The sequence below is a fragment of the Melopsittacus undulatus genome, chromosome Z (assembly GCF_012275295.1).
Source record: "Melopsittacus undulatus isolate bMelUnd1 chromosome Z, bMelUnd1.mat.Z, whole genome shotgun sequence".
NCBI lineage: Eukaryota > Metazoa > Chordata > Aves > Psittaciformes > Psittaculidae > Melopsittacus > Melopsittacus undulatus.
The window spans coordinates 56,136,785-56,420,248 of NC_047557.1; the positions used below are offsets into that span (position 1 = coordinate 56,136,785).

Here is a 283,464-nt window from a genome sequence, read left to right on the forward strand (position 1 = left end):
GCCTTCAGAACAGCTTCTGGGCTATGGCCAGAAGAGGGATGGCATGAGAGGGATGGCATCAGGGGAGGGATGACAGGTTTTGTCTTTGCAGCTGATCCCATCTACTTTCATGAGGGGAATAGTGATCCAGCAGGGATGGCTGGCAATGTCAGAGCTCTGTGTAGCCCGGGGCCCATTGGTGGTGAGTGCATGGAGATGCCCAGCTCCTTTGGATCCTTTTGGTAGAAATTCAGTACCCTCCTTGGCATTTTATGTTTAAGATATCTTGCTGAGATGCCTGAGGGAAGGCAGGGCCAGCCCACCTGTGTGAGGTGGACAGAAAGTGCCACACAGTATAAAAACAGGCAAGCAAAATAATCTCTTTTCATGACACAGCTACAAAACCAGAGCATTGTACAGGTAAGCAAACTGTAGGCCCTCAACTGAACAAAAAGATGAAACCAATGTTTGGGATGCTTTTCAACATCTTTCCATTTTAATTAATAGAAACTCTCCAAGTTAAACCCAAGATGGTGAATGTATCTCGTCTCCCTGCTATCACCCATATTCACCTGTAGTTCTTGCTGTTTTGTTCACAAAAACATTAAAAAAAGGCAAGCCTTTTTCTGTCCTGTTGTTCAGATCTCACTTTGTGCCAACTCCAAAGATACTTGATGTTTCAGGAGAAAGGTCACCATCACCTACAGTTACACCATCACTTTGTTTTCCTGACCACTGTAGCAACATGTCTTTATCCTTCAATGACTAATTCGTTGTAAACCTGGGTCATCTTACCCTCATTGTACAGGGAGAGAATAACAACTGCAGTGCCTCTGTATGAGAAAAACAGGTTCTGTGAACCTGTGAATCTCTGTATTTTACAACTCTGCTTCCCGCCCTACCACAACCTTGCAATGAAAACCCAGTACAACGAGCCAAAACTGTGAAAGGTGTATCAACCTTTCCTTCCACTCTGGCTAAGGAGCAGTTTCCTGAATGTGATGCTGGTTCTCACCTGCTAAAAAGGCCATTCTGCAAACATCTTACCCATTCCCCTCTTGTACTTCCATACTACGTCATGTTTGAAGAGCCATCCACTGAGATTAGTGTTCACATTCTGTTCTGCTTCATTGAAAACTCAAAATGCAAAACTTAAATTTATGCTTTCTATGCTATTTTGGGGTTCATGTGCATGCCAAGGAAAATCTGGTTTGTTGCTACTTATTAAAAGAATACTTTCCATAGAGAAAGCCATTTATAAGAAGAGTAGAAGTTCTTCCTGCTTCTTTTCTGTCTTTTTTCATGTTTAATACATGCATATTTTCAATACCACAGCCCAAGCCGATCCACTGTCAGTCCCAGTCAATATAGTGGTAGCCTCCTGCGAGACTCAAAGTGGGAAAAAAGGCAGCAACTGTTGGCACTGGAAGTACTGAACTGGTTAATGCTGTATTCGCATCACTATTCATTTTGAGGTGCAGGCTGCATTTCTAATTTAGGTGTTAAGCAGCAAGAAGACTCAGAAAGTGCATTGTGGCACTGGCACAGCAATCATGACAGGCTGCACCCCAGCCTGGTTGTATCCTGTAGCAAGGACAGAGGTGATGCTGCCACTCAGGAGCAGGGATGTCTTGGCACATTTCTTGGCGCTGCCAAGGCCTTTTACACCTTCCATGTGAGGTTTGCTGCAGTGTGGTTTAAATGAGATCATTAGAAGGTGGGTTCAGACTGTGTTGTTTGATTGTACCTAGTGTGAATGGTTTGTGGCCACATTGCAGAGATACTTCTAGGAAGCCTGAGGATTGTTGGGGTTTTCTTTTGTCAGTCTGGTCCTACTTTGTGTTTGTATTATTGACCTGGATGGTGGATGTGGCATGTGCTTCTCCCCTGTGCAGATGACGTTGAGCTGTGAGGCACTGCCCTGGAGCACAGGAGCAGGAATGATTCCAGCAAACTGGAACAGTGGTTTGGTTAATAGAAAGAGTTACTTTGGGAAGGGACAGGCGCCAAACACTTAATTGCACAAACAAATCGTTTGCATTCCTGCAGCATGTCTGGAAAATGTCTTTCCCTTGCGATGGCTGACAAGCTGCTCCTGTACACACAAAGTAGAAAAGGAAAGAGATAAAACCCACCCCTATAATCACAGGACATGAGAAAATGGTTCATACTGCTCTTACACACTGGCTGGAGGTAGCCCAGAGGTGGTCTGGGGTGGGGTGCTGGGGGGATGAGGGTGAATGTTGGGTGTGCTCAGACATAAAAAGCAAAACCACAGGAATGCTGATAGATGTTGAATTCTTGGGTAGAGGGTGGCCTTGAAACCATCTGACCCTGAAGAAAGTGGCTTTAGAGCTTGCACTTACGTGTAAGCACTGGGAGTTCTTGGGTACAGGGTGGCCCTGAGAACATCTGTCTCTGAAGAACTGGCTTTGGAGATTGGACTTGTATGTAAGTACTGTGAGCAGAAGGGCAGCGATATTTCTCTTCTCTCTGCCTCCTTTCTCTCTTCCTTCCTTTCCCCTCACTTTGTTTCCGTGCACTTAAAATGGAGACAAACAGGAACAAAACATCCTGGGGGACCATAAGCAGATGTGATATGAGGAGGAATGTAGCAAACATACATTCTTTCAGAAAGCATGTGAACTCTGCCATCCTCTTTCCTGGTGACACCAGTGCTCTAGGGGAGACCATGGGATCAGGAGGCTCTTCCCTCTGTGCCATGCAAAAGCACTGAGGCTTTTAGGTATAAAAGGCTTCTGGATGCTGCAGAAAGAGCAGTAGAAAATATAAAAGTGTGTTTGCTGCTGCCCTTAAGGGCAGGAGGCATGTCCAGACCAGGACTCACAAGCTCTGGGCATGGCAACTGTGGAGGGAAGCTAGCACTTCAGACAGTGCCGGGGGTGCGGGAGGGATGGAGCTGCAGACCAGAAGCATGGGTTGGGCTTTAGCCTTCAGCTTGGTCCTCCTGCCTGCACAGGAAAGGCTTTTACCCCAGTCAATTCCCCATGCAGCCCACACTGCCTGGCAAAGGTGGCTTGTGTCCAAGGTCTGCATGAAAACAGACAGGGGACAGGGGGATTGACCAGACCCATGCCATGAGCCCACTGTGACGCTGGCAGGGCCCTTGTGATCCCAGATCCAGCCTGCTGGGCTGCATTACTGCCTTGAACAGCAGCTACTAAAGGATTTAGTGGGGATGCACAGCACTGGTACCACACATGAAAAAGCTCTGGCTGGACATGGCTTCTGGGTCCTGCAGCAAAAGAAAAGGACAAGCAGAAAGAAAAGACAAAAAGCTGTATGAGATGTTACAAAGATGAGGAGAAATGTACCTCTGTGGCTACATACAGCACAGAGAAAACCAAACCATGACCTGGGCATCCCCTCCTCAGCTGCAAGGGCAGTCCAGCTCTGGCATGGGCAGACTGAAGGAAGGGGATACTGCAGAGAGGGCAGAGCACACACAGCAGTTTTGGCCTCTCAGGAGTGTCACTGCCCTGCTGTGAGACTGAAGACAGAGTCCAGGAATGTGACCAGCTCACAGGAGCATTTTATTTGGACGTATCAGTCAGACCACATCAAATCCTGTCTGAAACATCACAGGGTTGGCAGGAGAATGGAGTCATCTTCACCTGAGTCTTTAGGCCAAGCTGGAGCAGAGTGCACTTGCTTTGCACATACGGTAAAAGCACTCCTTCCTCCCAGAGGACACTTTGAAGGAAGAGCATTGAGGATAGCCTGATCCAGGAAATTAATGGCAGCTAAATATGAGACAATTTTCAACAAGGACAAAACAAAAATCCCTCAAAAAAGAACCCTCAAAAGACTGTTTTGTTATAGAATCATAGAATAATTAGGTTTGGAAAGGACCTTAAGATCATCCAGTTCCAACCACCCTGCCATGGGCAGGGAGGGACACCTCACACTAAACCATATCACCCAAGGCTTCATCCAACCTGGCCTTGAAACAAAACAGCAAAGCTTCTCAGGGTCCCCTTTTGGCCCAAGAGCCCCCAGCCCAGACCTGTTGCCCCTCTTTTGGCCTCTCTGAGCACCTGCTGGGTCTGTAGGCAGATGGTCATTTGGCATCTGCCCTTGGGATGCTGCTTTGCTGGTACCCACCCCAAACCTGCAAGCAGTGGGCTCACAGATCAGGGCTGATGCAACCTGATGTAACTGCAGCTGAGCAGCTCCCCAGGGAGCCCATCTGCACATGGTGTCTCAGTGCATGCACCATTTTCAGGGGAGGGACCTCAGGAATCACCTGGTCCAACCTTAGGAGGCAAAGCACGCCCTAGACTAGATGGGCCAGAATGCCAAATCCTTAAAGCATCCAGTGTTTGGGAATCCACCACTTCCCTGGGGAGATCATTCCAATGACTGATTGTTCTCATTGTCAAAACCTCCTTTCATGTCCAGTCAGAATCCCAGGAGTAACCTGTGTTCATTTCCCCTCATCTTTTCCATGTGGCTTCTTGTAAAAAGGGAGTCATCTTTGTAGCCATCCTGTAATAGTGAAACAGGGCGATAAGGTGCTTTAAATGGAACACGGTGTTAAGGTGCCTTAAAGGTCCTTTAAATACTGGAACATGATGATAAGAGGCTGCTGGCAAACACGGGTTACTGTGCCCCTAGACAGATGTGTGGCTATGGGAAATGACAGCAGGGCTAAAAGCCCTGTCTAGCAGCTGCCATTGCTCCTGTTCCAGGGCAGGCAGGTGGGGCTAAGGTGGCTGCTGCCCTGGTGCCTCCTCACAGCAGGCAGGAATGCGCCAGATCTGACCTGGATCTTCCCAAACAAGCCTGAACATCACGGACAAACTTCTGACACAGCTGTCTCCCTTTGATTTTGTTTGTTGTTGCTGTATTCTAATGGGTGACTTCTTCAGCAGCAGAGGTGCAGTTGCAGTGGTTCCCACCTGGTTGCATCAGTCTTGTGAACTGATGCGGAGAGCAGTGCTGCTCATACAGTGACTAATGGGCAGGAAGGAACCTGAGATCCTGCCACTTCCTAGAAGCTCTGTGAAGACTGGGCAGGCAATAGCCTGTCCTGGCAGCGAGTGTGCAAAGCTGCATCAGCGGAGGCTCTGCATGCAGTTCCGAGAAGGGAGCAGCAAGCCTGACAGCCCAAACCCACTGCAGCTCAAGGCTCAGGCTTTTTACCCATTGCAGATGTTTCTTACTTCTTCCTGCTTTCATCTATTTGCTGCTTGTATGATCCTGGACATCCCTTATGTGATCAGCTATGTGGCTGTTCCAGGGTTTCTTGCATACTCTCCTGTCTGCCTTTGAGGCACAGGGTACTCTGGTAGTGGTGATATGTTGATCTTTTCTCCTGCATAAGGAGGCACCCTGTAAGACCACTAAGAGCCCCAGTAGCCATTGAGATCAAGCTCTGCTTGCTGTCATGGGCTGGCAGCAGGACAACCTGGGAGAGGAGCTGGCAAATTCCAGCTCTAGTTGAGACTGTATGTCTCCATCTCCAGCACATAAGCAGATTATTTGGTGCCTGTGCATTCTTTTTCCCATCACTGTAGATTACATCAGTACCTACAAGCCTTGCTATGCAAATTAATCACAGGTGTACATGGTCTGCAAACAGGCCCAGCTGAAGCTGCAGAGGATCTGATGTGTAATGCTTGGGGCAGCAGCCTGGCATTGCAGCAAGCGACATCCACATGTGCTGCTGTCAGCAGAAGGGTGTCAGACTCAGCTGCAGCAGCACATTGGTGTGGGCAGGAACAGGGATCTGCAGCAGCATCTATCCCATCTACCCACCACATCCAGGCAGAGATGGCAGAGGAGCCAGAGCTCCTGTCACCCCTATGTAAAAACCTGGGCTGCTGCCCCAGCAGCGAGCTCTGCCTGTGAGGGATGGCAGGTGAGGAGTTCTGTAATCTCAGTATGGAACAACAGGATGCCACGCAGGACATAGCACTGCTTATACAGGTGCTATAAGGCATCTGAGACAGCACTCTGTGCACTGCTTCTCCACATGGCTGCTCTGTAGAGCAGCACTGCTCCTGGAAGGATTTGACTGCAGGGCAGAGCAGGGCATGGCTGCAGGGCACCAGCCACTGTGAATCTGACTGGGTGGTTCGTGGCCCTTGAAGATGCCTACCTGCTCCACTGTGCCTGCATGAACAGGGCTTGACTGAACCTCCCACCAGCAGGATTGTGCCTGGGAGATCTGCAGCTGCTTTTGGGTCCAAAGACATGCACCAGTGATGAGCACAGGGCTGAGGAAGGTGATGCACTCAACCACATGCAAGGTGAAAGGGTCCTGAGCCTTTATATGTTGGATTGGGAGCCTGAGTCTGGCACCAGTGAAGGAGAGCTCTTGTGCAAACTTGCACTTTCATCTGCACATGAGCAGAGCTTTGGCTGAAACTGAGTTAAAAGTGAGAGTTTATTAACTTTGGAAGAAGGGGCAGGAAACTCAGAAGGACTACAAGAATGTTGTGAAATTATACATAGAGAAAATTAGAAGAGCCAAAGCCCAACTAGAACTTAATCTGGCTACTGCTGTAAAAGATAATAAAAATGCTTCTATAAATACATTAGCAACTAAAGGAGAGCTAAGGGAATCTCCATTCTTTATGGATATGGGAAGAAACAGCAACAGGGGGGTGACGAAAAGGCTGAGGTACTTAATGCCTTCTTTGCCCAAATCTTTAGTAGTTAGACCAGCTTTTCTCAGGGTACCCAATCCCCTGAGCTGGAAGACAGGGACAGGGAGCCTGTCTCACAGTGTGAAGCCCACATAATCCCAGGGAAAATGGTCAGTGACCTGCTACAACATTGAGACACACACCAGTTTATGGGGCTAGGTGGGATCTACACAAGGATGCTGAGGAAGCTGGTGAAAGTGCTCACTGAGCCACTCTCCATCATTTATCAGCAGTCCTGGGTAACCAGAGAGGTCCCAGTTGACTGGAGTTTATCAAATGTGACACCCTTCTACAAGAAGGGCAGGAAGGAGGATCCAGTGAACTACAGGCTGGTCAGCCAGACCTCAGTGCTGGGCAATGTCATAGAGCAGATTGTCTTGAGTGCCATCATATGTCATGTACAGGACAACCAGATCATCAGGCCCAATCAATGCGTTTATGAAAAGCGGGTCCTCCTTGACTAACCTGATCTCCTTCCACGACAGGGTGACCTGCTTAGTGGGTGAGCGATAGGCTGTGTATGCTGGCAAGATAGTCTTTGGTAAAGCCTTGACACCATTCCCCACAACATTCACCTGGAGAAACTGGCAGCTCCTGGCTTGGATGGCTGCACTATTCATTGGGTTAAAAACTGGCTGGATGGCAGAGCCCAGAGAGCGGTGGTAAGTGGAGTTAAATGCAGTCTGTGGCCAGTCACAAGTGATGTTCCCCAGGGTTCAGAACTGGGAATAGTTCTGTATAATATCTTTATCAGTGATCTGTATTAAGGGGCCAAGTGCACCCTCAGTAAACTTAGGGACAAAAACAAGTTGACTGGGAGTGCTGATCTGCTGAAGGATAATGAAGCTCTGCAGATGGATCTGGACAGGCTAGATTGATGGTTTGTTGCCAGTGGTATGAGGGTCAACAAGGCAAAGTGCCAGATCCTGCACTTGGCCCAATACAACCCCATGCAACACTACAGGCTTGGGGCAGAGTGGCTGGAAAGCTGCTCATGGAAAAGGACCTGGGGTTGCTGACTGACAGCTGCTGAACATGAGCCAGCTTGTGCCCAGACAGCCAAGGCGGCCAGCAACATCCTAGCCTCTATCAGCAATAGTGTGGCCAGCAGGGCCAGGGCAGTGATCATCCCCCTGCACTGGGCACTGGTGAGGCTGTACCTTGAATCCTGTGTTCAGTTCTGGGCCCTTCACTACAAGAGAGACACCGAGGTGCTTGAGCACATCCAAAGAAGAGCAACGAAGAAGCTGGTGAAGGGTCTGGAGCACAAGTGTGATGGGAAGTGGCTGAGGGACCTGGGGGTATTTAGTCTGGAGAGGAGAAGGCTCAGTGGGGACCTTATCACTCTCTACAGCTACCTGAAAGGAAGTTGTAGTGAGGTGAGGTCAGTCTCTCCTGCCAGGTAACAAGTGATAGAACAAGAAGTAATGGCCTCAAGCTGTGCCAGGGAAGGTTTAGGTTGGATATTATGAAAAATTTCTTTACAGAGAGGGTGCTCAGGCATTGGAACAGGCTGCCCAGGGAAGTGGTGGAATCACTGTCCCTGGAGGTGATGCAGAGATGTGGCACCTATGGACGTGGTTGAATGGTTAACCGTTGGGCACAATCCCAAAGGTCTTTTCCAACCTAAACTTTTCTATGATTCACTTTTGCCACTCAGCTTTTATGTCTATTGACCTAAGGTACACTGATGAATTTTCTTGGAAGTGTAGGTAGAGGACATGGCTCCTTCAGACTCTTGGTGCTTAAGAGTTTGATGGTTTCCAAAGTATTGGTGTAGCCTGCCATGCACTCTCTGCACTCTTCACTTCTTTTGTATCTTTTCTTGAACACCCTGAAAAAATCAGATAAAACCAGTAGCTTCTTGAAAGCAGAAATATAAGAAACCTGTTGTCGCAAGCTGTCTGAACTGTACTGTGTGTTTATCATGCTGCATCACGTCTAGTTTTACACTAACTGCCCAGGTCAAGTCCAGGGTTTTCTCAGCCAGCGCTCAGCCTACAGGTATCCTGGAAAGCTCATGTGCTTTATGGGTCAATGGTGTATCTGCTCTGTTTAGCTTGCGCCCTGCTTTTTGTCTGTATTCCTAGAGCCACACCCAGCAACTCCTCTTTGGAGTGCCCTCAGACATGATATTTACTGCAGCCACTTGTGTCTGGTTTATGGTCCAGCCAGGGATGAAATCAGGAGCACCCCATACTTGGAAAGCATTTAGGTTGCAAAATGACACTCTTGAGCAGGAGGGAGATGCTAGAGCCAAGATCCCAGCAGGACATGGCTTTCCCAATTGTGCTGTGCAGTGCTATCCTTGGTGGCACAGCCAGGGTCTGCTCCCTGTGCCTGTCTGTATTTATCTTGCCTTATATATCTGTTGCTTCAGAGCCCCTGCCTTCAGCCTTTGAGATGCCCTTCATCCTCCCATGTGGACACCAGCTGCCAGAAGTCACTTACTTCACATGTCAGCACACACAGGAATGGCAACAACATTATCTTATTGCTGCTTTGAAGAGAGAAACCATAACCCTGGCTGGCACCAAAACAGCGATGAACCGAAAATCACACAGGTTGTGTTGTTGCACTGCCACTGTGCTGCAGGCTGGTCTTTCTTTTGCTGTCCTTTCTCTGCCAGTGTTGCTTCTTCCCAAGCAGGCCCCTCACCCAGTGTGGGTGGGAATAACCAGGACACCAGCACATGGCCATCCCTCCCTCCCCAGGGGTACACTTGCTTGGGGGGGTTTCTTCCAGGAAGCTCTGCTTGTCATTTCTAACTTTAATTTCACATCATTTCCCCTTAATATGATTATCCTTCCTTTATGTAATTTATCCCCACTGGTGTTTACAGCACCTCCTTGCTTATTAGCAGCAGGATTAATTAATGAGCTGTTTATCCCTTACCCCAGATCATTAACCAAGCTATTTTAATAGAACCAAACCAGACATCTGGCCTAGAAATACCTGAGTGGGAAGCTACCTCTTTTGTCAACCTCAGCTTTCATTTTGTGGGAAAGGATAGTTTAGACCCTGTCCCGCAGGTGAAAAAGGGTACTAAGACAAGAGTTAGCAGAGCTAACTCACAGAGCTTCAGGTTAGATTCAAAGTGCGAGGGGGTCGTAGCTGAACTAGTGAGGTATTGTCCTACTATTAATGAAGACCAAAAGGCCTCCCACCTCCCAAGGGTGCCATCAGCGTGCTCTGCTCGCTCCCTGAAATGCCTGTACACCAATGCACGCAGCATGGGGGATAAACAGGAGGAGTTAGAAGTCTGTGTCTAAAGGTTATGACCTAGTGGCAATTACAGAGACATGGTGGGACAGCTCACATGACTGGAATGTGCTCATGGATGGCTATGTCCTTTTTAGGAAAGACAGGTCAACAATGCGAGGTGGTGGAGTTGCTCTTTATGTGAGAGAGCGACTAGAATGTATTGAGTTCTGTCCAGGGGCAGATGAGGAGAAAGTGGAATGTCTGTAGGTACGAATTAAGGGACAGGCTGGTACGGGTGATACAGTTGTGGGAGTCTATTATAGACCTCCTGATCAGGACAAAGGAGTTGATGAGGCTTTCTACAGGCAACTGGAAGCAGCCTCGCAACTACATGCCTTAGTCCTCATGGGGGACTTTAACTACCCTGATATTTGCTGGAAGACTCACACAGCCAGTCATTCACTGTCTAGGAGGTTCCTCCAGTGCATTGACGATAACTTCTTAATGCAAATGGTGGACAAACCAACTAGGAGAGGAGCGCTGCTAGATTTAGTACTCACCAACAAGGAGGGTCTGGTTGAAGTGGTGATGGTCAATGGCAGCCTTGGCTGCAGTGACCATGAGATGGTGGAGTTTAGGATCCTGTGTGGGAGGAATAGAATACCTAGCAAGGCCACAGTTCTGGATTTCCGAAGGGCCAACTTTGGCCTGTTCAATCAACTGCTAAGGGAAGTCCCATGGGAAAGGGTACTAGGCGGTAAAGGGGCTCAAGATAGTTGGTCAGCATTCAAGGACCACTTCTTCCAAGCTCAGGATCAGAGCATCCCAATGAGTAGGAAATCAAGTAAGGGATCTAGGAGACCAGCGTGGTTAAACAAGGAGCTGCTGGGCAAACTCAAGTGGAAAAGGAGAATCTATGGATTATGGAAAGAGGGGCTGGCCACTTGGGAGGAATATAGGACAGTTGTTAGAGGATGTAGGGAGGCAATTAGGACAGCTAAGGCCTCCTTGGAACTTAATCTTGCTAGTCGGATTAAGGACAATAGAAAGGGCTTCTTCAAATACATAGCAAATAAAACTAACACAAGAGGCAATATAGGCCCACTGTTGAATGAGGTGGGTGCCCTGGAGACAAGAGGATACAAAGAAGGCAGAAGTGTTGAATGCTTTCTTTGCCTCTGTCTTTACTCCTGCAGACTCTAACCAGGGGCCCCAGATTCCTGTAGCCCCAGAAGGAGTCAGGACAAAGGAGGAGTTTGCTTTGGTAGATGAGGATTGGGTTAGGGATCAGCTATGCAATCTGGACATCTATAAATCAATGGGTCCGGATGGAATGCACCCACGGGTGCTGAGGGAGCTGGCGGGGGTCATTGCTGGGCCACTCTCCATAATCTTTGGTAAATCGTGGGAAACGGGAGAGGTGCCTGAGGATTGGAAGATGGCAAATGTCACACCAGTCTATAAGAAAGGCAAGAAGGAGGACCCGGGTAATTATAGACCAGTCAGCCTTACCTCCATCCCTGGAAAGGTGATGGAACAACTTATTCTTGACTCCATCTCTAGGCATATCAAGGATGAGGGGGTTATTAAGAACAGCCAACATGGTTTTATGAAGGGGAAGTCATGTTTGACCAACCTTATAGCCTTCTATGAGGAAGTGACTAGGTGGAGGAATGATGGTAGAGCGGTAGATGTGGTTTTTCTTGATTTCAGTAAGGCATTTGATACTGTCTCCCACAGCATCCTCATAGATAAGCTAAGAAAGTGTGGGCTTGCCGATCAGGTAGTGAGGTGGATCAAGAACTGGTTGAAAGGAAGAAGGCAGAGAGTTGTGGTCAGTGAGGCAGAATCTAGCTGGAGGTCTGTGACTAGTGGAGTCCCTCAGGGGTCAGTGCTGGGACCAGTGCTGTTTAGTATTTTCATCAACAACCTGGATGAGGGAACTGAGTGTACCCTCAGCAAGTTCGCTGATGACACTAAACTGGGAGGAGTGGCTGACACATCAGAAGGCTGTGCTGCCATTCAGCGAGACCTGGACAGGCTGGAGAGTTGGACAGGGAGAAACTTGATGAAATTCAACAAGAGCAAGGGTAGAGTCTTGCATCTGGGGAAGAACAACCCCATGTACCAGTACAGGTTGGGGGTTGACCTGCTGGAAAGGAGTGAAGGGGAAAGGGACCTGGGGGTCCTGGTGGACAGGAGGATGACCATGAGCCAGCAATGTGCCCTTGTGGCCAAGAAGGCAAATGGCATCCTAGGGTGCCTTAGAAAGGGTGTGGTTAGTAGGGCAAGAGAGGTTCTCCTCCCCCTCACTCTGCCTTGGTGAGGCTGCATCTGGAATATTGCGTCCAGTTCTGGTCCCCTCAGTTCAAGAAGGACAGGGAATTGCTTGAAAGAGTCCAGCACAGAGCCACAAAGATGATTAAAGGAGTGGAACACCTCCCTTGTGAGGAGGGGCTGAGGGAGCTGGGTCTCTTTAGCTTGGAGGAGACTGAGGGGTGACCTCATCAGTGTTTACAAATATGTAAAGGGTGGGTGTCAGGATGATGGAGCTAGGCTTTTTTCAGTGATATCCAGTGATAGGACAAGGAGGAATGGGTGTAAACTGGAGCATAGGAGGTTCCACGTGAACATCAGGAGGAACTTCTTTACTGTAAGAGTGACAGAGCACTGGAACAGGTTGCCCAGGGAGGTTGTGGAGTCTCCTACATTGGAGATATTCAAGGCCTGCCTGGACAAGTTCCTGTGTGATGTACTCTAGGTTACCCTGCTCTTGCAGGGGGGTTGGACTAGATGATCTTTTGAGGTCCCTTCCAACCCTCGGGATTCTGTGATTCTGTGATTCAGCAACAATCCTGTACCAGGCACTTCGCAGCCATCTCACCAGTGTCTGCAGGGCAGGCACAGCTTTTCGTATTTATTCTAATTCTCTAATGACTAAGGCTACAGTCCAGAAAAAGGCATAAGCTTGTTTTTAGCTTCATAGTAGCTAAGTACCCTTAATGGTTGCATGACAGGACCATACACTTAAGTGCATATTTTTTGAGGTTTCCGTTCTTGTCATACTACACAGCCTCCAAACTTGACATCCCTTTCTTTTAGCGTGGAAAACGGGCATTTGCAGGGTGCATCTTTTCTACCAAGCAAAAGCCCCATGCTCAGAGCTGCACAAGAACAGATGCACAAATCCCTTGTGAACCACACCAGTGGAGTGGCTATCAGGCAAAAGGGAGATCCCAGGCTGCTGCTCAGCAGGAGAAGGACACAGCATCTTCTCCCCACCTACTGCAAACAGATCTGGATATGCCTCTGCTCATGCTTCAGGGTGTCTGTCTGCCAAACGCAAGGGCGTCTCCACACTGGGCAACCACAAACATAACTTGTAGCTGTAAATGAGAGGCATGGCTGGGGAGCAAAAGATAAAGGGATGGCAAGGCAAGGCAGCAGCAGCTGGGGGAATGCTCAGTTCTGCAGTGGTGCTGCCGCATGCCCTGCTTGCATCTGCAGTTGCACAGCATCATAACTGTGCCTGCCCACAGCTATTAAGGCTGCTGGTTCAACATCAGTGAATTCTGGTCACCTCTGAGTTAGATGCAAAAATCATGATGTTCCTCTTCCAATAGTGACAGAAGTACTGAGGTCAGGATATTGAAAACGAAGCAAAATAAACAGACTGTGCTGAGGAAACAGGTAGGAGGGGAAGGCATGACTAAGAACTGGGAAAGCCCTGGATATGTTTGCAGGGCATAGAAGAGCAGGGAGTAGTGCCTGCAGAGATTGATTGTTCTTTGCCAGCTGACTGTGTAAGGACAGATTTCCTGAGGCTGCTGGTATAACACACAGCAAAATAGTCATCAGGAAGAGTGCTGGGCAGAGGTGCAGTATCAGTCCTCACCATGCTCCCAGGTGGTGCAGGTTGGGAGCATTACAGGTGCTGTCTTTCCCAAGCACCCTTCTTTTCTGGCCTATGCATGCAGGTCTGAGCTGGCTGACACTGTCATAAGCCTCAAAGTTCTGGAAACAGGGGGAAGTCCTCATCTCCAGAATAGGTTGTCCAGAGAAGTTGTGGATGTGTGCAAGGCCAGGCTGGATGGGGCTTTGAGCAACCTGGTCTAGTGGAAGGTGTCCCTGCCTGTTGTAGGGGGGTTGGAACTGGATGATCACTAAAGTCTCTTCCAACCCAAACCATTATGTGATTTTATGATTTTATTCTATGATTCTATGACAATGTGAAGGAATAAGATTTACATTCAGCAAAGAGAGACTGGGAAGGTTAAGGTTAGTGCCAGTCCACTGGGCTATCAATGAGGTACATGGATGACACCTGCAGAAGGGCTACCATTAACAATGATGATAGTTCTGCTTAAATCTCATCTGTCTGCTTTAATCTGCAGCACTTTGGTGGAGAAGGGAAGGCTCACCTGGCCCTTGAAATGGGAAGAACTGAAGTGACTTTCTTGTGGTGACACAGTCTGCCACTGTCACTGGCTAGGAGAAACAGTGTTCTATCCACAAGGCCACAAGAAGCATGGTGCTTCTTGTAGCACAAAGTGGTTGTGCTGGTCTGTCCACATGAGCAACATTTGGCAGGATGGACCAGCCTGCACCAAAGAACCACATCAATCAGCTTGTGAAGAGTATCAGCTTTTATACAGCTCAGCTGGGAGAGGTGGCAAGCATGCAGGCCTTGATACTGGCAGGCAACATGTCAGTCTGGAAAGCAAGGGTAATGGAAATATAGCCCTGATCCTGGCAGAGGAGCTTTTCATAAATGGGATGGACATGTGAAGAAGTGCTCTGTTTCATGTACATGAGCAGAAATAATCTTAAAGAAGTAGATCAATAATAGTGGTGCATATTCCACCTGGCCTGCTTCTGGGTACTGTAATGCCTGTCTCTTGCTGCTGGAAATGTGTGGTCCTGGTATGTTCTCCCAGAAAAGCATCTGCAGTGTGGTAAAAGCATCAGGGATCTTTACTGCAGTAAGGATCCAAACTGCTCCAAGACAAGTCTGAGATGCAGAACCCATTCCTGCACTGAGATGCAAGAGATCGCTGCTCAAACTATCCTCAGGATGAAAAGGTAAAAACTGCTGGCACACACTAGCCATGTTTAGTGCACCCCAAGATCAGAGCCTACAGACACTTGTAGCCTTCTCACTGTACATCAAAGAGTAGAGAGACATAGGTGTCAGCAGACTCCCTTCAGCATTTCACCTAGTTCAGTATTCATGGTAAAGACAACACGACCAGGGAAAGAGCCCCATTCTTGCCACTCTTACTTTTAATTAAGGCTGTGCTCTGCAATTCTCCAGTATGTGTAAGATCCAAGCCCATGAGCAGAGGCAGCCCAGCTGTTCCCACTCAGGATTATTAGCAGCATTTGGAAAACTCTAAATTTGAGATGTCAGTTTGCATCTTTTCTAGCAGATGCACATCAGATTTCAGTGCTTCATGAACTGTGCTGTCTGTAACCTCACACTACCCTCTGGGCTGGTGGCTACGGAGGAAGATTGAGACATTGACTATTTCTTGTATTTTGAAGTCTCCACTTATACCTACATATCAAAACATTGAAAGTCTTACTACTATTACCCTCAAAAACCCCACACCCTCCATCTATTAACTGCTAACCCATATTGTAGGCTTAATTCATAGGTTTAAACTAATAACAGCATGTGTGGCTTCAAACTAACAGAGTAAATTAGAGCAAACTGTTCTAATGTCCTAATATGCAGAGAAATGAATGTTCAGCTGATAGGGGAAGGAACATTGTGGGACTGATAACAACTAATGAGACAGTAAATTGACCAAGGATGCCAGCCTTCAAGACAGCAGGGTGGTGCCCAACATGGAGCGAGACTGGAACAGAACTGAAGCAAGGGCATACCACTGCTAATGCAGCACTAGGACCTTGTGAGGGTGAGCAAGCACTAAGGTCATGCAGTAAACAGTGAGGAAGACTATTGGCAACCACTAGAGACCCCCACTCAGCAAGAAAATGCATGTGTAATTGGTATATAGATGTCATAATTAGTTCCTGGAAATAGAATAAATGTAAATAATTTCCTGGAAAACCTGTAAATATGCATGAGTATGCTAAATGTATAGCTGCTGCCAGCAAGTAATGGGTGCAAAATAATTCGCGTGTGCGCCCAGTGCTGCAATAAAGAATGCCTGCTTTCTAAAACCAAGAGTTTCTGACTGACTTTTACCACAACATACGCTCCTTGTTTGGAGGAGTGCTGTTGGAAGTTACAAAGTTATCTTTCTGCTACAGAGCATTTTTATCCTCAGCTGTCTTTGAATATGGGTGTCCATAGATTTAAGATTTCCAGTACTGGTGCAGAAGAAAACAAACTGTATCTCCATCTGGTGTAAATAGCGAGTAATCAGGTTTTAATTAATCTGATTATGTTAGTGGTACATTTGGTCCATACAGGTTTTAAAATATGCTGTAGCAGCAGAAAGGATTTGAAAACATAGGTGCTAAATGCATTTTCATCTTAAGAGCAAACCTGGACTAATCCAGCACATCCTTTTGAGATTACTGGCAATTATTTTGCTTTTCCCCTTGAGTGGAGTTCTGCTTCCCTTTCCTTGGGCTTTGCCAGCAGGTCCTAAAGGATAAGCTAGTATTTTTGTTGTGAGGCATTAAGGAAAGACTGCAATGTTTCCTCTATATGAGTACTAAACAGGGTGCATCTTTATTTACAGTGTAAAGTGCATCACACAGAAGTTGTTTAAAACACACAACAAGCTGTGACATAAATGACAATACAGTACTGGGAAGGGAGGGGAAAGTGTTCCAGTAAGTATCAAAACATCATCAACAGCACTAATATAACAGCCTCTAGTTTCAGCTACTCTGTCCTACCACCACATTGCCTTACAAAACACGTTGACTGGGTTGATCCTGGGACTCCGTGTACTAGTCACTAGTGTGAAGCTGGAGTGCAAAAAGCCATCCCACAGTCCTAAAATCTTCAGCAATGTTCTGCCAGCTTTAAGCACTGTTCTCACCACTGTCCTGTTCTGGAGATCATCAGTGCAGAGTCAGGGCACACACCGGAGAAGAACATTGGAAAAAATACTAAAACATGAGAGTAACATTATTTATATAACTAAAGATCTGCTTTTCTCACCCATGCACTCTTTGCCTCCAGAAGTCCTGTGTTTCTCACTGCAGCTTCGAATTCACATGCTGCTAAGGCAGCAAGGAGGTCAAGGGTAAAGTGCCTACAAATGATGGTGACTATGGGTTGAAATGCAGACATTATTTACCAAACACTAACTTCAGTGAAAGCTGTAAACATCGATGGCTGTGGCGCTAGGAGACAGAAGACTGTTGCTATGGGCTAGCAGAATCCATTAGAAAAAGAAGGCTGTGAGAGCTGAAACAACAACTCTTCAGCTGGTTGCAGCTCCCACTGGGAAGGAATCTACATTCACATTAATCTGATCCCCTAATGACTCCTTTACCTATCTGTTTTTCTTTTAGTTGGCTGAAAGCTCTTACTGGCTCACAATTTTGCTTGTTTCTTTGTTCCCTGTTGTCTGGTCTTGGGCTAACAGCCATCAGTTATGTGTCAGTATTTACTTGTGCCCTGTAATTGTAACTATGAGTTCATTTTGGTGTGCTACGACTTTCCTGGGTCCATGTCCATGCATTCATACAAGTAAGGTAAATCTATGAAGAGGGAAGGGGGGGTAGGTTTTTCACACTTCTAATCTGGAGGGTAACTAAGCAGGAATGCTACAGAAGGTAAAATTTATTTCTCCTTCCTCTTTCCCAGTGCTGACTGCAAGTCACGCTTTCTATTATTTCTGGGAAAAATGGGAGTTTCTGATCAATGACTCACAGGTTCTCACTCTAATATCTTCTTTTACAGATCAGACTTTTTGCTGACAATAATTACCAAACATCTGACCTCAAAAACTGCATGTGATTTCCACCTTGCAATTTCATCACCCTGCTTAACCACAGGTAAATCTTAGCATCTCAATTCATTAGAGAGTGACTTAACAATGGCATTCAGGTGTGTTTTACCCTCAGATGCAAGACAATCAGCACTGTGAGAAAGAAAAATCAGACAGCATGTGTGTTCTCAGTATTTCTCACTCAGCCAAGCACTGCTGCCTGTGTGGTGCGTTCAAAAGAGGCCTTCTGCAGTGCTCCAAGGGTTCTGCATTACATAAATAAAACTTTTCTTCAAGCAAATAGGAAAGTTTCACCTGTAAACATAACTGTTGTCTTCTCTCTCCATCTCAGGGGCAGTCAAACTTTGGGACCAAACCCCATGTATCAAAAGCATTCCCATAGGTGACAGCTGCTAGACATGTATTGCATCATTTACACAGGAAAGGAATGGTGGTAAGTCCCACGGCAAGTGGGAAGCACAAGTTTCAGTGGTCCACCTGCTTCCCACTGCTGGGTCCTGGATTATCCATCTTCAGAGCTATACCTGAACTGCCTGTAAGCCAAAAAGCCTCAAAGGCTCTTTTAGCTAGGCTTGGTTCATCTTTCTCTGAATGACATGGTGTTCTTTCATGGCTTTTTGTATTATTGACCATTTCATTAATAAAATCTTAGGTAAAATTAATGCTGATGCCATTAAGTCACTCTCCAATGACATTAACGTCACATAATATATATTACAGAATCTTCTTATGCCCACTAGGAAATGTGGTTACAACACGGGCTTTATCACATGTGCTTCTAATTTACACCAACATGAGTTCATGAATAGGCCCAATGCAAAATTTAGTGGCTTGATTAGCTTTGCATAACTATTCTTTACTGTTGAATTGCTGGACAGCAGTATGCTTTCGCAGATGGTAGCAGAATCGCCACATTCTGTTTAATTATGGTTGGTAGTATAGTGTGGTTTAATTAGCTTACTGTATGTAAGAAATGGGAAGGACTTCACTTTACACAACCACTTCCTCAGTGGTCAGTAAGAATCTTTACATTTCTATGTGTGTGTATGTATGTGTGTGTAGCAGCATATATTTGATAATACTTTTGTAAATAAAAAATACAGAGGAATTTCTTTAAAAATGGAAAGGTATAGTAAAAATGTATCACAAAATACAAAACAAGGGAGATGGGGGGAGGGAAGCAATGGATTTGATTTACAATGCATTAGATTCCAAGCCCTGGTGCCTAAGCTGAAGAAAGGTATCTGAATGTAGAACTGCTGCTCTGATGTTAAAAGGGATAGAAGCCAGCCTTCCGTTTCCTGCATCAGAAAAACAAGCAAAATAAAATCAGTGTTGTATCGAACATATCAAATAAGATCAACAGTGAGGCACAAGAGGATGGTGTCTGAAAGTATACCAGAGATTAGAGGGTCACAACTTAAGATGGCATACTGAGAGGGGAAAAATGTGGGTGTGGGGAATAGAGGCATGTGGCATTTAATGTAACTCACAACTCATCAGTGGGGTTTGGAGCTAATCTTGTTCTATATGCTGGTAAAAGCTTTTTTGCTTTCCGCTTCACTTTCTAAATCACACCTAATTAGCCGGCAACATCAAATCTTTGCTATCATGGCATTTACTCCTGTCTGTACTGGTTTTGAGTCCTCAGAAGAGTAGTGTACCCCACAAAGAGCCACCAGCAACTGAGACTTAACAAAATATAAAACAAATTTCAATTCTTGTTTCTCTCCTCTCCCCTCCCCGAGCCCCAGTTTTGTGTGGGGAAACCTCTTCTCAAAAAGCTCTTGAAGGGACCTTTGATTTGTCTCAGAGATAAACTCCATTTTTGGCTGCTAAATCCACTGGATCTGGGCTTCTCTGCTTCATGTCCTGAATGGAAATACAATCAGAATCCAGATGTGTAGCTTTCAATATAAAGCTCAATACTGTTTGCTGTGAGTACTTCTAAGTTGTTTTACTTAGGCATATTTAATCACTGCTGAAAAATGAAAACTGTTTATTTTGGACAATGTAGTTTCACAAACAAACATCTTTTAATTACAAACAGCTTTAAATTAAATAGCATATCAGAGAGACAGGGAGGAATGTCTGTTACTATCTATCCACAAAAAATGTACACTGTCACAGGCTTCACCAGTATCCTAGAGAAAAATATTATTTGGCTGTTATTTATTTAGCTCTTCAAGATAATGACCAATGTGTTCAGTAGGAGCCTGTGTGAACTGCAGTATAAATATTTTTCTAGCATATGTTTCATGGTCCTCATTAATATTCCATACAGGGAGCAGAACTCATGCTGTATGTTTTGTTATCATATCTGACTCCTCACTGCAATATCATCATTACCATTTCACCTGCCTTCCCTCTTCAGGGCTGTAAATGGCTCATAATGGCAGCATGAAGTAAAACTGCTTTCTAAAGAAAAACTGCATCCTGTTCAGATTGCTTTCAAAGCCAACCACTCGAACTTCACAAGTCTAAAAAGTGAAGCCACAATCGAGATTGTGCTGCCTCACATGGTGATGGGGTTCACTGATTTGCAAACCTCATCTTCTATTTGCCCCATTAGACATGAATCGGCAGGCCAAAACACAAACACTGGTAAAACCCTCTAAAAGAGAGCACACATGAACCAGATCTAAGCCCAGGCCCTTGGGGATTTTGATATAGGGATTGCACTGCCATGTTATTCGAACTGGGACTTGACTCAGAGGCACTGTGTTGCACTGCTTAAATGATTACAGCCCTCAAAAGCTATTTAGAACATCCGTTGTGATGCCCTAACCTTGAATCTGGATCCAGATGAGGTACATAGAGTTCAAAATGAACACTTGCACACAGTAGGCCACTCAAATTTCCTGAAGAACATTTTGTATTATATCACAAAAGCCGTATCAATTTATATGATTAAAAATAAGCCAAAGCCTTTCAGGTTTGCCTGTCTGCTTCCATGTAAGTGTGTAGTTTCCTGAGTTTTCTAGAAGTTTGGTAATCATTTTGTGGATTGCTCTTTAAGGCCTTTCCAGATGGCTCAAAAATCATAAGTGATCCAAGGACTACTAATTTACAGAATATAGAGGTGCTCAGGATATGCAAAATTCTTTATATTAAAGTTTAGTAGGGTGTGATTCAGCCTGACTATGGGACAGTGCTGAACAACACTTACCTAGAGCAGTCATGTCCAGTCCATGATGAGGGACAATAGCATCGATTTGGTCGTATACACTTCCCACCATTTAAGCAAGGCAATTGGCAAACAGCTGCATACAAATAAACACAGAGTTGCAGTAACAAGCACACCCACATCAAGCTGATTAAGGAATAGGGCATTGAAAATCAACCTGCATTATTCTGTGAAGAATGGACTACTCTCAAGACTGTAACATTAAACATCATCTCTGAGTCTGTTGTAAAACATGGTCTGCTGCGAAAGGGGAGCCTAACAAACACATCTCTCCTGAAAGTATTTTGACCTTCTCTACTGCTTTTGCTATCTCCTGCAGGGTGTAAGTTGTACAATATAGCATATGTATTATTTCACCTCACCTTAAAAATTCTGTTCTTGCTTCAAGTTGAGGAAAAAACCAACCAAACAAAAAAATGTAAATGGAAGCAGCAGGAAGAACCAGAAGAAAAGAGTCAGAAGAGCAACAGGAGAATAGGCCTTATTTCTGGGAAGAAACTGTGTGTGTTTCCTTGAAAGACATATGACAGCCAGAACAAGCAGACACCAGATATGGTAAAAAAGTATGGAAAGAGGCAGCATAAACAGAGAACATTAAAGGTCAGGAAGCTATTTACAGATCAAGAGCAGGCAAGGAGTAAGATGGAGACAAGGAAAGGAAGCAGAGAATGACAGTAAGTTCTTGAAAAATACACTGGATAGCCATAAGAGGTGTGACATAAGAGGTACAAGGCATTTTAATAAGAAAACAAACACCAGCTGCCTGGTAGGATCCTGTTGGGCCAGCTGCAAAATGGTTGCTTTTATGCAATAGCCTAACCGAAGGACATCAAGTAACCAAACAACAGTCAAACCTTTAAGCCTTCCAATCAATTCTGAGACTGGAAGGTAAAGCTCTATACAATGTACAGAACAGATTTAGAGACTCAATGAGGTCCTTCAAACACAGACATTGATATTGCAGGACAGGTGAAATTGTGAGTCTTTTGAGCAGGTGATGCCATATCTAGAGAACACATCTAAAAATATCATTAAGGACAAATGCTGGGTAATATTTTTGCAAAGAATATACAATTGGAAAACACTGATTAAAATGGAATTACAGGAAATGGAAATGAGTAATCATAGGAATGTGAAAGGAGGTGGAAATACACTACTCAACATCCTCTGGGCCAAACACAAACAGAAAATAGCAGAGATGAACCATCCCTGTGCAATTAAGTGTACCAACTTTGTAATGTTAAAAATGACTTCTGATTCTGGAATGAAGCATATGAACGAAACACATTTAGCTCTCACTTTGTGCATGTAATTATTCCAGTGAGACTGGCAGTTAGTTCAAATATTTCTCATTTCACTTTGCTCTGTCATGGCAAAAGGTCAAAACTAGTAAGTAAAATGCGAAGTGGTTTAATAACTTCGTAAGCTGTGGTTATGAGCTTTATGAATGGGCTTTGGCACAGATGCCACTGCTTACTAGAATTTTAAATTTAGCTACTGAAAAGCAAGTCAGCCTGAGTAGATTTGAATTACTGTTCCAAAAGTGAAGAAGCCATCTATCTTCCTTACCACCTATGTTGCTACAGCTGCAAAATTTGTGTAATATGGCAGAGGAGGGCCACAAGGATGATCAGGGGACTGCAGCACCTCCTATATGAAGACAGGCTGAGAAAGTTGGGGCTGTTCAGCCTGGAGAAGAGAAGGCTCATGGAGACCTCATAGCAGCTCTCCAGTATCTGAAGGGGACCTACAGGCGGGCCAGAGAGGGACTCTTCATCAGGGATTGTAGTGATAGGACAAGGGGTAGCTTAGGTTGAACTTTGGGTTTAAACTTGAATAGGGGAAGTTTAGGATATAAGGATATAAGGAGGAAGTTCTTTACTGTGAGAGTGGTGAGGCACTGGAATGGGTTGCCAAAGGAAGTTGTGAATGCTCCGTCCCTGGCAGTGTTCAAGACCAGGTTGAATAGTGTTGGGTGACATGGTTTAGTGTGAGGCAAGAGGGTTGGAACTAGATGATCTGAAGGTCCTTTCCAACCCAAACCATTCTATGATTCTATGATTTTTTCTTTCTGGATATCCCTTCTCCTCTGCACTGCCTTTTGCAGAGATCAGTCATGTGAATGCTGTCTGTCCTTTCTGGGAGCAAACTTTCTGAGAATTTTAAAGACTCATCAGGGACTACTGTGAAAATAGTTTGCAGCTGGGGACAGCAAATCCTCCAGGAATGTTATTGCTGGCCTGGGTTTTCCTGTGAGAAGCTTAGTAGCTCTAGAGACTCTTTAGTGAATGGTGCTAAGTATTTCTAGTAGTCATAACAAGTGAGAAAAAAATGAAGATGAAAAGAGTTTTACCCATATGGCAGCGTGATCCAGTCCATCCCGGGGGGCAGTCACACTGGTAAGGGGCCACACAGCGACCTCCATTGAGACACGGCAGAATGCATATTGCTAAGGACAGGAGAAGAGACTCAGTGAAAAGAGTTATCTCCCATGAAAACAAAGAATAAAGTGAGCAAGAAATGAACTTATGTTTATGTATTATTTGAACATGAATTGATCAGGTTCATAATCACAGACTGATAAATGAAGGAAGCCAAGAAACAAATGCAGCAACCAGCAGAACACGTATATTTCTTCTGCTTTAATGCCTGTTCTTTCCTCAAAACTATTAAGTATCCCTATTAGTATCAGACTTTGAAGAACTGAAGCAGGCTGTTCTTCAACACTAGTGAAAGAGCACCCAAAAGCAGAATTGCATCAATTGAAAAAGTGCTTATTTTGTTTTGGGGATGGTAAGGAATGGTCATTCATCCATTAAAAAAAAAAGTTGGTCCTTTCTGTTCTCTCTAATTTGACAAGCAGAAGAACCTAACATTTTTTATGGGGTTTGTCTTTAATTTTCCCACCTGGTCCACTGCAGTAAATTCACTTGTCTTACCTACAACATCCTTAAAATTACAGTCAGGGATGATATACATACGCTCTTCACAGAGACGACCCATCCAGCCATCTGGACATGAGCAGGCATTTGGTCGCTCACAGATGCCACCATTCTGACACGGGAACCGACAGACAGCTGAAAACAATACAATTTCATGACAAACTCAAAAAGATTAACTAGAAGCCTAGTAATTCTGTATTTCACAGTTGTAAAGTTTAGAGTAGAACAAACAAAAATAGTTAAACATGATGACTTTGGTTTCAAAGACTATATAGTTTTTTGGCTTTGTGTGCTGGACCAGGTACTGTAAGCAGAGGTGTTAGAACCATTAAGACAATAAGAAACTGTCAATGGCATCAATAAAAACTTAGAAGTTTTTTCAGTAAATTATGGGTAAATTACTTGGACAATGTTTAAAGGCTGACACTATGCTTTCATTTGCTTTTCCGCACTCACTTTTGTAAAACAAAACAAAAAACCACATTCCAAACAAAAACTACTATCTCACCATCCCCTCCCCCTTTTTTGTTTTTCTTTTCTCTTCTAAATTAACTTTGAAATAAAACCAAGCTTTCTTTTAACACTCTTATGAAACACCAACATAGTGCTGTCCGGCATAATATAGGGCTTGTCGAAAATAAGATTAAATGCTGTGGTAGAACAAGCAACTTTTATTGTACTATCATCCACCACAATGAGATAATGAGCAGTGACCCACAAGGGTGCAGCAGTAGCACAGTGAAGTGTTTACCTGTGGAACCCAAAGTGTGATTATAAACCTCATTTAGCATTCAAGGATCGCCTGCTACAAGCTCAGGAGTGTTGCATCCCAACTAGAAGGAAGTGCAGCAGGAGGGCCAGGAGACCTCCTTGGATGGATAAAGAGCTGCTGAGAAAAATTCACAGGAAAAAAGAGGCTTATAAAAGGTGGAAACAAGGACAGGTGGCCTGGGATGAATACAGGGATGTTGTCAGGGTAGTTAGGGACCAAGTTAGGAAAGCTAAGGCCACAAGGATGATCAGGGGACTGAAGCACCTCCCATATGAAGACAGGCTGAGAAAGTTGGGGCTGTTCAGCCTGGAGAAGAGAAGGCTGCGTGGAGACCTCATAGCAGCCTTCCAGTATCTGAAGGGGGCCTACAGGGATGCTGGGGAGGGACTCTTCATTAGGGACTGTAGTGACAGGACAAGGGGTAATGGGTTGAAACTTAAACAGGGGAGGTTTAGACTGGATATAAGGAAGAAATTCTTTACTGTGAGGGTGGTGAGGTACTGGAATGGGTTGCCCATGGAGGTGGTGAATGCTCCATCCCTGGCAGTGTTCAAGACCAGGTTGGATGAAGCCTTGGGTGATATGGTTTAGTGTGAGGTGTCCCTGCCCATGGCAGGAGGGTTGGAAGTAGATGATCTTGAGGTCCTTTCCAACCCTAACTATTCTATGATTCTATGATTCACACTGACTGGTGCTCCCTGGCTTGTATACCTGTTAATGAGCACCTGACCATAAAAGTGAGGAATTCAAAGTGTACTTTATCATGCTAGCCCAACATGTTGTCTGTACAGGCTTTGGACTTCACCACGTCAATATGACATTGTGCTGGATCTTGGCTAATACATACAGGGAAACCAGGACTACTTTACAAAATCAGGTGGCAAGCTATGTACAAATGTGTCAGACTTAAGTACAATCCTCGTTATGTTGGGTTGCATACTATACACAGAAGATAAAAAATTGTGGCTTTGAGATGATACTACAGAACAAATAAGTAATCAGATTAACTTCTAATTAGTGGTAGTTATGAACACAGAAGTAACCTCAGGAAACTCAGTCTGAACTGTTGTGTTTTATCTTTAATTAGTTCAGCAAAATATGAATTTAGGCTTTGAGTGTTTCAGATCTTGTTCAATGTTAGTATTAAATACCAATAGTGGTTTAGCATGTGGAAATATTCTTCAGACCTGAGCTCCACATTGGAAAGAATGCAAATCTTCCCCTGACAGAGCCAAACTTGAGCCACTCTTGCAGCTAAGCTATGCCAATCTGCAAGCTATAGCTTGGAGTCTCTTGAAATGAGGCCAAAGCTTTTGCCATTTTGTTTTTCCATCTCAAGAGCCTTCACATCAAATGTCAGCTGATAATGAGAACGGGAAGGGACCTGAAGCCCTGGCAGGTTCACGGAAGTTGCAATATTTTAACAGATGTTTTGAACATTTTTTTGTTATAATGGTTGTTATGACTACATAGACAGCTTGTCTGGGTGTTGGCTAAAGCATAATAGTGTGCCAACCAGAATTCTTTTGTGCAATGAAAAATTACAAAAGTTGAAACAAAAATCATTTAAAGCTTTGTGTGATCCACACCACTTAAACAATATCCCATGGATGTATAATAGGATGTGAGATAAAAGGTTTGTGCATAACTAATTATCCCATGTTAAAATCAAAGCCCATCAAAAATGCCCCCTGAAATGTATTTTCTCTTTCTGTGTCAGTGGAGAAGATGTGGATTTTTCATGAGTTACAGAAATCACTTTGGAACTCCAGCTCGATCAGCGATCCAGGATCTCAGGCAGAGATAGGCTTTTCCTGGATTTCTGCCCAGGCCCTGGTTGTGAAACTGAATGAGACAGTATCATCCCTAGGTGTGCACTTGTTATACATCAATTCAGGCAGACAGAGACTCTGTGTCTGTAGCTCTGGGGATTATTCTTCACTTGACAGACAAGACTAGAGAAAGTCTTGGGGGGGGAAGTTAAGCTGGGATCTCATTCTCTTTTTCTGCTATTGTGAAAGCAATCAGGGCAAATGCAGTCCTGGTGTGCTGGCGAGAGAATGGGAACCATCAATTATGAGCTCAGTTAGTGGTAGTAGATCTCACATTCATGGTATCAATCCTATTCTTTGAGATCCCCTTGTTGGGATCCATGCCAGAGAGTTACCTCCACAGGACACAAAACCATTACACCTCTGCAAGACAAACACGGGTAAGAAGGGGAAAATATAATTTCTGGTATCTGATCTCATCTTTGCCAGCAAATTTCCTCCATGTCTCTGTTGTCCTCTCACTATGCTCTTCTATGCTGACAGGGTATGAACTTTTTGGTTAGCAGTTCCACACTGACCACTCTCACTACTCTCTGACCACAGCAAGATGTGGGCAGAGGGCAAAGAGACAACACAGATTCTAGATCATTTCAGAGAGAAAAAATTGGAGTCAGACAAACTGTGTGCATGTGTGCAGCCTGCTGAGTCCTGCAGGTGTTTGTGATTGGCGGACCCAGTCTAATACTTCTTGCCCTGAAACTCAGACCAGAACCTGGCCTGCAATCCCTAAGCAGCAGTGATTCATGCAAGTGCAGCTGTGGTGAGAGCTCTTCCAAAGAAGCTAATGATGTCTCCTTTTTAATTACAATATTTACATTAACAAACCTGTTTAACTGGGCCAGAACATTTCAAGAAGGTTTAGAACACATTAGCAACCAGCTCACAGAGCCAAAACCCAGAAATGCAGTGTGAGTCATTACATTGAGTGCTTTTATGCTGCTTCTGATGTAGATCACAAAGGCTTGGATCCTGTACGCCTTTTGTTAGGCAAATCCCCAAATGAATTATACAACAGTTTTTAAAGATTACTTTGACATGTGTCATGAAAACACAGGCCATTCCTCTCAGAAACATTGTTAGTCCTTTTTAGTTCCCCTTTTAGTCCTTTTCAGTTCCCCTTTCAGGTGAAAAGAGGGGGTGGATATTGTTCTTCCTCTCCCTTTGTACACCAAAGGGCAAGTTGTTGTGTTTTGTTCTCCTGCAGTACACCCTGATAATCTGTCCACCTCATCCCTTAGTTTTTTAAGTAATTTTCCGTAAAACTTATTCCTCTGAGCAGTTGCAGTAGACTCAATGGTGTTGCAAATCGGAAACATATTTTAAAGTGCTTTGCAGATAGGCCCTTCCAGGCTGATAGTAACCAGTGGCAAGAACCTCTCTTTGCAGAAAAATACAGCTCTTGCATAAAATAGGGTTCTGTGTAACTAACAAATATTAAATAAGCATAAAAAGTAAAGCTGGTGATACTAAAGGGGCAGCTGAAGAATCAAAATCATTACAATCTGAAGAGATAATATGCAAATTTTTTTTTTTATGAATTCAAGCTTAAGTAGAGTAGCTGTCATGCAGAGATCCCTTTAATTCTGTAGTCATCACAGTTTAGACAGAAATGACACAATACTTGGCAAACTTTTCAGAAAAGGCTCAGTGCTTTGGGAGTATAAGTTCAGGACTTTTGATACCTCTTGACACATGAAGTAGCCCAGGTGCTTTTACTGTGCATCTTCTCTATTTGGCTACTTGACGGATGATTCTTCATGGCAGTGACAAACCATGGTCACATAATGAGAAGAAAGCTGTTTTTCAGGAGCATCTTCTTTTCCTGAAACTCCTGTTCAGGAGTGACAGGCCTGGTTCTTTGGCTCTGGGTCTCCTTAAAAATCACCTATCGATATGTGATTTTTAGGCAAGACAATTGTAACTATACAGAATTCTAAGAGAGTGCTTGCTTTCATAGAGTAGGGCAACCAAGCTTGTCTAGATCTTAGTATTCACAGTATCTTGCTGCCATAACTCATTAAAAAAAATAAAATGGTGAGGGGACCCTGATCAGGCAGGCTTAGCTCAGTGCAGAATTCTCCATCTCCAGAGAGTTTCTGACTCAAAAATCACAGAATCATAGAATCAACTAGGTTGGAAAAGACTTTTAAGACCATCAAGTCCAACCATTACACCAGGACTGCCAAGACCACCATTAAACTATGTCACCATACCATGAGGGCCTCATCTGCAGAGTTTTTGAACACTTCCAGGGACGGTGATTCCACCACTTCCCTGGGCAGCCTGTTCCAATGCCTGAGCACCCTCTCTGTAAAGAAATTTTTCATAATATCCAACCTAAACCTTCCCTGGCACAGCTTGAGGCCATTACTTCTTGTTCTATCACTTGTTACCTGGCAGGAGAGACTGACCTCACCTCACTACAACTTCCTTTCAGGTAGCTGTAGAGAGTGATAAGGTCCCCACTGAGCCTTCTCCTCTCCAGACTAAATACCCCCAGGTCCCTCAGCCACTTCCCATCACACTTGTGCTCCAGACCCTTCACCAGCTTCTTCGTTGCTCTTCTTTGGATGTGCTCAAGCACCTCGGTGTCTCTCTTGTAGTGAAGGGCCCAGAACTGAACACAGGATTCAAGGTACAGCCTCACCAGTGCCCAGTGCAGGGGGATGATCACTGCCCTGGCCCTGCTGGCCACACTATTGCTGATAGAGGCTAGGATGTTGCTGGCCGCCTTGGCTGTCTGGGTACAAGCTGGCTCATGTTCAGCAGCTGTCAGTCAGCAACCCCAGGTCCTTTTCCATGAGCAGCTTTCCAGCCACTCTGCCCCAAGCCTGTAGTGTTGCATGGGGTTGTATTGGGCCAAGTGCAGGATCTGGCACTTTGCCTTGTTGACCCTCATACCATTGGCCACAGCCTATCAATCCAGCCTGTCCTGATCCCTCTGAAGAGCTTCGCTATCCTTCAGCAGATCAGCACTCCCACCCAACTTGGTGTGGTCTGCAAATTTACTCAATCCCCTCATCCAGATCATCAATGAAGACATTAAACAACACCGGCTCTAACACTGAGCCCTGAAGGACACCATCAGGGATGGATCATCAGCTAAATGTGACATCATTCACCACGACTTTTTGGACTCAGACATCCGTCCAGTTTCCAACCCAGTGAAGAATACACATATCCAGGCCATGAGCAGCCAATTTCTCCAGGAGAACACTGTGGGAGACAGTGTCAAATGCTTTACTTAAGTCCAAACAGACAATGTCTACAGCCCTTCCTTCATCAACCAGGCAGGTGGCCTTACCATAGAAGGAGATCAGGTTGGTCAAGCAGCACCTGCCCTTCATGAACCCATGCTGACTGAGCCTAAGCCCTCTGCTTTCCCGTATGTGCTTTATGATCACACTCAGGATGATATGCTCCATGACATTCCCTGGCACTGAGCTCACTGATGCACCTGTAGTCTTCTGAGTTCTTCCTTCCTGCCCTTTTTTCAGAGAGGCATCAAACTGGTCAACCTCAAATCCTCTGGGGCTTAGCAAGCTCCTTTGCCAGCTCCTTCAGCACTCTTGGGTGGAACCTATTCAACCCCGTAGATTTGTATATGTCTAAGTGGAGCAGGAGGTTGCTAACCATTTCTTCCTGAATTAAGGAGACTTCAATCAGCTCATCTCTGCCATCCAACTCAGAGAACTGAGTACCTTGAGGATGGCTGGTGTGACAATTAAAGACTGAAGCAAATAGCCAAGTAGGGAGGAAGTACTGTTGCTTCTATGGGGAGCTGAGACTTGCAGGAGAAGAGACAGACCTGGCAATTTGGATGTGGGCTTTAATGTTCCCAGGTGAGCATTCTGGCACCTTTCCTCTTCTGTGGGAGTTCTCAAGCTGAGGGAATGGGGCTGCTAGTGACTGGCTACTAATATGCCCTGAGGTTTCTTTGCTTTTAATACTCATATTTCTAAGCAAAATACCTAACTATAGTATGGTTGCTGTTACACCACCTGAGATAAGAATTCAGGGTGCAGCTAACTCATTGCTCTATAGCTACCCAGCAGCAGCAGGCTAGTCAAGCTTCTGATGCGAAAATGGCAGATGGTAAGGTCTTTTCCATCAAAGCTCTGTGACCCTGAAACCTTTTTGCTATGCCTCATCCTTGGTTTTAAGTTAGTGTTTGAAGATGATTATATTTAACTGTTTAGTTTATCATGTCATCTATGATTTGTATTAATTTCCCCCATTTTCTGTTATTTTTTTTTAATCTGAATCTTCTGTATGAAAGAATTAATTCTGTAATTTAAACAAACCACAAGGTGACATTTTCCTGCTGGTATGCCAAGGGTGGAAAGGCTAGACTTTGTCTTTGCTAGTTTGTTAAAATCATGAATTTTCTGTAGTACTTGGTCTGTATTATTTAGTGAGCTGTATCAACCTATCCTTAACTATTTTATTGCAAAATAATTTTCAGGAGTGGTCATGCTCTAAACACAGTGAGAGGCTAAGCAACCACTCAATCTCTTTGTTTTTCTGCAGTGCTTCATCTTTGACTGTGAAAACTGACTGGCAGTGCTTATTTGAAACAGCTCAGCATGTCAGAAAAATGACTGGTTCTGTCACTTTCTCATAGAAGATGTGAGGAGAGAGGATCTTAGGTGTGGGATACAACATTGTATCAAAGTGAACTGTAAGATTAGCAAGGACTAAAGAGAAAAATTGTGGAAGCCTTGTCTTCCACTTGGAAATAAAGCAACATCCCACACTTTAAAAGGCACTGGGTGAAACTATGACTGTACTGAAACTAGCAAAAAAATGTCACTTTTGTCTTTATGGCAGCTAGGATGACACCTCTGTGCTTACGGCAAGATATGCTGCTGTGCATAAAAAAGACTCACCTTTGCAGATAGGTGGTGTTGTCCATGTTCCATTTTCTAAACAAATGCTCCGCAGGGGCCCCTCCAGAATGTACCCACTGTAGCATGAATAGGTGACCATGTCTCCATACTGATAGAAGCTACCACGAATCAGAGCATTCTCTGTGTGAGCTGGGGGGCCGCAAGATATCTCTAAACAAAAGAAATTACCCAGAGGCTGGTGAGCTGCAATAGTTTGAAATATGATAGTTTCTAACCCTGGACATGCTACTGCGGACAAAGGACCTGGGAGGTGCCAGAGAGACACCTCTGGTGAGAAATCAGTAAGCAGGACTTCTTCATGGTGCACTCACCTCAGATTCTCCGTGAGAATCTGTAGATACACCCAGTGAGCAGGGAGATGACAAGCAATAGCAGTTTTAGGTAATGCAACAATGACTATATCCACCATACAGACCAGAAACTTTCAGATGGTCCCAAGGATAAATATGAGACTGGGTTTGTAGAGTGAGGTGATGTCATTGTCTGAACTAAACAAAATTGCCTGCAAGAAGCCAAGAAGCTTTCAGACATGCCTGCAAAAGGACACTATGTCTTCTGTCAGTGTCAATAAACACAATAAAGGGCAGCACCTCTCCGTACAACCATTGTCTCCACCACCCATAATCTCACAGAAGTAATTCTCAGAATATTTAGGGTATACAACAGCCTAATCCCAGCTGAGAAGAAAATTACAGTTGGGCCTAGTACACAGTGGGACAAATGCTCATGGGGCATCAACCTACATAGTCATATTCTGGATCCCTTTAAAGAAATAGTACTGTTACAAAAAATAGAAGAAACAGCTCTTCTAGGGAGCTTCTTAGGCCACCTTTATATGCCTGAATCTCCTGAAGCAATCAATCTCTTCAAATGGCAGTAACAGACAAAAGCTCTCTTCTCCCAGAATAACTGCACCTAGGTGGAGAACTCTGCTGACAGGTCCATGCCGTCTCTCTCCTGTGTGACACAGTTGTGGTTACCAGCCCCCTGGAGAGCACCAAGCCCTGTGGAACTGTACCTCATGTACTTACTTTCACATTTAGCTGTGGCTGCAGTCCAAGTCTCATCAGCATTACAGGTGATCACAGACTGTCCTTTCAGTTGGTAGCCTTCTCTGCACTTGATGGATATGTTCTGACCAACATAAAAATCCACTTCGGACAGAACGGCATTCTCTGGGATTATGAAAGGAACAGGACAAGGGTTTGCTGTTCAAAGAAAGGGTGTGAGGGAAAAGGAGAAGGGAAAGAAAAGGATATTTTAGAATAGTTTCTGCAAATTTCAGAATCGAATTATATGAAAAGCAATAGAAATGAATGCTGGGCACAAGTCCAATTTGTAAAATTATGAGATCTGCGACATAAAATAATAAAAATAGAAGGTTTAATGCTCTGCTGACAGATGGCTTGCTATCATACTCTACTGATGCCAGTAGAAGATATACTAAGGATTTAATAGGGGAATATCCTAATTGTTACAATCAAACCATTCTCTCTTGTTCTTCCTGTTTACCATAACCTTACTACAAAAAAAGGAGCCAGACATATCCTACTTCTTGTTCTGAGGGGCTGGATCAATCAAGAGCAGCAAAAATACAGGTGTCTGAGCAGAGATTTACAACAACATTCATTAGGGTTTAGAATTTTTGATATTCTTATTTATTGCTGGTTGTAAGTATGATGAGCTACTTTTGCACGGAATATTGATCTCATTACGAATGTGGAAAAGGTTGGACTCTACATACAGCAGAGACTGATGTCAGTTTTCTGAAACTAAAATCCTAGGAGTCCTTTGCAATACAAGAATTACATGTCTCAATTAACCACCTTAAGACTACAGTGGATCTTAAAATTAGTTACAGACACATGCAGCCACAAGGAAAGGTGTATGTGCACAATGCACATGTGCATAAGGTGCTGTTTCACAGAGTAATTTACACAGCCGTGAAGTCCCAACCTCTGCAAAGCAGGGCCAACTAGGTCAGAAGTTGCTTTGGGACTTGACCAGGTGAAATTTGAGTATTGCCAAGGATGGAAATTTTAAGTCCTCTCTGGATCCCCGCTCCTGTGTTAGAATGCTGTGATGGTGTGAAGTTTCTTCAAATACATAACTGGAATTTCTTTTGTTGCAACTTCACATTCACAGCCTCTCCGCCTATCGCTGTGCACCTCTGAGAAGAGTCTGGCTCTTTTTTCTCTACATTCCCCCAGCAGTCAATTGTAGACAGTAATAAGGTCTCCCTTTTGCCTTCTCCAAACTTCTTTTACCTTCTTCTCATACATTATGTGGTTGACTACAACTGACTCCATTTTATATCAGCTTTCCAACTAAAGGGAACTATGCAGAACACAGCTTGCTATTTTACTGTCACAAAACCCCACTCAGACAAGATTAACACTTCTCAGTAACTGCTTCCTTTGTTCCTCTGTAAAAAATGAGTTGCACACCAACAGATCTCCCAATGTAGTCCAAGCCAATTATTTAAACTACAAGTGACAAATTCTGTGCGTGGCCACTCCAGAAATTACAGAAGAAAATTATAGCACATTTCCACAAAGATCTGCAGAATTTGCCCTCATTTATTGTCAGTTTAAATGAAGAGCAGCCTAGCCTTTCGTGCTTACAAACTGAGACCACTTTTTCAATATAAAGCTAACACACGTTTACAGAGAGGCAAGGGATTGCTCCATCTTCCATCTCTCGTGCACTCTGCTGCAGGTTCCCCCTCCAAGCTGTATCCCCTCTTGCAGAAATATGTTATTGTACTTCCAAATGTATTGTTTTCATAAACTGCCTTCCCATTCAGCAAGGAAACTGGAACTTTGCATCGGGTTTCTGCAAAGCAAGAGCTCTTATTAATTTCACTTAATATTAGACCTAAACTTCAACAATTCCTGAATTACATAATATATTTAAAAGTAGCAGCCACAGACTAATAAATTATGAGGAGCATTGATGAGAGTTCAGTAGCCCTGGAAATCAAACATAGCCAACCTAGGGAAGGAGCTCCACCCAGTGAGAGGGAAAAGCCACAGCTACATATTTTTAAGGTCAGCAAAAAGTGGCAGTGTTGGAGAGGAGAGAACACATTTTTGAGTTTGTATTGCATCAGAACATGGAAATGCTTCTTTCTTGACACTGAGAGATACCCCAGAAACTTTCAGCCCTTTGCACCTTCCTTTTCACCTTACAAGTAATATCAGTGAGATGCAGGATAGGCCACTGATATTACTAGTTGCCCCTCTCAAGATTCTCAGCTGCGTTTATCAAGCCAGCAGGCAGACAGTCCAAACTGAGTTACTACTGCTACACAAGAGACGCTATTCTGTGTCCCATTTTCCATTTGATTTTCCTAGGTGGTCTGTGTAATGTGATGACTGAAGATTAAACTCTGAGAGAGAGACAAGGCCATCAGGGAAGAGGAAGAGAGGATTTAGTGAAACGGCTGTGGTCAGTGTTGATGGTCGTCTTTGATATCTGCTCAGCACTGATAGTGTGTGACTTTTCTTAGGTGCCTGACTAGGTATTAGAGACCTCTTCTTATGTGGATGTCCCCTAGCAGCTTTCCAGATTGCTACTATAAGGAATCTGCAATGCATTAGGTACTGCTGGGCACAATGATCTCTGCATTTTGTCGTTTCCCAGTACTGCATCTGATGGTCCCTAGCCCTCAAGCAGTCTTCCTAGCTCTGGTGCAAGGACCCTACCCTTCTGCCTTGAAAGGAAGATCATCATTTTCCATTTGGTCTTACTTTGGTGAAGCTGTCACAGCATGCTAGTCCCCCCTGAATCTGTGTGTAGCTGGGTGTGGAGACATCAATATGTCAGCTCCATGAACGAATGCCAGGAGCAGCTAGAAAAGCAAGCAGGATGCTGGGTCGAGCATCTAGTTTGTGAGATTTGAGGCATATGCAACAGGGACAACAGTTTGAAAGGAAGTGCAATGGGCAAGAATTGAACTAGTGTGTTTCTGTGAGGAAAGGAAAAGTGTGAAGCCCAGGCTTAGTATTTTCATGGCAAAGAGGCCAGAAATGGAGAACACTCATACTTTGAAGTTTATGATGCTGCAATTTAATAAGCTTCTATGTAATTTACATTTTGAACAGAGCCATCTAACAATAGTGGCTATCTGTTCAAACTTGGGATTGTGTTGATAACCTTGTTTCCACCCACTCCATATGACACAGACAGGTCTCGCTTGGCACTCATTCTGTTGAGGTGGCACCTCAAAGCAGTCATTTGCAAAATCATACATTCATAGCATTTGTTCATGTGAGGATTGTGGAGGTTAAAGGCTGAACTATTGAGACTGTCCTTGGGGCCCAAAAACCACAAAAAGAATAACAAATTAATAATTGACTACAGAAGGCTGCTGGGAGAAAAGTTACTTGTCCTCACAGCCTATCACCTTCTGCTAGGGGGTTGATTTTCTGACATGGCAAGTAACCTCTTCTCTCATTTAGCTTGTTAAACTGCAGATGAAAACCCTAGGAAAATGTCCAAGCTCTTTCTGGCTTGGAAACAGGCAGTGTTCCCTGTGACACATTTTGTTTTTCAAGCACTTTTTTGATGCACATTGCAGATCTTTTTCCCAGATTTATGATAATATGATATGCACACACAAGAGAAGAGCTATTGCTTATCCCAGATCAGAGTGTACCAGGCCATGAAACTGAACAGTTACCTTCACATGATGGCAATGGCTTGCTCCAGCTCCCACTGGCAAGACATGTGATGTTCTGGGGCCCGACAAGATGGTATCCAGTGTTGCACACAAAGGTCACGTTACTCCTGTATGTGTTTCCTGTAGAAATGGCCTCTGCTTTTTCTATGGAGGGATGCAGTCCACAAGTAATTCCTAGGAGAGAAGAAAACTTTCTGGCTTTAAATAGTCAAGGAAGGCCTTTCTGTCTTATCTGTTACACACTGACAGTTCTGTTCACACACTGAATCAATGGAAAGATGGGAAAGAGCAGCTATGAAGTATTATATGGAAAAGGGTTATACAATGCCTTGCCTTCCCTCTCTCCTGGGGTTCAGGCTTCAGGCACCTGAGAAAGAATGTGCCCAAATGTATCTGATGGTGTTATAAGCTATGAGGTGTTGTAGGCTTAAATTACAAGCTTAAACTAACAATAGTGTGTGTGGCTTTAAACTAACATAGTAAAGTAGAGCAAACTGTTCTAACTTGCTAACATGTAGGGAGTAACGAATATCTGGCTGACAAGGGAAGGAACATTGTGGGACTGATAACAACTAAGGAGACAGTAAATATGACCAAGGATGCCAGCCTTCAAGATGGCAGAGTAGTGCCCAATGTGGTGCAAGACTAGAACAGAACAGAAGCAAGGACATACCACTGCTAATGCAGCACTAGGATCTTGAGAGCATGCACTAGCACTGAGGTCATGAAGCAAACACAGTGAGAAAGACTATTAGTGACCATCAGAGACCCCTACTCAGCAAGAAAGTGCATGTGTAATTTGAATGCAAACATTATAATTAGTTCCCAGAAAATCTCATGTATATGTAAATAATTCCCTGGAAAAGCTGTAAGCATGCATGAGCATGTTAAATATATAGCTGGCAAGTGATGGGTGAGCTCACCTTTGTGAAACTATTCACATGTGTGCCCAGCGCTGCAATAAAGAATGCCTGCTTTCTATAACTCCAAATCTAGTTTTAGAGAGTTTATCTGACCGACTTTTACAGTAACAGCATGTTCAGAGTGATCCAGAATATTTCTCCAGAGCAGGCCAGAAAGTGCATTTGCAGCCTCCTTTTGCTCTCTATACAGTGGAAGGCAATCTCAAGATGTGCCCAAGAATAAATGACAATAAAGAAAGATCTTGCCCCCTGTCCCACAATTACTGTGGAGACCAAACTTATCAAAGGTGAGAGAGAAGAATGCAAGGAGTAGGACTACAACATCACCATGAGAATGTGGAAAAAAAATTAGTAAAGACTAAAGTCTTGGCATTTCCTTTATAAGCTGTATGAAATAAGTCATAAATCTTTCTTTGCATGCTCCTGCAATTTTCACCTTCTGCATCACAGAGAATCAAGATTTGATCCTAGGGAACAGACTCCTGACCTCCAGACATACAGTGCAGGAAGGACATATTAGCCTTGGCATAGCAGAGACGACCCATCCTGGCACATGGTATCGAAGGCCCTGCACACTACAATGGAAAGCACAATAAAGACAGCAGACCACAGTCCTCCCTTACCTACCTGGGCATGACTCCATGCCTGTAGCATTTTAATGGGCCAAAAGGAGCTCCTGTCAGATCAGAGAGGAACTGTCACTGATAACTTCTCTGCTAGCTTTTCCGCTGGCTGCTCTTGCCACAGCCCTCCAGCTGGAGGGGGAGACTGGGAGGAAGCCAGCAAAAGCACCCTCTTGCTTTGTTCTCTGGCTCTCCTGAAAGCTACCACCGTGTTGCTGTGCTTGCTACTTACGTATGCATGAAGGGGCAGAGGGGCTCCACTTTTTGTCAACGTGGCAAATCCTTCGGCTTGGTCCCTGTAGCTCAAAGCCAGGGTCACAGCTGTAAAATACTTCGCTGCCAAGAAGGAACTCCTCTCCTTGAACAGATCCATTTTCTATCATGTCTGGGAGCCCACATGAAACCCCTGTAACACAAGGAATATGTTCCAATCAGACATAATGCATATGTTGTATCCAGTTCACAGCTACTCCACAGGTTTTACTCTGAGAAACAGCGAAAGAAGACAGTTTATCTGAGCATTCCCAGATATTTGCCCCTGTGTAGTAGAACAGTACCATGCTTGGTGCTTCTAGTTCCTGCTAAAAGACAAAATCCATTGTGGCTGTGATGGCAGGAAGCCTCATGAAATTCCACTGTAGCAAATTACAGCCAACAGCTGATGTCCACGTAAGTATTTATATAGACATCTCCTCTTTTGCCACTGCAGTCACTGGGCATCAGACATCTCACAGAAGTGAAATACCTTTGGGAATGAGTATCCACAGAGTTACATTTGAGGATGCTAAATACCTGTGACTCCTGGCAACCAACATATTCAGAGGTCTTCAGTAATCCCAGAAATCATTACTCAAGCATCAGAACTATTTAAATTTGGAAACTGTCTGCACAGCTTACTTAGGGGTAGAAAAAGAAAGAAAGGCAGAAAGGTGTAGTGACTGCCTTCATATTATTGCCTGCACACCCCAGCAATCCTGCAGCTCTTCCAGGATGTTATCAACAGTACTTACCGAAATTTTTAAGCAAATGCAGACAGTATGAGTAATAAGGGAAAATGAACATTAGTGTTTCCTGTTGTGCAATTGTGTAACTTGACCAACAGTAATTTATAAACTCAGGTGGAACATACTTCTGCACACCGGCACTGTGCCACTCCAGAGCTTGTCTTCTTGGCAAGTCCGTTCTGTATCACCCTGTGAAACAAAAGAAAATGCTCAAAGAACAACTTTACTTTGACAGCTATTTTCTCCCATCAACTCTAGTATCCAGCAAGGCCAGGATGTTTTCCCTCCATGTGCAGCCCACATAAAGAGATAGTTAAATGCTACAGCCCATGTCTAGTAACAGAGTTTAGGGTACGACTCCTTCCTGCAAAATGACGAGTATTGCTTATAAACCAAAAGTCTGTGGGACTTGTTAGTCAGTTCTCTTTCTTTTCTCCTGGAGCATAAATTTTCTTGTGATTTTTACCATGCTTGTTCCTATGAATATATTACAATGACAAATTTTCTCCTTCCATGACTCAGAAAAATCTAACTAGTGTTTTTTTCAACAACATTACAAGCTTGTGTTTTATAACTATACCACACTGATTTTGACCATACCCCAGACAACTCATTCATTAAATTTGCTTATAAATAGTTATTTCTTTCTTAAATATAAGCTTTGTAGCCAATCTAATAGCCAAAGACTGATTCCTTATATTATTCCAAGACATGAAGAACAACATCTAAATTTGTCTCTTGAAGTAATGTGTTTTCATTACAAAGCAAATCCACTGATAAGGGCAGCTATTTGACACGTTGTGTGGCATCACGCACAATAGAATTTGCTTCCCAAACGAAAAAAAAACAGTACTCCTCTTCAACAGCGGGAAGACAGATGGACACTAGGTGGCGAAGCTGGAGTAGAAACTCGGGAGGACTTTTGACTGTATGAAAGTACTGGCTTATTACCTCCAAAACTTACTTGCAACAGCAGTTCTACCTATCTGACTAAATATAAACCCACTTCTTCATCCCCAGTGGTATTACATACACGACAAATAAAATTCATTGTTATCTAAGCATTCTGTAAACAATGCTTACTTTTATACTATGAGACTGAGTGAATTCAATCCTGACTGGGTGAATTGAAGAGAGCAATACATGAGAAAGTAACTCTTCAATTCTTTGTGGTATCAAGTATATATAATGCGGCATCTGTAGAGGGCTGAAACAACCTTCAGCTAAAACAAACAAACAAACAAGCAAACAAACCAAAGCACTGAAAGGTTCAAGGACTATTCCAGATGTATCAGGAGCCTTCCTACAGAAAGTAACCACAACAGCAGATACCCAACTTCTGCAGTAGCTAAGGGAATATATCAGTATGTACCAGACACAATACATTCTCACAGTCATCACATAAGAACTGAAAATCACAACTAAAGGCTCAGAATGGTGGAGATTTGAGCTCGCTTACTTGTAATTCATAGCCAGAATCACATTTATAAAGAACCACATCTTTGTAATTGTATCTAGTGCCAACCACAAATCCATGGTCTGGAGACTCTGGGGTCCCACAGGACACAGGAATGCAGATATCATCAGAGAACAGTGGCACCCACATGCCGCTCTCCTGAAAAATAAATGTAATTAGAACAGTGAAGGCATCACTTTACATGCTTAATTCATATCTAACTGATAAAGTTAGGAAAATTGCAGTAAAAGCCTTCAGTGGCGGTGGGTATACAGATGTGGTTGACGTAATAGTACCTGTACAATCCTTAGTAAAACTCAGTAATTTAAGTAACACTTTAGAGATGTCAACATAGACCGGAGCACAGCTTTGGTAGGAATGTTCAGCTTGGACTTACAAGACAGAAGGAACAAAAAGTACATGGAGAAATACATGTTTGGAAAACAAGTTCACTTATACAAGATCGCAGAATAGCTCAGGAAACACATCAGGAGAAGAATGAAAACTACAGCTGCCTGATTCCATGACTAAGCACTTCAGCTGCCTTCCCAAGCTCTCTAAGGAAGTCGGATACCTGAATACATCAAACAGATACATCGGATACAAACAGATACAAACTGAATACATCAAACAGATACAAACGGATACATCAAACAGACCCACTCCTACTTCCACAGATATTTGAAACAGCAAAATGAAGGGAAATCTTTCCTTATGAAGTGCTGATTCTGCGAAAAAAATGAATGCTTAGCTTTTCTCCTGTAAGCAGACTTATTGACTTAGAAGAGTCTATTTACAAGCTCAAGTCAAGGTTGTCCATAGCTAATATGACAAGAGGTTACAAACAGAACTGATGAGGATGTTTGCTCTTCGACACACAGAGGATTCCAGTTTCTACAGCTGCACAGTGGATTAAAATGCATGCTGCCTGTTATTCTGGAGAAAAAGAGCTCTGCATGCAATTCTCAAAATACATTAGAAATCTTAAGACGTATAAAATACATTTGAAACCTTGGACCTCATTTTTTACAGGCTTGGACATGTTTTTTTTCCCCCTGAAATTATAAGAGGAATGCTTTTCTAAAGGACTGCATTAGTTTTTGATGGAAAAAGAAAAAAATAATTTATAGTTCTATATGTCTACACATGGAAAACTAGTAATTGCTCCTTCTGCACAACAAGGAATTGTATTTATTTTGCAGGACATGCTCTTAATTTTTATGTTGTATGCAATTAAGGGCCAAAAGGTAACATGGGTAGGAGGAAGATTCTTGAATTCAACAAAGCCAGCAAAATAAAACAGTGCAAGTAACACTATACCTTGCATGTAGATGTGCTTGCTCCCACCAAAGTATAGCCTTCTACACACGACAAAGTGATGTTTGTGTTCAAAGTGAAGTTGTCCCCAGATACTATTACATGGGTGATATTTCCTGGGAGGGGACACTTTCTGGGGCAACAGGAAATACTTTGAGGTGACCACTGTCCATCTTCCTGGCAAATGCGTACGTCCACCTCTGTCACCATTGTGTAGCCTTCCAGGCATCTGCAACACATCATGAAGACCTGACCACAGAGACACAGCCCAGATGAGCTAACCCATAACTTACAAAGTCAGGCTTTTCAGCATTGGTTGTTCATAAGTACACCTTGGGATTTCTCTGTTATATCCAGGTAACCCTGTAAGGAGCATGCCTGGACTGCATTTGTTTTATTGCAAAAGCTGGAAGCTTCAGACTTCACCTCTGGCTGCTTCATGCTGCTGTAGCACATGGGTTCATGGCTCTAGTGCTGAACACTTTAGTGCAGTTCCGGCACTGCACCTCGGTTTTGCTAAGAGGGCTTTTGGTTAGGAAAACAGTCTGACAGTGCCAAGCAATCCTAAGAAGGATCTCTCTTCCAAGAACAAACCAAGCCTTTGGCTGACTACAGGCAATTTCCTTACACATTTAAGGCTGATTTGTTTTGTTTCACATGGTGCTTCAGGAAGAGCAACTCAACGGCTTGTGCAACTGGGTTCACTAGTAGAAAAGCATACATAAGCACCCCTTTCACCTTGTTGAAGATGAATGGAAATGACTGATACTGTTAAATTCATCAACATGCCATCTCACAGTTACGCTCCATACTATAATATGCCTCTGCTGCAAACAAATATCTCCCCTTCTGCTGAAGAATTCCTCACTTTGGAGAAAGAGATCTGCACTGTGCATACTTTTGCAAAGTAACAAGAACTGCTTTCTCTCATGTCTGACAAAGGAGTAACTTTGCATCAGGAATACTTGCTCACAGAGCAGTGTTCTACTACAGCAACTGTGGCAAGAGGGCGATCAGCCCTTCTGTATTACAACAGACATCTGAAGCAGGAGGAAGTTGTAGAAGGGGTGTCAAAAGGGGAGAAAAACTGCACACCTTGCTGACTTCTGCTGCAACCTACCTAGTAATAAAACCTGAATGTGCAGACCTGTGTTCAAGAGAAGAGGAACGCAAAAGGGAAATGGGAAATCAGTGGTGGTGAAATGCAGCCCAACAGGCTGAATACCTTGTTTGAATTTTGACAGTGGTCCAAAAAATATTTTATGTGTGCATGGGAACATGGGCTTTGTCTATTTTAGCATGTGATAGGGATTAAGTTTTCCTTTGAAAACTGGCACTGAGAGTGCATAAACCTTCCATTCTCATTCCTTCAGAGATTTTATGGAAACAGAATGGCACCAGGCAGCAGCATTCTTACCTGTACTTGACCTTGCTCCCATAGGCATAAGTGCTCCCAAGAACCTCTGCATTTGGCACAGAAGGTGGTGGGCCACAGCTTAACAGCTCACAGCTTGGGTATGGCTTCTTCCAGACACCAGTCTCCACACAAGTCAGTTCTGGACTCCCCTGCATGACAAAACCTGTCAAGCAGGTATAGATGATGGTGTTTTCATCTGTAGAACTGCTTCCATTGATAAATGTGTTAGGGATGATGGGGGGAGAGCCGCAGGAAATCTGCCCACAGTGAGGAAAGCCAGAACTCCACTTGCCAGCTGCCTCACAGGTGACTTCAGAAGGCCCTAGCAGTTTGAAGCCCTCCAGGCACTGAAACTGGGCACTCCTCCCGCAGCTGAAATCTGTACCAAGAACGACCCCATTCTGAATCTGTGGTGAAGGACACAGGCAGGGTAGGCAAGATGGAAGCCTTCCACTCCAGGAGCCATTGGATAAACACTGACGTAATGGATTGCCATGTAGCTCATAACCAGCAAAGCACACATACTGGGCAATTTCCCCATAGGTAAAGCCTGAACCATTTAGAAAGCCATGGGAGATGTCTTCAGGAGGTCCACAAATGACTGGCTCACAGTGTGGAGCTTCTGAGTCCCAGGTACCATCACTCTGACAGGTAAGTGTAGACACTCCTTGCAGGCTATAACCTTCGTTGCAGTGATAGTGCACTTCTTTCTTAAAGCCAAAATCTGAGCCAATGATTCTCCCATTGAGGAGAGGCACCAGTACAGGGCAGGTCACAGCTTTGCAAACTGGAGCGATTCCACTCCAACTTCCATTTGCAAGGCAGACCCTTCTCCTGTCCCCATCTAACAGGAAACCTTCATTGCAGCTGTACTCTGTATGCCTTTGGAATGTGTACTCCTCTCCAGTCACCTGACCATTCTCCAAAACTGGTGGTGGGCTGCAGGAAACAGGAATGCAAATCGGTTCACTGCCACTCCATTTCTGGTTCTCTTGGCATCTTCTCTCTGTGGGGCCATTTAACTGGTATCCAGGATCACACTCATAGTATATAACATTCCCATATGTGAAGTTTTCCCCTGTTATGTTTCCATTCATAAGCTGGGTAGGCGAGTTGCACATTATTGCTTTGCAATATGGAGCAGCGTCGCTCCACTGCCTACTTGGCAAACAGAGTCGTGTGTCAGAGCCAACAAGTGTGAACCCTGGCTTACAGGTGTACTGTACTGCACTGCCAAGCGTGTTCTCAGTGAAGTGTAAAAAACCATTCTCTGGGGGAGATAACAAGGTGCACTCTATTGAAACACAAGCAGGGGCACTGCCATTCCAAGCCCCATCTTCTTGGCAGGATAGAACAGGATTTCCCAGAAGCTCGTAGCCAGAGTAACATGAGTATAAAATTATAGTTCCAAATAAGAAAGTGGTCAGCTGCATTGCATTGCCCACCTTCAAAGAACTTTTGAAGTCTTTCAAACTGTCAGCCACTAACGTATGTGAAAGGGAGGGGCTCTCTGTAATGCTCTCCTGGTCAGAACGCCTTTCCCCATGCCTCACTTGCACATACTCACCAAAGTCAATGTGAGGAGGCAGGCCACAATCTGCTGGGATACAGGTTGGTGTGGAACTAGACCAGCCTGATTCTTCACAGGTCTGCATGGCAAGGCCAGACAGCTGGAAGCCTGGCACACAGCTGTAAATGACCATGGCCCCATAGCTATAATCTGCACCCTCCACAAAGCCATTCTCAATGGGCTGAGGTGGCTGGCAATTTATAGGTTTGCAGGAGGGAACCTCTGTGCTCCATTCCCCTGTCTCTAGGCATTTCAGCGTTTCCTCCCCTTGGAGCTGGAAACCTCTATCACAGGAATACCTTACAGTCTGTCCATAATGGAAGTTTGTGACTGAGTATTTGCCGTTGGGGATCTTCTTAGGCCTTGGGCATTGAATAGGCTTGCAAGCTGGTCTTCCTCCAAGCCACTGGCCATCTTCTCCACAGAGGATAGTTGTGTTCCCCAGCAGTTCAAAGCCTGGTTTACATGTATAGAGGGCTGTGCTAAGGAAGGTGAGGCCCTGCACATCAACAATGCCATTCTGAATTTCTTCTGGTTGGGGGCACTCCACAGGAATACATTCTGGCAAAGGCAAGCTCCATGAGCCATCAGCCTGGCATCTGATGGTAGACTCTCCTTTTAGTAAAAACCCATCCACGCAGATGTATTTCACAGTGCTACCAAAATGAAGGGATGAAGTCAAGGGGTCACCAAAGGGGATGTATGGAGGTGCAGAACACTGTACTACCTTGCAAAAGGGAAAGGAATCATTCCATTGTTGGGAGGGCAAGCATTTCAGCACAGAAGAGCCATGCAAAACATAACCCTCCTTGCAGGAGAAATGTACAACCCCAACTTGGTAAGTCAGTTCCTTCAAGACCAGCTGGTTTTCTGCCAAGGGTGGTTCTGGACATTTTGTTGGCACACACTTTGGGCTTTGCTTTTTGCTCCATTTCCCAGACTTCTGACATGTCCAAGAAACATCTCCAATCAGTTCATAGCCTTCATCACAGAAAAACTCAACTTTGGAGCCCATATCAAAAGTTTCTCCCTTGGAGTAGCCATGATGGATGGGTGGTGGTTTACCACAGCTGAGAGGAACACAGTAAGGAGGTGATTCACTGTACCACTGCCGATTGGCTTGGCAGGTAAACACTGAGCTTCCAACCATCTGGTAGCCAGAATCACACTGGTAATTTGCCTTATTCTCAAAGAAGTGTCCAGTTGTTTCCTGCAAAATAGATAAGACAGGGACATGTCTGAAGATGCGTGACTGGGGCAATAGGAGTCTGATTTAATTTCTTGTGTTCTCTTGGTCTAGCTTCTAGCTGAATCCCAGACAGCACTAAAGGCTGTCTGCAAAGGAATGAATGCAAGTAACTGACACAGAATGTCTTACCTCAAATGATACACTTTGCTGTCAGGAAATTTGACAGCAGTATCAAACCAGAAAATTTAAGGCTTAAAGGTAAAAGCTATAGAGCAGTTCCTCTGCTTTTCCCCTTCCTAGCCCATAAGGTCAAAATATGTGTAGACACGAAGACAGAAAAGAAATGGGCCAGAAGAAGCTGCCATGAAATGGCCTGTTGTTGGTATGATTCTTTAACCTACAGATGTTTTCAAGGCTGGAGTCCTCAGAAGTACTACTACCAGGAGATGTTTATAAATGCCTAGATATGCATCTGCAGTGTCTTGAGCAGCCAGCTCAGTCCCTCAAAGTGACAGGCTGAGCTCTGACTGTGGTATTAAAAATGTCTCTGACTGGAAGGAATATCTGGAGGGGTGGTCCTACTTAAGGAAGGCACACAGAATGATATGTGTTAATTACAGGATGTATCTGTGTGGCAGTCTGAACAGAAATTACTGCTATTACTGCTGGAAGGCCATCCCCCAATTTTTAGCAAATGCAGATTCCCTGGTAGCTAGATATAAGGAAGGAGGGGGGGTGATGTTCAGAAAAAAAAAATGCTTTAAAAATTCAAAGGTTTAATCTTTACAACACTGTTTTTGATCTTCCTTATGACAATCTTACCCTTGTGCATCAAAGCACAACACATGTTAAGTAGCTGTCACAGGTCTGGGCTGCCACAAGGAGATTTTTAACTTTAGGCATTGTTGCAATGTAATTTCATAAGAAAAGAGAAGTTCTGACTTCAGTAAAGAAGTGGGCTTGTATCAAAATGCAAGAGAAAATATCCTAAGGTGATTTATCTATTGCAAATCAGATTCTTTTTATAGCAGTGTAAGAGTAAGAGTAAGTATAGAGTAAGGCTTGTGAATTGGCAACAGTACTTCAAATGTCTCCAGATGGCACTGGAAAGGCACCCATGGGCCAAACAAACGAAGAGTAAGACATTAAGGAAATCAATTAATTGTCACATTACATCTTGAGTCTCCTAGCAGAAAACCCACTTTAAGACAGGAAATCCCACGGAAGTGTCCATGTTTTTCAGACATGTGTCTGGCTCAAATCCACCTGTTCCTCACTTTGCTTATTAAATCCAGTGGTGTCTTCAGTTTTAACAGAAGAGCAAAACAGGAAACACTAGCAAAATAAATTGTTAAGTCATACTCAGTTTGCTATAGCACCAGGCAGATGAGAAAACTCATTCTATACCTCAATAAAGCCATTCTCAAGCTGTGGTGGTTCTCCACATGACACTGGGTGGCATGTGGGCAAACTGCCACTCCAGTTGCCAGTGGCCTCACAGGTCCGCTTCTTCTCTCCCTTGATGTAGAACCCTTTGTTGCAGCTGTAAGCCACCACTGCTCCGAAGCTGTAGTTGGCCCCACTGGCATAGCCATTGCTAATGTGGGGAGGCTCTCCACAGCGAACAGGGATGCACTGGATGCTCAAAGGAGAAGGATTCCACTGGCCCCCTCGAAGGCACTCGATCTTGGCCGAAGTGTTCAGAACAAAGCCTTCCATGCACTTGAAGCTCACAATGGAGCCAGCTGCAAATCTAGCTTTACTAATGGACTCCAGGATGCTGTATGAGACGGTGGATGGCTTTTCACAGAAATCAGCTATGCAGTGAGGCATCTCCCTGCCCTCTGGAGGCACCCACTTCCCTTCTGCATTGCAAAGCAGCTGAGAGTTATCAGCCAGGCTGTAGCCATCTGAACAGAAGTAGTAAGCTGTATCTCCAAAGAGGCGGTGGCCACTCTCTGGTGATGCATTTTCCACATGGGGTGGTTCATCACAGGATACTGCCAGGCACTGCTGGTGACTCACACTCCACTTGCCACTGGCTAAGCACTCGATGGTTTCTGGGCCAACTAGTGTGTAACTGTGGATAAGGAAATCACACAGGAAGTCAAAAAGACAAGCACTGCCAAATGCTACCTACAGTTTCCTGAAACCTCTCCAGTACAAGCTTGCTTGCTAGTAGCCCAGAAGAATAAGATCCTTTACAACAGCTATGATTGACTTCAAAGGAAAATCGTAAGGCCTGCTTGACCATGGGTGAAGTATCATAATGAGAGACATCCTAGCACACATTGTGTATATTGCTTCCATCTTGTCTGTTCATCTGATTACCATTCCTCAACTTCCATTTTGATTGAAACAACTACAACAAACAGTATCGTACTTTGACAGTCCATAAGTACCCAAATAAATGATCCCACTGACAAATTCCCTTCAGCAGAATTGAATGGAAAAGAAAGAGATGAAAAGGCCAAAAGGCCTTTGATGCTCTTGGCAGTAATGCACTGGCAATCTTATAACAACTTTTTCCTTAAAAAAAACCCAAAATATCCACAAAAACAAACAAAAAAAAATCCACAGTAAAAATTCTTATAAAAGCCAAGAACCATAATTAATGCTGAGAAATCAACTTCTGTAATGAAATTCTACCACATAATTACTGTTATTTTAGTTGCATTTCCCTCTGTCTCTGGGATGCAGTGACAAGCATTACTCCTTGCTGCTCATCACCCCACTCAAAATCCTGCTGCTTAAACATGCAACAGTACAGTCACAGTACCTGTGGCTATCTTCTTTCTCAGTTTTGAAATCTCTGTGGTGTGCTGTCACAGATAGCAAAGAAACAATAATTATTGCAAAGTTCCCAGTGACTTTCCAGCTGCTGTCTGGAAACTGGTTGTCCAGATTTTGATGGCAACATCTGTGAAAGTGCTTTTTTTTGTTTGCAGGATTTGTTTTCAAAGCCTCATAACTGGACTCCAAAAAAAGAGCCTATTATGTGCCATTGTTTAATATGACCCACTCTATTTACTGTCATACACAGCTGTGACCCTCTTTAAATTCTGCTATCCTAACCAATTTACAAGATTTGCACAGTGCAGCAGCAGCTTTTAAAATCACAATACAGTTGAAGAAACTGAATAAGGATGCTTTGCTGCAACTATTTTTCAAATAATATTGCAAAGCCAGTTTATAAGAAAAATCCTAGCTTATCAATCTTTCTTTTTACATCACAAGCAGAAAATCCTCCAGTCACTTAGGGCCTGACCTGGCAAAAGCTCTGGATGCCTGCTCTGCCTTATGGATAGACCAGTTTCAAGATATTCAAGGAGACTGATCTTGCGAGAACCTTTGCACATGCTTATCTTTACAGCCTGTGAGCAGAGTCCAGCATTACATTCATGCTTGACATCATAAATACAGAGTCTCATCTTTGATGAAATATGGCTTGAAAAGGTCACTACAATGAGAGAAATCAAAAAAAAATGCATCTCAATGAACTAGGAGTCACAGTTTTAAGGAAGCAGAATTTAAACACCAGAACAGAGAGTTGTTAAAACACACCAAATAGCTTTCCTATAGCCTGATGAGATGGAATTCTTTATGATCAAGGCCTTCAGTTTACCACAGAAATACTAGTTCTGTAGTAACCTGAAGGCAGAAGGCTTTCTATTGAATTGGTTTATCATTCCCTGTGACTCCTCTCAATTCTCCTTTTTCAGAGTGCATTCAGGTGCTCTGAAACTACTTTAAGAAATGCCTATGTGTCCCGTACTAACTTGGCAACCCACAAAAGCATCTCCATCGCATTTAATTTCCAGAGAGTTAAGATGAAGCAGTAAAAATGAATTAGCGTGCAGTTACAAAAGACTGGTGAAGCAGTGCACAAGTTTCACTCATCCTGACTATTAGTCCACTTCTGCTAATCTACATACCCTTCCTTACACGTGTAAGAGACTCTGTTTCCAAAAGTATAGTTATTTCCGTTGATGACTGCATCTTTGATGGCAGGAGGGGATCCACAGGAGACAATGTTGCAAGCTGGAGGTGTACTGTTCCAGTTCCCTGAAGATTCACAGGCAAGTATAGAGGGTCCCTGAAGGCTGAGACACAAAGATCATTATTAAAGCTGCCATTTCAGTCCAGGTGAGAAATGAAGAGGGAAAAAGGTGCTTTGCTTCTGACCTCCTGGCCCCAGTGACACCAAGGGGAGTCTCTTCTGACTGCAGTAGAGGCCAGAATCTTACACTCCTATTCTTGAAAAAGGACTACTGATGCTGTCAAAAAAGCTGGTCTTCAGATTATTTTGAAGAGAGAGCAGGTGAAATTCATATGGGGTCTCAATGCACTGTTCAGACACACACACTTAACTTCTGCTGTAGCTTTGCCCACCTCACCTACCTGCCTGCATTTGGACAAAGGGATTGCTTGCAGCAGGAAAATACAGAAAAAAAATCAAACCTAAACAGTTCCATAGAGACTGCTTATGTCAGGGTAAATTTGCTAGAGGTACAACCAGATATCAGGACAGGCAGAACCTGCACTTAAAACCACATCCTTGCTTATAGCATTACTGTATTAATTTTTAATTGCAGCATGTTAAAAGTCAGTTTCCAATGTAATTGCATACAGACGTAAAACAGAATAAAAGCCTCGAATAAACTACTTCCACAAAGATTTCAAAGAGTAAGTTAGTAACTTCCAGAAGGTTCTTTCATCAAAGGCATTGTAAAACAATAGCAAAAATAATATTGGGTATGCACTAAGCTGTAGGGGTACAATAATCTTTAAAGACAAACGAGAACTTTCAAAAATAATTACTATACACATATTTATCGAATCTTGAATGATCTTCTTGATGAACTGGTCCAATTTAAGATGAAATACAGAAAGTACCTTTAAGATATGAAGAAGTATTTTTAAATTCTATTTTAGTATTTTGTCTTTCTTAGCAATGATCCCAGCTTTGTCTCTTTGAGACATAAGTTAGACCTTTTAGCAACTATACTGCCTGCATTTGGCTCAGGAACACTCCCGCATTTACCTGTATCCTTTATCACAAGTGTATGATACAGAGGAAAGGTAGGTTGTTCCAGTGAGTGTGTATTTTCCATTGCTAATATCCTGTGGGCTAGGACAAGTCACCATTTCACAGGACGGGGGAGGATGATTCCACATGCCACTAGCAAGGCACAGAATTTCCTTTTCACCCACTAAGTTGTATCCATCATTGCATCTGAGTTAGAAGAAAATAAGTGCTATCAAACACAGAGCCTTTTATACACAATGTGCATATGCAGCCATCATTTTTTTCATCCACACCTACATACACCGTCTTTTTCTGCAGGGCACAGAAAGGTATACTGGAGTAAATATTCAGCTCTGCTAGTGAATAGCCACAGCTATAACCAAAAGTCTTTGCATTACTGTAATACCATCTTGCTTCTCTCCTTCAGTTTAACCACTCTCTCAATTCAGCCATACTCTCCTTTGACTCTCAATCAATTATTAATTTAGTACTTCAAAGATACTGAATTCCTACCTGTACACCACCTTATTCTGGTATGTAAAATTTGAGCCCAAAATGGCACTATTCTCTGGAATAACTGGACCACCACAGGATACAGCTTTAAAAAGACAGGATCACAGGACAGGTTGATACAACACAAATAAAAAAGAACACACAATCAGAATTTGCTTTTTCTCTTAGAAGGTTTGAAGAGTTTTAAAGCCCTGGGTAACTGGGTTCTTGGCTCAGCTATAACTGACATTTAGGGCTCTTTATGTGACTCCACCTTACTGAGAAACTGGACTAACTGGAAATAGGTATTTGGAATCTTTATACAAACCACTCACTTGACTGTCAAGAGGACTCCATATTCATCCCTCCCTATGGACAAAATAACTGTGGTTTTGACATTGTCTTTGTCACTCCTTCATTTTACCTTATTGCTTCACCGTGTTAGCTCTGGTTTTCTGAAGAAATTTCTTCAGTTATATCATGTATGTGTACATGCACCAGCCTGTCCTCTCTGGTTGCTTTTTATCTACTGAAACACAGTTAATTAGCTTTAAGACATCAAGTTCCCACAAGTTCCTTGAAAATGGGAAGCTGGGTGGAGAAGAAAGACACTTTCAATGTTTACATTACAATGAGATAAATCTATGCATTTGGCACTTCAGAGAATCTGAATAGGAGAGAGCCACTATGAACAGGACAACCTTTGGAAAAGCTTCAACTGGTGCTTAAGTCTCTGAATCACAGAATCCCAGAATCCCAGGGGTTGGAAGGGACCTCAAAAGATCATCTAGTCCAACCCCCCTGCAAGAGCAGGGTAACCTAGAGTACATCACACAGGAACTTGTCCAGGCTGGCCTTGAATATCTCCAACGTAGGAGACTCCACAACCCCCCTGGGCAACCTGTTCCAGTGCTCTGTCACTCTCGCAGTAAAGAAGTTCTTCCTGATGTTCACATGGAACCTCCTATGCTGAAGACAACAAAGACTTCAACACTGAGACAGAGGTCTGCTAAGACAGGGTTTCATTAGCTGCTGTGGTCTCTAAAGGCTCTAAATAACTACTTTCCCCTTCCATCTAACACTACACATGACAATATGCATTCTTCCCAGGAACCACACCTTCACAATATGGTATGGGGTGGCTCCACATTCCAGACTCCATGCATGTAAGTGTAGTCACTCCTGCCAGCTGAAACCCTTCTTTGCAGGAAAATGCTACTTCACTGCCAACACCGTAAGTGTCCCCATATGCATGGCCATGCTCTGGATTTCCTGGGTTAGGGCACTTCACCGGTTCTGAGAATGAGAAGAGAAATAATTAATAAAATAACTATCAGATTTTATAAACAAGTTATATTAGATTATTCTTGGGAATTTTCTGAAAGCGGGAAGGCAGGGCACATGGAAACCACTCATTAGCAGTTTACAGCCTTACCAACTTTATTCTGGTATGTAAGTGGCACGCACTGAAGACTCATGCAAGTAAGCTAATCTTGCTATGGAAGAGTCCCTTGCAAATAAGTTTGCATTCACTGCCAGAAGCAAACACATCTTGCAGTCATTTTTCCCTCTGTGAGGGAAAGCCCACTCCAGCGTGTAGAGCTCCAAACAGGAAAATCAACTAAGCCACCCTTTACCCCAACCTAACAAAGAATCATAGAATGGTTTGGGTTGAAAGGGACCTTATACTTCATCTAGTTCTAAACCCCTTAGCTATGCCACTGTCTTGTCTTCTTCATGGGAAGTTACCTTGCTTAATGTTTTCACAGGCAGCTCAAGCCCTAGTCAGATGCCTGCATTCAGTCATTTCTTCACTGAACAGCTGGCTCTGATAAATGACACATTGTGGCCTTCCCAGCTATTCAGTGTATGTGCTCCATGTGCAAGAGGATTTTGCATGTGTGTGGGTCTCAAAGCAGAATCCCAAATGACAGCTGTGTTTCCAGGGAGAGGTGAGTTCTCAAGAAACAAAAGGAGACACTTCATCACAGCTTCATTCAGGTCAAAGTGACCTGCAGATGAGAGCTTGCCTGTCCTGACCACCCCGGATATGAATTACTGCCAACTGTCTTCTACAGTGGAAGGCAGGATACTGGCCTATACAGAACCTTGGAAAGGCCTGCCTTGTGATTCTTTCCCATACCTGCACATTTTTTACCATCTCCTGTGTAAGGAGGGATGCAAGTGCAAATGTATGATCCATTTGTGTTGAGACAAGACGCATGCTCATCACAGTCTGAACCAACAGCACATTCATCAACATCTACCAAAAAGAAACATAAAGAAGATGTCTTTAGGATGCTATTTACAACAAGCTTCTACTTTAAATTTGTCTCACTAACTGTCAAGAGGAATCCCTTTAACTGGTACAATTAAAACTCAATTTTATGTCAATCACATTTTTGATGCACTAGTAAAAATATTTAATATTTAAATTAGTATTTATGCTTTCTAAATAATTTACTAGATAGCATTGTGAAATACAAGAAAATCAGAGACCAATCCTATTAGCTTTCAGTCAACACCTCCACAAAATGTATGTAGTTTCCATCTAGTAAAAGAACAGACATTGTAACTCGTGCTGCTACTACCAGTATGGATAGTCACTAGGAGGGAGGCCTTCTACATTAAACACATGCTTGGGAAATCCTCTATACTGCAAACTTCCCACTTATAGGACAGGAAAACTTAGCCCAAGGGAGGAACACTCTGAAAACAATATATAATTACAGCCCCATCTTTTCTGAAGAGAATTACATTAGACTAGGAATGAGAAGTACCTGCAGTTGCCAGAAAAGTTAAAATAAGTTCAACATACATTAGTTATTATCATTAGCTATTTAAACACAGTACTGCCTATAAATGCTGACTGATGATCTATGATCCATGTAGCTTGGTACTGTACAGCAAAAACAAATGAAAAAATATTCCTCACTCTAGAATACTTCCTATCAGCTTTCAAATCCTGACTGTACAGAAGCATCCTTGGTATGTAAACAACGAGTCATAAATTGATAAATTGCAAAGGGTCAATTTCAAGTTATCTAATTGACAAATGCAGGCATCAGGGATTATTCTTCATATAAACCAGAGTGTTAGAGATAGAACAATTCTTCATTTAAAAGCCCTGCTACAGGACAGCTGCTGAACTTGGTATAGCATGAAGATGTATATGTGAAGTTCTTTGCCAGAGAGAAAAAAAAAAGCAACTTGGTTAAAAAAGCAACAAAATTTACTGAATTAATGTGTTTATTCTTCACTGCTGAGTCCATCAAGCATGAAGGGAACTCAACAACGCTCTGAAAATAAGCTACTTTCTGACATGTAGGATAAATACTGCAGATTAAAATAAAAACAATTAATTGAAATAAAATTAATTACAAATAAAAACAATTAATTAAAATAAAATAAATTACAAAAGCATCAGAAGAATGCAAATTGTACCAGAGCAGAACTGAAATGACTGCTCCTCCCATAATGTCTTGTAAGGCAGGGGAAGAGCAGAATGACACTGAGAATCAGATCTGTAACAGAGTAAAAGAAATGTCCCAGGGCATAGGTGTACCAGGCTTTGTTAGCACCTGCCTGGAGTATGAATCAGAAAGGTAAAGGGTGGGTCAGGGAGCCAAAGCCACTCCTGTTTTCATTTTCCCCCAAATCTATTCTGCTTCTTGAGAGACAAGGCAAGCTGGAAAGTGGGGCACAGGGCTTTTCCTTCTCAACATCATGCTTCCTACTGCATAGACGTCAAACTATTCGAACAGCCTTGCAGCACCTGCTCTGAGCCTGGGTATAAAGTGCAAAGGAGTAAAGCAAAGAGAGGAACAATATACTGAGTCTGTTTGGAGGTTCTAGAGTCCAGGTAGAAACTGCTATGAAACCAGGTGGATCCTATGCCAAAGTGATTTTTGGCAGAACTAAAAGACTGTTGGCTTTCCTTTTGCTCATCTTGACATGTCATTCCTACACAAAATTAAGAGTCAGATCAAACACAAATCTTGGCAGTTGTTACCCTACAAATCCCATGTTAGGTATGACCCAGACAGCACCAGTGCAAGTGTAACTAGCTAGTGGGTTCCAGCAGAGATCTGCTGGAAACATGGCCCTAAAAACCAGTCACACTCAGTCCTCTGTATGCAGCACAATGCTGCTCTGTCTCACCTTTCAGCTCCTGCAGCTGCATCTGGTATATCAGACCCATCTGATCAGGAAGTTATGGTGTGGCAACTATGCCATCTGTGTTCACAAGTGCGCTCGCTGCCCTCCAATGCTGCTGGCTGACAGATGCATGTGACTGAACAAGGAACTCTCACAATGGAAGAGGGCTCAGAGGAAATGGCCAAAGGTGATCTGCCCCATGAAGCTTAGGGAATAATGCATGATGTGACTGACCACCGCTGTTACAAGAGAAGCTGACTCAACACAAGGGGATGGGAAGGTGGTCTTTGTTTTAAGCAAACAGCTATCAACCAGTGTATCAACTGATGGTGTAAATGCCTCTCCCTGAATATATTAAAAGACTGCAAACATCTCCCTGAGTTAGCCACACCAGCACGGGGTGAGGGGGAATTGGATACCTGGCTCAGGCCAACGCAGGGTATAAAAACCAGACAACTAGGAATGGTCTTGTGCTGGCTGTAACCCATTTATTCATTCCTGGCTACTGAGGACACCTAGCGTCATGACAAAGACCATATTATTAGACTGATAATGGGAAACACACTGGTAGTGTGATTGAACTGTATATTGCAATTGCTATATTGTGCTAAGTGTAACTTGCATTTATTTGTATTGCATTATGCAGTACCTGTTTTCTCTCTCTGATAACTCAGAAATCCTGTGTAGCATCCACTATCTTCAAATAAATAAACTTGATATTAAACATTCCACCCTCCATGCATGGAACATCTAAAAGTATCTGGTCAGGAAGTATGGGACACTGAGAGTGTGCTGATGGACAGGGAAATGTACAGGTTAGAAGCATAGAATGCAAGAATTCTAGGACAAAATGAACCTGGGAGGAAAGAGGCTGGGATCGCAATGAAGGCTTATTAAGTACAGGATGTGGGGCACAAGAGTGGACTGACACAGAAAGATGCCAGAATGTCGTTTTGATTTAATATAATGCTGAGCACAGTACTTCAGAAAAGTGAATATTTTGGAGTGTGATTTCTGAGACTCTGGTCAGTCTTCACAATTTCAGAATGAGATCCCACCCAAACCCAAGGGTACAGCCCATGGCACACAAGTGTATGGTACACCTCACCGAGGCAAGATCGTGAAATGCTGTTCCAGCTCCCATTGTCCAGGCACAGCATCCTGGAGTCACCCAACAAATAGTAGCCACTGCTGCAGTGATAAGTGACAGTACTGCCAGCAAAAAAGTCCTCAGCTGAATAATATCCATTTTCTAAAGGTGGAGGCACTCCACAGCTGATTCCTGTGACATGAGTGATAAGAAAGCACAGACATTAGCAGAGCAAGCACAGACCAACTTGTAATTCGACATGAGAGCCACCACTGGAGATTCTTTTCTCTACAACTGTAGAATCCTATCCACAAGAATGCCCAGGCCTTTCCTGATGGTCAGTGATTCTGGATTTGGTGGAGGCCCTTGTTTTGTAGTTACTTCTCAATCAGCCTGAGCAGGACTCTCCAGCTCCTATTCTCCTAGCTCTGGAGGAGCCATCCGTCATTTGAGATCTGAGCAGATGCCCTTCAGTCACAGTACACTTCTCCTGATAATCACTGATTCTTGGTGAGTTTAAGGAAAAAGGAAAAGTAAGCTTGCCTCCATGGAAGTTCCCGTTATTTCCATTCACTGAAAAACAAGCTCAATGTTACTGTGTTTGAACATTGCAAAACTAGCTAACTAGCTAACAGATTACTCCTAAGAGACCAGGGAGTGCATGAACAATGGAGAAATTGAAACTGACCTCAATACAACCTCGTGTATCACTTTGACTTTGACTGTAATAAATAAGTCCTTCTGAACACGGCTGTGCCAGCAGAAGGCATCACTATACCTGCCTGCTGGAAGCTGCTATTTATCCTATGAGAGCTGATTCTGTGCATCTTCATTTCAATCAAGATGACATGAACTTATTCCAACAGCTATAAAGCTCATCCGTCTAACTACACAGGTTGTAGCAAGTCCTTGGTCCTCAGTCATGTGCAAGGATCACACAAAAATATTGTGAAGTGTTTAGAGCCCATTGTAACTGAAGCCAAGTACTTGCTACAGAGGGATAGAACCAAAAAACCTGTAACAGACAGGCTGTCAGCAGATGGGGACCTGTGGTTTTGGGGATCTTTGGTACAGGAAGAGGAAAAGGATCCTCGTGGGTAAAAGCAATGATGATGGTGAGCCTGATTCATCAGTAGAAGAACCTTTTCTGTACGACACCTTCCACTATAAGCCCTGTAGTTCTTTATAAAGAAAACTCCCTTAAATTTCTCATGTTCTTGTGGAACAGGCTGAGCAATTCTAATTTCTTACAGAAATACCTGCCACCTTTAAAGAAATTACTCTGTAACATACTTAAAACCAGACATTCTAAATGATGCTTAAAAATCAGAGATATTGTAGAATTTCCTGTGTATCTTCCACACTCCTGGTGCCACTGCAGAGGAATGCCTGGAGTATCAAACTGTGGATCCAAATAGACTCAAAGGTGGCATCATCAGATCATGGTTTGACCATGCTGTAGTTCTTACTCAGTAACTTTAGCTTTAAGCATGTAAGCATATGCTGTAAACATGGATGGATACAAGGGCATCACAGCTGCAGGATTATCAGGCCGTGAATAATGACAGGGTACAAATAAAAACCAGGGTTTCCTAATCCTGCCAGACCACTAAGACAACTCACTTTCACAGCGGGGAAAAGGCCGTGTCCACTGTCCCAGGTTAAGGCAGTGTTGAACAGAGTTTCCCACTATCTGGAAGCCTGGGTCACAGGAAAGGCTCACTTTTGACCCTGGCTTTAAATCAGCAGAAGAGGCCCGCAGATGTGGTATGGATCCTTGCAAAGAGGGGCAGTCTGTGGACAAAACACATGCATATAGTAAGAGACGTATCTATGTGCTGAAATGAATAAATTTGTTTTCTGATTATGTGATCCTGTGTAAGTTTACTTAGGAGAAAGCTTTGGGAAGTGTTAGTGCATGCTACACTCTGCTCAGGTTCAAAAGGTTTTGAGAATCAACATATAACATCAGAAAAGGAATCTGTAGGAAAAGAAGTAAGGAGGCAGTAGGTATTTTAATACCTACTATATTTTTAGAATAACAGACAAGCAACATTTCTTTCTGACCCCACACCATCTTCACTCTTTCCCCATCTCAGTTCAGGAAACAATAAATCTCTGTCAGAGATTCTGAAGAACTTCTATTACAAAATCCTGGAATTCAAGGAATGAAGGACTGAATGCTCTAACGGTCAAATTATCAAAATAATTTACTCAAGGTTAGTAGGGCAAAGGCTGCAAGCTAGCATATTTGACATCATGAAAGTGTCTTATAATATGGTTCAGAAAAAAAGGGTTCTGGAAATAAAGTTCTAACCAGCACAAAATATACTCTTGTAATCTATCTTCACTCTTCCAACAACTCCTGGCAGGAAATCTGGCCAGGCTAGTACATTTCCTTTTTGGAGTTCTTCTGGACAGGATGTAGCCAGAGATTTTACCTATGGATTTAAAAGAGTTGATTAGGAGCTGTTTAAGGACCATGTGGGAAAAAATTGTAAAAAACATTCCTTCCCCATCTACATGCAATGCTAGAACAAATCTCTGAATAAGTGATGTTCATTCCACCGAGCACACGATGCTTCTGGCTGAACTGCTTGTTATTCTGTACTTACAAGCAGCTAGCTATGGATGGCCATGTGCTGAGGCAACACATGAAAGAATACTTCATACAAGTAAAGCGTAACATACAGTTCTTGAAACACAATTGGGTTTGTTAGTGTGAAAGTAAATATGTGTATTTATGTCACACAAAAGGCAGATATGAGAATGCAACCTGCAGACAAAACTTGATTTGCAAAAGAATGTCAAATAGGAGCCAAGAGGAATTTGACAGTGAAGACCTGCATCCTGCAAACTCTGTTAGCACTGTACTACATTTAAGGAAAAGAAACACAAAAGGAGCAGTTTAATATATCTGTTTTTTCCAGGACACGAGTTCTGTAAATTCAATGTACTAGGCTCTTCAAAACACTGTAGGCAAGGCCTATCCACACCAATACTAACAGCAGTATAGGCATTGCAGGACAGGGCCGCAACTAACCATGTACTGAAATAGGAATTATATAGGCAAAATAAAGATAGGAGGAAAAAAAGGAGCACACTGTAAGATTGTCCTGGGTTCAGCAGTAGCAGTCATTTTTTCTTCTTCTTAGTAGCTGGTGCAGTGCTGTGGTTTTGACTTTCAGCCTGGGAACAGCACTTATAACAGCAATGTTTTTAGTTACTGTTCAAATGTTTGCTATGGACAAGGACTTTTTGAGCCTCATGCTCTGCCACGGAGGAGGGGAGGCCGGAAGGAAGCAGAGACAGGACACCCGACCCAAACTAACCAATGAGGTATTCCATACCACAGCACATCATGCCCAGGAAGTAACTGAGAGTTACCCGGAAGGGCTGGTGCTCTGAGGGGTTGGAGGAGGTATCGGTTGGTGCTCAATCAGGTGGGGTGGGATGAGCTATTGGTCGGAGGGTGGTGAGGTGTTGTATTCTCTTCACTTGTTATTTTCTTTATCATTATTATTATTATTGGTAGTAGCAGTAGTGATTTGTATTATACCTTAGTTATTAAACTATTTTATCTCAACCTGTGGGAGCTACATTCTTTTGATTCTCCTCCCCAGCTCTCCAGGAGTTGGGGGAGAAAGGGGGGGAGCGAGTGAACAAGCTGTGTGGCTGGGTTTAAACCACGACAAAGATAAACAGCAGATTACTATCTTGAGAGCAGATCTGGTCAAATTTCTTTGACGGAAAAGTTTTCCATTTAAAACATGAGTTCTTTAATGGCACCACTAGGGGTTTCTTTTGCATTGTTACTGCAAGAAACTGAAATACCAATGTGAATCCTCAAGCTATTTCAGGACAGTGTTTTAATGTAAATAAAAGATAAGTTAATAAAGTGAAAATATTTGTGCTTCTCCATTGTGACTCTGAGTCACATTACTCATAGTAATGTCATCATATTTCTGTCTGGCCACCAACAGAAGAAATCTGGGGAGTACAACACCAGATGCAGCAATGCTTTTAAGCTATTCAGACACCTGTGTAAACTATATGCAATAGTAAGACTATGCAGAGAGATCCTTAATGATGGGATGTCACATAAGTATTCCATAGTGGTTCCTTGGAAGGAGCTCAGATGTCCTGACACCAGTGTTTGTAAAAAAGAAGGCTGTCTAGTGCCACTGGCTGCTCAGGCAGATTTTGCTACGTAAAAGTGTTGTAAAACTGCAAATGAAAGACCAGAGCTTTCAATTCACTCAGCACTGCCTTTGCACACTGTAACCCCAGAAACAGAAAGTAAATGTAGTCCCAGAAGGTGACGGGGATTACGGTGCATTATTGGAACAGTACTCCTCATTACATTTCTCCTGTCAGCGTGGATGCCATTATATCTCAGCCATGGAACTACTGAAAAAACCACATGTGCCCTGAGGAGGATAAATGTACAGTAAAGCAGTAATTAAGGACTTCCTCTTCTTTTAAGATATGAGGGAGGGAAGTGGTTTATGGAAAAAAGATGGTTATTCAATTAAGAAAACCTGTAGTAATTAGGCTACTGAGACTACTTCCTACTCTTTGGCTCTTCTATGCTGCAGGGACATTCCAGTAATTCCTTGGCAGGGAGAAAGGAATGTTACCTTCAGCAGTGTGAAAAAATTAAGAGCAAAAATGAGAAGCCCAGTGGGCTGTGTACATCTCAACACAACCAGCCTATCCATCAGCAGATGCAGCATGGCTTCAGGGCACAGCTAACTGGTTAAAAAGCACAAGAGTGTCCAGTTCATGTCAAACTGTATGGAAACTGCGCTCTGCAGAACAGTGTCTGTCTTCTGTCAAGTCTTCAGTGGACTACCAAGAATGATGTGCTACACTGTCCTTTGTCAGAAAGGAAGGTACACCATGACCTGCAGACTGAATCGTTCTCACATTCCCCCTCCTCTGAATGCCAATGAGGTGGATCAGACTGTTCTAGGGTCAGCCTAGCTGGAGAAGAGAGCAATCTGCTCTGTTTATTCTGAGTCTGTTCCAAAGATTTCACTTCAACAGTATGTGCTGATGGAAACTGCTTAGGCCAAGGGCTGCAAACAAACTGCTTGGAATATGCAGGGAAAGTGCAGGAAAGGCAGGTTTGGGAATCAGCCCTTCCAAGCCATATGATGGGGAATGAAGAGCCAGAAAGGACCTCACGGTCCCATACAGACCACTCATATTTCTACTGTTGTGTGCTCAGCAACCAAACAACCAGACTGTTGTATTGCCTATAGAAAATTAACGTGCAAGTGGATGAGCAACTAAAGTACACAAAGAGAAGTCTTAAGAGTAGACTTTGCCTTTATGTTATTCTCACTGGACAACATATTCTGTCACCCTGCTTTCCTTTATGGCTGAGAATAGGAAGGTAAGACTTACTGAACAGTTCCAGCTGGCCAAAGCAATCCTTATAACATACAATGATAGTGATTTACTATCCTAAGCTCTGAAAAGAATGAGGTAATAATTTTATAGGAAGATTACTTGGCTCAGCTCCCTGTCTGGTCTCACATCTGTCTTTCCAGATGAGTAATAAGGATACGACAAATGAAGGGCAGGGTTTTCTTCCTTGTCTTAATTGTACTGCACTTGAAGCAAACAGGAATTTAATCAAGTCTGTCACTTGATTAAACAGGTGACTATTGAGAAAGACTCAGAAAATTGCACTTAATGTCTTCACCAGTGTGTTACGTAAAATCACATGTATACTTACAAGCTTCAAAACTGTTAGTGAGCAAAACCCTTAAGATTTTGACTTAGCAATGCAACAACTGGTGACCCCAAAAGCCAGGGACAGTAGCAGATTGCTGGACAATTCTGAACCTAGCAGAAAGACGAAGAGGAGACCCTTGGACGCTGGAAGGATCTATTTTCTGTTCATTACTTACCTGGATCATGGATAGCAAACCACCAAACAGTGGTAAAACTTTAAAAAGGAGAAGAGCGAAACCTTTCAACCCAAAGACCTTTTCTCCAAGAAATGCCTCTAGCTTTGAACATTAGTCCTTGTTATTCTAGTGTTACTAACAGTTTCGTCATTTCTGACTTCAGGATTGAACTACTAGTGGCCAGGAAGTGGTGATGGAGTACACTGTCATCAGGTTTTCAGATAATATCAAACTGGAAGGCCCAATCAGTATGCTCAAAGGCAGAATTGCATCCACAGGAACCTTGACAGGCTGGAAGAATAGGCCAACACAGACCTCATGAAATTCAACAGGAAAGACCTCTTATTGATACAGGCTGGGGAAAGCCTGGAGAGAGGGGAGCTCTGTGGAAAAGGACCTAGGGCTCTGGCAGGCAGAGATGAGTATCAGTCAGCTGTGCACCCTGGCAATAATCACGATCAACATAATTTTTGGCTGTGTGAATAGGGTCACAACCAGATAATGCAGGAAGCTCTCTTCTCAGTGCTTGTTAGACCATGTCTGAAGTATCACATTGCATTTTGGGCTCCTCAGACAAGAAGGACACTGACAGGCTGGAGTTGATTTTATCACACCTCTGCTTACTGTGCTAAGATTATTACCCTAAACCAGAGCTTCATCTGGTCCCCACTGACTTCTGTGTGAATACAGGTCTACCCAATAAGCTAACCTGGAATGCCTTTTCAAATGTTCATCCTAAGCTCAGAGCCCTGTGCTCAAACACTGAAGCAAGGACTTACCTGCTGTGGAGACAGGACGTGGTCCCAAATGTTGAGCTGGCTGATGGAGCCCACAAAAGATTCAGCTGGGTTGAATCCTTCTCCTTTCTGATCTTGCTCTTGACCCAATACAAGTGCACCACCACCTAAGCTCACAGAGAATTAGAACAGGGATAGGAAACAAAGCCTTATGATAAGGATCCACACAGGAATATTAAAAACTAGCAAAACAGAACTTTTGCTATCCTATCTTACTAAGATTTTGTAGTGCAGGAGATCAGCCACCTTCAACAAATTCTCAGTAAACCTCTGGGAAGCCTTATTGTAGGCTGAGGCAGTCACCATAACAATTTGGAAGCAACTCTGAAGTACACATTAATACTAAACTCATGCTGATGAGAGGCAGAAACTTTACATGGGAGCCTCAGGAATGGTATTGGCTCTAAAAGACAATTTTTTGCTCTGTTTTTGAAGTGTATTACAGAGAAATCAGCGCGTGGTGCATATTTTATAGTGCTAGCTTGCACTTCCTGATTTAAACAAAGCTCATAAAGTCAGAACAAATTTGATCCCAAACCCTCAGAAGCACATTGGTCATTAGACAGTCAACACCCAGACATGCCATACAAGTTAAATTTCCTCTCCTTAACCAATAGCATAGGTGATACAGATATGCATTTTCTAAGTCACAGGTTGTGAGGACAAGGGCAAAAAATAATTGAGACTGCACAATTCCTCAGGTCTTTTCTCTGGAGATATCTCCAATGTAACTTGGAAAGACAGGGGGAAGCATAAGGTATGCAGACTAAAATGCTTTGCACATCCATATTTTTTATTTTAATATGGGTAGTTTTTGAAACTCCCTGTAAATTCTGATGGTAGTAGTATGAAAACAAAATAAATCCCAAATCTCTTTGTAGCAATTTAATGTCGGGGTTTTCACAGCTCTTCAATGCTGAAGGTATTCCTTTTCATGTCTTCTGAAAAGATCACTGGTCACAGGAAATAATCAAATAGCAAACACCTACTTGTTAGAAAAAATGCAAACATAACTTTAAAAGTAACAGGAGAAGCCTGAGTCAATTAATTCTTAGCACATGTTTGTAAGGGAAATGCCAGTTAAACTTTTACCTTGTAGTGTACAAAACCTATTCTCAAAAAGCCATTTCAAAACCAATGTAGCACAGCCTGCTTTGTGGACTAAACAATCACCCACAAAACAAGTTACCTATGAGTTTACCCTAGAAATGTGCACTTTATCTTCAGTGAGGCAGAGAGAACTGTCCTCATGAATAAGAACAGCAAACACGAGCCCTGCATAAATGCAGACAATGTGGAAACACAGTGAAAACACCAAAATAAATATTTCCTTGCAGGCATACCAAATTCTGCAACAAAAACAGAAGGAAGGCAAGAGGTCTGCTGTAAGATAAGTAAAGCATACCAGGGATTTTTGAGCCAACCGAGAGTCCGCTGCCTCCATCAGACAGTTTTCCATCGATGTACACTTTCCATGCCCCATCCGTGCATGTCCATGTGACTGCAATGTGATGCCAGTTACCATCATTCACTGAAGGACAGTCTGTAATCCTCTCTTTCCCATTTACATAAAGAACCCAGCTGCATGGAAAGAAGAGGAAGGCATACTCAGCTGCATGCAGCAACTTTAAAAGCATGGCTTGTCCCACATGACTCCAAGAAATGTTATTCATCAAATGACGTAACCGTGTCTACATCATACAACAGATCTCTCTTGACAGATCATCATACAAGATTGCTCCCTCTCAGAGAACTTGGAAGTTATGTTTATTATATACAAAGGATGGTGAAATAAGTAATGAGCTTTTGTAACAAAACATGAAGAGTCAGTCACAGCTGCACAGTGGATTCTTTAACTTGCCCTCTGGGACCATCTCTGTGTTTGGAGCCACACTATAGGTACTCCGAGTGCTTCATTTCATCCAATCATTATATCAATGTGTCATTCAAATATGATGTAAATGTACTCCAGACACAAAATATCCTCCTTTCTAAACTTGACTACTTTCTTGCCATTATACTTGTATTTGGTAAAAAGTGAAGGAAACAAAGCAAGGAGAAAAAACAAAACAAAGAGACAACTCCAACTATGGAGTTTGCAAATTCTTCTATTCCAAAATAAGCAAAGCTGATATTCAGACTTCTAGTCTGTGCTTTAATGATTCAAGACTTCAGCACACTACAGAAAAGCAGAACTGCAATTTACCCATTGTAATCAGTCAGAAGAAATGCATTATCACTTCCATTCTCCACTGCATAAGAAATGGGAGTCCCATAGTTTGTGGTGTCAGTGGATTTCATCCAGAATGTACAGGTGATGTCACCAAGAGATGGGAGAACACCATCAAGTATGACATATCCATAGATACCAGAGACTTCAAAATCAAGATTGAAACCAGAGGACTGTTCTGCAACAAAGACAAAGAGTTTTCAGAGCTACATTCCTGAAAACCCAGAAAGAGAATCAAATGGATTCTAAGCAAATACAATAAAACGGAATGCAACCCATCTACAAGTATTACTCACTTTACATTGATCAGAGTTAGAAAGAATGTATAGCAGTCTAACATCAGCCAGCATACAGAGCCTTTCCAAGGCAAGAAAACACACAATGTTTGAAGACAAATGACTGGAAAAGAAGCTCACTGTCTACCAAAAACTGAACATGAGCCTGCCTTTTCAGACCTCTACCAATGAAATGAAATACCCATCCTCCATCCAACAACCCAAGGATGTGTGATCAGCTGGTTCTGTTATATTCACGAGAGTCAAGATTAAAAAACAAAGCAAAACACAACCCCCCCCCCCCCAAAAAAAAAACAACCCCACAAAATTTTTCTGTTCTAGACTTACTGAAATACATTGCAATGGTATGGAACAGCACTTTTGCGCTGCTCTTCAGTGAAGAATGACACGCTTTACAAAGATATTACATGTAAATATGTCAAGTGAAGCTCCCTTGAAAGCTGGATGTTCCTAAACTCTGGCATAGGATGGCAGGTCTGAATGATCTGTATGTCCTCTACTGTCTCTTCAGCTTCCATTTAAAGATTCACCAGCTACTAGTATAACACTTTATAATTTTCATGGAGTCAGTGAAAGACAAATGGGTTTGAGCCTCATGATTGTGTGGCCTAACTCCAGCATATTTCAGGAAGATTCAGCAAGTTTGACCCATTTTGCCCAGGCATAGGAAATTTTATGCCTTTAGGACTTAGAAAGCTAGGACTACCAAGTACTAATCTCTAAGCCTGAGATTCAAAGTCCTACATGAAATAAAAGAAACAGAAAGAGCTAATTAACTCAGATACACAGTACAAATACAAACTAAACTTAATAGGCCTATTAGATATTAAAAAGATAGAACTGTGCCTTAAAAAAGAGAAATTAAAACAGCAAAGCACACATGCTGTTACTTGTCTGCACTTATTAACACTCCAGTCACAGATGGCCTCTCTCAGAGTCCCATGACCCTAGTTGCTTTCTGTGAAGCTGTATGAAATCAGCCCAGCCAGTGCAAATCTTGCCCAGAGACTGAGCCAAGCCACCTTTTTCTGACACTTGGTCCTGTGTACCTGTTTCACACCTGCTGCCTGTAAAGCCAGGGGGACATTTACAAACGTACGAGTTCAAGGCATCCACACAGGTGGCATGGTTTAAGCAGGGACTGGAGTCACAGTCATTGATGTTCACTTCACAGTTTTGTCCTGTGTACCCTGTCACACACAGACACCTATGGAGGAAAAGAGAAGTACACTTCAAAGGTGGCTCCATCATGACAAAGACTCCTGACCATGAAGCTGTATTCACCAGTGTGAATGGCGTTTACTGAAAAAAACAAAATAAAAAAAAAATCAACAGAACAGACACTGCAGAATTAATGGAGTTCTATTTTGGTTGTTCCTTTAAGTATGCTTGTACTGTGTTAGCTGTATAATATTGCCTCGCAAGAGGGACAATACAGTATTTAAACATAGTGCCTGTGTTTCTTCATATGAATTTGGGAGAGGCAATCACTGCGTTTTGATGAGTGAAGCATGCCCTCTAAGTCCACAGAATTACAGGTCAGAGGTACTTGACTTTTCAGGCAGATATGCTTACGTAGAGGGAAAACCAAGGCACTAGAAAAGCACCAAAACCTCCGGTACTTAGAAAACCAAGGTGTTTGAAAGGCAGTAAAACTTCTGGGGCTCTAGGGAGGGAAAGGGTTATTAAATCCAGATGGTAACAGCTAGCCCATCTATCTATCTCTACAGTGATCTAAGATACGACACTGCTACTGGTTATCAGAGTTTAGATATTCTAAAGCACACACACACACACACAAATATTTGGAAAATACCAGTGGTGTTTGTGGTTTAATCTCTGTATTCTCATTATGTACATTTTTTCCCTGTTTTCTATAACATGTTTTCCAGGTTATAGAAATGCAATATTATCAGGTATGTAACTGGCCATCACCTACTCTTCTAAGAGAAAGCAAGACAAGTCCTAGAAGCTTGAGAAAATGGATTTTTTTTAACAATCAGTACTAAAACCATGCTATGCTTACACTTTAAACTGTGCATATTTTCTTTGCTGCCTACCTTGGAATTTATTAAACGTGAGAACACTAGAACTTATTTTCCTGACTTTCAAAACCTCCTTTAGTATCCATATGGATATCTTTTATATTGGATCAGGCTATAAAATACCTTGCTGAAATCTAAGAAGGATAAAGCACTATAACACATCTGAATTTCCACAACTTTAATAACCTATTTTTTTCACCTGAAGCTGTTGATACCATCTTTGCACGTGGCTCCATTTCTACAGGGTCTGCTGAGACACTCATCGATGTTTCTTTCACACAAGACACCGGCAAAACCTGGGAGGCATTTGCAGGAGAAACTGCCAACTCGATCTTCACAAATAGCTCTATTAAGACATGGGTTTGAAAGGCATTCATTGACCTCCATTTCACAGCGAGCACCTGAGAAGAAAGGGACAAAATCGCAACTCTGCTTTGAATTAACCCAGGAAAAAAATTTACTAACCTATCTCTGTTTTTCAAGGACTGTTGCGAATCTCTGGGAAACAATAAACACCAGGGTTGCCATGAAGGTTTAAGCTTTTATCTGGTAACTAAACTTAAGTGGTCATAGAAGAATTCCAGACACCATCTTTGCAGTTGTAGAAATTAAAACTCAGCACACTGTGGGTAATTCATATGGATACTGCCCATTATGTGAGTAATTTGGACTGAATCGGGAAATCACATGAGAAACTACTCCGAGCAGCTAATGAAAAGCTGCTACAAAAGAATGTAGTTGAAACTTTGAATCTAGAGAGAAAAATGAAACCCAGGAATACGTAATTCTGGGACTTCCGTTATGAAAGAGGCTCCAATCTACAAGCACTTAAGAAACTGCAGGTGATTTTATATTGGAGCTCTTTGGCAACATGGTATTTGACAGATAAGCTTAGTTGTTACAGAAACCTATGAAAACAGTAGGAACAGTATGGGGATGGGAAGAAGTTTTATTATAGACCATCTTGTTTATTATAACAATATTTTTCTTTATAATATAGAATTAAAAATAACAATTTGCACCATGTAAATGTCCTTATTATTTCCTCAACATCATGCAATAAGTTAGCCAAATCAGTAACAGAAGACTGACCACTTAGTATATCCTGCTGAAGCCATGCTTACACTAAAGGGACACTGATTAGATGGACCTAAAGAATCTAGTATATCTATGTCAATGCGTAACATATGAAATATATAGCAGTAAGATGAAAATACTCTGGACAGAAAGAGTGAAGACTGAATTTTTTGGTCAGAAAGAGTGAAGGCTGAATTAAGCACAAAAAGGTGTACCTGCGAACCCTTTTGCACAAGTGCAGTGGTAACCATTCTCGCCATCAACACAGTGGCCTCCATTCAAACACGGACTGGAGTTACATTCATTTACATCTTCCTCACACAAGAGACCTTCAAACAGCAAGGGTTATAAGGCATGATCAAGACATATGCAGGGTATGCATGCTGCAGTGACTGAATGCAGAAGACGGAACAGCACCAAACTGCTCTCATAACAAAAGGCTACCGAGAACAGGTGATAAAATTCCATGTTTGACTGCACTACTGTGAACTTCTACAGAGATCATCTGTGTTATTTAGATATTGTGGTCTGAAATATAAGAAACCCATGGTTTGTCTTCATAAAGTTTAATAAATATCCAGTAAGTGCTACTGTTGAGCAATGTACAGCCATAAACATGAAGAATGAGGGAGATAATTTCTGGTGGAAAACATGAGGCTTTATTTTTATTTTAATCACACAAAATTATCTCCTCAATAGTTTATTTCAATACTTAGAGATTAGGTGCTGTTGTGGTAACATACTCAAGCATGTCAGTTTCCCATAGATTTCAGTACCCTCAAGGTGAGTAAAGGTGAGAATAAAAAAACACTAAGAAAAAAGAAAAAGACCATTCACTTACTCATAGGGCTGCAGTAAAGCAACTGCATAAATGCTTTGCCTAGTCAGGCCATATTCAGTCTCAGACGCATTTTCCCTGAGAGTATTTACTAATTCCCTAAACTTTGTTCCTTTTTTTTTTGGTTCTGCAGACCAGAAATGTCACAAACCAGAAGTACACATGCACACACATGCATGCACAAAGACGAGCCTTGAATGCTAATCCTTTTGTTTCAAAACCTACTCACAGCAGAAAATTTCTCTAACCTGTATATCAGCTTGCTTTTGTGTTATAATTCCAAGGATGTGGAATTATACAGCCTTTGTGTTTTCTGTTATCTACATGGCACAAAAACAATGCCAGTCTAAAGAAGAGCTATGAAGTGAAAAAAACTACCTGAAAAGCCTGGTTGACAATGGCAAATAAAGGTCCCAATGGCATCTTTACACATTCCATTGTTGTGACAAGGAGATGACTTACACTCATCAACTTCTGTTTCACATTTCAAGCCTAGAATACAAAATGAGGATTGAGAACAGGCAGAGAAAAGCTGAAATTGTTCAGAAATGTGGAAGTCATGACTATTAATGTAGAAAAAAATGATTGATTAATTGCATGCATTACCAGACATGCAGTTTTATTTAGATTCTCTTTAGGTTGTGTTTTAACACACACCTGAGACAAAGTATTACTAGAAAGGTATCATGCACATTGGGCAACAGACTGATTAGTTCCAGACAGTGGCACTTAGTATCTACCACAAGTAATGGAGATCACTTCTTGATAGTAGTTGAATAATAAGTCAATTTGCTTTGGAACAACTGCGAAAATAACACTGAAGTGAAGTACAGGCAGATCTGGTGGTATCTATTTAGAGCACAATTTTTCAGCTTTTGCTAATCATCAATATTGCCAAGTGATAGGCTTTTCAAATTCACTAACTCCACTAAAAGAAACACCTTCAAAATCCTTTTCTGGTAAACACTCTATAATTCAGTGACAGCGTGAGGGACAATTTGTTTTCTTAATACTAATGTATGTTAAATCTATGATGGATATTCCAGTTAGTTAGGATGTACTCTTGCATTGAGATGTTTTGCTCCTTTATGCTTGCCCATGTCAAGTGCATGGTGACATGTTAGCTCATCCACCTGCTTCTCATTTTTTACCTGTATATCCAAGTGGGCATATGCACATATATCCACTTCCCAATTGTTTGCATGTCCCATTGTTGTGGCAGGGTTCGAGGAAACACTCATGAAAGACCTGTCAAAGGCAAGAAACATGCAACTACAGTAAAGGTGGAAATACAGGTGGAAAAAAATATTCTGACACCACCCAACAGTCACTCTGGAAAGCTAGAAAAAAAAGTCACTGGCATTAACTTCTATGTCTTCCTCTTTGACTCTCCTCATGTCACACATTTTCTCTTTTTTCAGAGAAAAATAATAGAAATCTGAATTATTATTTTAAAATGACCTTTTACTTAGTTAAATGTGATCACTGCAGTTCCCATGTTATGCTATATTTTATATAGCATATATATCCTTTTACACCAGCTGTTCACTTCCTACTGGTCATCAGGTGAGCTGGTAGGGAACTTTACTGTGTGACATTATTTTTTCTAATGTAGCAAACCTGAATTCAGCAAACCCCTTGAGTAAATGGGGTTTACTAAAACCACAGGAGATCATCTTTTACCTGTCCATATGTGATATAATGGATCAAGCCAAATTTATTATCAGCCAACTTTGCTCCTGCTCACACAAGATCCTAACTTCAGATTCAACCAAAGTAGTCAAGAGTTACACACTGGGAGGGAGATGGTAGGTTTAAAGGAGCATCTCTGGCAAACATTGTCACTTGGGTAGTTTCACATGAGGACCCATCTGTATTTCAAAGGGGGTACTCACAGCAGAAGGCAGCTCTGCTTTCCTTCTCTAAAGTGTATCTATGTTGCACTAAGCAAAACAAAGATTTTACAACTGGGACTGGTTGTCTGGTAGCATTCCCTGAAATTCAGCATATGAAAACATAAGATGACCGAGTGTGGTCAATCTATGTATTTCACATAGTGGCTGAATCTCCTCCATGGAGTTTATACTTCTTTTCTAAGCGTGTTAAATATTTCATAAATCAGGCAAAGTTTCAAGTCCAGAACTGAAGATTGCCAATAGTTCATGCAGCCTCTTTTGTTCAGTGAAAGTGCTTCTTTTTTAACGATTACAGAAAGAGTTTGAGTGCTCCCCTCAAGGCCATCACCGTCATCTCTTCAGAAAATACAGAGAGCATAACAATTAAATTTAAAGAGGCCTTAGTAATTTACTGCTGCCTAAGGCACTCTTTTTTTCATTTGAGCTAACATTGGAAAATCTATCTTGTCCTTGCCTGACTGCTGACTTTGTACTGTTTGCTGATATTTTCTGGAGAGGCTGGTACCATCATCACACTTTCCTCAGCTGCTGAAAAAGTAGAGCCAAAACCTAAAGAGGAAAGATATGTTGTTAATAACAATGTATGACAAGATCCCTATTCCATCGAGGGCATAATAATTGCATGTTAGTAATGCACCTAAAAATCTGCAGAAACTCCCTGAATTTCTGGGGAAAAAATCACAAACTTTACAGTAGCCACATAGTATTTTAAATACATTTTATACTAGTATGTATTTCTAAGCAGATATATTTCTAAAACTCATATATGTGTGTGTCCATATAAAACATATTTTATTCATACTTATATACATATATGCATATTAATATTTGTATATATATATTTAGAGTGTATATATGCCGTATACCTATACAATGTGTGTATTATACACACACTCTTTATATATATATATATATATATATACACACGTATACATCTGTTACTGTGCCTTGGTGTGTATCACACAGTCACTTTCACATAACACAAAGGCTCACCAGTAGGCAAAACCAGCTGTGAATCTCACTGGCTGAAATGGAAAGTCTACATTTGTTAGGAGAGTATGTGGGATGTTTCATATTGAGACTACTGCTGGCCACCTTTTTGATGTGCCCTGTATTCACTTTGTCCAGCAGAGGTAATTTGGCTTACTTGAACAATCTGTGATGGATCTGGCACCAACGACAGTTGTTGTTCCATAAAAGGGACAAGACAAGCAGTAGGACTTTCCTGGGTCTGGTTGATAGTAGTCTCTGGGACAAGGGTAGCATGGTGTCAAACCTGTACGAGAGAACTCGCCTGCAATACACGGTACTGCAACAAAAAAAGGACAATTTTTTGAGTGATCACTTGCACCCTCAGCATACCTCCCCCTATGTCTTTCTGACCATTTTCTCTCCTCCCCGCGTAATCCCTCCTCAGACTTAAAGGAATATGATGAAACATGCCAAGAATTATTCATTACTTTAAGAGATGTTCCTTTAAATTGTGCTGCTAGGTGACATGTGGTTCCCAAAGGACTACAGAAATACCTGGGAAGTATTTCTGTCTATTCGTTTTGCTGTTCTGTGGAAAGCTTTCATATGCAACTTCCTTTCCTTAACACACTGTGTTAAAATTCAGTATTTTTGTACAGAAGATATGGAAGTTCTTTGGAGATAACAGTGACAAACATCCTATCATTCCTTTTCTCTTCTGAAAAGAAAAAGGTTTTATTTTCTTCTAAGTACCCATCATGTATCTTATTTTATTAATCCTTAGATAAGAATCCATCTTGGAAATCAAAAGGAGGGCATTTGAAATAATCAGGGTATCAGGAAATTTTGCTGGGGAATGCTGTTTAGTCCCCACTTAACCAAAAGCATAATTCAATCTCAGGCAGATGAACTGGATTACCTTAACTGATCTTTAAACAAGATCTAGAAATTTTTAGAATTTAATTAAAAAAAAATCATAGCCTTTTTGTTACAAACCTCCGCAAGCTGAGACATCCACTGCACCTCTTTTTACTGTTGATGTATTTTCCGGGCAAGAGATACAATTCCTGGCTCCAAATGCTGGCTGATACGTGCCAAGTGGACATGTTTCACAGATCTCAAGACCATTAGGTGAATATGTTCCTTGCTTGCACTGAGCTGTAAGGCAGAATTGATAAAGATTAAGCAATGTCCAACAGGAAACATTGCTCTTGATCCCTAGAAAATGATTCAAAATCACAATACACACCACAGGGGCTTTTATTTCAAGAGTTTACTCTACACTGAAGCATCTCATTGGTGCAAAGAGAAAAAAATCAATTGTGAATTATTGACCAGTTAGTTCTCTTCCAATCAGCTTTATGAATGATTTATTGCAATCCAGTTACTCATTTTTAAACAACAAAATTAATGATAAGACAATAAGCTGGAAATAAAAATAGAAAGTTCTTTTTCAGAACAAGTCACAAAGAGAGTGTTGCTGAGGTGCTCAGTGCCCCAGCACTGCAGTGTAGGACGCAAGTATTTTATCTTTGATCATGGTAGGATGGGGGGATTTGCAAGGACAAAAGCAGCATTAAGTGTGTTAGTCCTTGCAGAATCTCACAGAAAGAAGACAGAAATGAAACGAATCTTCAAAGGCCAGCTCTTCTTATAAAACCTGCCCAGGCATCCTCTATGCCACAGCAGTGGTGAAAACCTGGATTTTTTTAATTTACCTGTACAACAAGTGAGGCGTTCAGAAGTGGCTGCCTGAAGAGACAAGGTTCTCACCTTTGCATTCAGAGATGCTCCTAGAATGTAGATACTCAGTATAGCTACCAGATGGACAACTTTTGCACTCCAGCTGCCCTTCCTCATCTTGGTAAGATCCAGTCCAGCAGCTTTCACAGGTGTGATGCTCCAGTGAGTAATAGGTACCCAAAGGGCAGTTGACTGTAATGTTGGAAACATAAGATTCTCCTCAGAGTTCACAATCATATTCTGGTCTTGCCTCAAGTTCCTATTTACTCAAATCCTGTTTATCTGAAATGTGACTGTTCTTCAGCAAATGGGGTATCTCTGGAACACTGCAAAGATTTCATTATGCACAGGAAATGGAATTCAATTCCCTATCTCAGCTACACATCCCCCACAAGACTAATAGCACTAAAAGACTGCAGACCAAGCACTACCTTCCTCTGTATCACCAAGTGTGGACATACCTGATTTCCCCATGGGACTGGAATCACGGGTACAAAAGTGTCTTTTTTCTACAGACCTTGGTTAGGAACAAAAAATATCCTTTGGAAGCCAAACTGCACAAAGCATTTTTGCAGATTATTGTTCTGTGTGACCATAAGCACTGAACCGTGTCAAACCATAAACTTCTGCATATATCCTCTAAAACCTAGCTTTTCAAAATGATTCTGAATACATGCAAGGAACAAATTATCTGGCTTACCACACATTCTCCCCCTCAGCACAGAACCAGGCCTGCAGAAAAGAAAGGCTTTCTCAGTCTCCAGAGTGTTGCTGTCAGCTACAATGACTTCGGATGCAAACTGAAAAGAATACATGGGCTCCTTATTGAGAGTCCTATTCAGCCTGTTTGTGATTGTCTCCAGAGTTTTAAGGAGCCGTCGTTGGTTTTCCAGTTCCAATGTATCATTCCTTTCATCAGGCAGTGGCACGCTAGCTGGAATATAAACAGAAAACAACAAAAAGCACACAGATTTTACAGTCAGCACTTTCAGTGCACTCTGGAGAATATCAAGAGTGTAACACTCAAGCTTGCCAGTAGAAAATGGAAAGCAGACCATGTGCAAATGCTCTCCATGAATATGAGGCTGCAATCTTTCCACCAAGCAAAACACCTGTGATAAAATGGGGCTATGTATGTCTCCAAAACCTGACATCTCCAGCAGGCTTTGTGAACAGAAGGCTGTTTTACTGAATGTATTAAAACCATGTTTTCTAAGGAGAAGGAATAGGAGGACAATATTTTGACTTCTTTCACCTGTGATGTTAAATATTAACTTGATTTTGTGGTCAGTCATTGGAACATTCAGCTTATGCCTTTTGACTCGAGCAGGTGCTGCCTTTACAGAGGCAGAGAGATGTCTGGAGATGTCTTCTTGTGCTACATCAACAAAATCATCATAGGAATAATCCAGCTGGTTTGCTGCCCCCCAACCAGCAGGTCCTGTGAGACATTAAGAAAGATCAGAAAAGAAGCAACATCATGTGGAAAATAAGTGCCTATACTTATTTCTAAAATATATTCACAACAAAACAGGGTCTACCTGAGGCTCCAGACAATGTGTGCTGGCTTTGCCTCTGCACACGTGCCTATTGTACTAGCATTCTGACTAAAGAAAATAGGAAAAAGCAGTTCCACTCCTAACTGATACCCTAGAGATCCTGAATCTTGTGCAGTTAGACAAAGCTTTAAAGAAATACTGCTGTCAAAGTTACAGGTTACAATTCTTTCCCTTCCTGTCTTTTATGCACCTTCTCCTGCCAGCAACACTAGGACTGTGAAAGCTTTCACTCTGATAAAGCTACAGTCATCCTGCAAAATTCGCCCTTGCATACAGGAAGTAATTTCACAGCTAATGAGCAAACTTAAGCTTGTATAGCTTTACACAGTAAGGATTCTCTGCTGATCTGCACCAAGCATCAGGGATGGTCCTCATTTGCTTAACAATCTCTAGAACCATCTATTTTACTTTTTCAGTATTTTGGTTTTAAACCATGTGTTTCTAAAAAGTGGCTTTCCTCTAAGCTAACCAAGCAGGTTTGTAGGACAGTGTGTGTGTATGTTTCCCCCCACCCTCCATCATGATGCATCTCAGTACATTTTCCCTCTATGCTATATAGGAAGCAGTACCAAAACTAGACAGCAAGGAGCTCCATAATATTGTTATAAAACCTATTATGTAATTGCTTACTATTTTAAGAGCCTTATGTTTATTTTCAAAAACTATCTCACACAACATGTTGCCTACTTTAGAACAAAAGAACTCTGCTGCATTAAACCTGAATGGCTAAGAGTCTATACAATCAATAATTACCAATGGCAAATCCATTTTCGTAATCATAATTATATTCCAAGCAGTGTTTCTGTGTCTGATCTTCCAATCTGCAGTCAATATCATCAACATCATTACAGAATGACGGGACCTTCCAACATAAAAAAGAATAATATTAAAAAAATAAACCCACATATCTTCCTCCTGCAACTTATAGAAACTTCTAGTTACAGTGTAAAGCATTGGTTCAGTCAGTGACACTGGATTTCCCCTTTAACATCTCTTCCAGCCCTGGCAAGGTCTGCTGAAAGAAGTATGTTCTATTGAGACATCTGAGAAATAGAAGGGCAACCTGTATGCATATAAGCTCTTTGTTATACAAGATCTATCTTATAAAAGAAGACATCCATTCAGACTCTTGCATGTGAAATCCCAAAATACAGAACTAAGGTCAGGCTTGTTTCTTGCTGTTGAAGGTGACAGGTGAGCTCACACATTTGAAAACATCTGTGATTTTTCCAGCTATGTAACTTGCAATTCTGTCAGGTTTACAGCAATGCCATTACTTTGTTTCTGGCTTTCAAACCATATTTCCTCATCTCCACCTCTCCCTACCCATAGAAAGGGGCTAATGCACTCCACCAAGAAGCCTCAGGAAACAGAGCAAATTGTCCCAGAAGGACAGAAACCATGGAACAGAAAACTCAACAGAACCCTTCTTGGGAGTGGAGATTAAATCAGAACATGCAAATACATGACTTTTTAGAAGATCTGTATTTCTTGCTTTTTCCAGACAGGTTTCAAGCAAGTTGGGCTCTAGGTCATGTTTTGGAATTGCTCTGTTTTTTTTTCCATATCAATTTCCATCGGAAAGATGGCTCTTGCTGATTCCATACCCCTTTTCAGATCTCTATTAGAATTTTAAATTCTTGGTGTCCTGGGTTCAGCAGTAGCAGTAATTTTTTCTCCTTCTTGGTAGCTGGTGCAGTGCTGTGTTTTGACTTTCAGGTTGGGAATGGTTGCTGATAGCACTGATGTTTTGAGTTACTGCTCAAATGTTTGGTGTGTCCAAGGACTCTGTGAGCCTCATGCTCTGCCAGGGAGGAGGGGAGGCTGGGTGGAAGCAGAGACAGGACACCTGACCCAGGCTAGCCAAAGGTATTCCATACCATAGTACGTCATGCCCAGGATGTAACCGAGAGTTACCCGGAAGGGCTGGGACTCTTGGGGGGGATGGAGGAGGTATTGGTTAGTGCTTGGTTGGGCAGGGTGGGGTGAGTTATGGGTGAGTGGCTGGTGAGGTGCTGTATTCTCTTCATTTGTTATTTCCTTTATCATTATTATTAGTAGTAGCAGCAGTGATTTGTGTTATACCTTAGTTACTAAACTGTTCTTATCTCAACCCGTGGGAGCTACATTCTTTGGATTCTCCTTCCTAACTCTCCGGGATTTGGGGGAGCAAGGGGGTAAGTTAGTTCATGAGCTGTGAGGATTGGTTTAAACCACGACACTTGGGAATAGGTATAGGCATATTCAACACTGCCTTTTTGGCCGTTCTCACAGATTTGTTGCATTATGATGGAATTGCTTGGTCAGCTCACTAAGCATTTTTCTCTTATTATCTTTTGCTTGTCAATAGTCCAAGCATTGGAACCTGGTGGTAGCTGGCTCTCAGGAGAAAGGAAAAAAATTAAACCAGACAAGATTTCTCTGCTGGAAGCAAGGCAAGAAGCAAGGCAAAAGGGTAACAGATATTTAGATCCAAGTGTCAGAGACTGCCTGAAGTAAGTTTTCAGCCATTTGACAAGGGCTACTGACATATATTCCAAAGTTGAAGGAGTTTGTCTATTGACTGTATGTGCTAATACTGCCTTTTAGTTAGTAGACAAGCTTTTAGCATATGGGCTTTGTCCCACAAGAATCTGTAAATTCCCAGTGTTCTCTTCTGGCACAGTGCTATCACACTAGGCGTGGACATCCACTCGAGAGATCACAGCTCGAAGTCTAGCTGCTTCTACTCTGCAGCTGAGGACATACTCATGGATAAAGAGGGGAGATTGTGATACTGAAGTGGAAAACAAGGGACATGGCAGAGAAGAAACATGATACCTCTTCAACTTCGCAATTCTTAATGATAATAGAGAGCACTCAGAAACTCAAGAAACCTGAGCAAATTATTCAATCCACTGCTACTGGACTTAAGTTCCTGGGCTTAGTCATCAAATGTAGAATTTACCTAGCTGTATAGATGTATATTCATTATACTATATGGATATATTGTACATATTATATATAAATATATATATTTTATAATCACATCCAACTTCCAAACAACACTGAGTTAGGTGACAATTGACTGGGGTTTTCAAAACTGCAAAGGTTCTCTTTGGAAGCCTAACAAAAATCTTTGAGTGCCAGGTCCCTAAGTTACTTGGACACTTCTATGAATTCTCTTCTATATGACTCCACACTGAAGACTGAACTAAATTACATTAAAATGCCAGTGAATCATCTTTACTTTTAAAGGAGACTTGTCATCTTCTTAAGAAGCACAGATTTCATTATGGGTTTCTGTTGTATTTTCCTCCTGTGAAATCAGTTAACTGTGAAAAGCACATTTTTTAAATGGTGTGTTTTTAAAGGTACATTTAAAGGTACATGAAAGGAAGGAGTATTTACTAACCTACCATTTTACCAAGTGCACTCTGGAACGCATCAGTAAATCTATTTAGAAGACTGTTGTCATCACATCGTGTTGCTTTGTAGAGCATCTCAAAAGATTTGAACCCATGGTTTGCAAAACGATTTACTGAAAAATATTGGAAAAATAAATTTTTACTGGTCAGTGCAAAAATTTCAGAGATAAAAGCAAGATTATTCAGGCTCAAAACTAGAATACACTAAACTAAGAAGCATTGTCTTTAAATGAGCAACCTAAGTGGATCACTCATACCTCAGCCAATGCAGCTGAATATGGCCCTTTGGCAGAAATCAAATTTCATGGGAAAGCTGACAGACATTACAAAAAAGGTCTGTCATATATCTACTTCAGCATTTTTTTTAATGGAAGAAACTTGTGTGCTGTCAACTAAACTCTGTACTTCCTTTTTGCTGAAGGAGAAGCAATAAATATTAGAAGCCCTGTTACTAATGCTGCTAAATATGAAAAATTCTCATCCAGAATTTAAGCAAATCAAAGTTCCTAAGTGTCCAAATTATGGGCTTTAAGTTGATATATAGCTCTAATCTAAAACATAACTCTTATTTGCTCATAGGAAATGTTTGCTGAAACCAAGAAACCCACTCTGAAAGAACTGGATGTAAAGTGGTGCCAAGACTGGCTTCATATGTAGTTCTCATATATTTATTATTAAAAAATGACCAAAGCTAGAATAATTCCACAGTTTTGCATGTGTCCACCTCAGACAAAACACAACAATGCTTTTGATTTGGTGATAATTAGATATGTCTGTACATCATGTACTGTACATTTGGATCAATGAATTGCAAACACTGTTGAAATTCACTTTGTGTCATGGGTTCAGCAGTAGCTCATGGTCTGCCAGGGAGGAGGGAGAGATAGGGCGCCTGGTCTGGGCTAGTCGGGGAGGTATTCCATACCACAGCACGTCCTGCTCGGGGAGGGGACTGGAAGCTGGCCGGGAGGGAAGGAGTTAACACGCCTGGCTGGGCTCGGGGAGGCAACTGGAAGCTGGCCAGGAGGGGAGGGGGGAAGCTCTCTCTCTCTTCCGGGGCTGGCCTCGTGGCGGCGGGTGGTATCGTATTCTCTTCCCCTGTTTGTCTCCTCTAACATTGATTTGTTATTGGTACCGGTAGTGATTTCTGTTATACCTTGATTGCTGGACTGATTTTACCTCGATCCGTGGGAGTTGTATCCCTCCGGCTCTCCTTCCCATCCCTCCGGGAGTGGGAAGGTGAGGGGGGGGGAGGGGAAACAAAGGGGGAACTGTGCAGATTTAGTTTAAACCACGACACTTTGAAAAGACACTGTCAGTGTTTATAAGCAACCTATTTCTAATACCAATTCAAAATAATGACAAACCTTGCCTACTTCAGCATTTTTGCTATTTTGTGATTTCCAGGATTCAAATTCACTACTATTTTTGCGTTTTAAACAGCTTCTGCAATAATATATTTAGGGACTTCCAGGCATTCTTTCACAATAATTGTAACAATTTGGAGGCAGAGAATAGAGCAGATTTGTTATCATAAATAGAAGTCATAATTTCTAAGATATTTTTATTTATTTCCTCATTAAACATAGTGCTGGATAAGCTGCAGACTTAGTAAGACTTACAAGAGCAGCCAGGCCACTCTGGAGAATAGGGTGGCTTCCAGATACTATCCTCATATGCACAATAGTAGTTTTCACTTGATCCTTCTGACAAGCTATAACCCTCTGCACAGTGCAACGTGCAATTAACTCCCGCTTCATCTGATATGCATATAAAATCACCATTCGCAGGCTCAAAGTAGATTTCACAAGGAGAACCTATGAAAAATACAAAGATTTATATATTGATAAATGAAGTAAGTAAGCAAAGAGGAAAACAGCACTGATAGGATTTCCAGATGTACCCAGTATCAACCTGATCTTGCCTCTGTTGAGTCTGTGGAAGTCTTATTTGTTACTTCCATTAAGGCAGGATCAGGCTACTGCTAAACTAATCTCAAACTCTGCCACTGGAATTTGAGAACCAGCAACACGAAGGCTTAAAAAATTTGTGGTATGTATGAGAAATTAAAAAAACCTCAGAAATGCAAGACTCGAACCTTTCTGTACTTCTTCGGTAAAGGTGCATGCTCAAGCACTTATTAAAATAATACAAAACATTAAATTTTCACATGAACTTTCATACAATGAATTCTAGTAACCTATACTACATCTTGAATTCTGAAACAAAACATTCTGCACTACTGCAACAACACATGGACTTCTCAGAACCACCTTAGGAGGGACTGACTGCAAAATCTAAGTTACAATTTATCTTACAAGCCAGTCATGAAAGAGACAGTTAACATCTGAAAACATGTGACAAACATGGAACCACAAAAAGTCTGAGGTGGTGTAGAACCTGAAATAATGTCAATTCCAAGCAAGAAGAACACTGGCTTGTTCTTGCTAAGATTTACAGCAAATCAGAATTAGCACATCTATTTGCAACTTACCCTTTCTAAAAGCTATTACAAAGTTCCAGTCTGCATGACTTTAAAATCTCATTTCACTAAGAGATTTTTTTATACAGCTGTCCAACTGAGAGATAGGCACTACATACAGAGATTAAGTAGAATTTTCATCCTTATTCATTCATCTGCCAAATTGTTTGGCCTTTAAGGAAGAAAGTGAATTGTTGGAAAAAGGTATCTATGCAATAAACACAAACACACCAATATAAATATGGATAGCTTCTAAAATCTGGAGAGTGTTCTAGTATCTGCTACAATACTTGTAGGTAATTACAGAAGTATTTTCATAAAATTTTCTTTTTAACTACAGATTTGAAGTAAGACATCAGTAACACCTATTAATTCATTTCATACATCTGTCACTGAGAAAAAAATGGATCCATTACTCAAAGTTTTGCTGCTTAATGAATCATAATTCCAGTGCTTTTACACCTAATTTGAATTTATAGGACCACATTCACTGCTGTGCTGCTTCAGTCTTCAGACAATTTATTTGCGGGTACTAACAAATATCCTGTCTGCCTTCAAGTTACTCCAAACTAAAACTGGAATAACTAAATGCAAAAGTGGAGACTAAATAAAAAAGTGAAGCAGCACTGCATCCTTTATGATACTCAGTTAAAACAATGCAATACATTCTTGACCAGAAGACTAAGACAACAAACCTTTGATGACAATGTGGATCTCACATGTCCTGTTATTACCAGAGGGATCCACAGCTGTATATTGAACTGTTGTTTCTCCTTTGGGAAAGAGACTTCCAGGTGCATGCGTCCTCGTGACAGTCAGTAGAGCACCTACGAGAGTTGAAAGATAACTTAAACCATCAGTAAGTAAAAGAGGATTGCTGACACCCAAACTTGACAAATGGAGAAGGAAATGACAGCTTGTCTTCCAAATTACATGCTCTTAAACTGAGTGAAAAAAAAAACTTCAAAAATCCTAAATTCCCATGGGATCCAAGGTGAACAGGTAGGAGTTCCCTAGCCTTCCACTGTTGCGTGCATGTTTTTGGGTGCACCACCTCACCTGAATTGTCTGAAAATTGTGGTTCTTCCCATGTTGCTGGGTACTCATTCCCTACTGTTTGCATGGGTGGTGGAGATCTGCATCTGTCAATTACAGGTGGTTCTGAATCTGCAGAATTTGTAGGGAAGACATGATATTAGCTTACTGAACTCTCACCACACTCAAATGAAATCTACAATCAGAAGAATTCAGGTAAACAGCAATTTTAAGTTCACAACAGAAGATATAACAGATGCACATATACATACAACAGTTAGAAGCATGAGCTGCTGCTGTTGGTAGATGATAAGGAAATGGACAAAACTAATTCTGCTGAACTCATAGTTTCTGCATTTTGTTTGCTTTCTACAGAGCAAACCTTGTTTTAACAGGACTACTGAACAGCACAACTGTCTGACAGAAATACGTGAATAATAATTTGCATCAGCAATGTGTGGTAACCTTGAAACTGTTGGAGTCTTTCAAGAAGAAAACAAAAAAGTACGATGAAGGCAGTAAATGACAACACTTATAAAGAATAAAGACCAGCAAAGCATATAGGGAGATGGTATTACTCCTGGGCTTATACCTGCACACATAAAGGCCACAGTGACTCACAGCCTCTTTCTGCACAAAGTTGGAGGGCTTCAACCACAGCAGATTCTTTTCCAGTGATTTTTACCAGCACTTACCGATAACCTTGACACTGAATGTACAGCTTGCTTCATTGCCTGACTTATCAGTCGCTGTGTAAGTAATGGCAACTTCACCAATTGGAAGAAGAAATGGTGGTATGAAAGCTGGGGTAACGTGAACTGAGACCTTTTATAAGAAAATGTTATTTAAAAAAGACAAAGCTGGTTAGTAATCATGGAACTCATATTTCAAGAAATGGCCACAAAATAGTATCTTTCAACATCACCCTTGCTCATTCTTAATGTAAATATTCTCTTCAAGTAATGAGGGTGGACTTCATATCAGAGTGCTCTGCTCCCCTTCATTGACTGCCTTATTTATTTGGGATTTACTCAGTAAGTACTTGGACCTGACCTACGGCAATTTACAGCACTGTGCATTGAGAAAACTCTTGTTTGCTTTATTGCACTGAATGCACACTATGCCAGATCAGAATCCACTTTGTCTATAGTTCAACTCTCCAGCTGCAACGGCAGCAGACCTGGAAGATGAGTAGACCTGGCCAGCTGTGGGCTGTAAGTACTTACACAGTTTTAACTTTTATATGCTTGTGTGTCAGTAGCCCACAGATGCTTCAGAATATTCTGGCACAGCAAAGGAACCCTACATTTGGAGTAAATGACGCTTGCATGCTCTCTATGTCTCTTTCATATACATTAAAACTGTCTTAAGGAAGTTCTCTTTGAAGGAACTAGTTTCATGTGAACAAAGCAGCTTATCTGACAACTCTGGCTTTGACAAACCAGCTACAACTAAGAGCTAAGGCACTTGATTTCTAGTCTGGTGAATGACCCTGTGCCAGCAGAGCCACAGTACATGACTATGGCTATGCTACAGCAAAAAATGTGTGAACTTAAAACTTTTACTGGGATAGCTCGCAGTTTCCAAGTGCAAAAAACTCCTATGTTTGCAGCAAATTAAAAGCACACACAGAGTCACTGCTCCTCTGCTGACTCATGATAAAGCACTCAGTTGCTGTAATTTGATCATGTCTGAGCCTGTAGGGAACAGTTACTCTCCATGCAACAGCTCTGGAGCAAGTTTTCCTTGCATAACTCTATTTCCGGACCTCTGATATCCATAGTAGCCAAAGGCCCATATCTGAACCTTGCATTGGATAGGAAAATAAGATTTTTCTTTCTCACTTGGTAAGCTGAAACAAAATTTTGCTTATCACAGTACTTTCTTGTTAGCCTTTTAGATTAATGAGCTGGTTTACTTCCTTCTGAGAAGAGTTTATTAAACTTCTTCAAATTCTAAGAGCTCATTTTTAAAGCAGCTGTCTACAACTTATAAACAAGGGCACATTCTTTCTTTTGACCACATAAATTAACCATACAATATTTTATGTACTTAAACACCATGCAGAGTGTCCCGTGACTGCATGACCCTATCCAAGACAGAAAATGCTCAATTCTCAAGACACAAACTTTTCAGCAGATTTTTCTTGTACTCCTGCTTATCAAAAGAAAGAAAATCTAGTGGAACATAAAATCAGCTTGAAAGAGCTAACTACATAAAGACTAACTCCAGTACAAATGTATAGATTTTAACTTGCCTCATCTCCAGAGTTATCCTCAGCTGTTGGAACCTGCCAGCTGATATTAGCAGAGTTATGATGTTCCAGAGTTTCAGTCTCAATATCTTCTGGACACTGGATCCAAGGAGCTTCAATATCTGATCCAGAAAAAGACAAACTAATTTTATATGTGGGATTATAGAAATGAAACATCTATGATAGTTAGACTGCAACTTGTTATAAGCACTGGTTTTTTTTTGTGCTGCCTAGAATATAAGCCCACATATTCTTGCAAACTTCCTGTCTCTGCCCCTTCTTTATTCTTGCCTACAGGCTCACACACAAACAATAACTTCTCCTGGGGAACGGACTACTTTTTGCTGTATTTTTTCTATATCAATGAGCACAATGAAACTCTGGTTTCTATGTGCAACCATAAGACAAGGAATAAGTAAGACAGAATTAATTGGCTTCTTTTATTATTCATCTCTTTATTACATACATATACTCATTAAAAAGGAGTGGCTTCTTTATCCTTTCACTGCCCACACAGCTGACACATATTTCTGGAAATCCGTGTATTAAAAAGAAAAAGGTATTTGTGACATGATCTATGTACTACGAACAGGACAGTGATGACTCTCAGTTTCCCTGGAGCACAGTGTATAACCGGCTTCAAACACAATGGCAAGATTTCTGTCAGCAGCTGCTGGAAACATTCCTTAATAAAATGCTGCTACAAGGTGTTATGCAGGACAAACAGAGTCTTTGTGTGACATACATGACAATGCTCAATGGTTTCAAAGGACTGGCGGTACAATATGGGTAACATCACCATCAACATTTAAGCCTCAAGTTTCTCAGACAAACTTAGAGTACTTCATTTCCCTGGCACAAGGCCTCCCAAAACATGTGGGCAGGTTATTTTATTGCTGTGGTGTTGTTTGATAAATGGTTTCTAGACTCATGAGACAAGGATGCATTCAGCTCTGAACTCATCTATGCCCAGGAGACTTTAAAACAACTCAGAACTGGTATCACTTATATTTTTATTACTACATAGTTCCAGTAAAGACACAACTCAAGCAATTAAACTCTGCAATTAAGAGTGCAAAGCAATAAATACAAGTGATTTTGCCTTCCTCTGAACTCACTCTGATGAAATTTTTATTAGAAATGCACTCTTTAAAATAACTACCAGTTATGGTTCACACTCCCCTGACCACAGTGTTCAGGCTGGGGCAAATTCCATTGAGAAGTGAAATTCTGTAGAAAGACTAATAAATAAGTCAAAAAGAAAATGGCTATTTTGAACTGGCCAAATATGTTGGCAGCAAAATAAAGACAGACAATAATAAAAATGAAAACAACTGAAACGCAACTATTAATTTTTAATAGAGTAGAATAACCTTCACTGTTTCTTGGTGCCTCTCATTTTAGAGTTTTATGCACTGGCAATATATAAAATCTTGAATCCAAGCCATGATGCTTTATCTTGGTCCAAACACTTCAGTTTGCAGCCTTGTGCTGGGATCTCATCAAATATTAAACACTGTGGTCTGGCACAGGTTTACACAAAAGATTCAGGAAAACAAGGTGATACATCACAGGTTGGACTAGATGATCTTTTGAGGTCCCTTCCAACCCTTGGGATTCTGTGATTCCTGGCCATTACAGAGAAAAAAATTCCCAACTTAGTTTCTGCAGTGACCTGGTATGATGACTGCCGTAACTGTTTTCTGTACTGTTCTTTCACTCAGTGGCTGGTGAAGGCCCCAGTCTGGGGTGGAAGCATTAGTTCTAGGAGCACAATAGTTCATGAAGAGGTGAACAGCATATTCACAGGCAAAATGCACCTTTGTTTCTATCCTCCTATAATCCAAAGCCAAACTCCTTCCAACTTAGTGTGTATGTAAGGGGATAAACAACTTTTCTAGAAGAGGTGGGTAAACATGGCAGAACCATACTCAAATGTACATCACCATCTTCTGCCCATCTTTATACCCTCTGCAATTGTGTTAGCCAATTTTGGCCTAAACGCTAGTGTACTACTGCTCAGGGCATGTCAACAGCCATAGTCTGTTCAAAGACAACTGAAATGAACCACTCCTCTATAGTCTGTCAGCCAGGGTTTACACAGCATTTACAAATTTGCTCCAACAACAGGACTTATATAAACCTGTGCTAAACCAGTATTATTATAATTGCTGTTTTAGTAGGAGTATGGGTTCCACATTGACTACCTTAACATAAGTTCTTTTACTTCTACTCTGAAATTTCAAATCTACCTGCACATCATGCCTTTTAGCAGGCAGTTTCCAAACAACAGATTTATGAGATGGATCCCAGGAGAGACAGTTAACGATGAGCACTTCAGCAACCTATGAACTCCGCATTTTTACTCCACATTACAGGTAAATCTGACAGCCAGGCTATAACAGTATAGGCAACCCTTCTTACAGCCTGTTTAAATCATGGTTTCCACAGTTCAAACCTTTTCTCACTATTATTTGCTGTGTGCTTCCCTTCAATCCTGCACACATGTGTAAACAGGAATGATTTTGTGCCGGTATCTACCTTTGCACAGAGCCTCCTGGATGTTTGCACTCCATCTCCCAAATGAAATGCACCTTAGCTCTTCTCTAGCTCCAGATAAGACGAATCCTTGGGGACAGCTCAGCTGGCACACAGTCCCAGAAATGGCAGGCTCCAGCCCACATCTGGGAGGGAAAACCATTACACCCGCTGGTTTCTGGAGGATAGGGCAACGCATTTCTACAAGAGACCAATAGGACATGTCTTTTAACTGACATACACAGAGCACACAGTAAAAAAAAAATCTGCAAATAAAGTCATATGGCAACTCAGGGGGAACAGAAAATAAACAGAGTTTTAAGAGTTTCCAGGCACAATGAGTGTCTCAAAACAGTAAGAACTTCCAAAACTTTCTACACCAGCACTAAATTAAATAAACAGCATGCAGGATATCAGGTCTTCTGTTTTCTTGCTTGTGCTTTTCACTGGGCAGAAACATGGTATTTTTCATGGACCTCCACTACATCTTACTGCCTGTTTAGTTTTTACTAGTTTTTTTTTTCTTTCTCTTATTTACAGCTTCACCTCTCATGGTTGCTTTGTAGCTGCATTTCCTTGCCTGCTATGGAAACCAGACCTCCATAGCAGTAAAGAGGTAGTAGTCTTGTATCTGTTGCCTTCTACAGCTTTTACACTGTCTCTTGAAACAAGAAGAGAGAAAAAAAATTAACACCCTGCCATGAGCTCACTGTAAGTTAAGGACACAGTGTGTGATTCTGCCTACCTCATTCCAAACAGAATGAAATTTGGTTTATTGTTGACTGTGTTCAAACCCAGATGCAAAGACTCAGGGTGGCTGAAAAGTGTTTCATTATTTATAACTAATGAGAAGACTTATAACTCCATATAGCTGGTCAGTGAAGAAAGCATACCCGTATTTATACAAAGGGCAGACAAAAACCAACACAACTCAGCTGCAGAAGGCAAAACTCTGGTAATTTCTTAGCAGTGGTTTGATGACACAGAAGTGATTCACATTCAGAATCCTTCATATCCCTTCCCTCTCCTTTCCCAAGATACACAGTGAGTAACTGAAAACTGGTTCTTCTGCGTCAAAGTTTAAAGAGTTTAAGTGCTCTAAATATTTCCTGCCTTTAAGCTCTCAATACTGGAATTGTGTATGAAGTCCAAGCAGTTAATAACTGTACTCCATTTCAACAGGATGCAAAGATCACAATATTAACACATTTGTTCACTTCAGGCATACACTGTTTGCTCCAACAGAAGAAAAACCCAGCTTCAACAGAAAAAAACTCAAAACCTAGCTTTTGGTTGCTCACCACAGGAAGGAATTGACAAATAGCAGAAAAATCAGCAACTCAGAAAATAATATTTGAAAAGATAATCTAAAAGCATTAAAGTGTATACTGCTCAGGGAAAATGTAGCAGAAAGGTTGTGAAAGGTGTAAACATGAAAACAAGAGAAAACTGCAGTTATTTGGGAAGTAGTAACAGCCCTCCTGGTTGAGATGTTTCCAACTATACTAGCAAAACACTAGTAGAGCATAATCCTGAAACATCTGCTGAACATTCAGGATAATCTTTGGTATAGCTAGCCTGAGGGAATCTCTTTGAAGTGGCAGAGATTTCTTTCAAAAAAAAAAAAAGTTTTCCAGCATTTTTATATACACTCAATTCCAGAATTTGATTAAACTGACCCAGGAAGACCAGACTTCATGAGTATCAGAGTGATGTCTGTGATATTAGTCATATGGACAGGGAATGAAGAGAGAGGAAGGAATTAATTCTAAGGAGAGACAAGAATCTGCTTTCATCTGCAACTACCTGTGATGAACCACAACACTATTATAATTCTTAACATCAAGAGGAACTTCAATATTGTAACAAATTAAAAGATTACCAAGAACCAGTATAAGCTGGGGGCTGACCTACTACAGCACAGTTCAGCTGAGAAGGACCTGGCAATACTGGTGGATGATAAGTGGACTATGAACTGGCAGTATGCTCTTGTGGGCAAGAGGGCCAGTAGTATCCTGGAGTGCATTGGGAGGAATGTGGCCAGCAGGCTGAGGGAGGTCATCCTCCCCCTCTGCTTGATGCTGGTGAGGCCACATCTGGAGTTCTGTGTTTAGTTCTGGGCTCCTTAGTATAAGAAAGACAAAAAGCTAGTGCACATGGTCCAGTGGAGGCCTACAAGGATAATTAGAGGTCTGGAGCACCTCACTTAAGAGATTGTGGGAGCTGGCCTGTTTAGGCTAGAGAAGAGAAGACTGAGTGGGGATCTCATTAATGCATATAAGTATCTCAAAAGTGAGTGCCAAGAAGATGGTGCCAGACTCCTTACAGTGATGTCCAGTGACAGAACAAGGAGCATTGGGCATAAATTAAAACACAAGAAGTTTCACAACAACATGAGGAAGAACTTCTTTATGTTGAGGGTGGCAGAGCACTGGAACAGGCTGCTCAGGGGAGTTGTAGGGTCTCCTTCTATGGAGACATTCGAAACCTGCCTGGGTTGGACTAGATGATCTCCAGAGGTCTCTTCCAGGCCTAATGATTCTGTGAAATACTCCTCTTCCCTTGCAAACACAGTGTATCAGGCAAAGAATCGGCCAGCTGTAATTAGAAGTGTGGAGTAGTAATTCTTTCAACACTAGGTGGCATCAACACTCTGGATACCATCTGTATTTTCACCTCTCTTCGCTAAGGGTTGAATAAAGCAAGAATAATATCCTGTAAAATTCATATTAATATTTCACCAGTCGGGAAGACCATGACTGCAGATTTTTTTTTTCAAGTTGAATAGATGGGAAAGCTTCCCTTTTAAGCAAGTATTGTGTTTGTAAGCTACCTATAATACATGTAGGCTATTAAAAAGTAACTTGTTCCTAACAGCATCTTGCATGAAAAATACAAAAATTAAAAAAAATTTGTAACAGCCAAACTTGCAGCAACTTCCAGCCCCTTAGAAAAAAAGATGCATATGACAATAGACCTCACAGAATTGATTGTAAACAATCCAGGTTATGTATGTACAGTGTCAGTTATAGCTATAGCTGGTTGTAGTAGTCTCACTGAGGTAACTTTCAAACACAGTAAACTTAGCACTGATGTTCACTTGAACTGAAAAGCATTCAGAAAAAGAGCTAGCAGAGTACCCCAAGGTCCAAAAAACCTGTTTCAAGGTAAGAAACTGAGCCAAATTCCACTTGATTTTTCTAACAGAAGGGTAGGAAATGAATAAATTATCAATTTTGAATGCCTAAATACAGCAGAATTTCTGTTCTCTTTTATGCAGCAAATGATAAATAATAGGTAGTAGCTACTCAGACTTAAACTAAGAAAGAATACTCCATGATAATGATGAACATTCAGAAAATTACAACAAACAGTAGTTTTTGATTATGACATGTTAGTCCTCTGATTTGCATCCTTCCCTAAACAAAAGTAAACATATCTATATTAAACAAGAATCTCAGCAAACTTGTTCTGAGTCACAACAAGAAGCAGCAGAGAGGTTTTCCAGCTGACACTCTTCCTTCTGTAACAATAAACGGTAACTTTTATACTAGATTTTCAGACTCAGCAAAAATAAGTTATTGCCAAAGGTAATCCAGGAATGAAGGTATTATTGCATGGTGTGAAAAAAATCTTCTGATACAGATTAGAGCTGGATTTTACTAATCAAAATGCTAAGCTAGGAAGGATGACTTCAAATTATGAATACAGTTAATCTTCCAATTATAATCTTCCAACAGGATTTCAGGATCCCTTCCTTTTGAAGTTAATTGAAGTTTTTCCACTGACTTCAACAGAAGTAAGATTAGGGTCTCTTGACAAACTCTCTAAATAAATGAATACTTTCGGAACATTTCAATAATTTTAGAGAACATAGCTACAGTTAGAAATTTATTCTTGTGTCACAAAGTCCACATTTTAAAGCTTGCAGTGAAACAATAAAAAATAGCCAAGGGTTCAAGCCAAGTCACCCTGGTGGCATCAAATTTACAGGACCCACGTGACATATACTTTACCCTGACTTTAGTAAACACTGGATCAGCTTTTGAATTGCTGGGCTTTAAGCTTGCTCTTTGTTTTTTGCAGTCTACACGTGGAAGTGTTTCAACTGTCCCTGGTAGTGGTCAAGGTTAGGTTGGATGGTGCTTTGAGAAACCTGATTTAGTGAAAGGTGTCCCTGCCCATGGCAGGGTGTTAGAATTGGATTATCTGTAAGGTCCCTTCTAACCCAAACCATTCAACGATTCAATGATTCATTCCTCTTACTGTTTTAATTTAATACCTGACATTAGTCTTAAATGGGTACTTGTTAAATTTACAATCATTTATTTCTGGAACAGCAACATATGCTTACATATCCCTGTACAGCTGCTTCGACCTTTGAATCCTGACTCAGAGGTGCTGGGTGCCTAACTTGCTTTTTATTTCCTGCTGGGATTTCAGCAAAGTGACAACTGCCAGATCCCTACTTAGCACTCACAGTGCCTGGCTAACATATCTTAGACCTTGTCTGGAGGTCATCTGTAGCTTTAAGATGATAACTCAAATCCCTGATTGTTCATATTCACTCATTAGTATTCACTTACAACTTGCATGTTTCCTACAACACATTGTGTGACAGTGTCTTAACTTCCACCAGATGCAACAACCTTTTAGCTATCAGCGTTCTACAATGGACTTCAATTATAATCTGAGAAAATGAACATGAGCCAGCTTCAGTGTGTGCTTACAGCCCAGAAAGCCAACGGTATTCTGGGCTGCATCAAAAGAAGTGTGACCAGCAGGTCGATGAGGTGATCTTGCCCCTCCACTCTGCTCTTGTGCGACCCCACTTGGAGTATTGTGTGCAGTTCTGGTGCCCTCAACATAAAAAGGACATGGAACTGTTAGAACAAGTCCAGAGGAGGGCCACGAGGATGATCAGGGGACTGGAGCACCTCCCATATGAAGACAGGCTGAGAAAGGTGGGGCTGTGCAGCCTGGAGAAGAGAAGGCTGCATGGAAACCTCATAGCAGCTGTCTAGTATCTGAAGGGGGCCTATAGGGATGCTGATGAGGGACTATTCATTAGGGACTGTAGTGATAGGACAAGGGGTAACGGGTCGAAACTTAAACAGCAGAGGTTTAGATTGGATATAAGGAAGAAATTTTTTACTGTTAGGGTGGTGAGATGCTGGAATGGGTTGCCCAGGGAGGTTGTGAATGCTCCATCCCTGACAGTGTTCAAGATCAGGTTGGATGAAGCCTTGGGTGATATGGTTTAGTGTGAGGTGTCCCTGCCCATGGCAGGGGTGTTGGAACTGGATGATCTTAAGGTCCTTTCCAACCCTAACTATTCTATGATTCTATGATTCTCCATTAATAAATTTCTTTGCTCCTCCCCACCTTCTAAAACCTATGTAAAACATCCACAGGCAAATTCTCATTCCTATTTTATCTTCACCAGATATTAAAATAGGGAGTTTCTCACTTGTGACAGCATGTCAGAGAAGGTGGCACCCTAATATGAACAGACAGAATACGACCAGATACGTACCCACACACTTTGGCTCCTTTGAATCCCACTGTGAGGTTCCCTGGCAGATGAGTTTGGCATTTCCTTCTATTTCATAGCCCTCGTTGCAGGTCACAAAACACACTGTTTTATAGGAGATGTCAGCTGTTGAACAATTAATGCGTGCATTTTCAGGAGTCCGAAGTCTGGGACATGTTCGAACTGCAAAGGGAAAAAAACCCCAAACACCAGATCACTCTGGAGCATCAAGAATCAGTAGAGTTACACTAGTTTGCCTGGGTTTTCAGGGGTGGGACAGGTAATCGCTTGTATGCTGGCTGCAGTAGTTTGTACAGATTTAGGGAACTGGGCTGTAACAGGGCTGATTTTTTTCAGGAGCTTGTTGTCTTCCTCTTTCTGAAACAGTCTTACACAGCATGTATGAGGTTGGGCACACACCTCCAAGTTCACCTAAATTCTGATACAAGCCCAGATTACAAATCTAACTGTGCTCAAAAATGTTCCTAGCCATTGAAGGCATCTGGCACACAGTGTGTGGCCTGCACTCATAATGTCTATCAGCTTTCAAAACTGAGCAGCTGCAGGGAAATGGAATCCCATGGAAAAGTGCGTATCTTTGGAAGTTTCTAATCCCCCAGCCATGCCTCAAAGTTCTTTGGGGGATTTCCAACTGGCAGTCTGATACTGCCTGAGTGCAAAGGGAGGGGGAGAAGCTAAGGGCATATTAACAAGGCAGGTGGCAGTGTCCCAGTGCTCAAGAACTCAGGCATTCCGGAGTGTATTGATGCAGATACAGACACATGTGTCTCCACAAATCAGAACGGCAGACATTCATCATGGTGGGGGGAAAAAGAGAGAGGAAGTAATACAAGGCATTGACAGACAACTGGACTGTGAGAGATGAAAATGAACAAATTAGGCTGTTGCTGAGATAAAAGAGACCCTTCCAGGTGACTGACTCCCCATGGAGTCAGTCCTGGCTGCTGCTCAGCACAAACACCCTTTTGATTATGTTACTGAATCCTGATGTTGCAATTTAACATAAAGCTACACTGTAATTAAGACTGATCCCAAAACAGCTGAATGATAGAAGAAAAAAAGTAGTAGCACTGGTATGGCTTGGATTTATATTCTTCATTTCAGTGTCATAGCTTCAGATTCTTCTACTAGGACCTTCCTCTGCACTGCCTCCGGCTCTCCGACTCTTAAGTCAGTATCTCACACTTTTGCATTTTTCCCTTCCCTCTAGACAAGACTCGAACTACATACATATTGCCTGGCCCCTGGCTTCCTAAAATATCTAATCTGTACACACCTACTGTCTGGATGATGATAAATGTATGATAACCTGGTGATAGCAAGCCCAAATATGTAGATGCCTGCTGGGGTCCAAGGGTACTTTTTCCTTCTATAATTCATGCCTCTCTTTGATAACCAGCTACTGATATTCCAAAACCAGTGGAAAACTTGTATAGTTGAAAACACTGCTAGCTGAATCTAGGAGATACCACTCAATATGTTCAACAGGCATAAGGGGCAGCAAAACACACATGGGTAAATAGCGTGACTGCTCAAAAATATAATCAAGAAGACTGCAGTTTCCTAAACTGTTCTCCCTGGATTGCTTTCTACAGCTTCTGTTGACCTCCCTAGTAAGAAGGCAAGCTCTGGTGACAGTGGCTTTACAGATCTGGATGACTTCTCCACTGTGGTTTGGAATGCCGATTTTACCAATTAAGCCATCCTGGCTGCTGCTGAGTAGGAGGCAAACCTCAAGCTCCTCTCCAGATGCACTCAAAAGTAAAAGAACTTGGCAACTTGCCTTTTCGCAGTAGTTGTTTACTCTGCACACTGGAGACAGGACATGCCTATAAGTGGACACACAGACTTAACAGATCACTCTATGTCCTCAAACTAACAAATGGACAGATGCTCTGAGTGCTTCTTCAAATAAACCCAGTTGTATAAATGCCAGTAACTGTGCACCCCTCAAAGCTACAAAAAACACACGTTAGCTAACATCTCCTTTGAAAAAAGCTATAGTGGCATCTGAGTTGAAAAAACAGTCAAGAGCAAAACCTATCTATATTGGATGAAGGAAGGAAGGAAGGAAGGAAGGAAGGAAGGAGGGAAGGAGGGAAGGAGGGAAGGAGGGAAGGAGGGAAGGAAGGAAGGAAGGAAGGAAGGAAGGAAGGAAGGAAGGAAGGAAGGAAGGAAGGAAGGAAGGAAGGAAGGAAGGAAGGAAGGAAGGAAGGAAGGAAGGAAGGAAGGAAGGAAGGAAGGAAGGAAGGAAGAAAGAAGGAAGGAAGGAAGGAAGGAAGGAAGGAAGGAAGGAAGGAAAGGAAGGAAGGAAGAAGGAAGGAAGGAAGGAAGGAAGGAAGGAAGGAAGGAAGGAAGGAAGGAAGGAAGGAAGGAAGGAAGGAAGGAAGGAAGGAAGGAAGGAAGGAAGGAAGGAAGGAAGGAAGGAAGGAAGGAAGGAAGGAAGGAAGGAAGGAAGGAAGGAAGGAAGGAAGGAAGGAAGGAAGGAAGGAAGGAAGGAAGGAAGGAAGGAAGGAAGGAAGGAAGGAAGGAAGGAAGGAAGGAAGGAAGGAAGGAAGGAAGGAAGGAAGGAAGGAAGGAAGGAAGGAAGGAAGGAAGGAAGGAAGGAAGGAAGGAAGGAAGGAAGGAAGGAAGGAAGGAAGGAAGGAAGGAAGGAAGGAAGGAAGGAAGGAAGGAAGGAAGGAAGGAAGGAAGGAAGGAAGGAAGGAAGGAAGGAAGGAAGGAAGGAAGGAAGGAAGGAAGGAAGGAAGGAAGGAAGGAAGGAAGGAAGGAAGGAAGGAAGGAAGGAAGGAAGGAAGGAAGGAAGGAAGGAAGGAAGGAAGGAAGGAAGGAAGGAAGGAAGGAAGGAAGGAAGGAAGGAAGGAAGGAAGGAAGGAAGGAAGGAAGGAAGGAAGGAAGGAAGGAAGGAAGGAAGGAAGGAAGGAAGGAAGGAAGGAAGGAAGGAAGGAAGGAAGGAAGGAAGGAAGAAAAGGAATTCAGATGCACCCAATACATTTTTGCATTACCACTGGCTCATGTTTACTCTCTAAAAGTACTGTTCCTCTTGTGCTTGTACATACATAGGCATCTCCCGGGAAGTGCATTAAAGAGTCTAAAAAAGATCTTGAAACTTCTAGAAAAGATCTTGAAAGATCTTGAAACTTGAGGCATTCTGAGCTTCAGAGCAGCTTCCTAATATGCTGTATCTTAACTGTAGTACAGTGAGTAAGAAAGACATTTTTCCAGCTGAATCACATATGTTTTTTATACAGAAGATAACAGGCTTTTTCTTTTAAGACTTCTATGGAAGCCTTTAGTACCCAGTCTGTGGTAAACACTGTGGCATTTTTGAGGAAGTCTGAATGAATTAAGAACACGAAGGAGGCTCTCATCAGTGTTAATGTAAATACAGAGGAGGCACTCCCTTCCACTACCTGGTAAGTTCTAGCTACCTCTTCTGGAAGGCCTGCATACCTGTAGTGCTCCTGCCTTAACAGCATTTCAGTGTTCAAGCTCATTTAGTGTCTCAGTATAGCCTTGGCAGAAACCTGTAACCGAGCACATGTTATCTCCTGTTATGGTTCCATGCATTAAATGCAAAACAATCCTTATGTCAATAATGCATTTTTCATTACCAAGAAATATTTCTGTAAAGCCAGTGAAAACAACAGTATAATTCTGCTTGTTCTGGGTTTTCTCCTAATACATTTTTCTGGATTAAATACACGCTCTGTGGTTGTCTATTTCATGAGTCACTGTTAATTGCATGACATGACTTCGTTAATCACTTTCCAATAGCACAGCAGATTTTACCTAGCAGAACAACAGAGGAGTGTTTAATGTCAAAATCCTAAGCAGTGCAAAGGGTTTTCCTTTACTCTCCTTCCTAATTTAAGTGATAAAACACTCCTGAAATTAACAAGACGGCTATAAACTGTGACTTTGATCTTGCTCCCTTTCATAGTCTAAGTAAATTGAAACTAGCAGATCCAGCACATGTAAAGGTGGGGTTTTTCTTTTTTTTTTTTTTACTGGAAGTCTTCAGTATGATGGAGAATGGCACAAGACAAGCAAAAAATAAATGATTTCAGTGCGCTAAAGGATATCAATATCAACACAGTATCTCAAGGCAGACTTTTCTATTTCCTCACCTTCCAGGCAAAATCATGCATCAGCACCCAGGAAGTGAATATTTTTAAATGCTTCAGAGAGTTTTCCATTTGCTTCCACTTCTCTAGAGAGAGTGAAAATGAAAGATCCTTTCTCTGTGGCTGACTGCAGCTTTTCCTAGATTTTTTGCATTGGAGGCTACTGTGTGATAGAGTTTTGACAGGCAGGTGCTCTTTCCCAGTATCCCAGTCTATCTGAAGTAGGTTGCATCTTCAGTCTATGTTGTGACTGCTGGAAAGTCAACAGCTCTAAGTCTAGCTTCTCAATTTATTTTCTACTGAAATCTTTTCTTTCCTGTCTTCTGTCACTGGAAGCTATACAGGAAGACTAAGTTTTCCAATATTATCTAAGGAGTCCTAAGCAGACCTGAGTTGCTATATAAGAATGATGAACTGACCTCTAGCTGAGATCCCCTTCTTTCAGAATGATGACTTGTTGTTTCTTTCAGGATTACAGCATTTGCTGTAGTGGCATAGAGTGCTAATGGGTTAGGGTTAGAGTTAAGCATCTATCCAAGGATATATCCAGCCTCTTTCACTGAGCTTAAGGCCAAGGCAAGATTTACAACAGAGTGGACAACTTCTTTTTTAGTAATCTCCAGTGCTGCACATTAATGTCAACTGCATCCAACTCTAGTTAAATAGGTGGCTGTTGAGGGGATAAAGGTTGCTACCATTTTTTTTAGGCCCTCCTTGGAAGATATACCATAGGACTACATGGGGATGCTGCTCCCCTTCTGAATCATCAAGAACCCAACCTCAGGCAGAGATGTGGTAACAAAGCAAAACTGTATTCCTATGTACTTGTAAAAGCTCCAGAAATACTGTGTTTCAGGATGCTCTTCTCCTTCTCTCCTCTCTTTCACACCTCCGTTTATTTCTTTTCCAGTTGATATTCTCCTGCAGTGAACTCCTAGGATACTGCCAGTTGATCCCTAGCGAAACCCCACTCAAATTCTGACAATTATGCTCAAAACTTTTTCATGAGAAGAAAGAAAAGCAAAATGGAATTCTTCCACAGTTAACGTCTCTCAGTGCCAATGCCAGTCTGTGCCAAGAGTCTGGTGTATATTTTAAAACACCCATGTGGTGTCTTGTTATATATTTGACTGCTTGGTAAATTTGCTGGATTTACACAACATAAATACAGAATTCACAAAAATAAGGCTAAGAGAGGTTTAAGGCAGGAGAATGTAGATTCACCTGGAAAAGACTGTCTGCCTATTAAATACTGCGCTGCATTATCTGTTGTAAATGGTCTCCTTCCAGTATGGGAAGGATGAAAATGGAGTGATTGGACTGGGAGTTTACCTTGGGAACATTCTTTCATCTAAGAGTTAATAGCATCAGATGTGCGCACTCAACTATGTAGCGAGTGGAGAAAACTACTGTTAAGAACAAACTAACTCAATAGAAAAAAGACTTTCCAAACATGATATCCATACCTCTGCAAGTAGCCTCTGATCCAGACCACTGGCCATTCGGTTGACAAAGCCGGATGCTGCTTCCCACAAGGTCAAAGCCTGCTTTGCAGCGGATCCCACAGGCAGCATTAAAGTAATTGTTGCAGACATTCTGCACAAAGTAACCATTTTCAGGAGGCTTCAGTTCAGGGCAGTGGACAACTAAGTAATTGAACAACAAAGTTAAGATGCTAGCTGGAGTACAATATGCTACTGAAGGAAAACAGTTTTTTTCATTTCCAACTTGACTTGCATCTTAGAACACTTGTGGTTTTGTTTGTTTGTTTGTTTGTTTTGGAACAACACAGACAATCTTCCGTGCAATTTGACATTTCCTTCACAGTGCAAACACATGTAACAAAATTGTCCCAGCACTGCACTGTGCATTCCAAGGGTATTCTGTTCCTGGATGGAATCACTTACCTTCACAGGTTTGTCCAACAGCATGATATCCCTCCCGGCATGTACAATCCTCAATTGAGGTACTTCCTGGTGGAGAAGTATGATTGCTGTCAGGACATGAAATGCAAGTGCTGATTCCACCTGGTGAACCTTCAGGCTTGTATGTTCCTGGTGGACAGGCTGTTTAGCAAAAGAAAACATGACAGGAAGGAGTTCAGGATACCCACCTTTCGCAGCTAGCATAATTTTTCAGGTTGCTTTACTTTTTTACATTTTTTTTTTTTTACCTCATACATCCAGTGTCACTTAGGACATGTGTATTCAGCACTCAAAGTGCTACAGAGGTCTTACAGGGGTGAACTGAAGCCCACCAAACTCACTCTGCAGTGACTGCGTGGGCATTGGTATCAAGCCCATGATTAGTCTTGAGAAGGAGCCCAGTCCCAGAAGACACATCAGATTTTCATAAATAAAACCTGTGCTGACCTCATGAAGACATTTGTGATTTAGAGGGGAAATATATTAGTTCAGACATATCTGTGCCATTCAAAACTACACCAAAGTTTAATGCATGCAAATTCTTAGCAACAAGCTAACACAAGCTAGAAAAAAAACCTGCCCCTAATGCAACATGATTACACATGATCTGCACACTATATTTGCTAAAATGTATGAACCACAAACAATGAAGCAATTAATCATAGCAACTGCTCCCTGAAGCTTTTGCACTCATTTATATCTCACTTAGTATTTTTAACTTTGCACTACATGAACAAGCCGTGAACAGATTCAGGAGACATCTTCAGAGACACGGAAAATGCATGGGGGAATGGCACCTCTCACCTGAGAACTTCAGGTTGGTTGGGGTAGTCTGTTTTATACCAAAATTATTTATTTCACAAGGATGATATGAGAAATGGAGGAGTGATTAATCAACAGTGACTACTGATAAAGTCAAGTATTGATTGATGAGATTACCACTTGAAACAGAACTGACAGACACTTGAGCTGAAAAACACACCTCCGGATGTAAAGCTCAGGAAAAATTTTGAGAAGCTTACGTAACATTAACACTGAAATCCAGCCAAATAACTATAATTTCATTAATCTGTCTACGGATTCTGCCTGTATCAGTCTTTTCTTTGATAGTGAACCAGCTCTGTTTGTTCTGTGAGTCAAGTCCTAAGATACTCTGATTCTGAAAGCAACTTCCTACTTTCTAAGCACTGAAAAAAACCCAAACAAACCCAGACCCATAGCCCACAAACAAACAAACAAAAACCAGAAGAAACCCCAGCCTCCTTTTTCCTCACCTGTCATTGAAGAACTGACTTTCATAAGCTTTAATTTTAAGGATTTATACCCTAAAAAAATCAACCAATATAAACAGGAGCATGTTCTTTTGAACACCTTCCAGGCATATTTTCATTTCCTTTTCAGAAAAAAAAATGCCTTTTTATTTAAAAGGTGCAGTGGGCTTAAACAGGGGAAGTTTAGGTTAGATACAAGGAAGAAGTTCTTTACTGTGAGGGTGGTGAGGCATTGAAACAGGTTGCCCAAGGAAGAGGTGAATCACAGAATCATAGAACAGTTAGGGTTGGAAAGGACCTCAAGATCATCTAGTTCCAACCCACCTACGATGGGTAGGGACACCTCACACTAAACCATGTCACCCAAGGCTTCATCCAACCTGATCTTGAACACTGTCAGGGATGGAGCATTCACAGCTTCCCTGGGCAACCCATTCCAGCACCTCATCACCCTAACAGTAAAAAATTTCTTCCTTAGATCCAATCTAAACTTCCCTTGTTTAAGTTTGAACCCATTACCCTTGTCCTATCACTACAGTCCCTAATGAATAGTCCCTCATCAGCATCCCTATAGGCCCCCTTCAGATACTAGACAGCTGCTATGAGGTTTCCATGCAGCCTTCTCTTCTCCAGGCTGAACAGCCCCACCTTTCTCAGCCTGTCTTCATACGGGAGGTGCTCCAGTCCCCTGATCATCCTCGTGGCCCTCCTCTGGACTTGTTCCAACAGTTCCATGTCCTTTTTATTCTGAGGGCGCCAGAACTACACACAATACTCCAAGTGAGGTCTCCGAAGAGCAGAGTGGAGGGGCAGGATCACCTCCATCGACCTACTGGTCACAATTCTTTTGATGCAGCCCAGAATATGGTTGGCTTTCTGGGCTGTAAGCTCACACTGAAGCCGACTCATGTTCATTTACTCATTGACCAACACCCCAGAGTCCTTCTCCGCAGGGCTGCTCTGAATCTCTCCTCCACCCAACCTGTAGCTGTGCCTGGGATTGCTCCCACCCAGGTGTAGGACCTTGCACTTGTCATGGTTAAACTTCATGAGGTTGGCATCAGCCCACCTCACAAGCGTGTCAAGGTCCCTCTGGATGCCATTTCTTCCCTCTAGCGTATCAACTGAACCACACAGCTTGGTGTCATCAGCAAACTTGCTGAGGGCACACTCAATCCCACTATCCATGTCAGCGACAAAGATGTTGAACAAGACCAGTGCCAACACCAATCCCTGAGGGACACCACTCCTTACTGGTCTCCAGCCAGACATCGAACCTTTTGACCACAACTCTTTGCGTGCGGCCATCCAGCCAGTTCTTTATACACTGAGTGGTCCACCTATCAAATTGATGTCTCTCCAATTTAGAGACAAGGATGTCATGCGGGACAATGTTGAACACTTTGCACAAGTCCAGGTAGATGACATCAACTGCTCTACTCCTGTCCATCAGCTCCGTCGCCCCATCACAAAAGGCCACCAAATTGGTCAGGCAGGATTTCCCCTTAGTGAAGCCATGCTGGCTGTCACCAACCACCTTGTTGTTTTTCATGTGCCCTAGCATGCCTTCCAGGAGAATCTGCTCCCAGATTTTGCAAGGCACAGAGGTGAGACTGACTGGTCTGTAATGCCCCGGGTCATCCATTTTCCCCTTCTTGAAAATGGGGGTTATATTTCCCTTTTTCCAATCGTCAGGAACTTCACCTGACTGCCATGATTTTTCAAATATGATGGTCAGTGGCTTAGCAACTTCATTTGCCAGCTCCTTCAGAACTCGTGGATGGATTTCATCAGGTCCCATGGACTTGTGCATGTTCAGGTTCTTAAGATGGTCACAAACCAGATCCTCTCCTACAGTGGGCCTAAGGTCTTCATTCTCACAGTCCCTGCATCTGCCTTCCAAGACTTGGGTGGTGTGGTCAGAGCATTTGCCAGTGAAGGCTGAGGCAAAGAAGTCATTAAGAACCTCAGCCTTCTCCAAATACAGGGTAGCCAGTTCTACTGATAGCTTCCAGAGGGGGCCTACATTCTCCCTAGTGTGTCTTTTATTCGCAATGTACCTACAGAATCCCTTCCTGTTCTCTTTCACATCCCTAGCCAAGTTTAATTCTAACTGGGCCTTAGCTTTACTAACCTGGTCCCTAGTTTTCCAGACAACATCCCTGTGCGCTTCCCAGGCCACCTGTCCTTGCTTCCACGTTTTATAAGCCTCTTTTTTTCCCTCAAAGTTTCCTCAGCAGCTCCTTATCCATGCAAGGAGGTCTCTCCTGGCCCTCCTGCTGCACTTCCTCCTAGCTGGGACACAACACTCCTGAGCATAACAGGTGATCCTTGAATATCAACCAACAGCCTCGGGCCCCTCTGCCCTCTAGGGCTACATCTCATGGAAACTTACTAAGCAGGTTCCTGAAGAGGTCAGATCTGCTCTCTTGAAGTCCAGGGCAGTGAGCTTGCTGCATGCTCTTCTCACTGTCCTGAGGATCTCAAATTCGACCATCTCATGATTGCTACTACCAGGGCTGCCCTGGAGAGTCACATTTCCAATCAGCCCTTCCCTGTTGGTGAGCAGAAGGTGAAGCATGGAACCTCTCCTTGTCAGCTCTTCTATTGCAGAAGGAAGTTGTCTTCCACACAATCGAGGAACCTCCTGGATTGCTTGTGCTGGGCCATGCCATCCCTCCAACAGGTATCAGAGTGGTTGAAGTGCCCCGTGAGGACAAGAGCCTGCAAGCGTAAGGCTGTTCCTATGATTCTATGATTTGTCTATAAAGTGCTTCATCCACAGAGTCCTCTTGGTCAGGTGGTCAATGCTCCATCCCTTGTAGTGTTCAAGGCCAGGTTGGACAGAACCTTGGGCGAATGATCTAGGGTGAGGTGTCCCTCCCCATGGTAGGGGGCTTGGAACTAGATGATCTTAAGTCCTTTCCAACCCAAACCATTCTATGATTCTATGATCCTATAATTTTAAAGGAAGCAGCCAAGTGCCTAGCAGTTAAGAGGAGACTTTGGGTGCTGTAATTTTGCTTCACAAATCTGTATTTTCAACACACTTTCGAAAAGAAAATGGAAATGACTAAGCAGTAAAGGATATAAGTATAAATTAAAGCATTTCAGGTAGAAAAATCCAATCAGAATTACAGCTGGGAATTTTCCATTTTTGTTTTTGGACTTTATGTCCTTGGTTCAGCAGTAGCAGCCATTTTTCTCTTTCTTAGTAGCTGGTGCAGTGCTGTGTTTTTGGCTTTCAGTCTGGGAACAGTGCTGATAACACCAATGTTTTTAGTTGTTGCTCAGTAATGTTTACTCCAATCAAGGACTTTGAGTCTCATGCTCTGCCAGGGAGGAGGGGAAGCCAGGAGGAAGCAGAGACAGGACACCTGACCTAAACTAACCAAAGGGGTATTCCATACCACAGCACGTCATACCCAGTATATAAACTGGGGGGAGCTACCCAGAAGGCTCAAATTACCACTCGGGTCAGGCTGGGTATCAGTGAGTGGTTGTATTCTCTTCCCTTGTTATTTCCCTTATCATTATTATTATTGGTGGTAGCAGTAGTGGTTTATGTTATACCTTAGTTACTGAACTGCTCTTATCTCAACCCCTGGGAATTACATTGTTTCAATGCTCCTCCCCATCCCTGTGGGAAGAGGGGGAGTAAAAAGTGGGGGGAGTGAGCGAGCTGCTGCGTGGTTCTGAGTTACTGGCTGGGCTTACACCATGACACTTTCAGAAAAGCATTTGCAAAAAAGTATAACTTTCCTATAGTTCACCCACTATTCTCATCCAAGGCATTTATCTTGGAGTGTTACTCCCTCTTTACTGTATTTTGTGCAAAAATCCCTCGGTTACGTCTCTCTGAAATGTTCTCTCTTGCTTCTCATGATTACCTCCAAACTGGCTACATATCAGAGCTATTACTCTGAAATCTCTGAAACACTTCCCTTTGGTACTTTGTGGAAGCCTTGTTAAAAATAATCAGCATCCAATTCAGTATTCAGGTAAAAGTGGTAAAGTGCATTCAAAAGGATACAGGGAAGAGAGCAAGTTAAGCATCACATGGGACACACTGTATGACAAAGCTGCCCTCCACGTGCCATCAAACATAAATTAGTCTCTTCTGTTACATGTGTGGCCTATAAAATGACATCTAAATGGAGTGTTTTATTAAAAACACAGCAAAACAACTCTCTCTCTTGCAACCTCACCTTACATTCAGAAGCAGCAGCTTTTTTTTTGTTTTGTTTGAGAACTGTAGGGTAAATATAATCATCATTCTGTGACATAGACATTTTTAACAACAAACCCAGTAATTTCCTTAGGGCTTTAATCAGCTTGGCTTTGACAAAAATGGCTCATTCTGAAATGACACAATTTATTATTTGCAGTGAAGCAGCAGGAGGTAAATAACACTCTTAAAATGGTTATTAATGTTTCTACTGGGAAAGACAACTTCCCCAAGTGTCCTGATCCTTTTTGTATGCTTCAAATGCTTCCCAGTGCCTTTCTAAAAAGTTGAACTACATTCTACCTTGCATTTTTATGTAGAATTTTTTCCAAACTTGAGTTCCTGAACTGCTCATTGACCTCTCATCTCCCCTAGACATATTCAGCTACTAAACTCCATGTGAGCTATATTCAAAAATTCCACAAGGTAATACTTGGTTAAACAGATATTTCCAAGTGTGTGAGATCACACAGCCTGTCCTGTGATGCCAAGAGATAGCTTAAGAATGGAGCATAAGCATACTGAACCATGCCTATTTCCATCACAGCTGCAGAGGTTAGTCGCATCACAATTTAGGCTACAGGTGTTCAAAATCAACCATTTAAGAGCAGAGCTTTGCCCATCTGTTGTAGACTGGATTTGTCCACACCTGACCCAGCTGGGCTGCAGACCCATCTCCTCCCATTCCAGACAACACTACAGCACAGCCCGAGTCAGAAGTGCAGACTTCCATTTCAGAGGGAAGAAAGAACTTGAAGGGCAAGCACATGTGAAAAGCACCTATGGCCTTATCCATGATGGATCATACAGGTGTCTCTCTGGGGTCTCTTCTGAGAATCAAGCAGTGCCAGATTTTCATTGCATTCTAGTCACCAGTCTGCACTCACTGACATGCTCCCTATACCCACAGAAACTGACTTCAGGCAGAGATAATCTTCTGCAGCACTAATCTGTAAAAACATTTTTTTTTTCCTGCAAGGCTTGCTTCCCCCTTGCCACGAATGTGATAGTAGGAAAAGGCTTAAAACAGTGTGTGACTTAACTCCAGTGTAAATAAATATCAATCTCGCACTGTCAAGAATGACAAAAAATTGTAAGAATTTTAAAATAGGGGAACAATTTTAATAGTATTAGCCTTTAAGCAGAGAGGACACTTATGTGTACATATGCATGCAGGATTTTCGCAGCAGCAGATTTAACTACTGCCTATACACGAACCATATTGCTCTTTGCCCAGAAGCAAGGAGCAAGCAAATGCCTTTTTTTTTTTTTTTTATAGTATAATTCTGCTCTTGAGACCAGAACCTGGAATACTGAGTTACACCAGAGGATTACCTCTTTGTTACAAGAATGAAAGGGTATCTGGAAGCAGGGATTAGTGTGCTAATTCAAACAAGCACATGCCCCAAACTCCCCAGGCACAGAAAGATGGATCACATTAAAGCTGTCATCAACAACCTGCCTTCACAAAATGGTTGATACACACCAACAGCTCGCATTCAGGTTCTATTGTCCATGATAATGACAGTAAAATTACCATCTGATCAGAAATGGGAATGAAATAATACATGCTTACTTCTGCATGCTTCCTGCAATTTCCTCCTTGGTTATACTTCACCGAAGGTATACAACTAACTGAAAAAGGTAAGAAAATTCAGAATGTCTCTTCTGTGTTTGAACATGACGGGATTTAACAACTTTTTGGCCACCAATGCAACACACTTTCTTACTCTTTCATCTATTAAAAAAATAGTTGTGTATGGGAAAGAAATCACTAGAGAGGACATACAATACAAGCCTGCTAGAAACAAAGACCTACAGGGTAGGCATAAAAACATTTCAGTTATTTCATATGTATCGATAGCATAACCGTATGTCAACACATTGCCTGAAGCTGAACAATGGACATGTAAAGTTAGAAAAGTCCACAAAAAAAAAACAAACTACATACTTTCAAATGCAGTAGGAATTCTTCTGCTCTTTGTGCTTACAACCATGGTAAATTTGCTATTTTAATTTCCAAGCAAGAAGAATTTAACATTGTAAAAGTGACAACATAAACCATGTTATATGTCAGAGACTCACCAAACACTTAGCACATATATCCAGTCTGACTTCTTTAAAGTAAAAGACTACAAATACTAAAGCCAGTGGCAAAGTTAAGCCAGTTGGTACTGCTCCCACTGATGGCATAAAGACTCCAGTCTGGATTTAAACAGGTAGAGATGATGTGTCAAAGGATTCTACTCTGTGACACAGGATCACCAATCTTACTCTGATTGTACAAGTACGAACTTTAATGATAAACAATTCTGCCTTAAAAATGTAAATCTTTTAAAATCCTGGGAGAGCAGGCAAGCTCAATTTCCTCTACAACTACACTAGTGTATCTAGTCACCAAAATGTAATTATTCTTCATTTATCCCAGTATAAGAGAGATGGGAGTCAAACTCCATGTATTTCAAAGATTAATTTGAGGGATTTTGTATTTTCTTTAACGGATAATTTCTCCCACTAATTATATTCACAAAGTAATCCATGGCATGAGCTGCTTTTTCCACACTTCATATTAATGAAGGATCCAATTAATGGTTTATCTTTTGCGTGATATGGCAGGAATCAGTTAGGCAATATCCTGCTTCCTCCAGCATCAGCCTGAGCTCTATTCATACACCACTATTGTGATGGTTGTATTCTCTAATTCTCATTTTTCCTCACATGCGTAAAGCCTAAATGAAATTATAGTTGATGCAAACCACAAATACATAAATATTCTTTATAACTCAATCCCTAACTTCTTAAATGTGGAATACTTAGTTTTCCATTTAATCAAACTGGTTCTATGCTACTGTAATTACTTTTTCTAACACTAATTAGATGGAAACATGTTCAGTGCCAAATCTGTACCAGAATCAGAATATGCCATTAATACCTGTTCTTATTTTGGTTTGCTGGTTTCTACTAAAAATGATGCACCTGTAAGTAATGGAATCTCTAAACAATGATCATTGGATGTTTGCATTCAATTCTTTTCCCGCTTCCTCATTTTTTTGTTATTGAACATACATGGAGAGGAGATTTTTGGGTTATGTGGATCTTTCACCTGGCATGTGTGGTCTTGTACTTTTACTTATTTATTGGAAGCTTTGTGAAAGATCCAGTGTGTGTGCCTAGAATTACCTTGAATTATAGTCCACACCAAAACCTCAAATTCAACTCACAATTATGCCCTTAGAAGAAAAATACAGCCTTAAGGTGTGGGGTCTCTCTTCCACTGTTTTATCATAGAATCATAGAATAGTTAGGGTTGGAAAGGACCTTAAAATCATCCAGTTCCAACACCCCTGCCATGGGCAGGGACACCTCACACTAAACCATATCACCCAAGGCTTCATCCAACCTGATCTTGAACACTGTCAGGGATGGAGCATTCACAACCTCCCTGGACAACCCATTCCAGCACCTCATCACCCTAACAGTAAAAAATTTCTTCCTTAGATCCAATCTAAACTTCCCTTGTTTAAGTTTGAACCCATTACCCTTGTCCTATCACTACAGTCCCTAATGAATAGTCCCTCATCAGCATCCCTATAGGCCCCCTTCAGATACTAGACAGCTGCTATGAGGTTTCCATGCAGCCTTCTCTTCTCCAGGCTGAACAGCCCCACCTTTCTCAGCCGGTCTTCATACGGGAGGTGCTCCAGTCCCCTGATCATCCTCGTGGCCCTCCTCTGGACTTGTTCCAACAGTTCCATGTCCTTTTTATTCTGAGGGCGCCAGAACTACACACAATACTCCAAGTGAGGTCTCCGAAGAGCAGAGTGGAGGGGCAGGACCACCTCCATCGACCTACTGGTCACAATTCTTTTGATGCAGCCCAGAATATGGTTGGCTTTCTGGGCTGTAAGCTCACACTGAAGCCGACTCATGTTCATTTACTCATTGACCAACACCCCAGAGTCCTTCTCCGCAGGGCTGCTCTGAATCTCTCCTCCACCCAACCTGTAGCTGTGCCTGGGATTGCTCCCACCCAGGTGTAGGACCTTGCACTTGTCATGGTTAAACTTCATGAGGTTGGCATCAGCCCACCTCACAAGCGTGTCAAGGTCCCTCTGGATGCCATTTCTTCCCTCTAGCGTATCAACTGAACCACACAGCTTGGTGTCATCAGCAAACTTGCTGAGGGCACACTCAATCCCACTATCCATGTCAGCGACAAAGATGTTGAACAAGACCAGTGCCAACACCAATCCCTGAGGGACACCACTCCTTACTGGTCTCCAGCCAGACATCGAACCTTTGACCACAACTCTTTGCGTGCGGCCATCCAGCCAGTTCTTTATACACTGAGTGGCCCACCTATCAAATTGATGTCTCTCCAATTTAGAGACAAGGATGTCATGCGGGACAATGTTGAACACTTTGCACAAGTCCAGGTAGATGACATCAACTGCTCTACTCCTGTCCATCAGCTCCGTCGCCCCATCACAAAAGGCCACCAAATTGGTCAGGCAGGATTTCCCCTTAGTGAAGCCATGCTGGCTGTCACCAACCACCTTGTTGTTTTTCATGTGCCCTAGCATGCCTTCCAGGAGAATCTGCTCCCAGATTTTGCAAGGCACAGAGGTGAGACTGACTGGTCTGTAATGCCCCGGGTCATCCATTTTCCCCTTCTTGAAAATGGGGGTTATATTTCCCTTTTTCCAATCGTCAGGAACTTCACCTGACTGCCATGATTTTTCAAATATGATGGTCAGTGGCTTAGCAACTTCATTTGCCAGCTCCTTCAGAACTCGTGGATGGATTTCATCAGGTCCCATGGACTTGTGCATGTTCAGGTTCTTAAGATGGTCACAAACCAGATCCTCTCCTACAGTGGGCCCACTTTATCTAAGATTATTGTGTCTTTGCAACAGCAAAAAAAAAAAAAAAACCAACCCTATGACAATTAGAAAATATTTCTAGTATTAGAAATGTATTATTTCTGACCTTTGTGTGTGTGAATCAAGTGCTGTGGCTGCTGTATTTGCCACCAGTAATGTTTTAAATTTGCCACCATGAATGGGCCTGAATGTAAAGGTTATTTGTTTTAATAAATAGAAGCAAAACATTCATGAGAAAGGACACACAAAGAACTTAGTGTGCATTATCTTGTGCTGCATCTTTCTACCCTGCATCTATCCACATCTCTCACTGTTGTTGTTTAACACCAACCAGCAACTAAAGTATACACATGCTCTCACTTTCCTCCCTGCTCCCTGATGGAATGGAAAGGAGAATTGTAAAAAGATAAAACCTGTGGGTTGAGTTGAAACCAGCTCAATAATTGAAATAAAGTGGGCTTTAAAAAAAATGTGAAAAGAGGGAGAGGAATAAAACCCAATGAACACAAGTGATACACAATACAACTGCTCACCACCTGTTACACCATACCCAGCTCAACCCAAGCAGCAATCTTGGCCTTCTGGGTTACTACCCGCAGTTTATATGTGGGGCATGATGTGCTGTGGTATGGAATACCTCTTTGGCTAGTTTGGGTCAAGTGTCCTGTCTCTGCTTCCTCCCATCTTCTTGTGCACTTCCTCACTGACAGAGGATGTGCCCCAAGATTCTGTATTTTTCAAGTCTGTTCTACTAAACCAAACAATGAACCAGGGTTGTGGGTTTCTGTCCTGTGTTGACAAGCCAAAAATTGCTCTACTTAGACAGCAAAAAAAACCTACCACAGCCACTGAACTGTACCTCACTGTACCTGCACATTAAGATCTTTAAGCCTGCTTCACAAAGACTTCCCACACCCTGGATCTCTACTGTAAAGGCTGTCTCCAGAAGTTACAGCTTTTGTTGTCAAATTTAAGTTATCTGGGAAAGTGGTCGTTTGTGGTTGTTTTTTTTTTTTATCTCCTATATGGTAGGTTTGTCGAAAGAGGCACTTTGTGCCCATGAAATGCCTTTGGAAAGCTAAGAAGAAAATATCTAAACCTTTGGCAGATACTGCAATCCACCTTTTTGCAGTCTGCAACATGTATGGTGCCATAAAAAAAACATGAGCTAGAATTACAAAAAATATGCAAGGAAGTGTCTTTATTTCAATATTTGACATGTATGACTCGTACAAAGACTGCAAAGGAAAACTTTGAGCTTGCCTTTAAATGTGATCAGGGAAGGATTTCTGCTAAGTCTCAGCATGCTCTCCAGCTCTTTAATATCTCCTGTTATCCTCAGCATGTGCACTGAATTAATTTCAGACAGCACTGAACCTGCTCATCCATCTGCTCTTTATCAGCATTCCCTAAGCATCATTTTCACAGTGACATGATTAGCAGTTTAACAAGCTAGATGTCTTCTCTGTTCCTATTCAATATCTTTGGCTTCAGCTCTTTACCAGGTTTACAAGTTTCCTCATACTGGGGAAAGCAGGTTGAAACAAGTCAGAAGTTTAGCTATTTCTATACATAGTTATACATGACATGTAGGGAGGGGTTCATTCAAACATTTAATTGAGTTTACAGATATCAAAACGGCAATATTCCACTACCAAGTAGGCTGCAGCATTTGGAATGACACTCTTAGGTGATCTAGCTCTAGATCTTTGAGAACTTCAAATAGTTATAACAAACCTGCAAGAGAAATAACTTATTCACAATTAAAATAGGAATTTCAGATCCCCTCCCATGGGGCAGAAGAACTGGAAATTTTTCTGGAAGGAGACATAATCCATCTCAGGAGATAGTCCATCTCAGTACCTCAAGCATTCACAGTGGGCAACAATCTGCGGGCTGAAGAATATAAGCCCAAGAGCTATCACAGCTTGTAAAAGCTAGGATGCCTACAAGGACCTTCTTCCACAGGGAGGTCTGGCCATGAGCCACAACTGTGCTGAGCATCCTTCAGTAGGCATGGGGCCAGCATACTTAGAAATTATTACTGCAAACCAATAATTCTGACTGCAAAAATCCTCCTTGGTAATAGCAGCAGTACTGAGGATATAAAGAAAATCCATTTATGCCTAGCTTTAATTTTTTTTTAAAAAGCAACTATTATACATTAAAAACATGGTGAGTGCCTTAAATGGTTTCATATACAGAACTTTTAAAAGTATTTTAAGTGTTTTACAATCATAAAAATAAAGACTACTATATATACTTTTACAGAGAATAACCTCTCTGTCTCAAAGCATGTGGCTTACTCAGGAATAAAAAAATGGAAATCCTGATTCCATGTACTGTGTAACTTAATAGGATGCCTTTCCATGTTTCATTCAAGTTAAAAGTTTACAAGATATATCCTGACAACTTGTGCAACTTGTATACATAGAAATGGCATTGAAATGAAGCTCCTTTGGTCTAAGTATCAGCAACATTTTAGATCGTGTTTACGGGTTTGCTGTTTCCAGAGACATCACATCTACTCTTGGTAATGCATTTGGAAGTCATGCCCAAAGCAAACATAACATGCGTATTAGCAATGGGTATCAGCTCATGCCAAGTTTTTTGATTTTTAGAGCTTGGATACTGATTTATGTTCTCATGCTCCTGCATATTTCTAAAAGGTATAGTGCTAGAAGTATACAACAAATTCTGAAACTATGAAAAGGTCTTTCTGGAAAAGTAACTTAGCTGGTTATATGAAGTTTGCCATGAAAATAGAGATTATTTATTAATTCATTTATGTGCAAGTGAAGGTTTTCTGTCCAAAACTTCATAGGCAAATCAGACTCTTACTTAAAAGAGGAAATAAAATCAGCTCTGAAAATGCTTTGCTCAGAGCAGAACTACTACACAGAAGGCTTCTCTGGATATGGGCTTCACCACAATCACAGACACAAATCCTCAGTAAACCTTGATCACTGCTGATGTGACAGCACATGCTACTCTAAATAGTACTGTTCAACATGCCCTGGATCTCTGGATAGCTTCCTGCTATTTTAATACATAAACACTGAAAAGGAGCATCACCATCCTGCCCTATTTGACATTTTAATACTAGCTGTGAAGTTATATTTTTGCTTTTACAAAACTGTAAAAAAATACAGGCAAGCTGATGTAAAGTAATTCCATTAAAAAGAACTCCATCATTTTGTGTAGTTTTTGTGCTGCAGCAAATACCTGTTTCAGAGATCTAGTACCTGTGTCATCTGCAGGCACTGGAAGCCCAAGTTTTCTCTAGGCCTGGCACAATTACCACACCATGCATGAAATTACCCTTCTTTTCAGCTGACAGAAAAAGGTTCTGCAACATGAAGGAAAAGGGAGGACTGAGAAAAGGACATATTTGCAGTGTGGGATTCAGATCACATGAGCAAAATCACTCCATACTTTTTCTTACTTTTTCACTAGTCCTTATTGTACCAACAAATCCACCAATCCATTACCTCCCTAACAGGATGGACTAACAAGCAAGTATTAGATGCCCATAGGGCCAAAATTATCCCTAGATCAAATCCCAAGTCAGGGTAGTTAGACACGTCATTAGAGAAAAAGAGCTCCATCTGAGCTGCACAATAAGCTGCTCAATTAACTTCTTCATGAGTTAGAGGCACACACCAGAAAGCAAGAAACAGTCCTGCTTTATCCACAACTGGAAAAGTGAGCTACTTGGAAAGAGGAAAGTCTGAGCTGGGTCTGAGGAAAAAAAATGTTTTCCATAACAAATCCTGATGTGCTACACCCAGAGGAAGCTGGACAGAAGCAAGAACCTACTCCACTGCCTGTAACACTTGGGATGTGCTGAAATCACCACAAATCAGACTGTTTGCTCAGCAGAGCCTACACCTTCTTCCAGAAGCAGAGTGCAAGAATCTCATGTTACATGGCTCACTCAACAGATCACCTTCCTCAAAGGCACTTTAACCTAAAATAAGGGATTGGGGTTTGGAAGTTAACAAAGCACATACCCCAAGCTTCACAATACTGATAGGTTTCTGCAGTTAAAAGCAGGCCTGGTGGTTCAAGATCCATTTACATTGTGTTCACCTACTCAGCAACTTGAACACGGTTTTATGTTCAGTGATTCTTGGGACTTAAGAGCATAACTAAAAATGACTCTCTGTTCCAAGCAAATGAGCAAACTGGCTTTCCTAAGAGCAGAAAGTTTCATGAGGAACCCAGGAGGAGTCAGAAACTGCACATCCGCAGATCTTCTCCTCCTCATTCAGGCAAAAATTGTAAATTTGCTCTCTGACAAAATATTAACAGAACCTTGAATCGTGCAGAATTATTTAACTCATCTAATGTGAAATGCTCCCTTTCTGCTGTTGCCTCCAGCACCCACTTCCAGCAGCTGCTGAATCATATGATAACGAAAACAAACAAAAAAAAAACAACCCAGAAGAAAGATACCTATTTTGGTCTCCTTTTTCTGCAGATCAGAGTAGTTCCAGTTGCTGAATCACACATGGGGAATGCAGCATGTCAAAGCTATTATAAACAGGAAAGCGAAGCCATTTCTGCCAGACCCTCAATAAACTGTCACTACCGCATTAGGTGCCAAACTTGGACTCTTTTCCACATCTCTTATTTTTATCATTAAATATACTTTTCAACAACAGTGATTATACTCCTATTAAGCAACATTTCTGAGCACTGAAGATATAGCACATGACTGTGCAGATGGAAAACATATGTCACTATTTCCATATTTATTTACTTAGCGGCCCAGAGTAGGAGTCAGACAGTTTTTAGTTGACTTAAGAGAGCTGAAGCACATGAAGTGGCTCAGGCCAGTAATCAGGAAATAAAAAGCAGTGGGTTTGCCCATTATTTTTTTACATATTGTGAAACTAACCCAGCTATTCTTGTGTAGAGTTCAGTAAACTGTTGTAATCTAGATGTTACAGTTTCTACTTCATTTTTGGAATCACAACCGATACCCATGATTTACTGTGAAAAATGCTATAAATCCCATCTTCTATTCCTCATGCAAAACTCTTATGGAAGCTGACATGATCTCCTGAATTCTTTTAAAATTATCTAAATATGTAGAGCAAAATAGAGTCTCGTTATGGAAAGCAAGAGCACTGGGACAACTAGATTACTGTGCTCATTATCAACTGCTGCTTCCTCAAGAAACATTTGGAGAAGTGACTGCTTCTCACTTCATTTCCACTATTTTCCCTTGTCCTTCTCTTCTCATTTCTTTGCAAAATACAAAGGAAGTCCTCTGGACAGATCTGACTGTTGTTAAAGCAATGTCAGCTGCAAGCAAGAGGATCATCTTTGATTTGAACTGAAGGAATGTGTTTTAAGCCCTAAGTCCTGTGCCTGCCAACAAAGTAAACTTTACTACTGCATAAGCGATGGTAGAAAAGATTAAAGGTAAAAACCAAATCTGTTACAGTACCACAATCAAACACATAGTCTTAGTCCTCAGTCTAGCAAAGCTTCCTTCTGTGAAGAAATTGCACTGAAACATTTCTGAAGAACACTTCTGCATCCTCCACACTACAGGACTAATGTGTACTCCATCCCTTAGCCACTCTGTGAAGACCAGATCTTCAGCAATGCAGGAGTTCTCCCACTAAGCAGAAATCACTTGCTAGTAATTCATGTTTGAAAGGCCCCTTCTTGCTATCATAATTAAGCAAACATATGCTAAAGTAGCAACTTGTGACATCCAAAGGCTTTACTGAAGGGCAGGTATAGTAAAAGAGAATGAAATAGCCTGCTGCTGCTGCCGGAAAGGGAGGAAGGTAACACCAGAGTAAGATTCTTTCTCAAACTGTCAGGTACTCAGCCTCTGCCCATCAAAGCAAACTGTGCTCTGTGTCCCACTTCTTTATTTCTTTTCAGCTTCAGGGGAATTTTTTTGACCTTGATGAAATAGAGTCACTTGTTCTCCTAAAGGGCAGCAAAATCCTCTGCACATTTTGGGAGGAAAAAAGTCTGCCGCATTTCCGGTCCTGCCTTCTTGTTTAAACGCATGCCCTTTTTCTGATCTCTTCTACCATAAACATGGCCATCTATACTTGTGGAGATGGAAAATAAGGAGGGAACATTCTTAACTGCAACCTTAAGCAAAATAAATATATAATTTTTTTAAAAAGTAAGTAGCAATAATGATTACATCACTGCTTAAAGGACCTAAAACTTATGATTATCAAACCACCGAAATTTAGCTAGCAAATCTATTCCAAAACAGCACTTGATTACAATTAGGTTATGTTCACAAGATAATTGGTGCTGTCTAAGAATATCCCAGTTTTTCCTGAATTGGAGACAAATTTTTGCCTGATTTCTTCGACTTCTGCAGACTATGAAACAGTGAGAGATGCAAGCAACAGATGATAAACTACCTTTCTGACATCAGAATGTATGAGGCACTACACTTTCTATTTCAATGTAGGAAGCCTACCAAAACTGACCTTAAAAGTAGTGAGAATCAATCAATCTCTAACATTATGGGGAGTGAAATTTAAGACATTACAGACAACTTTGTGAAGCATCTCATTCACAGACCTTGTACTTGTTACCTTTAATACTTGTCTGTGCTTTTGCCTTGAGGTAAAATCCAGACAAATAACAGCTGTAATCCATCACCTGCATCTTGGGGGATAGGTAACTAAAAAGAAGTGGGGAAACAAGAAGACAATAAGGGGCTTCCCAGATGTTTTTAAAGCACAAGTTGCCTTTCTGCCTGTGACACAGTGAAAAGTGCCCAGCCAGCCACTGAAAAACTGCTGACACCTAGGCTAGGAGAGCTGTTACTATAGATGAGTACTGACAAGGAGCATTGCTGCTAAGTAGTGGAAAAGGTATGCATGAACCCTCAGCTACTGGTACATTAAAGAGATATTGGCAGAGGGTTCTTGTATGTCTGAGCCTGGTCCTTCTCTGCCCCTTTTTTATGATCACATTACTTCTGTTATGGGTTTGGACTGTGGGCACAAAGTGAGCTACTAGTCTGCCTGAAAAGCCATACACGAATACAGCCATACATGCTGAAATCAAGTCACTAGTGAAAAGCAAGCATCCTTGCCTCTGTGTACTCCTGTGCCACAACCTAACAAGCACTCTTGCACTGCCACTGGGACAGTTCTGTGAGGTGTTTTTGGCTAAGTGGGAAAAATATGGGTGTTCACCGAACATCATGTTTTAAAAAATTGTGCTGTATTTTGTAAGGTATTGTGTTTTGACTTTCCATTGAGAAATAAAAGAGAGCAAATTTTGCGTATGTGTGTTACTCCTCTACAATTCACAATGACATAAAAATTGAAGGGATTTCCAACTGACTGCACATTTAATCCTTACTATGTGGGGGCAAAGGCTTAGACTCTGAAAAGCAGGAAATTGAGTATTTGCATTTCAGGTGATATTCTTTGCCAAGTTGACAATAGAAATAAGGCTAGAGGATCAGAGCGTATTTAGGTAACAAACTAATGTATTTCAGAGGCACAAACTAATGCCTCTGTGACATACTTAATAAGGGAAGTCCAAAGAAACACCAGCTTAGCAGGTCTTCTGGTGCATAACCATAAGGTTTGTCAAGTTAGTTGGAAGAGTCATTTCTCCAGCACTTCATATTCCTGCAGGCAAACTTGTCTTCCATACCTCCTGTCTTGAGACCTACAGCACCTCTGTGCCACAGATGTAAAAAAGGTGCAGATTTAAACTAGTTAGCTGGAGTACTTCTATGCTGGCCTGGACTCTCAAAGTGAGCACACACACTGTTGCTGCTGTAAGATGCATTGGGCTTGTCTCCTATGATGCTAAAGTGTCGTGGTTTAAACCAAGTCCGCACAGTTCACTCACTCACTCCCCTCCCTTGCTCCCCCAACTCCCGGAGAGTTAGGAAGGAGAATCCAAAGAATGTAGCCCCCACGGATTGAGATAAGCACAGTTTAATAGCTAAGGCGTAACACAAATCACTACTGCTACTACTACTACAAATAATAATGATAAAGCCAATAACAAGTGAAGAGAATACAACACCTCACCAGCCACCGACCCATAACTCACCCCACCCTGCCTGACCGAGCACCAACCAATACCTCCTCCATCCCCCCAGGGCTCCAGCCCTTCTGGGTCTCTCCCGGTTACATCCTGGGTATGATGTGCTATGGTATGGAATACCTCTTTGGCTAGCCTGGGTCAGGTGTCCTGCCTCTCCCTCCTCCCAGCCTCCCCTCCTCCCTGGCAGAGCATGAGCTCAGAAAAGGCCTTGGACAAAACCAAACATTTGAGCAGTAACTCAAAACATGCTCGCTATCAGCAACTGTTTCCAGCCTGAAAGTCAAAACACAGCACTGCACCAGCTACAAGAAGGAGAAAAAATGACTGCTATGGCTCAAACCAGGACATAAAGTTAAAGTAGCAGGATTCAACAGACTGCTGTTCCCAGGCCTAATGGAGGCTTCACAAAACACTCTGAGGACAGCAGATTGACAAAGCACTAAATGAGGGACGGGAAGAGAAAACACAGTAACAGGTCAACATTTTCATTCAAAACTCCAGGGAACAGACATTAAACTCAGAATATAAATATGTCCTTAAATTCATGTGACTTAGAATATTCTCAGCCTGTGTAGATGTAGGTGTTTCTGTGTTTCACAAGAATCCTGATGTTTCCTGTGTCTATGTCTATACAGTTTTTAACACCACCTATGTATATTTCTAGATAAGAGTTTTTCTGGGGGAACTCTGAACATAGCAAGCACTTTTCTGTCATAAAATCATAAAAGCTGAGCTAAAGGGCAGCCTGACAATAGTAATAGAAATGTTTCACTCTAGGCTATTTTGCGAAGCCCTAACCAACAAAAGGGCTGGAATTCACAGCAATAATCTGTGAAATCAATGCCAAGCAGCATTAGCAGCCACAGAGTAGGAAAGCTCTTGTGCTTTGTCTGCTGACGTCCTTGTTTGAGAAACAAACTCTGTGCTACAAGGAGATGGAAGCTTTGTATGGCTATTTACTATGGCATTCATAAGGGTACATCTTTTAAACGTTTTGGGCCAAAAATCTACATTTTTTTTTGCTATCACCAGAATGTTTTATTTGCTCTCACAAAAAAACCCAAAACCACCCTGCAGATTTGTGTCCTGGTAAAAAGAAGGAGCCAGATATTGTGTTCTTGCAATAAGGTGCAGCTCTGTGTAAAATTAGTAACAGCTGTACACACCTACACAGATGGCTATTTTGCCATTCTTCTATGCTTTACACTATTGAAAAAACTGCCACTTAGTGCTTAATTCTGTTGGGCTTAGCTTCAAACCTGTCATGTCCAAATTGTAACTAAATGCCATAACTACAATTAGACTATTTGATTAACTACATTACGCACTCTTCTATAAAATTAACCTTTCCCAACTCCACACCCCCCCCCCCCCCCCCTCCACTACCCCAAGTCCATTCATTCTTCCCTTTCTCATAAAGGAAAATGTTTCATATTTAATAAATTTCAGACTAGGGAGGAAAATTCAATTCTTCAAACTACCTTCAGATGTCAGCTCTACTAAAACATCTCACTGGAAATGTGAGTTGCTGGTCTGGCTTTATTTTGCATGGTAACAAATTAAACCCTCGGGTTTTGGCCTGAAGAAATTCCCATTTCTGTGCTGAGTCCTGATTTCTGTTTTCATCAAAACATCAACAAAACCAAGAGAAACCAATTTCCTGTTTGATGGAACTGACCTGTGGTGCTGCCTTTTCATTCTCAGGGGACACAGCCACACTCCACCATGCAGTCAGCACTGTTTCTGGGTGAGAAGGTTGAGCCATCTGTAGTAGGTTTTAGAGTGACAGAAGAAAACAAGGCTGCTGACAAGACAGCACACCAAACTGCTCCCATCCCTTCTGGCTGTTGAGTATCTGGCAGATAGATTAAGATCATCATAAAATGTCTGCAAACTATTTGCCCTAATTCTGCTCCAAGATGAGTGGGCTTTTGCCGTCTTCTCATCATGGTGTTTTTTCCAGCATATTCTTCTTGCTGCTCACTGCCTTTTCTGGAGTGATACTAGAATCTGAACTACTTCTGCACTTCTGAAGAAACAGAGAATGTGCACAGCAGGAGGAATTGAGGAGCATAGCTGCAGAGGACTGAGGGAAAGGGCTTCTTCCGTGGAATAGATTGTGAAATAATTTGAAGAACCTGCCAGATGATTTTCCACAGAGAGCACAGAGAAGTCAGCTGGACAGGACTGAAAAGGAGAGGCAACAGAAAAGCCATCTCATCCCTTCTCACTACTATCTTTACTCTTTTATGATGGTGGTAGCCAAAGTGACAGAAGGTAGTGGAAAGCACATCTATATTGCTTCTCAGATAAATATCTCTTGAAAGACTCTGTTCAAGTCAAAATCTGCAAACATATGACTTACCTAACTGTATGTTACAACATGATGAGCTTTGTGCACCTTTGCTTCTGTATCTCCCTTTCAGTAAACCCAAGGCAACAAAGAAATGACCATCTCTGAACACATGCAAAGTGATGCAAACTGCATTTTATACAAAATACTTGCTTCAGATTGGAAGGCATATAGATAATCTGTTTAAAATGTCGAAACGAACAGTACTCATTCTTACAGAGAACACAATCTGCAATATTCACTGGCCTGGGTAGAGTGAATATCACAGCAACAGGATTTTTAAAAATAAAATGAAAATATTGCTACATTCTGTTCAACTGGAAACTGATTCTGAGTTCCAAAAGTCAGATTTGTTTGACTAAGTTACACACACCATTACAATCCATCAGAACCTAAATGCAGTCACAGTGACTGCCAGATTTTGTCACATTTAGAGCACTATGTTCCAGTCTAGTTAATTGAATCAACTTTGACAATTTGTGGGAGCAATTTAAGGATGCTAGGAATCCTGATACCTATGCACAACCTCTTAAGCACAGGCTCTAACGCTAAACATGAGTTAATTGCAGCATGAATTACATCCTGGAAATGACTTTCGTACTTGAAAGTGATGCTTTGGTGCCTTAAAGAGCCACTAAAAATAAAACAGTTTATTAAGATCCATTTTTTTTAACCTCTCTTATAATTTTAGTAATTAAAACTCTTTGCTGAATACTGCCATCTTATTTTATCCCTGATGCACACTTTCAGGAACTGTAATTTTTATTTTTCTAAGACAAAAGCTGCTTACAGGCTCACAGAATGGGAAGATGTCTGGTTTTAATTTGTGAAACTGGCACAAGTTCAGGAATAATAAGTGTGCACATGTGTCCATGAAAAAATCCTGGCTATGTGTCTCTGAAAAGGTAGCAAAAGCAAGGTGACACCATGTAATCCATAGGGGTAACTAGAGAATGTTAAAGTAAAAACCGTTTGGGATTCAATGGACAATAATTCCAGTAAGCGCCTAGTATGATAAAAGTCCCAATCCTGAAAATTATTCTCAAATCTGCAAGACCAGTCAAAGCCTTATCAAAAACCAATGCTAAAATGGTATGAGCCTTAACTGTTTAAAAGACCATGACAACTGGTTGATGAGTGTTTCAGGCAGCTAAGGAAGACACGTTGAGCACAAAGTTTGTAAACTACCACTTCACCTGGGACTGCACAGCTGGAAGAGGAAGTTTTCAAAGCATAAAAATCTCAATGAACTTAAGAGAGCCTGCTTTTTATTCCTGTCTAGAGACTCAACGCAAAGCTCAGGCTTAACAGTAAAGGTTTTACAGTCATTTACCTAAAGGCTAAAACTAGATGATGCTGTTTTTACAGTTGGAACCTTTGTTGTGACAGCTGTATGAAATGGCTATACTGTGCCTAAAGGACAGCTTGGGTGCTCCAGAGAGAGCCTTAGTCTGATCAGCATGGAGAGCTGGATGCTATTCCTATGTCATGTCTATTTTTATTCAGAGCATGGTTTCTGCATCTCTCAAGCCCTCCAGATGGCTGATTTTTCTCCTTGAATTGCATATATGAGTGTTGGCTAGAGGCTTTATTTTCATGACATTCTGAGGTGACCAGGAGAAGTCATTTCCAAGACAAGGAAAAAAGGGTAACTTGTGCATCACTTTCCAACATTTCATCGAATTTATTTCAGAAATAGCTCTATACTTAATAGAAAAGAGTCTGTTTTGGCATAGAAACTTTTTTCTAAAGACTCAGATGACATCTAGCTGGAAAGGATGAGATGTTTTTCAATACTGCCTGCAGACACAGAATTACACCTCTGTTTTCCTGGTCTGCACATGTGAAATTGAATATGGGTTTTCACCATTTTATAAGAGTTTCCTAGAAATGGTGCTGATATACACAGCAAACTTCTCTGTTGGTTAGTTTTAGGGTTTCTGGTATACACAGCAAACTTTACTGTTGGTTAGTTTCAGGGTTTCCTTCCTCTGCTACAGTTCAGTTTTAAATGCAAAGGAAACAAGCTACCTGGTACAGAGATAGAAAAAATCTACACCAAGGAAACATCATTATCCCCATAAGCTATCGTGTTACTTAATTTTTTTATTTTTTCCACAGAAGATGTATTTAAATTCACACATAAAGCCTGGAGAAGAGAGAAAAATCAGTCACTTACTTCTGAGGACTTGATCCAAACTCATTTAGTATCACTGGAAATACTCTTATTCACTTCAATGTGCTTATGAGAGCTATAGCTATGACTTAAAAAACACCAGTAGCTGCACACCTCACTTATTTAGGTGAAAAAACTTGTACCAAATCAACCAAAAAAAAGCTCCTTCTTTACAACTTTGCAAGTAAAGACACTGGTTCAATGATAAAACTTTCACATTACTGTAATGGCTTGGAAAGGTCACTGTCTTGAACTTTACTGGTTTTAAAAAGTTTTTTAGACAGGCTGAATCTTTAATATTTCACTTTGGAAACAATTAAGTTTACATAATCTCAAACAAGACAACAATTCCCTACCAAAACAAAGGAAAGCCCCCAACCAATAAGAAAATAAAATCCCAATTTCCACAGGGCTTTCTTCCTACTTATATTTATAAAATGTACACTTAAAGAATGTTTTGCTACTGTTGCCCTTCAAAGGTTTCACATGGGAAAAGCAGATCATAGAGGTTTTACAGTACTATAAGAAACACTTCAGTAATTGACAAAGTCTGTTATCACTTCATACAGGCTGTGCATTAGGAACCTTTTCGGTATCACTTTTTGGGTAGAAGGTCAGAAGGCTTCAAGGAGTAAACTCAGCAAAAGAAATTCCACTGCCAGAAATGCCCCATCTTCATAAAGCAGGTTGTACAGGTGGGAAACAAACTGGTGTCAGAAGCCATGTAAAATGCAAGCAAAACCACTGCAGTGACACATAAACTAACATTCACCTCTGTCAGACTCATTCCTACAAAAAAAGAAACCCACCTGACATGAAGATTTTACTGAATTATGCTCAAAATTTATGCTTTTAGATTTCCAAACCAAAGAAATTTAGCTCTATTGTTCGCTCCATTATGAAAAAAATTGCAGCATCCCGATCCTTTATTCACCCAGCCTTTGCTTTGCTTCCTATAGCAACAAGCAGGAGAATCCCTACCTGAATTTCCAAAAGTAAAGGGGGAAATACTATGCTTCAGGGGACAAGTTCTTGAAATAGCAGATTTCAATGTAAAGAAACCTCTGCATGCTTCCAGATTTATTTATTTTCCACATAAAATATCTGTAAATGCCTTTTTTCTTCACTCTTTATGCAAACAGTAATTACGATTGCTTTTGCATTATTTAAGTCATAAAAAAAAATTAAAATATAATTAACCTACTAAACTTCCATAGCCTTGTCTGTAGCACTTGCTTCTGCTTCCCATACAAACCTTTATCCACTTGTCTTCCAGTATCCCCAGTGCAAAACCAGATCAGTTTACATTTCTTCTGTACTTACTCATCATGTTACAATATCCTCACTAGAAAAACACTCATTTACATTTCTTCTGCACTTAACCATCATGATGTTATGCTCAAATTGTCACCCATAACAAATCAAGTAAGATTTATAAGAAACAGAAAAAATACACAGAATGACAGCAAGGAATGTTTTTGCCAATATTAATTAGGTATCAATTCACTGTTGCTTAGTCATGGGTATTTTGCATTCTTCCTCTTGCTTTACATCCCTGATTTCTTATTTGCTCTTCTCCTTACATGACAGTGAGTCATTTTAACACAGTATACTCGTAACAGAACCTTTGCATATTATCACAGACAAAAAGCCACTAAAGAGAGGGTGTAACAGAAGAAGCCTCTGCTTGGGAGAAATAAATTACAAATAAAAAGAGTAAAATATACAAAGGAATCTCATCCCCTAAAAGGGTTACAGAAATGGGCCTATGATGAGAAAGCTGTCAGGCAAAAGGCGAAAATCACTGACAGGACTCTCCAGTCAAGCTCTTTGTCTTAACAATAGGTAAGTCCAACTGCAAGTCTCTCCAAATTGCTCAGGTTTTGTAAGCATTAACGAAGCATGTACATCCTAACTTCCTTGCTTAATTGTAATCCAAGTTCTTCCAACTCATCCTTGTTTAGAAGTTTAATTTGCTTTCTTCTTTCTGGTAACCAAGACCTGCAGGTTTATGTGGCACAAGGTAAGACACTAGTAACCATTTTGCATTTTCCTCAAGGAGATCCTTCAATTGCCAGTTTTCTGTAGGCCTCAGGAGAAGACTTCTTTCAGTGATAGGTATGGTAGAATTAAAGAGTGTTTTTCTGATTTAGAACTTAAAAAGACAGAAGACGAACCAAAACAAACTCCTGTCCAGTTTTAAGAGGTAGATTTAATAGATGAAAACATGAAATGGCACTGCCAGAACCATTGCTGAAGAGTACAGCCTATGTTATGTGTTGTAAACTCTGGATGTCTTGGGGTTTAGAGGGATCTTGCAAACTTAGTTAAAATTTCTGTGTGCAGTATGACAGGTGCAGAATGGCTGGTGAAGCTTCGCTAAGCCAGTAACTCGTAAAGGGTAGCTAAAGAAACACTTCTGAAAAGGAGTATTAAGAAAGGGTGACTCAGCTTCCAGCATGATAGAAGCTCATATAAAAAGGGAGGAAAGACACAGGATGGCAGAAGAGATGTTTAGCTTTCTTTGACTAAGCCATAGGAATCACAGCTGGAATTAAGGTTCTTCCTGTCTAACTAGAAAGCTATTAAACTCATGAACATCAGGTTTTGTTTTGCATTATCATACAAACAATATTGAAAATCTCATAGAAAAAAAATGCTGTGCTGAAAACTGGGTCCAAAATGCGAGAAACCACAAAATGTGAATCTTCCCTGCCTTGCTGGACCCAACATTTCCCCAAAGTTTGAAGTCTTTTCAGTAAATATGTTCTGAATTAAAATTTGTAAAAAAGGTAAGTTTTCACATTATTTCAATTTTCATTTAAAAGCTCATTATAGACCTAATCCATGTCCTGTTCTGCAGGCAAAACTGTTGCTTTAGTGGCTGTGCAGATGATAACTGATATGCCATATACTTCTAAATCAAAACATAGGTAACCAATTGAATACTCATACATGTGGTGACATTCTACACTTTAATAATTATGCCCAAGTAGTGAACCAAAAATAAAAGAAGAAAGAGTTAGCATATACTAGAAGTATTTAATTTCCTAGTTCTGCCCTGCCAGCTGCACATCATGGATACATTGTGCTGCAAAAAATGGGGTCCACACATTAAAGAAACTAGTGGCTGTAAGACAAGTTTCCTGACCCCAGTAACAGTGGTGCTCCTTAGGAGGTACCTGATGAGATGAACATAGTGGCTATCATCCTTCAGTTGCATCATCATGAATTGTCATCCAATCCAAGAGCCTATGGGGGGGGGGGGTTGGAATTGGATGATTCTTAACGTCCCTTCCAACCCAAACCACTCTATTTTTGCTGAACTCTGCATTTTTGTTTGGTTGTTTGTAGTCTGAAACTTAACATTTGCAATCAATGAAAGGAAGGAGAAGAAAGAGTGAAGTGCTATTGAAAAGGAGGTGTTTATGTAGTCTTAATACTCTTAATATTTGTTGTACCTCTGTCTTCCTCTTCCTTCCTTTCTCACAATTGTCACAGATGTCTCTGGCTGCATGAGGCTCCCAGTGTGGGCCAAGAAGCTTTTGTTTGGTTTGCTTTTTAAAGTAAGAGAACAGTCAGTCTGTTCTTCCTCCTGTGGCACATCAACAACATTACAAAGAACAGAAGGTGGACATTGAAGCCAATTTCTGCTTTTTGGCACAAAGCTTGTGGCTCCTATTTTGTTCTAGAGAAGCTTTCTAGGGTGTTTCAGGTAATTAGGAAAGTAAAGAACTGTTCTAATTTTTACGTAGTTATTCTGATACCTCACATTTAAAATCATTAACAACAGTAAAGTGATATAATGTGTAGGAACATGAGCATACCAAAAATAACATCAGAAAATAACCAAAGTAGTAAAAAGAACAGATGTTGCTGCAGAAGAATATTCTCCCATCTTATAGAGAACTCTTTAAAAAGCCTACTGTATTAAGTAAACATAGGCTAGTAGAGTATCTGCAAATTTAACTAATCAAAAGCTGAAAGGAGTCCAATTAAAACGTAAGTCCTGTCACTGTAAACTTGCCAAAAGTCCTTTTGCACATTATATATTGAAAAAAAGTTAGGATGCGTTCCTAAGATTCCTTATGCTTTACAAATCCACAGCTGTGCTCAGCTGGGAAACATTAAAAAAAAAGGTTGGAATCTTTTTCAGAATAAAAGATTCCAAAACATGCTGGTTTTCCTTTAAAGAACACGTTGCCTTTTGTTTCTGTCTGTCTTAAAGAAGAATACAATAGCTGAACAGCAGACATATTTCAAAGAACACGCTTGACTCATTCACATCAAGTTCTTCCTGAAATTATGTATCCATCTTCAGTTATCTTCACATATGCACCAGATGGCTGCAATCATCAGCTTATTTGCAGTGTATTTAATACTAACCCCTTTTATTAGAAGCACCTGCCGATGATGTCAAAATGAAACTTTCCTCTGCATTTGCAAAGTACAATTTAAAGAATGGTACTTTATCCTTCTTAGTGACACTTGAAAGCTATACTCACCCCATCAAAAGATCCTTTAATGTAGAAACAGTAACTCTAAAACAATTGCTATCTTTAGGAATAGCTTAAAACAATATTAAATGATACAAGCCACAGATATAGGCAGAAATGCTGCATTTAATTTGTTCAATAGCTTACTAGTGCATTGGAAGCAGAACAGGTTACTAGGGCACTTGAAGGGGAGGAAATTTACTTCAATTACAAAAGAAAAAATTACTATGAAAATATTATTTTGAATGAAACAAATTACTATTACAATTGAAAATAGGCAAAATAGAAGCAGATTTTCATTCAGAGTTAATTTCGAACATAAGGAAGCTGCACCCACTTACATAAAACAGAATTTTGATCTAGTGTGCTGGTGCTGACATTGACTTTAATTACATTCTTCTACTCATGTTGCACTGAAACCCCAATGCACTCAGACTGGCCAGTGTGAGTGCCGCATTTACAGCTTACCTACTTACCTTAATACAAGACAAAGAAAAGATGCTCCAGAGGCACAAGGGGAATTAAAGGTGATAATTGTCAGGAAGTATAATACCACTGGTCAACTTCCCAACACAAACATTGGGGTATCTCTGTTCCTGCCCTGGTGATAAACATGACTTTTCCCTCATCATGTACTTGTCATGTCTGGATCCCTCAGTGTATGCTTATAATCCTCCCTGTACAGGCACACAGCCATCACAGTCTCCACTAAACCTTCTGAGGAAGTTCTTCAGCTTCTAGTCACAAACCTGCCTGTGTCTGTTCTCTGAACAGAGCTACCAAGTCTTCCAATTTACATCAAGAGACTCTCTATATGTAATGAAAATGACATTTAAAAAAGCAGTATGGCCCTCACAAACAGCTATACAACCATAGTCTATGTATCCACTGCAGTTAGTTCAGGCCCCATGAGGAAAAAACTCAAGAGATCTGTTACCTGTAGAATATAACTGAGAATGCACAAATACAAAAGGAAATACTGTATTTTCCTTCTCATTGAGAAATACTTGATTTTAAGCACTTCTTTTGTCCAGCTCACACAACAAATTTAAGAGTTCAGATACACTTTAACAATTTTGAAACTTCTGTCCTAGAGAAATCAACAGGGTTGGATAAAACCTGCATACCTTCTCTGACAATAAAGAGTTGCATATTGTTGCTATTTCAACTGTAGACTTTGAATGCAAACTCATAACAGGACACATCCAAAAAGCAGTAATAACAACAATCTCAGCAAGATGTGATAACAAGTTTCTGTTTAGTGACCCACAAGCCTTTTTCCTCTGTAGTAACTGAAAGTCAACATGAGAGAATTAAAGAACATTTAGTTTACTGTAAGTTTCTCCAAGGATTTATCCTGCAAAGGTCCACACATTTAGCCCCTGTCCAAACAGGAAAGTTTATGAAAGTTCAAAAACTTGTCAGCAAAATTCACAAAGGAAAAATTTACTATGAGGATTTGAGTACAAAAAAGCATTACCTCAGACTCAGTAAACTCTAGTGACAAAACTGCTGGTGAGCTGTGTTTTAGGCTCACAGAGTTTTACTGTGTCGTAATATTTGCCTCTTTCGTGTGCATCTCTTTTGGCTACTGCTGGAGATAAGGTACAAGACAAGTTTGACTGCTAGAACTATCCTATGTCTTCAGTCAGATAAGAGTTTTCCAACAGCCTCAAATGCATTCTTATCCAGGTTCACAGCCATAATTCAAAACAGCTTTTCACTCCAAACTAGATTAGCTGTGAAATCAGGCCACAGAGAGAAAACCAAGCACTAAGACATGAGACTCACCTGTGCATTCATGTTGTAGTCCTTTCCCGTAGTATCCTTTTTCACAGATGCACTCAAACTGGCCAGTGTGAGTGCCGCATTTACAGCTTGCCATGATGTCGCAGCAGTTTTCGTTTGCCTCACAGAGATATGAACAGTGGGAGATATCTTCTTGGATATAGCTGCCAGAAGGCAGGTCTGAAACAATTTATTTATCAATTATTTATAATCAATTTATTCACAAAAAATCCAATCAAAAGTCCTCCCACAGCCTCACATTATCTCATTAGTGAAACATTTCTTAATCACCTTAGGTTCCAGCTCTAAGCACTAGCAATAGCAACATGAAGCAGAGCCTTACTATATTCAAAATGTAAAGAAAAAAAAAAAGGTGTTTCTATTCTGGTAAAATGCTCCCTGAAATCCATGGTGAAAAGGTCTTCAGACTTTCTCACCCAGCTTCGTTTCAGTCTAACACTGCCAGAATGCAATCTTACTCCCAAAAAGAAGCTGCTGAGACAGCTTCTCCCAGCTTTGGTAAATGTCACCTTTGGTACCAGGAAAACATTTGGTCATACCATGTATGACTAGTAGGCCATTACTAAAAACCAAAACACTTTCCTTTGGCACATTCACATTAAACTTTACCTGGAACAAACAGAACACCAGTAAAGCAACCTACTTATGCAAAAGTAGCATACTTTTAAAAATTTTATGTGGCAGATAAATGCTAATGGCTTGTCTGATGCATGTTCTAAACCTCAGTCAAGCAGCACTGGCTTTCAAAAGAAGGTCTAGTCATGTGTTTCACTTACTAATATAAACTTAAGTTTTCAGGAAAAACTTTTTTTTTATGAATATAGTAGTCTAGAAAAAAGGATAAAACCATAGTCAAAACTCCTTTTCCACCCCTTGTTCTTTCCATTTTTATTGAATGTATAAGGTCATAAACTGTATTTACCCTTATATAGAGAGATCTAAATTAGTTCTGAATAGGCTAGCTTCTGTTGCTCTGTAAAATACCAGAAGCTAGTAAGGCTACTCCTAATGTGTGTATTAGGTGCCTCTTTTTGACGACCATGTATCTGACTACAAGGTTAACATATTCAAGTGAAAGTTACACTGGGACAAGAACATAGTCTGCTCTTTGTGGACAAAATGAAGATTTGACTGGAAGTATGTATATACCAGTGAGGAGAATTTGGCTCATATTTTGTTGATGATGAGTTAGTCAAACATACAGTTTATCCTTTTACCTAAGCAATGAACCTTTACCTCTGCTAGAAAGTAAGAGGGGGAAAAAACAAAAAAAAAACCAACACTACATGAAATGTAATTACATGACTGCACTGGAGATCTTTCTATGCAGACATCTATACCCTCTGTAGACTCCTGAGGTTATTTAGTACATTAATACCTTCATGAAGAGCCCTGCGTGCCAGAGCTTCAAACTCAGTAAAACTGTGAAGAAGGTAACAGTGATCTTCTTTTGGATGGGATGCCATGTCATTCAGCTCTCGAATATTCCCCTGCCATATCCCAAAGGTGAAGATCTCTACCCCAAATTCACGCAACGATGCTGCAATTGGTCTTGGGTCTCCCCCATTGGAATATCCATCAGTAATAAGAAATATCACCTTTGTGGCATTTCCACGGGCATGCCGCAGTATTTGCTGGAAAAGAAAATGAAATTGCACACCTCAGCAAAGGGTTAGTGCTGGCTGACCTGCACACTACTTCCTTCATGAACTGGCTCTTATTTGAATTATATGGCTACATTCAGTCCTTGCATGACTACTTAGTATAACAAAGATCAACATTCACAAGTAGAGCCTATAACCAGATATGGCTCACCACTGTGACCAACTGAAGTGTGTCTCAGTCTGTACAACCACAGAAATCATTATATGATCTGAAATGAGACACTTTTCACACTGACTAAGTCACTCATGCGTCAGACAGCAATAATCCTGACCAATGCTTTAGCAACTTCCTTCAGACTGCAGTTTGAATAGCTAATACAGACATTGAAAATCTAGTGCAAGACTCATGGGACCAAAGTTCAGATGCTGCCAACTGTCTTAATGCCATGGGAGTGATGTGGTTCCTTATCAGCTGCCAGTCTGGTCCATGTTGCTTTTACATTCAGCACATGTATGCCATTTGGTTCCAAACTTGCTTGACCATTCAGGCAAGTGAACACCTCACCAAATCCCACCATGAAAATATGCTGCAAACGGTGGCACACCCCCTCTCATTATCATGGCTTTCAGGGTGTAATCTATGGACAAATCCTCCATAGCCTGTAAATGGTAACTAAGAACAAAAATAATTTTATTAGGATTATTTTGCTAGGAAAAAGAAGTCACAGATGTATTGGAAAATTTTAGAGACTGACAGATCTATTAGAAAATTTTGGGTGAAGAATTAGTCAAAACCATAGATACAAATGCTGGAAACAGCTCTCACACACAATAACAACTTCTTACATGAGGAATTTATGAGTGGTTAAAATTTCCACTGTGATCACCTGGCCACAGGCCTGCGAATTTTGTAGTTCCACAGGTTCCTTCCCATGATCCCTCTACCATTTCCTTTGTAAAAGTTAAAATCTATTGATTTTTCTAGAAAAAGAGAACAGTGGCTGTGTCATTCTCTTCCCACATAAGGCAGATGGAAAAGAGTTATTTACCCAGTAACCCCACAAGAAATCTAATAGTGTACGAATACACAGAGAACATGCCACAGAACATGTATATATGTGTGCACGGATATGAAGGAAAAGGTAGTGACGTGGAAGAGATTTTGTCAGGAACAGCATTCCTCAAAAGAAGCATCTCATGTACCTGAGGTGCCATGCAAAAATGCCTGATAAAGTTTCCTAAGCCTCTCTCTATGAACAGGCTTCAGAAACTGATGGTTTGTTATAAGTTCCTACTCATTACCAGGCTAGTAAACTCTAAATAAAAGCAGAAAATTTGGGTATATCTCCTATTAAACAAGTTTCAGAAGAGTGACCATGCACAGGATGACTTACTTCCCTAAATGCACCCTCAGCCTGCCTCCTACAGTAAGCTACTGAATCTTTACTACCCACACAACTGCATCTGGAAACTGGAAACTGCAGCTGGAACCTGGAAAAATAAGCAGTCCTCAAAATGGTAATTTTATGCATAGAAAACAAACTCCAAAGCTTAAAAACAATCATTAGCACCTCCTATGGCATCATGCATTCAAGGACTGAATGTCAAATCAGAGACAACAGTCATGAAATTTAACCAGGTAATCAGTTGAAAAGAAATAAAGTGACTAAAAGAACACTCTGTTGTCTTTATTGTGTGCAAACTGCTTGCTCCTAAGAGATTAAAATCCTTCTATCTGTATCTCCCACCATGGCAACTGCTGTTATGTTGGTGATACATCTTTGTTTTTCTTGCACATCTGAGATAACAAACATGATCTAACATATTTTAATGTCATCTTACAATTTGATCCACTAAATTATACGGCCCACTTCTAATTTATTGCTAAACTTCTCCCAACAATCATTGAGATTGTTGGTTATTTTAACCCCAGCATAGTATTCCCCATTTATCCCTACGGAATTGTGCTCTTCCTTCCAACAGTTTGCCAAGATCCTTTTAGTTTGTTCGTCATAGCCTCAAAACCTGCCTGTGGTTCCCTTCACCCTGCTGCCATCTACAGATTTCGTAAGGATCATTCGTTCCAATACTTCACACAAAACATCTGTGATTCAGTAGTGCTCAAGTGAGGACATGCCCACAGATTCCCGCCCACTTCATCCTTCCAATTTGACAGTGCTCCTGTGCTAATTACTCTCTGAACATGTTTGGTTTTGGACACAAGCAAAGCACCAGCAAAAATGTGCTGTTAAGATGCTATGAGCTAGAAATCACCCTATGGAGTGACCACTCATAATCAGCCACAGTCTGTAAGAGTGTAAGTATGGAACCACCACCAATCTTGTCCTTGCTGTAAAGCAGAGAATTTGAAGGGGTTTCTTTCTCTTTCCTGTGTGAATTTACCCCAAAGTAATTTGCATGCTGACTTTCATCTTGGTAGCATGAAAATTACTATGGTGTTTATTTAAATAATAGATTCTACCATGCTACAAATCAATACAAAAGATCACATTTGACAGATGCTCAAACAATACTCCAAAAATCATGCTGTTGTCTGATGAGTAGTAAATGTATTTAAGCCACCCTTAACAAATACGAATTCCAAAAACGGAGACAAATTGAGTTGAGTAGTTTTATTACAAAATCTTTAAGTAAGACTTATTGAGTAAAACTGTCTTTCAGCTCAATCAAAAGCTTACAAGAGCGCAAAGATCCAGCAGAGATTTTACAGCCTTTCTCTGCGAGCCAGACCATATTTCAGGACAATTTGATTTTGATTTGGCAATTCACTGATTTCAGGTAGATGCTAAACAAAAATAAGCATACACACCATAAATCCAAGAACAGACAATTGGCACCATGATCTGAAAGACTGCCAAGCAATGTTTTGCTGTTGGGCTTGATTTTATTACTTATGCAAAACTCAAAGGGAGTGAAACCAAATTCCCTTGCAGACACAAATACCCTTTACAAAGCAAACCTTTCCTCATGTTGCTCAAGTGGAAATCCAGAATAAAGTGAAAAACCACAATGAGCGGAAAACTCAAGTGAAAAGAATCAGGAAGATGAAGACAAGGCAAAAGATAACATGAAGACAAATCGCAGGAAAAAATACAAATGCTTCACTTCTAAATGCATCCTGAATGGGATGCTCTATGACAAGTACCATCGCAGGCAGAGAGCGTAGTGCTATTTATAATTAACAAGTATAATTAATATATTTAGCATTAACTGTGCTCTTTTAAAACAGGATGTAAACAACTTACGTGTCTGTGTAACTTCTTAAGTATTCAGGCTGAAACGCTCCATTCAGGATATTTGTCTTAAGCTGTTTCAATGAAACTGCCTTTTATTTCAAAAAGCGAGATGAGGAAAAACATATGTTCCATCTGTACTTACTTGGTTTTGGCAACTCTAGCATCTCTGCGCTTTGCAGAAGGAACTTCCAAACTGCAAATCACATTTATAACAAAGGTGGAATAATAGGCCCCTAATATATGCAAGTTGTGGAACTTGTGTAACAGAGGAAGAAACCACAACTTGCACAGGATTGAGAGACATAATGGAGATTGCCAGTGCAACTCTCTTAAGATCCCACCTATGTTCAGCTTGCTCTAGCAGAAGATGATTTCAACTCATAATTATGTTGTAACACATACAGAAGTCAGAACAAAGCTTAATTCTGGCAGGCCGTGGCTTTGCAATTTCAGGAACATCCTTTCAGCACTGTTTCCCTCTGTGCACTGCACAAAGCTGCACAAACTGCTGATGATGCTAGTGGACAGCATTACACATTTCCCTAGTTTTTCAGCAAGTGATACTCATATTAGTCAGCAATCAAAATTCTGTATTTCCCCTAAATGCAGAGACGTGCCTGCATGGCCAATGAACAAACTAGCTTGAGTCCCAGCAGTCTAGCCAGGACAACATTGATCTTAGACAGAACTATTTAATTCTAAATAGTAATTTATCAGGAATCTCTGCTTTACAGAACTAGACTGTCACCAATGCCCTCTGAAACTTCTGTGCTGAGTACAGAAACTCTCCATGTCTTTCTATGCAACTGAGAAAGGTTCCCTGGAAACAGACCTCAAGAACAGTAGCTTACCAAGTCCTCTTAAAATATGTAGGTCACCAGAATAAGTGGGAAGCACCATAAAAAGACCATTTTTGAGTGGCAAAAACCCTTAGCTACATGATCTTGAGATAAAGCAAGCAGCCAAGAACTTTTCTGTCCTCAACATCTCAAAGGACAGACTCTCTGGGGCAGCACTTCTGTCACACACAGGCACAAACCGAGCAACAGGTGAGAGTGCATGAAGCTGTCTTCTGGCTACCTGAGGACTCAAATATTTGGGCACCAGTGGACCAAGTAGAGAAAAGATAAATGAACAGGCAGGATTGCTACATATTACCCCTAGGAATCAAAACAAAGCCACTGAACAGCTTGGCCCTCATGTCTTGCAGCTGTTAACTCTAGACACAGACTCTGCTGTACAACAGCAAAGGAAAAGAACAAGGAAAGAAAGAATTCATTCAATATTTGAGACACAAGTTTACTTCTAAATCACCTGTATATGCCTGGCAGTCCACTCAATGTTTTGTTTCCTTCTGTGAAAGCACAGTGACATAAGGGACAGGATACCATCCAGAGCTGCCACCAACCCAAGTAACAGCCTGCACTGCTCTGCCTCTTCAGTATTTGTGTGGCATTTCACTTCATTTTTGCTTCCTTTAACCCCAACTCACATTCCTGTATTTCAAGACAGAGCTCTCCTTCCTTCTCCAGAAAGTAATTTTGAGTGTCGTTGGTTTCCCAACAGCAATTTCACATATTTTAAAGCATCTCTTCACTTAACCTCCCAGTTTATATGCACAGAGATGGTTTCATATATTTAACCAGTACCCATCAACTTCATAGACTGCATCAGCATAAAGATGAGGTATTTTCCTGACACGGCTCTGCAGCTCTTTCAAAAATTGTCAAGTTCTTCAATAAACAAAGCTTAAAAGGCTACTAAAGAGTACTCAGAGGGATCCTGAGGATCTGTTTCTTTGGTATGAATATCCACATCTGCTTCCAATTTTACCACCAAATGAAACTGAGCACAAGCCATAACTCAAAATAAGGTGCTAAATGACTTGTTTAATTGAGAAAACAGCTCATGTGGTCCCTACTGTAAAGTAATAGTAAAGGATAAGTACAAACAAAATAAAAAATTAATGCTATTGATGATTGCAAAGAAATGCATGGGCCACAAGAAACACCTTGTCTTTGACTGATTCAGTACTCATTTTCTTGTCTGCACTTCTTTCACTGGACTGATAGGTCAGTTTCAGTAATCCTTCCAGATCTTAAATAAAACATTCTTTTCACATTAGCAAAAACTTATTGCCATCTGTATTGTATTCAGTCTCTTATTTAGTGTGTACAAATACCTGGCAGGCTTGTCATTTTCTGTGTGCCAATAACAAACCTTAGAATTAAAAAAATTAAGTCTTTTTGCAACAGAAAAGTTGTCCTACAAAATCCTCCTCTAGAATTTCACTAAGGTAAGGCAAAACAAAATCCTATCAGTACAGTCACAAAACCAGCTAAATATCTATCTTTTGTGGTTTTAATACAGAATTAGTAATACAAAATCAGGGGATGAGTACCATCCAAGACCAAAGAATTCTTCAACCATTTGACACCCACAGCAATGATGTCGTCAAAGTTCTCTGTTACTGCCTCAATTACATCTTCTGTATCTAACCTGTAAACATTAGATCTTGGGCCTGACCTCTGTCCTTACCCAGTGTTTTGCTATTAAGGAATATTTCTGCTATTTGGAATTGCCAATTAATACATTTGTCTAAAGGGAAATAAACTGTGATGTGTTAATCTGTCTCACTTTACAAACTAAGCCCTAGATAACATGAGACAGAGCCAGGATTCTTGCCAGGAGAAACCTGCCTTCAAAGGTTTAAATCGGAACCTAGCTTTCAAAATAACATTATCCAAGCGTTCATCACAAAAATTACACTCCTCCTTGTATACCTTGTAGGGAATATACTACCTAAAGGCTACAAAGGGAATGTTATTTATTATAGCTCACTGCACCTCAGAAGTGCAACATAAAGCCCTCCATTAAAAAGCCATTCAGCTCTGCTATAATAGTAGACCACTTAAGGCTAAATTTGTTTTCACCCTAGGAATTACATAAAACCTACATGCCACAGAATGAGTAGAGGGTCAGGATCGCCTCCTTCGACCTGCTGGTCACGCTCCTTTTGACGCAGCCCAGGATACAGTTGGCTTTCTGGCCTGAGAGTACACACTGCTGGCTCATGTTAAGTTTCTCATCAACCAACATCGTCAAGTCCTTCTCTGAAGCACTGTTCTCAATTTCTCCTCCACCCAACCTGTAGCTGTGCCTGGGATTGCCCTGACCCAGGTGCAGGACCTTGCACTTTGGCATAGTTAAACTTCCTAAGGCTGGCATCAGCCCACCTCAAAAGCGTGTCAAGGTCCCTCTGGATGGCATTCCTTCCCTCCAGCGTATCTACTGAACACACAGCTTGGTGTCATCGGCAGACTTGCTGAGGGTATACTCAATCCCACTGTCCGTGCCAGCGACAAAGATGTTGAATAAGATCCCAACACCAATCCCTGAGGGACACCACTCCTTACTGGTCTCCAAGTGGACATTGAGCCATTGACCACAACTCTTTGCGTGCAGCCATCCAGCCAGTACTTTAAGCATGGAGTGGCCCACCTATCAAATTGATTTCTCTCCAATTTTGAGACAATTATGTTATGCAGGACAGTGTCAAACACTCTGCACAAGTCCAGGTAGATGACATCAACCGCTCTGCCCCTATCCGTCAGTTCTGTAGCACCATCATAGAAGGCCACCAAATTGTTCAGGCAGGATTTCCTCTTTGTGAAGCCATGCTGGCTGTCACCAAGAACCTTGTTGTTTTTCATGTGCCTTAGTATGGTTTCCAAGAGAATCTGCTCCCAGATTTTGCCAGGCACAGAAGTGAGACTGACTGGTCTGTAATTCCCTGGGTCATCCATTTTCACCTTCTGGAAAATGGGGGTTATACAGTTATATTACAGAATTTAACTATATATAATATAATGTAATTACTACTAAACTTATAATAAAGTGAATAAATTATACCTCATTAGAATCACAGAATCAGCTAGGTTGGAAAAGACCTTTAAGATTAAGTCCAACCACTACCCCAGGACTGCCAAGACCATAATTATCTAAATCGTATTACCAAAGGCCTCATCTATATGATTTTTGAACACTTATTAAAAAACCCTAATCTCTAAAAAGAAAAAAAAAAGAACACTAACAAGAAATGAGAAATTAATGAAAAATTAATGAAATTTGTTATTGACAAGAGATTTTGAAATTCATTCTCAGTTATACAAAAAACACAAAGAAAGTTAGAAAAGGACAAAAGAAATGAGAAGCTAATGAGAAATGAATCTCTTAGTTTCTTGTGGACAGCTTCAGAAGTGGATCTGCAAGTCACTCACACACAGAAATAACAATGTAAATCCTTTTGCAATGTTCCTTTGCTTTCTTCCTGCCTGCAGGTAAAACATTCCAAATCTGGGAGGAAATTCTGTGTAAATAAATATTCTGTAAAGAAAAAAATCAGTACTGGGAGTAACCATAGTTTTTGGTGGAGATGAGGCATCTTATCACTGAATCCTGAGCAATCCTAAGGAAGCTGGTCATCTCACAAGACTAACACAAAGTTAGGGGATGACAAATACTGTTCCCCTTAATCACAATACAAATGTTACATAAAGGACCTGGCCATACCTCCTCTGCACTCTCTCCAAAACAGCAAAGCTCCGATTTCACAACCTTTTCTTTTGGTCACTGAATACTGCTACTTTCACTGCTCTGCTCAAGTAAATCTTATCCTCTCTTCAGGTTTGTGACCCCTTTCAGAAGAGCAACTAAGAAATATTCCACAGTTAGAGGTTTTGGTTTCCACTCTCTTCTACACTGTTACACAGCTCTAGAGAACCAGCTGTTACCTACAGAGATGAAATTAACTAATATAAAAGGTTTCCTTGACTACTCCCTTAGCAGGAACTGCACTTGTAACCCAGGAAAAATGTGTATCTATAGAACCAATCCAGATATTTAAATAGCACTATATGTAACAGGCTGCTGAAGACAACAAGAAGTTAAAAAAAGTTATTTAAAATACACCTATTTCATGTTAGACTTGTATTACAATGATTTTCACTTCAGTTAAATAATGTACTAGCTCTACCAAGTATATTCTCATGATTAATTTATTCAACAATTGGTGGGTAATCAAAATAATTTCCTTAATCTATGCATGTATCTTTTAATCTTTCCTATCTTCTCATCTTCCTATCTTCCCCTTCTCCTATCTTCAACCTTCATCTCCTCCTTTACAGTGTCACCCTCTCAGCATGTAGTTATCTTCCACTTGTCTTTTATCCTTTTCTAACTTTATGTGTTTTTTGCATAATTGAGAATGAACTTCCCAATCTCTCATCAGTAACAAAGTGCAAGAATGCTAGTACGTTTTTGTGGTTTTTCTCAGCCACAACGCTTACCTTCTAAGCATCTCTGAGTGGATGCTCACTAGGTATGACCTGAGTAAGTCTCATTGCTGAGTCAGACATCCTCATTCTATAAATCAAAGCACAGAGGTATAAATGCCAGGCATGTTCATGGCCAGGAAACACAGGGACATTTCACCTTAGGAAAGGCTGACAGATCTTGTATTGTTCAACCTGAAAAAAGGAGGCTTGTGGTTGTCTTATCCATGACATAAATACTTAATGGGGAGGGAAGTAAAGAAGACAGATCCAGATTCTTCTAATTAGCAGCATAAGGGAAGAGGCACAAACTGAAATACCACAAATTCCACTTAAACAGAAGAAACAAGGGTGATCAACCACTGAAACTAGGTTTCCTGGAGATGCTGTGGTATCTCCATACCTGGAGATACTCATATTGCAGCTGCACACAGTCCTCAGCTATCTGGTCTTTCAGGTCCACTTTGAGCAGGGGGGGTGGACCAGATGGTCTCCGGAGGTGCCTTTCACTGATTCTATATTTTTGTGATATGGGAGGCATGTATTTGACTTCCGCTTCTTAGTATTTGTTATTAACCTAACCTTTATGCCTCTTTCTGCAGATCAATCAGCATTGATACTGCTTGTACTGCCTGTGCTACAATTTCAATTCTTTAAGTACTGTTGCACAGTTGAAAAGGGCCATTTCATGCATTTTGTATTTTTGAAAACCGAGTAAACTGTTCTTACCTCAGAGAGCAAAGCTGCACACTCCAAGTCTAAGAAAATCATCTTCACATTACACAAAGACTGTTTCTTCCCCCCCACCATCAAGAAAAAAGACCTAACACAACCCAAAATCATTCCTTTGGAATGATGGGAGCTACTACACAGAATTTTGACCTATACATTGTTTCACGGAGTGAAAGGAAGTGCCAGGAATGTTGGATCTGATGGCTTGAAATTAGGTGGCATGAAGTTTTGAGCTCTAACCTAGAACAGAATGCACCCTGTTTCCATGAAATAACTAACATGCGTACCTTCGCAGTTATATATTTATATTTATACATATATTCATAATCTTCTGTTACTCTGAGGTCTTCTAAATAGGTAATTAAAAGACAAGGTATGCTATGTACATAGCCATTTCCTCAGTTCTTAGTCCTGTACAACCTTTTAACAAGCTTATCAGCACTTTGAAAAGCTACTGGAAGCCTCATATGCTGCTATGCTCTGTGCTGTGTTCAAAATATTTCTTGCTAATAGATCTCAGTTTGATTTCAAAAATTAAAAATTCTAGTTTTCTTTGTGTGATCAATTCCCACCATTAATATAACCAAGATGTTACTTAAGTTCTCTAGTACTGCTCTGGTCTTCTGATAATAATAAAAAAAGGACTCAAAAATATTTTACTGAATACGTAATTAATCTTCAGGCATTTTCAGAGAGAGCACTCACACCACTATTTATTACTGCATCTGCCAAATATTTGTTTCTTTTGTGTTTGTTTTAAACATTCATTACTCTAAAAAAGCAGTGAAAAAAGCTGAAGAGTAATTAATTCCAGAAGGACAAACACAATTCATGACCTGGCCCATCTACTTCCAGCTCTCACTGCTCATTTATCTTCTGAATATCTTCTTTTGCTCCAGGACTGCTAGAATTGAGCAACATGGGCACAGAGATACCACTGATAAGAGCTGTCCCAGACCAGCTGGGTAAGGGGGAGCATTTGGGAGAGAAACAGGACAGCCAGTTGAACTCACTGCTTCACTATTGACACTGCATGGGCTCATCAGAGTGCCACAGCTCTGAATGTTAAAGCTTTGATTCAAAGAGGTTCTCCATCTTCCTGCCTGAGGTTACCAGAAAGACCCTCAACCAGAGGAACATCATAGTAATAAGAGGAGTTTTTGTTTCAGATTATGGTAATATCATAGAGAACCAGGAAGCTCAAAGACTTGAACAGGGTCTTGGTCACCTGAAGAGCCAACTCTTGGTAAAGAAAATGGTACTTTTAATTTCTGCACCTAGGACAGTCAGAAAACTCTGAGCATCACAAACATTCTGTCTTGCCTATAAAATCTAACTTTCAAATTCCAGTAAAAAAGCGGAACTGGACGACAAAGCATAAAAATGTGTCTGAGAACATGCAAAATATAATGCATACAGAATATTAATGCTGAAGTTCATGTCAGGAAATACTGTTAAATATGATGTATTGTGCTGGAAAGTTCTTCCTTCTGCTGTCTAGAACCACATACATCTTTGAATTCTGCTAATCAAATTCACAGTAGTGCAGGAAGCAATAAATATGCATCTCAAAAATTGAAGAACAAAAAAGAGAACGGTAACTTTAAGTTCTTTTGTGGGTTGATTTGCCATTTTTAGAGCCACCAAGTTGCATGAGCAAACTCCTCGGCCAGGAGTTGTGCAATAGTGTAAGTATGGTAACTTGAATGCTTTTGAGCCAGGTTTTAATAAGCCATAAACTTAGCATTAAAATACTGTACACCATTCCATCTTATAACAATTCTTTTTATACAACATTTTGCACTGCTGCTACTTATCCCTACTGCTAGTATGAACATATTGTTGGAGCATATTCAAGGTGTAAAAACCGTGGTTTGGGAGGGCACACAGTCCAAAGTGTTAAAGAGTACTGACAAGTGACTTTTCCAAACCATGAAAAACAATTCTTTAAAAAGCAATGAAGAACAGAACACTCACTAGCACATTCTGCCTTTTTTTGATTGGAGCTATCATGTTCATTGCTTTTAGGGATACTGGAGAAGGAAGACCATGGAGAATAAGGGAGAGGAAACAGGTTTTTAATTCAGGGTCTAGTGTATCTATATATCTGCAGCTTTCTACATATTCAACGGAGGGGGAAACACTGGAGTAAAGTGTTTCAGCACACCTAAATCAGAACTGCTCTACAGAGGCACTGCACATGGGGACAAACCTATCAGTGGTCTCTACTGGGATACAGGCTCCCAGAATGAGGCTCTTCCACCTGTGCCTGAAGCCAGGCTGTTGTTCTTTTGTACCTCACACTCATTAACTCAGTTTGTCCTGTTGAACTGATGAGGCAGAAGGGTAGGTAGCAATATCCTGCAGTGCTTCTTGCAAGGCATGCATTTCAGCATTTAAAAACTAAATTATGCTTAAGTTAAAGGGGAGATAATAAACGAGTAATCTGCTAAATAGCAGACCTCCAAATCACATACTTCTGCTTAGACCAAAATGCAGGACAGAAGTTTTGGAGCACAAAAAGATCAATTTCCAAAGAATAAGTTTTTAACCGAAGAAAACATTATCCCTTCTTACCCCAAGTATGATGTTACACAGAATACTTTCTGCCTGTCCTGGCCAAAAAGCCATATAAAAAATTAACTACTTAATAACTTCTTAAAGTAGCCCCATTTCAGGCTAGGCCTAAAGACAATGAACAGTGTGCAGATGTATATCTTGCCTCTGACCCTACTGTATTAGTCTTGTGAGCAAATCCTAAGTAGGACTGCAATATGCAGGACAAGTACTTTTCACAAACACTACACCGATTGAAAGCAGTGATTTAGAGCTGACATCAGTGATGGCTGATAGGAATTCTACTCTCAACTTGCTCTGTAATCACCAACTACCAGGTCTGAAATTTCAAAGGTGATCACAGAGGTAAACCAGATTGACTTCAGCTTTTTTCACTGTAATCTCTAATACAGACTCCAAAGACATACCAGAACTTAGACAGGCACACTGCTGTCAACTGGTCAGCTAACTCGAACTAACCTAAGCCATCACTAGATATTTACAGCACAATGCCAGAGACAGGCCAGAATCTGTTGCTCTCTCATTACTAGCTGGTGATTTTGCAGAGGTCATAGGAATAAAAATCCATACACACATTCGGGATAAACACACAACATACATGACTTTAAATGCTCATCTTGTCAATAACAAGATAGTACTTTCCTCAAACAAAAAATTTAAACCACTCATATGTTAAGAAAAGGATTTTCAATCACTGTTGCTTCAACTATTTTTTGTGTTAATTTCAAAATGAGATTCTGAATCTGAAAATGCATTCAAATCAAAAGCTGATTGCCCTAGGGGGTAACAATGCTGCATCTTGTACTTTCTGTTTTTTTTACATAAAGAAGAAACATAGCCACCATTACTTACTTAAACAAGCATTAAATAAGCATTAGAACTGTTTATCCTAAATTGATATGTGCTTACATTCTTTTGAGGGCCTTTGTTTTTTCATGTTTGTTAACTGGATGACAACAGAGCACTGAATTTGACATGCTGACTGGCCACTCCTCATGCTACCTAAAGATCAGATTAGATACAAAACCCAGATTGTTCATGAAATGCATCACCTGATTGTGTAGGTGCCATGACAGACCTCACACTTACATACACTGCTGACTTCAGTGAAGATGAATTACAAAAGCAAAACGGCCAGCTTTTTAACGCAACAATAATTACCAAAACACAGAGCTAGTCTACTCAGCTACTGCTTTGCCAAGCTATTCAGAACAATGGATTTGTCTCTTTAAGGGTGGCTGTACACCACCTCTGACTTCAGCTCGACAGCAGTGCACACCTACAACTCCCAAGTTAGTTCTTAAAAGAAATACTTCCCATTTTACTTTCAGTGAAAGACAGAAATAAGCCTGTCTCAGAAGCAAGGCTATGATTATTTTGTCAAGAGGCTGCCACAATAAGTAGTTTAAATAATTTCTGTTTTCATCTTTTCTAGCCACAACAATCAGTGCAGCTATAGGATGTTTAAATTGTCCATCAATAAAGACGGCACATCAATGCTGGTGCATATGTAACTGTGACTCTTGAGTGCTAAGACAAGAACACACCATTAAACTTCCACCACTGTATGACAATCCATCTTCTCTCTTTCATGATGGATCTCATAACAAATGCACATCCCTCCCACAAGGCCCAGTTGGTGCTGTTAGCAGTAATTATCTCTCAGGATGAGGAGCTCCAATCCAGATGCCTACAGCAGAGAAATCCAGCACTTCACACTACTGAGCTCTTTGGGCTTTAGATGCTTTCATTAATCAATCAGCACCAGAAACACTTGCTCAGACCTGTTTGTACTTTCTTCACTTCTGCTTCAGTTCTTCCTTGCTGTCACAACAGCTCTGCACCATTCCATAATACAATAAGCAATCTGCTTAACATTAACAGCATGTAGTCTGTGCTGTCCCACAAACTCACTATGTTAGAAAAACGTGAAGCCAAAGAGTTTTGATTGAGTGAGCTTAGTTCTTTTCCCCTTTCTTTTCCGCTTTCTTAGACTGCATTCATGTGCCTTAAAAGAAAGACATAAGCTAGATCAAGTGTGGCAAGAAATGCCAAACAGAGTCACAAACCTGAACACTGATAGCAGTTTAGCGTTCCTCATCAAGGTGCTGTGAATTGCCATTGTTTCTTGTAGTACATCCTTACTATTTCTGTGCACATCATAGAATTTGTCTTCAATCACCAGGATAGGAATGTCCCCGTGTGGTCCACGGGGCAAAGGTAAGCATGGAATGTTGTGGCAAAACACAGGAATTCTGCAATAAACCTCTCTGAGAAGCACCTCTGGAGAGGATGCAAGACTGCACTGCCAAGGAGAACTCCCTTGCTTTTTGAAAGATAGACATTACATGGATGTGCACCATCTTGTGAAACTGAGTAGCTCTGCTTTTAGCGTGGTGCTAAATGGATGGCTTTGCTGCCACAGGTTCTGAGACAGTAACTGCTAAGTGAATCTTGCTCCTATTCAGTGATGTTCCCAGGTCAGCCACTGACTGGCCTGATGACCCTGCAGAACTGTCACAGAGTTGAATTAATCACTTTGAAACCTACCAATGAAGAGTGATGCATGACGACTGAAGTGCTGGGATTATTCTAACAATGCAGTTTCCTTGATTTTCTGTTACTACAACACATAACTGATACTATTTTGTAGAGTTTGTCATGTTTTGCAGATACTTTTGGTTTTGGAAAAGAAGCAGAATCCTGGTTAGAAGCAGAAAAAAAACACATTAAAGTGTAATAAGAAAAAGAGAGACATTTCAGGAAAGTACAAGAAGAAATAAATACAGTTATACCAAAAGACAGTTGAAAACGAAGGACAGCAGTGTAAGAGTCTAGAGGAAATAACAATTTTGTTATTCCAATAGTAGTATTTTAAACTTAAACCAGTCATTTTCTAGTGTCTAGAAAGAAAAGTATTCCCTGAAGCTGTAAATTGTCTAACATGAACACATACTGAACAGTGTCTTTAACCACAGTCCAGTGTCTTTAACCAAGAACCAGCAAACACCCTGAAATTTAACATTGTCATTCTATCTCAGTTCTCCCCGCCACCATGCAAATACTCTTCTTCCCACATTCTTAAAGAGACCACAGTGTAAAATGGCAGTTATGCTGTTGTAGCCACAAGGTTTAACTGGGTTCATAAACCTTAAATTGTAGGTTTCTGAAGGGAACTTTTCTTTATTCCATTTCAAATATATGATTAGTCAAGACTCCATAACAAGAAAACAGACAGTATTTCTTGTATTTTGTCTGTAATGGTTATTTTTAACTCCTATCATTAAGTTTTTCACATAGCACCCCTGGGATGGATCTATATTAAAACCTGACTTCACAGTGGAACATCTAATACAGGGACGTGTTTTGCTAAAGCAGGTTTTCCATGGGTAACTCTGAGCACAATGGCCTTGCTTTTCCTTGCCAAATGTGAAGAAGCAAATAACCTTTGCCAATTTCAGATGCCCAGCACTGGCACCTCTTGCAGTCTCACTCATCAACTCTAAGTGAGAGTACATAAGATGTTTCAAGAGACGTACATCCAATGTTCAGCTACAGAACACTACCAGAAATTAAACATAACAAAAAATCTGCTTTGGGAATGCTCCTGAAGGCCAAATGGCTAGGGGCAGCCCGATTCAGCCTTGTAAAAAAGCTTCCAGAGTAGACTGGCTGTCCACAAGCCACCTATTGGGAAACCTCCCCAGCATGCTCAAGTGCCAACACATGCGCAGAGCTGCCGAGACCAGATTTGTGCCATGGGATGGTATAACAACGTAACACTACAGATAACTGTGTTCCAGTTTCTGGAAACATTTCTGGACAATGTACTATTAATTGGTATAGTGCACAAAGCTTAAGGGCACCTTTGTCAGTCATCAGCAATTAAAATAGTCACCTGGCATCAGTGTGTAGATGTGTCTGATTGCTGACAGCTATCAGGCACCCAAGTCCTGCTGCCAAGAAGCAAGGCAGACATTTCAGATGCCAGACCTGACTCATATATATCACTTCTGAAATCAGGACACTGGCTCCATGTTCCTTCCAAGAGTGAATTTCACACATTTTTTTGCAAGGGCAGCAGAAAACATGGGAGTCACAGGCAAAGACGGCACAGCAAGACGGTGACTAGTTGTCCTGACCAGACTATTCTACATCCTACACTTCACCATTCCACATCCCACCACACACCACTTGACACTGACTACCCTTGCATGGCATACAGAGACACAGTCCCATCCCACACCTGCACGTCACACTGCGCACCAAGCCACCATGCCTCCCAATCCCACACACCATTAGGCCACATACGGGTGCTGTGCCTACACTCACCGCTCAGAGCTGGGCAGCGCGCACCCTCACCTCACTGCACTGCACCACACCACCAGCCCCTCACCTCACACCTCACCCAGCACACACCTAACTGCTCCACCAGCCCCTCACATCTCACCCAGCACACACCTCAGTGCTCCACCAGCCCCTCACATCTCACCCAGCACACACCTCAGTGCTCCACCAGCCCCTCACCTCACCCAGCACACACCTCAGTGCTCCACCAGCCCCTCACATCTCACCCAGCACACACCTCAGTGCTCCACCAGCCCCTCACATCTCACCCAGCACACACCTCAGTGCTCCACCAGCCCCACACCTCACACTTCACACCTCACCCAGCACACACCTCAGTGCTCCACCAGTCCCTCACCTCACACCTCACCCAGCACACACCTAACTGCTCCACCAGCCCCTCACCTCACCCAGCACACACCTCAGTGCTCCACCAGCCCCTCACCTTACACCTCACCCAGCACACACCTAACTGCTCCACCAGCCCCTCACCTCACCCAGCACACACCTAACTGCTCCACCAGCCCCTCACCTCACCCCTCACCCAGCACACACCTAACTGCTCCACCAGCCCCTCACCTCACCCAGCACACACCTCAGTGCTCCACCAGCCCCACACCTCACACTTCACACCTCACCCAGCACACACCTAACTGCTCCACCAGCCCCTCACCTCACACCTCACCCAGCACACACCTAACTGCTCCACCAGCACCCCCAGCCTGACGGCCCCCCTCTCCCGCCCACCCGCCGCGGCGCGGGGCTCACCGCCGCCTGCTGGAAGGCGCCCTTGGTGTAGGTGCCGCCGCCGCGGTAGGCGATGGCGGGGATCTCGCGCCCCAGCAGGGCGCACTTGTGCTGCTGCGGCCGCCGCCGCGAGATGTAGTCCACGCGGGGCACCACGTTGCTGCGCGAGGAGAAGGTGACGATTGCCACGCGCGTAGCCGCGGGCACCACCGGGAAGTCGGAGAGCAGCTTCTTGACGAAGCGCAGCTCGCTGAGGAAGTTGGCCGGCCCAACGCTCGACGACTCGTCCACCAGGAACACCAGCTCCAGCCGCCCGCTGCGCGCCCGCAGCCGCCGCACCTGGCGCTTGAACGCGCGGCCCAGCTTCTCCACTTTGCTCTCCGTCGTGTCGGGCAGCTGCGGCCCCGCCAGGGCGGGAGAGGCGAGGCTGGGGGCGCGGGAGAGGGCGCCCGCAGGGCCCAGCCGGCCCTGGGGCGCGGACGGCGACAACGACAACGACAGCCCCCCCAAGCAGCACAAAGCCACCAGGGGCCACATCGCGGGGCGGCGGGCGCGAGGACACGCCGGCAGCAGCGGAGCAGAGCGGCTACTCGCCCTCTGACGCCCCACCTCCTCTCCGCTCTCCTCGGAGGGGCGGCCTGCCTCCCGCCAGCCCCCGCAGGTACCCGCGTCCTTTAATCCCCCCGCGGGCCTCCCCCAAGGCTGAGGCGCTGCCCCTCGCACGCCTCTCTCCCGGCTGCCCCCCCTCGGCCCCTCGCCTTTCGGTAACAAGTCCCCCTCCTCTCCTTCCCCGCCTCCCCGTCCCGCCCAAGCGGGTCCCACACAGCTGGCGGGGCACAGCCCGTCCCCCGGGGAAGGGGGGTGGTGGTCACTGGAAACGCTCCGAGTCGGAGCGGTGCCGGGCTCCGGGTAAGGGGGAAAAGCAGGGAAACCCCCTCAAAAGCAAGGAGAGCCTTTTCTGCTCCCCCGCCGCGGAGCTGGAGCAGCTGCTCGCAGGACGGAGCGAAGGCTTGCGCTGACACGTGCTGCTGCGTTAGTCGTGGTGAATTCAGAGCTTTGTTTTGCGGGGAGGATGCGCTTTCGACTGGGTGGTGTGCTCTGGTCCCGCGCCAGGCGCTGTCACTGTCTTCCTCTCTTGTTCAAGGGGACACTTCATCCGCCTGTGGACTCAGTTTATCAGCTCTGAAGATGTAGCAGTACCTCACTGATACGCGGTCTCACTAGGCGATGGCGAGGTCTCTGGATACACGGGGTGAGTGTTAGCAAGGGGCTGTGTGTGAAAGGCAGGAACAGCATCTGCCTGCGTACATCTGTATGGGTATGTACATGTAAACATATATGCATGGATGTACCGACAATGACAATAATCTTCTGTGCTTGTTACAAAGTATTCCCGGTAGCCAAGTGTGAGCCGGTAAGCCATTGTTTGGAAGGGTTCCCATGGTTTCTTGCTGTCTGTGGATCATGGTGGAAGAAGCACTCCCAAAGACACCTCCTGCCCAAATTCAGAACTCACTCTCCTTTCAACCAACCTCTGTAAAGATTTAATTCTTCAGACTGTTACGAAGCAATAACTTGGGTTAATTTTATCACTGGTTTAGTATTATACAGTTCTCAAGCTAATAAACTCAATTTCCACTAGTAACTCAGAAAAAATCATTTGGGAATGTAAACCTGTTTGCTGCAGGTTTTGCTTTTCATTGGCACTTTTTCTTCCTTTCTTCATTTTCTAGTTTTCATCTCTGCTTTAGTTCACTTTTGTTGACAGTGCCATGGAATATACAGATACATTGGTGCCTTTGCAAGTCAAACCCCACATTTACATTTAATTGAACTATTTACTCTTTCTTCACTGGAGGGTCACCTGATGAAAATTGGTCCAATACCATCCCTTTGACTTTCCAGCAATACTCAAATTCCAGAGACTAAGTGACAAAATGTATTTAATTAGGGAAATGGTGCATTTAATATATGGTTCTAATGTGTTTTTACTTATATGTAGTAGTTTTAGTACTTCATAAAAGTCTGTTTCTTAGGTATACATTTGCTAGTTAGTGCTTGAGGAGAAGATAGCAATCAGACACAGAGGCATATGTGAAGAGTAGTCATGGTACTGAAGGACGTGCAGCTGATGAGGGGAATCAGTTCAACAGTTTTATGTTCATGCGACAGTGAAATAAGGTTACAGCATCCCTCCTGGGCTAATCTGCAGACTTTCTGTCCTGAAAACGGTAACTGAAAGTTGCTACAACCACCAAAATCTTCAGCAAGTTGATTTGTGGTGTTGGTCTTTGGAGGATTAGACAAATGATGCTGCAATTTCATTGTCTGTGGTCTTAGTCACACCACTAGCACACCTCAGAGTGCTCTTCGTCTACCTTGTATTAGCCTAGAGATATGTCAGTCTTTGCACAGACCAGAATAAAACAGGGGGAAACTATAAACAAGAAGAGGAGATGGAAGTGGGAGAAATGTCTGGTTTCTGCAAGGCACTCCTAAGGGAGGGGGATCATTGCAAGTATATTGTGCTACTGTTACTCCTTAGTGTTGAGGTAATTGAAAGTATTCTTCTGCTGGTTTAATTTATTTGAAAGCTACTGTCAGTTCCCTTGGTTGCCCCATAATTTCCTTAGACCAGATTTAGGTTTATAAATGCCACACATTTTAGGACTCAGAAGCAAAGGAAAGGAGGATGAACTGAAAGCATTTTTGTCAAAAGAACAATTCATGTCAATGACCAATTTTCGTAAGCACCTCCTGCACTAGAATCATAGAATCATAGGTTAGGGATGGAAAGGACCTTAAGATCATCTAGTTCCAATCCCCCTGCCATGGGCAGGGACACCTCACACTAAACCATATCACCCAAAGATCTGTTCAACCTGGCCTTGAACACCACCAGGGATAGAGCATACACAGCATCCTTGGGCAACCCATTCCAGTACCTCACCACCCTTACAATAAAGAATTTCTTCCTTATATCCAGTCTAAACTTCCCCTGTTCAAGTTTGAACCCATTACCCCTTGTCCTATCACTACAGTCCCTAATGAAGAGTCCCTTCCCAGCACTCTTACAGGCCCCCTTCAGATACTGGAAGGCTGCTATGAGGTTTCTACGCAGTCTTCTCTTTTCCAGGCTGAACAGCCCCACCTTTCTCAGCCTGTATTCATACAGGAGGTGCTCCAGTCCCCTGATCATCCTCGTGGCCCTCCTCTGGACTTGTTCCAACAGTTCCATGTCCTTTTTATGTTGAGGACACCAGAACTGCATACAATACTCCAAGTGAGGTCTCACAAGAGCAGAGTAGAGGGGCAGGATCACCTCCTTCGACCTGCTGGTCATGCTCCTTTTGATGCAGCCCAGGATACAGCTGTCTTTCTGGGCTGCGAGTGCACACTGAAGGCAGCTCACATTCATTTTCTCATTGACCAACACACCCAAGTCCTTCTCCGCAGGACTACCATGAATTTCCTTTTTGCCAAACCTGTAGCTGTGCCTGGGATTGCTCCGACCCAGGTGTAGCACCTTGCATCTGTCATGGTTAAACTTCATGAGGTTGGCATCAGCCCACCTCACAAGTGTGTCAAGGTCCCCCTGGATGGCATTCCTTAAGTCCAAAAAAAGGGGCCAGCATGGCATTGCCGGTGTGGGGAACCACAATCAGGTGTGATTATGAGAACACAGCAATTAATTTCAGTCTTGGCAATTCAGAATTGAGAATGTACAAAAATAACAGGGCAATTTTAATTTTTTAATTGATGCGTGTGCGATTTTTGAAAATGTGTATTCTCCTAGGTCTTGCAGGCCCTGAAAGTCATACTGCACAGAAGCTCTTACAGGTTCAACTGTATTTGTAGAAGGGCAGCAGAGTGAAGTCAACAATTCAAGATGTAAATATGTTTGTCATACAGGGAATTCACAGTAGAAAAGTACTAAATAGGTGAACAGCTAAGCTGTGACCCTGGATGCAAGACAGAGGTCCAAGCATGGTACTGATGGGAAGCAAAATCAAGGAACACTGAAGTGGAAAGGGAAAATTTCCTTTCAATCCGTGCATAATTAGCATACAAAAGATGTAAAAAAAAAAATTGGTGACTTTTGAGCAGTGAGTAACTGTCCTCATGTGTTCTCCCTTGTGTATAACACAGGTTACTCTCTTCAAAATCACTGGCATTCAACCTACTTGTGCAGAGAAGAGACACTAAGTAAAACGTTACAAGAAACTGTGAGAGTTGGCATCAGCATCTGTAATAAACACAATCTAATGGTATGAGGGAAAGAGTGAGAGCATCCAAAGTATTCCAGAGTGTTCCCAACATGATTTGGTAAAAATATTAAATAATTTATGGAATAAACCAAAACTTTAAAAGTGTGAATTTGCCTGTGAATTCCTCAAGAAGGTATTTTATCCATGGGGTTGTTCTTGCAAAAGTCATGTGGCTGATGGTGAAGGTCGTGTGTACATGTGTAAACAGCAAGCTTTCTCTTCACTGTATGTTCACTAAGTCTTTCGAAAAGCACCATTTCTAGGGGAAATCTCCATTGTAATGAAATTGCCTTCTACAAGCCTGCCTGCCAGCTCTTTACAAATCCTTTCCATGTTGATGTGCTTAAGCCCTCTGCTTTTGATGGTATTTCCCTGTTGTATTCATGCATATTATTTGTGCTTTGGTTCATACTGATCCTGTAGCAGATGGGGAAGTGGAGAGCAGAAGGAAATTTTCCCACTTTAAGCATCCCTGAAGGTCAAAATACCTCCCTTGGGCTTTGCTGCTTGAGCAGAAAATGCAGGTTTTGTGTGGCTTCTAATGACAATGTGCACAAGAAGGTGGTGTTGGACTGTGACTCTATTCTGTTACAAAACAGCAGGTAACAAAAAGCACTGGATCTTGTGAATAAACTGCATTTGTCTTGTGACAGAAGAGGGCTGACTGGTCCTGAAAAGGAAAGCTTAAGAGCAGCACTGAACTGCTTTAACAATCACATCACTTTATCTCTTTAATTGTCTTATTAAAATCCACAGACTTCGTGAATTCCAGCAATTCTTTACTGTCTTCCCGCAAGATCATATGGTTATTTAACACTACCCTGCTTACTAAACAGAAGGGAAATTTTTACCCCTGGTTAAAATCCCTTCTGCAAACAAGCAGTCTGGGGATTGCTGTCCTTTAGCCAAATACTTTTTTGGTTGAATTATTCAATGAAAAATGGCCAAGCATCTTTCCAAATATGGAGAAGAAAAGCATTATATTCCCTCCTTTCATGTTCCCCCAACTACAGCTGGACAGAATACATCCTCGTACACAACCCACACAGTATTTCTGCCTGCAGAGACAATGCCGCAGTATCACATACCCTACAATTTTTGGAGGAATGCAGGTCACTTTTGTTTTTGCAGTAAAAATGTTCTGTTAGCAACTTCGTGCTACAGTGGAAATACAGCTGCAACTGAAATGTTAAAGTCTTCTGCAGGAATCTTGTGGCATTCTACATTTTATCTAAATGAGAGATAAAATGAGAGTTTAACAACAGAAATCAGGACCTGATGTTACTTAAGCTTGTTCTAAGGCTGTCTTTGTGGTCAAGCACACAGCCTTTATCTGGGGAAATCTCACACAATATGAAGCAAACAGCTGGACTTCTTTCTTCCATTTCAGCCATTGGTGTGGTAGAGGATTGCTCTCTGCTGTCCACTTCCCTTTGCAGATGTCAGGCTGTATTTCAACCAGGGGTGTTAATACTCTGTATGAGGAGTAAAGCTTGCAGGAATAATATTTGTAGAGTGGGAGGAGAAATACTTCTGTTCTCAGAAAATGATCTCTGAAAATTGCCAGCAGGGAGCCACTGATGTGGTACTGGGGGGAAGTGTCAGTTCCTGGTAGGTGACAAAAGTCTTCATGGTTTAAATGGAAGGAGCAGATCTATTCTGGGAGAGGGAGGGGGAAGAAAAAAAAGGGGCTTTGGGAAGTTACTTCTTCCTTTTTCCTCCTGTACCTTTAGGGAGGAGCTGTAGAGAGAACAGGTCCATGTCCTGAGTCCAGGAAGTAAGTTATCTCCTTGGCCCTGAGAGCCTTCACCTCCCAAGTGCTGGCAGTACCTTATATGCCTACATCTCTAGCCATGCTTTTCATTCACTGCCCCCAAACCATGACAAAGACCAGATTCTGCTGCAGAGCAGAATCTGTCCTTGAGAGCTCCCTACAGTAGGATGTGTTGCTATAACACACTGTCTCAGCAGTCTCTGACTGCTGAATATTTTTATTTAGTGGCAGTGGTGAAAGAAACATGAAAGAGGGATCAGGATGTATTTTAAATTCAGTACTGAGGTACCAAAGCTAGGCAATCAACATCTTAGTCATAAAAACTGAGTGGTTGGTTGGTTTGTTTTGGTTTGTTTTTTTTTTTTTTTTTTTGCAATTTTAGGCCTCAGCCTTTGGCTTAAGTAGACCATGAAACAACATGCATGGAGGAAATAAGGGATTTTCTGTGGGGAAAAAAAAAGATATTAATCTCTTAAATTATCACCTTTTTATCATTAAAAACTAAGATACTTCACAATCCTTTCAAATAGCAACAATTCACTGACTTTAATTATTTTAAGATAAATTGTTCAGTGCTAGAAACATGCAGTTCAGACTTCCTACATAAATGGTTTAAACACTCTCAAATTGAGGGCAGTCAGTTTTGATTTATATACGCAAATCCTGTTGACACCTCCGGGAGTTCTGACACAGACTGAAGAGAGTACACAGCTCTTAAAATGAGAGCAAAATGTCCACATGACTTTGGAAAAAAATTATTATGTAGGAGGAGAAGAGTCAGTCTGCCAGAAAGTTTTTTCTTTCAGGCAGAGGTCTGGGTGTTTTAGTCTTCAGCAGAGCAAACAAGCATTTGAGTGATCCAAGCTATGGGTTATTAGTTCAAGCTATAAAAAAGAAAAACAAGATTCATATTGTTCCACATTATTCAGACAATGTAGTCATAGGAATTCCATCTTCACTTGTGGACAAGCCTAGTGCACACTAAGAATATCATATGGCTAGCTTCCAAGATTAATAAAAAAAAGGTAGGCAAAATCAAAACATCTGCTAGTCTCTGTCTGAACAGCAGATGTTGATTGTACTTTTAAGTTAAGCTCATGAGAGTTCATGAAACTTACTCTGTCCATAAACTCAAAGTCATTGGCCTAGTACATTCATACTAAAGTGAGTATATTTTGCCATCTTCTAAACCCCGAAGTATGTCCTGTCTGATTTTTGAGAAGACCTAAGTGGACACTGAAAAGAAGAAAACCATGGTAGGCTTTTTTGATCTTAAAGGCAGATTTAAATGCAGGTAAACTGGAGACTGAAAGCTCTCATGTGGCAGGACAGAAGATAGAGGCAAAATCTGTAGGATACAGTCTATTTATGGCATTTTTTTGCTTATGAATAGGCTGACACAATTAAAAATCAGGTTTGGTAAACAGGCTATTACAGGTTGCTTTTTCAAAACTTGCTGTGTATTGTAGCCCTGAAACACAAAAGCACTGGCAGTCTTTGACTGCTAGTTGTGAATACAGTGTTGTGCAGTAAACCAGTGAATTGCAACAGTGCTCTGTAAGAATGAGAGTACATTTCTAGACTCTCTTTGCTATATCGAGAATGCCCCGAAGAACCTAAAAAGTGGTCTTGAAAAGTATGTTTGGAAAGTATTGCCTATGAATATAAAATATTTTAGATATGCAGTTAGGGTACTGTGATGAAAATACGACTCTCAGACAAGATAGTGTCTTCAGCCTGGAGAAGAAATAACTGAAAAGAGATGTGATTGAGAGACAAAATAATATGACAGATAGTAAGTCATGAGGAGAAGTGTAGGCAATGGATAGGGAGCATTTTCACTATTGTTGCCAATGTAAAGTTTACATGACATTAAATGGAAATGGCAGGGACCTCTTTCAAACGGAGGTACGGTGTGTACCTAAGCAACTGAACACCCATCCACATAATAATGCAATGTATGTGCAAAACCACTGCGGAATAAAAATCCATTCAGTGCTTTAACACAGTACAAAGGTGTAATCTCTTCCATCTCTGAAAACTTGGAGGTGCGTATCCCAGATTTTATGAGAGTATTAATGACATTTGCCTAGCTTTAAACTGTTCCCTAAAATGTGTGAGTTAAAAGAAGATTCAGACATAGGCAGATCTTTTGTCTAATTTGGTGTGGCTTATATTACATTCATAGAACCTCACTCTCCCTTTGTATGAGAGTTCAATATGCATGTTACTCAAAATATTATTTTGAAATTTTGCCAGCCCAGGACTGAAAACATGAAAAAAAGAAATGCTTTCAGAATCACTATGGTACACATCTAGGACAAAGAACTCTTAAAACCACAGTGCCAAGAAAAAGAAAATATATAAGGTTGGAGAAAGAACATGCTCTCTTTCCTCCTACAGAAAAAAGTATGAGTTCTTCAGTAACTTCAGGGCCAGCAGGAATAATTGACACTGATCTCAGTATGTTAAAATGGGATCAGGAAAAAACTGAAAGGAGAGCTGAAGCAGTAGGAAGGTCCTACCTCTTCTTTTACACATTAATGAGGATATCACTGGGACATCCCAGCCAACAGTCATCACAATACTGGGACAGCTGGAAGAGGATCAGTCTCCATCCTTGTCTTTTCCAGACATCTGCTGTGTCTTTTCTACCCCAGGTACACTCAGCACCTCAGGAGCTTACAAACCCTTGTTTGAAGTAATGCACACAACCCTGCCATGTCCACTTCATCAGCCTATCGGAATTTAAAGCAAAGAGAAAGGAGGATGTGCTGTGTTTTTTTTTGGCTCCCTCACCCACTTGAAATCACACTAAAGGTGTATGTCCTTGTAGCAGTTAACCCAAAAAAGTGGAGAAGACTTGGTACTTTTAGTGATTTGACCCATTTGGTTCATGTGACATGGTTTCTGGTTGAAATGGCATTCAGGTTATATCCTCTTATTGTTAGCAGTCCAAAGAATCCCCTTTCCTGTCTGGTTAACAAAAGCTAGATAATACCAAAATTTCAGAAAACAGAAATAAACATCAGTGAACTCAAATTGAGACTGAATATTCTGGGCCTAATTCTTCCAAGCATATGCAAGCATAATTCCTGTTTATTACTGATGGAAATTTTGTCAGAGTAAGGGCTAGGAAATATAACAAAATTTGGACAAACTCTAGAAATCAGTGGAACCAATGGAGCCACAGCAATTGACACCATTTCGGAATCCCATATTTTAGTCTGAAGCAAATCATCTAAGTGTTATACCTGTATCCTGATGCATAGAAGAAAAAGAATTTTTATTCTGGCTTCACATATACAAGCTCATGTAAGTAATGGCCCTAAGGCTGTCCACCTGCTACATGAAGGTACATCGGCACCATGATAAACTCTATGATATCTGTACTTCCCTTTCCTGTTTCTGGACTCTGTACAGTAAGAATGTCTGTCCTTATATCTTGCTATTTACCTTTTCCATGGTCTTGTGTTTTACCTACATGTCGCAAAGATTTGCCTGTGTATGTGTCAGCAGATCAGTAGTGCATGCCATAAAGGAAGAGAGAGTTAGATGAACCTAGTTCAGTCAACATATGCTGTCGCTTATATTGCTGTTGTTTGCCATGACCCTCAACTGACATAGAAGAAGCCGACCACTTTTAAATTTGTTTCCCCTGTTTTTATATTCTGTTAGGAATACCTGGACATTTGCATTTTATTGCCAGGTCCTTTTTCATGAACTCTTGTGTAATTCAGAAATTTATTTTTCAGATTTTATTACTTTTACAGTTTAATAAAAAGATAAGGAGAAAACATATTCTAAAGGGTTGCTCAGTGACTTTCTTACATGTTGCCTGTATGCACAACCTCCAAATTAGTATGTTAATGAATGTTATGATAGATAAATCTGCCTAACTCTTCTTATAATTTCCATTAAAGGACATTCAGGTTTTTTTTTATTTCATGATTCTAACTTTTCCTAATTTGAGATCTAGACTTCATCCTTTCTTGTTATAGGGAATGAAGCAGGAATAATAATAAGCAAACAATGAGATGAATTACTATCTCTTTAAAGAGTGTATGACAGAAGATAAGTTGTACAGGTTTTGTCAATGGGCAGCTTGTACTAAAAGCTCACATACTACTTTGAAAAAATTGCTGTATGCTTCAGCAGTGCCACTACTCATAGACAAATCTTGGGAAAAGGATTAATAGAATAGATACAGAATAAATTTGGTGAGTATATTTTACTGTATCTTGTACAAAGCCTTTTTTTGTCATAAATAGGAACTTCTTTTTTTTTTTTCTCACTGAGATTAGTAGCCATGTGGAAGAAGTAAGTTATGTTGGAGAGTTATGTCTACTCAACTCAGTGCTAGTACTTTTCCATTTTATAAAGCTGTTTTAGTTATGTGTGCCTTGGTGCCTTGTTCCTGTTTTAACAATTAACTGAAGCTATGTTTGTTTCAAAGAAATTATTATTTCATTTTGGCCTTCAGTCCTGTCTTCACTGAAGCTTATGTGACTTCAACCACTGATTTTCATTAGGCACCAGGCTTTGGATAGATTTGGATAGATTTGAATAGATTTGGATCTATCTAACCAGGGTAGATTTGGTCTAAGGATCTCCATTCTCTTGCTGTAATGCAGTCTTTGTCATTGGTGAAGACAAGGGCCTTCTCTCTACCAAGTGCTGTGGGGAAAGAAAGAGATGCTTAGGGAAGGGAGAGCTTTGGTTGAGGGTAGCCAGCAGAGCAAATTCATTCTGCTTCAGCAGTGTCTCAGACATTCCAAGTTACAGAGCTGTTATCAGGACCATGCGTGAAATACCATTCCACAACCAAGCTCAGCTTTAAGTAGAATCTACTGCTGTTTGCAGTTTTGTCTTCTGTCATCACAGATGTTTCAGCCCCATTTTGTAGATGACTAATAATAGCCTGGTGGATCCTGATAAAAGTCTTATGGCTCATAGACTTCTAAGAAATCAATCAACTTAAAGTTGTCATAGATCAAGCCTCTTAAAATCATAGGAGTGAGGACTTAAGCATACACTTTTACCAGAAATGTGGGATGGAATCACTTAGGATAGTATAGAGAAGTTGTTTATATCCAACAGGGTATAAATAGTTTTTATAAATGCCTACTCACATGTTGGAAGGGAAATACCAGGGCTTGTTAGTAGCTGTTAGGTAGGAACTGAAGGTCCAGGATCATGCACTGTGTGTAAAGCAGTACTTTGGCTCTCTTCTGTATTTTCTTTCCTGTCAATTGGTGGTTTTCAGTACTCATTCCAAACTTAATGTTTGCATTTTTCCTCCTCATCATTTTTATATACACACTAAACGTATGCTTATGATTTTTCTCCTTCTTTTAAACATTTCAGTGCAATATCATCGTAGCAGTACTCAATAACCAGATTGTATGGTGATCTCTCAAAGAGCAGCTTCAGGTCTTCAGATAATATCAGATGACACCTTTACAAACTTCTACTCAGAGTAGGCCCAGACTATTCTCGTATATAGACCAGGCAAATGGGGACAATTTCTGTTCCTATCTTTAAGACACCATTATTCATAGAAGGAGCCAATGAAATGACAGAATTCCTTGTTAGGTACAATCCCTAAATTGTCTTCCTTAACATCAGCAGAAGTGTCATAAGAGAAGGGTTTGAAACCTCTCTGTGAATGAAAGCAATGGTGTATTTCACCCCAACTTAAACTGCCTTTTGTGCTCAAAGCTTCTTGTTTATAAACCCTGTTTGCTTTTTTATTTTTTTAATTACACATACTTGCAAAATTATTCCACAAGGAACACATTTTTTTTTCTCCAGAAGTACAAGAATTGCTTCCCCTTTCATTCCTACAGTGTTTTGTTTGTGCAAGTGTTAGCCCATGGGTCACTCTTGTTTGATGCAGCTGGTTAAGGTATTTACAGGTTCTATCACATCACAAGGTTTCAAAAGAAAGAGTGGTATTTTTAGAAACATTTTATTACTTAATGAAAATAATGGGGGCACACACCCTCTTCAATGTCATTATCTTCAAGAATGCACAGACTCACAGTAGTGAGCATCCATGCCCTTTCAAATCAACACAGTATGTGTAAACTCTTTAAAGATAATTGACAGAGTTGGTACCCATAGCAGCTAGCCATTTCTGAAAACTAATCACTAGGACCCAACCATAAAATGGTGCTAATTGCTGACCGTAAAATAGCTTTTTTCCTCAGCTTGTATATGCTAGAGCTGTGTCAGCAGAAGTTTGCTTTCTTCCTGTTTCCCTCCTCACTGTTGATGAGAATTCTAACTTCCAAGAAGACATGGTTGTTTGGATAAAGAGGTTCAGAACAATAGCAGTTGGTCGCAAACACATTTCCAGACCTCTTATTGCAATCATTGAAAACAAAAATAAAATCTATCTTCCCCTGTGATTTCTTCTCATTAGGTGATGAGCCCTTCAAGAACTGTAAAAGATGAAAGTATTTTGTCCTTTCTAAGAATTTTCCAGTTTACATAGCTGGAACTTTTGCAGGTTCTGTGTTCCATTTGCTGATTATCAGTGTACCTTTACTGTATTTAAATAAATATAAGAAAAAGGAATACAATATTTTGCAGATCTACATTACTTATAACAGCTTGGGAAAGTCTTAATGTGAAAAATGAAGCATAAAGTACATTCACATGCTTTTTTTATAAAGTTCCCTGAATTTATCAAACACTGAAAAAAAGGCTATAGAGACAAGAGGGAAGAGGAAGGCTAATGCTACATAAAAGTGAGTTTTACTGCTCTGGTGTCCTTAAAAGAATAATTAGAGATGATACTGCACATGATTCTTAAAGTGACAGATTCATGAACACAAAAAGTATCAGTTTCTCTTATTTCCTTTGTTCTGTTCTATGCAATCTTGAGTTTGCAGCTGCAAGAGTTGCCAGCATGCCTACAGGAACTAATGAAGAAATGGGTATGGATACATGCATTTAATGCTGCAGTTCAGGTATGTAACCCTGATCACAAAGGCATGTATGATAAAAAGCTCAAAATCAAAGTGATGTTCAGTGATAGCTCAAATTCTGAGCTATCTGAAGTCACTAGATAGTTGGATTTAGAAAGAGAGTAGAAAGTTTCAACTCCCAAATAAAAGTTTTCAGAACTGAAGGGGAGTTAATAAAGGAATATGAAGTTTATTCTTATTTAAAGGGAAAAGGAATGCAAAAATTTTCCTTTCCACAAAACAGTCGTGTGAGGTTCAAAACTTGTTAACTTAATGAACTAAATTTTATTAATTTATTATGAGCTGCATACATTGCAGACCAGCAAGAACCTTTTAAAGTTTCAGCTAGGACCTAGCTGAGCATTGGTTCTCTCTCCTTCCCCCCTAAATAGAAAGAATAAAGTATCTTTTCTTCTTTGTTTCATCCCTTCACCTTCATTATTTACTTCTGCTTCTTTCTCATGAGAGCACATTTTAAAGTTTGCATTAAGGGAACATCTTTCTGCTGTGTTAAAACTTAGGGGGAAGAAACTCCACAGGCAACTGCTCAGAAAGATCCTGAGTAGAAGGATGATTAATACTTGTAATGCTGTGAGTGGCAAAGAAAACACTTGCCCTTGGTGTAGAGGCTAGCTTTCTTACTCCAGATGATAGGGAAGAAGGGAGAGTGCTTTTCAAATTCTAAAGACTAGAGCCAATCATCCTGTTCAGTGTTGAATATACCATTAGATGTGGATATGATTACTACTCATGAGCTATCCCAAAGAAAGCTGTGGGCCTGGAGGTACTTTCTAATGTAAATACTGGGAAGGAAGAACATGACCTGAAGTATCTGTTACAAAAATAAATACTGGATCATTTCATCATGTTCCTGTGGCTTTGGTGTGGCTGCCTGTCTCAAGCCATCACTCCAGTGTACAGCTGGAGTGAAATGGACTGTCCATTGCTATATCTATGAAGGAAGTGTGGCATTTCCCTGCCATGTAATCATTGCCTCACCTTATAACCTAAGGTTGGAGAAGAGCCTGTTGATGGCTCTTTGGGTTGTTGCTCCTTAAAGCTAGCCAAATATAAAGGCCTATAAGATCACTAACAAAGGTTAAGATAAAGAGCATGAGGGCAGCTGGAAAACAGAAGGGGCTAAGAATTCCTTTTTTTTCAGTGGTGTAAACCAAATCATGGAGGTTACAGAGGCAAAAAAATGCAACCCATTACACTAAGCTTAAGCAAAGCCAGATCAATTGCAAATAAAGACCGAGGAACTTTATCTGAACAGAACAAGGGAGGGATTTGAAGCTTATCTAGATAAATGGGGTTTTGATGATAGAGCATGGCTTTTCTCAGGGGCATAATTTATTTTAATTATCCTATGCATGGAAAAAAGTATACTTTGGGCAGAAGGAATTTTGTTCAGACATCTTGACCTAATTAAGAGTGCATTGACATTTTATATCTGAATTCCGTCACTAACATGCACATGACCTTGGAAAGTCACATTGGTTATTGTTTCATAAAACAATCTTGAACAGTCACATGAAGCAAAATGGGAAAGCTCATTTATTTTTCTGGGCTTTGAATATAAAAGGACTTGACCACTTGCACATTAAAATGCTAAGACAGCTTCACAAGTATGCCTAGAAACTTTAACTTCCTTGGCCAGGGTTGTTAAATACTCTGCATAGTTGTGGCAGAAGGTTAAATGACAAGATGCTTAGTTCACCAGTAAAGATTCTGGCATAGCATGGATGAGCATACACGACATACAAAATGCATGTGTTATTCACTACTCTCCTACACTTCAAGAACATATAAAAGCAGCATGAAGAGCACTTGTCTTTCTGGAAGGCTTATGGCTCTTCTCTTCTGACATGATTTTTCTACATGCTCTCCTCACCACAGGATTTGTTTGGTTGGTTGGTTGTTTTTTTTGGCTACAGGAAGAATTTTATTCAGGCAATAAATGTAGTACTAAGAAAGTAACATAACAGTAAAATTCATTACATAGAAAAATTAAGAGTGTTTCTACTGTCAGCTTGGCCTTTGGCTCAGGGCTTTTGTGATGAAGCATTCAGCTTCTGTCGGATCCACAAGGTGACACTTAGTCTAGAGCTGATAGACCCTGTAGGTTTACCCATAGGCTTTCAAAATAAGAAAAATACTGTCCTTATTTAACAAAACATAATTTTCAATAAAGTCTTACATACAAGTTGAGAGGATTCTTGAACTGAACATGATAGATTCTCTGTTAGAGGTGGCAAATGTGTGTCCTGGGCTTTTGTGTCTCAGGAGACCCATTTTGTCACAATTCTGCTTTCTGAAAGCATTGGAAGAGCTTTGTTTTTCCTCTAGCACACATTGAAAACAAGTTTTGAAACCTTGAGTGCTGTTGTGAAGCAATCATTCTCTGGCAAGATCTGCTACTTTTGCCTTCCAAATATTTTAAAACTTGCATTGTTTCTAGCACACCATTTTTTTCCAGAGAGCCAAGGAAAACATGCAATCTCTGTTTACTACCTTAATCCTATATTTAAGACCACTTGAGAAGTTTGAGGCATATATTCAGGTTGCAAAAGTGATTACTCTGAAGCTGGGGAATAACACAGCTAGGAAGTCTTTCTGACCTTTTGAACACAACTGCTTGCACTGTGCAAGGCAGCAGGAACATGAATAAAGAATGCTGACATAATTAGTCTTCCTTGATACATGCACACACCTGGATGAGACTGAATGAAGGCTGTGACTCTCACATGGTCAGCAACACCATACAAATATGCTGGATGAATGGATCAGCAGCTATTCTTAGCTTATCAAACACTGAACAAGCGTATGTATCTGTTGATAGAAACAGGATCAAGGGGCTTGCAGGTCTGTTGGCTTCATGTTGTTCTTCTGACTTCATTTATAAACTTACTCATAGTGAAGATTCAACATTACATGAATGTTCAGAGTCCTTTAAAGGCAGCTTAAGCTGAACATTAGGTTTACTATCTTATACCCAAATACCAAACATGCTGTAAGAGAGCATTTATCACTAATTTTAAAAAGCATCAGGCTGCAGCTTCAAATTGGAAAAGGGATCAGCTTTTTTTGTCATGTAATTGTTTTGAAAAGAAAATCCAACAGGACTAGAAGAGACATAAGGAGGAAGCAAATCCATGAATTTTGCAATAATTAGTGCAAACAGGTGCATATATAATATTACATGCTACTCAGATGAGCTTCAGCACTCAAAGTAATGCACCCACTGCTGCAGCTCTCCCTGCCTTCAATAGAAAGGTGACATTAGTCAACACTCGAGAACATGGCCCCCACTTCCATATATTTATGCCAAATGACACTCTGGTGTGCACCTGAAAAGTAGGTTTTCATAAAGTTGTCCACAACTTCTTTACAGAAGAAATCCTAATGCTGGGGCTGAAGTAGAAATGCTGCTTCTGAGCATGATCTGAACCCATGTTTATCAGACTTCCTGGGCTGCTGCTTTTTCCTGGTAATCTCAATTTTGATTGCAGATTGAAAACGTGTAATAACACTCACTGGAGATGACACAACTCTTGCAGAGTGTTTTTTTTATTATGGCAGTACCTCTTCTTTTTGGCTGAGATGGTTGTCTTTTCCCTGTTCACTTAGGAGCCACATGAGCCCACTGACTCCAAAGAGACAATGCAGGAAATTGCATCCATCAGTTTATTATTCTGAGCTGTTTGTTTAGTTATGTGGGTTTTTTGCTATCTCTGGCATTCCAGAGCAGCCTTACTCTGAGGCCTGTGCTAATGCTAGCTAGCAAATAGGTGAATTAAGTTGTCTGTTCTGCTCTTTTGCCTGGAATACATCTGGAAGAATCAAGACAACCTGAAGCAGTTGTATGCCAGGTTAAAAACCCAGCAGCCATTCATTAAAGCTGAGCTTCAAAGGTAATGAACCAGCAAGTTTATGTTATCTTAATTAAGAGGGTGCAGTCAGTTTAGTAGGATGGATGTAGAATGGGACTGACTGAAGTGTACATTACTGACAGAATTCCAGAATGAAGAAATGAGCCTGAGCTGCAGAAGAAGAAAATCCAGAAAATCCAAACCCCAGGTTTGTACTTGTACTTCAATCATAATTTCCACTTGCCTTCTGCTGTTGTGGCCTAGATAGAAATCCAATCCAAATAAAGGAAAACCAGTAAAACAGAGCCCAGTATGCATTATGTTGTGATGGTGTTCTTGCACTTCATTAATTTTGAGTCCCTACATATGGTGGGGGGGGTGGGGGTGGGAGGGTGGGAATAATGCTTTCAGCTTTCTCTTATAGATACAGACAGAGAACAGAATAAAGAACATTGCAGCCCTATATACCCTGTCATGTAGCCACATTAGTATTATTATATGCCTGTTTTCTTGCCTCATCTGAAAGTCAAACTAAACAAAAGAATAGAAAAATCATCAAATGTGTGAAATAACTCTTGCTCCTGGGAACATGATGATTGTGAATACAACTATATAAAGTGCAGGGGGTTGAGAGCTGCTGTTGTTAATAATTCAATAGCTAAAGGCAACAGACTTGAAATGTAAAGCAGCCAATTTAAACCAACAAAAATAAGTTCTTTCCCCTTCTTTTGACCTCTTCTTCACTATACACACTACACAAATTAGACTCTGAAACTCACCTAGGATGGAATACTAGTGATACAACAATTTTATGAATAGATTAAAACAAATTAAGTAGATTCAAGCAAGAGAACTGTGTATGGCTTTTAATTCAGTATTTGAATCTAAACTCAAGTATTGAATTCAATACTTCAAATCTAAGCTCAGTAGATGCCATGACAGAAGGTTCTTACACTGTTAGACACTGGAAGCTGAGATTTTTTGCAAGAAGAAGAAGAAAAAGAAGAGGTTTTAACTTGTCCTGTTGTAGGGTTGTCATTAGTAACCACTGTTGGAAAGGAACACTGCTGAAAGCATCATTAGGTCTTATCCATCATGACAGCTTTTACATCTTTTGGAAATGCATTTTAGAGGTGGTCATCAGTGACTTTTCAAAATCTTTTGCTGGCTTTTACAAGAATGCATTAAACTCCCTTGTTCCAGTGGCCAACAGCCTGTGGTTCTAAAAAAATGAATTTATGTGTGTGTAGGCAGCAGAGGGAACAGCACACACAGAAGTTAAGTAATGGACCAAGCTAAAGCCAGCTTACCCTAGGAATGCAGAGGGAAAAAAATATTTCTCTGCTGTTTACGTAACTGGAATGTTTCCCCATTGTAAGCAGGTCAATACTTTTATCATGGCTGTTCAATAGTGCTGAGGTGGAAAATCTTGTTTCCTCCAGGTACCTCAAAGTACAACAAATGTGTAACAGAGCAGCTTTACAGTTTATCAGAGAACAAGCCACTTAATAATGCAGTAGGACACATTCTGTTGTAAGCCATATCTAGCTTGTCACTGTGGGAATTGTATTCTTGGGTGTGTTTGTGCATCCTGCTAACCTGGACAGAGTCAGCAAGAACAGAGCACAGTGCATATCTGAGAGCTGAAAGTGTTTCCTGCCCAATCTTAAAGATAGGGAGAAAGGGAAAGCTCACTCCCAGAGGCATTGTTTAAACATAACAGTTGTTAGGTCAGAGCCTTGGAATAGCAGACAGACCTAGAGATACCACCCAAGAGATGGGATAGCCTGAGAGCCCTGTACAGAGACCAGAAGAGATTTGGAAACATCAGACAGTGGAAGAACCCCACCCAGCTTCCAAAAATAATGCAGAACAAGCCTCACTATGCGAACTTACAAAAGGTTTGTACAGACTGAATACAAGTTCATGGTAACTTGAAACTCATATTTGCACGGACATTTCTTAATCTGCTTCCTTTGCTCCCACTTCCTTGGCTGCAAAAAATTCCTTAAAGAAGCTTTCTGTTAAAGATGAGGCGTAATGAAAAGTACGTGCAAAGAGGATATTCAACATCCATTTTGAAGAGACAAATTCTTATACCCAGAGAACATTTCTGCTATAATGGCTCTTAGTTATGCTAGTGCTTGCATCTGGTAAGATAATGCTCGTGTTTAGGGTTCACATTCATACTGAAGGCTTGGCTGGATCAAAGCCATGATGCATGGCTTAGAGATTTTGAGATGCCAGAGAGCAAACAGATTTTCACCATACTAGTGACAGTTAAATCATAAAGTGTCTTTGCAGAGAATTAGCTTTCTGTCAAACTGAGAAGGATTTTGTAGACATGCATTAGCAGTACTTAAGGCAGAGGATGGCTGTGCAAAATCCTCTAGATTTCTGAGACTGTGATGTAGTTAATCCCCATGTTGAGAATGAAGGGCTGCTGTACTGCAGTCTGTCTCATAGGAATTCCTTTTTGACCAAATACTCAGAAGCCTTTTTAAAGGTGTGACTGTAAGGACAAACCTGATGGAAAAGCAACTTTTTTTGGCTTAGCACATCAGTTTATGAAGTTACCTTGTTTCTTTCCCTTCAACAAAGGAGTTAGGCAGGTAATGAAAGAACAGCATAGAGACAGTACTATCCCCTCAACCCGAGAAAGGCTGATGCAAAGCTCTCATCTCCATTCATCCAGCCGTTGTCCTCTGTCATGCAGAAAGCAAATAGGGGCCACAAAAAAAGTGATGGTGGTTGACTAGGGGATACATAAGCCACAAGAGAGACCAAGGACTTCCCGAGTGCTGCTTTGGCTGTTCATGTGGAAGCATCTGGGATCACTTGAACATGCTAATCTCCTCCTGTTATGCTCACAGTTTTAAAATGCTATTTCTTCTTCCCATTTGTCAACAACAGGTAGCTCAAAGAAGCTGGGTCACTTTCACTTGAGTTCTTCACTTTTTGCAGCTGCATGAATTGGAGCATCAACAGGTCACTTCAGACCAGGTCAAAAGAGTTTGTATGTCATCAAAGATGGTCAGCCAAGGTTTTTACAGCTGTTACAGCTGTTACCAGACCCTGAAAGTTACAGTACTTGTCGTGTGACTTTGCAAAATATACTCCCTGTGAAGTACCTGGAAGGCCAAGGACAAATCAGACATCCTAACTGTTGTATAAACACGTTCGTCTTAGTCTCAGATGTCCTGAGGAAAGAAGAGGAAGCAAATGCCAAAGACTGCATTGCAGAGGGCAGTTATATTTTGTGATATAAGTGGGGTAAGAATTCCTTAATTAATCTGTAAAGGCAGAAAAAATACCACCAATATGTACTGAACAAACCACTGTACAAAAAGGAAATGATAACAGGATGAGAAATTGAGGACTGCTTTTACAAGAGTCCATTTACCCTGTGAATATACTGCATTAAAGCCTGCAACAGTTTTTGTGATGCTGGAAAGGAATACAATTAATTTAATCTGGTGTACCACCCTCTAACACTTTTCTAGTCCACCAGTCTGGCTTCATGCACTCTCCCAAATTCATGTCATTGCCACCCAGGTTTGATTTCTCTTGGTCCTAAGCTGTGTGTGGCAAGTCTGGGCTGCCTTATTTCTCTTTTGAGCCTGCTGGCAGTTCAAGACCAGTTCCCCAGATGAGAATTCTGTAGAGCAAAGTCTTTTCCATGTCATGGCCATATAGCTGCACCCATGCGAGGGCTGTAGGAGAGACCATGGGCTAAGATGGAGACTTAGCAAGGTATCTGTTATTTTTCAGATGTTGTAATGAAGCAGGCTGCCTGATGGAGCCATTGGCAGGCGGTTTCTCACAGTTGGTGTGTGTGTCACTTAGCAAGCAGAGGAGAACAAGTCTCACTTTTAAGTTGAGTTGCTTGTGATTAATTCAGACAGATCTGACAGAGAAAAGTAAACAGCATTTGGCAGAAGTTACTCTTAATGAGAGTGTCATTAGGAAAGTCACTCCGCAGAGGACATATGCACAACTTCCCTCCTTCTCATTTTTCTTCCACTACAACATAGAAGATGACAGTTTGGGTTTGTGTTCCTAAAATTATAATCCCCATTGCTACCACATCATGGATTTACCAGAAGAGTCATTTCAGCTTCCAGCTAAATGAGGCAGGAATTTTGGACATCTGCCCTGCTTGGCTGCTGTAGACATATGCTGGAAATAGACCACCAAGCTCTCATGTTAGGATATCCTAGATAATGTCCCATGCAGAAGTAAGGAGGAAAATAGAAAAGAGCTGGAACTGCAGGCTAGCACTAGAAGTTTCCTGCCACCCAGGCTTGATTATCCTCAGTGTTAAGTATCTGGGTGGTCATCTGGGCGGAAACCTCTCTTGTCATACATGCAAAATACCTTGCTTAGAGTACCCTGAAGATAAGATCAAAGAGCAGGGGTTGGGTGTGAGCTGACAAGCAGAATCAGTGCTTCAGCTCAAGTCGCAGTTGAAACTAAGAATGTATTTTTTTCCCTTCTAACAGCAACAAGCTCTGTTCCTTGGAGAGGCTGCAGCATCATCTAGCGGAAACTGGCCAAAACTATTCTTGTCATGGTTGTATAATCCAGCTAACAAACATCAATTCGTGCCCCCACCAGTTCTTGCATGGAGCAGAAAATATTATCCCCTTTCCTCCATTGAGGAGAGGTTACCTAGGAAGAGCAGCAGGACTAAGAACTTGGTCCAGCCAAGCCAGACACAGCCTGGTGTGGTAGCTGCTAAATGAGCTGAGTGTCTCCACTAAGACTGGTCCTCTCCTTCTGCAGCATTGTTCCCAAATTAAGTCCTCAAAGGCAGCAGTGAAGAAAACCATGCCTGTGCACTTACAAACACTGCAGCTCTCTATCTCCGTGCCAATGAGTGGAAAGTGTTCTACGTGTGCTGAAGGAGGGACATACATGACTTTATCTTTTGCTCACTTTCATGCCCTCTTGCAAAGAGCCACTTCAGTCCTAGCTGGAGAGCATCCAAAGACCATCAATGCCAAGAAGAAACGAGTGTGCACTGTTGTGTAGAAGCATGCATCTTTGGTCCTGCTCACAACTCAGCAGCGACTGTACAAAGCTATGACAAACTGCATCCTGGAAACCAGCATTTTGGCAGCTGCTTTCCATAGAGAGAACTCTGAACTGTGTAGAAAGGAGGGTCATGTTTCAGGGATTTTGCTCTTTAAGCTAGAAGGTCGGAGAACTGTAACTTCTATTCCTAGTGTGTAGCAATAAAGTTACTGTTACAGTAATAGAGTGAGTCTAGTCTTCCCAATAAACCTGAGCAGCGTTGCACAACTGCTGTGTGAGAGCGACACAGGCTCTCCTGGTTGGGATTTCAGTCCCAATTTTCCTTGCTGGCTTCCGAAATATTAAATAAATAACGCGTGTTGTTTCAGGAAAATAACGTCTCGTGTGGATCAAAAGAACAAAGGCAGGGCAGAGGGGGTCTGTACGAACCCGGCACGGCAAAAGCTTCCTGAAACCCCAGGAACCCTGGGTTCTGCTAAGCTTCCTGCTTCTCTCTGGTGGTGATTTGGTGGAACTGCAGGCAGCTCCCTAGCTGCGGCAGTTTCTTGGCCACCCCCAAACACAATGGCTCTCCTAAAAAGTGCTTGCAGTTAGTGGTGAAGATTGATGCAAACTAGGGAATAAGTCAGACCATGACTTTGCAATATACATGGGGGAAAAAACCCACAAACATTTTCAAGATATTGCTGCACACTGCATTATGCTTTTGCATATCAAGGACTCAAGGTGTGGAGATGAATACAAGAAAGGCTGAAAATTATGCAAGCTACAAATACTCACAAACTATAGACCTAATAACACTTGAAGCTGCACTAGTGCCGAAGGGCTCTGAGCAGAATCTGAGCACTCACCAGTTACTGAGGTTTTCAAGCATTTTTATTCAACCCAACAGCGCTTTGTAGTAAGCAGTACAAATGACGCAAAGGAAGTCCGTAAACCAAGCGGCCAGTCACTTCTGACTGCAGGCATAATCTCATACACCCTCATCACTTGGGAGGCAGGGAAAAGCTCTGCACTGCAGAGTACCCAGTAATAAGTAGCAGTTTCTCAACAAAATATTTTCCAGAAAGTTTAGTCTGAGCCTGCAAGAGAATAGATGGTTTAAAACAACTTCCTCCAAAGTGCGTGTTGTTTTCAATGTCAAACACTGCCGTTTCAACACTTTCAAAATTATATTTATCCAAAGGGAATCTGACTGTGTCATAAGTGCTCAGTTTCATTTAAATATCAATAAGATTTTCTGTTTCACCCCAATACTGCTGTTTTGGAGACCTTTTCCTCTCAATTTCAGGCTAGTAGAGGAATAAATGGTCTTATAAGTGAAAAAGGCAGGAAAATAATATTTTGTCCCTTTCTTTTCTCATCCCCTCTTCTGTCTGCCTGGTTGCAGCATCTGTGATGACTTGCACTACCACAGTTATGGCCATGGTAGATGCACAGTCAGGGATATCCATCAGAAAAGCTGGTGTCAAAACCTCTTAGGTGAAGGAATACAAATGATATTGAAAGCAATGAGGCTTTGAAGAGCTGATCCAAAATCCATTGAAGCAGCTCTTTTCCTAGTCCCGATTTTGAGTTAGGTTCACTGCTCATGTTTTCCCCTTGTCAAGGACTTTCTGAGTTGAATTGATGTTTTATAGTAATTTTACTTGGATCCCTTCCTTCCGCAGGCCTTTGGAATTGCCTAGGAAAGGATGGGAAACAGCATTACAGAGCTCGAAAGAACACTTCAGTGACCCAGGAGAGTCCAAACTTCCAGGGCAGCCTTTCCACCAGGATATGCACTCCACTCCCCACAAGGCTTAACGCTGGCCAGAGCTGACAGCTTGACATGTGCATGTCATTTCTTCTGTCACAATCCATGTGCTGCCATTCAGATCAAAGCAGCCCACACACAGCAACCTTTGCTGTGGGTGGCCATGCTCCCTTGCCAGAGCCTCTCCTGTGGGGGCACGATTAAGGTGTAGTCAAGCTGGGAAGGAAAGGCAGGAGGAGGGGCTGGCATGGACTGGATTTTATGACACGTTATAAATGCAGACTGTAAACAGTGAAGTCTGACTGGTTTTTGAGGGAAGTCTCCCTGTCCTCTGAAGGCTGCTAACATATCTCCAAGCCTGCAAGTTCTTATGCTCTTAGGGAAACTCATCACCACATAACTGGCACAGGCCTTGCTGAGGACTGCAGAATGGGCCTTCCTTGGAGTGAAACACCCTTCACAACTTCTGAAAGGCTGGAGTGGAGAGAAATACACCCTAAGCATTACAGGAATGACCTCCAGCCTGTCCCTCTGGGATAAATACTTTGAGCTTCCAAGCCATCAATATTCAATTTTAACAATGCCCAGCTGGACTACACTTTTCTGGGGAGGCAGGCAAAGTCCTGTAGCCAATGAAAGATGTAACTACCCATTCAATGCAGTATCATCTGTGAGCTCATGTGAACACTGGAGTAGTCTTCCACACTTTTTGTGTGTGTGTTTTATTTTGGTTTTACCAGGAGGCACTGAAGTGAGCAGGCAATAGTTCTTCCTCTGTTGTACCACACTGTACAACCACTCTGCTCATGCAGTTTGCCTCCTGCTCCATGTCTCCTACAGTAACAAGGGCCTGCCTGAGGGAATTTAAATTGCAGTATAACAGGCATCAGCTTGATCCCCAGACTTATCCTCACCCCTAGCTATCTACAAAGGATAGCTTGGCTTTAGGCAAGACATTCCCGCATGTTTTAATGAACAGGAATGAATATGGGGCCTGCTCCTCAGCATAATGACTGGCCCCCGTACCTCCAGGTTACCTTCCTCCTGTCTCAAGCAGAGGGAAGGGTTAGAAACATCAGCCCATCCCCAGATGGGCACTACCTTTTTGGATCCTGCTTCTCTGGGACTAGTGATGGAGGCCAGCTAGGGAAAGGGTAGGGCAGCTCCCTGTGCAGCAGTCTGCTGGTGAGTGTGGTCCAGGGGGGATGTACTGTGTTCCATGGTGAGTGGCTGAGGGCTCCCTGGCTTGGCCTTTGCCACTTAAGTGCTGCTGTCCAGCTACAAGCTTGTCCATGAATGGGCACAGCAGCTGTTGTATGATGTTGTATGACTGTTCTGTGAACAGCTGATCCACTTTTCACTGTTTGACAGAGATAGAAATTGGTCACATAATCTTCACTCGTGTTAAGAGAATCCCTGTTTCTTCTTTCTCCCACTCCTTCTGAGTACCACACTTACAGGGAAAAAAGTCCTTTTACATGAAGCCCACAAGTGACAACTGACATAGCTGAGCTGGCATAGCTCCATGAGAAATCAACAGCATTTGTGAACAATCTCCACAGCCAAGCATTGTACCTGCTGGCCTTCCTTTTCACATCCATGTCTATTCCCTTTCATGAGAGCTCTCAGTGCTGTGTTGCCTCTACCGATCAGTATGGAGACCATCTGCTGCCAAGGGGTGAGTAAAGGGAAGCACAGTGTCCTTGAGGACTCCTCTCTAAGGTCACTGCTTGGTGGAAATGCCCCTTTCATTGCTAGGTCTAGAAGAGAGTCAGCACTAATACAGAGTGTGTCAGCTCCCAGGCTTGCTTCCTGCACAGCCTCTTAGCCTGGCCTTACTTTCAGGTTTTCGTGAAGGCTCCTGTACTGAACTCCCTGTTCAGCATCAGTACAGCAGCAGAATCACTCCACCACCTTCCCCACCCCTCTGCAGAGCCCCAGACCTCTTATTCCTGCCTTTGTGGAGGGAGCAGATATGGCCATCTTGGTCTTCCCTCATTCTGCACAAGCCTCCAGCAGCACTGGGACCCTAAGAGGGAAAACACTCACTCCTCAGACACACAGGAGATGATCAGAGCTCCCAGGGTTAAATTTGCTTGAAACAGATTAATTAACTGAAAGTAGGCACAAGAAGATTTTCCACAGTGCCCTTCCCCAGATAGGTAGTGAATATGCTTTGGTGAGCTCAGACTCAGTCGCTCCTCTAGGCTTTTTATATCCTATACAGAACAGGTGGGAAATAATACTGAATGTGTCTTGCCCCTGTATGCAGAGAACTGTTTGGTTTTATTGTGATTTTTTTTCCTTGATGACATTTCTCACTTTCTTCTCAATTCCAGTGTACTTGTTGCATAACAGAATTTCATTTACTAGAATCGCAGAATATACAACCAAATTAGGCATAGTTATAAGGTTTAGCCCTAAGCAATGATTTACTAAGAAGCTGAATGTAATAACAAATCAAATAAATCAATGTAGCAAAGTAGCTGAAAACTCTGAACATTTTTCCTATCAGAAAAGCAGTTAAAGATCAGTAAAGCTCTGCTGTGACATATGCAGAGAGAAAAGGAAGGACAAAAAGTCAAACTGTCTGCTGCCATCATTCTTGAATAAAATATTTAAGATGTTCTCACTCAGGAGTTTTGCTTTAGCTTGGAACATCCTGGAACCAAAGCCACAATAAAATTATATCTACATACCAAACACAGACTTTGTTAAAACTCCTTGTCAGGAGAAGTTGGGATTTTTATGGAGAAAAAAAAAAAAGATTTTTATTTTAGAAAGTTGGGGCTGTTCAGCCTGGAGAAGAGAAGGCTGCGTGGAGACCTCATAGCAGCCTTACAGTATCTGAAGGGGGGCTACAAGGGTGCTGGAAAGGGGACCCTCATCAGGGACTGTAGTGATAGGTAACGAGTTCAAACTTAAGCAGGGAAAGTTCAGGTTTGGGTTGCCCAAAGCAGTGGTAAATGTTCCATCCCTGACAGTGTTCAAGGCCACATTGGACAGAGTCTTGGTCAGCGTGGTCTGGTGTGAGGCACCCCTCCCCATGTCATGGGGTTGGAACTAGATGATCTTAAGATGTTTCCCAACCCTAATCATTCTATGATTCTATGAAAAGGGATAATTCGTGCCCTGAACTTCACATGTCTGTCAGCTGTCCTTTCTCTTGATTTAGCCAACTTTTTGGAAATGCTGTCTGTTGTGAACAGAACTGAAATTGTAGTCAAGCACGATCCCATCGGTGGTATGGGTCATTGCATGTGTAAGTGCCCCTGCAGGGGTCTGGGGAGAAGGACAAGGCTGGGTCACTCAGTCAGCATCCTCCAGAAAAATCACTTCACCTATCTCCATCTGAAGACAGTGCAGTGAATGGTGGAAACAGATCTGAATCTCGCCATTAGTGGCTCTGCCAGGAGCTCTGAACCCCTGGACTGAAGTGTTCCAGCTTGAGAACTTGTTCACACACTTTGGAAACAGGTGGCTTAAAATATCCCACAACTTCTGCTTTTCAAGTTCCACATCTAACTTCTTTCCCTATCAGTCGTATATCTTTCTAAAATCCGTCGAAACAATGCAATTCCTGTAAAAAAAAAAAAAAAAAAAAAATATAGCGTCCGTCGCAGAATCTGATTCTTGTACACGAGCTGGTCACAGTTTCACATACAACCACGGGATGTCAGTATGCTCCCAAAAAACAACGGCTGGAGGTGGTCTTGAGCAGCGCAGAAGACACTGAGTAACGGAGGCTTAGTTTCCCTTAAGAAGTTAGTATTTGGATGGCATCTTTTATGTATAACGTCTTAGGAGAACGATTCTTCCTGGAAAATTAAAAGTGTTCAATATTTGTATGGGAAAGCTACTTAGGATGATCGCACCTGTATTTTGTTCATGGACAAGGTGAGACAGCGGCCATCCTATTTCTAAAATATAACAGTTTCCTCCCCCTTTATAGTTCATCCTTCATCAAAAGGCTGATAGTAAAGAGAAGCCAGAAGAAGAGCTGGAAATCAGAACTGGTCTTTACTGAAAATGCTCATGACCTCTAGGTGGTTGGCTCACACCTATATAATATTTTATTGGTTAGATAATGTTCCCATTTCACAAGTCTTTTGTGCCTTAGATTTAGTGATCTCCATGGAACTGATCATGAACAGACATCCTCCATCTCATAAATCAGCACTGCAAACAACACACAAAGCAAGTACGTCAGAGAAATCAAGAAGTGATGGTCACAAAGAACAAGCTGCTCAATTACAGGCAGCTTGAGTAAGTAATAGTGACAATCACATACCTTATTTATGTCTTAGGCAGTCTTCCCATTCCTGTTATTCTTCTTATAAGTTGATAAGATTGAAAGTGACAGATACAACTTAGTTATTTGCCTAGTCAAACTTTCATAGAACCATAGAATCAAGTAAGTTGGAAAAGACCTTTAAGATTACCAAGTCCAACTGTTACCCCTACACTGCCAAGTCCACCACTACACCTTATCACTGAAAGTGTCATGTACATGGATTTGAACACTTCCAGGGATTGTGATTCCACCACTGCTCTGGGCAGCCTGTTCCTATGCCTGAGCACACTTTTGGTGAAGAATTTTTTCCTAATATACAATCCAAAAGAGCTTTAGGAATTATCTTGGGCTGCATGTACTCAGCTTTATTACTTAGGTATGCAAGAGTAGCTAAACCTCTTTATTTATATTTGAAGGAAGAAAGATTATGTATTCCTGAATAATCTATTAGGAAATAGATTATTACTAGGAGCCCAAATCTTGTTTGGTTTAAAGCTCTTTGTTGCAATCCATGCCAAACCAACAGGAATACTCTGTGATCTACATGAAGAATCCAGCTCATTTTATTTAGTTTGCAAATATTAATATATTCATGAAGGCATATTGTTGGCTTCCATCAGCACTGCTACATAGCTTTTGATTTGTGATGAGTCAAGATGCTAAAATGCAACATCTACTGAAATATATTTTTATCTTTCCTCAACTTCTGCTGTGTATTGATTTGCCAGACGATGAGATCCCTTAATTTAGGAAAAGATATGCAGGTGTGAAAATTATAGGTCAAGAGACTGAAGGTTTGTGAGATTCAGGAAGAGGCAGGAAACAGCCAGGTTATGGTGTTTCAAGTTTGCTACCTGCTGATTGGCATCTTGTTCAGCCCATCTGAGAAAATGCCCTTCATGTCTTAAACTTGTGAGTGCTGTTGTCATGGTTTAAACCCAGCCACACAGCTCGTTCACTCATTCCCTCCGTTTCTCCCCCAACTCCCAGAGAGTTGGGAAGGAGGATCCAAAGAATGTAGCTCCCACGGGCTGAGATAAGAACAGTTTAATGACTAAGGTATAACACAAATCACTACTGCTACTACCAATAATAATAATAATGATATAGAAAATAACAAGTGAAGAGAATGCAACACTGCCGACTGATAATTCAACCCACCCTGCCCGACTGAGCACCGACTGATACCTCCTCCAACTGTCTCCCCCCCAAGCACCAGCCCTTTCAGGTAACTCTCAGTTACGTCCTGGGCATGACGTGCTGTTTTATGGAATACCTCTTTGGCTAGCCTGGGTCAGGTGTCCTGTCTGCTTCCTCCCAGCCTCTCCTCCACCCTGGCAGAGCATGAGCTCAGAAAGTCCTTGGCCAGAGTAAACATTTGAGCAGTAACTAAAAACATAGGTGCAATCAGCACCGTTCCCAGCCCGAAAGTCAAAACACAGTGCTGCACCAACTACCAAGAAGGAGAAAAAATGACTGCTACTGCTGAACCCAGGACAGCTGTGAAAACTGTGGATAAAATTGGCATTGTAGTCATCCTTTTCTCAAGCAGTAGTTAGAGAAAATCTGTGTAGTTTTGGGAACAAACCCCCAGGCCCAAACATCTTCTGGTAGAACTGAATTAAATGAACCTGCTACTGGGATAGGAAGAAGTCATGCCAGCCTCTCCTAAACCCCAGGATGAGTAGCAGTGTTTGGTGTGTTTTACTCTGTGTTCCCCTCCTCAGGTCCTTCTCTGATAACACTGTTCTGCCTGATACAAGACAGAGCCTTGTTGTTGACCAATATAAGACACTGACTATTAATGTTGTATTTCTTCTTAAGTCTAAAATATGTATCTGTATTGCTGCAGTGCTAAAAAAAACAGACACCTATGGTGAAATGAAGAAAATGGTGTAGTTTACCCATGTCATGAGGAGATATTGTGCTGCTTAAGAACTTATGGAATATGCATCAGGCTCACAGAAAGCCCTTTGGAAGAACTTTCACAATAGGATCTGGTTTCAAGAGCTGAAATGTCACCTGAAAAATTGAGTTTGCAGATGGAAGGCCCACTGTTATTTCCTCTGTGAATTGTCAGAACACATCCTGGGATAATTAAACATTTCAGTGTTAAGCTACATGTCTGAAGCAATGAGAAGTCTGACATTTCCTGCATTCACAGCTCTTTTCATGGGTGGATGCATATGCCCTGCTTGTAAGCTGCTGGGAGAGTATAGTGTGATGCTGAAAGTAAACTATTGTCTTCCCAAAGAGTCTCAGGCTGTGGAGCAGTGCACCAGCCTGGGTGAAGGGAGCAGATGGAGGTGTGTGGTGGACTCAGGTCTTACCCCTGAAGTACAAGGCAGGAAAGGTGTTGGCTATGATTCATTGCTGGTCACAGAAAGCAGACATACATTCTCAGGGCAAAGCTGGATTTCTGCACATGTGGATAGAGCCTCAGGCTTCCTCAGACCTCACTGCTGGAGTCTGTTTTCAAAAAAAGTTGTTTTTCATTGTAAGTCTAATTTCTTCCAGCTTTTCTGTCTGCGTCACTTTCAGACCTTAAAATATCACAACCCCCCTGAAGTGTGCTCCTCCAACTTATAATAAATTTTTAGTTTCAGTAAAAGCTGAATTTAATATAAAAAATAAAACCACCTGACTACAAAGAAAGGTTTCTTTAAGCTCTGAAAACTAGAAAAACCTCCCCAGTAGAATTAGTTTAGAATTAGCACTCATGCATACTCACTGTTCAGAAAAAGAGTTTGGAAGCAGATCTGCAGGTTTCCAGATGAAGTCAGATAAGTTTGCAGCTGGCTCAGAAATAATCCACACTGGGAATTGTGGGTTATGCCACTGGCTAAAGACTGTACAGGCTGCAGAAGTTTGGGTGTATTGCAGAAATTGCGAAACATATCCACAGATAATGGCAAAGTGGATGCAGAAATACAACAAATCCCTGTTTCAACAGCAAAGAAAAGGTGAAGAGGAATTTCCTCTTCAAATATTTTTGTCTAGGAAGTTACCTATTTTCTCCTAGTGTATTTTTTTTTTTTTTTTTTTTTTTTTTTTTTTTTATAAAAAACCCTAATACAGGAAGCTGGTCGAAGACTTCATTTGAAACACTGAGTTTGTTAAATCTAAGGCAAAGAAGATAAACAGGGGTTAGGAGACATTCTTCAGACAATAAAACAAACAAACAAACAAACAAACATTCCAAAGGCTTTATTAACTCATGGAAGAACTGAGGTGGGAAGGAACCTCTGGCTGTGCCAACCCCTGCATGGAGCAGGCACTGTTAGAGCAGGTTGCTGTGTGCAAGTTCAGCTCCAAGGCTGGAGATGTTGTAACATCTCCAACCACCCTTTCAGTGACTGACCACACTCATGGCAAAACTAAGCAAACCAGAATGACCTTTTTTTCAAACTGTGTTTTCTTGCTTCTTATGCACCACAGTATGGCTGGACATAAGGTCTGCTCTTCCCTTCCTCTTCTCCAGGCTGAATCGTGCCAGGATCCTCTGCCTTCCCTCATATGTCTTATGTTCCAGACCCAACCAGCCCACAGGATGTCCTGTGGTCACCAAGTAGAATGTGCATCTTCTTACTTCCTGCTTATTCTTTTTATAGACTCACTCTGCTTTTGTTTATTATCCAGAAGCCTTTGAACTGCAAGAAGGGGGCATCCTGGAAAGAATGTGAATGAATGAAGAACTGCTGCTGGTCCCTACAGGGACCACACAGGCTCCATCCACCATCATGGTGGGAGGAATTTTGGGCAGAGGACACCTGGCTTTGTTGTCAATTGGCAGAAAATATGTTCCAGTTTTATGGAGGCACAACTTACATACCACAAAGTCCTCAGAAGCGAATTTTTTTTTGCAAAGAATGTAAAATTACAGCCTTTTCAAAGGCTGTATGAGTCCAGAGCCTTTCCATGAGTTTCAGAGGTGCCTTCTCCAGGGCCTTAGTTTTCATATGACTGTTCCATTACCTAAACAAAATGACATTTAAAATGCCTTGGCCATGGAGAAGGCAGCACATACAGGGACGTTCAGGCATGCTTTTGGTTTATTAGTTCTATTACAGACACTCGAGCAGATGAATGTAAGAGGAGAAACTAGCTTTATAGTAAAGAAAGAGACCTACAGCAGTGACAGATTAATTTCCATCCTGTCATGACTCATGAGACAGTGCTACAGTAACATTAACAAAACGTCAGTTACAGTGGTAGTAATTATTTCCATTGCTAATACTGACTCTGGCTTAACATTTACAGGCTTTGTTACACTGTCATAAAATAAACAGTAATATAGAAACAAACCAGATTCCCCACTTCCGAAAGAATGGATTTTTCTCCCATCGGTGCCCATGACAGAATCGCGCCTTGTGACGGAAATCCTGGATGAAGACATGAAAGTACCTCATGAAAAATCCTGGTAAGGGCTTGTGCAAGGTTTTCAGCAGCATGATATTCAGTGTCAGGAAGACCATGGTCTTGTTTTGCCAGGCACACTGCAGATGGAGACTGCAGAAGTAGACCCAGTAAAAGTCCCATCCAGCCCAAGTCAGCGTGGCAGCTTTTCCTGTATGTTGTTGCAATGATGAACTTGGAGGAACTGGTGCCCCAGCAGTCAAAATTTTACTTATCCTGTTAAACCTGTTGTGTTGATTTCTTATGGTTTTCTGTGCTATCAGTGACTGTACAGTGTTCATCCATAAGGAACAGCATTCTCTCCTGCAGTTTGTAGATGGCTTTGCTTGTGGTTTCATACTAGATTATTCAGGATGATCCAGCAGGAAATTGTGCAGAACATGCCCTAGTGAAGAAATTGTTGTAGGAAAATAACCTTCTGCATGAAATTTCATAATAATGACCAATTCTGAGGCAAAAAATCCCCAGAACAATTATCTTAATAATTTTGATTTAATCCTTGCATTGCAGACACCCAATATTATCCAGTTGCAGGATGCTCGTTTCTGGGACCAGGGAGGATCTTAAGAACTGTGATCCTCAACACAGGGTAAGAATCTTACCAAGTCTGAGTGTTTCTTACGAAATATCTTCAACCAGCTCAAACTTGACTGTTTTGAAAATGGATATCTTGCTCTCTGGACTTATCAAATAACATCCAAATAACAAATATCAAATAGCATCCAAAGCCTATTCCTGTCCTTTTAGTGGAGGATGTGTACAAAGGAAGCAGATTATTCTGCATCTGTGTCTATAGCTAACACAAGGGCACAGGAGGAAACTCACACAGGAATGACTCTTTCTGGATAATAAGAGAGAATTTTCCTTCCAAAATGACCTTATTGCACTGTTGAACTTCTTACCTGCTTTTGACTTGGTGGTAACCTCCTAGGCTCATCCTCAATATTTCCAAAATGGTCTTTCGTGCAATAACTTGAACATCCCCATTATACTGCTCTTATGAGCCTCTGTCCCTGGAAATTCAGATACTTTGAACCGTTGAAGTTTCTTGTCAAAAGAGCAAGCTCACCGGAGGTAAGTAAGGTGCGCAGTTTCAGATATGTGCCTGAAGCACTGACTCAGTGACTTCAGTCTTTGCACTTGTCATTGCCAGGGACTGCTTTCAAATCAAGCCACAAGGGATGCTGTATTTTGTACCAGGTGAGAATATTATTCTTACAGCAAGTGGACACTGCATCACAGAATCCTATTTGAGTTGCCTTTCCTCAAAACTGATCCCCCCTGCAGATGTTTTAGTAGTAGTCCAGAGTCAGTTAGATTTGAACTACCATGAATCAGACAGTTATTAAATCAGAGGAGGATAATCCAAGGCCTATGCCACTGAGTTATCAGTACTTTGAATCTAATAGAGGCTTTGTATGACAAAAATCTTCAGGGGATTAGTCCCAGACTGCATTTTTCTTTTTAAAGCCTCACTTATTTTTCCTAGTGTTTGGGAGAGTTTAACTTGGCAATGTTCAATGATCTTCATTAACTGACTTGAATAAAGTAATAGCTTTTTGATAAATTCATACACTTCACATAGTATTAGAAAATGATTGTCTGAAGATTGCATAAGAATGCAGCTAAAAATCCAGAGACTTTCCTTGCATTTTCATCCATTGCTAATTCTTCCTATAGGACCAACATTTATTGCATACAAAAACTTACATAAGAAAAGCTTCTTTAGACGACTTCCAGTTATACTGCAAAGCTTTAGAAATTAATGTGTGTCTCTGCAAAAGAAGTGGAACAAATCTTTGTAATTCACTTCTGAACAGCAACATATCTTTTTTATTAGGGGTGTTTCTTAGCATTTTTAGAATTTGTGCAATGCCACTTATTGTAGCAGTAGCTACTGTAATACCCAACTTCATTTCTGGTTACATGTCCCTGTTCCTTTCCCCCAATACTGATGTTGAGATCAGTTAGTTGCAGGATGGAGGAAAAGGCTTGTTTCCCATCACACCTGGGCATCAGTGAAGGCTGGGCATTGTCACAGACAGGTACTGCAACATCAGAGAGAGCAGCAGGGTCATTGCCACAATACAGCAGGTCTTCATTAGCCCTTGCACCAGCTTCTCTTACCTAACTGAATGTGGAGTACTGTACCTGACAGCCTAAATCCTGCTATGCCTGAAGACATCATTGGTGGATCTAAGTTCTTGGTGGCACACTGGAAGGGCCACAGATCTTTTATCAGATTTTGTAGGAGCTTGGACCAGACAAAGCCTGTGTCTGTGATGCTTCTGAGCTCATGTAAGAGAGAGAAGAGTCTAGACATTTGCACAGTTGCTCAAGTACCAGCTGCACAGAAAGAATTGTGTGATTTTGTGCTTCTGACAGGCAGGGAGCAGGTGGGGATGGCTTCAGCAGAGAGAGCTGCACTGGCAGCACCTTTGCTTTTAAGGGCAAAGTCTGAGGAGGAAGAGCCAAGTCCCTTTTCTTAGCAAATGCATATGGTGATGTGTCTGGTAACAGAGCCATGGAGAGATGCAGAATCACTTGGAAAAAAAATTGTCATGAAGTGCACTTGCTGAAAATGTTGATACACACCTTAATGAAAAACATGCTGTATGTTTGGTCACCCTGTGATGCATGGTAACAAACCAAGGGTGGGTGGATCAGAGGGGGTGAGTTAAAGGTCTGTCAGAGACTTATAGTCACCTGTGTTCCAGAAAAAAAACCCCACTTTTAACATTTGATGTTCAGGGTAAATCTGTGCTTCTGGAATGGTTTCTAGACATGGAATTGTCCCCAGTCAAATATGTGAGTTGTTTCTTCCCGTGCAAAGTGCATGATGACATCCATAAAAAGACTGGGATCATATCCTAGGTCCATCCTCAGTGTGTTCACTGCTCCCAGCCCATCTCCTAGCATGAGGGACTTGTTGATGGGTAGAACACTGATCTGTACTAGGAGATGCCAGGCATCTGCAAAGGCTTGTGGAAGTGTCAGAAGATGAGAATTTTTCCTGCTTTTGAATCAAACTTTAGGTCCTCTTAAAAACTGAATTTTTAGGAAATAAGTAATGTCTTTATTATATACGTAACAATACAAATATATTGTATTTTACCCAAATGTCATGCTGCACATGAATGTCACCACAATGTGATACACTGGGGACAAATTTTAGAGGAACCTGAAGCATCTATTGAAATACCGTGGGGCTCATTCTCCCCAAGTAAAACCCCTAAAACCTCAGAAGGTCCTTTGAAACTCTACACTGTGTTGTTCCAGTTAATTTGCCACTGCAGAAGTCTGTCTCAAGGGCTTTTCTTTTCCCCTATTCAGAAAGATTTTTTCCACTGACTGGAACAGGACGGTCATGTCATTTCTGACAGCCAGTATCCAAGAACTGGCAGCCTGGAAAAAGTGTGGCTGTGAATCATTTCAACAGAGCACACTACTCCTGTGTATGTGGGTTCTTGAACCAGGTCCCAGTCCTATTGCCAGGGCTGCACAAGTTAGTTTTGCTCCACCATTTTCAACTGCTGGGATTGTATCACATTATCTGATGTTGTGCTTAATGCCTCAGCCCTTAGGGCTATATGATTATGTAAGAATCTCTGCCTTTCTTATGAAATAATGTTAATTTTCTATTTTTTCCAGAAGAACTTAGAAATGTGACCCTTAATAGTGCAGGCAATGCAAGGTTGCTCACCCCCTACTGTTACGTTTAAGTGAACTATGATTTTTTTAAGACCTAAGGGTTTTTGAATGTCTGAGTGATACTAGTGTATTTTCAAAAATACAACTACTATTCAGCTTTTCATCTTGATTTCTTATTTCCTCAGCCTGGCAGCACTGCCTAATTCAGGGATTTTGTTTCTCTGTATGTTTAAATGCTGTAGCTCTGTAGTGCATTTCTGACATCTCCAAAACAAGCCCCAGGAGCCTCTTTCATGCATCTAGTGTTGGAGGTGCCTTAACAAATGTCCTACTGCATGTTTACAGTTTCAAAATCATGCTTGCCCACAAAAAATGGCTGCTAGATATATCATTTTTGGCACAACCTCCATGATGAAACTTTCTTCAGCATGCAAATTCCATCATGGATGGCAGGGATCTTCTTTTTCCAGTGCCTGAAAGTATAGAGATGGCTGCTTTGAACTACCCATATGTGCACCTTGACTCTTATATACAGCTATCTCACATGCCTGTGACTTTACAAGTTGTCCTGGGTTCAGCAGTAGCAGTAATTTTTCTTCTTCTTAGTAGCTGGTGCAGTGTTGTGTTTTCGACTTTCAGTGCTGTTCCCAGCTCAACAGCTCAACTGATTCCTCCTTTTGCTGGCCCAATATCTGGGAAGATGAGTTGTCTATTGCTCAGGACCTTGTCCCTCTCACCTTTAAGTGGTCACTGGAAAAAAAATGATCCACTGTTGTCTAACCCCTGACAATGCTGGTGGGTGGTATTACCACTTGCAACCACTGATGGACTGTGCAATGCTTTCCCCTGCTTATAGGAGTAAAGTAGAGAACTGGGTGGAAAGACGACAATGCCTTCTTCAAAGTGTGACACTATGAATTATTGTGCTACAGCTCTTGGCTAAAGGGGATAGATGGCAGTGATTGGGAGGGGTTTATTGGAACAAGCACACAGCATGGGACAAGCACTGCCAGCTGACATTGGTGATAACAGCCCCAGAGCTAGGGCTAGGCTCTCTGCAGAGCTGTAGACAGCTTAGTAACTGTCCAGCTTAGCTGGGTGTAGAAAGAAAAGTGAATGTCATTTGCAAAAGGCTTTCTAGACTGCTTCTGCTGGTGTGAAGAGCACACTGGCATGAGTGAGGAGACCAGCTCTGGGGTTCACCTATGATGGGGAAAATCCAAACACCCAGAGACTCCAGAGACATATATATATTTTTTTTCCCGAATTAAAATGCTAGTCTCTCCTTGCTGCACTAAAAGGGGGGTGTGTGACTTTAGCTGAGCATTGCAGCCCTGTGTATAACTGCAGACGGCACAGCAGTGGGAAATGCTTCTAGTGCTGGAAGCTCAAGGTACCTGCTCTTGCAGTGTGCAACCTCTTTGCCACAGGCACGTTAAGAAAACTCTTAGGGGTGATTTTGGTTTAGGTCAGCTCTTGCCTGCAGGCAGCTGGGAGGCTGTCCACCTTTGGCAGTTGAGCAGCATGGATGCAGGCTGGTGGGTGGTGGTTGCTGTTACAGACAGAGCTTTCTAACTTCTTCTAGGCCTTTCTCTCTAGAGAAACTGCATTTTGCCTGACACATGGGATTATTTTCTCATAAAAATTCAGACTTTTAACAGAAACTTCATGCTCAAAGTGCAGAATCTGGTATAACTTGGTTAAAGTAGGTAGATACTTCCACTGAAGACGTAATTTAGGGGCTACACAGAAGCTTAATTAAAAATGTCTCCATGGGCAGAATACTTCTTCAGCTGGAGATAAATACAGGAGAGCAGAGTGGTTTACAGAGCATAGCAGCTGCACAGGGAACATTTGATGTGCAGATAAGACAAAAAACTGACTGAAGTCTTAACTGATGCTAATCAAATAGGAAGTACAGGCCCAGTTCTACAGAAGGACAAACTGGCATAGCTCCACTATTGCCAAGGGCTATTTATTTACATCAGGTGGAAGTCTGCAGTCAGTCTGTGGAAATTCAAGTCCATCTGTCTTGCATCTTCAACTGACATATCGACACCAGTAAGAACTGGGTGTCAGCAGAAGTGTGATTTCCACGCCCTGCTGAGACAGAAGTGGGTCTTTGTGCAGCCCTCACTGACCATCTTCTGTGTGTCTTCAAATTGCTGGGGAAGAGTTATGGATTGGGGATGTGATGATATGTCTGCTTGGTGTAGGGCAGGGAGGGCCACAGGGCACAGCTGATGACAACTCAAGGAGCTGCGTGGCCTGTCCAAAGGTGTGTGGACAGCACTGCAGTTCATCAGATCCAGTCTGCACCAAGCCATGGAAAAGCTCGTGCCTGCTCCAGGCGTGCCAACAGGCACTGCTTCGCAGCTGTAGTGCGTTAAATGCAGTGCTGAGAGGGCAAAATCCAGCTCTGTAGCACTCCTTGCTGTAGCAGTCAGAGGTAACACCTCAGAGATTGTTTCTGCAGCTAGCAGTGCCATGGCTATGGTCCCACACAGCTGTGCAGGGGCCCATCATCCATGGGGAGCTGTGCACTGCTAACCACATGTTCCTGAAGCTCGGGTCTTTGGTTCTGCTCTCATTTCCTGCCTTATGTCAGTCATCCAGGTGTACATCACCATGCCAGTGTGTGTAGTTAAATATGCTGAATGTGTTGGATGCTTCTTTTGGCTAAAGACTTACCATTTTACAAAAGAGACATACCCATACATATTGCCATACTTATTGTGGTGCTTCCAAATAATAGGCATCAGTGTTCAAATAGAAGCCAATGAGACTGCTGTAGTAGGTAGCTATTGGGATGGTTCAAAACACTATAACCAAGAATGCTGCTTTGAGTGAAGTTCACACCAGGACCTGATCTCTGCAGTGCAAGCCTCTCTCCCATAGAAATGTCTGGGTTGTCACCAAGGATTATGACTTCAAATGGGCAGCAGGTGAACTCTAAGAAATAAAGATCACAGCCAACCTCCTGCTCTCAGTTACACTCCAATGACGTCAGTGGGGTTGCCTGGGGTTAACTTAGTGTGGTATTTTTTTTTTAGTTCCTTGTTTTTAATGCATATAGCTGAAGCCCCCCCAGATGTTTTTCAACATATGGTACTGTGTCTAAAAATGTCACCAGTTACTCCTGGGCTACACATGCTGCAAAGTTCTTCTTGCTATCACAGCAGTAGGAAAAAAAGCTATCTCATCCAGAAGAAGCTCATGGAGCTGTTTCACATGTTGCAGCATGCTGTGCACTATTCAGTGAAATTAAAGAGTATAGGATGCCCTGGGACTTCTGTGTTGCACACCTCCTGCAACTCGCTGTGGCAACCTGCCATCAGCTGTCAGAACACAGCAGCTCCATTTCAGGTGTCCTGTTCCATTGGAAGACATGCTATTGCATGGGTGCAGGTACATTTGAAACTTGAGTGTTTCCTCATATCACGCCCATATGTAACACCTCCCAGATCCAGTTTGACTCCAGAGAGATGCTGCAACATTTCAGATCTGCCAACAGGGGTGGGTGAGAAAGGTGTTTCAGGTCTATGAATACGTATCAGTTAGGAAAGCTAATTTCTACACTGTAAAGGGCCTGTTTTCCAATCAAAGCCAGTTTTGCTAGAGGCTGTAGGTTTGAAACTGAATGGGTTGCTTGCTTTGTGGCACATCTCTAAACTCCTGCTTCTTGGCTTTTGCTCATCCACACTCTGAAACAGCAATCAAGGACAACAAATAGTGAGAGCCAAAATTTACAAATCAGACATTTTCCAATCTGATAAGAGGCATGACAGTACATCAATTTATTTCATAGTGCTTTTCCTTTGTTTTAGTTTTGATTAGTTTAGAGATTTGCTGACAATAATTAAAATATTTCTTACAGGAGTTCTGATACAACATGGCCAGATTCTATTTCATAGTGTCTGCATTTATGCAGTAATTGCTAATATTACCATCAGATCAAGCTGAGGTTGAATGTAATCCTTGGTGAGAGTGAGATTTTATGATGCAATATTCTGGGATTGAAGTAAATGGGTTATATTATATCCCTAATGTATTCTTGTCCTGAAACACCTCCTCATTTCTGCTAGAAGGAATTCTGCAGGAAGATGTTTCTTTTCACATTGTGTCCTCATGGCTGAGTCCCTCCTTCTCCTGCTTCCCTCAGTTTGACTCAGGGCTCCGCTATAACTGCTTTATTATAAATGCAGGTCTTGTTTTTTGCTAGGTTAGGGTAGTGTATAATAGAGAGCAGGTTTTGTCCATCAACAGCCACCCTGGCCATCCAGACTGCACTCTTCTGGTGGCAGCCAAAGATGAAGGCCAGGGAATGAGGCCTGTGCTTGCCTGTGGCATCCCTGTTTGGTGAAACATGGGCATCTCTGACTCCCCTTGCTCAGCTCAGGAACAGTATTGTGTTTACAGGTAGGAAAGGGTTATCAAGGGTGAGAACTTTACGTGTGTTATGTTGTGGGGCTGGCTTCTGTGAGCAAGGAGGTGAAATAGGGGCCAGGTCTCCCAGTAGAGAAATTATTTTCATAGGTTTTGAAAGAATTGCATTCAGCTCACCCTCTGTGCTATACACAGCAGTATATAATATATATACATGCAGCAGTGCACAGTTAGTTTGCTGCATGACTAGTGATCTTCCTCTTTTATTACAGTATTTACACTGTTTCACTGCAGTAATTGCATCTCATAACACTACATTATTTTGCCTGACCACAAAACACAGGACAGCAGATTAGATTTGTCCTAGTCAGTACTGATCGATCCTCTGAGATAAAAAATTACAGGAAAGTTTATAGCAATAAGATATCAAGAAATTAATGCAAATCTAAGGTTTGCCAATACCCACAGATAAAGATAAGGAGACTATTTTAGATTCAAGCATCAGAGCTCAGTCAGTGTTGAAATATCGGTAGGAGATCAGAGTTTGGTCCAGACAGCTGATGGCAGAGGCCAAGCCAAATGCACCTGAAACCCTGCAGCTTCAAGACAGTAAGTGGGTCTTTAGGATGGGCCTGTGTTTAGGGAATAGCCTTAGTTAATTTTGACAATTAAAAAACTCACATCCCAAACAAAAAAAAAAAAAACCACCCAAACAACCCACAAGTGCAGGGTAAAGAGCCACAGCAGCATAGCTTATTCCCTCACTTGTTACACTGAATGCATCATTTGCTATTACTGGAACAAAGAACAATAACTTACTGGTCATATATGCATTTCAGGTTAGGTTAAATCTTTTGGAGCTGGTGGCTGGAAGCTGCTTCCTCTGCTGAAACCACAGAGCTAAACCACTATTTACCTCCTCCCCAAATGCAGACATGCATTGTCAGAGATGCTCTTTCCATGCCATACACCCAGGACCGTGTGTGTGCTGCATTTAGATACAGCTGACAATGTGGGCAGGGTGGACTTGGGAGGACTGGTGCACCCATAACCCTGTGGCTATGTGACCTTGATTCATTTCTGTGCAGGGCCAGGTCATCAGATATGTTTCACTGTCAAATATTTTGTGAAGACATCTGTGTATGAGAGTGCAAAAGCTTTGATGAGGCAAGCAGCAATGGAGCACCTGCACAGGGTAGTACATGCAGAGATGTGTATGCGTGCATATCAGGGAAAGACCACATGATATATGTCCTTCTGTACTCTGTGTTGACTGGAAGAGGCTTTAAGCCATGACATGGGAGCTTGAGGTTTGAAGATCACTTGTATTTTGGTCTGTACTCCTCTGTTACCTTGGCAGGCTAGGGCTTGCTCTTCTTCTGGCTTGATTGTTACATATACAAATTGAGCTCAATAGTAGTGACCTAGTCATTTTTACAGATTCTTGTTGCTGCTGAAAATCAAGTAAAAATAGCCTGGCCTGTTGTATAAGGCCTCAGATATGATCTTAGGCTTCAAAGACTATGTCTATGTTGCATTTAGAAGTGTGACTGCAGGACTGGCAGCACCAGAGCTGAAGTGGCTGATGTATTTACTCAGGTAGGTTGGCAGCACCGACACTGATGACATTGCATTAAAATGCACAGTGGTCAGGATGGGTTAGTGCTGACTTGGATATTCCTGTGTGAGCCACCTGGGTGACTGGGCCATTGAGAAAGCAGCTTCATTGGGTGCCTCCATAGAAGGAGTTTGTTCTGTGACTGGACACTTTCTGCTGGAAATACCTGCTTTAGCTTGTCTACTTGGATGAATATCTGGTACTATCTAGGGAGAAGACATCCCAGATGTTGATATGGGAAAAAAACCGCAATTTTTGAAGTATTCAGTGATCAAACCATGTTGCATTAGCGTGTAAAACTGTCAGCCTCCAGCAGAGCAGCTGGAAGAAGGAGGGAGAAAAGAGACAGGTGATTAATCAACTGGAAGACAGTTACCTGAACTATTCAGCAAACTCTTAAAAATTTGGACTTTCTTTGTAGTTATACTTTTATTAAAAAATACTGTATTTATTAACAGTCACTCTCCAAACAATTTGCAAAGGGAAAAATTATAGCCAGATCAAGGAATAGTACAGCACACTTTGTGCACTGAACTTCATGAACTGACTTCATGCACTGAACTTCATGAACTGCCTGAAGTGCTTGAAAGCTGTGGACTGCTTCTTGTTAGTTGTGTAGGTTGCTGGGACCTCATCTCAGAAGAGTACTTGGGTCATGACAGCAAATAACAAAAGCTGTAAATAATAATTAGCTATAAATCAACAAACAGAAAACTCATAAATCCTGGGAGTAAAAATTGAGGGAGTATATAAAATAAAATAAAGGTTGCTTTTATAAGCTAAGCCAGAAAAATGCTTGGAATCAAAGAAAATTTGGTGTCACTGGTATTTCATTTCACTGATTTCACTCTATGCAGAAGCATGTCTCCATGATGGACACAGAGGATCACCAGCTTCCTGTATATATTGTTTTTCAGCAGTATGGCATGTGCAGCTGGAGAACAAAATGACTCCACCTTGTGCCTGTGTGTGCTCTCTACTTCCACTTAAAATGTAAATTTACATCCTTTTAGTTTAGAGCAGTGGAACTCACTGTGGTCCTTAATAAAACATAGGAAGTGAGAGGCTAGGGATACATTGGTAATCCTAAAAATGCAAAGGCATTATTAACATTCAACAGCCATCACTGTCAGTATCATTTCCAAATGCTGTAATTGGCAAGTAAAAGAGAAAGATTAATTTTTGTACTTGTCTGGATCAAAGTCCTAACACAGCCCAGACAGAAATCCAGTGGTGTAGAAGTCTTTGGTAATGTCTTTCCATTGGGACAACTTTACCCTAAAGGACCAAGCTGCATTTCTATGGAGCAGATTAATTGGATGCTATTGGTCTGATCAAACCAAAAGTTCTATTTTTAAGTTCCACCATAAGTCAGAATTTCTCTGTTTCCTCCAAGGTTTACTGTAGTTTTATTGTTGTCTTTTTTTTTCTTTGTTGTTTTTGCTAGATCCAGAATTCCTGGAAGATCTTCAATATATATTTGGCAAGTGCTTCTGCCTTTATTCATCTTCAGAGGAGCACTTGTCTAAGGATCTTTGCTCCTAATCAGTTGTCGCATGTCCTCAAAGTAACATTGGCATTATCATGGCATACCAAACCACTGGGATTCACACATGCATAGCTCTGGCCAGCTTTAATCTATTTGCTCCTTAGAGGAAGCAATGCTGAACTATGTATATTCATAGCAGAACTAACTGTAAAAAAGTGGTTGAAACTGAGAGGTTCGGCAAATGAAAGAAATACCGGAGATCTCAAAGTATCTTTTACTGTGATATGCTGTGACTGCGTATTCCTTTTCCTCAAACTATGTCTTTTGGTACAAAGCTCACAGCCGCTCTACTGATAATATGATATAAAGTATCTGGAGTCATGTTCCCAGGACATCATAGGCAATTAGAGTCTCCCCAGCCTGATCAGTCATCTTTTTCTCTTGTACTCACTCAGATATTTTCCCCAATTAGCTTTTCCACGGTGGTAAGACTGATTTCAAATATTCTTCATACAAATATTTACACTGGAAAAACAGGGAGCACAAATGACTTGGCATTTTTGAAAAAGATTATGTCATGTAGACCACTGTACTATGTTGGGACAAGATGGAGTTAGTCAGGAGGTTGCCTAAAGTCTGACATCTCTCTAAAGCTTCCTAGAAGATGAGCTCAGATTTTCAGTCTTTCACTTTAGGCAGAGACCTGCTGGCTAATGAGCTATTTCCGAGGAATTAATAATGCCAGTACCCAACAGTCATATTTCCCCCTACAGCAATGCCTCTGCCTGTGCCCAAATCCCCTAGGCTGCTGCTGATGTTGAAATGAAATGCTCCTTTTCTCCCAGGGTATAAATGTTGGTACCATTGTGGATTTTAATTTTTTTTGGTCTGTTTCCAGGACAAGGCTCAGGTTTTTCAGTGTGCTGTGATGGCCCTCCAACACCACCAACCTCTTTAGCAAAGAAGGGCATTTTCAGCACTCAACGCCAACATCCTGTGCTCCAGCAAATACATCTGTTAAGAAAAGAAATGTTATCAGCAGGGCAACAGGTGGCATATTGCAGCCAATCATGAAAGGTTATAATAAGACAAGAGGGAGTACATGTGAGATAGAGGATAAAAAATGAGAAAGAGGGAGTCTAAGATGAAGGAAAATCCAGTGGCAAGCATTTTTTCCACAACTGCGCTTACACAGTGCTGAAATAAAGGCCTGGTGACTTTGCAGTGCTAGTGTAGGGTACTTCCCTGGAAATGCATTTGCCTATTGTACTCCTCTCTGTTTGCTTAGAAGGAATTCAGAAGGGATTTGCTTTCTCTTGTTTCATGAGCCCCGCGCTTTCACACTGACCGAAGTGGATACACACCAGCTGGCCATGTCCATCACCACTGCCGGGTGGGAGAATTCCTGATTATACTTAGATCCCACAGACCCTGCTCTGTCATTAGCAGAGGAGCTCTGCTTGTACACCACAGTCTGAAATGCAGCCATCCGGGAATGCTGAACGCCTTGCCTGAAGGAGCCAGGTTCCTTCTGTATCAAACATGAATGACCTGCTGAAGGTGCCCCTGGTGCATGTCCTCATGCTGGCAGCCCTCAGTTTGGCTGAAACACTCCTGAAAGGTTTGTTTGGAGGGGTTTTACCCTGCTTCGCTTCTGGCACTTGCTGAAGGGGGTTTTGAAAAGGGGAAGGCATCTCTGGTAACGGTTGGGTGGGTGGCGAGGAGCGCTTCTGAAAAGGACAGAAATGTGCTGCTTTTGCTGGTCACTTCACTGCTTTTAGAAGGCTAGCAGTGAAAACAATCTTGTATCTGTGTCTGGGATCAGAGGTTCTTTTCTAGGAAGAGCACATAGAATGGGAAGGGGAGGACTTTGGGCTCAGCCTGGGTGGGATGGACATTTCTCATGTCAGATGAAGCTTACAGGTCTTAATGGCTGGTAGCACCCATTGCTGCAGAACCTAAGATTTGTGACATTCTGAATGCCTGGGTATGCTTATAAATATATAAAGCTCAAAGGAGAAGTAAATAGCTATAATGTTTTTACAGAGTGTATACATATATAAATACAAATATGCAGGTTTGTATTGCATATAACATAAAAGTTATGATACTTTCTTCCTCTCTTTTGTGTGCATACACAGACACATGCACACATACTTTTAGACAATTCAGGAACTGAGAAAAGTTTGTTTAGAAAAGTCTTTGAGGTACAAAGCGCAACGGTGTTCTTCTGGACATGCTGTCTAGTAACCCTGTGGACAAACGGCTTTTCTGCATGGCGGTTGTCAGGAGCCATTTGAAGCATACCAGAAACTCTGTAGCTTCAGCAAAACAAAGAAAAACCTTCAAGGACTGGTAGGACAACATGGCTGCTCCTGCAGGCCTGTGCGCTTGCAGTGGTTAGTTAGGTTAGTCAGGTTGGCCTCAAAATGTTAAAAAATAGGCCTCTTCTTTATAAAAGGTTTTGTAATAAATTTTTTTTTTTTCTAAAGCACTGAAGTAAATTGGTGAACCTTGGTCTTTTTGAAATCAGTGGTAAAATGGGAAGGGAGAAACAAGAAAAACAAAGAGGAAGTGGATTGATTTTTTCTGATGGAACAGTGCAATGAAGAGATACGCATCCTTTCCTAAAACATCACGGGTAGCCAAATTGGCTTGTTACCTGAGAGAGGCTGAAACGTGACTGTAACCCAGCAGTGCTCTGTAAAGGTTTTGAGGCACTAGCTGGGAACACGATTAGCAGTTTTTGACCAGAAGAGCTGCAACATCTCCTAGTGCCTGCAGCACTGCAGGGGAGGCTCTCTCTGTTTTCCTCTTTGCTTTGTTTGCTCAGCTTGTCTTGTTTCAAAAGTGTGAATCCAAACCCAAAGCCGACCAATTTGGAAGCTTCTGGTGGGCTGGGAGTAGAAGGGGAATTTGTCGTAGGCCCGGTGAGCAGCTTGGGTCATTTTGCTATCTTGGGAAACTACAGCTGACATCCAGAAAAAAAGCACCTGTGTGGCTTTACAGATACATAAGCTAATTGATTTTCAATGTTATTTAAAGCCACAGGACTAGCTAAAATATTTCAGAGACCTCCAGTGGATGTGTATGGAACAGCCTGGGCACATTTCTATATAGATAATATATCTATATTTATTATATTATTATATATTATTATAGCTATATCTGGTAGGTATGTCTGTGCATTGTGTGGCTTTTATTTTCCCATGTTAAAATCTGGCAATGAAGACACCATAAGTTTTCACTGCTTTCCCGAGTAAACACAGACTGATATCAACACCTGAGCTTTCTTGGATGGCTTTTAGAAGCAAGCGCCACCACAGCCATTTTGGGGCTCTCTCATCAGCTTGCGACAAAATGGCGTCACGCTCCCCTGCTCACTGTCCCCAGCAGACACACTGTGTGTCCTCTGGCCTTGTGCCGTCTGCCCCTCACGCTGGCAGCAGGAGCCTGCCTTCACCTCCCTGCTGGCCCAGCACTCCTGGAAGCACTATCAGGAAGGTAAAGCAGAGCATATGTTCCTGTGTAACCTGCTCTAGGTGTCCCTGCCTTGGCAGAGGGATTGGACTAGATGACCTCCAGGGCTCCTTTCCAACCCTCACCGTTTTGTGTGATTCTCTGATGTGGAATTTGGAAAGGCAGCTTTAAAAAAAAAAGTTCTCTTTCTATTTTTTACCATAAGTAAAGTGCTGTTGGTTTGGACAGTATTTTCTGTTAGTATGGGGCTTGATTCCGCTGTAAGAGCTGTGTGCTGGCTTTAAGGAGATGCCAGGTTAGACCTGGTGTAGGCACTACTGCTAAGGACAATTCTATCATCTGCTGAATTAAAGAGATAGATATCATAAAAGTACTTAACTGTTATTAGAGAATTTATTTTATATATAAAACTAGCAGCCTTTGTCTGCCCCCAAAATAATGTCATTCTGCATGCCAGCTGTTGGTACAAATGTAACTTTATTCTTTGCACTATACTTATCGTGACAACACAGTTGTAAAACTGGTTGCTTGGAATTTTGGTGACTGTAAAAATTTACATTTCTCAGAGTTAAAAAGCATCCTTCCAGAGATCAAGGCATGTGGAAAACTGCAATAAAAATTATTATATAAAATTAGATTGTAAAATTCCTGGCTTAACGCCATCAAAACCCAATAAACTCTGTCACGAAACAGCAATGTCCTCTTTGAAGCAGACAAGATAGCTGTCAGTGGAGGTTATTTTCCCAAGACAACCTTCAGCAGCATGGAAATTTAAGCTTTATGAAAATCTGCCACTTGCTTCCATTAGCATGGGATTCACTTCAGGTGTAATATGGATGATGACTTCTATTTGGTGTTACCCAAAATGACCCAATAAATTGAAGGGTGATACAGTCTGAGGCAGTGATCTTAAATGATGAATCTGACACAGATATGTTTCAATTAATGTTAATATAATCTTTAGTGCAACCTTAGCTGTAGTTTTAAGAACTTTTTATATATGATAGTCATTACTAGTTATGCAAACTGAACTCATATCATCTAGAAATATTATTGAAGAAGATTTATTCTAATGAAATTTCAAAAACGTTAGGACTTTTATATAAACCTGGTAGTGGAAGATGATCCTTTCTTCCTCCAGCTGCATTCCAGCTCAATGACATTGTTATTTTTACTCCCTTGTAAATTGAAAAAGCATTAAAGTAAGGCTTTCTATCATTCTCAGGAACTTAAATTGGAAAATCTTGTCTTTTTTTTTGTTGTTGGAGGGAGGGGTAAGATTGATGTAGCTTATTTTTTGCCTGGTTTTAAATCTTATTGTACTGTGGAGGGCCAGCAAATACACTTCAGATAGAATTTTGCTGTGAAAAAACACACAGCATGCCAGAGACTGCTACAATCAGAGAGGAACACGGAGATTCCTGCATCCGCTGTACATGCTCAAGGTGGTGTGTCAGGAACATGGTATGAAACTAGTTCATCTCAGCACAGCTGTCAAAGAAATCCAGTCCAACAAATACTGGATGTGTGTCCCTTGCAACCACAGATTAAGTCATTCGAATGTCTTTGGAGGCAGTGGCTGCAATGCATACCGTAGACAGGGAGAGTGATTCACTAGGCATAGCCTTTGATCCCTTCCAGCCATGCTTCAAGTCTTTTACTAGGGAAATGGAAAATGTTTCTAAAGATACATTAAAATAATGTATAACAGCAGGTCTGTGATAACAAGCATCAGACACAGCTACAAGACTTCTAAACCTGGTGCTACTTGGTTAGAAAAGGTGAGAAAAAGAGAATGTTTGCTACTTGTGCCACAAATCAGGAAGATGTGAAGGGTATTTACAAGCCAGGCTTTGAAAAATATAGTGCTATATAACAGGTTTGGTTTTGTTTTTTGGTGTTTTTTTTTTAAAAGAAATTTGAGTTATTGGAACAAATACCATATTAATGACAAAACCCAGATCTCATACATTATGAGCCAATAACGATGCAGTGTGCCAACTGCAGGGGGAGATCAGCTTGGCTTTTATATGTGTGCTGTTCCTTGCACTTTCAGCCCATGCACTGCCGCCCCTGTAGCAGGGGAACAGCTTCACCTATGTCCTTGCAGTACGCCACCCAGTGCTTTGCACCTTAGGGGAGAGGAGGGCTAGAAGTCAAGGATACACTGGGCTTGTTGGAGCTGCCCCATGCTCTGTTTTGCACCCTGTAGAGAGAGCACAGGGTAAATGCAAAACCTGCAGTAAAAACAGAAGGCTGCAGCTACAAATGTGGGGGGACCTGTGTTACAGCAGATGTGTAGAGGGTGTGTGAAGCACATCTGTGGTGTGGAAAAAGCTATTGAACAATTCTGCAAGGACATGAGTGCCTCCACCAAAGAGTTCTGTCAGGTTTTGTGTCTCTCTCTGGGAGGCACTGGGAAGTTTTCTCATTTTCTTTTTGTTCACACAGCTCCACTGATCAGCACTCCTCTGGAAACTGTGGATGCCCTAGTAGAGGAAGTTGCTAAGTTTGTCTGTGTAGTGGAGTCATATCCTCAGCCGGAGATTACGTGGACACGCAACGGCATTCCCATCAGGTAGGGAACGGCCCTAAACTCTTCTAGAATCTCCTGCCAAAACAGTCAGTGAAAAAGGAGATATCTGGAAACTTCAGAATGAGTCTGTGGTGGGGAAAAGGATGAGCAGCTGCAATTATACAGGAATCTGTGCTCCTTAGGGAGTGACAGCAGCACCTGGGGGGTGCTCTTGCAGCTTCACACACTTGAGATTGGAGACAGTTGATTTCTCTGTCAAGAAATGACATTGCTCTTCTGCTTCAGACAGTTAAATCTGCTCTGTTCCTCAGTTTATGTGTTTATGAAGCAGGAGGATGCTGCATAGTATTTAAAAGGAGCATTGCCAGACTTGTTGCCTGGGTGTCTGCAATGTGCTTGGAAAGTTGTGCATTGGAAGGGGGGTTGTATCATGGCATTCTGGTTTGCTTCTCGTTCTGGATCATAGGAAACTGGCTTCTTATTACTATAAGACACTGTCAGATATTAATCACCACTCATCAAGGTACTGCTGAAGAACGAAGCCTTGGAAATGTGTTGTGGAACTGCTCCCAATGTCTTAGCCTTATTGCTGTATACAGGCTCTTGCAAAGTAAACTGTACTTGATCTTCCAACTCTGAAGTTACATCATGTCTTCTACATGGTTTCACATCAGTTTCTCATTTTAGATTGCTGTCAGTGACTCCATCTGTAAGGGAAAATTAAGGAACAATATCTGTGTAACACAGTTAAGGCCCATTCTCCACAAAAATTCCCATGTAAGGCAGATGGTCACCTGCAGCATGGTTCCTGCTATTGCAGTCAAGCATCCAAACAGTCCTTGATTCACTGCCTCAGGAGACTCCAAGCAAGTTAGCATCAGCAGGAGGATTCTGCTTTCAGAAATCTGTTTTTCATTGCTTTCAACAGAAACTCAGCAAAACCCTGGCCCTAACCCTCTGACCCTGGCCTTGTTGCTGGTTGGAGGTCTGAATTTCCATGGATATTATTCACAAGTCAGGTCACCTTTCTCCTAATTCCTTCCCAATCAGTGATACCATGCCTGAAAATCAAACCTGGGAGAGAAGTAATTCATGCAGGACCATAGACATTACATGCTTTTCTCTTCCTATGTATGGTCTTTGAAATTTCACTCTCTCTATTCTAAGATCATATGAAAAACAAGTAGTTTCTAACACCCATCCCCACATCCCGAAGCCCAACCTATCTTCCTAAAAGCCATCATGCTCTCTCTGAGACAGTGCCTTTTTCAGGTATTTAATAAAATGGAAAGTACTGACCAAAAAGGGTCTGCTGGTCAGGCCAGAGAATTCAGATGCTTTGTTCCCTTACTGGGACTTCTGGAGCAATATTAACATCATCTTCCACTTTGTCAAGCTGCGTTGCCATTAAAAGTGCTGCTGATACAAAAGCTCAGACTAAAAATAGGGAAACAGATAAGCTGAAAATATCTGTTGCTTTCCAAAAACATGTATGAAAATATTTGCACAATGAAAAAGGGTCTAATCAGTGGAATTTTCCTTTTTTTTTTTTCCCTGAAAAACTATGTGTTTATATGCACTGTGTGTATGTCTCAAACTTCAAAAGGGAGAGTTATTGCAAGCAATAAATATCCGTTATTTTATTCACCAAATTTTCTTCTCTTGCCAAGAGAAGGTTCCTGCACCCTGAACAGACAGCTAAGCTAACCTTCAAAACAAACCAGTACGTGACCACATAGCTTCCATGTGAATAGTGCCAGGATTGAGGCTCTTGTCAGCACTAGGATTCTGGAAGCACCTTTCCTTTGGTGTCAAAACTTGTGCAAAACTGGCAGGTGCCTTGTGCTAAGTGAAACAGTTACCTGCTTCATCTCCCAGGACACAGTGAGCTTTCCTCAGGGAAAGAGGGGAACGGAGCCTGCACTTCTTTTACATGATGGATGAGTTAACTGAGTACTCTTTCTTCCCAGGGTGAAAAAGAGGAGGGAGATACCGGCTGAAAGGAGAAAGGCTGTTGAAAGCAAATGTGTGCCTGTAACACAATAGATGGCACATTCAGATTACCTGGTGACTGCTGTGCAGTTTTTAACAGTAAAAGACAAACAAGGCATATTGACGTGTCAGGAATTTGTGATAGCTTGGTAGAAAATTCTCAAGTCAGATCCCTTTTGCTGCCATTCCCCAGACTCGAAGGACAATTGTATGAAAGTGCTTATAAAAAGCATCAACAAAGGTGCAGAAATCAAACATGGAGGAACTTATGAAATGTTATGCAAATCTTGTTACACTGAGGCTTTATTACACTCTTCCAGTTTTACAATGAAAATCAGAGATCAGCCCTCTGCTTTCTGTCTTTCCCTGGCTTTCGCACACATACATACACACACATCTCTCATGCTCATATATAGAATTGGTTTTTGCTCTGCAGACTTTGTTACAATATCCCCAGCCTTTGTTGCACCAATTTCAGGGCTTTTCTTGACTTTCCAAGTCAAAGCCTGCTGCCACTGAACCACAGCTATCCTTGCATCCCCTAATCTTTGGATGGCTTCTTTTTTTTCAGCACATTTCTTTGCCCTTTTTTATTTATTTTTTTTTAAAAAACCCTACAGATCAAACCACTTCTGGATGCAGACATAAATCTACTTGTTTTCTTGTTTCTTGGGGTTTTTTTTGTTGGTTTGAGTCTTTTTTTTTTTCACAACAGTAGAAATGTTTCCATAACATTATCTGCTTAATAAAAAAAAAAGATAATAATTAGAATTATTTTTATTCTGAAGAAGGTTTCTTTAAAAAAAACTCAGGTTTTTAAAGTCAGTTCCAGTTCCTGTATAGGCAGTCTTTCACTGAATCATGACACCTAAAACAAGACCAAGCTGGATTAGATGTACTCATGGCTGTCCTTGGTAAGGCAGAAACCCAACTACTAACTTTACCAATACCTGTCTGGAGGAAGAATTGCCATCGTGTTCACGGCAGACAGAAACTGCGTGGTCTAGTGGGGACCAAACCAAATATCAAGGCCTAGCTTGATATTTTCAATTATTTCCTTTCTTTTTTTCAGGTTGAAATTAAAGAGTAAAACAAATTGCCATTTGTAGTACCATCAGTGGTCTGCAGACACAAGTGCAATTTCCCCTCTCCATCCCTGGCTGTCCCCCTATCTCTGACAATTTGTGTTGGGCCCTGCAGGCTGTTCGACACCCGGTACAGCATACAGAGGAATGGGCAGCTTCTGACCATTTTGAGCGTGGAGGACAGTGATGATGGGGTGTACTGCTGCACAGCGGATAATGGGGTTGGAGCAGCTGCACAGAGCTGTGGAGCTCTCCAAGTGAAAATGCGTAAGTGGGAATGCAATTTCTTTCTGTCATCATGTGAGTATATAATTGAAAGCCTGAGCAAGCTCCCAGGTATGGCTCCTGTGGGACCATGCTCAGGGCAGATCCATGTTGCTTTGAGCCTGGGTAGAATCCTTTGAGGTGGAGACATGGCATATTTGATCATATCTTAAATAAAAGCAGTTGTGATTATTCAGTCTGAATAACATGCGCTTATGCTGGGATCAGAGGAACCCTTTGCATAGCACAGGATATAAAACGGTGCCTTGAAGAACACCCTTTGTACAGGACTTTGTAAAAGCAGCACAATTTAATAGATTAAACCTCTCTGGCAGTACTGCATAAATCCCTTGTGAATTTTAAACATAAGATTTCACTAATCAGATTTATGCCTGAGGATGGCAAAAGCAAATAAGTGCTGTTTAGATGTCCTTAATAGCAGTCTTGACAGGTCTGGAGCAGTGTTGTGTAAACCTCTTCATCCCACGGGGATGGAACAGAACTGGTTCTCACAAAGGACTGTGTACATGCTGAAGTTGGTGAGGCTGAACTCGGTGAAGCTGAGCTCACATGGCCACAGTTATTTTTACAAACACTTAAAAGAGCAGCTGAGATATTACTGGCTAAAGTGTCTCTCTGTAGGTAAAGATTTGTTTGTGCTAATGAGAATGATCCTTCAGGCCAGATAATTCAGGGGATCTCCAGAACTCCAGTTGCCTGCAGGTGTAGGCCAGACATTAATGCTTTCTGAAGGTATTTTTTCTGCTGGTTTAGTTTTGTACAGGGAGGGAAAACTTCCCATCTCCCAAAACACAAAGATGAAGATTTTCTTTACTCCCAGCTCAGAGTAAGCTAAGCCATGGTTTTCTTTGGTTAAAATGATTTTATTTTTTCCCATGCTAACTTTAAAGGAGCTTGATTTTTTTTTCTTTAAGGATGCTTTCTCTTTTTTACTAGCACAGCTGTAAACCCTTCAATGAAGGATACGAGTTGCATTTACATGCCCTTCTTGTGAAGCTAGAGACAAGCCTCTCTTAAAACTGTTTCAAAACTGATTCACTCCAGAAATCAACTTTCACGCATGACACTGTTTATGCAGTGAAGAATGTCAAAACCTGGAATGCAAACGTTCTTCAATATTGGAAATACTCTTATCTGGATTTGGATTTTAGCTCAGGCCCTAAATTCAACTGGCTGTCAATCTTCGTTTGTGAAAACAAAAAACCCATGCAAGTTAGCTGCTTTTGCACCCATAAACTGAAACCCTGAACACTGCGCTTAAGGAAGTATTTTTCTTTCTAAGGCACCTCATGACCTACTAAGACTGCATCTTAATCTACTAAGACTATTTTTAGCAACGTAAATTAAAAAGCAGCAGACATTTTGCTGTAATTTCTGAACTTGTCCAGTTCTTGTCTCTCTTACCTTCAGTTTGAATTTGTTTTAATTTTTTTTTAACTTTTAAATTTTTAGGACCCAAAATAACCCGACCACCCGTAAATGTAGAAATAATAGAAGGGTTAAAGGCTGTTCTTCCTTGTACTACAATGGGGAATCCAAAACCTTCTGTTTCATGGATCAAAGGAGAAACAGCTGTAAAGGTGAGTACAGAATGAAATTGAAGTAATGCTAACTATTCACTAATGGTACTGTGTTAAAATATTAGCAACAACTACAGCATTTGTAAATTCTAGTTGCTAAGAAGCAAGCATTTGGGAAATCCAGGGTTCATCTCATAAATGTCTGAACTGCAATAATTCTACCTGTAAACCAAACATTCTCTGTGTATCTGTATTTTATATGATATGTATTTATTACTACTAAGTGTGGCCAAATGCTGCTAAATTTGTGAGTATTCTCTTAAATGAGAGCTACTGAGCCACTTAGCTAAGATTCAGACTCTTTGGAAGCTGTAATTCACTGATCTGCAAAATGAGGGATGAGTGAGTGTATCATTACACAGCTGTGCAGAAAGAGCTTGCCCCAGATCCTTCAGATGCAGGACAACACAAATGATTTTCATACATGTAAGCCCAGTCTGTCAGTGGATATTTGGTGCTGCTTGTGTGCAGTCTGCATGTAGAACCCTACCTTGATTGCTCCTTCCTCCAACAGGAGAATGCTCGCATTGCTGTCCTTGATTCAGGGAATTTAAGGATCCACAATGTTCAAAGAGAAGATGCAGGACAATATCGATGTGTAGCCAAGAACAGCCTGGGCACAGCTTATTCAAAACCTGCAACAGTGGAAGTAGAAGGTGAGTAACCCTTGCACTGGGCTCCAGTTCCATGTGCCAGCTCCTCGTGTGTATGCTGTTAACTTGAATTAACCTGAAGTTTCACATTGATATCAACAAAAATATCCTAGGGGGTGACCCAAAAGGTAGAAAATACAGGAAAAGAAAGCATAGTGAGAAATAAGGAAAATCTGTACACAAATCTCCCAGTGCTGGCTGATAGTGAAAGAAATTATTTGTGGAGGGTCCTTATCCATGGGTGCTGTGGCTCTGGTGGGATATTTGTCTAAGTAAGGATTCCCAAATAAGTTTTCATTTCTGACTGATGGTTTCTAAGTTGCTACCCTGTGTCTTGTGTGAAAAGTCCCAGCAGACTTGTGGTTATTCACTATGGCTTGTGGAGATGGACAAGTAGAAAGCTAGTGTCCCCAGAAACTTGCTGCAGAGAGCCTGATCAGAGAGAGCTGCAGCTATGAACAGTGAAGCATTTTGCAGCATTATGTGTATGTCCTCCCTTTCCTCTGATTTTCCATCTGAATTGGTTGATTATTCTGGTAAATGGACCTTTCTCTTTGCAGACTTGAACATTTTCTTTCTGCTAAACCGAACACCAGATTCATTTTTCAGTTTCTGGCCTTTATGTGCTTGGTGTCTGTCTCTTATTTGCAGAAGGTGTTTGTTTTGTGGTATAAATGATCACCAGTTTCAGAGTGCTGAGACCAGTGGACCTTAGGGGAACTCAAATGTAGGCAATGAGGCATTCAATGCTCCTGAATACTGCAAGAGAAGTTGGGTTATGCAAGGTTTTGCAAAGGGGGATAAGGGATGACTGACTCCCTGGATGAACTTATTTCTTATACAGAATGACTGTACTGTAGAAAGTGGTGAAGGGTCTCCATTTGCCTAGTAAGCTTCAAAAAATGGCTGTAGATTACATTTAGCCTAGAACTATCACAGGTTACTCCGGGTGCAATCCCATTTCCTAGAAGACCATTGGCTTTTTTTTTCTGGGAGCAGTATTCAGATATTAGATCCACGTACAAATTACTTTAGGTCTGTTGTTCCCTAAAAAATGCATTCCTTTTCATTTATTTTAATTTCTTTTCCTTTTTTATTTTAATTTTCCTTTTTCTTTTTCTTTCTTTTCCTTTTTCTTTTTCTTTCTTTTCCTTTTTCTTTTTCTTCTTTTTCATTATTTCTTTTTCATTTTCATTTTTTCTTTTTCCTTTTTTGTTTTTCTTTTATTTTTTTTTAAATATATATTTACAGTTGCAGACTTCAAGTATGCTAGAAATTCCTTAAATAGCATTTAAACAGGAAAGCAGCTATTCCTAATCTAGCTGTACTTCTCCCAAGCTAAAAGCAATGTAGCAGACTGAAGACCCTTTGATCTGGCTGGGAGCAGCTTGGGCTCTGCGTTTTGGTTTGGGCCCATCACTGAGACAATGGCCGAATTATCTGTGAATGGCAAATACGTGGTGCTGTGCATAAATGTCCCCCTCTCCACGCAGAAAGGCCTCAAGAACTGGGCTTTTATTGCTCTAGATCTACTAGAGCCAGTTTGAGAATTTAAAAGTGAGCTGGGACTGTACCAAAATCCAGGCTGCTATGGCTGATACCTTGTTTTGTCTCTTGTTTCTAGAATTACGCAGCTCCCTGTTAATTCAAGGAATGGCAAAATAATTCACAAATATCCTATTTGCAAAGGGGAGCTTGTGTGTGTTCTTTTTAAAATGAGGAATATTAGTTCTTAATTAATCAACAAGATCTCAGTGCTCCCACACAACCTATTCCCTCATTTTCCCTTTATATGTTGGATGAACAAACAATGCTGTTCTCCAGGCTTGCCTTGGCTTCTTTGGTGGTGCACCCATATGATATACCTTGTTTTAGACTGACACCCAAACTAGACCAATGCATGTTTGTTTTACTTTTTCGGTTCCAAAATCCAAAGGTAATAAAATCTTGACTGCAGTTTGTTGTGTATAGAGATCCCTTCCCTGCCCAGTATTTTAGATTAATTCTTATGGATACTCAGCATATGTACATATGTGTATAAAGCATATATACCTGTGTATGCATGCACGTATGTATACATCCCCCTCATACACCTCTTTTGTTATTATTTTTAGTATCCCTCCCCTTCTACCTCTCATACCCCCTTAGTATCAGCACTTTAAAATAACTCCAAGTAAATAAATAGAAATCTAAAATTACTTGATGCAGAAAAATCACAGTTCAATCAGTCTTCTTTGAGCAATCATTATATTCAGAAAACTTATGGGAATATGCTGCTTATTGCTTCTCTATAATAACAGTATAATACTTTTCCTTAAATCCTGTTGGTACCATTCACTTGAGTTACTTCCCTGCATTGTGGGGCTTAATAGTAGAGTAAAATAACTAAGCATGGCTGGTTAACTATGAATATTTAGTCGCAAAGTAAATGCCTATTCAAAGAGCAGTACAAACATTTATGCCTAGCTAAATCTAGATCACACAGGTCCTGGTTTCTAAAAGGCATTTCTAGTTTTCTATTGTGAGTTGCCATTTTAATGGATTCAGTGCTAGTTCCGCAATTAGTTTCAGGCATTGTTCAAAGTGCAGAAGTTTCTAACTTCTTGAAAGACTGATGCTCTGCCTCTTGCATGCAGTCAGGGTCCTCAATGCACATATAGTCAGGCACAGGCTTATATAACTTGCTGAAGCTGGGCCAGAAACTACAGCAAATCTCAGATATGTAAAATTATCTATGCAGGATACACTCATTCAAACTGATGATAATCTTGGCCCAAGCATTTACACCACTGAGATGCCTTATGGTCCTATTTCTTGTCTGGTTTCAGCAGCTGAGGGTGCAGGAGTTTGAAAAATCCTGCTATTTTGATTTTCCAAATATTTTATTGTATTCCTTGTTGACTTTCCTCAACATTTATAGTACTGGCCTCTGTTTATTACTTTTAAAGCGCAGCTGTAGTATTTTAAAAGGTTTGTTATTTTAAAAGCAAAGTTAAAATCAGTTGAGCAATGATCTCAGATGAAAATTCAGGCACAGTTCTTGCCAGGAAAAAGAAAGCAACAGAAGCATCTCTTAGTGTAAATGCTTTTTCAGTTATTCCTGATTTTCAGTAGTCAATGGAGGAGAAGGAGGTAAGGATCCTTTGGATGCTGCTGCCTGCATAGACTATTCCCCAGCCAGTCCAGACTGCTTCCTCTCCTGGGACATGTTTCAGGCACCAGGGTTCAGGTGATAAACTCTAATCAGTTATTGAGCTGGACAAGGGTTTTAATTAAATGGGTTGAAGAAAAGCCTGTCCTTTGGGCTGTGTTTTTCTTCAAGTTCAGGGCAAATCCATGTGAATTTGGACAAGTCACGATGAAACAGATTTTCTCCTTACAATGCATAATCCATGAGGGGTGGAAACATGATTATAATGGATCTGACTGCTGGATGTGTGGGAAGATCTGGGGTCTTCACCGGGAAGTGTGCTGAACCCATGGACAGCACTACCCTCACCAGAAGGCTGCCTGGAGTGCCCAGAAAGTGTTGGGAGGAGAAGAAGCAGAACACAGGACATCCTCTTGATTTGACTTCAGGAAGCAGGTGCAAGAGGTGAGGGATGGGAAAGGAATACAAGAGACAAGTGTTGGGCCAAGAGACCCAAGTGAGCAACCATGCAAGGTAGGCAGCCCTCTTACTAAAGGAAGAGTACATACTATTTTTATGATCTTGGTGTATTCTCTGGCAATTAAATGACACACACATTGCTCTGGTTTAACTCTGAAGGGACACTTTGGAGAAGCATGGTTGATTCTTTCCGACATATGCTAGGGTCACTATGAAATGGTTCTCCACCAGTCCAGAGACTGTGTGGAAGCTGCATTGGTGTATTGGATCAATTTTACCTCTTTGGTTTTGGTTCCTTTATCTAATTACTTACAGTCATACAACTTATGGAGAAAGGTCTAGTAGAAGTACTGATGTGAGGCAGAAGTGCATTACACAGAAACAAGCCTCCTCCTCACCACCATGCAAAGCAAAGCAAATGAACAGTGATCAGTTTGCTGCTTGTGTTAAAATTAGGGTGTGAGGATGACTTCCTTTGCTCATATATGTCCAGAGATGGCTACAGGGGGTAATATGTGCATTGAGATAAAGGAACAATGTTATAATCTTGATGGTTTGACAATAAAAGTGTTTTTTAATTTCCTGGAAGCAACATTTCTGACCTTCAGTTTTGTATTAATTTTCTATCATCTTAAGCATTTTCCTAATTAGTTGTTTAATTGCTGCATTATGGGTCTTGATAATGAACAGTTCTGCTAATGATAGAAAAACATTTACATATTCACTAAAGCAATACTTGCCAATGGATTTATACAAATTTCCTGTTGAATGCTGGACTGATGCCCAAAGTAAATCTGTGACTGAAATGTTGCTGAATGAATCCAAGATTCAGGACTGTGATAGAATAGAAGCATTTGCTTGCTTACCTAATCTGTAGTTCCCAAGGATGTCTGAAGGCTGAGGTGTATTGTTGGCTGAGGTGGCTAAGATGTTCCATCTAATTTTACCTGGAGAGCACTCATTTGGAAATAAATAGGAGAGCAGCTATTGCCTTCAGTTGTTGAGTGTTTTCCTCAGTGCAGAAATTCACATTGATGTCAGTGAAAATTGAGGGCAGGGTATAGACTTCTAGGATGTGCCAAGAATGCATTTCTTGGCCTTTGTCTGAGCATTTTAAATCTGTAGATTTTGGATGAAAGGCACCAATCGTGAGACATTAATCTGTTTTTTCCCTTCATATATTGGACAGCTGTTTATGTAACATAAGCTGTAGAACAGGAGGAATTTCAGTTTTCATTGCTCTTTGCAACTGACATTGATCCAGCCCATTAATAAGAGCAATTCTGCAAAAGCTATGCAAGATCTCATCAGGTTCAGCTTCTGGGTCTGCTGCTTAAGGCTGTATGTCCTTTGTGGTCCCCATGTCTTGACATGTGTAACAATTATATTCTCAATAGCCATGATGTATAAATTGCATGACATTAAAAGAATAAATTTAAAGCCATGATCTTTTGCCTGGGAAGATGCATGGGAATATTCTTATTATAAGCATGCCTACCACTCAGCCACAGACAGAGGCTGTCTGGTAGGTTTTGATTTTTATTTAATATGCAAAATGAATCCTGCTGGACACTCTTGCTTTAATCTCTTCCTGTCTTTTTCAGATGTGGTGCTTATAACCAATATTCAAAGTGTATGCAATAACTGCATCAAATAAGAAGCATCTAATGCAAAATAGCAGTAAACTAATACATTTTGCAATGATTTACAGGCTTGATTGCCTCACCTGGGCTCTGTGTTCTGGCAGAATTTTGTGCTGTGTTTTGGAGAAGGTATCTTTCTCTCCCTAGGGAAGAAAAGGGCCACTTCATGAATTGGTAAAATAGGCTCGTGTCCTTTATGTTTTTATTCTTCAAAGCAAAAAAGTCAAAAAAGAAATTGTAAAGTTGGCCATGAATTGCTTACAACTTAAAAGTAACAGCTGTTTACAGATGAAGCATAAAGATATAAATCATTTTTCTCTATCAGCCTAACTTTTACCTGTAACTATGGCAAAAAAAGTTTTCCAGAAACAGATGGAGTTACTACCATTGAAAGGTACAAATGGTTATGGTGGATTAGCACTAACACAACTGAAGGTGGAATTTTCTTATGAGACTTGTCCTTCCATTCCAACAGAAACGTGTGCATGGAAGTCTTTTGCTACAGGAAGACAGTCTGAATTGTCTACCGTGCTTTTTAGCCTTGCATACTGGGATTTCATGTGCAGAAATCCTGAAATAATGGCTTTTCTTCACCTGAGGATGAAGAACAAGCTTTCTGTTGTGCCTTTCTGGGTGTTGCAGTCAGATAGTAAAACTTCTGATCTTCCCAGTTTGCCCAGTGATGCATTTTTAATGCTGAACAAGAAACAGGATATAAATACATTAACCGAAATGCTAAAGGAAGAGTACACAGATGGTCCTGTTGGTTGTATGATGAGTTAGATGCACATCCATCTTGTGATTTACATGAAGTTGACCTCCATCTCCAGCCTGTGGCACCAGAGAGTTGTTGAATTCAGACTTTTGGAATATACTTGCAATAATGCTTAGTTTTGAAATCACCACTGTACAAAGGCATGTCTAGAAATTAACAATCATGTGTCAGGAAACAAACACAAAAAAATAACTTGGGTGAGTGCTGGAAGATCCACTGTGCTCATCAAGAAACTAACTGGATTCTCCATGGATTTAATGTCATTTTTTTGGTCACATCTCTGCAGTTTTCAATGGCTGCGTGGGCATTGGTTGAGGGCCACTGTTCTTTTTTTTACCCAGGCAATTTCATTCATCCCTCTGTTGAGTGTTGCTGCTCTACTTCCTCCTGTGCTACTAAGTGACAGCACACAAAGCAAATAAATCAAAATAAGGGTAGAAGCAGTACTCCTCTTGTTCCCTTAACTTAGATGTTGTTTGGTTTTGCATTCCAGCCCTGGTAGATAGAAGTATTTTCCTGCCCACAGTTTATTGCTTATTACTAGCTACTATAATAATACCCTTCCACAGGCCACAAAAATGTTCCCCTATAAGCCACTTGTGAGAACCACCTTAGCCTTAAAAATAGGAAGGTTTTTCTTGGAGAATAATTTCTTCAAAGGGAAGGTTCTGCCAGGACATGAGCAGATTTGGTCTAGATTTTCTTTTTTTTTATTTTTTTTTTATTTATTATTTGGCTATTCCTTGGAGACAGTGATGGGACAGCAAGACCAGATAACGATAGAAAGCAGTGCCTTGGCTAATGTAGTTAACAGACTATGCTCACTGAATGTAAAGCACTAGCTTCTTTCAGCTGTTTTGTGGACCTCAGGACAAATTTGCATCTCAGATAAATCAAAAGACATGAAAATCACACCATAATTCAAGAAACAAGATTGAAAATATGTATTTAGTCCAACTAATCTATCAGTTTAGATGTACCACATTCTGCAGATGGGCCCTATTTTGAATGAAAACTGGCTCCAGATGTGCCATCCAGAAAGTTTTCTACAGTTTTGTGTCAACACATCTATACTTGGCATAGATGAAATAAGAAAGGGAGATATTGAGAAAACACCAAAGCAGCCAGTCATCACTGTTACCCTGACTCTTCCACTCTTGCCCATCATTCAGCTATCGATGTGAAATCTGGAGTTTTATCTGTGCCATCTTCGGAGGTAGGATGTTTTGGGTGAGATAGATTGCCAAATAGCAGACTGACAAGGAAGTTTGCAGTTTTGCATTTAAATGCTGGGTGAAAATTCCTCAGGGGAATTCTGGTACCAACATTGAGGAAGAGTAGCTCTGCCATAAGGAGAAGCAGAAATCCTGGGAAAGAATTTATTTCCCTGTCTTTAGTGATGCTGGTGTACGCACATGCATGCAATATTCTATGGCAGTAAGTGGTGAATGCTGCAGTTTGCTATTAAAAATTGCAGAGTTTTGGGGAAAGGAGCATTACAGGGATAGTAAATAGTACTGAGCTTGGCTGTAATTACACCAAAGTAATTAACTGGCTTCAGCAGGGTGGCATGGGCATTACTGAAAACCCAGAATATCTTATTAAATCTCCTCCTACTTACTGCATTCACCATAGTCATCCCAAGGTTCTGCATATATGACCACAGCCCTAATTACAGGGTAACAGGGCAAGCCACAGAACAAAAGGACCAACCTCAGACCTTCTGCAAATCAACAAACAAGCGTAAGCCATTCGCTTTATTCCAGAGCCCTGCTTTGTTATGACAGAGACATGAGATGCATGCTGCCTTAGAGTAATTGTTGCGGGGTGGCTTCCTGTGTTGAGAAGCTGCAAAGCAAATTTCCTGGAACCATGAGGTTTCTGACAAGGCATATATGAGCAATTCTTTAATAGGCATTTGAGCCTTTTATTTCCCTTTGCGCAAACCTCTTTTCCTCAACAAAAAGTTTGGAAGGGCACTTAAAAATATATGAATTTCTCACATTGTTGCATGAATTGTGGTTGTAAGAAAAAAATACTTCCTGCAGCCAAAACCCTTCTGGCTTGTAAACAGTCTTGGTTAGCTAGGAAGGATGTGCTTCCTGCACAACAAGAAAAGCAGAAGATAGACAATACCCACAGCAATCAGGTAAAGGGGGGCAGAGCAAACTGAGACAATTATCTTGAAATGGCTGCCTTTACCCACTGAGAAACCAAGATAGAGCTGGGGCTGAAGATACAGAAAGGAGGGTTCTGAAATCAACCTGGAAATTTTATAGAATCTGTTAAAAAGTCCAGTTTTGATAAGTTTGATGTGGGCCAATATCATTTTTTTTGAGGCTGATGCCTTCTTTTTCCAAGGTCGTTTGCATCTTTCTCTTTCAGGTAGCCTTAGTGGAGGTGAAAGCCCCTCTCTTGACTCTTTCAAACTCTATAGCTCTAGATTTTGCCTCTAGCAGTAACATTAGTTCTAGTGTCACACAATATTTCTAGTATGTGTGCCTATACTGTGGAACAGAAAGTGTCCGCAGCTTTGTGTAAGAATGGTACCCTCACATCCCTGAAGTTGAATGCAGCCGCAGGCAGAGCCTCACAAAATGGGAGTCTCAAAATAGGAGTTGAGAACGGGGAATGAAAATACATATCTGTGTAAGGAGGGACTAAGAGAATTTCCAGCATTGAAAACCAAGCACATGCGATGGATAAGGTGAGCAGAGAACAGGCTACTTGCTATCACATCAAAACAAGAAACATCCTAGCAACTACTGCTAGCAGCACTTTAAAATAGATGAGAAAAAGTAGTTTTCACACGGCATGTAATTAAATGTATAGCACTGCTGTTACACATTGGTGAAGACCACATGTCAGGATGCTGCAGGGTTTATCTCAGTTTTGGGTATCCCAGTGATTTCCAAAACTGCCTGCTCCATGCCTGAGAGTAGGAGAGATGGAGACTTGTGTGCAGCTGTGGAGATTTCAGTATGTGCAGGCAGAGTGGTAGCCTTGCAGTGGTCATGGTGGGTTGTCATGAGTGGAACAAGGAAAAAAGTTGTTTTTTGACTCAGGAGAGTGGGAATTTCTTTTCCAGTTTCACATGCAGTAATGGGTAATGGCACATAGTGTGTCTCTGTACTGTAGAAAAGCCAGAGCATGGAGAGGTTTAGAGGGGTCTTTCCTTCAAAGAAACTGAACACATATATAAGACCAGTACTGACACGACAAGTATTTCCTCATTCATTTCCTTGGGAAGTAATTTGAACACATTATCCTCGCTTGTCCTTGAATCTGGTGTTTGCTCAGTCTATAGAAATGAACACTTGTAAAGAATGGGTTTTATATAGTTACACAGGATATAAGCTATCTATTTACATTTTACTTCTGGTTATTATAGCTTTGTGTATTTGCAGGGTCTGATTTTAGGATTCCAGGGACACCTACATGCTGTGTAAAGTCTTTCACAGGCGAGAGCTTACTGTGCCGGCCGGTGCATTTAAAATCATATGAGTCCTTCTGCTGATGCAAACTGTCCTACCATCCATAAATCTTGGAGCTCACCCTAAAATAAGGTTAACCTGAAAATTTATTGCCTTGCCAAGAAAAACTTGCTTTGATGTTAGATAGCATAGCTTAGAATATGAAGCGGTAGTTTTCAGGATGGAGATGTTGTGGTTTCCTCCATCTCCTTTCCACACAGAACTTGAACTGTCCTTGCTGTCTGTCTCACAGTCTCAGGCTCCAGGCTGTGTGACCGTATATTGCCAGGCTGTCTAGCCTGTGCTGCATGAGGTGTTAGAACTACTACAAGATCCAAAGCTCTCAAAACATGTATCAGGAGCCAGAAGAGCTTTGAGATTTTGTACAAAACACTGATATTTCGATTACACTGAGGAGTTCTCCTCCCACCTTACCACAATAACCAGGTGAGTGGTTGGAGAATGATTGAGTACTGGTTGCTTACAGTGCTTCTGCAGCTTGCTCTTCTGAGGCCCATACCTAATGGGGCTGTTCTTAGAGAAATAATACAGTGGCTGTGTGCATTTCCTAATGCATTTGTACATTTTTTTCTTTTGATAGTATGCATACACATTATTCTCTGGCAATAACCATGTTTTGACAGGGATTAAAAAAAAATAGGTAAGCAATTTTATAGAGATAAGTGTCTCATATCGACTTTGCCTGTGGCATTTTACTCCTCTTCGAGATTACTAGGTAGGCTTCCAAAACAAGAAAGGCTGCAATTTTGGTAAGAAATATTCAGAGATCAAAGAAAAACTGACCTTGGAGTTATCTTGGGATTTAATTATTAACCCAGCAATTTTGGAAGGGAGTGGGAGGGTGACAGCAGACAGGGTGAGCAGTGGCTAAGGTACAATGTGAACTGTTCCCATATGGAGTCATGTGGTGAGCCATGTGCAGAGCCTGTCACTGCCCCTGCAAGAGGAGTTGCTGACCATGCTTACAGAAGGATTTGTTTGTTTCCTGTGCTGGGATTTGGTTCTGTCATATCAGCTGCGGTCACTGTGCCTTGCTCCTTCAGCCCTGGCTCTTGGCATGCAATTAACTGCTGCACACAGCTCGGTGTAGCTGTCTCCATAACCGCTGATCCATGAGCATGATGCATGGCCTGTTCTCAGCCTTGGTATTTCAAGAATTGTTGGGATTTTACACGAGTTAATTTGAAATGTCAGAAAACACAAATGCTGGGGATTTCTGTGTGTATATAAAATGTATTTGTCAGACCTCCCCTCATCTCTCACCGGTGGGAATGAAATTGTATCCTCTGTGCTTGTTAGCTCTCCTTGACTGCCTGGTTTAGACTTGTCAGGAAGAGTGAATGGATGTGGGATGAATGAGTCTGAATGGGGATTTAGACAACCAGACTTCTCACTGGCAAAAGACCGTGAACACATTGGCACAAGCTTATGGTTCTTCAGAGCATTAGGGGGCAAGCATAAATGATTTTTTACGGATTAGTAAACAAGGCCCAAGCCCGGAGAGCTCCTCGTTAGAGAAGGAGTCATTTCAATCTGTCATGCTTCAGCTACAGGAGAGCTATATGAACACTGGTGAACGCAAACAAAAAAAATGCTTGCAGTTTAGCTACTAAATGCTTACTCATGAATAATACGTAGTGCAAAGTCTTTGCTAGGGTATTTATGTTACGAAAGTTTCTGAGGCAATGTGTGCCTTACCAGTCTCCCCAGCAGTGCAGACACATTGGTCCTCAACACAGCACCAGCTGTACCAAAGGAAAACACTTTGTTGCTTTTACTCGCTGTGTTTTATAGCATAGCTGAAAAAAAAATTGGCATAAGGCCTGACCATACTCACGCAAAAAGTCATTTTTCAAGGCAAAACCAAAACAGTATGGGAAAGTGGAGCATGTTGACATATCATATCTGGCAGTATGGACGTATGAGGTCTGGCTCACATTTTAGGCCAGGCACAGACTGTCGTGGTAAAGGAGCATGTACCCACAGTTGCCAGACAGTTGCTAACATAAGTTTAGCTCTTGGTATCCTTACATCAGTTTGGACTATCAGGTATGTTTTAGTGTTGGCCAGGACTAGCAACAAACTTAAATATGACTACACATGGATGTTGACAGGCTGGGTTAATTCATGTACTTTGGCAAACATTGCACATATTCTCTGAAAGTCAAGGTTCACAGAAGCCAGAAGAGGCTCTAGAAACCACCCCCACCCCACAGCCTAGTACTTGACTGGGCCTGGTGCATCAAAGCCAGCATTAAGGTTTGTGAAACCCTGGCTAGATGGGGCATCTTCCTGCAGTGGGTCTGTGTGCATGAGGGTTTTCAAAGGGCATCATTTTGCCCTTTCTGGAAAGCAGCAGCATGGCCCCAGGCCACCCAGGCTGCTACCTGGATGTGATTGGCCCAATCCAGCCTACTTTAGGAGAAAAACCAGCCTTACCCAGTTAGAGGGCAGGCATATGCCAGGACTGCAGGATGAGGCCCCAAACTGTGGAAATGAAACACAGCTCTGTCAAAGGCAATAGGAAAACAAAGCCACCTGGAAAAAGTTAGCTGTTCAAACTGGGGGCTGGGCAGGGGCCCTGCTTTCATCTTTTTATAGTATAAAAATTTTGTGACTGAAATAAAGCCAGACTGTTTGGACTGGATGATGTTACCTAATTCTCAGAAATGAGAGCAGCTGGCCGTGGTGCAGATACCTCCTAGCAAGGCCTGCAGTGCACAGCACATCATTTAGCAGGGCTGTAAAAGAAAGGACATTTATTAAGGGGTTTAGAACTGAAACTGAACGTGCTGGCTTGGCTCTTAGCTGGTGGGTTTCATTTCCAGCTCCTCTGTTTTGTTTTTCACTTAAATAAATATATAAATGAAGCCCTCTTCACTTGCCTTCCCTGACTGCTTTTTGGCATGCCCTTGGGTAAACCCCATGCTGACAGCCTGGGTGTTTTGATGTGAATGTTTTTAACCTTGTTGTGATGTAGCTAAACAAGCAAAGGTCCTGGCAAAATCCACTTTCATGAGGATCTGGAAAAGAGGTGTTATAAATCACCTGTTTGGGGGGAATTTTCATTGTTAGGCAAAATGAAAACAAAGCAATGTCCTGAGCCCACTGAATAACATGAACTTTGCAAACACTTATTGCAATTTCCTGTTCTTCCTCTTCTTGTCTTTCACCTGTCTCTGCCAGTTGGTTGCTTAGGTTGGCAACATCAGGGTTGATCTTTCTTTCTCAATTTTGCCACTTTTCTTTGTGTAATATAGTGTGGGAAAAGAAAGTCACTGTTTTGGGAGCTGGGTTCCTCCATTTACCTATAGGACAGATTTCCTTGCTGATGTAGTCACCAAAATGGACCCCAAGCTCATCCCGGTGGCCTTACGCAGCTTTGTACTGGTACAAGGTGACAATGGCTGCTCTCATACAGCCCATCCTGGCTTTCCCACAGCAGCTGAGTCTGCCAGCAGCAGCTATGTGTCTGTCATCCATGCATAGATGATGGGACTGAGAAAGATCTGATTTTTTCCCCCTGTTTTTTAAAAATTATGTTTCTCAAACAATTTCCCTTTTGGAGAATATGGCCCTTGGTGTGCTGGTCAGTGGTGGCCCAAAGCATGCCTGGAACTGCAGAGTCCAGCCTTTGAGGGAATTTCTCACTTAAAAATAAAATAAGGTAAAAAGACCCCAGGTTGGTCAATTCACAGTATCTAGAGCTAAGTACTTCAGTTAAATAGCTAAACTTTAAAAAAACATGCAAGTGTAAGCACTTGAAATGTTAAAGTATTACATCTGCAAGTTCAATTTTGAATGTCCTAGAAATACACACATGGGCACTGGAGATAGTAGGAACTTCCATTCTTCCACACTTTGAAAATCAGCTTATTTCCTGAAGGGTCCACTTTTTTTTTTCCTAGCTGTCACTCCCTGTGCTGGATAATACACCTGCAATACTTTCCACAAGGAACATGTGAATGCTTAGCAGCTGTCACTGGATTTTTTACAGAATCATAGAATCACAGAATAGATAGGGTTGGAAAGGACCTTAAGATCATCCATTTCCAACCTCCCTGGCATGGGCAGGGATACCTCACACCAGACCATGTTGACCAAGGCTCTGTCCAATCTGGTCTTGAATGCTGCCAGGGGTGGAACATTTACCACTGCTTTGGGCAGCCTGTTCCAGTGCCTCACAGTAAAGAATAATATCCTCAAAAGAATAATAAATAGTATATTATAATATAAATAGTATAATGATATTAATAGTATAATGATATTATTAATATATCAATTATATTTATTATTAATTACATTACTATAATATATATAAATAGAATATTTTAATGATATTCTTAACGAATAATATATTTTTATCTAAGCTGAACTTCCCCTGTTTCAGTTTAAACTCATTACCCCTTGCCCTATCACTACAATCCCTGATGAAGAGTCCCTCTCTGGCATCCTTGTAGGCCCCCTTCAGATACTGGAAGGCTGCCACTAGGTCTCCATGCAGCCTTCTTTTCTAAAGGTTGAACAGCCCCAACTTTCTCAGTCTGTCTTTATACGGGAGGTGCTCCAGTCCCCTCATCATCCTCATGGCCCTCCTCTGAACTTGCTCCAACAGTTCCATGTCCTTGTTGTGTTGAGAACACCAGAACTGCACACATTCCCTGTATTTGGTGTTTTAAGTGTGAATGGCCTGACCATTTGCTTTCCCTAGGTTGGCAAATGAGCACTCTACCAGCAGTGTGGAGAGCTACTAAAGCTAGTGCCATGATTAGTGCTGGCAGGAAGACCATGGGAAGTGGGATGCAGCTTTCTCATGCATGAGCTGGATTAGCTGCCATGATCCCTGTAGCTTTGGTCCCTCCTTGCGCAACTGCCATCATTTTCAAAACATGTATTTTTTATGCCTGGTTGAAAGATCCTTACAGATTTTGGGAGAGCAGCTTGTACAGAGGAGGGCATATGCACCTGTGTCTGGCATCTGTTAACAGGGTGCTGTTAGAGGCGTTCTCTCAGTGTTAATGAAGCTGGGCAAGATGTGAGCAGGAGGATTGTCAGCAGTACACTGAGAAACCAGCAGCAGCATAAGAAAAGCACAAAGGGACATATTCTGGCTCTGGGAGCTAACATGCTGGCTTCAGTGGGAGCCATATGCACATCAAGGCTGCCAGGAGACAGGCGCAGAAGTTTAGTATTTCTCTGACTGAAATATAAAAGTAATTATGAGCTTGGCCCAGAGCACTCAGGGCTGAATTCATAACCATCTGGTGTTAATGGCCTGAAGTGAAACTTCAGGCAAAGCTTTCATTTAACTTTTTATTCGTGAGGAAACTTCCTGGCCAGTGGGTGCAGCTTTCCTTGTTAGTGGTGAAGCTTTGTACCTACTCTCTTGCTGAGGGGCAGGGGATTTCAGTAGCCCCCAGAGCAGCTCTGCTTTGATTTTAAGCAAGTGGCACCAAGCACTGGCAGTGAGGAACTGCTTGGAGACAGTTGAGCAATTGAGGAGATGAATGTAATGCGTATCTTTCCACTCTTTTCACTTCACTGACTTTAATCTTCCTGGAAACCCCTTCCCAGGACCCTCTTGAGTGGCTGTGCTCCTAAGCCAAAACAGTTTCTACACTGAAATGTACTCTTAGGGCTGCCTATCTATGAACAAAAGCTACTTTTAGGCTCTTTGTTAACATGAATCTCAGCCCCTTCCCAGGACTGGGTGGAAGGACTATGTGGAAAGCAGGTAAGTTTTTTATTCCAACTGAAATTTTGCAGATAAAACCTTTCCATCATCCCAAATGGTGGGGACAGATACTCATTTTCTGAAGGGACATTTATCGGTCTTCTAATCACTCTGCATTGGAAATCACCTGAGAGCAACCAGTGGCCAGTGCCAAGAGGTGCACTGAGTAGACACAGATGACCTTGACATGATCAGACATATTGGTAAGGGGAACCATAGAGATAACAAATGTGGTTAAAAAGATAATCAGGCTTGTCTGAGAACTCAAAGAGAAACTCCCCTGCATAATGAAATTTCTGATGGAGATTTCTAGTTACTGCTGTGCAGCTCAGAAAGAAGAGAGCAAGTGCTAACTCACTAAGCAGGTGAAATTGGAGTAAGAAATTTCACAGAGCTATTCGGCCTGCTTCTGCACAGATATTCAGGTATCTCCATTAAAACGTTTGGGTCAAAACTCAAATGTTCCACTTGAAAAATATTTCTCTTGTCTGCTTTCCTCTGTGCAGTCCCAGAACGGCAGCTGAAATACACCTTGTGAAGGCCATCAGAGTTGTGTTTCTGGATTGAAATAAGTTTTCAGCAAAAATACTTCAGTTCTTCTTTTCACACGTATCACCCCCTCCCCGCAGAAAAAAAAAAAAAAATCGGGGCGGGGATGATTATCTTCAAACTGTCCACAAAGGAAGCAAGTGCTGTAGAAATGGAAAGCTACTTAAAAATACTTTTCCCCTGCAATCACATCTTCCTAGGCATTGCCAGCCATTCCCCCATAACCCACCATAACTCAGTGCTGGATTCTATCCCCTTACGGTAGGTTGTTGTGGCATGAAAGATGTTGGGGCTTGCAGCTCTCCATGGTAACTTCTAATCACTGTGGTCACACTGAGGAGATTATCAGACCCTTAAACTTCATGGTATGTGACATGCCAATGGTCCCTCTTGATGATTTTGAACGAATTTCACATGAGGTGGCCCTTGGCAGGGCAACATGGTAGCTTGCTGTGTATTTGCTGTAAGCTGTCCCATCTGCATACTGCCAATGACTTTGCCCTTGAGTTTTTTGTGCATTGCATCCTCTGAGGCATTGAACTCAGATGATGTAGAAGCCTCCAGAGGTCAAATTTTGGTCTGTAAGGTGCAGAACAAACCCATGCCAATCACTTTCTTTCTCCTCCTCATCTGTCTCCAAAACCTGTCACTCACCGGGAAGCCTATGCTATGCTCTGCTTTTATTCATGGGGATGATTTCAAGGCCTGCTGGGGAGGGAGCATCCCCACACCAGCACAGCTTCAGCTCTACAGCGTTGTTCAGCTAGCACATTTGTCTTCTCCTGCAGTTTTTGCCAGAATCCTGAAGGCTCCCGAATCCCAAAATATCACCTTTGGGTCTGTGGTGACGTTACGATGTTCAGCAACTGGCCTTCCAGTCCCCACTGTCACCTGGCTGGAAAATGGAAAAGCTGTAAGTGCCTTTTTTATTCATGCTTTTTGCCCTGGAGGGCTGCTAGCAGCCGGAAGCACAGCCCAGGGATTAAAACAAAATGCTGGGAGCCAGCGTCTGTGGTTTCTATTCCTGCCTTATTTAGCACCTTGCTGTGCAATCAAGCTGAGCCAACCTCACCTCCCTGCTACACTTTTCTCCTTTGCAAAGCTCTCCCCCTTCTCCAGAGTGTTGCATGGGTTAGTGTTATGGTCTGGGAAGCCTGAGATGAAGAATGGTTTAGATGCCTACAGCCTTTCCTTGAGACAGGGTTTCTAGGTCTTCATTGTGCATTTAAGTATTTCTGCAGCCACCTTTCCTCTGTAATGTGGTAACAATAACATGGCAAAATTATTATTTGACAAAATACACAAACTGAGGTAGTTAGGTGGTGCAAACTGCCTTGAGGCAAAATACCTGTGGGGCAGCACATATGCACATCATATTTGCAGATGAATAGATCTGAAATTTTCTAGACTGACCTAGGTGACACACTGAAACATGTCACCAATTTATTCCTGGCTAGAAGCCCATCCTCAAGCAACATACACTCTCTTCAGTGGCAGGCACCAAGAGATGTAAATCCACTGCTTCTCACAGGAAATTGCTCTGTGGTCTAATGTTCCTGGCCATTCTAAATAGGTACCTGCTTTGAACTCGTCTGGCTTTCATGTCCATGGGTAGACTATTGCAATACTTTCTCTTCAGCTGAACTGAAGAGCCGCTTGACACCTGATATTTCCTCCCTCGGAGTAAGCGGTGCACCACAGTCCCAGTGGCTCTGCAGCCTGAGCCTGCCACAGGTTTCCTCCAGTCTTCATATGGTTATGGTGGACATGTTTTATACTCTTTGTGGTCTTTTAACAGCTTTTCTAAGGATAACCCTCGAGACATAATGTGGTGGAGGAAGGCGGAGAAGTCACTGCATGTGGGCTGGCAATTTGCCTGTGTTCTTTCTCATTGACCCTCCATCAGCCCTAAGTCCTTCTGGCCATGGTCATTTCTGTTAACTTGCTTGTCAAGCAGCACCAATAAATCCTCTTGTTCAAATTCCTCCCCAGGAAAGAGCTCTGCATCCTCTCCTTCCATGTATTTAAAATACATTATTAAGGAGCCTGGGCTACTCTGCCAGCACCCTTGCTTTCATATCACCTCTAAGCCTCACAGTGTAATTCAGTCTGATTAGACCTGATTTTCTATATTCCTTCAAGGGTTCTAGGGAGAACAGCAAAAAGATCAGATCAGCCCCCACAGAACCCCATAGGTCCCTGATAGTTTCTGGTGATAATTATTTTGAAACAACTGCAGGTGCTCATTCAGGACTTCTTTCCCATTGAGAAAAAACCTTTTGGGGAGTCTGGTGCTACTGGCAAGGGCAACGTATTTCTGGAGCACAGATCCATGCTTTTTCAGTTATCACTGTTAATGGCTTTGGAAACTAACACATGTCACATTGAAACAATGTTTCTATTAACCTCCAGAGATGTCAAATTGATCTCTCTGACCTCTCAGATAGTTGTGTAAGTAGAGTGCTTTGCTGGGATGATCTAAGGAGGCAATTCTCACTGTTCTTAGGGCGAGGTTGCACTGGTGGGATGCATTGGTAACCACACCTCGCTGGAATTACACTTAATGCCTTCTATCAGGATGAAGGGTAGAACAGGCAATATTGCTCCTTCCTACTGCCTTTGCATGGTAGACTCTTGGTGTACCACGTCCTCCTACTTTAAAGAATACCATATGAGCAGAACAGGCTTGAAGATAAAATTAAGACCAACTGGTCAAAATCAGCAGATTCCAAGATAATTTACCTCGGAATTTCTGACCTGGAAAAAGAGCTAGCCAAAATCACCACATCTGCAGCCCCTTCCATACTTGCAGGTGTGAGATAAGAAAATCTATCACATACTTGCCAAAGTGCCAGAGCCAGAGCACTTGCTTTGGAAGTGTGGCAGTAGCTATGTTAATCCAGAATCAACAACTTTCAAACTATTTTGTTTTCTCCGTCTGTATAGCCAGGGTCCACAAAGTTACCTTGTGCCCTTCCTTGCTAGGGCATGAATAGGCAAACAGTCTTCCAGAAAAGGCCCTGGAGTAATTATCCGGCTCAATTACACGACCAAAACTAAGACTACAGCCTTCTGGAACAAAAAATTAATTGCAAAATTATTGCTGACTTGTGAAATAGGAGAGGTCCTTAACATTTGCTTTTGTATGTGAAGTCCGCTGCTATGAAAACACCAAAATAATGCCTGCAGCTTTAGCTCTCTGCCACTTCTATCCACTTAGAATCATAGAATCATAGAATAGTTAGGGTTGGAAAGGACCTTAAGATCATCTAGTTCCAATCCCCCTGCCATGAGCAGGGACACTTCACACTAAACCATATCACCCAAGGCTTCATCCGACCTGTCCTTGAACACTGCCAGGGATGGAGCATTCACAATCTCTCTGGGCAACCCATTCCAGTACCTCACCACCCTAACAGTAAAGAATTTCTTCCTTATATCCCATCTAAACCTCTGCTGTTTAAGTTTCAACACTTGCTATGTGTTCCTCTACCAATTCAAATGCCTGGGCCTGGGTCTGAGATTTTCCTTTGATTTGCTTGTTTGCCTTTGTTGGAAATATCACTGCACTGGGCTTTTTGGTCTCCTAGGTTTCTGCAGGCTCTATAGCAGAGAATGTCAAGGACAGAGTGGTTGACTCCAGATTGCAGGTGTATGTCACTCGACCCGGCCTGTTCACTTGCCTTGCCACCAACAAGCACAGTAAAACTTTTGGAGCTGCCAAAGCTGCAGCAACCATCAGTGTTTCAGGTATGCTGGGAAAGAAGGGGTCACTATTGTTTTATCCTTGCAGTTGCTTCCCTGCTGTGGAGAGCAAGGGGTGTGAAGTACTTGGGAGGAGGAGGGAAAGCCTTGGAGGCTGGATAGTGTGCAGGAGTCTAAATTTAAGTACAAGCGCATCCCCTGCCCAGGCTATTTCCTCATACATTCTTACACTTTGGAGTCTGGCACAGCTGTCATTTCCTGAATGCTTGATGCCATCTTGTACTTTGTGTCCCAGAAGCACACTTGGTAAGTTCATCCATGTTGAGGAAGTCATGGCCACGACCCAGACTTGGTATCACCTAACAGCAAGGTGAAAATAGTTTTTGTGAGAAGTTTGACTTCTCCAGGGCTTTGCATTCAGAAAGCAGGAAGGTTGATATCAGAGCAGTACCTCACTGTGTCCAGGGTAACCTCTACTCCCAGGGGCATGTCCCAGATGGGGACAGGATGATCCAAAGAGGAAAAATACTAATAGTCTGTGCTAGCTGACAGCATTTGTCACACCAAGTGTGGCAGCTTGTACTTTCCCTCTTGGGATAGGCAGGGGTGTTTAGTTAGAGGAAAGAGAAATCACCCAGCTCTCCAAACATGGGGTGGTAGCCCTGGTCCTGCTGTTAAGCAGGCATTCACCTGCCCCTCTCCCTGTGCCTCATCTCTTGCTCTGTTGATAAAATAACCATGACCTTTTTTACACTGGGCATTGAAACCTAGCAGCAAGCTCTGCCCCTTAAGAGACTCAGTGCTTGGTACTGTATTTCACATCCCTGCTTCTGCTTTTAGCCAAGCCAAGTCTTTTCCCCATGAAGCAGAGATGCAAATGCCATTGGGAAGATATGTTTTAGATGGGTTGGAGAAGCTGTGCTTATCTCCTCCAGACTGTATATGCTCAGCAAGAGGGGAGCAGCACCTCCAGACCTGAGCAGAAGCCTTTTCCCAGCTCCCAGGGTCCCAGGGCAGAGGTATCTCAGTCCTAGGCAGATGCTTAGCACCACCTCTCCATGCTGGTATAGCTCGTCTCCTTCAGCCCTGGTGTTTCCCTCCTGATCCATCTGCTTCCTGCAGTACTGGGTGCCAGGGGAACTTAAGTGAAGGGTGCTACCTGCCAGTTAAGTGGGACACAAAGTGTAAGGGTAGAAGTATGAGTTCAAGGTGCAACAGTCCACATCAGCAAGAACTGCAGCTAGCAAACCTTTTCCTTCACCTCATTCCTTCTCCCTCCACAGCATCCACTGTTGCCCAACTATTCTTCCCCACAAGAAAGTACGAAATAAGGACAGATTTTAGCTGCATCCTTTGAAAATCTTGCATGGGAATCTTAATAGGGGAGGGGGATTTTGTCCTCCTCATAGGGGACAATGAAATGTCACTTATATCTTTTCAATTTCTTTTTTCTCCTGGCTCATCACAATTCCTGGATCCGGTGCATCTTGTCAGAGTGGAGGTAAGAACGACTTCCTTCAGCTTTATGGGCATTTTCTCTGGGCCAGGGAGGAGAATAATGACTTTAGTGACAGAACAAGGGGTAACAGATTTAAACTTAAACAAGGGAAGTTCAGCTTAGATATAAGGAAGAAGTACTTTACAGTGAGGGTGGTGAGGCACTGGAACAGGCTGCCCAGGGAAGTGGTAAATGCTACACCCCTGGCAGTGTTCAAGGCCAGGTTGAACAGAACCTTAGGCAACATGGTTTAGTGTGAGGTGTCCCTGCCCATGGCAAGGGGATTAGAACTAGATGATCTTAAGGTCCTTTCCAACACAAACCATTCCATGATTTTATAACCCAGGGGATTTGATTAACTTGGGCTTCTGGATGACAAGCATACAGCTGTGGTTCACCTGCAGGGAAGACCAGGCTTATTTATAGAAGCATAACTGGGGACTGGCCCCCTGTAGATAGAGATGTTTTTGTATCAAGCAAGCGGTTGATCACACATCAGTAAGGGTGTTTAAATTACAGTAGTAGGCAGACTATTCTGGAGTAAATTCCTTTCACGGTTACACACCCACAACTTCGCTGGCCTTATAAGTATACAAGCAAAAACCTAACTGCAAGTTAAACTACTGTCTGTATGCAGACAAAATGTATTTTGATTTGGTGATCACCAGATTAGGGCAAGGGGAGTTCAGATGGTTGTTTCAAGCAGAGTTATAGATGAGTAAAGACACTTGCATGTGATTAGACATGTACTTTTGCTTAGTATTTTTGGAGTACTTAAAAATTTGGTTGGTGTTTTTCTTTTTAGAGTCCTAGCATATTTCTACGTGCTTCACTGACAGGTCAGTCTCGAGGGAAAATGAGAGGTTTAGCCTGAAGGAGGGCTGGAAACTACTGGCCCTCAGAGAAAAGAGCAGAGCCTGAGAAAGTCTGAGCAAATGGCTTTGCTGCTTTGCTGACACAAGCTCCCTGTTAAGGCGCTTGTTTTCCTCACAGGGCTTGCAAGATTGATTCAGGAAGTTTGTAAATGATTTAGTGACCTCCTGATTATGATGGCAGACTTATGCCTTGCACCTGCACCCTTGTAGTTGTGACAAACATAGGAACAGTGAACAAATGCTCAGTCCTCCTATGCTGCAATTGTTCTCAACCTTTGCTGCACGAAATTCCCACTCTGTGGAAAGGCATTGTGAGAAACACATGGCTGTTGCTTCTCTGTTGCAGCCTGGTTCATATCTCCCTACAGGTTTTAAAAAAGTGAGAAAATATGATATTAGCACCGGTGGCTCTTACCAGGCTGCTTCTGCACCTTACTGAAGGCAGCAGCATAGGTGTCTAAGGCATGCCTGTACCATCTTTTACTTCTTGGAGCACAGGAAGGACTCACCTGTCAGATTAAACACAACAGCATCATCAGGAAAACGTGAATGATGTGATGCCACCACACAGGGTGCTGGGGGCAGCCGAGTGCTGTAGGGAAGCCTGCTCTGTGTTAGGGAGATGTCATGGGCTGGGTGCAGGATGCTGGGGATGCCTATGTCACATGAAGGGGTGTCCATCAAGCATAGGGTGATGCAGGTGACACATCATCACTGCTGTTTTAGCGCCAGCTCAAGGAATCAGTGCCTTCCTGTATTTTTTAGCCAATGTGACATGTAGGAAAAAAATCATACTTAAAAAAAATAAATGACATGAAGCCAAAAGTAGAGCAACTAAGCCAGGGCCAAAGAGCATCATCTACAGAGAGAAGCATCTAAAAAGCAGAAATCTGTGTGTCCTGTATAATCCTGTATCTGTCCAAGGAAAACAGCAAGAGCCACCAGGGCTGACAATGGACAATTATTTGGCCAAGGGAAAGAAATAAAAGGCACAGATACAAATGGTTCTGCTGGCTACTCCAAATGGTTGGCGTGTTGTGAATTGAACCCCCTGACCCCTGTTGCACTGACCGAATGAGCAGTGGGAACAGCTGCACCGGCTCCCCCCCCCCCCCCCCCCCCCCCCCCCCCCCACGGCGATTTGGCTTCTGCCACACTCACAGGGGAGACTGTTTTCCAGGTTCCACCCCATACCAAGGGCATTGCACCCCACGGGCTGCCCAATTGGAGAATACATCCACACCCACAGGCTTTGCTGCCACGGGGCAGTCGTGGGAGCTGCTAGGAGAGCAGCTGACCTGTTCATGCCCTCATGCTGCTGCACCCTTCTGATGGCTGTGGGGAAAAAAGGAGGGATGAGAGCCACCTCTTTCTAGGTGTAACAAATGTGGTAAAGATAAATAAATAGCCCATGAAGCAGCCAATCCTACTGTGTTTTTTATTGCTCTGCCATAGTTTTGTGGCAGGATATGTGAAAAAAGGAGAGGATGTACCTTACAGGGAAGCACCAGAAGGAAAAGTACAGAGGCTTGTGCCCTGTGTCTCCCACCTAAATGTGAGTGGAAAAGAGGCAGGGTCAGGAGGGGTGGAGGAGCTCAGAACAGGGAGGCAGGAGCTTGGCTGGTTTCATCTTGTGAAGAATTCCCTGGCATGTGGTGGGTGGGACTCACCTGGCTCCTGTTCATTGATTGAGTCCATCCAAAATTAGACTGTTGCCACCCAGCAGAGCAGGAAATCCTGAGTTATCAGAGGTATACAGCAAGTAGAGCAGCTGATCTCTACTGCAGGGAAGGAGGAAAACAAAATATTTCCCCCTTAAGGCCAAGGGCAGGGTAAAAGACCATACTAGGTCACGGCTTTGAGCGAGAGCTCAGTCTTTTTGCCCACTTTAACTGCTAGCAACTGTTGACCAGAACCTCAGCCCTGGAGCTTATCAGGAGGGCCCTGCACTCACACAGGGACCTGTTCCTTGCAGAAGTCTCATTTTTCAATGGGATTAGCTGGTATTAGTGGTTCTAAACATCTACCATCTCCTCTGCCCTCTGCCAGCCTTACGGATGCCCCCTTATTCAAAAGAAGAGCTTAGGAATCCTATTTTTCAGGTGTTTAGGGCTGTGAGCTTACTTTGTGTGTATTGCCTTGTCTCTTACAGCAAGCTATACAAAGGTGATGCAGGCTACTGCAGCGTGTACAGAGGTGAGGTGTGTAGTGGTATCTTGGCAAAAGATGCTCTTGTTTTCTTCAACTCCTCCTATGCTGACCCAGAGGAGACCCAAGAGCTGCTTGTGCACACTGTCTGGACTGAACTGAAAATGGTGAGTTCATTCTGCCAACCGGCTGCTGAGTCTCTGCTGTGTAACTACATCTTCCAGGAGTGCAATCCCTCAGGAGCTGGACCAGCTCCAAAACCAATGTGCAGGTAAATGAAAGAAAAAAAAATGCTCATTTTAACTTTATTTCTTGGGGATGTGTAGGCAGCAGGAGAGTGATGAGGGTCAGTCCAGACTTGAAGTAGTAGAGTGAAATTGAGCCCTCTAAGTTTGCATGGGTTTTCCCTTTGCTCTCTCTGTACACACAGAGATGACCTGATCCAGCAGTCTCTGCGCTCATTGCTAGGGTACTGACTGACTTTCAGGACCAGATGTCTGTGTTATATCAGGCTTTTAGCAGACAATGTTGAAAAGAAATATCCATCTGAATGACATAATTGATTAAAATTATTAACATATTGCTATTGATTAAATCTTACTAGGTCAGTATGTGCTCATTATTATTATCAAAAGTAATTGCTTGTTTAGAATTTTGACTAGATATAGTCACACTGTGTGCAACAAATCTGTCCAAGGCAATAAACTAATCATTCAGCACTTCCCACAACCATGAAGATGAAACATAAAAAGACAATACCAGAGATACTGCTGGTGTAATTGTACCTGCTAAACCAAACCTCCCATCTGGCTCTTGTATTCTCCCATATGCAGAAAATGTGCTTTGAAACAGAGCTGTCAGGGACCCCAAGGAGTCCAGAGCATCTCTCACTACAGCTAATATACTGCCAACAGGTGTCTGTGCAATAGGTCCCAGTGAGACAGACACTGAGACAGTGTTCCCTCACAATACAACCTCTTGAGCAACCCTCCCTTTATTGCTACTTGTCCTCCTACCATGGCCAGATGGTGGAATGAGTTTCCTCCCTCCTACTTTGCAGTGAAATTTTAATCTTCTCCAACTTGTCAGACTAGAATAAAGCAGGTTTTTCCAAGCTCTGCTTATAACTTTTGCTTTTCTGGCCTCTGAAGCTTCTGCTCCTCATCTTTCCTTAAGCACTAAATATATATAACCCAGGTTCTGTTAGTTTGAACTAGAACAGAAACATGATTGCTTGGTGTACCTTGCAGAGGACAGTTCATATAGATGTCTCAGAGTGAAACTTTCTGTTTCCTAACACAACTGGCCCATTTTCAGCTGTTGGAGAACTGTTGCTTGGTCATTACCCATTTCACATTTAGGCAACTGACACCTCTGTGTAAGTGCAGTACTTTGCTCTGGTCCCCCTTGAACTATCTTAACACAGATTATTCAGATCTGTGTTTGGTGGGAGAGCCCCAACTACAGTGTCTCAACTAAATCACAAATCTCTGCAGATATGGCAAGCACGCCACCAGCTGGACTTGGGAAAGATGTATTCTACTGGCAATTACTTTTCCAGTTATGTAGGGTCTTTTTAGAACAACCAGCAGCATGTTGTCTTTTCATCAGTACCTTTCTGATTGCACCTGCTTTAATATCTCTAAAGCAAAGGCACAGGGGAAAATCCCAGTGCAAAGCTTGACAATACATTGCATTCTCTATTTGGTTTCTATGCAGTTCAGTATTCCTCTGCCAGCACAGTAGTGGCAAATATCCTGCTCAAGAAGAGTATGTGCAGGATAATCATGCAGACAACTACTGCTTTTCGCTGGCAGAATCCCGACTGCCACCTTGCTGTTCTGGCCTTTGTCATTGTGCCCTGTAGTACATGATCTCTCTGGCTTTTTTCAAAATGTATTTTCAAAATAGTATTTATAATTGAGCCACACATGCACAGCACATTTGTCAGATAAAGATTTTGCACAGTACTCCAAAAGGCATTTCAGTGAGATCTGGATCTGGCTTCATCTACCCCCGATCCTAAGTGACCAGGGTTTATAGTGATTTGACTGAAGGCCTGTACTTGTGGGGCACTTCTGAAGTCAGAATCATATAAATCAGCATAAATCTGCACTCAATCTCACGCTAACAGGCACAGCATTTGCAAATGTCTAAATCTGAATGGATTTGTCTGGCGTCATCTTTCTTCAAATCCACAAGTCAGTGTTATGGTTTTCCACTTTAATGATTTCCCCTTGTGATTTTAATGTAGATTTAAATGCATCTTTCTTCATGACAAGAGCCCTGGAATAACATCCTTCCTGTTTCCTGTTTCCAGAGCACATCAGCTGGACAACAGGTCTTCCAAAGCCATAACCCAATACTTGCTTTTATAACTCAGATATCTAATAGGTTCTTGTGAACAGCTGAGACCTCTGAAGGCTCTTGAAAACATTTCAGATGATTTTGGTTACTTTCCAAATTGTCTTATCTGCTTTTTACTGACAACTTTATACTCCTCTGCAGAAACTGTCCAGACTACACCAGTTTTCAGCTGAAATACTTCATGAGTAAGAATTTAACTATCTCAGAGGCTGGAGGATTCTCCTAGTTTTTGAAGTACATATTCACCTTAGCATATTTCTGTGTGGGTTTTTTTTTTCCTTTTTGTTTTTTGTTCTCTGCACCATTTTCTATTTCCTATATAATTTTTAATGTTCATATTGGTTTGGAAGCTAGCTAACAAGAATACCGATAGACTGAGTAAAGCTTTTATAAAAATAATCAGGGAGTCGAAAAAGATGAAGTCAAACAGAAGAAAAAAGCATAGAAAATTTTTCACTTTATGTAAATTAGAATGCAGACTGATTAAAATTAGTTTTTTCTTAGTTTTAAGGGAAAACGATGTCTCATAGCTCTTGATTATATCTGCCTTTTACCATTTGCAGCTTTTGTGAAAAGAAGCTGTGAAAGAAAAACTCTTAGTTTCTGTTTCAGTCTTTGCTGATATGAAGTGACTAGGCTGCAGAGAACAGTCTCATGTTGGGAAATGTCTTACTCTGGTCAGGTCTGTGTGTCCCCACCTCTTCTTAAACAGTCCTTTATGGGCCCTAAAATGCTACTGGCCCATTTGTCATCTTCTACTGCCACTATTCTTTGTTCGTCTGTCTCTTACATGACATAAAATTTCTAATAATAGTCTGAAGTAATCTTTGCACATGATCTCATCAATCTCTTGCTGCTCAGGATTAAGTGTTATAACAATGGTATGAATACAGCTCAAAGAGACTAACCCTCCCTCCAGCTGCCTCACAATGCTCCTCAGATGAGTTTGTGGGTGAAGGTAACCTGCCTGTAGCACTAGAGGGAAAAGGATTGCAGAGGAATAGTCTTCCACATTTTGCAGTTACATACCAAATAAAGGGCTTGTTTAAGGATGCTAAGGCTTTGGGAGTGAAGGAAGCTACTGCAATCCAGATCTCCCATGTTGGCCGGTGTTTCATATGCAAGATTTTCTTATTTCTCTAGCAAACATTAATTCATTCACTTCAGAAGTTAATTCCCTTTCTATGTGTTTAACATAAAAAAAGTAAATTACACTGTCTGTCTGCATTCTGGCTTTTATGGACATGAGGAAGAACTAAATCAGCACTGGCTGGAACAAAGCACAGTGCAGCTGGGGTTCAATGGCTTCAGCCTGCAGACTCGAAGGGCATCCATTACTGTTGCAGAAAAGCTGCTGCCATGGTAGAATTCCCAATGGTTTCCATCCTTTAGGTGCTTTAGGGGGTTTGCAGTGTTGTTAGTCATCACTGAACTCACGGCCATCTATTCTTCCCTGAACTGTTGTATAAGTAAAGAGACTGCATCAGCCCATCAGGTGATGAATTTGGTTAAAATCTTCACCACAAACCCCAGAGATACCTCTCTTCATTGGAGTGTGGTGGTTGGAAATGATGTGGATTAGAAAAGGGCTTCAGGTGAGCTCAGCAAAAGCAATCACTCCACGTAATCTCAAAGGTGGTTTTGCAACTGAGGTTCTTAAGAATCAGTACATAAATAAATAAATTACTGATAAATTGCGTAATGCAACAAATCTTCAAACTTACCAGTTTGGTACAGTTGTTGCATTTTTTTTGTTTCCCCCCTTGTTTTTTTTTTTATAGAGCATATTTTTCTGACTCAGCCTTTTTTACTAGCAGCTTCTGATCTAAGGAACAGTTAAACAATCAAAAAAACCCACTTCTTGTCAGTGAATGTTTCACATTGTTATGGAGGTAATACATTAGGTAGGAGACAGTTAGGGAACTTGTTTTACATGGCACTGTAAAGGTTTTGCTACAGATAGCTGACACATAAAAAAGGAACAAAAAATTTTCTGTGGAGAAAAAAAGAAAATGAGATGGATGATTCTGAGAGATTAAAAACATAGGTAAATAGGTTAAGGAGATGAAGAACTGCATGTCACCTGTTGTCTTTATTAGATTACACTTTAGTGTACGATCTACAGAAGACAGGTGAGATTTTCAGAATGTACTAAAAAATGCTAAGATAAATTCTGGGCATGATGTTTATTAGTAGATGTCAATATATCTGTAGGAAAAGATGGGAATGACCTCCTCATAGACTCTGATATGTATTGTGAGCATAACTCTGCTTCATTAAAAATGTTGTTTTGTAGGTTTCCTAAAGGAAGCTGCTGCATTTTATACAGTTTCCTTTACAGTTTATGAGCCAGACAGACTGGCTTAAAGTCATAAACCTGTTAACGGATTTCTGTCAGCCTGCATAACCCCTGCACACATAACTATTAAGTGCAGCCATTGTTATCAAGCCATTAACTGTTATATTTCACTGTTTTTTTTTGCAAAATAATGTAGAGAGAATTGCCTTGCTGTAAAGGATCTCTACTGCTTTAAGGAATGGTTCTCAATGGAGGAAAACTCTCAGAAGGGGATTTACAAACCAGGGCTGATGTTGCTAACTCTTCCTGAATGCAACAGGCTGCCCAGCCTGCACCAGGATCCCAGCGCCTGCACCCGCATCCCTTTCTTTGGTAAGGTGGCATATGCTGCCCATTGTTTGGAGAACTGTGCTTTTGGTGAGGGAGTGGGGAAGGATCTGATCCATAACTTACAACTAAAAGAAAAGCTGATGGTGGCTATACACCTGTCAGTGCCTGTGGATGGAATTGTGACAGCTTCATTGGCTGCTTGCTTGTCTCATCCAACCAGTGTGAGGGGAAAATCCCTCAAGTAAATAAAGCCTAGCTCTTTATTGAGAAGGTCATAACAATCTCGTTGCCAAAATCAGTCTTAATGATGGCAGAATTGCCATTCATGGGCCACTGCGAAGAAGCAAGCTGCTTAAGCACTGCTGGAAGGGAACTTTTTCCAATAGCATGCTCCTGAGATAGCACCCAGTAATGTCATATCCTGGACAACCCCTCCTTACATCATGTATTGTCTTTTCACAGATTTTAAGAAGGAGAATATAACCAGTAAGTAAACTGCTTCAGGCTCTATGTTTCTAGAGATGGGCATGATGTTCTTTGTTGAGGATGCAGCTTGCACAGCATTTTTGTGTTTTGTTCTGGTCCTAGCTGGATGGATTCAGGTTATTACCAGGGAATGCCCGAGTGTCCACATGGCCCCTCAGTTCAAGAAGGACAGGGAATTACTTGAAAGAGTCCAGCGCAGAGCCACAAAGATGATGAAGGGAGTGGAACACCTCCATTATGAGGAGAGGCTGAGGGAGCTGGGTCTCTTTAGCTTGGAGGAGACTGAGGGGTGACCTCATCAGTGTTTACAAATATGTAAAGGGTGGGTGTCAGGATGATGGAGCTAGGCTTTTTTCAGTGATATCCAGTGGCAGGACAAAGGACAGTGGGTGTAAACTGGAGCATAGGAGGTTCCACGTGAACATCAGGAAGAACTTCTTTACTGTAAGAGTGACAGAGCACTGGAACAGGTTGCCCAGGGAGGTTGTGGAGTCTCCTACGTTGGAGATATTCAAGGCCTGCCTGGACAAGTTCCTGTGTGATGTACTCTAGTTTACCCTGCTCTTGCAGGGGGGTTGGACTAGATGATCTTTTGAGGTCCCTTCCAACCCTTGGGATTCTGTGATTCAAGGTATGGGGAAACACATTCCCAGCTCTTCAGATCCTGGCAAGAAAGTACAATGGTAACTGTTGAAGGCTATTAGAGAGGTATGGTGCTTTTAGGTGATACCCTCCCTTCCAGCTGTTTCCCCTTCTTTCTACCCATTCATTCTAGGTTTTCTTTACCCATATTTAGTATTTTTGATACATCCCAGCCTTCTGTGCTGTTACTGATACTGACATGGTTACCTACATCAAGCTGGCCTTTCACTTTACTCCAATCATCTCTGAATTCTGTCTGTTTCTTGTGTTACCCTCAATGACAAGTGCTGCGATCCAGCCACCCCCCACAGTGCTGCTATGACTTTGGTCAGCCTCTTACCCTGCTGCTGGTCCTGGTTGAAGCATGCACATCCAGCTTTTCCAACTGATATGCAACTGCAGTTTTAAAACTCAGCCACTGAACTTGTCCGATTGGAGAAGGAAGCAGTTTTAAAACTCAGCCACTGAACTTGTCCGATTGGAGAAGGAAGCAGTTTTAAAACTCAGCCACTGAACTTGTCCGATTGGAGAAGGAAGAACCTCCCTCCTGCCATGCTTCTCATCAGGCAAGGTCTGAAGATTTGGCAGTGGCAGGCACCTTCTGCACAGAGAGAGAAAGTGAAAAAGTGAAACACACAGTTTCATGGAATTTACTTTCCTGGGAAGGACTTCGCTTTACCTAGCCACCCAGCTCCCAGGCACAAAGTGCTGTATACCTGGAGACAAGTTCTTTAGTGCCCAATGGGCATTCAAGTACCATGCCTAATGCTTACAACCCACAGCTGCAGCCATCCCCTCCCTGGGGAAAGGACCACAAGGGACAAATGCCAGCAAATGAGTGATGCAGTCATGGGCTGGTTTCAGCCAATTGGTTTGCAAGTTCAGGACATGGTCTCTCTCTCCTTTGTAAATGTATCACCTTTTTGTCAGCTGTCACAATATTTTCCCAGAGTGGCATTGCACAGGTGTACACTATTGGGTTATGAATCAGAAGATGTAACAGTAATATTCTTGTGATATTTCCCCTTCTTTTTTACTTTGGTTCCACTATTATGTGCACAAAGATCTGGGAGCATTAATGGAACCATTTTCTAGCTTGTTCATCGAAGTTATTAATTAAACCCAGTCAGACCACCTTTACTATTCCCTCTGTCCTCATTGTAGCAAAACTATGTACAACAGCACCTGTATTTTGCAAGGACTTAGGGGTTCTTCTTGAATGTTGCTGCTGTCCCTAAAACTCTTCACATTGCTCCTTGAAGGTGTTACACTGAAGTTTATTTTAGATCTATGCAAAAGTTTTTCTCATATTGGATACTAGCTGAGTCATGAGGGCAGGTTTCAGGAGCTGCTTTCTTTGCCTTTGAGTGTGAGACATTTAAAAATTACAGGCTCAGATAAGCAGCTCTGTACTAGGGCAGCTTACAAGATTTTACCCCCCCATAAGAGGGTATAGGTGTTGGCCATGTAGGGGTTTTTAGCTTATTGCAGATGTAAGGCATAACGTGGTAACTTACATATCAGTAAAAGTAGTCCAAGTCTGAGCATTTTACTTTGCATTTGTGATAGGTTAAGTGTGCTCATGAAATTAATGGTCACTCCTTTACTGAGGTGTTTGGATGCCTGGGCTATGGGAACACATGCTGGAAATCATAAGCTTTTTCCAAATATTCAATCTAAGAAGACAAGCAAGAGTCAGGGAGGAGGTATACCAGTATGGGAATTTATCAATCTCAGCCCCCTGTTATTGTCCCAGGAATATGGATGTCTTCCTGCTAGGGCCCCTGTAAGAGTGCAGGCTGAAAATCATGTAATCATTGCTGCAATTTGCTTTCTGTCTTGGGATAGCATGGATGGCTTCACTGTGCTTGTGCTCTGCACTGCCAGTGTGGAAGGGCTGTGAAGTGGGTAAATGCAACACAACCATTGCAAGTGCATGGCCTGTCTCCTCAATCTGAAAGAGCTATAGTTCCCTCTTTGGAGTTTTACCAGATTTGATCTTATGTATTGATCTCAAAATCCATATAAGTGTCAACAGGAGGCTAAGCAGTTCCCTGCCTGCAGTTGTCTGGTCCTTATATGCACTTCAGATGTATTGCTGATTGCCACACGCTCTTGTGTAATGACATGAAGTTTATTTCTGTGAGTCCCTGCTGCTGACATGGTCTGAGATGCTTGTTTTTTTCCCCAGGGACTTGCTACACTGGCAATGGACAGTTTTATCAGGGCTGGGCCAATGTCACTGTCTCTGGCATTCCCTGCCAGAAGTGGAGGGATCAGGTGAGCACCAGTGTGAGACCTAACAAACAGAGACCCATGCTCGAGGTCTGCTTCTCCTAAGAGTATCCCAGAGCTAGGCAGCCCAGTTTCAGGGGAAGGGCTGAGCAGGTGACAGGTTGCTTTCATTCTTGAGTTCACTGGTGCTTCACACCCTCTTCGTATTTCAGTCTGCAAGTTCCCCTTTCTGTGGCAGAGTGTGTTCTCTGTCATTCTGGCAGGCCACTGAAAAGCTGTTTTATCTCAGCCTTTCTTTGCTCCTTTGTTTTGTTTGGTTTTGTTTTGCTAATACCAGCAGGAAAATATTATACTGAAACAGTAATCCGATTTGTTTCCTCCGTCAAGGCTCCCCATTTGCACAGGAGGACTCCTCAGGTTTTCCCTGAGCTGTCTGATGCCGAGAATTACTGCCGCAATCCAGGAGGTGAGAACGAACGTCCCTGGTGCTACACAGAAGACCCATCCGTGACCTGGGAATACTGCAACGTGTCTCCCTGTGGAGATGGTAGGCAACTAGGAATTATGATTTCTGTCACTGTTGTCTGGGGCCATGCAAAGCGTTTGCATCATGACCACACCAGTCTGTCCCATGTTCAGGATTCAGTTAGTCCTGGTTCTTCTCATAGATTCACTCAGCACCTTTAACCAGAAGATGTAACAATCACCTTAAATGACTAGGGAGATAGGCAAATTGTGCTCCTTACCCTGTATTATGTTAAAACCAAAGGATAAAATCAAAATTCCTGTGGTATTGTGAAAACAGGATTTACCACACTGTGCTCTGAGAACAAGGTGGGGTTTGGGGCTATTTTCCAAAGTTGTTTTTTTTTCTGGCATTTTTTTTCAATAACAGAAAAACAAACCTAACTAAAAACAAATCTGGAAAAGATATCTTTGTCCTGTGATGTTGGAATTAAGTCTTTCTGTTATTTATTTTCCAAGGAATAGAATAATTTTTGAATTGTATTTTATCCAAGATGCACAGTTTTGGACAGCAGTGTTTGCAAGTAAGACAATAATGCTTGCAGAGGAACACAAGTCAGAATCAGTTTAGCTGGCCTTAAAAAGAATGATTTCAATTTCTTTTTGTTCTCAGTCATAGCACGTACAGATTAGATTTTCTGCAGTGTCCCAGAAAGTACCCAGCAGGTGTCTACATTAATATTAATATTTTTTAATTATACAGCTAAATGTATTTTACACTCATTTACCATATTTGTACCATAAGGTCACCAAGACACAAATTGCTGGAGGCAAGGGGATATTTCAGGAAAGTATCACTGTGTACTTACTTGGTATTACACTCCTCATTGAAGATTCCTTTCAGGACACATGATACATTGTGGTCCACATTGCAGACCATTGATCTTTCCCATTGAAGACATTACTATATTTGAATACTGTTGAGACCGTCAGATGTGAGTTCCTATCAGTATATCTTGCAAACATTCCTTACCAGCTCAATGGGAACTGTGTCTTGGTCTTTACAAGATCCTGAGTTTTCATATTTGGTAAGGAAAAACAGGTTTTGCTTCCTGCAAACCAGGCTTCCGAAGTATGGTCCACTCATGCAATCATCTGTTTGTATCTGTAATGTCAGTAGTTCTCAGGACTTAATAGAACCATGGAATCAGCTAGGTTGGAAAAGATCTCTAAGATCATCAGGTCCAACCATTACCCCAGGACTGCCAAGTCCACCTCTTAACCATGTCACTGAGTGCCTCATCTACACTTTTTTTTTAATGCTTCTTGGGATGGTGATTCCACCACCACCCTGGGCAGCCTGTTCCAATGCTGAGCACCTTTCAGTGAAGAAATTTTTTCTAATATCCAATTTAAACCTCTCCTTTCACACTTCAAGGCTGTTTCCTCTTGTCCTATCACTTGCTACTTGGGGAAGAGACTGACCATTTCCTCTCTCCATCCTTCCTTCAGGTAGCTGTAGAGAGGGATAAGGTCCCACCTGAGTCTTCCCTTCTCCAGACTAAACAACCTAGTTTCTTCAGCTGCTCCTCATCAGACTTGTGCTCCAGGCCTTTCACCACCTTCATTACCCTTGTCTGGGCCCGCTTCAGCAGCTCAATGTCTCTCTTGTAGTGAGGAGCTCAGAGCTGAACACAGGATTTGAGATGCGGCCTCACCAGTGCTGAGTGCAGAGAGATGATGAGTGCCCTCGTCCTGCTGGCCACACTATTGTTGATACAGGCTAGGATGCTGTTTGCCTGCTTGGTTGCCTGGGCACAAGCTGGATCATGTTCAGCCAGATGTCAGCCAGCACTCCCAGCTCTCTCATTAGGCTGACCCCATTAATATCTCTTAAAAAAGCCCTATAAACTAGCAGAAGCATAACCTTTTGGTTTTGTTTGCATTACAGCATCATTAGCGCTAGGAACAAGAAAACCAAATGGAGAGACTCCAAATCTGCCACCTCCTCTTCCATTTTCCCCTACTTACTCCATGACTGTTATCATCTCAATCATCTCCAGCTTTGCCTTGGTTGTGATCCTCAGCATTGTGACCTTGGTTTGCTGCCGCCAGCGAAAGCAGTGGAAAAACAAAAAAAGGTAAACTTCAGGACTTAATATGAGGCAACAAATACTGCTTTGAAAGAGGGCTTGCCTATTTCTGAGAGCATAGTCCCGTTAATGCCTGTTAGGTGGCAAGCAGTCCTCCCTTTGCCTATGGCAGCCCAGTGCAAGCTCTGGTGAGTCCCTGTGGCCTAGTGGCTATTTTGGGGACATGGCATGACATCTTGCTGCAAGATTTTCAACAACCCTGCTGCACCTCCCTTTTCTATCCTGGAAGAAATCAGCCTGGAGAAGATGCAGATAGATAGGTATCTTCTGGTTGAGGATATGTGTATACTGACTGGAAACTGCTCCATCATTTCAGAGAGTCAGAGACACCAACACTCACAACTCTGCCCTCTGAACTCCTCCTGGACAGGCTTCACCCCAACCCGATGTACCAAAGGATGCCCCTTCTCCTCAATCCAAAATTGCTCAGCCTTGAATACCCCAGGAATAACATTGAATATGTGAGAGATATTGGGGAAGGAGCATTTGGGAGAGTCTTTCAAGCAAGGTAAGTGGCTTGTGTGTGAGTCTTCACCTGGAGGTACCAGGGAATAATTTGAAGTCAGGCAATCACTTTATCTGGGCACTGGAAATGATTCATTCATTCATTCTCTCAAACCAGGATCAAATGCATGTGTACCAAATCATAAACTCGGGCTTAAATTATTGTTTCTATTGTCCATTGCTTTGTGTTGATTATTTGTTAAACTTTTCTCACAAATTACTCTTTTGTTCTCTCTAGTAGATACAATGTTTTACTCACATACCCAAGTCTGGTGTAAAAACTTGGCTAAATTTATTATCACTCTTTTTGCCAAAAGTATTGCTTCTGACATGTGATTTATTGTGAAATCCTCGCATTTCCCAGTCAGCGTGTCGTGTCCTCTGTTATAACGCCAACACTGGCCAGTAACTACCACAGAGGGCAATGACCCAGTTTCCAGTTGATTCAGTGGCAAAACCAAACCAAACCAAAAATCCCCTAAAAACCCAACCCACTTAGGCCAATTTTGTGTGTGTGTGTGAGTGTCCCCTTTTAGTTACTCATTTTTCTTGGAATTTGCAGCCATTGTTGCCTGTTTTAAATTTAAGGTATTAGATGAGATCCCAGTTCTGTTAAATCTCATGGGAGGTGAGATCATGCACTTCTTCAAATGCAAAAAACATTTAATTGGAAAACCCAGCAATAAACCTAGTCCTGCCTGGACTGAGGTGGATGGAGAGTGTCCTGTTAACCTGAGCAGTGTCCATGATTTCTGTAGAACAGTTGTCCTTGGAAAATTCCATCCCCAAATTCCTGAAAAGACTGTCCAGTTCTATGTTTATTTAGGACAGTTATCTTTGTCGTGTACTGTTAACAAATCTGGGATGCGGCTGATTTTGTAGCGTATCTGGAGTTGCGTATGATGACCTCAAAAGAACAGGGGAGTGTCAGAGTCTCACCACAGGCCAAGACTTGCCTGCTAGAACTGCTCCCATTGACTTCAAAGTCAAAGGACTGTCCTTGAAAAAAGGAGACATGATTACAGATACTTTTAATGTTTATGATTATGCTGTTGATGTATCTGCTAGGAAATGAGCTATGCTCATGTTAAATGGGTTAAAGAGCAGGGAAAGAGTTTCAGTGGCTGGAATGGATTTTTTTTTCTTATGAAGGGATGTGTTTTTCTAATGGAATAAATGCAGGCATGCTTTTCTTTAACACAGAAGAATAACACACTAAAAAAGTTTGAAGGGCATGCAGTGAAAAAATCACAAATGCTTAGCCTGTAATTGATTGCTATCCTGGATGGCAAAGCTGAATATCTCATCTTGAAAAGAGAGCAAAGCTGTAGAAACCACTTCACAGCTGAACTTGGGTCACTGCCTGTTAGTCGGCAGAGAGGTACAGGGCAGCCCTCATCCCAGCCTCAACACAGCACTCCAGATGCTGTGTATAGTGTCACCTTCCCACTGGCGTGGCTGGGGTCCTCACCACACTGTGGGTGCACAGCAGTCTTCCTGCCAAATGCTGCTTCAGCTCTGTGCTGGGAACTTCAGCAGAAGTTAGGGTTATTTAACCGTATTTAAGCATTGCACAGACCTTTCTGAGCTGGAAAAGATCCTCACTCACATTGAGCAGGACCTCTCAAAGGGTGTTCAAATGTCACTAAAGCTGGGTTAAGCAAATGCTAAAGTGGTCTTTGATGTGGATTTCATTCAGTCCAGTGCTGCAATCTCTTTTAATTAAACTTTTTTTTTGCTATTGGCAGTGGAACAGGGAGAAAAAGAGAAGGGAATAAAAAATAATCAGCATATCTTCCTAGCCAGCATTTGCAAAGTGGATTGTACCATGCTACCATGCTCTAAATACCCTTGCTCTCTGTGGTTCAGGAAAGGAGCCACAGAAAGATTGCTTCTGAGGAGCTTCCTTATTCATATCTCTAACAAAAGTCCCTCCAAGGCCTTATATTTCCAGGGAACAGTTAGGCCTTTTTATCATTGCATTTCTGTGCAGCACTGGCACATCAGTGCAGACTGCTGGTTCAGTAGCACCAGCTGTGCATCCCTGCAGGTTAGTGAAGTTATCACAACTCAAATTGATTGCCTTCCCATCTCGGATAAAATGTACTTGTCTACATGTGTTAAATGAACATCTTGAGCTAAGTTTAGCAACCCTTTTACTTCTCCTGTTCTCATGTTTCTCCCTCTCCTGTAAACACAGGTCTCTACATGGTGCCAACAATGTCTTTGCCAGTTGGCTTGCTGTGAGTCCTGATTCAGTGTTTACTCACTCCTGGGTCAAGCAACATGTTAGGACAGGAAGCGTCTGGCTGTCATTTACTAACTTCTCCTGAAAAGCTGCTGTCTTCACTGAAGGCAGCATCACACTGAAAGGATGAGGAAGTAACCAGATAGCGTTCAAATAAGATTTACGATCCAGCTCAGGTCTGCCCTGACTCACTCATGATGGCCAACTCTGGATCATCTGCCTCAGGGAGGACCATGCTAGTGCCACACGTTACCAGAGCACCAGCCATGTACAGTTCAACTCAGACCAGCGTGCAAGTTTTCTCACAGAGATGGAGTTGCATGGTCCAGGCTAAGGTTGCCTAAAAGCCTTGAAATGGAGTCTTTGCTAGCAAGTCAGTAGACCCCCACTGCAAAGGCACAGCTCAAGATCTCTGCAAGAGGCAAAGCTGTCCTTAAGGTCAGAGGTTCTCTGACAGGAGTCTCTTTGTGTTCTTTCTAAGTGAAAAGGGTGTTTCTTTGACCTGCTTTCCCAGGTATAGTTGAAAAACAGTGTGGCTGTTAATCCAAAATACTGTCAACAAAAGGAGACCCGGCTAATTAAGAGCACTCTCCTGACCACATATGAATTTCTCCAAAGAGCAGGGTAAAGAGAGGTCTGCATCAGCCTCAGTAAATGTTATTTGCATCATTTACTTATCTAACAGAAGCTACCCAGCTGTGATACTGATGAAGATGGGGGACAGGACAGAATCTTAAATACAGGTTCAAGCTGCTCCTGTTTTTTTTGATGTTCTTGAAAGGAAACCTGATTGAAACTTGAAGTCAGGCACTCTCTGAAAGTAGGCTCAGAGTGAAATCCCTAGTGGCACTTCTGCTTAGTTCTTTGAATGGCAGGTACCTAAAAGCCAAATGTCACCAGTGTTGCACAAATCATTGATGGCAAAGGTGAGGACAGCCACTGTCTGTCCTGTGCACAGTGGATATTTCTTCTAAGCATTTAGAAAATCATGAGAGAGGAAGTCCAAGGTAATTTCTGTTAATGCTGCCCAGTTTTGTGAGAAATGTACCTATTTTGTAGAAAGCACTTTGTGTTCCACCCTGCTGCCAGAATTCTCCTGGTTAATTTCAGAAGCAGTGGCTTCCTCTTGTTCCCTTGCAGATGTGCCCCTATCCTTTTTTGCAACACTGTATTTTGGGCACCAAAAAGGTCAGGTTCAACAGCTCTCTGCAAAAACTGCGGAGTTTATCCTTGTTCCAGATCAGTGTGAATTTCCCAGCTCTGCTAAGAACTGGGCTGAATCAGCACACATTACTGAGGGTGAAATTACTTGCCGTTGCCTAAAGGCCCATTAAAAGCCTTTGAGCAGCTTAATCTCACTTAAGTTACATTTATGTTAGTTTACATTACAAGATTTCAATGAAGGGTAGACGGATGGGTGTACTTCAGGCTTTAGCCTGGAGTGAGTTTCTCTCTCCAAAACATGGAAGGTGGAGCTGTGCCTGCCTTTGCTTTGGCACTGCACTAGATCTGCTAGCCAGTGATGAGTGATAATCTGCAATGAGACTGTTAGGAAGAGATAAAGGCCCTTCTATTTTTACTTTTAAATACTCTACTGGTTTCTTTAGGCTGTTGCTGCTGACTTTTGCCAGTGCTGATATTGGGCAGCAGCTGGTAGGTGCTGGTACTTCTTCCTTCCTCCTAGACTGGAAACTTGCTGCCAGCACTGAGGGAAAAAACTCAAGATATTTTGCTATAACAGAGACAGTAGCAGACAAGTGTGGAGCCTTCTCCTCTGCTCTAGCACACCAGAATTCCTCACCCTAGAGTCTCAACTGCGATCTGGCCACCTGTGAAATTCCTTTCTGGATGGGCACCCTGCCATCTTCTGACATTTGACATTTACAGCATCCAAGTGCAACTGTTGCAACTGCCATATGTCTCAAGTAGATGACAAGGAAACTGGAAGTTTGCTTTGGAAATCGGAACCTTGTCGTGGGGATACTGAGCAGTAAAATAACCTGGCATTTGAGCAATGGGAGGGCAGTCGGGCTGGTGTAGTAACATGACACGTAAATGGGCACAACGCTCCCTGGGATCTGGCTAGATGCATGTAAGGAATGTGTTCTAACTGCAGCACTCTTGGGAAGAATTTGCATGGGCAACAAACTGCATGTCTGAATTTTGACGCATGTTTGAAGAGTGGGAAGTTGCTCTTCTTTGACAACAGCTACCTCTAAATCTTTGGCAAGCCCATGTAATTAAACTTTTGAGGGTGCATTGACTTTTGGATAAGAAACCAAAATGAGTCTGTAATTGCTCTAAGTCAGGAAGCTGTGTTTCCTATAGATTTGCTCCTCTAAGCTCTAGCTGAATATTCAATCTCATCTTATTCAGGCATTACCTTGTTCTTCAGACAGTGTATATGTATGCTTTGTCCCTTCTGGCCTGTCACCTGTTTCCACAAGACTTCCAGAAACATAAAACTATTTCCTATATCTCATATTAAATTCAGCTGAACTTAGCTAATGGTTTATAACATGTTGAATTACAGGCACACACACAAACAGAACGGTGGCAAAAGGTTATTTTCCTTATGAACTCAGGGAACATATTTACTGTAATTATTACTTCTACTCTAATAGTAGCCAGATGTACCAATGCCACTGTGGTGCCAGGTATGGGACAAGACAGAGTGAAGAGGCTTTTTCAACATTTTCATATAAACCAGGTTTATTTTTAACTCTGGTATGGTCAGCCATTACACCATTATTATTACACACATTATTATTGCACACATTATTATTACATTACACACATTATTATTAGTGAGTTATTTGGAATAGCGAGTCCATCCTGCCTTCCATGGAGTTTCTAACCCAGGAAGAGGCTATTGCTTACCAGATTGTTAATCACTTAACTCTTTATTAGACATGATAATGCGCCTGCAAGCAGAAAGAGCAGTGATAAAAAGGAGCTGTACTGGATTTAGTCTACCCTGAAGTAAACTAAATCTCTCTGTACTATGCAATGCAGGAATACTCAAGAGGTGAAGATGGTCTTTCACATGTCTTCAGTCAGTGCTGGAACCTTCCACCCTTTTTTTCTTCTACCAGCCTATCCTTTTGCACCAGAAGCAGAGCCTACATTAAATGTGCATGCATCTATTACTGATGCTTTCCTTTCTGTCTTCTCCTTGCAGGGCACCAGGGCTGCTGCCATACGAGCCTTTCACAATGGTGGCAGTGAAAATGCTGAAGGAGGAAGCATCTGCAGACATGCAGGCTGACTTTCAGAGGGAGGCAGCCCTAATGGCAGAGTTTGACAATCCAAATATCGTCAAGCTTTTAGGTATCTGGATAAGGCACCCATGTACAGTGTACCACCTTCTGCAAATCTGCTATGGGGTTGTTTGGGGGTGCAGAGGTGAACACGCATTCAGTGCTAGTGGCCTTTTCTATGTGCCACTGCAAGCTCTGCTAACTTTTCCAACCAGAACAAGTCTCAAAATGTAGGTCTGATGCTGTCGCCTTAACAGGATGGTGCATTGTAATAAAACCTCCTTGTCCTGCACTGAGTATATTCTTGATCATCTTGTTGCCTAGCTCTGCTTCCAGTTTTTTAACACCGGCATATGTCTTCAGGGAAAGCACAAGCTCCCTGGAGCTGTGATTTATTTTACAGGTACTTAAAAAAATCCAGGCACAACTCTAGTTAGTTTTATGGGTCCCCCTTGCTATTGTGATATCTGAACAGTCACTAGCATTGAAAAAAAACAAAATGAAACAAATAAACAAGAAAAGCCAACCGCAAAAACAGTCTCCTCCTTCCTTCCCCTCTCCAGCTGAAAGGAAACCTTGGTTTATTTGGTTTTTTAGAAAGTCTCAATGCTGCAGCTTGGCTAATAGTGCACTGTTGTCTGAAGAAAGCTGCTTACCCAATTTTATTTCAGTAAATTTTCAGGTTTTGAGAGAAGTAGATGTTGCTAGCCACCTTCACCTGGCAATCCTGCTCTAAATTATTGTACACAGACCTGATCCCTGCAAACAAGAAGTTGAGATCCTAATTTATTTTTATAGGAAGCTGCACAAAATTTGGAAATATATAAATCCTGGGTTTGGGAAAGCTGGGTTGATACAAGTGCTTTAGCTACAGAAAAGAAAAGCAGGAAATGCTCCAAACTCAAATAAACATCGTATTTATTGTCAGTACACTTTAAGTCAGGAAAGGGTGAAAGTACAGGAGCAAACTAGCTTCAGGTCACTGGGATGTGGAGAAAACATGTGTTGTTGAAGACAGCTTAGACGATAAAGCTCTTGCATACACTCCTCATGCTTGTCAGATCTTTATTTTATCACACTGGGAGCAGCCATCTGTTTCCTCAAAGATTCAAGTGATAGGTCATCAATGAGAATTTCAGAGTTCAGAGATTCAGGATTTGCTAAATGATGGCCCTAAGAAAGCAAAACACATACATTTTAAATGCTGCGTATTGCTTGTTGGCAACTTAGACATGCAAAAATTTTTACCATGTCATTGCATGGTCAATAAAAACAGTGTCAGCGGGGTCCTGTATTGATGCTGGCTCCCAGTAAACCTGGTGTATGTTCAAGCATCTGCCCTTCAGGAGGACTAAACTCTGCGTGTATCAGATGTGGCAAATCTCTCCTTTCTGATACCTGTTTTTAATTTGTCTTTCTTTTGTTTTTGAGTATTTGTCATGACAAAAGGCATTCCTAGAACAAGTATTTTTCATTAGATTATGAGCAGAAGAAGTTGTAATGGGAGTGTCTTTGCATTTCAAGTATCACAATGAACCCTTGAATATGCCACTTCTGCTTACTCCTGAAGTCTTCCTGCATATTTGTAGCCCCTAGACGTATATAAGTACAGTAATTACAACAAACAGAAGAATTAAAAAAATACCTTAATCAGAACTACAAAGGTTACTTCCTTGGAGTTTTTGTTTGCAGTTGCACCTGGGAAGAGGCAATATTTCTGTTAAGCAGGAGTGGGCTCTTAACTGAACATAGCTCCAAAAGAATATCTCTTTCCTGGGATTCCAGAAAAATCAGGCAACTGCATGCCTTGTTAGCATCTCCCATGGAGGTCAGCATTACATATGTGGTGAAGGAGCTTCAGAGACTCAAAGGGATACATGCATTCTTGATGGTATTTGTACGCTTCTCCTTTCTCTCTGTGCCTTCGTGCACTGTTGAAAGTCTCCCCTTTCTGTAAGTATTTCTGTATTCTTTTGTTTTGCACAGCAGAACTCAAATGACCTGTGTGGTGCATCTATCTTCTTCCAGGTGTTTGTGCTGTTGGGAAACCGATGTGCCTGCTGTTTGAGTACATGGCCTATGGGGATCTAAATGAGTACCTGCGTGACCGCTCACCCCGCAACCTCTGCAGCTTGGTGCATGAGAGCCTGGATGAGCGGATCTGCCTCCCCAACCCTCTCACATTGTGCTGCACCAGCCAGCTCTGCATTGCCAAGCAGGTGGCTGCTGGCATGGCATACCTCTCTGAGCGCAAGTTTGTCCATCGGGATTTGGCTACCAGGAACTGCCTGGTGGGGGAGAACATGGTTGTAAAAATAGCTGATTTTGGTCTCTCAAGGAACATGTATTCAGCTGACTATTACAAGGCAAATGAGAATGATGCCATCCCCATCCGCTGGATGCCCCCTGAGTCCATTTTCTACAACCGCTACACCACAGAATCTGATGTGTGGGCCTATGGAGTGGTGCTGTGGGAGATCTTCTCCTATGGCATGCAGCCCTACTACGGAATGGCTCATGAGGAAGTCATCTACTTTGTGAGGGATGGGAATGTCCTCTCTTGCCCAGACAACTGTCCCCTGGAGCTCTACAACCTGATGCGTCTCTGCTGGAGCAAGCTACCTTCTGACCGTCCAGGCTTTGCCAGCATCCGCCGCATCTTGGAGCGCATGTACGATAAGGCCGTGGAAACCCTGTCGATCTGAGGGATGTGCCCTGTGTCCACCCATCCAGATTGACTCAGATCGGCCCATGGGCTTGTGAATGGTAGCTCGACACAAAACTGTGGCTCAAGGGGAGGAGAAACAGCTCATTCCTCTGCCAAGCAGAAAGTGTGGACTGCATTCTCTTGCAGTGGGCCATACTTCCATGGGTGGTACTGTCCCCTCCAAGTGACAGGACTGATCCCTGGTCATCAAGCTTGGAGTCTGTGTTGGCGAGGGTGCCGGCCATGCTAACTCAGTACCTATATTAGGCATTCCCAGCAGCGCAGAGTTCCCCAGGGAAAGCAAATCAATGTTTTGCTGGTGGCACCTCCCTGCCTAACAGGTCCCTTCAAGTCCTTCTGTGTTTAAGCTATCGTCTTTAACATTTTTCTTTCCTTTCTCATATGTTTTCGCATTATTTAAGGAAAAAAAAAGAGAAAGATTGCAGAGTGCAATCTTTTTGGGGATACTGTTAATTTTATTTTATTCTGGGGATACTATTTCATTTTTGCATACTCATTTCCTTTTGTAGAAAAAGGATTTTTCTGAAACCATAGGCCACTTTCTTTTTCCTTTTAACTTCCACCTCCTTTAGACACTCATGAACATAATATGGCAGAGTCAAAACAGAAGCCTGCAGGACCATCTGCATCTCATGTTACACAGATAGGCAAAATACTGTCAAGCATGGAGCCTTACATTTTCAAAAGTGGGAAATCCACAGTGAGGTTCATTTGATGTTAAGATCTCACACAAAATCTTGCCTCAGGTATCACAGCCCATCTTTTCTGCCTTCCTCTGCAACAAAACCATTTGGTGCTAAGGAAGAAATTCATCCCAACGTCCTGGTCCTGCACCTGGTATTTTTCTGAAGTGCATGTATTTGGCTCTGCCTGCAGTATGGTCCCCAACGAGCCGAAAGCATGGAGAAACTCAGACCTTCTTGCAGAAATGTGGCAGGTTATGTTACTTATTTCTCTCCGTTTCCTTTCCAGTCTTCCCCTCTGGTTTCTGGTTTTCATTTCCTGACAGCAACCTCTAACCCCTGTAAGCTCCACTACAGTGTTTGCTGGCCACCTCGCAGTCCTCAGCATTAAATTCTGTTAGGTTTTTTCAGCCACCTGGCTGTTTATTGTGCCCTGCAGTGGCAGGGATGAGAAGGCAGGTCTGGAGAGATTGGAGGTGAGCTGCTTCCCCAGCTGAGCAAAGGTGCCTGTAGCCTTTGCTGAGCCGAGCCCCAGTGCACAGCCTAGCAGCAGCTCCATCTCTGTAACGGGGGTGCCTGCTCAAAAGCCTTGCAGCACTCACAGCAGCAGCGGTTTTATAAATCTCTTTACAGAAGGCAGGTTCAGACTTTGTATGTTGGTATCTGTGTGGGTCCAGGCACCCAGCATCTCCTCTTAACCTGGAAAGTATCTCACACCAAGCAAAGATGCAAAAATAGGTTGTAAAATGCTCACCATGTGAACAAACACACACATTTACAGTCCAAAGGACAGTCTGCCTTCTAGGATCTTGGCACTGGCTCCAGTGGCTCACTCTCCATTTCTCCCAGCTAGACTACTTTGAAACCATGATCATGGTTTTTTTCTTGTTTTCATGTGAGGTGAAGTTAGATGCTTGTAATGTCACATGAAATTAAATTTCTCTCACTTCCTTTGTGAAAGAAGGACTCCCACAAACTCAGAAGGGTAGACCTCTTCATTGCACTGTCTTAGTCCAAACCTTTTTCTCAGAGACCCCATATTCACATCCACACGGACCTGCAGTTATAATAGAGTGGAAAATTCAGTTTTCCTTGCGCAGCATTTCAGCCTTTGCATTATAAGCATGTACTGAAACGTATGGTTGCAATTGACTGCAGGTCAGGATGGAAAATGAGTTCTAAGAGGAAAGAGATCATTTCAAGATTGACTGACGGAGAAGCTCTCTGCAGCTTGCTCTCCAAGGATGATAATCATTTCTGTGTTGTGATCCAGCAGGAGGGCTTAGCACCTAAATGGTCATGTCCTTTGAGGATTAAACGCTAGATAGCCCTTCTGCTGCCTTAGCATATAGTTGGGTTTTGCCTTCAGAGTTTCTTCCTGTTGTACAATTTTTGGCTTGCTAAAAGCTGAAGATTGAAATATTTTTGGGATTTGCCTTCTTTCACAGCTTTCTTTTCTCCTCTTTTTTTTTGAGACTTCTACTTTTTTTTAATATATGTTACACAGCATGTTACTACAGAGACTTTTAGACTCTGTGTAGCTATCACATAACTCAAGTTATTTTGAATGGGAGAAAATGAAGGGATTGTGAGAGAGTAGAAGAGAAGGAAAAAGTATTTCTCAAAAAGTTGTTTGGAAACAAAAATATTTATTAGTCTCTAATTTGAATTTATAATTCATGCAGAAATAGGATCAACTGAAAAAGAACATTTCTGGTGCTTTAGTGGTAGCGGTTTCCACAGATGAAGGCAGAGGAAGCCTTGCAGTCAGTGGCACTGGATGAGAACCCTAGGAGAAGAAAAGGATATTCAGCACATTTGATGTATTCATTCTCTCTGGTGCTCTGCCTAGAGCATTTGCAGTACATATACAGCTTTATCTTGTATGACATATTGTGAAATCTGATCAGACAAGCAGCACAGAAATCCTTCATGTTCCTCCTGTGACTCTATTTTAGTGGTTTAATTTAAAATGCATGTTAAAAGCATAAATCCCATAATAGATGAACACTGTCTGCACCATGATCAAGCTCGGTCTAGAGAAATTTCCTCTCAAATACATTGTGACTAAACTTAACTGTCTGGTCTCATTTTTTATTTGTTACACATTTCACAAATGATGGATTTGAAAAGCATCCCAAACACAGATGTACATTTTTTTATTATGCCAACCTGTGTAAGTCCTTGTGTGTAATATTTTATAAATAAAGAGATATCAGAAAAGAATAATATTAATTTTGATCTCCCTGTTCTCTTCATTGTTTAGCACTGGATTTGTTTCTGAAAATGGATACATTTCATTTTATTATACCAGCCTTATTACAGTTGTAATATCTGAATGGCTATACTGTAGGCAATTGCTGTTTAAAGTTAGCCTATTGAGTGTGTTTAAAGGCATGTTGTTTTGATGGCTTAAATTGAGTGCTATAGGAACACATTAAGGGACTACAGACAGAATGAGGCACTTCAGAAGAAGCAGCTGGTCGGATTGCTCTGGAGGAGGCTATTTTGCAGGATGGTGGTCCTGGTCAGAGTGGGAGAGCACTGTGCTCTCAGTAGGACGGGTCCTGTCCTGACACTAAAGATGCGAGGAGCAGTGAAGGTAGGATGTTTTTGCAGCAGCTTCGTAGGAGTCCTTTAACCACTTTCCCACTTGATGTGAAAGATGTCACATAGATGAGAACGACATTTGCCTCCCTCATGATTTCTGCTGGCATTTGTGCCTGGAGCCTGATCTCACACCTGAATATGCTGGACATTAAAGTGTGGTATAGAATCAAAAGGGAATTGAGTTAGCTGTCTGCAGAACACAGCCAAGAAAAGTTTGCCACTGATTGGTTTATATAAAAAGTGGTAACTCCTCTTTCTGCACATGTTTCTTGAGCATGAGCTCATTCAGTAAGTCTACAGGAATTGTAACTATCTAAAAATTCATTGCAGATATTTGACAATCAGAACTGGAGAGTAAAACTAAACTTCCTGACTGAAATAGGGAGGCAAATCATGAAGCCCATTCTTTGGTTTTTGGTTTGGGTGGGGGTTTTTTATTTTTTTGTGTGTGTGTGTTTTGGTTTTTTTTTAATCCTTGTGTCCAAATACAATGTAAAATATTTTTGCAAATAGTCTTGCTTGGAATTTTAGAAAAGAATAAGTGTTTTGTAGATGTTGTCATCACTGAGAAAGTCAATCATGCACTAGGAAAAGTGGTAATTCTTGTCCTTTAAATTGTATTAAAAAGTTTGGCTGTTACATGCCAAATTTTTTAAAGGTGCAAGGGGACATGGGACCCTCATTCCCATCACAAAACCAAGTGTTTTTTTAATCTTTAGAGAGACAGTTTTTAGCTTGATCTAAAAAGTTGACCCTATGACAGAGCCTGTTGTCTTCAGCAGCGCTATCAACACCAGGGTCCCCTCCCTCCAAACTTGTTCTGAGATCACCTGAACTGGCCAGCATAAGCTGATGTCCGCAGCACCAGGAGTTACCCTGAGTACTCTGGGTAGTTCAGCAATAATGCTGGACACCCTGAGTGAAGCAATGAGAGTAACCTGTGCTGGGGACAGCAGAAGCATGTAATGGGTTATTTCATTTTCCTTGGCTTTTGCGTTCTTGTGAGTGCATAATACCTGTGGGGTTTTTTTGTGTGTGTATGGAAATGGACAGGGTGAGAAGCTCACTTTGGTATGGGGAGAAAGAGATTTCAGTCAGGTCTCTGCAAATTTCTTTTTGCGTCTTTCAAAACCTTCTCTTCATCCATTTCTATTCTGTTTAAAACTTCTCATCTTCAGTTGGATGTAGTAACATCTCTCTTCCTCAGCCAAAATCTGAGGCCTTAAGATGCCTTTGCAGATTCCCTGACATGGCAGTGACTTGGGAGCTGGTGCCCCAGCTGCTGGTGTGGAGCTCTGAAGTGAATGTGAAACTACTTTTTCACATTTCATAAAAAAATTGAAAGCAGACAGTTGTTCTCAAATGCAGGACTAGGATCTTTTTCTTCTAACCAAGAAAGGAAAAAGGGGAGAAAAAAGACAAATCCTGACAATTTACCAATTCCACTGAAGATATGGAACCTGTTGTAATAATGTCACGGATTATTTTAATTTTTTTAACCTCAGAGAAAGTTCACACTCATTCACCTGAAAATCACTAGAAACTCATTTTTTTTTATATACTCTTAATGTATGTAGCTGAGATAATTTCTGAGAGGCAGCTCTCTGCGCCAGGGTACAGCGGCCAGCTATATAAACTATATAAAGCTATAAAGTGTAATATCTGAGGACATGAAAGCTGCCCTTAAAACCAGTACCTACAATTTTCTTCAGTGAGGCAGTATCCTGCAATGAAGGTTATACTTTATACCACTGACATATTTCTGTGCTAATACAGCATCATCTAATGTCCCACAAATTTAGGATTAAGTAAATAGGAGTTTGATCAGCAACTGATCGGGTGCTTTATGACAGATTTGGACTATCATACAATCAATTAATTAATTTGTTACATTTATTAAAGAAATGTTTTTTTTTCTGTCTGCTGGGACACTTTATATCATGTGCCATTTACAGGCTGGTGTGTTTACTCTGACTCTGAGATAACCACACTATACATTTCTGCTAGGCATGACTTCACATGTTGAGGCACTTAAATGTTTTTCTGCCCTCCCCCATAGATCTTATGTAAAAAAGATGTTATATCTTGGGAGTTTATACGGAACTCTAATGTAAACAAACAACTTAATGGAAGATGGGATCGGTGCAGAAACGAGGAGGATCAGATGTATGAATGAATGGGGGTTATTCACTCTCTAGATGTTGAGCTCATGCTCATTTAAATTTAACTTTTTATTTAAAATGGTGCTAACTTCACAGCAGTGACACTGGAGAACAGGAGGGCTTTGATTATGGTGAAAATGGGGAGCTTCCTGTGGGTAGCTGGGAGCAGGCAGGATGACTCAGGATCTCTGCATGGAAAGGGCAGCAGGGAATGGGGCGGTCCTTGCTGGAGGAGCATGACATTTTCCCAAAGGATGCAACACCAGGCATGCTTGCTGCCGTGCTGAATTTACTTGGATTTGACTGGCATTCACTCCCAGTGCCTTTGCTATAATTTCTCCTGTTCTGAAGCATAGTGAGATGTTTTGGTGCTCCAGGACCCTGAACTTCCCACACCTTGCACTTTTCTGAAGGAAAACAGTGGGAGAGCCCTGTTTCCTCTCCTACCTTTTCATCTGACAGCAGGCCCTAGGTAGGTGCATGTCTGCAGAGTAGGGCAGTGCCAACAAACAAGGTGCATGTTTTCATCACTCCTGTGGTGACAAAGAGCTGTTGGATGTGTGGCCCCTACTCAGGTTGGCAGGACCCTTGCCCTAGGCAGGTCCTGGGAGTGTGATACAGCCACAAGCCTCCAGGGGCTAAGAGGCTGTGCCCTGCTTAGAAAGAGCTCTGGGTAAGGACTGCACAAAATGTTCAGATCAAACCTCCAGCAATGCGAAGACGCTTGGGTTTGACTGTCATTACTTGCCCTGACGAGGTTTGTTAAGGGGTTCGGCAACCTGTTAGGCTGCAGCTCGGCACCATTTCAAGAAAAACTGGCCAGATTTATAGCTTGGCATTCGTAGTACATCGTGGTCCAACAGCTGGCAACTGGCAGGGGGATGGGAAAGACGACTTGGTATCGGTATGTCTTGTATGTGAGATTTTCAAGTCAAGAGCAAAGCATGCTAATGATCTGTCCTCTCATCAATCTAAGATGTGACAAATTGCGAAACACTCTCTGGGCACCAGGTGGCACCTGCCCAGGCAAAGCAGTAAAGGTTTTGCCAATCTGTTTTGCTGTGTAATACTGCATGCGCAGACATGACTCTAAGATAATTTAACACTGTGATGAACAGGGTTGCTGTCTCTTTTGCAGATGAGAAGCACTATTTCCCCGCCTGTGCAGGGAAGGAGAGTATTGGATTTGGCTTGCATGACATAAATCCTGTCAATGGAAAGGACACACTGCCTATTTGGAAACATACCCTGACTCAGCAAGACTCACACAAATATTTTTCTTGGCCAGCTACCATACAGTCAAGTAGCTGCTGCTACACATTTGCCCTTTTATACCACTCCAAAGGATTATCTGTTAGCAAGAAGATTTTAAAAATAACTTGAGTTAAAACGTTAGATTAAAATCTTACATCTGAGATAAAAGTATCTCTGTCTACAATAAGAAATACGCACAGTTCATCGTTTTGGGACTCTGAAATCGTCTGTCTTCTCTGGCAATTGTTCTAACTATACTCAGAGTTTAGTGGGACTGATAATTATTCACTGCTTGTGCCAACACAGGAATGAAGGGGCCTCCAGTGAACTTAACAACAAGGAAGCAAAAAATCTTTCACAGTACACAGTTATATTCACAGGAGGCTACAGATGCCAAAAGTAAAAAAAAAAAATAAAAAAATTAAAGAACAATAAAGGGATTGCACAAATTCACACAGGGACAGGGAGGCCCCCCAATTTTCATTAAATGTGATGGTTTCAATGCCCTGAAGCTTTTCTTTTGCCCAGGACCACTGGGCAAAACCTTACTTTGTGGATATAAGTGTGACTTGATCTGTTGCTTTTCTCAAAATATCTTCTGGCTGCAGCTGGAGACAGGACACCAAATGACTGACTGTCTGATGTCTGATTTACTGTTTCTATTGTGAGATTCACCTGCAAAAGGGTCTGGGTTATAAAATCTGGGCTCAGATCACAGGTGTCTCCTTCCTGAAGGATATTTGGTTCATCCAAACTTGACAAATAAGGCATGTAACTGGACAGAAAAAGGTTAACATTCTGTTTTCATGCGCAGTGTTTTAGTGTCTTTTGGATAATGCTACAACAAGTGCTGAACTACCATCTGTGCATCATTCAATGGGCAAATGCTTCTGAAGGGCCAAAAGGATCCAAAACACTCTTCTTGGTGTAACTTGAGGTGTTGCCACCCACTGACTTGTGTCAATGACTTTTGAAGCCTTCGCTGTGTTTTCCAGCTGACAAAGATGCACCAGTAGTCAGAACTGAAGTGAAATAACAGGGAGATATAATGACATATAGACTAGTGGATACAGAGCAAGGAGCCAAGCTCATCCTGCAGAGGCAACTACTAGAGGCCAGGGCTAAAGTGTAGTGTCTGCTCTGCAATGGCAGACTCCTGCATTGTGGTCCCGCTATGCCAGCTGGGATCACAAACAGCCTTTTTCTAAATTAAAATCAAGAAAACTTGCATTTGGAACCCTCACCTATGAGAAAGCCTTAGGGAAAAGCTGAATGCACATCCCACTGGTTTCTGGAGCCCAGTTGTGTCCCTAAGGCTAACAGCACGTTGAACTGATTTGGTACGCCAGTATCTCAGGGTTAAGTAATTTTCTTCCTACAGATTTGGCATTGCCATTACTTATAAAACCCCAGCACATCATTGTCACCAGTATTTCTTAGCAAGTGCTCTTTCCATTCAATCACTACCAGCTATAAGTCCCCAAGCTTCAAATGATTGTGGCCAAATGCTATTCTTTCAGTTCCAAACCCTGAAACCATCGACCTAAACAGCTGGCTGCCTCATCTCCCCTGGGCAGGCCTTTTTCCAAAGAAATCCATGATTCATCTGCAGATGGCTCCCTGGATCAGCAGGCAGCTCCACCCACAGCCAAGGAAACTAGCAATCCCAGTGCTTGCTGCCCCGGCAAGGACACAAGCCTCAGCACCAGGACAGATGTTGTTGCATTTCAAGAAGCCTCTTCTCTTTCATTTTGGACTCAATGCTTGGCTGAGTGGTAGGAAGAAGAATGGCTTGTGGGCACACCATTTTCATGGTGAAAACAGTCTGCTGCAAATCCACCTTGCAGACACTGTGATGCTGCAGGACGATATCCATAAGGCACTCCAGCATGGGTGTGACTACTTTTGGGATGGCTTTTCTGTCCTCCTGAAGAACACAGTTTGTCTTGGACAAGCAGCAGCAAGTTGTGTTGATGCTGTTACAAAGCAACAGGCATGGTGGGACACAATAGGGATCATTTCCTGATCTCTTCCATTTCCTGGGAAAGGAAGTGGGGCAGCAGTGTGAGACTCATCCTTCACCTTTCCCCTGCGTAGTCAGTGCTGCTAGCTGTCCCTTGAAGTCTGACTTCTCTTGGATTTGGGGCCAGCAGGAGAAGTTGGCTTGCTCAGACCATGCTTGAAAATGCCACTCTTGTGGCTGGCAGTAAGGTTTTTGTAATGTTGGTGATTATGCAAGGCAAAGATTTATACCCTCTATGCTGATGTGAATCCAGACAGTTTTGATCATGTAACACAGCTTTTGAGTTGCTGCATGTTTGTGTTAGAGTTATATGGATAACTTGCACCTGACCTCCTCTGGCAGCGTCCAGCATGTAAGTAGAGATGTCCTGGTGATAAATTTATGCTCAGATCCGAGAAGTTTAGCAAATTCCAGTTATAGAAATTTTTGGCAAGTTGGGAATCCAAATAACCCAGTGTTGCCCCTGAAATATCTTCCTGGGGGATGCACACTTCTCATGGCAGATGGACAAGTAAAACTTCCTCTTTTCCTTTTGCCTGAGACAAAATGACAGGAGGGCATTGGATGTCCCCTGCCTCCCTAGTGCTGGTGACACAGTGTTCACCACCACAGCATAAGGAGACATAAACCACCTTGCTCGATCAGGTACTCATTACCTAAACTTGCAGTGGTGGGAAGGGGATGCTGTAGCCCATGAGTCTAATCAAGCAAACTGTCAGCCCCAGGACTTAATTGAAGACTGGTGCTAGGACAACTAGAAGTATAGTACCAGCCCCATGGGAGACTCAGCAGAGAAAGGGTGTGGGGCTATTGAGACACTTTACCCTTAGTTTCACCTAGCACGGCTCTAACCTGATCAAGCTACTGGGTGGCCTTAGGGCCTGCAATCTTCAGTGAAACATGAATTTGTCTAAACCCCATTTTCCTAATTCTGTCCAAACAGAGGCACCAAACATACATCCACAGTAGCATAATGGAAAATTTTTGAGACCCACCACAGCCAACTCATTATCTGAGGCTCATACAAAATGGGATAGTGTGTCTGCTGGTGAGCAAAGAGAAACTTTCTACTGCTATTGTGAATAGGTCGGGTTCAAGCTAGTAATTAATCCCTGTTGTGTATTTTGTGTGAGCTGCTGAGAGCTGCTCCTGTGGAGCCAATAGGTGAAAACATTTAACAGAGCTTGCCATAGGGGTGTGTGCAGTTTATCCCTTCCTGAGCATAGAATTTCAGTGTTTGACACAGAGACTTGCCCATAAACATCTGACTAGGAACCAAAAACTCATTACCAGACAAACAGGATAGCTCTCTGAAATGTGCTCAGCCATGGTCTTCACCCTGTTCCTGCTTTTTATTTTTCTTCCCTCTATCTTGGGTAAAATACAAACAAAAAAAGGGTACGTGTCATTAAAACTATCTATTATACTTAACATAATGGGGTCTGATCCAGCTTTCATTCAAGTCACTTGAACAATTCCCACTGAGCTCACTTTGGAGATGGCTACAATCCACAGTGAACTGTAGTTAAGTTAAACACAAAACCGACCATTCAGAAAGCAACGAGGAGTGCCACAGTGACTATTTTTCCCTGGGGTTGGCATCCTTGGGGATGTGAGACAATAAGTGTGCCTGAAGTTTTCTGGGAGAAGGTATTTCACAAAGAAACAGGCCCTTTTATGGGGTCCTTCTTCCAGGAACGAACCAGCTTCTTCCACAGAGGTGGAGTATTAAATCAGAGTGAATGTGTGCTAAAGGAGTATTTGGGAAGCTGTCTTGGAGGCGGAGGGGGAAGACCCCTGTTGCTTTCTTTCATTTCTATGTATATCACTTTAATGCTTGTTGGAATTGTCTGTTCCCTGGCTTTCTCTGACAAAGCAGTGACAAATTTCTGCAGGTGTCCCTGGGGCACAAAGCTGTTTGATGAATAGGGGACAAAATTAATACTGTTGCAGACTTGGAAGCAATTTGGACCACACAGGTTGCAACATCACTAAGAGTGCCCCTGATGGGCACCTCTGTGCGATCTCCAATTCAGTGTTATTTCTTTGAAGGGAAGAGAAGAGGGGTCAGGGGGATCAACTCATCAGCTTTCACACTGGCTGCTCAAAATTTTCACAGTCCTGGCTAATGGAGACCTTGTCCCCTCTCCTCCCTAAAATCCTGAGAAAACAAGGCCATAACTCTTCTGACTCAATGCCTCCTCAGGCTGCTTTGCTCTCCTCCCTCCAATTATTGCAAATTACGGACAAGATAAGGCTAAGCATTGCACTCATTAGCATTGAGGTTTGTGGAGGCTAAAACGTACGCAGTCACTCTTTGCTGCTTATAAAGCTACAGGTTGCATTGTTTATCAGGTAGAAACATAGAGAGTTAGAAACTCATAGAGGGGAAAATGATCCAAATGGAAATCACCTGTGGCACCCCATATGCAATTAAGGAATGTCAGGAAGAAGTAAGTTGCTCTAAAAAAAACGAAAACCCCAAACAAACACACACAAACAAAACAAACACAACTGACTTGTGCAGGGGAGTGAGCAGGGCGTCACATGAGAGATCCACACAGGTGTAAGGAATAAAGGGATGGAAAAATGATAACAGGTTTGTGGAAGTCAGGTGCCTTGCAGAGGTGTGTGTTTATCCTTTAAGTGATGCTGCTCTGACAGGGTATGATGCACAGTCAAGTCGCAGCTGCAGACTCTCCTGTCACAAGGGAAAAGACAGTGCAGCACATTTTTCTGGGAAGAGAATGAAATCAGAAGAGCTAGAAAAGCAAATGTCATGGGGTAGGAGCTGACAGAATGTCATTGACCAGTTCCAGTTCAGTTGTCCTTGCACACCCTGTGAGAGAGGCAAAACTGACTCTCAGCTAGATGATACTGTTTGCAGGAGGGGAACCGTAAAGGTTTACAGCTTTCATTTTGTGCTTTGCTTCTGGACCACAGTTTTCTTTTCCAGCCACACATTCTGCGTGCCTGTGTGTGTGCTTGCAAGCTTGAAGCAATGTCTGCCAACTAGAGCAGACTTGGGCCACACGCAGCATCTGTGGGCTCATACAAATAACAGCCGTTGCTTTTGGGGGCAGGGAATTAGCTCATAAATATTTACAAGACTGTCAGTTACTGGGATGGATGACTTCTGGCAAGACAGTCCTGATCAGAACATGAGTGAAGGCTTCAGCATGCCTGACTATAATCTGGTCTGGTAATTACCCAGCAAAATCATTTAGGAGCACAAGCAAAGCAGTTTCTCTCCCTCTGTTTCATGAATAAAGCAACAACATACCTCGAAGGAAGGCAGCAAAATCCAGCACTGCTCAAAATGTGACCCTTGAGAAAGCATTTTTCAATCCATACTGAAGCATGCCTCTCTTTTAGAGGGCCTAAATAGCTTCTCCCCACACCCTCATGTGTTGTAGGAAATGAATCAGCTTAATCATAACCTATGGCCCCAGGTCATACAACCCTGGCCCCACTCTGGCCAGTGCCTGTGGGAGAGACCCAAAGGTCACCCTGGTGTCCTGACTCATTGTCTGCTTCCTAGCAAGGAGACGTGGCCATGTTGGGCATCTCCTGCAGGGACAAGTGCTGCTCTTGGCCTCCTCTTGGTAGGGTGCTCCAGGGACTTAAGAGCAAGATGCTCTTGTCTGTGGGTAAGGGCTTCCTCCTGATCTTGGTTGGAGCTACTGTCTGTGACTGGGCCACATCTGCAAGCACTAAATCAAGCCTCTAAAATCTATGGAGTCCTTCGCAAAACCAGAAATTCACTGCTGCAAGTTTGATGTTGTTCTTGTCTGAAGAAACCAACTTGCACACTGGAAGGACAGGCCCTTGGAAAAAGTAATGCTTGCCTCAAAATTTAGAGGATTTTTTTGTTGTTTCTAAAGATCGTGGATGTTTTAGCGTAAGTTTAGTATTAAAATTTAGGAAGTTGTATTTTTTTAAAGGATGTTGTGTAAAATATCTCCAAGCATGGCACAGTGTTTTGAACAATAATACTTCAGTAATCCAAGGGATGGAAAGGAAAACAAAAGATGAACCACAGTGGTTAGTTGGGATACAACAGTGTGTGAAGAAATGAGAAAGCTGGCACAGATCATCTAACTTTTCCTGACATAATCCGTGTGAGACACCCACAGAATGCAAAGGTCTGGGAGTGTGGGCTGGAGTGTTCTGCGGGAAACTCGGTGGCAGTGATTGAAAGAGGCTTGGAGCTCCTGGTTTGGTCAGAAGTCCACAGCTTTGTTAGATGTGGAAAAGCCTGAGGCCTGTGGATAATGCATGAACCTAAAGTTCATTGTTCCATTTTCAGTTGTTTCTCTCCTCCTTTTCTTCCTTATTGTGGCTTTTGATCCAGCACGTGGTGTTGGCTTAGGTCTTGTTCTGACTGGCTTATTTTGGAATACCTTTCTTAGGCAAAGCTCCATGTATAACCCTGGAGCGCACAAGGCTCTATCCACATAGATTAAATCATGGGATCAGGTCTTGAGGGCAAGACTTCTTGGAGAGAGGCTGCTTCTTACTCTGTGTTTTTCCAATACTCATCTTAATGGAGCTATGATCCCAGACAAGTCTGGGCATGGAAGTCATGCAGCAGTGGTACGAATGCAGCAGCCTCTTGGTGTTTTATCCACTCACTGTTGAATAACTACGTGTCTTAAGCTGTGGCTCATGTTTAAATAATGTTTTGGTCCATACTTTGGCACATTTTTGGGTCTGTGTAGAAAGACTCTCTAGTTCTACTCTTTTTACTGGTTGTTTGGGTTTTCAGAGTTAGCTACATTAAAAAGTGAGACTCAAAGAAGCTTTGTTAAGTTTATTCTCGTCTCTTGCATGGCACAGATACTCAAGTTGTGGGAGACCTTTTCAGGTGTGTTGGGAACAAGAGACCCTGCCAACAGAAGCTGAAAATCCTGTCTTGCTTGATTTATACTGCCACATCCACTCTGGGGAGTTTGTGAGGCTTCACTGTGTTCCCCACGCAACCTATGAAGAGCTACCCAGTGATCACCTGAAATGCTCTGATGTCCAGCGAGATGGGATGAGAGGGATGCTTGGTGTCTCCAGTGTGTCCAGTGCAGCAAGAGCAGTCAGCCAGTGCATGAGATTTTTGCCAAACATGCCAATAATGCACCTGATCCTGCCCATGCTGTCTAGCCCTGAGGCAGCTCACAAGTAGCCTGGAACCATCAGCGCTGCTGTGCTACCAGATGCTGCAGAGTTCAACATCTGCAGGGCAGAGTCCTAACAGCTGGAGTGATGGCATGCAGTTCCCTATCTGCCCTGCCATCAATTTCTCCAGCCTGGATATGAGTCCTGAGGGCATGTCAGCCCCTCGCTTCTGCACTGAAATCTCCCATTTCAAAAGCTGTGTGCACACTTTGCATCCTCTGATGTGGTGATAAATTATAGAGACTGTTCCGTGGGAGGTCAGGAGTCTTCAGGTGGGAAAGGGATGATGTTGAATGAGGAAACAGACTCTAGCACGTTCTTCTCACAGCTCTTGATTTGCCTTTTGCCATAAAACATGAATGATGGGGGACTAATGAGCTACAAATTTGATAACTGATTTTTGAGATGAATTTAAAAATGGGAAAAAATAATGGAAAATAATCAAGTTGTGATTAAAAAGCTGAAAACCTTTTACAAAACTCAATGCCACAGTATGGAAGGACTCATGAGGGTGTTACTCCTTCTTTGCTGAGGGATAGTGAAAAAAATACCACCATTTCTTATGGGGACTCAGGCAGGTGTAGAACAGCAGGCTGCTTCCAGTGTCTTCTGCATTTGCAGTGTTCTTGCAAAGGCAGAGGAAGATAAAACCATATGTATGAAGGATAAAACTAAACGAGAAAAGATCTGAGGAGCCATGGTGACCGTAACAGATATTTTGCAAAAATAAGAAATATCTGTAAGCAAAAGATTCACTTTCTTGAAGAAATTCAGCCTAATTTCACTCCTGTGCTGGGACCTACAACAAAATAATCAGGGCAAAGCTGGATTTATTAAAGGGCTCTGGGACTACTAGGGGCTTTTCAAATACATGTTCGTGTTTGTCTCAGTCACGTATAAATAAAAGGCTTTTCTGAAATGAAGAAAAAGCTGCATAATTCGTCCTGACCATTGCATTATCACCTTTTCTTTAACATTGGCCTCAATTCTACTGCCCTTCCCTGCTCAGCAAAGCACAGAGATACATTTTCTCTTTCAACCAGGTGATTAGATGCTTTGCTGGAGCAGTACAGAGCCTGAACTCTGTGGCTGAAGCTGACTTTCTCAGGGACTGCTGTGACACCTGGCTCTGGGGAATCCAGCAGGACTTTCCCCACCAGCTTTTGCAGAGTGAAGAATTTGCTGCAGCAACCATGGGAATCATTCAGCATGTGAGGGATCGAGTTCTTCTCTTGAGTAGAAAGTGGGAGCTGAAATGTGGCTCTCTGCCCATCTGGTTCCAAAGCACTTCCAGGAAGCTGTTGTGCAGCCTTTGGCCAGATCTCATCTGCTTTCCCTCCAGTGAAGCAGTAGGACCATGAACCTGCTAGTAATATTATGTCCCAATAATATGGCAATATTGTGCATTATTTGCAAATGCTTCCCTGCCCGGTTTCTAGAGGAGGAACATCTGCTGCAGAGTGAACTTACAGCTTTCACAGGACACAGCAACTGTCAGGAACTACTTTATATTCCATTAAAGATTGCATTTATATCAGTTTAGTTTTACTAAAGTGCTTTAAGAAAGACAGGGTAGAGGTAAGAGTCCTTAAAAGACAACCTGGTGTCACTGAAGACTTACTCCTATCTGCATCAGTAACTTGCACTGATTTCCCAGAACAGAATAAACCATGAAATAGCCTGTCTTCAGGCAGTGTTTTCCCTAATTAAATCATATCTGCATAATACAGAAGCACTGTAGGATTTGTTTAGGAAATATGGTCTCCTAAGGTCTGTCCTGTGTTTCTGAAACACATTACCTTTGCAGGTCACCAGCTGTGTGTTTGTAATGTAGACAGCATCCTGTTTTGTCAGCAGGCAAAAGCTCAGGAAGATGTATGTTCCCCGCACACTTTCATTCACATGTGTCAAGCTCTTTCCAGCTCCTTTTTTTTCATTGACGATGCCATAGAAATATCCAGCTCAGCTCCTGATTCATGTGGGAAAGAAATGCTCAGCTAAAACCAAAGACATATTTTCCTGTGTTATTCAGTTCAAACAAGAAGTTCTTCTCCCTGCCCCACACGTAATACACTGGAGCTCCTGCAGGCACCACTTTGAGAAGCACGAGGCCTTGCAGTACTTGGTCAGCAGGTCCCAGATGTGCCCAAGTGGTGTCCACAATGTAAGAGGAGGGTGACAGCCTCTGAGAGATGACATGCCTCAAACAATGGGGACAATGTCTTTTGTGCAGAGGAAGTACATCTCCCAGAGGGGAACACGTATTGTGTTTCCCACCACAGAAGATGGAAGCTGTTACAAAGCTTTGACCACTGAGCTGCTTGTGCCTGCAGCCCTGGACACCCTCCATTCCCCTGCTCCCCAGCCGCAGGGCAGGGGAGGCTTGCGAATAAACAATTAAACTATATTGTTGGGGGAAATTTTCCAGGAGTTCTGTTAAATATTGTGGTCAGCTGAAAACAAAACAAGCCCCGATCCCTGGCAGGAGATGTTCAGAACGTTGGAGGATTGAGCCTGGGCTGAGCCAAAGTAAATTGCAATGAGCAACAATAAATCAGCAACCTCCACGATAAACAACAGTTTCCGTCAGTTTACTCACTTCTGTGGTGTTACTGCTTTGGTGTCCGTGTCCTGAAGAAAGCATTTTGTCAGAGACCAGAGGTCAAAAAATATTCTTCAAAAGTAATGGACACCTCTTCACCCCTCACAGTGTTCAGGACCACACACTGCCGCAAGCTGCAAGCATGCCTCCAAAGAGAGGAGAGGAAAGCTGCATCGATGCTGCTAACTGCTGATTTAAAAGCTTTGCTGCAATTACCTTAAGAAAACAGTACTAAATGCCCTATCATCGCAAGCTACAGAATGAGATTGCCTGAAGCCAGTACTTTAGGAGATCCCTCTTTACTGCTCCATAACAAACCCCAGCAATGAGAGGGCAAAGATAGCCTGTCCATAAACAAGTCTGTGAGTGATGGTATGAGCTGAACGAGGGAGAGCCTTCTATCTGACACTGCAGACTATCACAACATTCACGCAGGACAGATCAATGAACTCAGTTTAAAAGCACAGATTGGGGATTTCAGGGCCACTTGCAAAACCTGACCACCTAGCTTTCTGCAGACTACAAGGTATCTGAGTGAGTAGGGATTCCTTTGGGAAGAGCGCAGAGCAGCTGAAAAAGCAACCCAAAGTAAGCTCCCCATCTAGTTTCAAACACAAGGGTCTTAGTTAATTCTAATGTTGAAGTCTTGAAGTCTGCATCCCATATATTCCTGGGATAGATACTAGCATTTTCCCAAGCCCAGTACCTGTTAGGAAAATGCTAAAAAAATACTAGAATACCTGGAGCAGGGACAACCAGCAGGCAAAAGTGCCCTAAAGCTATTGTTCTTAACTATTCATGACTTTAAATGCAGTGTCAGGAGAGGCAGATGTTAGAATCTAGAATTACTGCTAAGTTTTGATATGAAAGCAATGCATTTAATCCTGGGTCTTCCAAAAATACGGAGTGTAGCAAGCATGGCTTTTGTTGCTTGGAGGCTATGTTCTCACATCAAACCTCCAAAATTTAACCACAGATTCAGTTGCAGGGGTTTGATGCTAAGTTTCACATCACAGGTTTTTAGTGTCCCTGTGTATTCCCTCACTTGGTTCTTGAATATCTCATGGTGCCCATATACTGTTACAGAATGATTCATTACACACGAAGAGTTATGTCAGAGCACCCATCAATATGAAAACACAAAAGCTGGAGAAAGAGGTTGCCAAAATTCCCCCCCCAGAAGTTGACATAACTGCTTTTGGACAGAACAGGAAAAGAACAGGAGCTAACATTTATTTTCTTGTCAGAGGATTAAGTGAATCAGAAATCCTATTAAATTTGCATCAAACTTAAAAATGCTAAATGATTTTAAAAGATGCAATTACATCTCACACTTAAACCCAACAAATTGCTGTCTTTATATTGAACAATCATGTTAAAATGAAGCAAAATGTGAAAAACAGCAGGCATGAAAGAAATTGTTAGGCTACCGCAGAAAACCTTGAGGAGTCGAAACTTTGCTCTTTCCAGAAATGTACATAAATGGCTGTGCTTAATGCCTGATGTGTGTGATTTCTGTCTTCATGCAAGCTAGCAGTATCACAGAAAGCTACTCTCTTATATTATTTCATTCCATCAATTTCTAGTCTTAGCCATAAGCAAAGCTAGAAGATTAAGAGGGGGAAAAGAAGAAACTATTTTTGATCCTGAATGTAGAGCAGATCTGGAAAATATTGGTGCAGTGCCAGGAGGAACCTTATTTCAGCAAAAAGAACTGGCCCAGACCTGCCTTTAAGGGCATTGAGCCCAGTCCTGTTGCCACTTAAAAAGTAAGTGTCTAATCTTTGCCAAGTGAGAACAGACAAATTCATGGCAGGAGAGCTGAGACAGGTGAAAAACAGCAGGATGCATTCCTGGTGAAAATAGAAAATAGTTGAGAGTCTGTACACATATACAAATAAATATCTTCCTTTTACCCTTCTCTGTCTTTTGCCTAAGGCTAAAATAATGCAATGATCCAAGTGACAAATGGATCCCTGCTCTGTCTTTCAGTGGCAAAAAGGCACAGGCATCTATTATCCAGAAGGTCTGACTTTAAATGATAGGGGAGGCAGCAAAGCCAGCCAGGGACAGTTTTTGAAGGCTCTGTTACAAAATAATAAGATGAATGTATTAAGCAGCTTGGGAAACTTCAGAATTGGCAAACTCCACACAGGAACTTACCACATGTTTTCCAAGAAAAAAAACAATCAAAATACACATATCTCCCCTTACAAAAGCCAGCAGCTTTATTCCTGCCTGCCCACTTTGCACCAAGCCTGCATGGGAATGAGCCACCACCATCATTCTGCTTGATTCATTTTGCACTGTTCTTTCTTATGAGCAATGCAAAAATTGGAAAGGGAGGGAAAGTGAAATCCAGAGGCAAGATACAGAGAATTAATGGAGCAAAAAGATGCTGAAAAGCTGAATGGCAGGGGTGTGCTGTTCCACTAGGCTCTGAAATATGGCAAATGGTTCAAGATCTCTATTGCTTTATTACAGGCAGATCCATGCAAGAATTGGATCATCTGTCCTGGGCAGCTAGGTGATTTATACTCCTTGGTCTTGTCAGTACAAAGCACTTGTCCTCGTCAGGTTTCCTCGTGTTGCTTTTGCAGGTGTAGTTCAATTTCTGACAGCAAAAGAAAACATGCTAGTGCATGGCATTTAACCATGGTGCTCATTAGATCTCCACACAGAAGATTTAGGAAATAGCTTGTTGGCCAAATCACAGCTTTTGTAAGACATAAGTCACAACAGGCTACATCATTTGCCTGCTGATTTGGGTGCATTTGGATGGAAAGGCATATATAGGGAAGGAGGCTAGAGAAGAGAAAGCACTACAATTTCCAAGCTCTCCAAGCACTGGAAAGCTTTACAGAGAAAAATCCAACTGGAAACAAAAAAGGCCATCAAATCCCAGCATGGAAGATCATGGTCTCATGTATCCCCATGGTTTCCAAGTGCTGGTACATTAGAAGCCTGTGAAGACTGAAGGATGATACTTTCCCACTTTGGGCTGGGGAGAACTGGCAGGGACAGAATAAAGCCAGCCTGCCAGAGGCTCATTTCTCAAGTCCGGGTGCACAGACTGCCCAACTGTGGATCACGAGTGACACGCAGTGGAGAGGTCCATGAGCAGAGAGGGGATGAAAGGCAGAGCACAGATGGAAAAAAGCATACCATGCCTCATGTCAAACTTGAGTAAAACCACACTGTGCAACTGCAGGACCACTCCTCAGTGATGCCCCCATCCAGTGCTCCTGGGCTTTCATGCAAGGGACTGTAAGCAAATGAAAGAGTTTCATGCAAAGGCCTGTAAACAAAACAAAAGGGGGAAAAAACCAACCAAGAGGAATTTCAGCTGAGCAAAAGGAGAGTAACAATGCAGGAGCTCCTCTCTTCAGCCTGCTGTTGAACACAAGACGAGACTGAGGAAAAACAGTCCTTTGCGTCTGCCACAAAAAGCCCTCAGAATACCTCTACTCCCACACTAAAGCCTAAGTCCAAGCTTTTGCTACTAACTCCTCCCTTGCCACAGTGGATCTCTAAAGGTTCTTTGTGACCAGCTGCATCCTTGCTGTTCTGCAGTGCTAATTCAAGACTGCTAGTCCTTAAAAAATTGCAATGTGCCCAGCTATTTGCATTAAAAAAAAGGAAACCAGTTTACTCCCAAACACCTCCTCATGAGCTTTCCATGGAGTGTTTTCTAATAATCTGAACTGATGTGCAGAAAATCTGGTTTCCTGACTGTGTGCTGGAGTTTTTCCTAGCTTCATGAGCCAAGCTGTTAAAACTACCCTGTTGCTTTCTTTTATGCTCTTTCCTTCTGCAAAGATGTACAGGCTGCTTTTACTTTACTGCAGAAGAGTAATGACAAGGTTTAATAAGTTAGTCAGAGTACGGATGCTTTTTCCAGGGGCAGGGCAGGTGGTTTTGTCATCTGGGGGAGAGTGTATCTGCTCCCGCCTCTGTGCCTGACAGGTTTGGTGCCTCACCCATCCTGGCTCCGTCTTCTGCATTGCAACTGGCTGAAAACACCTACCTAATATCTCCCCACAAATATGCTGCCAATTTTCTCCTTCTTAATGGAAAAACAAATAAATAAACAAATGAATGAAAATCCTCTTTTAGAATAATGGGGGTTGTGAGACACATTTTGCCTTCCTTGATCAGTGCAAGTTGTACTTTCCCTGGAGAACAGCTCCTTTGAAGTCAGTGAATCATGCCATGAACTCCAAGTAAGTAGAGGCAGCAACTGCTTGCTGCAAAACAGGGAGTTTTGCAGATGAAGAAGGTTTAGAAATTAAATGTAGGTCATAGTTTTCATTGAGGCTTGTGTACAGTTAATTTATCAAAGGCTATTAATTAGTGCTTAATAGATTGCCTTAGTGACTGACAATCAACTTTTAAGGAGCCCAGAGGGCAGTGAGTTGCCTCTAGCCATCAATTATATCAGAGTTACTTGAAATCCACCAGGACCCACATGAAACACTTAAAATCTTGCATTAACCTATAATAAATCTTTTCCTGCAGAACTTTCATGTAAGTCATGATGGAAGAAGCTCTGCAACACATAGTGCCCTTCCTGTCTGGATAGATATTTCAAGTGTCCTGCAGAATGGACCTATGCCACTAGGATGACATAGGATAAGATGACCTGCTTTTCTGGTAATCTTCTCCAGGATAGAACCTCAGGTTTCAGGAACTGAGGAGTGACTTTAATGGGACTGTGCTGATTTAAAGGAATTGTGGTTCTAGCACTGTAGCAATTTTTCACTAAAAGAGATGGGGGTTATGACTAAACTTGTTAATGATTTCTGAAAGTTTTGACTTCATATGGCTGTAAGAAGTGACTTGGTATGGTGTTATTCAGGGTTTTTTACTTCTTTAGAGTAACTTCAGGAACAATTTTTCATCTTTGCATATGGTTGTACCACTGTGATAAAATGTGATAGAATTCCCATACCAGACCTTCACTTAGAAAATTTATTTCTGACTAAAGGGTCTGTGTGACTAGCCAAATTTCCTCCCAGAATAGTTTTGTGGAAAACAGTTGCCAGCTCAGAGGGTTTTGATTCATTAACTTGACTGCTGATAGGAAGTGGATTGGGAATAGGCTTGAATGAACTGTATAAGGTAACCCCCAAACTTTCCATATTGTTTGGAAAGTCCTTGTGTGCACACAGCCGCCCTTCTTCTGCCTGGGACTGCAGGAGTGACTCTATACCTACAACAATGCTGATCCAGGGCTCCTCACCCAGGTCATGCTTACTTGCGCATTCAGTCCCACAAAAACCAGAACAACCAGCTGCCACAGATGACCGGGTGAAACAAGTCTGATAAATGGCAATATATATATATTTATATTGCTATTTACAGATATTTCTTCTGCTGCTGCTTCATTAATGACATAGAGCTACAGAAAGGAAAGATTATGAAACAGAAAAGGGAGAAATTCTGATGTGCATGAAAAAGAATGAACTGAACTGAAAAAAGGGGAAAAATGGCCAGGAAATACACATCTGTCATGCATCCTCTCAAATTCATGTTAACTGCTCCCCACAGTCCTGACTTCATTTTACGAAGATATTTCAAGTTGTGGAATCCAGAGAGCACCAGAAAGCATCTTGCCTGATTCATATATTCACTGATCCAGTAGACAATTTTATAATTGAATCAGAATCCTTGGAGGAGTAACCGTGTATTTGTCAAAAAGCATTTTAAAGGGCTTAACAATGGAGCAAGGCAGAACTTCATATGTGACACTCCACACCACCAAGTATTCAGCTCATGACTGTAACGTGCCATTTCTCTGACAGCAGACTTCTTCCCTTGCTTTAACACTCTAACATGCAAGAAAAGGCACACAAGAGCCTCCCAGATATTTCTTTCTGGAGGTGGGCAAAATTCCCAGAGGTGCCCAGGACCTCTCTGTAAAATTAGGACTTTGTAGTGCTGGATGCTGCAGAAGCATGCAGGAAATAAGGTATTTTTGCCCCACATCTGTGACAACATACAACAGATGGGGGAAACAAGAGGGAAGGGAGAGAGAGGACAGAGCAAGAAAGCAATATAAGCAAGTTTTCAAGTGCAGCTTTTTGAACAGAAAGAGATGATGCTGAGACTGCATGTTTCCAAGGAATTATGCTTGGGACATCCAGAGCTAGTTTAGATCTTTCACAAGACTAAGAGGTGAGCTCAGAATGGAGAGAGGTACACCTTAGATGGTAGTTCTGAAAGATAGGAACATTGGATATTGTTTCATCTTCAGGTCTTGCTCTTGTAGATAGTGCGATCCAGAAATGGAAGAAATTTGCTAATTGTAAGAAACCCGAAGGAGCATTGGTCAAAGCAGGTAGCATAACATGGAGCAGAACCGACTAGCAGAGCATTACTGAGCCAGGATGTGCTTGGGAGATGCAGATGTTAAAGAAAGGTGGGGAGAAAGTGAGTCAGGTGACAGAAGGGCCCTGTTATGTGGCAACACAGCTGAAGCAATCAGCATGTCCAGCTGATGGAAAAAGGAATTCTCGTCTGGTTTTGAGAAGGACACTGCTTCTGCAATGGTCAAACTACCTTTTAGCTGCCTTGATTTTCTTCCAGGCAGTTAGATTTTTCCAGATCACCTCTAGACTTTTATGGGAGAAAAGATCACTTAATAACACCCCTTCTTGCAAGAATCCATCCCACAAGAATTTCCAATATTCACTTGGCCATCACATTGCTGAAATATGGATTTTCCAGCTGCGGGAGGATATTTCTTAAGGCAAGCAGCCCCATATCCTGGGATAGCCTACATGCCTATTGTGCTTTGTAGAGCTTCTTCAGAAGCATATATTTTGATTCACTTTAAGATAATTTAGGATAGACTAGATGATTAATCTGCTGTTCTGGACATAGAATTAAGATAAGCAATGTTAATGGATTTCCAGATTCCCATTTCACCACAGAGAGACAACAGCTGTGCATGAAGAGATTCTTCTGCAGCAGCACACACTGTGTAGACTGCTTCTCCCAGGTCCGCAGTCATTACCATTCCAGGGTGCTGGCACCCAGATGCAAGGTTTGGAAAGTGCTTTGTGTCCCTGTGGGCTGCAAAGACTGCTCCGTGGAAGACCATGACATTTTCTCCTTGCAGTATTCATGGCATTAATGTTTCTTTTTCCCTCTCAGATGCCCTGGGACAGATGTGTGCCAGCCTTTCCCTCTCTTTGGTCTGCCACTAGGTCAGGTTTCAGCTGGGGTTACAAGCATTTTGTGGCCACCAGTGTTTGGGTTGTGCCAGCACAGGAGTTAAAAGCTATGTCCAACCCATAGTAACCAATGAATGATACTTAAAAAAACAGAAGGAAAAAAAGAAAAAAGTCTTTGTACTGCATTTGTTGTTTTCCTCTGCTGTAGTGGAAATTGGCATTGCTTTTAGGGAAGCACAACTGACATGCTGTTTCCGTGCTTTGCATGGCAGTCTTTGTGTTAATGGCTTGCAGAAAGGGCTGGATCTTTGGCCTTATACAAGAGTATAAGCCTTCTAGTTCCTCCTGCATGGCACAGATTGGTATGGCCACAGCCTCCAGGCATAGCCCTGCCACAGACCTTGGCTTGACAGAGCCAGAGCAAGGTCTATATGGCTGGTGTGGTTCAAGGGCCCCCTCCTTGGGCAGAGGAATCAGCCCCTGGGGGCACAGCATCCAACCAGCTGTACCACATCTTCAGTGCTTCTATCTCCAGGGGCATCAGGACTCCTGTGAACAGTGGCTCCTAGAAATGCTGCCTCTGGGTCACCTGTACCAGTGTATGAGCCTTCCAGCTCTCCATTCAGCATCAATTTCAGAGACAGGGAAGTGCCAAGTGTCATGGAAAAAGACTCCTCTGGAACCATGAAGGAGTTGTTTTAAACAACTGTATGAGGAAGACATTTACCTGGGTGCAAACAGGGTGTGCACTGTGTTGGAATACCCAAGGCAATAGTTCTCAAACCACTTTGTGGTGACACCACTCCCTGATTCAGACAGAAAACTCTCTGTCTGTGTGGGCTCTGCTTTCTGATTCCATTTCCTCTTTACAGATCCTACTCTTTCCAACAATTTCTCCCTTCCTGCTGTCAACGCCTCTCCATGCTGTGAATGTTGTCACACCATCCTGTTCTTAGAATCATCATTCAGTTCAGTCCTAGTCTTCCCACGTCAGCTGCTAGTGCTCATTCACAAAATAATAGGAAATGCAGTCATCACTTTTAACAATTCTGTGCTAGTGCATGACGGATCATTTCTGCAAAGACCTCCAGCAGCCCATCCTCATTCAACGGCGTTATTTCTGTGGACTCTGTCAGAGTTTGCTGTTTGCTGCTTCAGAGTCTGCTAATGCTGAGCCGTCACAGGGCGACTCTGGCTCCTCAGCTCTCCTGCTGCAGCTGGAGATGGGAGAGGCACTTTCTGGGATTTGGAAGCGCTGGTGTTATACTGGGCCCTGCCTTGCAACTCCCAGAAATAATCCTTGGAGGTGAAAAATGCTAGGTATTTTCTAAAGGCGACCCCGTCTTCATGCCTAGAGCTGTGAGCATTTCCCAGCTGTTTAAGAACATCCCTTTCAGCCAGCAAAACATATGCCAAAAGCATCATTCAACTGGTCTTCTATACATTCCCTCAGCTTTCCACCCTCCACACCACCCCGTGACCTATTTATTATGAACATCACAGTACAGTGAGGATTTTTGCACAAGGCAGTGAGTCATCTCTCAGCAGATGTACAAACTTCACAAATAACTCTTGAGAGCAATCGAACACAGAGCCAAATTGGAGGCTTTTTTTGAGCAGGTGAAAGAGGGATCTACAGGCCAAGCACTACTTCCATATTTTTGGTTGTCCGCCTTTTCACTTTTCTTTTGGATGTCAACTTACTTGCTGAAAGAGAAATATCCTAAAGAAATCACTTTGTCTGCCAGTGTAAAATCTGTTGTAGCTGGATAGCCAGCTAGGTGGTAGGTAAAACCAGTAAATATCAAACTAAATGGTAATTAGTTTTATTCTCAGAAGAACAAAGTTTTATTCTAAGAACAACGGATAGTGAAACACCTCTAAAGAATTGAAAGGTAAATGCATTTCAACAGTCAGCTTCCAGGAGCATGTGTTTCTAAATGTTCATAATGTTTAAAGGGAGCTGTGGGAAAAACAGGTTGCTCTGCTTACTTTGAAACCTACCTTTGGTTATATGAACAATCCCCCTGTCTCTTGACAATGTTGTTGTCTTGCTGCTGGGGCTCCAAGCATCCATTCTTGCTTGCCTCTTCAGGGAGGATAATGTCCTGGGGACAGGCATTATAAGAGATTACATATTCTCAATGTAAGTTTAGCTCCCACTGGAAAAAGTATAGAAGCAATGGCTAGGTTTTGATTGTGTTTTTGTAGATATACATCTGGAGTTGCTTTTCTGATTGCAATAGGATCATTTGACATTTACAGAGAAATGAGACAAGACCATGACTATATAGATGACAGTTACACCACATTCTGTATCTCAACTTGTATGGTTCTGAAAACACTTTAATTGAACTATTTCAATAAGAATTTAAAGCTATTAACCTGCAACAATGGATTTTTCCAGTTTATGCTGCTTGCAAATCTGTGCAACCAAGTTAATGTTCCTATCGCAGAAGTAGTTCCCACTAGTGTGTTGAACACTGCAGCAAACCTGACAGCCACTTCATGAAAGAAGAATGTTGTTTCCTTCCCAGGAATGGTCACTGGCCTATCTGAAGATCACTTGTGTGCTCTAATGGACAAATGCTCTCATGAAATGGACACAAATGTTTGGCAATGTGCATTCCAGTTAAACCTCTGGCATGGTCCCTTCTTTTCTGCCTCCAAGGAGATGCCCAAGGAAAGGTATAGGCATCCTGAGCATCCTGAGCATCCCACCCTGAGATATGCTGCTGGGCAGTGTGGGAAGCGCTGTGCTGGCTTTAGTCCCTGGGACCGTTACTGAGAGTGATGCTCCCCTTCGTGGCAGGAATGTTCCCAACCAAACCTCTCTGAAGTCATCAGGACTTAATTTCTATCACCTTTAGTGGGCTGGGAGAAGGCAGCAGACCCCTGAACGCCATGATTTCTCAAAACAACTTCAAATGAGAAGGCTTGCACGTGCCCTGAGAATATCAATGCTCTGTAACTTCAGTTATTCTCGAAGCAAATCCCTCCAATGTCACTAACTTTCTCACTTTTGGATGCCATATTCATATTCAGTTATTCTTGCACTTGCAGGGGAAAGCCCATACTACCTTTCTTTCTCTCTCTCCACAGAGACATAAGCACTCTGCTGTAAGGCTGATTTTGAGCTTCTCTAGTACCTTCCTTTAGCTTGGCTGAACTCTATTGCTGCAACAGAAGTCAGCAAGAGAGTGTCATTCTGATTGTTTCATCAAAACATGTCTATGGCCATGGCCTTGGCTCTAGTGAGGGAAGCCAGGAGCACATTTCCAGCCATCACAATAAGGAGGAAAGAACTAAGCCCAACTAAACACAACAGGAAACAGAAGGGCTGGCTGCTGGATGACTTGGGCTATCCAGCAAGCTGGCAGCTGGCCCACAGGGGGTCAGTTCAACATGGTCACTGGAGCTCTCCTCCTCCTGGATTGGATATTTCGTCTTGATACTTATGAATGAAATCTCTTAGTTACCCCTGAGGAATTACCATGCATGAAAGTACCATAGAACCAGGGGAGAAAACAAGGCAAAATGGCCAGAAAAAGCCAGGTCATATTTTTTCATGGGGTGTTGTGGATTCATGCTGCCGTCCAACAACCATCTCACCCACTAGTGAGTTTGTTGTTGTAGGTTCCAGCCAAGATCCTCCATAATGGATCTCTTGTCAAGTCAGTCGGCTCTAACAAATGCTGCTCTGTACTGCAGTCTTATTTTGGAGCTAAATGGCTCTGCTCCTTGTTTTTTAGGCAGAGTCTATTCCTCCTTCCTCTCAAGCACCAGATGCTCCCCTTTAACAGCACTCCACAGGTCCACATGGTCCCACTGATTTTCCATAACCCCCCTCAGGAGCTGTAAGTGTCTGGGTTTGCTTAAATGATAAACCTACTGACTAATTCAAGCCTTCCAGGTTTTCAGGAAATACAGACATTTCCTGCTGGACAATACTTCAGCATCCTATGTTTCAGCAGGTTCTTTGATGGCTTCCTCATCTCCAGTCCTGAAGAAAATCCAGCCTAGCAGTCTTGTTAGTTTTCTGGCTGTGGTCCAGCAATGCTTAGCTGCAAGGCATTTTTCAACTTTACATTTAATCCATGACTTCCACCTTTTTCTACATTACTCTTCATGGTTTATCATCACTGAATATATATTTTGCCTTCTTCCTTCATTACTAATTTCTGGTGTCCAACTGCATTCTGTTGTAATTCTCTCTTACTGCTTTCCTATCCAAACTCTTCTCCAAGAATGAGGTAAGTACATTACTAACCAGCTCATGCCTGAGTTGACAGTGAGTCAGTTGGATGTCTGAGTTGCTCAACTAGGGGCCTCTTGAGTCCTGTACCAGAAATGGCCTAATTTCCTGGTGGAAATGCTGTCCCATTAATTGCTCTGCAGAAACACACTGTGAAGAAGTATTCCCCAAACTGTGGAATTCATGGTGGAAAGGAAGCAGAGAAAATAAACCTATTATCCCTACTGAAATGAAAGATACTGAGGAGAAATTTTTTAGTCATATACAGCTTGTGGCAGAGCCAAGCATCATTTCTAACTCTGGACTCTTGGCTGTACCCAGGTGGCTGTATTTCTTCTTTCTTTTTAATTGTTCTTTGCATTTGTTTTCTGTGTCCTGGGTCTTTGGGTTAGAGGCAGGACCAGAAGGGAAGATACGGAGTGGTACAGACAGCAGACACCTGCATCATATAATGAAGTGGCCTTGTGTGTGGGCACTGAGTCCTATGAGTAGGGCACCCACCGGGACCACAGCCACAGCCCTTCTTGGCACAGTGCTCTGCTACAAGCTGCAGCAAATGGGTTGGGGATGGTTAGGGAAGAAGAAGGAGGCAGAAGCCCACCCAGCCTGGCAGCGTGATTGTAAAGGCTCATGTAGCTTTATTGATGAACGGTTCTTTGATGAATGACTGGATCTGCTTTGTTTTTCATTGTATGCTTGACTTACACACAGTGTCAACTAATGAAATCATGGTTTTCTTTATTAAAATCACACGTATGTCACTGTTAGTTCCTAGCAAACAACATGGCTTCATAGTAAATTTATACACTGTGTAATATTTTTCCACTCTTAATGAAAAACACACTGTTTTGTCTGGCCCATCTCCAGACTTTTCAGTTATGGAGTTACTCACTGAAGGTGGAAGCATATGGGAGGTTGCTTTAAGCAACGTTGCTAGCAAAGCCACTTACTCCGAATATTGGCTGCTCTTTCACTTTATTTGGATGAAGAGTAATATTTTCAAAAGTGCCTGAGCTACTCAGGAGTCCTTGGCCTACACCAGAAAAATTTCATTGGTGTATGATGGACTAGATGTGATGTTTTCCCTTCAATGGCTGCACCTTCACACAGTAATACAAGGTACTGGAAAAAGATGTCTTTTACTAGTGCAGTTTATTTAGTTTCTGAACGAGATCAACCTGGACTGGCACAAGCAATGCTTGACTAGAACAGTCGATAGTCAGACAATAGTGGAGCAAACAGAGTTGTCTCTTCCATTGTACTCAGCAAAACGAGTGCACCCACATTTGTGAGTGACTTAGGACACTTGGGAAGGAAAGTCCTTTTGACTTTCAGCCAAAGTATTCTACCAAAACTTAATGCTTCTTCAGCCACATGAATGCTTTGGGGAAATGTTAGCCTTTGCAAGCAAAGGGACAGAGCACTAACATTAAAAAGTAAGCAAATCTGTGCTACAAAGGCTTTCTTTGATAACACTGTGCACTGGAAAATGGGTAGAAAAAGCAGGAACTGGAATTTTGCATAGCTGACTTAGTTGTTTTTTCTTACATCACTGTCTCGTGTCTGCTCATTAGTGAACATCAAGCTTGGCTACAGCTATGATGCAGGAAACTTCCGAAATACTCATCAAATGCCAGAGAGAAAGAAAATACCAAATCCTGCTGCAACACGTGAGATGCATGCAACCTTCTGGTAGTATCTACAGTGGGATGGATTCTGCTGCCATAACTCATCCTCTCAGCCAGGCAATGCAAGCCAGAAGTGCACACTGGCCGGAAGCCACTGGAGAGGCAGAGTGGCCATTAGGCTGTCACAGTCCTGAGAGGACCCACTCGTATCAACAAAGCCATATATGTTCTTTGACATGTTCTTCTTGGCTGAGTTACAGCCATGAAGAATGAGTAAAAGCCAGTGCTGAGTTCACTGTGGAGCACTGCAACTGACATCTCCTGACAGCAACCCTTAAAGTCTCGTTCCAGACAAAATTACGTCCTCCTTTTCTGGGACAGGTCTGCAATCACAATAATCCACATTAAAAGCTCATTATATACCTATAATTCCTTCCATCCCAATTAGTGGTGTTCTGCTGTAACCCAACAGAGATTTAACCTCTTCACAAAATGCTGAAGGCAGGAAAGAGAATAGTCCAGCATAGCTCCATCTCATAGCCTGCCTGTGTTGACTTCTCCCCAGCCGCTTTGGTCCCTGCATACCTCTGCTGATGCAGCCATAGCAGGGACAGGAACTGGGGAGCATGAACAAAACCTCCCCGACCACATCCCCTTGCTGAGCTCACTACTGGGCACAGGTCAGACTCAGAAGCTGACAAGGGCAGTTTTCAAGGACTGCAATCCTTCCATAGCAGCTAGGTTTACATGGCTTGTTTAAAAAGGGAAGCTGTCATCTAGGGATGGTGATAAGAAAATCTGACATTTCTCCTTTTACAGCTGCTCTTTGTGTTTTTCCAGGATTTCAGAGGATTCACCCAGGTTCAGGGTGTGTTCTGCTTAGAAAAAAATAAAGTAATGCTGCCTAGTGTCTGTCAGTTTTCTGCAGAGAAATACAAAATAATAACAAACCCCCACACCATTTAAAGTGAAATTCTTCTAAGCCAGCAAGTTTTCATGGCATTTGTCTTAGCAAAATCATTGCACATGTCGCAATTGTGCTTTATTTGTGCACTAAGAATAAGTCATTAAACATGCCTGGTGTTCCCAGACCAAAATAGACATCACAGCACAGACACTAGGTATGTGTCCAGCTGATGAGAAAAGAGGTTCTGACAGTCAGGGGCCCCCGTTCCCGCTTCACTTTCCTGCTGCTCCCTCTGGTAGATTAGGAGTGGATGTCTCATGCTTTTAACCGCGTGGACTTAAAGCAGGATTTCCACTTTATAGAAAATTTGCAGATTTTTTATCTCTTTTTTTTTTTTTTTTTTTTACCCCTGAGCTACATCTTTGAGGCATGATCACCCGCAAGGAGGGCTGGTGCTTCTGAAGCACCAGTACCTGCTGTTTCCCCTCTGTTGTGTGTCTGTGTGAGCTTGATGTCCGATGCCCAAGCCCGCCTGACCCCTCCCAGGCATTAGGCCACCCTACTTTGCAGGCATGTGCCAAACAGTCAAGGACTCATCTGCCCAACCCCAACCTCCTGCACATGGGGTCTCAGAACAACCACTCCTCCCCCGAGATGTAGAAGACATCCCTCTCTTTCCTGGCCAAGGAGGGAAGAGGGCATGGCATGCTAGGTCTCTGTTTGGTGGAGTGGTGCTGTCACTGTCACTGCCTGTGAGTTCACAACCCTATGGAAAGTCTCAGTTTGCTTCTGTGCCCCAGTGTGCTGGGTACTTGATAAACCCAGAGGGATGCCTCCACTTGGAGATCTGAGGTAAAATAAGTGATATGGGAGGGGAAAAGAGCCATGCTTAAAAGTAATACCAAGAACCAGACTTGAGCAGATATTCAGAGAAACATGATTTTACCTTCTCTTTCTCAGGCATGGGGTGGCAGTCTTCGTCCTCCTCCTGTTTTTCCTCTTCCTCTTCCTTGTCCTTTGGCCACCACCAAATTAAGTAGTTGGCACTGCCAAGCCTGGGGCCCAGGAGTCCACCTGCCATTGCTGACACAAGTGGGTCAGTGCAAGCCCCTGCTGGCCAGAGCTGGACCATTCCTGACCCCTCTGACAGACTCTCTCCTCCTTCTGCCCCTGCGCCTGTCCCAGGTTGAGCACTCCTCATCCCACCACTGTTTCCACTGACACTGCTGAGGTGAGCAAGGCCATGGACAGGAGTTTAGATGTCTCTGAACAGCAGGATAAAGGACAGAAGATCTGAAGACTAAACAACAGCTCATCCCTAAGCATGTTCGTGCAAAGATGTAGGAGCGATGTTTCAAAAACAGAAGGGATATCAGCTATTTTTTCAAACCCTTAGCCCAGCTCAGCTCAGGAAAATCCGTTTTCCTGATGTGCCTTTTTAAGAAATGCCATAAGAGCAGCCAGCTTTCCTGCAGCTATTGCTTTACTATAAGGACATATATATGATATTGGCATCTCCCTTGACACAAGAATTTCTGAACAAATAATTGTCACCTGCTAGCATCTAGCTGTGGCTCAAAATCAGACCTTAATGTGAGCAAACAGGAGAAGGGTTTGGAAGGCAATAGCAGCTGGACTAGCTCAAACCAGGCACATTTTTGAGTAACTCTCTAGAACTAAGGAGTGTTTACATATTTTGAAAAAGCAGGATTGCAAAGAGACACTTGAGGACAAGAAGAATGCACAAACTTCAAAATCTGTGGCAGGACAAGCATTAAAATACCCAGATATCATGAGCCTTGGAAAAACAGAGAAGTTAAATGAAAAAATATCAGTCCTTGAAGCATCCTTCAATCTTTTAGTGATAAAACACCATTTATATGAAAACATTTAATTTTGTGTTGAGTGTGGGTGGGAAAAGGAAAGGCTTCTCCTTGTTTCAGTTGGCCTTTTGAGCTCTTGATAAATGAAATACACCTAAAACAACAAAGTCTTCCATCGGACAATTAAAAAAAAATAATAATTACTTAGGTAGGAAAGACCTTTTAGACAATTGAATCCAACTGTCAACCTAGCTCTGCAAAGTCCACCACTAAAACATGTCCTTCTTTTCTAATATAAAATCTAAATGCCCTCTGGCACAGCTTGAGGCTGTTTCTTCTTGTCCTATCACTTGTTATATGAAAGAGGAGAAAGAACCCCTCCCTCCAGGTAGCTTCAGAGAATGATAAGGTCCCCCCTGTGCCTTCTCTACTCCCGACTAATCAGCCTCAGTTCCCTCAGCTGTTCCTATCATACTTCACCAGCTTTGTTGCCCTTCTCTGGACCAGCTCCAGCACCTCAAAGTCTTTCTTCTAGAGAGGGGCCCAGAAGTGAACACAGGATTCAAGGTGTGGCCTCACCGGTGTGCAGTACAGGGGGATGATCACTGCCATGGCCCTGCTGGCCATACTATTGCTGATACAGGCCAGGATGCTGTTGGCCTTCTTGGCTGCCTGGGCACAAGCTGGACCATGTTCAGCTCCATCAATCAGCACCCCTTGGTCCTTTTCTGCCAAGCAGTTTTCCAGCCACTCTTCCCTAAGCCTGGAGCCTTGCACAGAGTTGTTGTGGGCCAAATGCAAGACCCGGCACTTTGCCTTATTGAACCTCATACAACTAGCCACAGCCCATTGATCCAGCCTGTCCAGATCCCTCTGCAGAGCCTTCCTGTCCTCTAGCAGGTCAACATTCCTGCCCAACCTGGTGTCATCTGGAAACTTACTGAGGGTACGTTTTATCCCCTCCTCTTCCTCATTGATAAAGACCTTAAACTGAACTGGCTCTAATACTGAGCCTTGGGGATCATCACTTGTGATTGGCCACCAAATGGATTTAACCCCATTCCTACCTTATACCCCAGGAAATAACAATGAAAGCGTTATCTGTGGTAGAAAACACCTGGTGTTTACCTTGATGCTTGATTCAGAGATGGCCTTGGCTACCTGGAAGAGGCACAGAAAGAAGAACAAATGAAGAACAGGAAGGGGTCTTTGGAGGGGCGATGAGAAAGTCCAACAAGAAGTTGAGCATGCAATGACTAGTGGAGTGAGCAGCAGATCCATAAGCATGTGAAGGCTAATCAATTAAGAAGAGTAAGGTATTACACAGAAGTGGAAGAGGCTGTTTCACATCTGCTCCTGCTGGGACCAGCTCCTCTGCAACAGTCTTATTCTTCCTGTCACACCTGGCCAGAAGGGGCAAATCTCAATAGGCACAAAGCAGGGTAGGGAGCTTGGCCTATATGATGCCAGGGTGTGTGCTGTGGGCTCTGGCCATTATCATCCCAAACATCCTGGCTCTCCAATCTCCTGCTCTGAATGTTGCCTACTACGTGCCGAGACTGTGTCCTGCACTGCTGCACGTGTTGTGTATTTAACGTTAACAGATCACCATATAAACAGTCTGACTTTGCCAGCAAATGGTGATCCAGGGCTTAGAACAAAAAATCCCAGGGGCATTGCAGCATGTTTTCATGAAGGGTGATTTATTTAGCAATTGTGTATTTTGGCTTTTTGCTAGTTATGTCCAGCAATCCATCTCTATGGGGCTGCTTTACATTACACATGCCATGTGAAGGCACCAGGGTGTTAAACATCACCAGGGTTTGGGGAGAGGTAAAAATCGAGCTCTTCCCTTTTTATATTTTTGCACTTGAGTGATCAGTAGTGCAATTTCATCTTAGGAATGTCAACTTTATTTTCTATTATTTTATTCTATAAAAAGGAAAAGAGAAGGGAAAAGAGAGAAGAGGAGAGAGAAAGGAAGTAAGAGGGAGAAGGAAAAGAACCAGCAGGTCCTCTGTGCAGGAAAACTTCTACACAAAACAGGAGGTCTGAAGTAAATGGTGCAAGTGTGGACTTGAAAGGAAGATGGATAGGTAGGAATATGGAACAGAACTGATTAACTCATTCACTGGAAATAACCTTCCTCTTCCTTGCCCCTGTGTTTCAGCCCTGTGCTGTCACCTGGAACAGATCAGCCCCTGCTCCCCCACACTCCCTAGAAGCACTTTTTGAATAATTACGCTCCACATCCAGAACACGAGCTCTCAGGATGAAGAGTATTTTTGCACACTCTGTATTACACATGCTAAATACTTTATTGTACTAGAAATAACCTCTAAACATTTACAGTAAGTGCACATAATAGCAATTTTTTTTTCCCAAACCTCATTGGTTCTCTCCATACTTGTGATGTATAAACATGGTTTTGTTTAAACAGGGAAATAAATGAAGAGATTCCCAAGTCTCCCACATACACTTCTGGATATCAGAATTTTATCACAGGCAAATGGGAACATTTAATGAAGGCTTTTGTTAATAAAATTGTGGTAGCTTATCAGCAGGTTGCATTTCCATATACCACAGAAGACAACAGCACAGTTTAATATCCTTGGTTTTGTTGTTTATCAACCTCTTTTCTCCTTGATAAGACTTAGAAAACCAGAGCTAGGCAAATACATTCCTTGAAAATCCTCTAAAAGAAGAAAACAGAAGGAAAGAAAGAGCACATTTTCTTGAGGACTTATGTCTTGAGGACTTATGTCTGGACCTTATGTCTTTAAGGTACCTGTCTACCAGAAGTGATCTTTCCAACCAAATGGTAAAGCCTGGGCAACTTGGTTGGACAAATGAGATTACAGTTACAAAGCCCCTCCATACGGAGATGGTATATAGCACAGACCAATAGCTAACGGCAGGAACTGATCAGAGAGGTCTTGCAATTGCAAATTGCTCAATAGGAAAGCCCTTAAGAGGACCAGAAAGGAAAAGCCTGTATTTGGGTTATGTTACTTCTGCAGCAGGTGGAAAAGAGCCAGTCTGCTAAGGCTGACCTCTGCCAGCTCCCTCCCATCTCAGTCAGGAGGGACCCAAAGGAATTACAGGTACAATGGGATGGTGTCATGCCTCAGCAGGGGATCAATGAAAAAGCTCTTAATTGGTCTACCCTTTCTCTTTGTGCCAGCTATCTGCCCAGCTTTGAGCATCCCAGTTAGCAGCTATCAACAGATCTCAGAGATGGAGCAAAAAAGAGGTTGACATGTGTCAAGCACAGAACATTTTTAGAACTTTCCATGTAAATGCTGTGATTAAGAGCTCTTTGGACTGATTGGTTGCTCAGCCTTTCTAAGTGTGACAGCAACAGGGAGTTAAAATTCCACTTAATAATCCTTCACTCAAAGAGAATCTTTTCAATTAGTTTTCAGACTTGTGCTGCCACTGGGAAAACAAAGTAGGAAAACCACATTTTCTTTGACCTGTAAATGATTTCATTAAGCATACTCCTTTTAATACACAACTTCCTACCACTACAATTGCTGAAACAAACACCATTACTTCTGAACTTCAAGAGCATTTACTTGGACTAGAGGCAGCCAGCAACAGAAGAATTTTAATGACTGTGGAAGGATTGTTGGTATTTTAAGAACCCTTCTAAAACCTTCTGAAGGATTTGAGATAAGTAAAAATAAGTGGAGCAATTTTTTCTCCCCTAAGTACTTTGCACCATGTATTCACATAGCAGAAGTGAGTTCCACAACTGCACAATGAAGAGAGGCAAAAATTAGAAAAAATCTGAGATGAAACCAAGTGCCATGGGAACCACTCTAAAGAAGACAGCCAATGAATCCTTCCATTCCAAGCTCTGGTTTTTATTCTCTTTGCTCACAGCAGCTTTAATTTCATTAGCTTGCAAAGTAACACAATCCACAGATCAGATTTCTCAAGGATATAGGGAGATCATGACAACAAAACACAGCACTAATTAGATTTTTAAACAGTAGCCACATACTTGGTGAGTTCCTCTAGTGGAATTGTATAAGCAACATTTGCACCCTCTTGCCTTTGACCTTAAGGAATTGCACTTCACCTTTTAGAAGAAAAAGTCACCTACTGCCAGAAGTGCTCCTGGATTAATCTACCCGACAACTGATATTCAGCTGCTGTTAGATAGTTCAAAATGTTCAGCTTTCTGAACTGTTGAGTGCCTCTTTGGAGAAGGTCTGATTGATGTACCTGGGCAGCAACTGACTCCTGTCATAATTGAATGAATGAGAAAAGAATGAGAAATTGAATGAATGAGAAAAGAAACGCTTCCCCTCTGGACCCAATCCCCTGTCACACACCTGCTTTACGATTATTCCCCCATGACTTCTTTGAAACCACCACACTTTCAACACAGTGAACGAGGATGAACAATTTGCTGCTATTTCTTAACATCATCCTCCCACCCATCCAGGAAAGATTCAATAAAGAGCATGCAAACAGCAGTAAAATGGACACTTGGAAAGGGCATCCCAAAAAATAAAGTGTCTACGATATCCTTCTTTTATGGAGAAGATGGGGACAGGAAAAAGCGCTCTTCCTGGATCCAGGGAAGAAAGCAACTCCAAGCATTCTTGAGAAAAGGAAATTGTTTTTCAGTTGGATGTGCCCTCTCTGTGGAAGCACTCTCACCCTGTCTTCTGCTTACCTGCACTAGATGAAACATCACAGAGGCACTAAGAATAATTTATGAGTGGCTTAGCAAAGAGATGCTTTTAAATGAAAAAGTTCATCCAACCTGTTCTTCTCTTTCGCAGTACAGTTATGTGGATAAAAAACAAACCAACATTTACATTCACTTGCTCTAAAATGCAGTCAGAAAAAAGAGCTGTTTTGTACAAAGCAAGTGCAACATTCAGTATCTGGTCAACTGACAGATAATGTTGAGTTTATCCTCTCTGTCCACTCGATTTTCCACAGTGTCCACACAAATTTGGCTTGACAGTACCAGTAAATTTCAGTTTCACTGAGAACAGTGGCAAAACTCTCATGTTATTCAATGCAGACAGGTTTTGCTCACTTGCTGCTTTCCCCCCCCCCCCATCAAGGAACTGCCTTTTCCAAGCAATTTTATGCTTGGAAGTATGAAATCCAAGCATATATTCCGAGCAAGAGATGCTAAAAATTCTGCTTTTTCCTGGGCTTATACTCTCCCCTCCATTTTTTCCCTGCCCAAATGGGAGAATATTGTCCCTTGTGTTACATTCCAGTACAGTACATAGACGGATATACGTCTGATAATTTTT

The 283,464-nt window shown here is 42.0% G+C and overlaps 2 protein-coding genes and 2 long non-coding RNA genes across 9 annotated transcripts; 3 read left to right on the forward strand and 1 right to left on the reverse strand.

Moving 5' to 3' along the window:
- Positions 1-2,333: 2,333 nt before the first annotated feature.
- Positions 2,334-17,838, forward strand: LOC115947451 (uncharacterized). Its single transcript, XR_004081379.1, has 3 exons — positions 2,334-2,430; positions 9,034-9,217; positions 17,749-17,838. It is a non-coding gene; the product is annotated as an uncharacterized lncRNA (long non-coding RNA).
- On the reverse strand, positions 16,539-147,574 carry SVEP1 (sushi, von Willebrand factor type A, EGF and pentraxin domain containing 1). The gene is made up of 48 exons (XM_005154848.3): positions 147,010-147,574; positions 129,770-130,025; positions 128,374-128,550; positions 99,091-99,249; positions 98,650-98,829; positions 93,039-93,218; positions 87,506-87,703; positions 84,968-85,086; positions 83,406-83,535; positions 82,735-82,842; positions 82,371-82,502; positions 80,816-81,010; positions 79,185-79,306; positions 76,540-76,648; positions 75,483-75,668; positions 74,928-75,161; positions 74,258-74,419; positions 73,481-73,642; positions 72,660-72,821; positions 71,967-72,061; positions 70,748-70,844; positions 69,975-70,088; positions 68,974-69,087; positions 67,881-68,082; positions 66,686-66,843; positions 65,317-65,518; positions 64,516-64,691; positions 63,093-63,217; positions 58,710-58,833; positions 58,016-58,186; positions 56,411-56,584; positions 53,288-53,407; positions 52,264-52,440; positions 51,166-51,250; positions 50,668-50,859; positions 49,559-49,726; positions 47,031-47,703; positions 42,865-45,644; positions 41,446-41,676; positions 40,134-40,284; positions 38,800-38,863; positions 34,102-34,275; positions 32,472-32,648; positions 31,420-31,590; positions 23,966-24,061; positions 23,338-23,433; positions 20,967-21,060; positions 16,539-19,098 (listed from the first exon to the last, which is right to left on the reverse strand). The coding sequence occupies exons 1-48, from the start codon at positions 147,523-147,525 to the stop codon at positions 19,068-19,070; spliced, it is 10,719 nt and encodes a 3,572-aa protein (XP_005154905.1). The 5' UTR covers positions 147,526-147,574; the 3' UTR covers positions 16,539-19,067.
- Positions 147,202-151,357, forward strand: LOC115947450 (uncharacterized). Its single transcript, XR_004081378.1, has 3 exons — positions 147,202-147,649; positions 148,133-148,240; positions 151,138-151,357. It is a non-coding gene; the product is annotated as an uncharacterized lncRNA (long non-coding RNA).
- Positions 151,358-192,065: 40,708 nt separating this feature from the next.
- On the forward strand, positions 192,066-245,859 carry MUSK (muscle associated receptor tyrosine kinase). 6 transcript variants are annotated; one of them, XM_031054300.1, is made up of 17 exons: positions 192,066-192,144; positions 196,455-196,581; positions 199,732-199,883; positions 201,354-201,481; positions 201,996-202,137; positions 218,728-218,852; positions 221,530-221,689; positions 223,139-223,145; positions 226,170-226,436; positions 231,028-231,203; positions 231,624-231,647; positions 234,481-234,569; positions 234,912-235,071; positions 236,941-237,130; positions 237,459-237,650; positions 243,076-243,224; positions 245,183-245,859. In XM_031054300.1, exons 1-17 carry the CDS (start codon positions 192,066-192,068, stop codon positions 245,857-245,859), a joined length of 2,844 nt encoding a protein of 947 aa, XP_030910160.1. The 6 variants fall into 6 exon arrangements, with proteins under 6 accessions (XP_030910160.1, XP_005154903.1, XP_030910161.1 ...); XM_005154846.1 differs by lacking the exons at positions 226,170-226,436; positions 231,624-231,647; positions 234,481-234,569; positions 234,912-235,071 and adding exons at positions 204,343-204,352; positions 213,601-213,620; XM_031054301.1 differs by lacking the exons at positions 231,624-231,647; positions 234,481-234,569; positions 234,912-235,071 and adding an exon at positions 210,285-210,311 and having other exon boundaries at positions 218,707-218,852.
- The last annotated feature ends 37,605 nt before the right edge of the window (positions 245,860-283,464 follow it).

What these genes read in the sequence shown, in the direction of transcription:
- SVEP1 (XM_005154848.3), bottom strand. Translation starts at nt 147,525, where the DNA reads ATGTGGCCCCTGGTGGCTTTGTGCTGCTTGGGGGGGCTGTCGTTGTCG. An exon ending in AGGATAACTCTGGAGATGAG is followed by an intron (nt 83,536 to 84,967) that starts GCAAGTTAAAAT and finishes TTCTTATAAAAG; the next exon opens with GTCTCAGTTCACGTTACCCC. An exon ending in AGATGGTAAAAAATGTGCAG is followed by an intron (nt 52,441 to 53,287) that starts GTATGGGAAAGA and finishes TCTCATTCTCAG; the next exon opens with AACCGGTGAAGTGCCCTAAC.
- MUSK (XM_031054300.1), top strand. Translation starts at nt 192,066, where the DNA reads ATGAATGACCTGCTGAAGGTGCCCCTGGTGCATGTCCTCATGCTGGCA. An exon ending in GGCTGAAACACTCCTGAAAG is followed by an intron (nt 192,145 to 196,454) that starts GTTTGTTTGGAG and finishes TTGTTCACACAG; the next exon opens with CTCCACTGATCAGCACTCCT. An exon ending in GCCAGAAGTGGAGGGATCAG is followed by an intron (nt 234,570 to 234,911) that starts GTGAGCACCAGT and finishes TCCTCCGTCAAG; the next exon opens with GCTCCCCATTTGCACAGGAG.